Below are 288,358 nucleotides of genomic sequence, written 5' to 3' on the forward strand. Positions count from 1 at the left end.
TCCTGCTCTCATTATATCACAATACGTTATTTCTTTGTTATTACTTCATTTCTCTGTTTCTTTAGGAATAAGTGCATTTTTAATTGCTTGCGTCTGAACAGAGCGACATTACAGCTAGCCTGGACCGAAACAGTATTTCATCGTTTTGTGTATACAGCTTCAATGCAGGCCTATGTGTCTCCGTGGTTACAATGTTGGAATACTTTTTGCTACTTGTTGCATTTTTTTTTACTTGTTTGTTTTTTTGTATTGCAACAACAGTAAACATGAAGCTATGTATCTATCTTACTATGGATGTGATATATATGGGGGGCTTCATATCACAAAGTGGGGATTCCACTTTCCTGCTCCGTTCAAGAAAGGGGAATCCTCACGGCCAAACAATTCCGCCTCCGGATGCAACCCAACAGCACTAGACCGACCGCATTGACTATAAAGGGGTGCGCCCACTTTTTGCCCATTTTTTGCCCATTTTCAGCCGCATCTACGTCTGACCCTCCGGCCAGAGATTCCGACTCAGATGTGAAACCTTTTGCACAGTTTCCTCTTTGTTCAAGACCGGTGTGATGCAGAGTGCTAAGGCAGCAGAAATGGAGTTCTAAGTTCTCACTCACAACCTGAAGGTTGTAGGTTCAATCCCCGCTGGTTCAAGTAGCCGGTTCAAGGTTGACTCGGCCTTCCATCCTTCTGTGGTCGGTAAAATGAGAACCCAGCTTGGTGGGGGGGAATAAATAAATGACCTGAAAGCGCTGCGGAATAAGTTGGCGCTATACAAATAAAGAGATGTATGTTACTTAGATGCCTAGGCCTAGTGAAATGTGAATCTGTTAGGCCGGCTTCACATGGGCATTTGCATATGTCTGAGTGGTGCGAATTTGCGAAATGAACTATGCATTTTACTTTTCATTTGCGCACTGCAGACAAATACACCTCCATTTAAATGGCTATTTGGTCTAATTAGTTCCAGATGCGTTCTTTTTGCAGCAGAGCTACACAGTATATCACACATCGCCTTGCGTTTAGCACTTGCATTGGCACACCCCTTAAAGACTCTATAGGGGAACTTTGGTGCATACATGTACACAGCAGTGGAGTATACTGCGTTTTTGATTTTTTGCGAAATGCGCGTGAACACCCGTATGAAGGAGCTCTTATGCATAGAATGCTTCAGAGTTAGAGCTCCTTCAGATGGATGTATTCGCAATTGCACACGCTGCAGCGCAACGCGTCTGCACCGTGAATGAGCTTGATTTGCGCTTGTATCAGCGCATTTCACTGCACTTTCTACTGGGCACGCAGGGCATGTTCACATGGGTGCCGGAAACCCCTTTTACCGACGTGACTTAAATTGGCTGTTTAGCCTAATGAGCTCCAGATGTGTTCTTTTTTTCATGGAATCGCGCAGTATATCGCACATATGCACATTCCCATAGACTTCTATGTCCTAATTTTTTTCCGCACGTGCAAAATGTGCACGCCAAAAAAAGAAAGAAAGTGAGAACAAGCTTATTGAAATCAATGGGTTCTACTCTCTGCGTATTGCGTGCGTTAATACATCAATCTGAAGCAGCCCTTAGACTAGGCGGACACAGACGTATTTTCCGACCGCGGGCTTTCCACGTTATTTCATATACACTACACCGTCCCATTGTAGCCTATGAGGCTATACACAGAGATGCTTTTTCACACGGACTCATGGTCCAGCTGAAATAAACTCATGGCCTATCCCACCGTGTTTTCCCGAGAATAAGACACTGTCTTATATTTATTTTTGCCCCAGAAGAGGCAGAGTGTCTTATTTTTTAAAACACCGTCACCGAGAAGTTCAACTTTTTTTTTTTTTTTTTTACATAGGAACTATAAAATGGTCAATTCAAACCAGCGTCATCAGACCATATTATGGCCAAAATTGGTGCCTTTAATTTGCAACGGCGGGATTAATATACAGTCAATTCTGCGGCTCCTCGGCAATACCCGGCACATAGCGCCACTCCATGCGGGTATTGTTGTGCGTCGCGGGCGTACAATGTAAGATTAATATTGATGCCAGAAATTCGACACTGAGCTGTGCAGATTTACAGAAAATACCAGACTGCAGCCGGTCAAACAGATCCTGCTTCATTGTGGATTATCCAAGATCTCCAGCTGTGCTGAGACATAGAAAACGTCAAAAGACCTTAAGAACCCGCGTTCGACTGGCGCAGTTATCCCAGCAAGGAACAGAGCAATTTAGTGCTTTTACTATCCACTGCAACTCAGGCTGATGGAGTCATTAGATGGATTAGGGCATAATACTGCGGGTTAGTTAAACAATGCCGAAATACATGAAGGTGAAGGAAGAACTCAAGAGTTCATTCACGTCGACTCTCCGTGGAGTTCATGCAGAAAACAGCACAGTAGGGTACCGATGCGGCAAGGTCTGACCATTGATCTCCTCTAGGTTACCTTAGGCTTCATTACTCGGCACTTTGTATGATGCGGCGCACGATTCAAAATAGGCATTTTTGCATTTCAAAAACTCCATTAGTCTCTTGTCGGAGGGCTATGCTCCACATGTCCCCAAAGGCTTGTGGATTTGCATACAGGTTTCTTCATCCTCATCCTTCTATGTCAGAAATGTAGTCACAAACCCCTGGAAGGCTCTACTTAAAAGGGTTGTACTAGTATTTCAAGTCATCCCCTATTTACTGCTGAGACGCCTGCCGATCCCAAGAATAGGGGGTCCCATGTCCCCCGTCGGGGTTACTGCAGTGATCCATCCTTCTCAATGAATGAATCGGTGGTAATGCCGGGACACCGGTGCTCCATTCACTTTCAATAGGACTGCTGGGTATTTCCATCAGCCTCATTGAAATTAATGGAGTGTTGACCTTCATGGGCAGCCAGTGCCCCATTCAAGTGACATCACTGATCTTCAGAATCTCAAAAACATACCCCATGCTGCTTTGTGTATACTGCATTCCAGCTTGAAGTGCCTTGCCAGACCGAGGGTGATGCATATTATTATTGCAAACTTTCGGTTAAAGTTATTATGCAACATTCGAAGTATTACTGCCCCCCCTATGGAGCACAAAGTTTCAGTTCAGCAAAAGTTAATTTTTATTAAAAATGCCGACTCCGCCTCTGTCTGTCACCATCGCATCATACATCACCGCCCTACCATATGTTCACTGACGTGACTAAGCCAACTACAGACTGAGCGACTGCAGACAGATGTTCAGACACAGTTCAGACAGACGTCATACATGAATCAGATGAGACTAAAGGGTCATTTACACTGGCCAATTATTGCACAGCCATCATGCACAGAGTTAGGCATTATCTGATGGTGTTAACAGGATACTTGGGTTTAAGGAGTCAGACATTACATCTGACTGTGTTCAGACAAGATACAAACTGGACTCAGAAATGCAACAAACATAGAGATGGGAAACAAACAGACAGAGATCTGACTAGCATGCATGATGAAATTAAACTGAAGACAGGAGAATAACCGGCCTCCTCTGAGGGGAGGGGCCAGAATAAATTTGCACAGAGCAATAGTAATTGGCTGGCTGGGCTAATACACCACACAGCCAACCAAATCAGCCCAAGCCTGCAGAGAAGTGCTTTTGTTAGCACCAATAAGGCTGCCTGTCCACGGGCATTGCGGTATCCTGCGGTGGAGCTCCGCCACGGGAGCCGCTGCCTGGCAGCAGGAGCCCGCAGATTGATCTCCGCCGTCAGCCTATCTGTCAGATGGGCTGATCGTAGAGAATCTCGGCAAATTGAAGCAAGCTACGATTTCCTTGCCGCTAGTGGAGAATCGCAACATTCTCCGCTCGTGGACAGGGGGAAAGCGCTCTCCATAGCAACGCTATGGAGAGCTTTCACTGTGTTCCCCACGTCCGGATTATCGCCGCGGGGAACGTAATGAAAACCCGCCCGTGGACAGGCAACCTAGGAATGTTTCTCCTCTGCCAGCCAAAGTTTCAGGGGGCAGGGAAAATTATGAACTGCAGAGGCTACAGGCTTGTATTATTACTTTGAGGGACACAGAAGGGCATTATTAACTTGAGGGGGAACACAGGGACGCTGTTACTTTGAGGGACATAGAGGTGCAATATTGCTTTAAGAGGGCACAAAATGGCACTATTACTTTAAGAGGGCATTATTATTCGGAGGGGCCTAGGAAGGCAATATTACTTTAATGGTCAAAGAGTAGCACTATAGTATAGTACCCCAGAGTTGGATTCCCTAAGCACTGCTATTAGTATTGGATGTGAAAGTGTGTATATAATTGTAAATGTGTGTAATTATGTGTATGCAACTTTAAATGGTCAATTAAGTGTTAATTTCTAGTGTTCCTACCACCTAACACTGTATGACCATGCAGAATGCACCCTAACCTTCTCTAGCCCCTTTCAGTCACCCCTAGCTAGCCTGGGATTGGGTAGACAGATTTCTCCTAGCTCAGGATAGGTTGAAGGAGAGTATATATGGTCCCTACACTTATATCCCCCACCACCACCACCTTTTTATCATTACTACTTCTGCTGCTCCTTCTATTGTCTATCTCTTACTGATATCATTACTACTTCTGCTGCTCCTTCTATTGTCTATCTCTTACTGATATAACCTGACTTTACTCTTGTTCCTTGACCAGTCTAGAATTCTTTGACCAGTTTCGAATTTCCTGTCGGCACTCTTGTTCTCCATAGTTGTCTTTTGTTTGCAGGTTGCACTCATCTACTTTATCATTTCTTGTTTTCGTTAGTTATATGTGTGTACTTGTCGAATAACGTGCATTACATGACATTCCGTACCTTCACACAACTCACTTGACCTACAGTAAAGTATTTGACTTGTTGTTGCTACTAAAGATTCAGGTGGACACAAAATGGGGATGGAGGTCCCCAACAACCTTAATTCGATCCTGCAATGTAATTTATTATATTATATCACGGGAAGGAACTGACCTCCATGATGAGTAGTGGAAGAGCTCTACAGCCATATACCTATAATACAAAGAGCAAATAGCAGCCTAGAGCTTTGGCATCCGAGAAACACATAGAATAATAGAAAATAGGAAGAATATGGCTCTAAGAAAGAGGATCGGTGGGACCATGAAAGGCTCAACTCATGGTCATGCAATAGGGGCCCCAGGGCTTCAGGGTAGAGCGGCAAAAACACAGAATAGATCTAGGACAAGGAGACAAATTGAGAAATAAGACGAACTGAATGCAGATGGAGGAAAGGAAGAAAGAAAAGAATTGAAAGGGCGGAGGTTGAAGTTGGCTGTTTGTCTCACCAGATGTGAAGGAACATCAGGCTGGTGGACTAAATGAGTACACAGAAGAAATCAGGAAGCAATCAGACTGGCTTTAAGTGCAGTTAAAAAGTTCATGGTGATTTTCACCCACTATAGTTATTTTGACTGCTAGAAACATGAATTCTATATGTTTGTGAATGTGTTTGGGCACATCTAGATGGAGGTTGTTGAGCGTCTCGGGAAGATTTGTTGAAATTACTTGTGTATTCATGTAGTATATTGTAATATACTATAAAACTAATTATCCTTCTCAACTGTGATCTTGAAAATGTTGGAAATAAGCTACAAAATTAACACAAAAAAAAAGAAGAAAATCAAAACAGCAAAATGTGATATTTCTTAGGAAATAAGAATGGTTTGAGAACAATCTCAAGTAATGACAAAATCATTATGAGCTCTTCAAAGCTTGAAAGGAATGGAAAGATTATCTTAGCAACAGAAATGGCGAGACTCTCTTCAATCCACTTTCATTAGTGACACAAGTGGGTCCGGGACAATATCAGAACATAAAAGCTTCATCTGGAGGAGAAGGAGGCAGTCAATGTAAAGGGGATGAGGAACTGGTTCCATCAATGGCAACAAAGTATAAAACATCCCTCACCAGGAAACCTGGAGATTCTGAGTTACGAGGACACCTTTTTATGTGATTGGTTCTTCAGCTACCTACAGATATTGGATGGGACATTACAAGGCAAAGTACATGGATTTTTGTGGGCTCCACTAATATTTATGGAGGTTGTTAGATCATTCTGGGTTTAATCACTGGAGTAACTATAGGGGATGCAGGGGATGTGGTTGACCTGGCCCAGGAGACTGAGGGGGCCCACAAGGCCTCTCTTCTCCATATAGGGAGCCTAGTACTATAAATAAAGCATTACAGTTGAGGGCCCCCTATTACAATTTTTGCATTGGGGCCCAAGAGCTTCAAGTTACACCTCTGCATTAAAGGGTTAAGAGAAGTTTCTTATGGTCACTTATCTATCCTCGATGCCATCCCAAACAAATATGTGCCCTCCAACTTTATGTATGTAAAAAAGTTAATGAATAGTTGAAAAAGAAGATGATTTGTATTTTGGAATGGCCGAATCAGAGTCTTGAGTTTTTCAACCCTACCGAGATGCTGTGCGATGACCTGATGATGATTGTGTAAACAAGGCATCCCAGAAATATTCTTGAATGGAAATACATTTCCAGGGAGGAATGATCCGAAGTTCCTCAACATTATGCAAATGTTATTTGCAGCTACAGGAAATGTTTGGTGGAGGTGATTGCTGCTAAAGATGGATACATAGGTTATTAAATTCAAGTGTTCACTTACTTTTTCTCTTCACCCTTTAACTGTTTGACCAGTGTTCTCAATAAAAGAGCAAGTAGAGTGTGCTGCTAGTCTAACGCACTACACTGCACTGTGGAAATTAGGTAATCTGAAGACTGCATTGGCTATTTTGGACGGCCAAAAACACAACCCGAAACCGGCAGATCAGAGGAACTTCAGAGAAGAACAACTGCGGGTAATGTACTTCCCACCCCCTACAGAACAGAATTTTATCCCAAAACCAGAGGGTCACTTAAAGAGCTGCAACATGGAATAGCAATCCTAGTGTCTACTCACTTTGCAGAGAACTACAACACAGCCATATTTACTTAAACAATGCTGTATTGCAGTTCCCTTCCTTTTGGAGGAGAGCTAATTTACATATTTTTTTTCCCATGGAGCATTGCCTGAAGAAACTCTCTATGTACCGCTAGAGCTCTTCAATGAGAATGGGTAGCCTCCATAACTGTGTCAAAGGCATCTCATCCAGCCAACCAGTATTCTGCTCTGTACTGATGAGAGGCAAGAAACCAGAAACAGCTGACTATAGATGGGAGTATCTAGTTTGACTAGTATGAGGAGTACCCTTCCTTTTGAAGAAGAGCATAAAAATACTCTCTCATTATCTGCCAACGAATGAATTCTGTATGAGTATAAATCAGGGGGAAAACTATAATGTGTGTAGAGGATGCAGTCGCCCTTGGGATCTGAAGTCTTAGGGGTGCATAAGGTCTCTCATCCCCATATAAGAAGATCTAGTACTATGACTGAAGCATTATAGTTGTGGGGCCCTGTTACAGATTTTGCATTGGGGTCCGGCAGCTTATTAACCCCTTAGTACTAAAGCTTGTTTGCAGCTTATTGACCAACTAATTTTTCAGGATTTGTTCTAGAGCCATGCCTTTTTGATTTTTCTGTCGACATAGCCACATGAGGGCTTCTTTATGCAGGACAAGTTGTGTATTTTAATTGCATCATTTTTTGGTTACCTACAATGTATTGTACAACTTTTATTATTTTTTTTATTAGGAGAATTTGGGGAAAAAAAGAGAGTCCGTCATTTGTTTTTTGGATTTCATTTTTACAGCGCTCCGTATGCAGAATACATAAAGATGTTACAGTACTGGAGGGGGTTCAAAGTAGGGCAACTAAACTGATACATGGAATGAAGGGACTGGAATACCCAGAGAGGCTATCCAAATTGGGATTATTTACCCTGGAAAACAGACGGCTAGGGGCAATCAAATAACTACGTATAAATGCATGAGGGGACAATACAAGGATCACTCCCATGATCTGTTTACACCCAGGACCGCGACGGTAACAAGAGGGCAATCGCTACGTCTAGAAGAAAGCAGGTTTCATCACCAACATAGAAAGGGATTCTTTACTGTAAGAGCAGTTAGACTGTGGAACTCTCTGCCTGAGGACGTGGTGATGGTAAAATCCATAGAGGAGTTTAAAAGATGTCTTTCTGGAGCGGAAGGATATTATAGGTTATAAATCTTAGGTTATTTGTTAATCCGGGTATACAGGCAGGTAGGAACTATTAGGGGTTGATCCAGGGAACAGTCTGATTGCCATTAGGGAGTCGGGAAGGAATTTTCCCCCAAAAGGGCTAATTGGCTTCTGCTCTTGGGATTTTTTGCCTTCCTCTGGATCAACAACACAGGAGGATAAACAGGCTGGACTAGATGGACATTGTCTTCATTCAGCCTTACATACTATGTAACTATGTTATAACATGATAACATTACTCTCTAGGTCAGCACGATTCTGGTGTTACCAAGTCTATACCTTTTTTTTATGTTTTTCTATTTTTGTACACTGAAAACACTTGAAAAATAGCTTTTGTGTCGCTGCATTCCATGGGCCATAACATTTTTATTTTTCCATTGACAAAACTCTGTGGGATGAACTGTAGTCTCCATTTATCCCATTTTTGAGAACATATAACATTTTGATTAGAGATGAGCGAACGTACTCGTCCGAGCTTGATGCTCGGGCGAATATTAGGGTGTTCGGGATGCTCGTTACTCGTGACGAGCACCACGCGATGTTCGGGTTACTTTCACTTTCATCTCTGAGACGTTAGCGCGCTTTTCTGGCCAATTGAAAGACAGGGAAGGCATTACAACTTCCCCCTGTGACGTTCCAGCCCTATACCACCCCCCTGCTGTGAGTGGCTGGCAAGATCAGGTGTCACCCGAGTATAAAAATCGGCCCCTCCCGCGGCTCGCCTCAGATGCGTTGTAAGTTAGCTGAGGGAAAGTGCTATTGTGTTGGAGCTGCTGTAGGGAGAGCGTTAGGAGTTAGTGTAGGCTTCAAGAACCCCAACGGTCCTTCTTAGGGCCACATCTATCCGTGTGCAGTACTGTGGAGGCTGCTGTTAGCAGTGTTGCACTTTTTTTTTTTTTTTTTCAAAATCGGCTGTGCAGAGCATTGCGCCCTGCAGTAATACTACAGGGACAGAAGTGGTGGTTAGGCAGGGAGAGTGTTAGGAGTGAGTGTAGGCTTCAAGAACCCCAACGGTCCTTCTTAGGGCCACATTTAACCGTGTGCAGTACTGTGCAGGCTGCTGTTAGCAGTGTTGCACTTTTTTTTTTTTTTTCAAAATCGGCTGTGCAGAGCATTGCGCCCTGCAGTAATACTACAGGGACAGAATTGTGTAGGCAGGGCCAGAAGACATATATTATTGATTGAATATAGCCAGTGGGCCTTCCCTTTAAAAAAAAAAAGGGAAAAATTCTATTTGGCCTGCCTCTGACAGTCCTCAGCGTTCTGGGTACGTGTGTGGTGGATGGAGAACGTAAAAAAATCATACGCAGCCAGCTAAGTTTAACAGCAGGCTTGCACCAATTTATTTCCTGCCTGGGAAATCACCGCTCTGCTGCAATTAATATAACACTGCAGTTCTGTGACACACAGCAGGGCCACAGAACACATTTGTTATTGATTGAATATAGTCAGTGGGCCTTTCCTTTTAAAAAAAAGGGAAAAATTCTATTTGGCCTGCAGGCTTGTGCCAATTTATTTCCTGGCTGGGAAATCACTGGTAATACAGCATGCTGAGGGGTAGGGGTAGGCCTAGAGGACGTGGACGCGGCCGAGGACGTGTAGGCCCAAGTGAGGGTGTGGGCACAGGCCGAGCTCCTGATCCAGGTGTATCGCAGCCGACTGCTGCGCGATTAGGAGAGAGGCACGTTTCTGGCGTCCCCACATTCATGGCACAATTAATGGGTCCACGCGGGAGACCTTTATTAGAAAATGAGCAGTGTGAGCAGGTCCTTTCGTGGATGGCAGAAAGTGCTTCGAGCAATCTATCATCCACCCACAGTTCGGCGCCGTCCAGTGCTGCAAATCAGAACCCTTTGGCGGCTGCTCCTCCTTCCTCCCAGCCTCCTCACTCCACTACAATGACACATGCTCAGGAGAGGGAAGACTCCCAGGAACTGTTCTCGGGCCCCTGCTCAGATTGGGCAGCAGTGGTTCCTCTCCCACCAGAGGAGTTTATCGTCACTGATGCCCAGCCATTGGAAAGTTCCCGGGGTCCGGGGGATGAGGCTGGGGACTTCCGGCAACTGTCTCAAGACCTTTCAGTGGGTGAGGAGGACGATGACGATGAGACACAGTTGTCTATCAGTGAGGTAGTAGTAAGGGCAGTAAGTCCGAGGGAGGAGCGCACAGAGGATTCGGAGGAAGAGCAGCAGGACGATGAGGTGACTGACCCCACCTGGTGTGCAACGCCTACTCAGGACAGGTCTTCAGAGGGGGAGGCAAGGGCAGCAGCAGGGCAGGTTGCAAGAGGCAGTGCGGTGTCCAGGGGTAGAGGCAGGGCCAGACCGAATAATCCACCAACTGTTTCCCAAAGCGCACCCTTGCGCCATGCCACCCTGCAGAGGCCGAGGTGCTCTAAGGTCTGGCAGTTTTTCACAGAGACGCCTGACGACCGAAGAACAGTGGTGTGCAACCTTTGTCGCGCCAAGATCAGCCGGGGAGCCACCACCAACAGCCTCACCACCACCAGCATGCGCAGACATATGATGGCCAAGCCCCCCACAAGGTGGGACGAAGGCCGTTCACCGCCTCCGGTTTGCACCGCTGCCTCTCCCCCTGTGCCCCAACCTGCCACTGAGATCCAACCCCCCTCTCAGGACACTGGCACTACCGTCTCCTGGCCTGCACCCACACCCTCACCTCCGCTGTCCTCGGCCCCATCCACCAATGTCTCGCACCGCACCGTCCAGCCGTCGCTAGCGCAAGTGTTTGAGCGCAAGCGCAAGTACGGCGCCACGCACCCGCACGCTCAAGCGTTAACCGTCCACATAGCCAAATTTATCAGCCTTGAGATGCTGCCGTATAGGGTTGTGGAAACGGAGTCCTTCAAAAGTATGATGGCGGCGGCGGCCCCGCGCTACTCAGTTCCCAGTCGCCACTACTTTTCCCGATGTGCCATCCCAGCCCTGCATGACCACGTCTCCCGCAACATTGTACGCGCCCTCACCAATGCGGTTAGAGGCAAGGTCCACTTAACAACGGACACGTGGACAAGCACAGGCGGGCAGGGCCACTACATCTCCCTGACGGCACATTGGGTGAATTTAGTGGAGGCTGGGACAGAGTCAGAGCCTGGGACCGCTCACGTCCTACCCACCCCCAGAATTGCGGGCCCCAGCTCGGTGGTGGTATGTTCGGCGGTGTATGCTTCCTCCACTAAAGCACCCTCCTCCTCCTCTTCCTCCTCAACCTCTGTCTCGCAATCAAGATGTGTCAGCAGCAGCAGCAGGACGTCGCCAGCAGTCGGTGTCGCGCGGCGTGGTAGCACAGTGGTGGGCAAGCATCAGCAGGCCGTGCTGAAACTACTCAGCTTAGGAGAGAAGAGGCACACGGCCCACGAACTGCTGCGGGGTCTGACAGAGCAGAACGACTGTTGGCTTGCGCCGCTGAGCCTCCAACCGGGCATGGTCGTGTGTGACAACGGCCGTAACCTGGTGGCGGCTCTGCAGCTCGGCAGCCTCACGCACGTGCCATGCCTGGCCCACGTCTTTAATTTGGTGGTTCAGCGCTTTCTGAAAAGCTACCCACGCTTGTCAGACCTGCTCGGAAAGGTGCGCCGGCTCAGTGCACATTTCCGCAAGTCCCACACGGACGCTGCCACCCTGCGGACACTGCAACATCGGTTTAATCTGCCAGTGCACCGACTGCTGTGCGACGTGCCCACACGGTGGAACTCTACGCTCCACATGTTAGCCAGGCTCTATGAGCAGCGTAGAGCTATAGTGGAATACCAACTCCAACATGGGCGGCGCAGTGGGAGTCAGCCTCCTCAATTATTTTCAGAAGAGTGGGCCTGGTTGGCAGACATCTGCCAGGTCCTTGGAAAGTTTGAGGAGTCTACCCAGGTGGTGAGCGGCGATGCTGCAATCATTAGCGTCACCATTCCTCTGCTATGCCTCTTGAGAAGTTCCCTGCAAAGCATAAAGGCAAATGCTTTGCGCTCGGAAACGGAGGCGGGGGAAGACAGTATGTCGCTGGATAGTCAGAGCACCCTCCTGTCTATATCTCAGCGCGTTGAGGAGGAGGAGGAGGAGCATGAGGAGGATGAGGAGGGGGAAGAGACAGCTTGGCCCACTGCTGACGGTACCCATGCTGCTTGCCTGTCATCCTTTCAGCGTGTATGGCCTGAGGAGGAGGAGGCGGAGGAGGAGGAGGATCCTGAAAGTGATCTTCCTAGTGAAGACAGCCATGTGTTGCGTACAGGTACCCTGGCACACATGGCTGACTTCATGTTAGGATGCCTTTCTCGTGACCCTCGTGTTGCACGCAGTCTGGCCACTACGGATTACTGGGTGTACACACTGCTCGACCCACGGTATAAGGAGAACCTTTCCACTCTCATTCCCGAAGAGGAAAGAGGTTCGAGAGTGTTGCTATACCACAGGACCCTGGCGGACAAGCTGATGGTAAAATTCCCCTCCGACAGCGCTAGTGGCAGAAGGCGCAGTTCCGAGGGCCAGGTAGCAGGGGAGGTGCGGAGATCGAGCAGCATGTTCAGCACAGGCAGTGCAACACTTTTTAAGGCCCTGGACAGCTTTCTGGCTCCCCACCAAGACTGTGTCACCGCTCCCCAGTCAAGGCTGAGTTGGCGGGAGCACTGTAAAAGGATGGTGAGGGAGTACGTAGCCGATCGCACGACCGTCCTCGGTGACGCCTCTGCCCCCTACAACTACTGGGTGTCGAAGCTGGACACGTGGCCTGAACTCGCGCTGTATGCCCTGGAGGTTCTTGCTTGTCCTGCGGCTAGCGTCTTGTCAGAGAGGGTGTTTAGTGCGGCTGGGGGAATCAATACAGATAAGCATACACGCCTGTCAACCGACAGTGCCGACAGGCTTACACTCATCAAGATGAACAAAGCCTGGATTTCCCCAGACTTCTCTTCTCCACCAGCGGACAGCAGCGATACCTAAGCAATACGTAGGCTGCACCCGCGGATGGAAGCATCGTTCTGTATCACCATCCAAAACGGTGACATTTCTGCTTCATCAATCTGTGTATAATATTCCTCCTCCTCCTCCTCCTGCTCCTCCTCCTGAAACCTCGCGTAATCACGCCGAACGGGCAATTTTTCTTTGGGCCACAAGGCTCACTCATATAATTTTTCCAAACAATTTTTATACGTTTCAATGCTCTTACAAGCGATGAAACTTTAACTTGAACCAATTTTTCGTTAAACTGGGCTGCCTCCAGGCCTAGTTACCACTTAAGCCACATTAACCAAAGCGATTAATGGGTTTCACCTGCCATCTTGGTTGGGCATGGCCAATTTTTTCTGAGGTACATTAGTACTGTTGCTACACCAATTTTTTTGGGCCCTCACCTACAGTGTAATCATTGTAATTTCTATGTTCTTCACCTGCACTCATGGTACAGAAAGGTGTGTGGGGTTGGCCTACACTTTAGCTACATAAATGTAACTTGGGCCTTGGCTATACTGCAGCTACTGAAATGGAACTAAGACTGCGCTCCCACTATACTGCTGCTTCGGAATTGTTCCTGGGGCCTGTGTAGGCTGCTACTATTACTTAAATGGAACTTAGACTATGCTCCTCCTATACTGCTGCTTCGGAATTGTTACTGGGGCCTGTCTTGAGTGCTACTATTACTGAAATGGAACGAAGACTGCGCTCCCACTATACTGCTGCTTCGGAATTGTTACTGGGGCCTGTCTTGAGTGCTACTATTACTGAAATGGAACTAAGACTGCGCTCCCCCTATACTGCTGCTAGTGATATGTTAGTCGGGCCTGTCCCTAATACTACCGCTGAAATGTTAATAATTCTGGGCTCTGCCTATACCGCAGCTAATGGTATGTCACTGGGGTGTGGAAACAGAGGCTTCACAAAGACATGATGGCAACGAGGCCATTTCCCACCAACGCTGTTACTGTTAAGGTGCATATAACCACGGACACGTGGAGAGGACACGTAGTGCCTCCAAAACATCCCCCTCCTCCTCCAACAATGAAAACATTCTTGGCAAATACCTTTGCATTGGTCCGTCTGGTGGCAGTCCAAGAATTTCACCTTTAACGACACAACAAGAGAGCACCACCACCAGCCCCCCGCCACGGACCACTTAATCATGGCCACATTCCGAAAACCAACTACATAAAACCGCGCTACTAGGTCTGCAGTCACCACCACATTACCACCAACAAGGTTACTGTTAAGGTACATATTACCAGTCTGACTGGGGCATGCAGTGTGGGCCGAAGCCCACCTGTATTGTATCTGACGTTAGCTCTGCTGAGTAGGGCACTGCAATGGGATATATTTATGTACCACCGGTGGGTTCCAGGGAGCCACCCATGCTGTAGGTGCACACGGAGTTTAACCTACATCTGTACACTGCTAAAGAACCCCAGTCTGACTGGGGCATGCAGTGTGGGCCGAAGCCCACCTGCATTAAGCACGACATTACCTCAGCTGTGTTGGGCAATGCAATGGGATACATTTATGTACCGCCGGTGGCTTCCTGGCACCCACCCATGCTGTAGGTGCACACGGAGTTTAACCTACATCTGTCCACTTCTAAAGAACCCCAGTCTGACTGGGGCATGCAGTGTGGGCCGAAGCCCACCTGCATTAAGCACGACATTACCTCAGCTGTGTTGGGCAATGCAATGGGATATATTTATGTACCGCCGGTGGCTTCCTGGCACCCACCCATGCTGTAGGTGCACACGGAGTTTAACCTACATCTGTCCACTTCTAAAGAACCCCAGTCTGACTGGGGCATGCAGTGTGGGCCGAAGCCCACCTGTATTGTATCTGACGTTAGCTCTGCTGAGTAGGGCACTGCAATGGGATATATTTATGTACCACCGGTGGGTTCCAGGGAGCCACCCATGCTGTAGGTGCACACAGAGTTTAACCTACATCTGTCCACTTCTAAAGAGCCCCAGTCAGACTGGGGCATGCAGTGTGGGCCGAAGCCCACCTGCATTAACCACGACATTACCTCAGCTGTGATGCGCAATGCAATGGGATACATTTATGTACAGCGGGTGGGTTCCAGGGAGCCACCCATGCTGTAGGTGCACACGGAGTTTAACCTACATCTGTCCACTTCTAAAGAGCCCCAGTCAGACTGGGGCATGCAGTGTGGGCCGAAGCCCACCTGCATTAACCACGACATTACCTCAGCTGTGATGCGCAATGCAATGGGATACATTTATGTACAGCGGGTGGGTTCCAGGGAGCCACCCATGCTGTGGGTGCACACGGAATTCCCATTGCGGAGTTGTACCTGCCTGTGACTATTTATAAAAAACCGCGGTCTGACTGGGGCGTGCAGACACCTTGACAGAATGAATAGTGTGTGGCACATAGGTTCCCCATTGCTATGCCCACGTGTGCAGCTCCAGATGGAGGTGGCACAGGATTGGATTTCTCATTGCTTCTGTACAGCATTGTGGACTATCGGCCCGCCCCTTTTATGGGGGGGTCGCTGCCTAGCCATGCCAACCCTCTGCAGTGTGTGCCTGCTTTGCCTCTGGCAGACGCACTTATAAATAGACATGAGGGTGGCGTGGCATGAGGGCAGCTGAAGGCTGGGCAGGGACAGTTTCGTGTGCGCTGTGGACACTGGGTCGTGCGGGGGGGGGGGGGGCAGCATGTTACCCAGGAGAAGTGGCAGCGGAGTGTCATGCAGGCAGTGATTGTGCTTTGTTGGAGGTAGTGTGGTGCTTAGCTAAGGTATGCATTGCTAATGAGGGCTTTTCAGAAGTAAAAATTGTTGGGAGGGGGGGGGCACTCTTGCCGCTATTGTGGCTTAATAGTGGGACCTGTGAACTTGAGATGCAGCCCAACATGTAGCCCCTCGCCTGCCCTATCCGTTGCTGTGTCGTTCCCATCACTTTCTTGAATTGCCCAGATTTTCACACATGAAAACCTTAGCGAGCATCGGCGAAATACAAAAATGCTCCGGTCGCCCATTGACTTCAATGGGGTTCGTTACTCGAAACGAACCCTCGAGCATCGCGATAAATTTGTCCCGAGTAACGAGCACCCGAGCATTTTGGTGCTCGCTCATCTCTAATTATAAAGTAAGGCAGAGACTCATAGAACACCGTAGCTGACAGACTTGGAGGCCATCTTTAAACCTCTGAGTGCTACAGCAACATATCGGTACACTGAGGTCCCACTGCGGGGGTCCCATGGATGATAGAGGGAGCTTGAACCCTCTGTCAGACCTTTACATGCCGCGGTCGATAAGAGGTTTCTCTGGAACAAGTGCAAGGCTGTTATCCAACAGCCGATCATGGGGGACCCGTGCCAAACTTCTGATGCAGTGCCATAAAGGATGCATGCAACAGAGTAAGGCTGCTTAACGCCCGCCGCAAAAACGCATATGGGCGGTTGTTAAGGGGTGTAGAAGTTATGATTGACACACTCAGTCAGTGCTTGTTACCACGGGCAGGTTATTTGGCCATGTAAAACCACCCTAAGCTAATAGGATCCAGCCACAACAGAATTTAGCAAGACAACCCCAATAATAGATCTTATTGTTTAGGGTAATGAATGACGGAACATGTCCAAGGACCTTTTACAAGGACCAATGATTGGACATTGACGTTCTTTGCCCGATCATCAGCTTGCATAAAAGTGGCCGCAAACAGCCCATAAGTGGGAAAATGTTCACTTCTCGGCTGATTGGATCTTTTGTCTCAATTTAGGCAGGACAGTTCTGCTTTGGGACCCTGCGTCCCGCTTTCTGCTGGGACCCGCAGCTCCTCAGCCGGTGATCACTCGGCAGCCCTAAAGAGCTGGATGCACACACTTATGGCAATGTGTGCATTCAGGATCTTTGTCCCCTCCTCCCCTCACTTCTCCTCTTTGGTTCCACAAGAGAGGGGAGGAAGCGCTGCTGTGGTCACACACACTGACGCAGGCAGGAGTGCTGTGAAGACCAGGAAGAGGTAAGTATATGGGTCTTAGGGGAGTGTTAGTACTATGGGGCTTCTGTGGTGGAGTCACTATTACTGCTGGAGCTACTGTGGGGGTCACTATTATTGCTGGCTGGGGGTACTGTGGGGGTCACTATTATTGCTGGGGTTGGTATAGGGTTGCAATAATACTATTGGGGCTACTGTGGGGGTTACTATTATTGCTGGGGCTGGTATAGGTGCGCTAATTCTACTGGAGCTACTGTGGGGATCACTATTATTGCTGGGGATGGTATAGGGGAGCGCTTATACTACTGGGGTACTGTGGGGGTTACTATCACTGCTGGGGCTACTGTGGGGGTTACTATTATTGCTGGGGCTGGTATAGGGGAGCACTAATACTATTGGAGTACTGTGAGGGTCACTATTATTGCTGGGGCTGGTATAGAGGACACTATTACTAGTGAGGCCACTCTGCACGTGGCAGCGTACCTCAAGCTGACTTATGGGATTTTTTCACATGACAGAAATGCTGCGGAAAGTCTGCAGCGGAAATATCTGCAGCAAAGTCCGCATCTACAGAAACAGTCAAAATCTGTACCGTTGGTGCAGAATTCGACTGGAAACCAGCTGTATATATGCAGCGGCGTTCCCTCTCACCTCCTCCATAGGTTTCTTGCTGTCAGCGCTCCCCAGCCTCCATTTCCCTGCAGCCTGGTCAGGGGCGGCACTGCTGGTCAGGTAATGCTGGTCAGGTACAGCGCTGCTGGTCAGGTGAAGCCACTACAAGCCACTGAGAACCACGAGCCGGGGAGCACCGACAGCGGGAAGCCTACAGAGGAGGTGAGGGGAGCGCCGCATAGTATGAAATCAGCTGCGGATACGTACTTTGACAGTTTTTTTGATGCAGAAATGTTGCTAAATTTGCTCCCTGCCTTTTTTTAAACTGCCCTGTCCTTTTTATAACGACGGAGCTAAAATCATACGTTGTAATAAGCCCCGCCCCTGGCCACACCCCTTTGTCTCACTTTGACCCTGGGAAAAATCTGGTCACCTTATTTTATCAGCTCTCTCATCGGCAGCATGCCGTCCTACGAATATTCTGCCAATTTTTCTTTTTGACAGCTTTCATAAGTGTGTAGTACCGGGCTAGTTTTCTGCGGCCCACCATGTAGTAACGACCGTTCCTCCCCATCTGCCAATTTTTCTACCTTTTAATAAGTGCTGATCGACCTACTACGGTACGTAGTTGGTTAGCGATCGATCCTACGGACGGATATTCTGTGTAAAACTACCCTAATGGGTTAACGTTACAGCAAACAAGACGCCACCATATAAATCAAGTCCTGCTTTTGTTTCTCACTAAGAATAGGATGTCAATAAAGCGCACTTAAATACCGTCTTTGTGAAGACCTACAGGAATCCGATAGAGATCAATGAAACATTTAATAGCAACAAGTAAATCATTTCACTTAGCAGACGGTAAAGTCTCCATTTACTAAGACATCTCGTAAAAATATTTTTTTGGGATCGTCAACGGTTAGAAGAGAAAAGTAATTGTATCATGGCTTCTTCTCATATGAGCATGTCATAGATTAAGGTTGTCAAGCCAACAGCGAACAACCAAATTGGGTAAATGAAGTATACCATAGTTACCATGTGAAGTAACTTTGTGCTTGTGAGCTAAAGAATCCTCATGCCGTATGATAATAGATATAAATATTAAATATATAATAACTAAATATATGAATAAATAGCAAGAAAATGTTTGTTTCCTCGGGTGATTCTATTCATGAAGCAGATGCTTGGTATGGAACACAAAGCAAGCCTGCAGTTAGATGACTTCCCCTCCTCCAATTATGTTCTATAGGTTCTTCCACCACCATCATAACCCTCTATGGATTCAATGCTCATACCAATCATATAAAAATAGGAATTATGTAGTTTTTACTTTTAATTCATCGTTAATGGCCAACAGGAAATATAAGTGTTGTTCTCTTCTATGAAGTTCAAAAGTAGTCCTGCACTTTCAGATGACTTTTCACAATAAGCTGCCAGGTGGGTGTCCATGAAGAATAACACTATATCTGGCCATTATATGATTTCTGTACTGCATTTTTTACTCTGCAGACTACATCTCAGTTTTCTCCGGTCATTCTCCCTCCTCTCCGGTCATTCTGTTGACTTCTGTAGGCAGCATGAGTCATCCTTCACTTCATGACTGATTCCTCGGATGACGTCACAGATTGACATTTTCTCGGCAAAGTGTTTTTGCTGTGTGGTTTGCCATTGTCTTCCCCAGTCATCTAAAGGCTCATAGGCCTGGGTGCAGAAGTTTATCTTGGGACTCCCCAACTTCTCTTAACCCCTTAACGCAGAGGCACAACTTGAAGCTCCTTAGCTCCAATGCAAAACCTGTAACAGGGCCCCCAACCATAATGCTTTATTCATAGTACTGGGCTCCCTATATGGAGAAGAGAGGCCTTATGGGCCCCTAAGGATCCTGGGCCCGGGTGTAACCGCATCCCATATAGTTACACCAGTGCTTCAAGGCGTTGTTTTTATTTGGACCTTTGACTTCATGCACCTCTGTATGCATGGCGGCAAGCTCTCTTTGCAGCTCTTGGGCACATGCTCCTCATCTGCTCAGCCAATTTGCGTAAAGACTTTCTTGGAGAAGCCAACAATCTGTCTTTAGCATTTTGCACCATTTCTTGTTCTATTTTCAGCCTGCCTCCACCATGCATGTCGAACAACGTTCCTGTCATTTCTAATTTGTGTACTAATTTCTGAATACATGACTTTGCTGTTGGATTTCTGACTTTAGATGTCTTCATAAATTCAATTTGACAGGACCTAATGGCTCCTGTTCTCCAATAGGTGTGTACGATGTACACATGCTCTTGCACAGTACATAGTGCGACATGGACAGCACAGGCTCCTGTGGACTACACAACTGAAGCAAAACATGTCAGGGAAGCATGGTATGTTGAGCGAGACAGCCACGTTAGCTGCCCAACTTGTTATTCCACCTTCCTTGCCGATGACTACCATCATGTGGACAGCAGCAGTTGGGTCAATGAGTGCTTGGGTCAATGATTAGGGGTTCCTGATTCGCATTGAGTAAGGTGTGTTTTGACCAGATTTCATTCCAATGTGTTCATTACTAGTGATTAGTGAAATAATCAGTTTGTGTTGGGATCTTGCTGATTTCATAAAAAGCATCGTAAATCTGGACGGCCACTTCTAACTCTCATTAAAGTCAATGAAAGTAAAAATCGGTCTCAATATTTTGCCCTCCCGAAGGTCCCCAATACAGCTATAGCCCACCAAATTGCAAGGGGATACAGCCAGACATCTAGGAAACACTGTGCTCATCCCCAAAATCGGTCCAAATAGTGCACAGTGATGTAGGGGCCAATCGTAGTACAGGGGTGTCACTGAAAACAAAAGAAGGCCCACATCGGGGCTCCTAGATAAAAAAAAATTGGAAGGACTATTGCAGGGAGACAACAGGGGTGCTGCTTGTTTTAAAGGTTATGTTATAGATTGTGCAAACAACAAATTCTACTGGTGAACAGAACAGCCAAGCTCGGACCTCCTCCAAGGAACAGCTGTAGAGCTACGGCTGTTTCTTGTGCTTTAGAAAATTTTCATAGTGGGAGAAGGAGGAAATATAGTGGAAGCAGGAGAAGGCAAATAGAAACACAAGAGCTGTAGCACTATACTTCCATATTGACATATTCTTCATTTGTGGGGGGAAGTAGTAGGAGGAAACATAGCAGAAGCAGGAGAAGGAGAGCAGCAGCAGCTCCACCTCCAGCACCACGAGGCCCTTGATCCCCACCCTCAAACAGATCCTCAGAATGATTCATGCTGACTGCTTTGGAGAGTGTAGGAGATTTGGCATGGGGTGAAGTAGAGGAGGGTTACTCATGAGCGACTAGTGTAAATTGACTACTTTGTGCCTGCGATTAAGAGGAAGAGAAGGTGGTGGTACTTTAGACAAGCTGTGTCACTGGATGCATTACATCCAGAACACCCTATGACCTGTTCTGTGTGTTATGGATGTAATGCACAGGCAGAACCACTTCTAAACAATGGCAGCAGGCTGCTGCAGAACGTGGAGCTGCTGCCTCACTGGGAGGTGCTTGAGTTGCCAACTTGGCCTGTCCTCTACCACCTCCAACACCATCACTTCCGACATGTCTTGTACCCCTTGCCTTCTTCATGTTTCTTTTTTATTATCATTATTTTTACTTGGCCCTTTCTTTTTGTTTACTTTCTAGTGTAGTTTATGTAACTTACCAGCTAACTTTGTACTTTGTAGCAGAAAATCACTGCTGGCTGCGTATGGTCTGCAAATTTGTAGGGGCTGGACTGGTGACATTAAACAATGCCTGAGGCCACTGACACGCACTGTGTGTTTTGTTGTTTCTCTGTTTAACAACAAAAATGCTGCCAATCAGGGGTGTACCTAAGGCCTCCTTCCCACGAGCGTGACGGGGTCCGCCGCGTAATATTACGCAGTGAAGCCCGTCACGGCGCCCCCCAGAGCCCCTATACTTACCTGCGGGAGATAGCGTGAAATCGCACCACCGCCGCGTCACCGCCCGTCACCGCCCACCACCGCCGCGTCACCGAGCGTGTCACGTGACGCGGCCGGCCGTGTCACGTGACGCGGCCGGCCGCGTCATTTGGCGTCAGATGACGCGCGGCGGTGGGCGGGAAAGCGTTTTTTCACGCTATCTCCCGCTGGTTACAGCGGGAGATAGCGTGAACGGACAGCTTCCATTGACTGCAATGGAAGCCATCAGTGCGTACAGCCCGTCCTCACCCGCAGAAAATAGAGCATGCTGCGGGTGAGGACGGGAGAAATCGCGGTGCGTAATTCCGCGCTGGAATTACGCATCGTGAGCATTGTGCTATTAGGTTCAATAGAACCTAATAGCTGCGGGCAACGCAGCGGATTTTCGCCGCGAATTACGCGGCGGAAATCCGTTCGTGGGAAGGAGGCCTTAAGGTTTAAGGGCCTAGGTGCAAAAGTTCAGCTCGGGGGTCCCCCTGGGCCTTCATCCCCAGTACTCATACCTAAATTGTGCTGCATACAGCTACGAAGCAAATTTCTACACATGAACCAGCCGCTTGGCATAATCTTTCCAAACGTGACGCATTTCCTGCTCTACATGAAAATTTGTTTGTAGCCCCACAGGCCACTGTGACACACACACCGCTTTTTACCGCTATTAGCATTGCGTCTGCAGCAACCGCACTAACCGCAGTACAGAGCTGTCTGTTCTATTTTTGCAGTTTCATGTTTTTTCATGTTTGTTCAAAAACGCGGCTCGAGATTCTGGTAAAAATGCTACGATTTCAAGCTGCGTTTTCTGAACGCACGTGTAAGAGTGGCCTTAGGGTGGCTCATGTTTTTGTACTTTAGAAGCACAATTAGAAAAACACATAAAAAATCTGCATGCAGTATTTAACCCCTTAGTGACCAGCCCATTGCCTTTTTACGTCCTAGCTTGCTGGGCCTTATTCTCTGAGGACGTAGAAATATGTTTCCTGCAGGGATTAAGGCCCTGCAAGCTGAGGACGTGACAGCTCCATGCTGCCGGCTCCCAGAGGTAGCTGGCAACGTGGAGCTGCCATTCCGGGCTGTGGGTCCTCTCCTCCGGTCACATGATCGCCGGCATTTACGATCATATAAAAGTTAATAAAAAGTTTTAAAAAGTTAAAGATTCAGCTGCCCTGGTGGATCGGATCCATCGGGGCAGCTGAAAGTACTTACCCACCTACTCCGCGATGACCCGTATGACTCGTCATACGTTGGGCGCGCGCACAGAAGCGTGCCTGGCCCGGGAAATTTAAAAAAAATTCTTCTGCTCCCGGCTCCCATGTGAAGCCGAGAGCAGAGGGATGTCACCGGGAGCCGCTGTATGCGGTTCCCGGTCACATGATCGCTGCTATCCAATGGATAACAGCGATCATGTAAAGTAAAAAAAAGTTTTTAAAAAGTTAACAAAAAAGAAAAAAAGTTTAAGTTTCATCTCCCCTCACAGATCATATCCATGAGGGGAGAGGAAATCACGTACCTAAGGCACCGCATTTATCCGTGGACTTCCCCACGGCTTCTGCGCACGCGCCCGTCGCCAAGATGGCGGACGCATGTGCAAAAGGCGCAGATTGCCAGGGTAATTTAAAATCTCCCTGCTCCTGGCTACCAAATGTAGCCGAGAGCCTGGAGATTTCACGGGGCCCGTAAAACGCAGTTCCTGGTCACGTGATCGCCGTTTTCCAATTGAAAACGGCGATCACTTAAAAAGTAAAAGAAGTGAAAATTTCACCTCCAATCACAGATCAGATTTGTGAGGGGAGGTGAAATTACTTACCTAAGGCCTCTGGCGATGTCCCCCGACGGGATCTCTATGCACGGACCTTTCCCCAACTTTGGCGCATGTGCCCATTAACAAAATGACGGACGCAAGCGCAAAAGCTGTTGAGGGCCTGGGAAATTCAAAGTCTCCTTGCTCCTGGCTACTAAATGTAGCCAAGAGCCTGAACAGTGACCGAGGGCCGCAGTGAGAGGTCGCCGGGCACGTGATCGCCGTTATCCAATAGATAATGGCGATTACGTAAAAGTTAAGACACAGTTGAAGTTTGATGCGCCTTTCGTTTTGAGCCCCGTTGTTCATACAGACATAATATTAAGGCCACAATGGGTATGTCTCTGAAAACGGGACAAACGGGGGTATCCATTTTGGGGTGAACGTCTTCATTCTTATGTACGCTATACAAAAAAAAATGTTTTTGAAATGACACAATTGCCAAAAAAATTAAAATGGTAATTTTTTCCATCTGCTTTGCTCAGATTCATTCAAAACTGTGGGGTTAAAATACGCAGTACACCCCTAGATGAATTCGTTAAGGGGTCTAGTTTTCAAAATGGGGTCATTTGTGGGGGTTCTCCATCATTTTGGTGGCTCAAGGGCTCTACAAGTGGGCAATGGGGCCTGAAACGCCTTCAAGCAAAATGTCTGTTCTAAAAGCCACCAGCTGCTCCTTTCGGTTTGGTCCCCGTTGTGAATACAGACATAATTTTAGGGCTACAATGGGTATGTTTCTGAACACAGAATAAACAGGGGGATCCATTTTGTGGTACAAGTCTTCATATATATATGTGCTGTACAAAAAAAAAGCGGGCTTAAAAGTGACATAATTGCCAAAAAAATGAAAATCGTTATTTTTTCCGTCTGCTTTGCTTAGAGTCATTCAAAAACTGTGGGGTATGTTTCTGAACACAGGACAAACGGAGGTATCCATTTTGGGTGCAAATCCTCATTTTCATGTGCATTATAGAAAAAAAATCCCATCTTTTAAATGTCATATTTGCAAAAACATGACATTTTATTTTTTCTCCTCTAAATTGCATTAATTCCTGAAAAAAATCTGTGGGGTAAAAATACTCCTGACCCCCCTCAGTGAATAAATTAAGGGGTGTAGTTTTTAAAATTGGGTCATTTGTGGTGTAGGAAAGGAAAATGTCCCTCAAAATGTTAAAAATCAATGTTAAATTTGCACGTCTCTTAAAAAAAAAAATGAACTTTTTCCAATGTGCGCCCAGAATAAAGTAAACAGTTGGAAATATATATCTTATCAAGAATTTGTACAGTATGTTCGCACATATTTGGGATATCGCAGTTGAAAATGTGTAAAGGTGAAAATTTTTTCACAGCCGGCCAATATACACTGCCCATCTGATGCATTGGTTTACAATGCATCAGTACAGATGGGTGTATTCCCATCTTCCTGCCTGGAATACGTTGGCGGCTTCCATAGACTCCTATGGCAGCCTTTTGTAGCTGCTGGAGAAGGGAGGGAGTTTAGCAGCGTGTCTGCTAAACTCCCACCCCTTTCTCTCCACTCCTTGCCGTCCGTTTGCAATGGGAGGGGGCGGGATGGAGTGAGAGCTAGTTGCTAAGCTCCCGCCCCATCCTGTCCCCTCTCATTGTTCGCAGCCGACAAGGGGCGAAGAAGGAACTGGAGCTTAGCACACTAGCTCCCGCCCCGTCCCGCCCCCTCCCTTTGCCGAGATCCGGTTTAGGGGGCGGAAAAAGGGAGAGGCAGTTTAGCAGAGCTAAACTGTCTCCCCCCGCCTGATGGCAATGCGGGCTCGGTGTATATACGCCCGGGCCGTCTGAATGGGCGCACAAATGGCAGATTTGTGCACCCGTTCACACGATTTTTAGTTGCGCTGTGGCCTATCGTAAAACGCTACACTCGTGTGAATGAGCTGTCAGGTTGCACAAAGTTTGAAAGTTACCTACTAATGGCCCCTCATCTAATACACTTTTCCAGCTAGTCAACCCTCTTGATGTATATATTAGATAACCAATAACGATCTTCTCTATGTTGACTGCTGCAGTCCTTGGGATCTAAGGAAGCCTCTATATTGCTTTGGAGATGTTCTTCACGTAGACATCAGCACCGTATGGAGACCGACACATCAGTTCCATAATGTCACACATATAGTTAATCCATGTGACTTTACAGACCAGCCCGTGCAAGATGTATCCGAGAGGAACCAAGGCTTTTGGTTTTTTAAATCTCGCTCTATGAGGTCTTCAAAGCCTTGACCCTATTCTCTAACCTTCCATCTGGAACGCTCTGTTCTCCCTTCTTTCTAGCGTCTTGTGCGGAGAACCTCGCCGTTGCCCTCAGCCATCAATCGGATTTCAATTGTCAATTTCAAAGTAAAGATTCGAAAGCGAAAGCAAACATCTTACTGCTTGCTGTAGGCGAAACCTCAGCCTTCCCTGCATTAGTTCTTTTATTCATGATGCCCTCTATGTCTCAGCGCTCCTTTGAAGTTCCTCACAGACAAGTCTTGTAAAGAAATTTTTCAAGTTCTACAACTTGGAATAATGAGTAAAACAAATAGTAATTAGAAGAAGAAGGAGAAAGGAAAAGGATGTTAGAAAGATTTGTCCTAGCGCATGTGACACGGTAAGGGGCTTGTCGATATTTACACGGGCGTATCTGCATGTGTAAAATTTACGTGTGCCATACACAGAGAATAGAACCCATTGATTTCAATGGGTTTGTTCCCATTTCCGTATTGTGCATGTGCATTTCGGTCGTGCATAAAAAAAAAAAAAGGAGCATGCTCTATTTTTGCACACATTTGTGCACCAATGATCCCCATAGAAGTCAATGGGGTGGTGCGCAAATGCATGCACTTTATGCAGGAAGATGCTTAAAACGCTATGTAATTCCGCCGCCGAAGCGGTTAGTGGGCTCATGTATATGGGCCAACATCCAACCAATGCCTTGCATTTATTATCTATCATTCACATGCAGTGTGGCTTTAAGACTCCAGGGGGAGCCCAGGGTGGCAGTACCCATGTGGTTCACTGTTGGAAATGCAGGGCAACCTGCCGAATTATCATGGCGCCATTAATAGGTTGCTGATCTGCATGGTGAACTACATATATCAGAATGGTCTGGCACCCTGTATCCACTATGTGTGGGAGTGTACGCCAAGCACCCACCCCCCTCATTATCAGGAGGCAGTGTGAGTGGCTGTCTCATCGGTGTCCTGCACAGGTGTAATTCGCTCCTTCATTTGGTAGTCTGCTGCCTGCATGGTGAGAGGAGGATGCATCTATATGCACGCCTCAGTCAGTAAGTAACGGCCATTTTCTGTGATTGTTATCCATTAATGTGCATGACATGCTTAGAAAACCTACCTATTTGCTGTGCATATATGCACAAAATCAATGTGATTTTGCGCATATTGCGCAAAGACACTGTGCATTCATGCACACAAATATACGCTGGAGCAGGTGTAATATAATATTATAGCAGAATATTTCGGTTGCGCAAACACACGGCGTATTTGCTTATGCCCGTGTGAGCAAGCCCTAATACAGAAACTAATTTGGCGCAGAGTGTTAGGGCAGCAGAACTGCAGTCCTAAGCTCTCGCTCACGACCTAAAGGTTGTGAGTTTAATCCCTGAATGGTTCAGGTAGCCGGCTCAAGGTTGACTCATCCTTCCGAGGTCGGTAAAATGAGTACCCAGCTTGCTGGGGGCAAATAAATTATCTGAAAGCGCTGCGGAATAAGTTGTCGCTATACAAATAATGAGATTTATTGATTTTTACTAAAGATTCTTAGTGATTCTGATGACCAGGATGGCAAAGCTGTAAACACCTAGGATGGCAACCATAGCAGATGCTATAGGTCCATGTAGCCGAGGGGTTGTTGTAGAAGGAGTGTTTTTGACTATATGCCTTTGAATTCATAAGCAGAAACTCAAGAGGTCTTCAACATACACTCATAGCTTGGAAAGGCACCTGTTGCGTCCTCAGGATGTGCAACCTCAATAGCACAAACAAAAGGCACAACTGTGCAAAGGAAACATAAAACTAGGGGGAATGCTCTCCCTATAGTCCCCTAACCCGGGAGGGGTCCCTGCCTACTCGGCAGACCGATCGCTCTGACAAGTGCGAGCCCGCACGTGTGCCTAGGTCACTGACTAGTCCCTATCCGGGAGCCCTAGCACAAAAGAAAGGCGAAAGAAAAAACCCAAAACAGAAAAGCACTTAGCTAGTCTGGAGAGCTTCAGCCAAGCTGTGTTGTTCCATCGCTGTCCAAAGGCAACTGAAGAAATTGACCAGCACAGGAGATAATGCTGGCACTGTTTAAGTAGGAGCTAGGCTACTCAGCACCAGGTGTGACTGACATTACTCCTGCAGCTTCCACACCCCTCAGCTCCCGGAGAAGCAAGGGCACACCCAAAACCTGGTCTGGCCTGCAAGCCAGGTGCAGGCCTCAGAACGGCTGCAAGAGCACCTAGCACAGGCTTGCACTTAACAACACTCCTAAAACATGATGTTATGGACTTACACACTGCACACACCTGTTTGGACCTGCAGAGTAAGAAAACTTTTCCTTATAACACTTGACAATACGGCAATAAAATGTCTCATTAGATTATTTTAGTAGAAATATCATGTAGCGTCATCCATGGTTTATAAGCTCCCTGCAGACAACGACAGGGTAGAGTCCACCATGGAAGGGTGTTGAAGTCTACTCTCAACCTCTGGGGCTCATGAACATCTTCTCTCTTTCCCACAGATTAATTTTCCACATACCTACTGGGATGAATGCAAAGTATAATATTGTTTTGCATTTCCATATGCAGTCCTAAGCTCTCACTCACAACCTGAAGGTTGTGGGTTCAATCCCTGCGCGGTTAAGGTAGCCAGCTCAAGGTTGACTCAGCAGCCTTCCATCCTTCTGAGGTTGGTAAAATGAGTATCCAGCTTGCTGGGGGGTAATAAACAAATTACCTGAAAGCGCTGCAGAATAAGTTGGTGCTATACAAATAACAAGTCCCTTCTCTCTCTCCCCCCCCCCCCCCCCCCAATATCTTGGATATCTTTTGATATTTTGCATGTACTGTATATCTACTTATATCACTTTATGTGGACCCATTTATTCTTGCTGTGGAACCCACCGCGTAAGAAGGGACTAACCTCCACTCACATTGCCAAAGCTAAACTAATGGGGTTCAATGCACAACTTTGCCAAGTGCCATTTATAAGACAGCAGTCTTGTTATGCGGCAGACGGAGTCTTGTAACCATCTCAGGGGCCAAGGACTTGGTGTGACTGCTACCAAGAGTCTAGTCTAAAAAAGTTTGTATTCGCTGCTAATGGAGCTTTAGAACTAAAGGGCAAATAGTGATAGCACCACTCTAACAGAAAAAGGAAAGGAAAGGAGTCTGGAAAAGTGGGGAAGACACATTGAATCCTCAACAGTAGAAGGTGAGAGATATCAGATAATGAGCTACTGTTAGACCAATCTGCTGTGATCTGTTGTTGTACATGGGTTTACAGCAGCACAGATCCACAGATAGGGTTGATTGAATTGCCTGGGTGTGGATTTCTCCAGCCAGGTCTGCTGCTCATATATACCAGCTCCTTTGCTGCTGGTCTTTCCTCTGTTTGTTCAATATGTTCAGTGTGAACAGTGTTATGTTCCTGCATGTCTGTGCATGTGGCCAAAAATGAGGTGTGAGCCAGCACGTTCAGTGCGTGTTTTGATGTGATCAGTGTCATGTTCCTGTGTTTCTGTGCAGGTTTCTGTACGTGTGGTGTGAACTTTGTCTTGCTGTGGATCCTTCATCATCTAGGTCTAGGAAGGTTCCAGTGCGGGGTTGTCCCTGTCGGGACGATCGCCCTGCATGCAGCCAGGTTTCCTAGGGTTAGTTATCTCGTTAGAGTTAGGATCCACAAAATAACGAGAACCCGTGTAGTGGGCTTGTGGGCTTAAGTATCTTGGCCAACATACAAATGAATAACTCGTATATCTATAGGTATTTCATCTGGCTAAGTGTGCAGGTATGCAGGTGAATGTTTTGAGCGCTTGTTAGTCGTTGGTTTATGTATGTCTGCAAGAATGAAGTCGGTTTCACAGTTCTGCCGTTCCATCTAGTTTTGTCTTGGTTCGCCTATCAGCGAGTATGAAATTCCTGGTTGTGGAAGAACTACTGAAGGCTGAGAGGCCATAATACCTCATGATGGTCAGAACCTTCCATGAACTTAAATGCTTCTGATGGTAGGAATAATAGTATGGGCCCAGGTTACGGTTAGTGTAGATCCATTCTATAGGCCCCTCTTCTGCAGCCAAATGAACTGTGTCATTGAGTCATGGACCACACGAGACCGCTAAAGGTTTCCTGTGGTATCTGACACTAAGACGTTAGCAGCAGATCCTTTAGGACCTGTAAGTTTGAGGTGGGGCCCCCATGGATCGGGTTTGTTTTTATAGCGCGTTGAGATTTGAGGAATTTGGAGGTGAAGTCATCATCTTGAACTCAAGCATGTCGTAATCCTCAAACCAGTCCTTCTTCCAACATAACAACTTGAAGAACTGACCGCTCAATTGCACCGTTGTGACCAAATAATCAGTGATATTTGCTAGTGGTTTTAATATTATGGTTCATGTATTATGGCTTCTGCAACTTGTCACATCTTGATATCATGATGGAGATGATTCAATTATGACATAATAACCCATTTAATTCGTTAAGAAAAGATAATTTGCCAATTTTGAGCAGATTAGTCTGTAATTACATAGATTAATATATTCTTCATGAGGCTAAAACACATTTTTTTCATCTTAGTTACGGGAAGAGTAAAACCAGACTTTTTTTTTTTTCAAGCTGTCAATGAATTTCTCAAGCGTGGAGGTATTAGCTGGCACCACAGGAGAGCCCATCTAAGACACCTCCTTATCCTTTCCAAGCAAATGACACCTGAGGGCGCTCTATCATAGTGTAAAACAAGTAAACTGTCCTACCAAACATCATTGGGTACCAGAGTAAGGATCAAAAGTAGTATTTATTTCCATCTGTTAATACTTAGTGGAGCTCCTTTGGCCCTAATGACATTGCGTACTCTCTGTGGCATACGTTCTACTAACATCTGATCCACTTCAGCTGGTATTTCCCTCCATTCATCCTGCAAACATCTGGCAAGGCTATTTTTGGTAGTGTAGTATATGGTGTTGTATTTATACCTGTGTGTTCATGATCATGGTTTTACAATAGTGTCATTCTAACCTACATTCTGTTATAATGTTTTCCAGATATTATGGGACATATTTATTTAGACCAGCGTTTTATACATGGGTATAAGTAAACATTGCACTGAAGTGAACCAAATGTATTAAGAAGGGCATACCTTAAGGCTGGCTTCACACGGCCATAACAGGCTCCGCTGCGAAATTCCGCGGCAGAGCCCGTCACGGTGCCCCCCCCCCAGAGACCCCAATACTTACCTCCAGATCGGGCGTCCTACGTCCCGCAGGACGCTTCGACGCACATGCGCAATAGAGAGCGTGACGTGCCGGACGCATCATATGACACGCCCACGGCGTCACATGATGCACCGGCCGCGTCATATGACGCGGCTGGCGGTAGGCGGGGAAGCGGTTTCACGCTATCTTCCGCTGTGCTACAGCGGAAGATAGCGTGACGGACGGCTTCCATTGACTGCAATGGGAGCCGTCCCCTTGTACACCCGCGGCAAATACAGCATGCCGCGGGTGAGGACGGGTGATTTTATGGTGCGGAATTCCGCAGTGGAGTTCCGCACCGTGAGCACTGAGCTATTAGGTTCAATAGAACCTAATAGCTGTGGGCAACGCAGCGGGTTTCCGCCGCGTATTACGTGGCGGAAATCCGTCTGTGGGAAGGAGCCCTAAGGCCTTATTCACATGAGCATTTTTACACGGCTAATTTAGCCGTGATAAGGAATTACAACCATGTGAAGCATTGGATTCCAATGCATTCATTCGCATGGGCGGTTATTAGCCGCGTAAAAACATCCGGCAAGCGGAAACAGGACAACGGCGGCTAAACACGCCAACAGATGTTTTGATGTGGCTGGAAAGGATAGGTCTTGCCGTATCTTTCGGCCGCGATCAGCTGGCAGTTCCCAAAGCGAGGAGGAGGGAGTTTGGCAGCGGCTAGCGCTACTAAACTTTGTCAGCTTTATGCCAGTGAAGGAATTCTGGGCTGCAGCATGTGTACGCCACACTGGACCATGTGAATGGAGGATAAAACGCGAAATTTAGCTGCGACTTAGTCACAGCTTACTCTCGCCCACGCAGTTTTAGGCCGTGAAGTGGCCGGCTGAGAATCGCAATGCTTGTGTGAATGAGGCCTAACATATTAGTTGCATCACAGTCCGGCCGTGCGCCAGAAGAAGAATCTCTACTAATTACCAGCTGGCATAGATTTCAACTATAATTTACGCCAGCTTTTTGGTGTACATTTTGGTAAATGTGAAATGCTATGACAGCTCCGGCCCCTGTTACTAAGCTCCACCCACATGAAATTAACATAAAATGAGGAGGCTGGCATGAAATGTCAAAAACTCACAATTTTGCAAAAGAAAAAAATTCACATGCACTAAAATTGCTATTTTTTAATGCCAGAACAGATTCCCCTTAAGTGTTTATTAATGTGCAAAATATGCACACGTATATAATGCTACAACAAATGTGTTAGTGTATTTTTAAGCTGCATTGTTTTGTTAAGACGTCACAGTAGTTCTTCTGCAGCGTACTGTAGGGTGACCCCAGGCATATGTTGGGAAGCTGAGAGGGTAAAATGGTTGCTCGTCGCGGCGGCACTTACCATGCTCCCTCCCGGAAGGACGCACGTAGCCTCGGTCAGGGCAGTGCTGGGCCTCCTCCAGAAACCCCTAGGGGAGGGATGCCCACTAAACTTGCGGACAGGGATAGGGGTTGTCACGGGTGATGCCACCGTTCCGATATCCACCGGAATGATCCTCAGCGGTAAAGAAATGAGCCACAGAATTTGTAACGTACCTCAGGTCCCTGGGAACAGTCAGGGCCTGGCAGAACTTTACTTAAAGACCACACTGGGTGAAACGCACAATTTACACAAGTTGGAGGTGCAGGAAACCAAACAGTAGGATAATACCTCCACATGGTGATCCCAGGCATAGGACGGCCATGTAGGAAACAGCAGTACTTGAGTACCTCTACGCATTGATCCCAGACACACGACGGCCGCGTAGGAACAGTAGACTTTAAAGGGGTTGTCTCACGCCGAAACGTTTTTTTTTTTATTCAATAGGCCCCCCGCTCGGCGCGAGACAAACCCAAGGGATGGGTTAAAAAAAAAAAAAAGTTTATTACTTACCCGAATCCCCGCGCTGCGGCGACTTCTTTCTTCCTTTACCAAGATGGCCGCCGGGATCTTCACCCAAGATGCACCGCAGGTCTTCTCCCATGGTGCACCGTGGGCTCTGTGCGGTCCATTGCCGATTCCAGCCTCCTGATTGGCTGGAATCGGCACACGTGACGGGGCGGAGCTACGAGGACCAGCTCTCCGGCACGAGCGGCCCCATTCACCAGGGAGAAGACCGGACTGCGCAAGCGCGTCTAAAAACGCCAGAAGACAGCGAATTTAGACGGATCCATGGCGACGGGGACGCTAGCAACGGAGCAGGTAAGTGAATAACTTCTGTATGGCTCATAATTAATGCACGATGTATATTACAAAGTGCATTAATATGGCCATACAGAAGTGCTGAACCCCACTTAATTTCACGAGACAACCCCTTTAAGTACCTCTACAAGGTGATCACAGACACAGGACTGCAGTGTAGGAACAGCAGTAAGGGAGTACCTCTGCACAGGGACTTTGGCCTTGACTCACCACCAACACGCTCACACTTTCTCTCTTGTGGGGCCTACATGGTCACTGGCACACAGAAGATCAGGAACCGCTCTTCCTTCTCTATTCTTCACCACATGGGAGTTGCAGGTACCCCCATCTGGCTGGCACTCTCAGGAACCCAGAAGAATCGACCAGAGACTCTGAAGAATGGCCCAGACCCCTTTCCCGCTCTCACACACTCCTATTTATATTCTCCCTCATACCACATGATAGCACATAATTGATACATTGCAAGCATCTCCCAGTCTCATGCACCACTTAACTCCTCACTTGCTGCAGCTGTGCAATACACATAACAGAATGACTAGACACTTTTGTACAGCGCACCTACAAAAGACATTACATGAAATTATGAAGGGGGCCAGAAATAGATGTACTGGGCCACTACAGTTCCCCCCTACTTAAAAATAAGCCAACCCCGGCGCCTCCAAAACAGAGTGTAAGATCCGGAGTCAGACTATCTTCAGTGTATTACTCCCATTTCACCTGAGAGGCCACTGCGCAGTCACAGAGAGTGTGCAAGGCGAAACCTATAAATACAACTCCTACCCCTCCTGGTTACCTATGTGTAGGACTAACCCACTCCTGGTGTACTGAGACTATCTGACAGTGTCACTTTTTGAGTCTAGCATGGGTGTATGAAAGCATGTAAGAAATATGACTTGCAAGTACATTTAAAGTTTTCTACTAGGCTGAACAGAATTCAGGATTCACTAGTATAGCTATGGAGCACATACATAACTCTTCTCTCCACAGGAGAAAGGAATGAGGCAAGTGAAATGGCCATCACTTTCTTGACTAAAGAACTGAAAAACACACTGGCTAAAACTGCAAAATAGAGAAGGGTGACTGGCAGGAAAAACAAGAGACGAGTGGAATGACCATCACTCTCCCTGAAAAGTAGTAATCTATGGTACAGACAGTAGCTTATGTCAATACCGCTGCCCGTGACCAAAGAAAAGGTGAAAGGAAGGCCTCGTCTACTGGGACAGACTAGACGGTGGACTAACACTGAGATGCTACATTGGGGAAACATAAAACCTCCAGTCATACACGTAAATCATACCTACCATGCATACAGTTTCATACACACGGTGACATATTTAAATTAGCAGATTGTACTTTAAGGGGAATAAATTACTTCTAAAGCGGAAATAATAAGCGCATTGAAATAACGTTCCCCTGCACATGACATTTGTGCCACATACACCTCCTCCTCCTCTGAAACTGTGGACCAACATGTCAGTGTGGGTGTACTGCCCCAGGAACGATTCTTCAGACAGGCAACAGATGAGAGGCTGTCTTGGGGTTGGCGCCAAGTATAGCTGGTGGGGGTAGTTCTCCCCCCTGCCTTGAGGATAGTCAGGGCACGGTCGCTGTGGCGCCAAAGTCTGGCAGGAAGTTTTTGGCGGGAACAGGAGAGAGAGATGAGAGCGATGGCAATTGGGTGCCATTTTGAGCATTTTTTTCGGGAACAGGTGGTGCGGAAATTTTCAATTTATTGAATTTTTGCACGACTTCGCATATTTTTATTTTCTTTTTGAGTACCTCTGCGGTATCGCAGGTAGACTGGTGCGGCACATAGGATCCTATCCTGTTCATGATGCCGAAAAAGAAGTAGGTCACTGCAGCGTCCCGTAGGGTGACCCCAGACACAGGGGGTCTCTCACTCCTCTTCTTCCCCTCTGCTCTCATAGACTTCAATGAGCAAAATAACTCAACCCTCTATTTCCTGGTTTGCATAGTACAGTCTTCCGTAAACACTTGACAGCATGCAGTGGACAGCAAATTAGGAGGGAGACCCCTAGTGGCCAGCATTTTAGATGAATTTTTCAGCTAAAAAACCCCATAATTTAAGAGCTCCTTCACACGAGTGTATTTGGGCGCTTATTTATACGCGCAGTATGCAGGGAGTATTGATTTCAATGGGTTCCTTCTTATGAGCGTGTTTCTTGCGCACAAATCCTGCACGTGAGTAGAGATAGGACTTGCCCTTTCTGTGTGTATCTACCTCGTTCGCTAAGCAAATACATTGCACTGGAGTGAGCGTATTTGCACATTCGGTCATCTGAATAAGCCTTTCGTCACTGTTTAGTCCAGGGTGACCCTAAAATTGCAGCAACAGATCCAGGATTGCTTACAGCGAATACAAACTGAAGCGTACATGTAAATAGGCCTTGTTTGGCCAAAGTAGATCAGAGACTTCTAGTCTTTGTCCGGGACCTACAGCCATGTCCATCCTGATCGTCATGTTACATAATGGCAGATATATAGTGCAGGCTGATACAGGAGCGAACAATGAGCATACTGGGCTAGAATTCAACATTTTGCAGTAAAATACTGTGTATGTGACCCATTATATCACAAACCCCTTATTCTGCACCTCCTATTATTATCACAGTGGAATTTCATTGCGAAAGTTGTCATTTTGGTGTATCTGTCCCTTTAACTGTCTCCATCTGCTGGTAACTAATAGGCATTGCACATAAAGAAGTACATGAAGATAATAGTCGCACAAAGATCCGATCTACTGTATATATATATATATATATATATATATATATATATATATATATATACTTGTCTATGTAACCTGTGAATGGGATCATTCTGCATTCTGGATACAAGCTCAGGGCGGCAGACACTTGTCCTTCTATTATGTCTGGTAAAAGAGCTGAAAACTAATATGAATGGGCGGCAGAAGGAGGATTGGTACTTCTGTTACTATGTGCTAGTATTAGGAGTCAAAGACAAGGCGGAGGGCAAGCAGATACTTTGGGCATTTTCTTTGTGTGCAGTACTTTTCAAGCTTTTTAAAACTGCAACCTCCAGTCATTTAAGAGTTAATGGGAAAAGTTTTCCTAAACTTACATAATGCGATGCCATAGATGGGCACTGTACAGTTTGGTGACTGAAGGCTTAAGATTTAAAGGGACTCTGTCGTGTCCTGTGAGTCACATGAGTTAATGAGCTCACAGGCGTTGAGGCTGGGGATATCTCTTATACTTACCTTCTTTGCCATTCCCTCTTTTTTTTTGCATGCAGTATTCTGCAGGTCAGCTTTGCGGGTGGAGCATGAGGTAGCGGTGAGGAAGGTACATTTAAAAGAGGAATCCCCAGTCTCAGCACTACATCTCCGATGAGCTCATACCTTAGTTTATGGTGCTTATAGGAAACTAGAGGAAAGCCTGTATATCTGTGTGTGTATGTATGTATGTATATATATAATTTTTAAAAAATATATATATATATATATATATCCATTCAAATTATTCAGTGGAATTAGGAATAATAGATTGAATGCAAAGGTGTCTGCTACAAATAATACTCAAGGCAAACCAATGTGGAGGTCCCTTTGCATGATGCCCCATTGGCCTACTGTTGTAGGCAGTGGTGGAATTTTTTAAACACCTCTGCAGGCTTTTCTTTTATTCTTAGCACGTCTAATTAAAATATTTCCCAGTAAACAACATTCCAGTTAAGTTTATTGTACAGGGTGGGCCACGGAAAATTAGCCCGGCAGCACACTCTTCTGAAAGAGACAAAGATGTATATACATTAGAAGATAGAGTTAATTTAAAGGGTATGGCCTCTCAGGAAAAGCAATGTGAATATGGCCACATTTACGGCATACGGACATCACAGAAGCGTGCCTAATAGAGTTGAGTGAACGAACTCTGGCGAGCTTGATGCTCGTTCGAGTATTAGCGTACTCAATGGTGCTCATTACTCGAACAAGCATCGAATCGTGTTCGACCCCGCCCCAGCTTTTGGCTCCTCCACACTGTGACGTGCCTGTTTTGGCCCCTCCCCGTCGCGACGCAGCGCATGTCATTCGAAAATCTTTGGTCTGGCAGGAAGGAAAGAGAAAGAGAAAACGAACCAAGAAGAAAAAATAAAGCTCGGCACCCGGCGTCCCACATACAAAAATGCTCGAGTCTCCCATTGTAGTCAATGGGGTTTGTTACTCGAGTAGAGCTCTCGAATTTTACGAAAAGCTTGACTCGAATAACGCGGACTCGAGCATTTGGGTGCTCACTCATCTCTAGTGCCTAAGGCCAAGCAGTAGAATTTATTCAGGGGCCAACAGAACAATCACATTCAAATTACACCTATCCGAGGTGTAATTTGAATTACACCTTGGTTCAAAGAGTGTACTGTGCAGTGCACTATTTATGTGTGGGCTAGAGGCCCACCAGAAGATAAACCTGTTCCACTGTTGGCCAGTCCAAGTCTGGAAGGGCAACCTTTATTCCCGAACCACCTACTATTAGCCGGAGTGCTGTGGGATTGGAAAGAGCAGCTCTCACTATGAAGCCTGACCATGTAGTTTCTGGTTAAACATTGACTTTAGTAGGTCCTGTAGACCAGTGTTCCCCAACTCCAGTCCTCAGGGACCCCAACAGGTCATGTTTTCAGGATTTCCTCAGTGTTGCACAGGTGATGTAATTATTGTCAGTGCCTTAGACATTGCCACAGGTGTTCTTACCATAGGATATCCTGAAAACATGACCTGTTGGTGGTCCCTGAGGACTGGAGTTGGGGACCTCTGCTGTAGAATACTGTATTTCCACCCAAAATAACACCCTACTGGCTGTGGGTGGCTTCCCCTTTTAATACCCACATGCCGAAGAAGGGTAAATAAATAGAACAAACTATTCAGTTGTATTGGGCAGCATTTCAATCTGTTCTGTCGGATACCTTCTGATATTTCATACAAGGTTCTGCTGCTTCCATTCTTTGATATGTACAACATAATCAGGAGTCAGTGCAGCGGTAAATGCTTAAACCCCAATACAGTATACTATATATGTATGAAAAAGTTCTTACAACAAAAGCAATGTTGGTGAGTCTCTAATGCCACCTGTCTCTGCACCCACAAGGATTGCCACCCTGTTGTCTGCAGACTGTGAATGGCATGGAAGGATCCTTTCAGTCTGGCCAAATTGTTGGCCCAATCTAAGGAGCGCCAATTGACACGCACGATCAGTACTTGTTTACTTTTCTGTTACATGGACCAAGAATCAACTTATGGGGATGAACAATCACTAGTCTATTGCATGTCCCCATAGGCTATAGATGCCCCTGTTCATGCGGGAAAATGTACAACCAATTAGTAAGCAGTTTCAGGCAGGCTAAAACTGAACAATCAGCCGACAAGCATTGCTCCTTTTACATGGCCCAACTGTTGGGTGAATGAGCGAAACATTCAGGCCAATGGCCTGTGTCCGGTAATGAGACAACCCCCTTAACCCTTTCCAATCCACTGTCTGACGTCTGAAGACATTATGATTTAAGGCAGTACAGCTCAGATGTTGGAAGACATCCGTTGGGGTTCTCTTACTGTATATTCCCAGCCTCTCTGCTGTCGGAGCCTATCCAACGGGTCACCTCATGCAGTACTTGCTTTAGCCAGCATATAGCGCTATTGTATAACAGCAGAAAAAAAGTAAACCCCTAGGAAAACCAGAATTCAAATTGGATTGGAAAGGGTTAATATCAGTGTACTCATGTAGTTCATAATAACAACTTTTTAGTGGAAGTTTTTCAAATTACCTGTATCCATCACCTCAACCTGCTGTGTCCCTGGTCCTCTGTTTAGAATGCTAGTCAGTAATGTGGGTCAGAAACGCTATCTTTTCTCCTTAGGGAAAGCAGTGAGTGAGGAGACTTAAAAGGCCATTCATGCTCCTCTGGGTAATATACAAATAAGGGAAATGGAACAATACCTCCACAGCGCCATCTATTGGAAGACAGCATTCCTTCAAAGCAATGTTAGACTCTTTATACAAGCCTTGTAACAATGGCTAGGAATTGAAAGCCAAGCCAGATTCCATGCACAGACAGCTGTTTCGGGTCAGCAGTTAGTAATGTGACATCCATGATGAAATGATTGAAGCAATCATGGCCTGGCAATGACCACTCGTAGCTCAGTCCTATAGAAGTAATGTTATAGTACCATGCTATTGGCTGCCATTGATGTGATGCCACAGTGTAACTCACATAACTTTCTAGCACCATCACTGGAATGATGTTGGAGACAATCCTTTTTAATAACAGCTATTGTATAATCTGTGAAATTCATGGCAGTAAGTGTTCAGTTTACCTGCAGCACCCCCAAAGGAGAAATTAAGTATTACATAGCGCTCATTCAAATCAATGGGTTATCTGTGTAATACAGGATAGGACAGGTCTTCCAGAGTGAGAAACACTCTTTACAATTACTCTGCACTCTGGCCAAGAGATGAGAACAGAGGACCCCTTCTTTCAACTCAGAATTCCCTGATAAGATACATTAAAACTGGTTTTCTAAGCTGGACAACTGCCTTAAAGGGGTGATCCAGACGTAAAGTATTGATAGCCTGTTCACAAAATAGGCCATCAATAGTAGTTCATTGGGTTTCTGCTGCCAGAGACCCAATGAACTATTTAGCTATTTGCTAAGCCAGTGCACTTGTGTACTGAGCTGATTTCTGCAGGAATCGGACAGCGCCGTTCTCACTTCAGTGGCCCAGCTTGGTATTGTAGATGAAGGTCCCATTGAAATGAACTAAAACTTTGCTTGTAATATTAAGCCTGGCCACTGCAGTGGAAATAGAGCTGTCTGCTTCCCTCAGAAGTCAGCTCAGTGCATGAGCACACCAGCCTGGCAAACAACTGATCAGGTGGTGGACCTTGCCGATTTACTATTAGTGGCCTATCCTATAGATAGGCCATCAATAGCTTATAACTGGACAGTCCCCTTAAGGTTTATTAAACATGAAATCCTCAGCTGATAATATCACACACCAGTATACAGTTGTAACTTGATAGATTTCCAGTTCTGAGTATTTACAGCCGTGGTCTCCAACCTCCTGGATCTACAGCAGTTGGGAAACTACAGTCCTCAACATGCTCTAACAGCCTGAAACTTTCAGGGCTTGCTGGGAATAGTAATGTCATACTAGATGTAGGGTTACAGGTTGGAGACTATTGCAGTCACTGGTGCAACTATAAGGGATGCAGTTGCACCCGACCCCATGAGCCTTAGGGGGGCCATAAGGCCTCTCTTATCCATATAGGGAGCCCAGTACTATGAATAAAGCATTATAGTTGGGGGCCCTCATACAAGTTTTGCATTGGGGCCCAGGAGCTTCAAGTTATGCCTCTGATTGCTGTCAATTCTCAGAACTGGAAACCTATGAGATAAAGTAGTGATTATAGGTTTGGGGATTTTCTAATTTTCCTTTAAGTAATTTCATAACATAGGGGGTCTTTTTTTGAGCATTGTCCAACCATCTATAACATGTAGATCAACGCTCATTGCTGCCATTCACTAGTGACAGATGATCGTTAGTACGGGGACGGACAATCGTTAATCTCATCATACGGCACCGTACTGTCTGCAGTTATGGGAGGCATATTCCCTGTTGACACGGTGAGATGTACCGGTGAGCGAGAATTTCTTTGCCTTCATACAAGGGGTTATCCAAAAGAAAGAGGAATCTTCTTCTGGTAGATAGGGCATTGCTACTACGGGCTTCTGTTGGTAGGTGAACCCTTCTGAGGTGGTGTACCAGCCGACATTGTTGGTGAAGGTTGCGTTCGGCTTCAGTGATTTTTTTTTCAACAAGTTTTCAGTTTGTTGCCTATTTTGTGATGGCCGATTCCTACGGACAACGAGCAGCTGGGAAATCTCATTTCCTTTTCCACTTCTCAAAGCACTCGAAAAATAAGTTCTTCGGAGCGAGATCAGGTGCGGGCAAGTGCGTTGTCACAATGGAAGAACCAGTCACCGGTTTGCCCAGACAGCGCTGAGTGCTAAGCGATTTTTAATGAAAAATGGCATGACCCCCTTCTCATCCTCCGTATTCACCTCATCTCACTCCGTACAGCTTTTTTTTTACGAGAAAAACTGAAAACTTGTTGAAAAAAAAAAATCGCTGGAGCTGAACACAACTTTCCCCAACATTCGTCAGCTGGCATACCGCCTCAGAAGGGTCCCGCGGACATTCACCCAGCAACAGAAGTCTGTACTAGTAACACCCTGCCCACCAGAAGGAGATTCCTGTTTCTTTTGGGTACTTCCTCGTACATGATGCTGATCAGGTGACCAAAAAGTCTTTTCTCATTTGTCGGCTGATCGTGGACACTTTTATACAGGCCGATGATCAGGCGTACAGTATCAATGTTCATTCCCTCTAAAAGGCCTTCAATGCCAAGTTCACCCCTTACCAGCCTGAAAAAAAACTTATTGCGGGAAATAATAGATTGACTCCTTGTGTTGTGCAGTTGACCACAATCTAGACTGTAGTGTCCCTTTAAAGGGGTTGGTCAACTTCTAGCTGTTCTGCTGTAGGAAGCAGACAGTGATCCAGGATGGTACTGCAGGCTGAGTCCTATTGAAGTGGGTGGAACTCAGCCTATAATAACAACCTGGACCACTGTACAACGTATGGAGCTATCTGCTTCCTGTAGCAAAACAGATGGAAGCAGGACAACCCCTTTAAGGGCAACACTGGTCAGCTATTTGGTTCAGCATCACAGCTTTTGGACAGTCATAAAGTCATAATTTTTGACTTGTTTCACTGATTGTTTTACTCCTCCTGTAAACTGATGCATGTTCACCTCATCTATTACTTTCAGGTGTGCTAAACCGAGGTCAGGAACCCCCCCATTATGCCAATATGTAGGGGTCCCGGAGATGACCAACCAGTGCACCATTAGTACTTACTTACCAATCCCTGCTCCTCTACTACTCCTCTTCCATCTTCTACCAGACGGTAACAAGAGGGCATTCTCTATGTTTAGAGGAGCGAAGGTTTCATCACCAACATAGAAGGGTGTTCTTTACTGTAAGAACAGTGAGACTGTGGAACTCTCTGCCTGAGGACGTGGTGATGGAAAAATCCTTAGAGGAGTTAAAGAGGGGACTAAATGCTTTTCTAGAGCGCTAGAATATTACTGGATATAGACATTAAATAACCAGCGGGGTTGTTGATATGGGTCTTGGATTCAGGGATTATTCTGACTGCCATTATAGAGTCGGGAAGGAATTTTTTCCCCAAATGGGCTAATTGGCTTCTGCCTCATTGTTTTTTTTTTTGCCTTCTTCTGGATCAACAAGGGAGGAGGAAACAGGCTAAACTGAATGAACATTGTCTCCCTTCAGCCTAACATACTATATTACTATGACATGGAAAATACATATGAGCAGATATCAGACCAGATAATTGGGGGGGGCTACCTGGACATCAGGTTGTGCACCTCTAGGGTGTGAGGCACCACGGCATCAGGAGAACCTCATGTAACCAGCATCTGATTTTCTATATAATGATTTTGAAATTTGCAATTTAAAAAAAAAAAATAGGATTATTATTTTGCCATTACAAATGCCGTGCATTGCTGATTATTGAAGTACCCAAAGAAGATTGTGATAGTAGGAAGTGCCATCCAAGCAGGCAGCTTCTAGAGCTGAGCTCCGAGTCCCACACTCCTCCTCCCCTTCACATCAGTCTTTGTCAGCTCTCAGCAACACATCCTGCGAACTAGCTCCAACCACACAGAGCACAGGGAGCCAGAGAATGGCAGTGCTGAGGGCTGTTACTTGCATCCACACTAATCATCAAGGCTCTTCCACCTGCAATGTAAAACTTGGAGATAATAGGAGGAACATCTCAGAAGTCTAAGGGGACTTGCATTGCAGTTGACTTCCAAGATTTGCATCTGCCTCTTTACTCCTGTTATTTGTTTGCTGTAGAAAACACACTTTAAAGGATTTTCGGTAAATCTGCTAGGATGGGAGGGGGAAGATGAGCAGAGCAGGCAGCAGACACTTTCTTCTTCATCATCTTAGCAGCATGAGAGGAGGAGCTGGTCCTTTCGGCAAAGTGAGAAAGGTGGAACTGGTTTGAGGTCTAATAAGAACTGCTTGCGATTCCAAGATCACCTCCAGGGAAGCTGGGTGTGAACTGCGTGGGGTCCATCTGAGTTGAGGGAAAGACCAGCTGGATGTGATCTCAGAAGAGTTGCGAGGTGGTGGGTGTGAAGAGAGTAGTTGAGTGATTCCGTTCAATGGGATGTGAGCTCAAGGGAGTTGAGGATAAGAGTTGAGTGTTAATTTTGAGGAACATGTGGAGTTCAGAGGAGTGAAGAAATCTTTTTATGGAGGCTTGTGATGGCAAAGCTTGTAGACAATTGAATAAGAATAGTTGATTCGGGTGGGATTTTTGTGGAGTCATCTAGAAGAACTTCAGTTGGGTGTGATCTTAAAGGAGACCACTGGGTGTGAGCTCTGATCTCAGGAGACTGTGAAGCTTCAGACCAAAGCAGTTTGCCCTCTCTGCCATCCTGGGTGGAGAGGGGTAGGGAGAGATATAGCAGGGCATCACGCTCCTGGGTTTACAAGGATGGTGGTAGGAAATGCCTGGAGACAGGGAGCAGGACATCTGCATGAAGGCACTCTCACTGGTGGCGGACCTGTGCAGTAGTGGGATTGTAGAAAACGAGAACTGCTTGGACTTCATCTACTACCGGATAGACAGAGCCAGACCTCGTCTAAATGACTCAGGTAAACCTCAACTCTGATCTAAGTCAAGAAACCTCAATTGTACCATAAATGTCTTCTGTAATCCAGGTGGAGGCAACTTGAGGCTTTCTGGAAGCTGAGGAACTACAAGTTCCAATATGTTGGGCTTTGGAATTCCACAACTTCTAGAGAGACACAATTGTTTTGCTTCCACTATAAGGGATATTCTCAGATATATACTGTACTGTATGTTTACGAGTCATGCTAAGCAAATGATGCCTCTCCCGATAGTTACAGTAGACCACCCTTAGCTCTTTGTATTTATTGGTTGCATGATGAGGATACATTTTATCTTCTGCCATCTCAAACATCATGTTATGTGCATTAACTAATTGTTTTGTGCTTCGGAGTAATCCATGCATATTTGAAATGAGAAAAAAAAATCCTTTTTGCAAATCTGCTGGACGGAGCCATGTAGGGTATGAATCCAAATTAAGTCAAATTAAGCATAGAAAGTAGAGTATCCACCATAAGGTGAAAACTAATTAAGCAATTTCATCCTCATTGCAATGTAGAGACATGATTGAGCCCACATGTGAATATTTACTACTGTAGGACTATAGGATGTATTGCTGTAAACTATGATATGAAGTACTTGGACAGTTAAGGATGAGCAGCCCACCGGTAATCTTGGCACAGTTGTTCCTGGTTTGATAGCAGATGCTGAAACTTTTTTTTACCACGTGTCAGGGGATCGTCATAGAGGGAAATGTAGAAAATGAACATATTTATAATGCTTGTCCTGTAAAACGAGATGCGAGCACACAAAAACAAAATGTAGCATTGACATATAGTCTAGAAGATCCTTTATTGTGAGACGTTTCGGCCAAAAGTAAGCTGTTCACAGGGTTTCTGGTAGCTGGGAACCCGAGCAATTAGCTGTAATCTGTGGGGGAACTTGGCAGTAGGTGTTCAGTTCCCCTGCAGCGCCACCACAGGGCAAATGGGGCATTACACAGTTCCCGTTGAAATCGATAGGCTGTCAAGAAATACGTGCAAGAAGTACTTTTTGTAGCTCTGCACCCTACCTAATTGATGGAGTTCCCAAATAAGGAATTTCCGTCTATTTACACAGCATGCTGTAATATATTTAGAAGATGTTTTTTTTTTATATACCATACTACCCCTTTAATATACACCATACATTATATACTGCCATGTGACATGTGAGCTGCAATTGAGTCACAACTAATTTTGCTTTTGCCATTATTATCTGTATCCATAGTGAAATGGCCGCGTCATTGTCAATCATATGCATCATGAATATCTATTCATTGTAGCTTTAACGCTGGGACCTCCACTGATCTGGAAAGTAATGGGTACTATTACCCAGTAGGAAGGTGGTCATGGGAGTTATGGACAAGCCTTGAGAGATAATACTTGGAGGTTTCAATATTGCTGCTGATGATGGTGGAAGAGAAAGGGTGGGGGAGGTGTTGGCATGCAAACTAAACTATGAGTGATGATGCGGAATCCGTGACCTCTCCGCAATGTGATTGCGGAATGACCACGGATCGGACCGCTTCCATTGACTTCAACTGAAGCCCTCAGTGTGGAATCCGCACAAAAATGGAGCATGGTGAAGTTTTTTCTCCACTTGCGGAAATCACAATCGGTTTCTGCAAGCGTGCAGGAAGAATCGATTTCCCATAGCATGCTATGGGCACTATTTGCTGTGGATCCATGGTGCGGACACCTACCCCGGATTCCGCAGCAAATATCTGCTCATGGGCAGGAGCCCTTATGTCATATCTAATTGTGTTGTCAAAAAAATACAAAGTTAAACATGAGAGGTTACTTTAGAGCCACTAAGTGGTGGATTATAATATTGGCAGGCTTAGTGCATGAAAGGTGGCCATACACATTGATTTTGGTAGGAGCAGCCAACCAACTAATGTAATGATAGTGTCTTGATTGTGCTCCAGAAAACAGAAAGGAAAGAAGGATCAGGCATGTTGAGTTCCAACATGTCCGATCCTTTGTTCTTGTAAGGGAGGAGCTTCACTCCATTTTGTTGTGGTTTTCAGATACGGTTATTTGTAGCACATCTGTTTGGTTTATTCATTGCTCGTCCCTTTAAGGGTGCAGTGGCAGAGTGAACTGGGGCGTGATCGGGTCTGGGTGGGCAATCCTGGAATGGAAACTGGGAGAAGGTGAGCAGCAAGTAGATGTAGGCTGCCAATTTCAGAAAGAAGCTGACCCTTAAAGGGCCACCAGCAATAATCCGTTAGGGGCAACGTGAGTGACATTGCTTCAGACTTTTTTTGGCTATGAGTCGAACCGATTCCAGTTCGCCACCTTCTACAAACTGTCAAAAGCTAGCCAGCGGAAACGGGCAGTAAACAAGATCTAGTGAGTAAACCCAGAACCCAGGTACATATTGCGGACAGGCTCTTTATTCAATAGAGACACTTTTTTCCTGATTATGGGATGACCAGCATCATACAAACCAGTTACCGGTTTCTTAGAGACATTCTTGAGCCCAACCCAGTAAGCGGTCCGTACACGGCCTATGAGGTATTCTGTATTGAACTGCTCTATTCTGTTATTAGACTAGTTATGAGCAGCAACATGACTCAGAAGCCCACCTTCCAGTATTAAAACCAGAATCTCCGATGTGTCGCCATGCCAGGGGCTCAATTCTTGGCAGAATGTCATTGGCCTAAACCAGACTTTGCCTGGTCTGAACAGGGCTAAGAATGTCTGATGAGCCCGTTGCCCACTTGCATGGATAAAGCCACCATGACACTTATTTCTATCCAGGCCCCTGTACAAACCAAGATTTCAGTTCCCGTGATACTGTCAGCCCATCCTGCATCACCGGACGGACCCCCAGTGGTAGGGGAAGCTACGCAGCACTTAGTGACATTCTCATGAGAGACAAGTTGCCATCAGAGGTGTCAGTCAACAACAATAATTGTTCCGTGTAAAAGGGTCCTTATTCCGCTTTCCCTATTGAGAAGTGAGCCCAGCTTACAGGTGTGTGGGGGGAAGGGTGGGATCGAGCGGGACAGAAGTGAGAAAGAATTCTCGACTTGGAGTTAGCTAAGGTGCATGACTCCTTAAGGCCTAACTCGTCTATTCTTAGTAGTATGAAAATATCTGCATGACAGAGATAAATCGATATAATGGAGCTCGGGGATATACAGTAGTGTTGTCTTTTGACTCCTACAATACATAGAACATCATATGTTACACAGTGGAGGATTATCATTCAGGCCTCTTCCACACAGGTAACAGCAATATCCCCTCGAGAAAATTGCAGCGATATCGCAGTTGTGTTCTGCGCGACTTTTTGATGCTACAGCCATTCAATGCGATGGCTGTAATTGGTTCATTGAGCGCTGCAGTGATTGGCTGAGCCACGGCGCTCGAGAACCAATCAGAGCCAGCGCTTTCTGGAGGCGGGGTTTTTGAAACCCTTGACCAGGAAGCGCTGGCTGAAGACTACAGACAAGTGTGCTGAAGCTTTAGAGGAGATGTGCGGCGGAGCGGAACAGCGCCTGATTGGTAATGTTTGTTGTTTTTTTTTAATGCAGCTAGGGCTTGTTTTAGGGTTCAAACAGAAGGATTTTCTACTGTAAAAGTTGTATCGCAGTGCACAAAAACAGTGTTTTCGTGCAATGAGATGCAACACAAAAGAAGGGTCCATAGGGAAACATGGGCTACAAAACATCACAAATCGCGGCTGTATACAGCATGCCATGATTTTTTTTCTCACAAGCCTACGAAACATCACACATGTGAAGAAACCCATTGGAACGCAGGGGCTTCACATACATGCGATATTGTAGCGCTGTGGCATCGTGAGAAAATTGGGCTATTTTGTTGCCTGTGTGAAAGCGGCCTAATTCACAAATTTCTTAGGGAATTGAATAGCAATGCCATATGGAGTTGAGGAATTGCAGTAACACAGCATTGATGGTAGCTTGTAGTCTTCTGTCGGATTCGTAAGACAGTGGGATATTTAAAGAGTAAGGGTCCTTTTAGACATCACCGCTACCTTGCTCACTCTTGTACAGCCTGTTTAGACAGGCAAATGCATAGTTGGCTCGTCCAAACAAGAAACAATCAGTTTTTAACCCTTTCCAATCCAATTTTGGATTCAGGGTTTCCTAGGGGGCTTTCTCTTTCTGCCATTTTACAATGGCACTATCTGCTGGCTAGAGCAAGTACAGCAGTATGTAGCATGCCGGAGAGGCCCCCAACAACAGAGCGGCCAGTAATATACAGTAAGAATACCCTGCCGGACATCTTACGACATCGCAGCTGTACAGCCTTCAATCAGAATGTTGGAAAGGGTTAACATTCACTGTATAACTGAGACCCCTGCTGATTACTGAAATGATGTGGCTGCAGCACTCACCCAAGTGTTGTGCCCCTTTGTCTGTCTTCATTGCTTTTTGGCTCCATTTGGAAGTTGAAGACGAATGCATAGAGGTCTATAGACATATCTTCAGCTGCTGGGAGGAGCCGACAGGCAGAAAGACAGTCAAAGCAGCACAGCGCTTGGGTGAGCACTGCAGCCCCCTCGTTTAAGTGATCTGCGGGGGTCTCAGCACCCGAACCCCCACTGATCAAAACTTTCGGCATGTCACTCTAATGTGAAAAGTTTGTAAAAAATACAGTTACTCTTTAAGTTTCTCCTTACCCGGCAAAGCCGTCTTTGGATAACCTCTGCTGCACATTATGGAATTGCTATTTAAGTTACTTCTTTACATACCTTCCTTGAAGACATATTTTTTTGCCCCCTTCCCTGTGGGTCCATGGCCCACATTTATGGTCACATTGAAGACTGATACTTGCTGAGTAATTTGACATCTTTAGATGCCCTCAAGCCTTGAACAGCTGTCGAATGAACACTCATTAAATCTGCCTGCACACCGGTGGGTCGGATTCCACATGCGGAACCCCACACCGGCCCTGGCAGTAGTGGTGTCCGCCCGTACCTGCCTTTTTTTTCTACATCTGTGCTGTGGATGGTCTGCATGGCTCGCCATCAAACATGTGCAATACAGATTGTTTTTTAATCTCCTGCTTGTCAATTGCGGAAGGACCGCGGATCGGATGGCTTTCATTAACTTCAATGGCGGCCTAACTGACTGCTGTTTCTTCCAACTCCGACATATAATACATAGGAATACTCGATTCTGCCCAGCGTTCATGTACTTTCAATGGTCAGAGAGGCAGGCTACTGATAGAAATCTCTGGCAGTGGCTTATCTCTAGGTAGAACAAAAAGATCGGGCATGGGAATTCAACATGCCCAATCCTTCTTTCCCTTGATATCATCTGTTGGAGAAGAGTTGGGAGGCCCCCATACATATACGGTACTTGGTCAGTCCCATCAAAGTTCAGATGACTTTTCTCTAATGCGTACAGGAGCCTTTACCTTCTATACCCCTTAGGCTTCATTCACACAAGCATTATTGCGCGGCTAAGTTAGTCACGCAATAAAATCGCACCTACTAGAACCAATGGCTTCCTATGGAATCGTTCAGACTAAGGATTTTTAGTTGTGCAAAAAAATCGTACCTAAAGAAATATCATATAAAAGCGACTGAAGTCAGCGACTGAAATTTCCTGCTGTGGAAAAATATAGGTCTTGCCCTATCTTTGGACCGAAAAACACTGGAGCCTCCATAGACTCCTATGGGAGCTGAAAAAAACTGAGGGAGTTTAGCTGCGGCCAAGGCTGTGAAAAGATGACAGCTGAGTCTATTTAAGTCATTAGGAGGATTTCTGTCAACTGAGGGGATTCTGAACAGCAGTGCATTTTTTCGGCAGTATATCGCACCCAGCCGAGTGAATGGACAAAAAACAGATGATTGCGATTGTATTGCGCGGCTAACTACAGAGCATAATGGACAGGAGCATGCGGTATAACTAACAGCCATGCCTTTGGTCCTTTTTTGCTAAGGAAGGGCCCTTCGTATGGAATAATTATATATACATCACTCATAATGACCTGGTAAACTACTTACACCGGGGGTTGATAGGGAAACTTTTATCAGCTTTGCCTTTTAATAAACCATGCAAGTTCTGGACTCGGCTCTCCCCACATCTGCTGCATCTCAGCATGTGGTAAATGAACATTGAACGGATTAAATCATAGTGATTATTGACCCTCCCGGCTAATCAATCCTAGATATAGACTTCAAGCGTCTTTCAAGACATTAGTAATTGCCTATTCTTCATGTGTGCTGAGGATGCATTCAGTTCACGGATCAATGTTATCAATAGTCTTCTTGTTCACTGCTTGATCTACATTTCGGCAAGAATTGACTGTCCTGGAGCTTAAAACTACTGAATGTGCGTTGGACTAAAAATCCCTACACATTAGATGTATCACTCTCTGGGGTGAATGTCATGGAATGGCTCATTTTAATCGGTAAGTGGAATCGGTCAGTTTAGAAAGAATAAGTATTTAGCCCTGCTAGAGCAGAAATGAAAGAGTTAAAGGGTAATCTGGGACTTTTTAAATTTCTTCTACTGATGACCTGTTAATCATCAATAGATATCGACAGGGACCTGCCGCTGGGATCAGCTGATTCCTGCGGCCGCTGTCACTGCGGTTAGGGCAGAAGTGTCACAGGTAGGGATAGGCGACACAGGAACCAGAGTACAATGCGAACACGAGGCTTACAAAGATATATATATATATAATTTTTTTTCTGAGGACGCACCTCACTTACATAGCTCCAGTATGTTTTGGTACCATAGCTTAGGAGAAGCATCCTCGGACGTTTGTTGGGGGTACAATGATGCACAAAACTGCAGGACTATGTGGATTCTCTGTAGCAGGCTCTCTAGCTGTAGCTTTGTTCTCTCAGCGATTCTCCACAGGAAAGGCTATCAATAGTAGATCAACAGGGTTCACCAATCAGGACCTCCCTTTATAAGCTATTTTCTGTACTGTGCTGTTTTTCTGCAGGAAGCAGGCAGCTCCATTCCAACTGTAGTGGCAAGTCGTGGTATTACAAGCAAAATTCCAAATAAAGTGAATGGCCTGCAATACCAAGCCTGCCCTCTGCAGTGGGATGGAGCTGTGTTCTTCCTTCAGAAATCAACTCAGTGCAATGATAAGGGCCAGGGAAAACACCTGAACATTGGGGGACCCAGCCAGCAGACTCCTGACAATCTACTGTTGTTGGTCTATGCTGAGAATAGACCATCAGACGTTTACAATTGGATAACCCCTTTAAGGCTCTTTATGAGTTTATTGCACTGGTTATTAAATATCTGTATTTTGTATGTAACACTAGATTGTTTGAACCTGTGTTACCCATATTGTGCATTTCTTCATTTTCAATATTCATGGCTGCAGATAGCTTGGACCTGACATTAACTCTTCTACCTGTCCTCCGAATTACAGGAAGGATGGGAAATCCACTTTATCTGTCTTGTATTGGTTAAAAATAATTGTGAAATGCCTGGTTATAGCATGATGAGATGATAGAGGAGATGCCCAGATTGGGGTTTCCCTTGACAAGCCAGATATGAGGGTAATGTCAAGTATGGTTCTCTCCTACATAGACTAGCAGGCATCCAATGAAACCAATTATTGAAAGCCATTCATTTCAGACATGTTATGGTTGCTGGTCATGACCAGCAGCATCCCCTTACTCGTCTTGCCATCATGCAAGGCCAGTAGCATGCCCACCGTGTTATCTGTGGCAGATTCCACATCTCCTGTGGGTTTATTGGTTCCGCTAGGGTGCATGCACCCAATCTGCCTCTTAAAGATCCAGCATGTGCACCCAACTTTCCAGTCCCCAACCAATCCTAATAGGTCTTAAGCTATTTAGGGCTACTCCACCCATAAGCAGGTGCCTGGGCACTTCTTCCCCATACTGCATGAAGGTGCAGGTTTGTTTCTGTCTGATCTATGCCTTAACTACCCAGCTTTCCTCACCTCTCCAATCTTGATCTTGGCTAGTTACTTGACTGCCCTTTCCTTGTCTAATGCCTGCCTGCCCTGAACTTGGCCAGTTCTGTGTTGTAACTTCTATTCGATGACTACGTCCTTGCTTACACCCTTTGGTACCACATTACAAACACCTGACCAATTGCATCAGCTGCATCTTAACTGAGACTACGTCTGGGATAATGGTCTGGGGGTCCCCACAGCGAAGACCAGATCTCAAGTGATGGGGTGAAACGTTGACAACTAGAAAACCCCAGGTGCTGCCCCTTGTGTCTTTCCCCCAAATCAAATCAGTTCTAAAATACAATGGAGCCACATCCACCGGTGTGACCAGAAGGTGCCATGTGATGCTTTATTTCCATTTAGGCATGATTCCTCTAGCATTAGCAGTGACTCCTTGGGGACCAGCTGCAGCTCCTTAAATGATGACCCTTACTCCAGATGAGGGGTATAACATTTCCTACAGCCTTCTAAGGTGCTATGATTACAATCCTATTACTAAAGGAAACATTTCCATTACAAAAACCTCTATAAGGAAATGACTCCATGCATTATTAAAAATGGCTTTGACAGCCATGGTTTAACTTAAAGAGGACCCGTAATCTGTCTTGGCAGGTCTGCTGTCTTAACTACTACACATGCATTCCTCGTGTGCTCTTCTTCTGCCCTCACTCTTTCATGTTTCTATCAGTTCTGGAACATCTCTTCTCAGAACTCTGCACTGTGCTGTCCCTTTGGAATTCCTCCTGCAAATGTATAAATACATTTACAACTGGGTGTTACCATTCTCTTTGTCAAAGGGGTGTGTCCTTGTACAACCTGCAACTGTCCAATCAACGTTGATTGTGTCAACATTTTAAAAGCGCCTCTCCAGCAAAAACACGTTTTCCATGCCTACTCCTTCACCTGATTGCCTGTCACATTCTCAATGTCTTCTCTTTGTATTTCAGCCACTTCCATGCTGTGTAGTTCCTTGTCTGATGCTTATCAGACACCATATTTAGGCCTACTGCACACTGGCAAGTGCGATATCGGGCCATGATTGACAGCCTGATATAGCTCTCACAATCCTTCTGAAAAGCCCTGGATGTGAGGCATTTTCGCAGGGAAACAACCTCGCATCACAGCAGGGCTGAAGAAATCTCCTGCTGTGGCTATCACAGCTGCAGAAGGGGTTTGTGATGTTCTCCCATTGCTCTCAATGGGGCCGGCAGCAGCAGCTCCGGCCCCATTGAAATCAATGGGAGAAGATTGCAATCCTCTGCCACTGCTGACAGCAGTGGCAGGGGATTCCTTCATCCCCGTGGGGAGTCTCCTCATCACTGAACACTGTGACAGCACTGTTGAAATATAAACCCTACCCTGAATATAATCCCTAGCTGCAGAAAAAAAATTAAAATAAATAATATATCACCTTAGAAGTGCTGTCATCTCCGGCGCGTCGTCCTGCAGGTCCCCGGCACTCTTCTTTAGCATCTCTTTTGGTCGGGGATTGAAAAATTCCCTGCTTCCTGAAAGCGCTGGCTCTGATTGGTCACAGTGCTCAGCCAATCAGAGGCAGCGCTTTCAGGAGGCGGAGATCTTTTAATCCCCGGCCAGAAGAGATGCTGAAGAAGAGTGCCAGGGACCTGCAAGAAGACTCGCCGGAGATGACAGCGCTTCTAAGGTGATGTATTATTTTATTTTATTTTCTGCAGCTAGGGATTATTTGGGGGGTAGGCCTTATTCAAGCCAGTGACAGTGTTCAATGATGAGGAGACTCCCCGCGGGGATGAAGGAATCCCCTGCCACATCTGTCACAGCAGTTGCATCGCAAGACCAATCAGGACCTTGGTCACCTGGTTGGACCAAAATGCGTCGGAAGTTTTACTGATATATGGCACGCAATGAATAAAGGCTAAGAACTTTCCTCACAGTCAGCTTCCTGTCTCCTTTGGATTATTCTGTTCATAAATTGCTGCTAAAGACTAGGCGGCCAAGCTGAATACGTGAAGGAGTCTTGCCATCTCTTGAGCCGAGTACTGTAGGGAGTAGGGTGAGGAGTGATATCTCTTCTTTTTACACTGCTTATTTGCAACATTAGTTAAGGCTATACCATTTTTGCCTGCAGGGAGGGGCAGTTTAATTATCATTACCTTCTATGTTCACCTAAATAAGCTACAGCCCATAAGTATATACTGAGGAGGATAAGCTGTGATTTACTCTATTATTACTGTATGACAGGGGCTGTGTGATCATCAGCAGTAATAGGAGTGCCTATGTCTCCCTCTAGGCAGTTTTTGTGGTAGATCCATGTAGCAGCATCCCACAGACCGTGAATCTGAATTGAAAATGAATACATAACCCCAAGTAGATCTGATCTGGTTAAGACTGAAATCACATGACCATCTGAGGAAAAAGAGGGTGGGAGATTCTGATAAAAGGAATAACTAACTCAGCTAAACTAAGTAACATTAGCTCTCTTATATATACTGGGGGAAATAGCTGCATCATGAATGAATATAAAAAATCACCGCAGTGGCCCTTTAACTGTTTTTTCATTTTTTATACTCCTTTTTTTTTGTCCCGAGTTCCAACAGCTGTAACTTTTTATTTTTTCATCAACCTAGCCATATGAGGGCTTGCTTTTTGCATGGAAAATGACATTTTTGTTGATACCATTTAACATAGTATACAGTATAATGTACTGAAAAACTTTTCTAAGTGGCATGCAATAAAAAAAAAATCAACTCTTTTTTTTTTTTGAAGGTGGTAGTTTTTACAGCATTGATGGTGGGGTATACATTTTTTTAAATCACTTTTTATTAAAGTTTTCTTTTTTTTAGTTTTCTTACAGCTTTAACCCCTGCAGGATAAATAATGTAATATTTTAATAGTAAAGACTTCTACAGATGTGATGATACCAATTATGTTAATTTTTTTTATTATTATTTTGGGTTTTTTTATATGAAAAATGGGAGTTATATTTTTTTATATTTTGGGAGTTATATTTTTTTATATATTTTTTTCCAGTGTAATGTTTTATTTTATTAAACTCCTAAAAAAAATTTTTGTTTTACTGCACGTAGGGGAATTGAACTGGTGATCATCTGATCACTTATACAACATATATTGTATGTCTCCAGTTATCCTATTAAGCTGTGTCACAGGCAGGGCTTCATAGGGAAAAATTCATGGTAGCCCTGAGCATCTTCACAAGACTCCATGCTGCTATGATAGCTCACCTGAACTCCACCTTGCGATCTTGTTGTGAGGGACCATGGGGTAGACATATGGGAGCTCCCTCAGAATTGACAGTGGCTTCTAAATAGTCAGTGGCTATGACTAGAGCTAGCTCATGAGTCCGCTCCATACTCACCCTGCAGACCAGTAACGCACATTTATGTCATTAATCCTTAAGGGGTTAAAGGGGTTTTAACAGTACCATAAAAGATTTTCTCACATCTCTATGCCTTCCTGGGATGCAGCTGAACGGCTCCCACGGCCCCTGCCCCAACTTCCAAAATGCACAGCCGGTGGAAGTAAAATGACTGTTGTGGCCAATCAGAGTGTCAATGACCACTGGCACCACACTCACATTCTGGGTGCCAGGGCCATGGGAGCCACTTAGCTGCGTCCCAGGGGGCCAAAGAGAAATGAGTATACTCTACTTTTTTTTATTTAACATCTGGGCCTGCTAGTTTTGTAGTACTGATAAAATACCTTTAGGGACACACCCCTTTGACAAGAAGAAAGATAACACCCTGTTGTCCATACATTTACTGGAGGAGTAACAGAGGAACTGTACAACACAGAATTCTTTTAAAAACTGCTACGTCAGTGTTGTATTATGGAGGATGCAAGTCTTTACAATAACAAATATGTCAGTAAGGGCTCCTTCACGTAGACGTATTTGCGTGCATGTGTCTGCATGCGCAAAATTTGCATGCGCGGTATGCAGTGAATATAATCCATTGATTTCAATGGGTTTGTTCACATCTGTATTTTAGATATGCATTTTCGCACTATCTTTCTGTGTATTTGAACACAAAAGTCCCCATAGAAGTCAATGGGGGATGCGCAAATTTTTTGAAACCCTATTGAAATCATTGGGGAAAAAAGATGGATCCGCTTTTTTCCATTTTATTTCATTTTTCTTCTCCAAAAACCGAACAGAGAGATGGAAAACCCTGAACTCACCTTAATGAAAGCAGTCTAATGTGGACAGACCCTCCTTAAAAGGGTTGTCTATAGTTATAAAAAGGAGTCTGTTGCTGAAACAGTGCCACTCTTCTCCATGTGATGTGTCTGGAATTACAGCTCAACCCCATTCACTTGAATAGCGGCAATACTAGGCATACATTAGTCAATGGACAAGAGTTGGGCAGGGTATCCTCTCTCCTTAAGGAGAGCACCTAGGAGGTGAGTGAGGAGATATATAAGGCCATGCAAGCTCCTCTATGAAATATATGCTAATAAGGAAGATGGAACAATACCTCTGTGGCACCACCTATTGGATGGCAGCATTCCTGCAAATCAATGTCTGACCCTTTATACAGGAACAATAATTGGGAATTGACCAAAAGCCAGAAAACAATACACAGACAGCTGTTTCGGGTTTTCGCCTCTCATCAGTGTGTGTCCTTATTTGCATATATTTCCCAGAGGAGCATGCATGGCATTCTAAGCCTCTTCATTCACCTCCTAGATGTTTCCACACACACCTTCTAGATGTCTCCTTAAGGAGAGATGATACCCCTCCCAACCCTCATCTATAAGCCTCTCACTAGCCAAGCCTGAACTCTACCCCGAAACAGCTGTCTGTGTATATTTTTCTGGCTTTCAGTCAATTCCCAATCATTGTTATAAAGACTTATTTAAAGGGTCTGACATTGATCTGCAGGAATGCTGCCATCCAATAGGTGGCGCTGCAGAGGTATTGTTCCACCTTCCTTATTTGCATCAATGGATAAAAGTGACACTGTATCAGTTTTTGTCCTCCTATGATCTGACTTGCTACAGAATGTTCTATCCCCGTCGTCTTTCTCGAAGGACTCCCAGTACAGAAGGTGTCAAATTCACAAAAAGTTACATCCTCTGAAGTCGGCGCACCCTATCAATCTCCACTTTTTTTTTTTTGACAAATTTCCATCAGATAAGTCTGCTGGATTTACAGGGGTAACATCACAAATGCTTCTAGTCTTTGAGAAGAGCACAGCACCAGACTAGCGTCATATTAATAGGGCAATGAAAAAGATTATTTCGCAATTTCTAGAGAAAACCCAATTCTTCGTGCTGTAAGACTGCAATGTGCAGACAATGTTTAATCAGTTAAGATGTGGAGCTAAAATTGGCAGCAGGAATATGCACCGTGTACATTCTGCAGCTCATTATTAAAAACCTGTCAAGTCAAACATCCTCTTCTCCTTTCACTGTTAATCCTGAACATGATTCTCCATCATTTATCTTCCCCCTGCTGTAAAGTGAATGACATTCTGTACATCCTGAGTATTACAGATAAGAAAACCAAGACTGACAAGCCCTGGGACTGACCCAGTACATCATTACACCGCTGTGTTCCCATTACTGTTTGTATACGTTATGGGCCATATTAGCTGGATGATATTAGTCAGCCTGGAATAGTGCATGAATCACAGGAAAGACTTAAAGGAACTCCTCATACCAAACACATATACCTAGCGCAGGGCAGAGAATGACTTAAAACCCATATCAGCTGGGCTACTACCCTGTTTCCCTGAAAATAAGACATAGCATGATTTTCCAGAATTTTTGAGGATGCAAAATGATTTTTCAGGCTTTTTGAGGATGCTTGAAATATAAGCCCTACTCCAAAATTAAGCCCTGCTAACAGTTAATTAAAAAAAGTCAACTTAAATAGTGTCCAGGCAGCTATACATGTAAAAAAGTTTAACCTTTTTGAACAAAAATTAATATAAGACACTGTCTTATTTTCGGGGAAACACGGTATATTACTAAGTGCAGGTATAGAGGAGGCACTAGAACTACACTACCAATCAAAAGTTTTAGAACACCTCAATCTTTCTAGTTATTTTTTACCTTAAGGGCGCCCACCCACTGGCGATTTTTTTTCCCTGCGAAATTCGCAGCATTTTTTTCCTGCAGGGGTCTATGGGACTTGTAATGTTAAAATCGCGATCGCGCAAAATCGCAATTTACCGCGAAACTTAACATTACAAGTCCCATAGACCCCAGGAGAAAAAAAATGCTGCGAATTTCGCAGGGAAAAAAAACGACAGTGGGTGGGCGCCCTAATACAGTTGAAATCCAGCAATAATGGTTCAAGGGTTCAAAAGTAAGTTAACCCTTTCCAATCCACAGTTTGACGTCTGAAGACATTATGATTTAAGGCTGTACAGCTCCAATGTTGGAAGACGTCCGTCGGGGTTCTCTTACTGTATATTGCCAGCCTCTGATGTCGGAGCCTATCCAATGTGTCACGTCATGCGGTACTGGCTTTAGCCAGCAGATAGCGCCGTTGTATAATGGAAGAAAAAGATTAAACCCCCTAGGAAAACCAGAATACAAATTGGATTGGAAAGGGTTAAAAACATAAAAATATGACATTTTGACTCCATTTAGTTATGGTATCTCCTCTGTGACTGCATTTTTAATAGCGCTCCCGTCTGTGGCTCCATTTAGTTATAGTGCCCCATCTATGGCTCCATTTAACTATAGTGCCCTCTGTGTGGCTGCACTTAGATATAATGCCTCTTCTGTAACTGCACTTTGTTATAGTGCCCCATCTGTGGCTCCACTTAGCTATAGTGCCCTATCCTTGCCTCCATTTAGCTATAGTGCCCCATCTGTGCCTGCATTTAGCTATAGTGCCCTTTCTATGGCTGAACTTAATTATAGTATTCCCTTTGTGGCTGCGCTTAGGTATAATTCTTCCTCTGTGACTGCACTTTGTTATAGTGCTCCTGCCCGTGGCTCCACTTGGCTATAGTGCCCCATCTATGGCTCCATTTAACTATAGTGCCCTCTCTGTGGCTGCACTTAATTATAATATCCCCTCTATGGCTGCACTTACTTATAGTGCCCTCTCTGTGGCTGAACTTTGTTATAGTGCTTCTTCCGTGGTGGCACTTAGTTATAGTACCCTCTCTACACCCCCACTAAGAGTATCTCCTATAAGTCCCACTTATTGTAGTTCCTTTGTGCCCCTACTGTTAGCAGCTACAATAAAACACTGGCATCTTCATGACACACAATAGTAGTGCTGGATGCTGCGCTCCCTGATTCCTTTCCCTCTCCTGCTCTCAAAGTGGAGAACAAGAAGTGGGGGAAGCGGAGCACAATGTCCGTAACTACTAGTGTGGATCATCAAAATACTGATGTTTTATTGCAGCTGCTGGACCACTGGAGTCACTGCAGCAAAGGGGGGGATCAGGACACATTGCATGTGACCTAGGACAGCCCCCCCAAATCCGGGACTGCCCTGCCGAATCTAGGGCAATTGGAAGGGTTGGTAAGATAAGGACTTCTCCTTCCTGCAAAAATCTGCATATAAAACCGCCCATAAAGAGGTACCATAAAGGGACTCACAGTACCCCCATAACAGCTCCAAGCACATGGCTCAGTGGTGTGCATGACGGCTTATAGTAATACCTCTATAACATACAGGTCAGTATTCCCTTCAGGAGGATTACTGCACTGTCTATATTACTGTTATAAAAACAAGCGGCAATAAATGGTCCAAGTGAGGACAAAGATACTGAAGTTCAGCTCCGGATTTATTTCTTTGGGGGTTTTAATCACATATTGAGAAGAATTACAGCTGTTGTAGCATGTCTGCCTTTAATTCAGGTCATGGTTATATTTGGAGAGTCTTAAAGACAAGAGCTGTTAGTGAAGATTACTATAATGATTGGTCTCCAGATGGTGAAGTATAAAGAGTTCTTTATTGACAAGTATTATTATATGCATAGATGTGGTATACAACGAATGGCCACTTTATTAGAGATCCCCATCAAGTAGTATATAGGACCTCCTTCGGCCTTCGGAGCCTCAACAATTCATCATGGTGCAGATTCCACTAGATGTTGAAATGGTTCTGCAGAAATATCGGCCCATGTGGACAGGAAGTTTCTTGTAGTTGTTGCAAATTAAGTGTAGATTCTGACATGTTCTGAACAGTTGACAGGAAGGGGTCACCGATTCATGCTGCTTGTGCCAAATTCTGACCTCCCATCAGCAAGTGTAGTGGCCCAGAGTTAATGGGGTCCCCTCCTGTACTTATGAATGTTTTCTGTAAGTTTCTTGTCAGTGTCTTGCTTGTGGAATGCATCAAGTATATGTGTATTGGATGGTTGCAGGCATGAATGAATTAATGTCTGGGTCGTGTCTGGAAAATGTATCGTTTTGTCTAGTGTGGTAATAAAAGAATGGACATGTGATGTGTGAGTGAGTTGAAGTTCCTGGTCTGGTTGACTGGTCTGAATGTCCTGTTCTGTCCGCCTGTCCGAGGCTGTCGGACTGCTATGGCTTGGGCCAGAGAGAGAAAGACTGTGTAGGAGTCAGTCAGCCTGAGTGAGAGAGCCCGGAGGAGTGGAGCATGGAAGAGTCTGAGAGGTGGTCCGTTGTTCTCACCTAGGCCTAGCCTCAGCCTTCATGTCAAAAAGGAGCAAGTGTACCCAGACTATGAGAAACGCATGGAAACCGCATGAGTCTGAGGAGAGAGAGAGAGAGAGAGAGAGGGAGGAACCGCTGGTAAGTGAGAGAAGTGCGAGTGACCAGCAGGTGAGAGAAGGAGAGCTACCAGGAGAGTTAATGCCTACAGATAACTGGGACTGTAGAGATACAAATACCCCGTGAATCGTCCCTGCACCACTACTGTAAGAACTGTTGGATTATTGTTATTGATACTTGTTAAGTAAACGAGCAGAACGAACGTTCCTGGTTCCTGTTCAGAAAAGTACACTTTGTGCGTGGACTATTTTATTGCCCTGGTATTTACATGGGAGGAGTCCACCACAGAGGACGGAACATTGGCGTCACAAGTGACAGGACTACAAGTAACTCTGTTTACTAATTTGTGATCTCCCCCTCTTGGTAACGAGTTTGGATCCCAAGTTAGCCTCAGGGTGCGTTCACACGAGCGTAGGCGTATTTACGTTCGCACGTGCGCAGCATATAATCGCCGGAAAGAAAGTTTTTTGGCGATCATGACCAGAGCTAGAAAGCGTATTATCGTTTGTTCCTACTTTGCAAACTATATTTTTGGCCATCGAATATGCGTTGGCGCGTATTTCGGTCGCATATGTTCCGTTTTTTTTCGGGTTGCCGTTTTTACGCGCCGTAAAATCGCCCGTGCGAACGAATACATTCGATACCAACGCCTCAGATGGTCACGTATATACGATTGGGCGCAAGAACGCGCCGTTTATGCGCTCGTGTGAACGCACCCTTAGGGCGAGCACCCACTGGCGATTGCGTTTTCCGCGAGAAAAAAACGCAGCGTTTTCGCCGCGTTTCCCGCGATTTTTCCGCGCGTTTTTCGCGGCGTTTTCGCTGCATTTTCGCGGCTTTTCCATTAATTTCTATTGACATTCATGGGTGCATTAGGAGAAAAATAAGGACACATATGCAACTGACAGTTCCTATGTTTAAAACGCAAACGCAACGCAAAAAAAACGCCAGTGGACAGGAACACATGTTATCTCTATGCCTGTGCAGGAAAAACGCAAAACGCAGGTAAAAAAACGCCAGTGGGTGCTCGCCCTCAGGGAGGAGATGGTAGAGCCCTGTGATAAGGCATTTCTCTACCCCACTGTCTCCTCAGCTGAGTGCTTGCTCCTTGGACGCTGGTGCAACAGAAATCTGGATTCATCTGACCAGGTGATAGTTTTCTGCTGCTCAGTGACCCAATTTTTGCACTCTTTTGCCCACTGGAGTTTTGTCTTTTTAGACATCAATGGTGCTGGAACTGGTCGTCTGCTTTTTTAGTTCTTTGCTAAGAAATGAGGAGTTGTGCTTTCAGACATACTAGTAGGAGCACAAGCATTGTATTTGGGACTGTAGTTTACATGACTATGTACCGCCTGTTCATCAGAACGGTACTTGACATCCTCCTCTGACTCCTTACATCAATAAGTTATTTACATCCTCAAGATCCCCTTTCGCTGGTTGTTTTTCCTTGATCACACCATTCTTGGTGTACTTTCCAGTTTACTTACCGTTACTCGAGAAAACTCTACAAGGTTGTCAATGTATGAAGTCCTGGCCCCGGCTAGTCTAGCACCGATGACCAGGCCTCATTGGAAGTCACTCAGATTCTTGTGTTTTCCCATCTAATATGAATTCAAACTGAAACTAATCCACAGAAAACTTGGCACATGATCTTATGCTGCACTCCGGTGTAAGATGTCTAATTTCCATACAGGGAAGCTCCAATCCTACCTATGGCTTTGTGTTTTGTGGATACTATAGAAAATGGATATTTTAATCAAAATTTGTGGGCTACACAAGCAAAAATCTGTTTTTTGTAGGCAGTTAATCATACCTTGCCATCTCAGCGCCTGTCCATTTCTCTCCTGTCCATCCTGTCCTGTGAGTAATATACTAAGTGTCTTGTATATTCGACCTGGGTAGCTAGTACAGAGCTACTGCACAGTCTATCGATCTAAAAAGCCTCAAGAGACAAAGAATGAACCTACTTACAGGAACAGGTTTTCTCCTTCTGTGATATAATTGTCCGATCTTTCATTGAGGTTTTTCTATTTGCTTCATCTAGATCAATAGATATATTTATATAAATATGAGTCAATTGAGTTAACACAAGGATGTTTTCTCCACTATCTTTCATATAGTAGAACTGGAGTTCTCTTCGGAGAATTGAAGTAGCCTGAAGAAAGTCAAGTGAGTGTCTACTGAATAAGACGGTTATTTATACAAATCGCATAAAAATGCAAGGCTCTTAACACATATTTAGATCAAAACATGTGGGCCCATCCGCCACATCCAGGCGAATATTATTGGATGGGTGCCGACCTCTAAAAAACACCTCTTTTTGGTGCAAAGGCCTCCACATGGACTCAAGGAAAGCTGGATACCTGACTATATACTTTCATTAAGCCACCTGGGAGGGATGGGTAAATAGAGAGGCCCAAAAAAAGGTGTTGAAGAACCTTCTGTTTTTATGCGGTTGCCATAAACAACAGTTGAGCAATTTTATTAAGATATTAAGTACGTATGAGTACTGAAGCATGTGTTACTGTTACTGTCATTGGTGCAGCCATGGCTTAGGAGCAGCATCAAATTGAATTTAGTTGTTGGAAGTTTAGACTTGTTTTTTGTATCAAGTTAGTGTCTACTGACGTATATACAGGCAAAGAAAACTGCAAAAAGCAGAATCAAATCGGATCTGTTAAAAATTTAGGCAAATTAGTAACAGGTTGTAGTTACTAAGTGTGATGAATGCACCAACATGGAATCAAAGGGATGGGTTCCTATAGAAGCACTCACATGAGAGAATGTAGTAGCGCAAAACAGCGCGCACCTGACAAAGATAGTACATTGGCTACTTGTGGGGCGCGATGTGCGGAAGTTTCCATTGACTCCCATAGGAGCAGGAGTTAATGGAAGCTCCTGCACTTGGAATAGATTCCCCTTTGCTTACAGCAGGGAATTTAAAAGGTGCTGCCCAGAAGCACACTTTAAATGTCCCACTGTAAACTCCTGTCAGTCCCCGCGGCGATGTGGGGACTCGCTTAGGGTCCTGTTAATCCCCGCAGGACTTACAGGAATTTCCCCATAGCAGGGAGAAAGAGCAGAACAATGGGGGATTCTCCAAGCACAGCTGCTTCAGTGAATGGGCAAATTTCATGTGCACGAAGATCGGGTCTTCTGCACCTGATAAAATTGACCGGTCATGCAATTTCGGGATATACAAGCGGCGCTGTTTTTGCATGCCTATGGGTGTGCAAAAAAACACTCGTCTGACCGAGGCCTTAATGTCATCTGTAGAAAGACTATTAATGTGTCTATTTATTTTTCATCTATCTATCTATCTATCTATCTATCTATCTATCTATCTATGTTATATCTATCTCCTATCTTTCTATCTAATATCTATCTATATCTATCTTCTATCTATCTATCTATCTCCTATCTATCTTTCTCATATCTATCTCATATCTATCTATCTATCTTTCTCATATCTATCTATCTATCTATCTATCTATCTATCTATCTATCTATCTATCTATCTATCTATCTATCTATCTATCTATCTCATATGTATCTATCTATCTATCTCATATCTATCTATCTATCTATCTATCTATCTATCTATCTATCTATCTATCTATCTCATATCTATCTATCTATCTATCTATCTATCTATCTATCTATCTCCTATCGATCTATCTATCTATCTATCTATCTATCTATCTATCTATCTATCTATCTATCTATCTATCTATCTATCTATCTATCTATCTATTTTACCAAAAGTATTTGGACACCTGAACAAGAATTGTGATTGTTTCATGATGTTGGCTTTGTGTCCAGCGGCGTACCCCATATATCCATTAGCGTGCAGTCTTGCCTTGTACGGTGCTGACGCGGTTTCCACTCACCTGTGGATTTTCAGTGTTCTCCTGGATAGTGGAAATCGAACTCTGCGAACAGTTCTTCACCACTGTCATTTGTCCCTTTTGGTTAATGTTTTGGGTTGTCCAGGTCTTGGTTTAGGCATTGTATGTTCTCTCCTCCACCTTGGAATCATGTTACTCACAATTAATTGAGCTTTAGTCACAAACTGCATGTAAACTCTGTAAGCTCCTTGAAATGAGACATGTTAACCGAAACAAAGGAAAACAAACTATGACTGCCACCTCCAAGGGTCTTCATCTTATGTGCATGATTTAGGACATGTGACATGCTAATAAGACACAATCCATTCTACTGATAGGGGGGTCCAATTACTTTTGGTAGGATAGTGAATATAGAAATTCACAGTGGTTGCAGTGATCAGAGCCCCCACCAATTTGGCAATTATGCCATATCCTACATATTAGCCATCAATGTCGGAAATTAGGTTAACCCTTAGAATAGTTTAGAGTATCTTTCAGAGGTTGTCCATTTGCAAATTATTGATGGCTTATCCTTGGGATAGGCCATCACTGTCGCCTAGGATCTCTGATGATTAGCTATACGCTGGGACATTTCACTCATGCACTGAGCTAATTTTTGCAGGAAGCAGGCAGCGCCATCCTCACTGTAAAGGTCAGGCTTGGTATTGTAGGCCAAGTTCTCATTCGCTTCCAATGAGAGCTGTGCCTGTGATATCAAGCTTGGCCACTGCAGTGGGAATGGAGCTGTCTACTTGCTGCAGAAATCCGCTGTGCATGAGTACACTGGCCAAGTAAATTGGTGATCGCCAGGGGTTTCTGCCAAAAAAAAAGGCCAGAAGAGGAGTCTACAGCTCTGAGTGGAGAAGAGTTGATCCACATTGTTGAGGACACAGAAAGACAAGATCACAGAGTACACCTGCAATGACTTGTAAGTGAGGCTGGCCTCAGTAAAACCGTAAGTGTGCACTCCGATAGGGACGGTTGTTAGCAGGCCTGCTATTTAAAGACACTAACATAATGTAAATCTGTGTTCACATCTGGGACATGAAGTGTGTTATTTACAGAGTCATTGGGAACCAACTTTTATGAGAGACTGAATTGGGGTGGTCATCAGCAAAGCAAAATTTGGTGTTATATTCCACCATCTATATTTTCATGAGACTGTCTAGTTAATTATTGATTGCACTTGAAATTGTCCACAAAGTATTACTGGTATAGGGCATAGAGCATAGTCAGTCCAACGTTCTAGCTAGCGGTAGATAGCCCTTAGGAATTCTAAGCCACATGTTCAATTGTTTGACTATCATTATCCTTTTACCTACCGTTATTTCTATGCTCTATAATAAATCTTGGATATTTTGGTTACTCCGTCTGCTGCATCATATCCTGCGCGGCTATTTTACCACCCACGACATAAAAATGACCCGCTCTTACAATATCGGAGTTTCGTCCCCCTTTGGTCCTCTCTAGTTTCATTTCAGTGGTTGTCAGTAGAGCTTTGCATGCAGCATATAAAGCTGCTGAGGCTTTTAGAGCTGCCCTAGTGATGATATCTGAGCATCTGCTGAGATGATGGTGAGAAACGTTGGGGAGATGATGAATGCGGACAGATGGAGAACAATGTTAACAATTGTTTTATCACCTTCTTCTCAGGCTTAAAATAGACTTAATCTGTGAAGAACTGAATTTCATTCTCACCACAATAGGAGCCGGCATGGATGCGGTGCGCACACCCACGTATACAAGACACGTTAAGTAGTCCGCCGCATCATTCATTATATCGATATTTGCAAACTTACAGAACACTGCACTTTTTATTGGGGTATTAATTCAATGTAAAGTAATCAGCATATTCCTGGAGGAGCGATGTATTCTTTTAATTGTATCTGCTCTTATAAGAAAATTATTGACCTGATTATGTTAGGAAATTATCCTGGTGATCGGAGAAGCAAAGGGCTAATCGCCTAATAATGTATACAGCGGTCCGATTGTACATTAGAGGGTAATTAGAGAGGTTGTTACTAGGGATGGTCAGACACCAAGTGTAATATATTGAATATAAGGGGAGGGAGCCAGACCTAAATGGAGACTTTATTTTTATGTTCATAGTTAGAAGGTCTTTTTTATTGCTTGCATTCATCTGTACATGGAGAGACATGTCCAAAATTAGTCCTGAGCATAAAGCCAATTAACATTAGTGATCCTCAATAACGTTTTTGTACATTAGGGGGGACTTGTAATGCATTTTATTGACCTCAGAAGGATGAGTCAACCTTGAGCTGACTCGGGGATTGAACCTGCAACCTTCAGGTTGTGAGTGAGACTGCCTACTGCTGCCTAAACACGCTGTGCCACATAGGAACCTGGCCTTAGTCTCTCCCAAAATGTCCAGAAGTGCTCACTTTAGTTCAAATTGTGCAAAACCCACCCTCTTTTTATGGTCTGGTTCTAAGGACAGTCCCGGGAATATCAGGACTGTTGGTGTTTCCTATAACTTTTTGATCTGTTCACTATGAAATTTGGACTGGTTTTTAGAGACCAAACTTCAGTGCCACTTTACTATATCCTTTACTTATATTTTTACATTTTGATGCTTTGATATAAAACATGACTATAAAAATACAAAAACTTATCACTATTTTGTTATTAAGTTTAAAGGGGGTGCCCGACTTGTAAAAATACTGGACAACCCCTTCTTAAAGTAACAAATACTGATATACTCACCTCTCCCCACTCCTGTTGTGTCCCGTGACAGCGCTTGGTCCCCCGCTCCAGTCTCTGTTTACAATGGCTATCCCACCCGGTTTATGGGACATCGCAAGGGCTGCAGCCAATAATAGAGTTCAGGCAGAGCCGTACCTTGAAGCTCCTGGGCCCCAATGCAAAGCCTGGAATGGGACCCCCAACTATAATGCTTTATTCATAGTACTGAGCCTTATGGGCCTCCTAAGGCTCCTGGGCCCAAGTGCAACTGCATCCCCTGCATCCTCTATAGTTACGCCCCTGAGTTCAGGGATCGATCACTGAGCTCTGTTATTGGTTGCAGCCCCTGTGATGTCCTGTAAACTGGGAGGGTTTGCAGATGTCAACAGACATGGGACACAACAGGATCGGGCAAGGTGAGTATATCAGCATTCGTTATTTTAGTGCATGTAGAATGGATTGTCCAGAGTTCTTACAACTTGGACAACCCCTTTAAGGATAGATTCTCATGGCGTCTTACAGCCTGTCTGCAGTGTCCATCCTGTGTTTCCATCTAAAATGACAAATTCAGATGGCATTCAGATGGAACCATAAGATTGCATTATTAGGGCGAGCACCCACTGGCGTTTTTTTACCTGCGTTTTGCGTTTTGCGTTTTTCCTGCACAGGCATAGAGATAACATGTGTTCCTGTCCACTGGCGTTTTTTTTGCGTTGCGTTTGCGTTTTTAACATAGGAACTGTCAGTTGCATATGTGTCCTTATTTTTCTCCATGGAAATTAATGGAAAAGCCGCGAAAACGCCGCGAAAAACGCCGCGAAAAATCGCGGGAAACGCTGCGTTTTTTTCCCGCGGAAAACGCAAACGCCAGTGGGTGCTCGCCCTTAAGATGAAGACCAAAGCTACAAGCTATGGTCTCTGTTTTAGCAGGCTTCTGTTAGTTTTCAGCATTTTTCGGGCTGACAGAGTAGCGTGAAGCTTTGGTCTTCGTTTTAAGAATGCCAGCCAATGGTTCGGCATTACAGATGAAAGCCATGGATGGACATCATAGACGGTCTGTAGACTGTCTGGCATTAGAGTTTTTCTCTGCCATGTGTCTTGCTGGTTCATCAAAACCTTCCATAAAAGGTACCATGTTAGCCAGTAAAACAAAATGTTTCTCAGTAAGAGAAACAAAATAGATCTGAAGAAACGTAAATGTACCCAATCACATCATGTCTTTGCGCTTTTCTGTTTATACTGTATATTTTTCTTCAGATATATATTTTTTGTACCAGCCTGATGGAAAAGGTCTAAATAGTCTTGAAAGCTTGCTGTAACACCATTTCTTTTTGATAACTATTAAAAGTTATCATATCTACAAGATGATTTTGTTTCTCTTACTGAGAACAACGATCTTCAAGAACTCTTCTGAGAGACAGAGACGGTACAAAAAGAACAAAGTGGAGATGTTTTATGTTTTGAGATGTTGAAATGTTGTAAGAGCATCTACTGTGGTAGACAATCCAACATATTGTAGAGATCTCAAATATGGCTTCTCATTCCAACAGAGGGTCAACATCACATTCAGCTGGGGCCAGGTCATGGATTAGCAGACACATGTTTGAGTTGAGGAGAAAAACTGAAAACTTTCCAAAGTAGACCATCCAAGATCTGCATTTCTTTTGGGCAGAAGACATTGAAGGAACACGGAGCAGTGTTGAACATGAATGTTTTATTAGGTCCGAACCCAAAGCCGATCAGCAGAATGGAGGGTTTTGTTGGGGAAAAAATTGCATCATCAATTTCTGAGTCCATGAAAATGGGAAAAATTAAATTTGCTCTGTATTTGGTTTCAGTAGACGACAAGGCAATATTTTTGTTCGTTTTTCACAAACATTTTCCCATTGTAATCTGAAATAGTTTACTACTAGAGATGAGCGAGCGTACTCGCTTAGGCAAACTACTCAAGCGAGTAGTGCCTTATGTGAGTACCTGCCCGCTCGTCTCTAAAGATTCGGGTGCCGGCGGGGGAGAGAGTGAGAAAGAGATCTCCCCTCCGTTCCTCCCCGCTCTCCCCCGCCGCTCCACGCCCCCCACTGGCACCCGAATCTTTTGAGACAAGTGAGCAGGTACTAGCATAAGGCACTACTCGCTCAAGTAGTTTGCCTTAGCGAGTACGCTCGCTCATCTCTATTTACTACAATTTAATGTTTCACAGACAGAAGGCATAAATGCAGTTAAAGGAGGTCTGTCAGCAGTTTTGACCCCTGAAAACTACTGACAATGCTTTATAGGTCATGAGGAGCACAGTTTAATCATATCTTAGGTGATAGTCATGCAGGTTAATGACCAAAAAAATCCATGCTTTATTCCTACCTGTGCCATAATTGCAAGTGCCCAGGAGGCGGTCTCTTCATGTTTAGTGCCTTGGGCTCTCTGCACTAAACACTCCCCAGCCCAGGGGTGTAACTAAAGGCTCCGGAGCCCTGATGCAAATGGTGAGCTGGGGCCTCCCTCTATCTGTATCTGTACCCGCACCCATAACTAAACCATGCTGCACAGAGGTATAACTTGAAGCTTCTGGGCCCCAATGCAAAACCTGTAACAGGGCCCCCAACTATAATGCTTTATTCATAGTACTGGGCTCCCTATATGGAGAAGAGAGGCCTTATGGGCCCCCTAAGGCTCCTCGGCCCGGGTGCAACCGCATCCCCTGCACCCTCTACAGTTACGCCCCTGCCCCAGCCCCTCCCCTATGCTCTTAGTGACTACTCTAGCAGTCTCCTGATTCGACACCAGAGCAATCAATCAGAATAAAAGGGAGGGTCTGGGGAGCATTTAATGCAGAGAACCCAGGAAACTGAACATGAAGAGACCACCTCCTGGGCACTTGAAATCATGAAGCAGAGGGGAATAAAACTTGGATTTCTCATTCAAGCATTCTGCATGACTATAACCTATAAAGAGCTGTCAAGAGTTTGAGAGGTCAAAACTGCTACCAACTACTTTTGGCACCTATTTTTCAGCCTGTGGCGTCTAAGTATAATACAATATACATAATCACCAATTAAGTATTAAAAGGCAAATAAAGGTTTGTTATGTAAATGAATGCTTTACCCTTGAGTTCAGCAGCTAGCCATCGACACCACTAAATCAACACGCAGCCACGTGGACAGTAATATCATTTCATTCCGGACGACTTAATTAGAAAAAGCATATGATGTTAAAAGGCCAATTCCACTATTAAATAGGAGGTATCTTTTTCTGGGACAAGTCAAAATTGCCCATTACTTATTCTGTCTCCATGAGTGATAGAGGGCTCAGGGAGAGGGCACAGTAATCTGGAGCAACTCGAGTGAGCTAATGACCTGTATAAAGTGGCTATTATCTACTAATTCTACTTCGGTTTCATACAAGTCCACTGCTTCTACATGTATTTAAAAAGTTGAATTATTTAAAGGCATGGCAACTCTTTCTTTTTCCAAGTAAGTGATCTAATGACATTGGACTAGCAGACTCATCCATAATTTCCTTTAAATCTTTAACTCAGCCTCTACTCCCTATAAGTCAAGGTACTCATCATTCTTTTTAGCAAGTTTCTTGAAGGAACTCTACAACTTGCTTGATATAAGAGCTGCAAAGCTTGAAATACATTAGCATCTTATTCATTCTTTCAGTTTTATTGGTTCAGAAACTGTTTTAGAGGTTCTTCATTGACACCTCTGATAATTCAGGGGCAAACTGAGAGTAATCTAAAAAGATTGCGAAGTTTAACTAAACACATTAAGAAAAAGTTCTGTACCACAGTTTACGGCTTTTGCTATGTTAGAATAAGATTACATGTTGCAGCAAGTTATCGTAGTTAACGGGGTTTTCCAGGGAAATACTATTGATGACCTATCCTCGGGATAGATCATCAATAGCTGATCGGCTGGGGTCCGTCACTTGGGATCCCAACCGATCAGCTCAGTGAGCGCATGCTGTCAGCAGTGCAAACACACTGAGGTCGGAGCGGAAGCCTCCACGCCAACCTCCATGTAGTGGCCAGTTCTTGTACCTGCAGGTACTGCTCCCATTGATTTCAATGAGAGCCATGCCAGCAGTTACAAGCGCCGGCCACTACACGGAGGTCGGCGCTGCTTCCGCTCCGAAGAGCCTAGAAGAGCCTAGTGCTGACTGCACCACCACAGTGTTGGGAAAAGCAGCTAGGAAGACATAAAAGGGAGAAATATGGCCCAATAGAGGGACAGTGTGGATGATCCATGTGTGGTACCTAATGGAACTGCAGCTTAGCCTATGAGACAGTTAGGCCTGAGATCCATCTATCTGGGAAGCTGCAGAAGTTGTAGAGTTGACAGTGGGCGTAAGGCCGGAAGGCGTTACGTAGGGCCTGAGCACAAGCTGTGTGGAAAGTCTCCTGGTGTGATGGAACGAGGCTTCAGAGGAGAGCGGTTTGGCTGTTTTGCTAAACAAGGACTATATCAGGGAGCAGAGGGTAGCTGCTTGTTAGTCTGGGGTTAGGAAAGTCTAGCTTCGGAAAAGGGTGGCTTGTTTTGATTTGCAAAGGATGTTATTGAATCTGAATTGACTGAGTGTCTTATTAGCCATGGTGGGTTAGCTCTGGGAGAGTCTGCAAGGGCTGTACTGAGGAACATCAGCCCATAGGGAACCTGTGAGCAGTGCAGAACTCATACCTGGGATAGACTGTAGCTAGATCCTATTGGGGGCTATGAAAATTTATTGTCCAGGGGTCACAAACTATTTGTTGCATTAGAGTTCTGGTGTTGGTAGGGGAATTTAAGGGAGTAGGGCATGAGAAAGAAGAGACTATCTTCTGACCTGCAGTTAGAAGTAGAGTTAGACCTGTGTGAAGTAATACAGTTCTGACTGGGGTTCCTATAGAGCTAGTAGGGACCCACGTTAGTGATTGATATACTCACTAAGTGTTGTATACTGATTGTTTTGTATTCTGCAATGTGAAGCAACAAGGACATATTATATATACTGCAACCATTAAGATTGTGTGCCTCATCTGAGTACTGTTACCATAAAGCCTTGTGTGCCACTGTAGGTGAAGAAAATAAAAGGAAAGTTAAACAGTTTGAATTGAATTGGTCTGTGATTGTCAGGGGAACCACCGAAGAGCCCCTGGTTATAGGCGACTAACTAGACACTAGAGCCATGATACACTTAATTTAGATTAATAAAATGCATTTGAGGAGGATTTAGCCCTTGCATTTCTTTTTTTGAGGTCTTGGCATTAAAGGGAACCGGTCACCTGCCTATAGCACCATAAACTAACTTATGATGCTGTCAGGGCAGGTGACAAGGAGTTGGGGGATGCATGTTTTATACTCGCCAACTTCCTGGATCCCGCGGTACCTGTGGCTGAAATCCACATGCTGGCCAAAAATCTAACTCTTTTCAGAGTCCCGTGTTTGCGCTTTCCTATACATGTCTATAGGAGAGTCTGCACACAGGACTCTGAAAAGAGTTGGCTTTGGTCCGGCGCGCGGACTGCAATGGCAGGCATTGCGGAATACAGGAAGCGAGTGAATATGAAAAATACATCACCGACTCCCTGTCACCTGCTCTAACAGCACCATAAGTTAGTTTATGATGCTTTAAGCAGGTGACAGGTTCCCTTTAAATTGCTGTATTTTTGTTTTATTACTAAAACAGCACCATGTCTGTCCATGAGCTGTGCCTGTTATTGTAACTCAACCGCATTCATTTTAATAGGGCTGAGCTGCAATACCAAAAACGGTCCAGTGACAAGAGTGGTGCTGTTTCTGCAAATAAGGTAGTCCCTCTTGTTTTTAAATCCTCTACAACTCCTTTAAAGAGTACCCTAATTGACTAAGGAACTCTTGGCCTCCTCTAGTCATGGACCCTTGGGTACTGCCCCCAATGCTCCAATAGGCAGTCAATCCTTGAAATAGTTTCTTACCTGCCACAGTGACTTGATGTTAGGTTCCTAACTTTATAATAGGTGCTTGGTTGAAGGATATTCTGGGCCCTGTCATTTCTTTTGTTTTCAGGCCTGCTGCACAACCGATCTTGTTGGAAGGAGATGTAGGTAATTACGCAAGAAATTACTTGGGAGATGATGATGGGTAGAGCTGGTATGAATGTTTGAAGACCCTTTTCAGGCAGTGTTGCTCTATTTCGATGTAGTTATGGATCTCTTTCTTCATAGTATCACCCCAGTTCCAACCTTGTTGGAAGGAGATGGAGGTGATTACGCAAGAATTTACTTGGGAGATGATGATGGGTAGAGTTGGTCTGAACGTTTGAAGACCCTTTTCAGGCAGCGTACCTCTATTTCGATATAGTTATGGATCTCTTTCTTCATAGTATCACCCCAGTTCCAACCTTGTTGGCAGGAGATGGAGGTGATCACGCAATAATTTACTTGGGTGGTGATGACAGGTAGAGTTGGTCTGAACGTTTGAAGACCCTTTTCAGGCAGTGTTGCTCTATTTCGATGTAGTTATGGATCTCTTTCTTCATAGTATCACCCCAGTTCCAACCTTGTTGGAAGGAGATGGAGGTGATTACGCAAGAATTTACTTGGGAGATGATGATGGGTAGAGTTGGTCTGAACGTTTGAAGACCCTTTTCAGGCAGCGTACCTCTATTTCGATATAGTTATGGATCTCTTTCTTCATAGTATCACCCCAGTTCCAACCTTGTTGGCAGGAGATGGAGATGATCACGCAATAATTTACTTGGGTGGTGATGACAGGTAGAGTTGGTCTGAACGTTTGAAGACCCTTTTCAGGCAGTGTTGCTCTATTTCGATGTAGTTATGGATCTTTTTCTTCATAGTATACACCCCGGTTTCAACCTTGATTGAGGTGATTACGCAAGAATTTCCTTGGGTGATGATGATGAGTATGAATGTTTGAAGACCCTTCTCAGGCAGCATAGCTCTATTTCTATATAGTTATGGGTGTCTTTCTTCATAGTATACACCCCGGTTTCAACCTTATTAGTTTTATGAAGCATCATTTCCATTATATGATTAATGGATTTTCAAAAATTTGCTCTTCTAAACAACAAGGCAAATGTGTCAGAATAAAAAGACCAGCCATGGCTGATGTGTTCATTTATTTCAGGCTCACCAGTTCTTGTCCCGCACACACACAGACACATTCACAGTAAGACACGGTGATATGCTCTGACATGCCATCCTAAACACTGACACAAAATGACACGATGATGAAGTTTTTATGACTTCTGTAGCATTAGGGATCACTTGATAGTGAGTGTATAAGGCTTCAGAATCACAGCATGCATAATAACTGTCATAGAAGTTCTCTATCCACCAACAAGAAAAGGCAAGAAAAACCTCCATGTACAGTATATTCCTCACTGTATATTAATTACTAGGGAGACAGGTTAATCCAAGTGTTAAATGTAAGAAAGCACAGTGACCTTCATCACTGCTACTGACTGAAACTTAACTTTTATTCAAATTATTAACATTCATAAGCCCAATAAACAATTCGCACCCAGAAAAAGAAACTGTAACGACAGTGGATGTGGAACCACTGTGTCAACCTACCGGGTAGGTGATGATCCATACCAGCACGGTGGACAGCCGACCCCAACGTGGGAGGTAAGATACCGGATGTACAAACCCCATATGCAGATGGATATTAGGGAAAGTATCTTGCCCTGAGCTGATAACCAGGAGAGGGAAACCCCTGCTTATAAGCGGGGCTGGCATCCCGACAAGGACAACCCCACAGTCTTCTTCTAGGTGCTGATTGAACCTGATGGGACAGAACAACTATAAAACAAACAACAGAATAATACTGGGGTGTACAGGAACAAAGGAGGTACAGGCTGACAAGAATAAACAGAGAAGCAAACTCACAAGGATAACAGACAGCAGAATACACGAACGGAGGACCAGACCCCGAGCAGATAGCAAGGTAACTGCTGGAGCAGCGGCTAAACATGGAGTTATGGACAGGAATCACACAACAACACTACAGTACTGTCTAAAAGGCCCAGGGCAGCTATATAGGGCAGTAATTAGAAAAGGTGCATCAGCTGAGCAGGAAGTCCAGAACCAATTAACCCTAGGAGTGCTTGAAGAGAATAAATCTAAGTTCTGTGAACAGGGAGAGCAGGACGATGCCCGCGCCTGCCCGACACAGAAGCAGAGGATTGTGTCTGAACGGTGCACCTAACAGAAACATACACTATCCTACCAAACATAATTGGACACCCGAGCAAGAATCAAAAGTAGTATTTATTTACATATGTTAACACTTAGTGGGGTTCCTCTGGCCATAATGATATCAGGCACTCTCCATGGTATACTTTCTACTAACATCTGATACACTCCAGCTGGTATTTCCTTCAATTCATCCTGCAAACATTTGTCGAGTTCTTTTAAACAAGATAGACGCTGTTCATATTTCCTGACCCAACATTCCAGTTTGGATTTTCAGTCCAATTGTGGAACATCCATATCCTCAAACCAACGTAAACCAGTGTTGCTGACCATTCCCAGAGTATTACCACTTTGTCAGCAGCACATTATTGTCTAGAATGTCAGGGTACACCTCCGTGCTCATGGTTCTTGTCACTGCAACCAACAGACTAAAACCATGCCATGTCAAACATCCCCAGACCATATTTAACTGTGGGCACAACATACTCAAGTAAAAGGTGTCCCTAGGAGTCCTCCACACCCAGGTACATCGGTCTGATTTGAAGATGCAGTAGCACAATTCGTCACTCCATAGAACGTTCTTCCATTGCTTAACCATCCAATGATGAAGCTCCTTGCACCATTATAGATGCATCTTCTATGAGAGAACTGGCCAATCATTTGCAGGTTAGATGGAGGGAAATACAAGCTAAAGAGTTTCGGAAGTTAGTAGAAAGTTTGCCACAGACAATATCTGATGTCATTAAGGCCAACAAAGCCCCACTAAGTATTACTATATGGAAATAAATATACTTTTGATTCTTGCTCAGGAGTAGGATAATGTAAAACGGTGTGCAAACACTACATTTACTCATATACAGAATGCTATGAAAAGACAGTGTAGCTCGGAGTTGGTGGTATCTCAATCCGTTACTCGCAATTCTGTCAATCTGGGTATTTAAAAATGAATAAATAAATCACATGAAAGTCCAAGATGGAGTTCAGGATTAAGATAAACTCTCCCTTTGTCACCTCCTCAATATTCCTACTTGGAAGTAGAGTGCTTGCTCTGATTATAGCTAAAATATTCTTAATAAATGTGTTTAGCATTAAAAAGGCTGATTGATGCAATTATCGGTCATTTTCTGATGACCTATCCCATTTAGATGAGTGCATTGTCTGTCATACGAAGTACGGATGTGTTACATATAACATTACAAATGTATAATATCATCAGTATTGTATCTGTATTTCCCCAATAGAAAAAAATAATAGTGAATGTAAACACAGAGGCAAATACAGACAAAAGTAGCACATTCTGCGTTTTTACAACACGACGGTAAAAAATACGGCCATGTAAGTGGATACATAGATTTACATTAGCTCATGGACCAAATATGGAGTAAAAATACGCCCGCCTGAAAGCGCCCGTAACTAGAGATGAGCGAGTATACTCGCTAAGGCACATTACTAGAGCGAGCAGTGCCTTAGCCGAGCATCTGCCCACTCGTCTCTAAAGATTCGGGGGGCGGCGGGGGGCAAGGAGTGGCAGGGGAGAGCGGGGAGGAACAGAGGGGAGATCTCTCTCTCCCTCTTCCCCCCCCCCCCCCGGTTACCCCCGCCGCAACTCACCTGTCACCCGCGCCGGCCCCCGAATCTTTAGAGACGAGCCGGGAGATACTCGGCTAAGGCACTACTCACTCGAGTAATGTGCCTTTGTGAGTATACTCGCTCATCTCTACCCGTAACCCATTTAGGATCAGGCACAGTGAATATCCGGCGCCTGGTCCTGGGCTTAAAGCCCAGCTATATGTAAAATTTCGGCGAGGATTAAAGCCTCCTAGCCGTGCAACCAATCAGAAGCAGGATGGGTTGTCAGTTGTTAGTAAGGCAGGAAGGGTTTTTAATTCTTTCCGCCTCCTCCTTTCCCCAGTGCTCAGCGCTCAATGAGCACTGTGTACTAAAAAGTGAAAGTGGAAATGTAACTTTCACTACGGGGGAGGGGGGGATTCGTGACCACTGGGATTCCCTGCTATAGCAGAGCTGCAGGGTCATACTAGACCCTTATCAGCCCTTCCAGGGACTATTATCACTACAGGAGATGTTTTCCCCTGTAACTGGGGCTCCTATGGATGCCCCAGCTACAGTGGGAAAATGCCAAATTACAAAAAAAAATTAATGTCCCCCAGAGGTCTTGTATGACATTACGGGGGGGGGGGGCATAGATAGTAAAAAACATAATTAAATACATGAGTAAAACAAAATGACACAATAAAACAACAATATATACATAAGAAAGAAAATAACCCCAAACCATCGCCGTATGCAGCCTGTAAACCAAAACCACACATATTACATATCAAAACGTCCGAAACAAAATGTGGGACCCGTTCCTGTACTTTATTTTAGCGTAACCATACTAATTTATAAAAATCTTGAAAAAAAACTTTTTTTTTTTAGCTTTTTACCCCAAATAAAACTAAAAAACAGGGGGAAAGAAGTCAGTGAAAACGATATTAAAATGTAGCCCTATATGTCACAGAAAACAAAACGCAGCAAAAATAATTTTGGCAGCGAAAGGAAAAGAAATAGGGCAATAAAACCGGCACATGGGTAAAATCCCTAAAAAGTGTCTGGTCCTTAAGGTACAAAACAGCCTGATCCTTAAGGGGTTAAACATCAAATCGCCCATAAGCCGATCTCTACTTAGCTGTAAACCCGTCTCGCCCGTCTTGCTGTTGCTGGAATTAAACTTTTATTTCACAACTTTTCTATGTCCGCACAGAACTCCCCATCACCTCTAACTTCTCATTGTCGGCATTTCATTACTTATTTGTGTGATGCCATTACCTTGGGCAGAATCAAACCTGATTGTTGTTGTTATGGCAACATTCTGAATAGTCTGTTAATTGAAAGATGTATTTTGTGTCCTATTGTCATATAATTCTGGGCAATGTGCCAGGACAAAGAATCACACATACAGGAATGTCTATGATAATTATCATAGAATTAAGTGGATAAAAGTGAATCTGGTTCATTTAAAACCAGCCCTGCAAAACCATCTGTTCATAAAGGAGGCATAAAAGCAAGGCAGAAAAATGTGGATATAGACATAACAGTCAGGTATAAATGTGTGATCTATACAGAAAGTCATACAAAAACCGATTATAGATAACTACACATTTTCATTGCTCTGCTGTAGAAGAACTATTTGTTATCATCTACTCAAAAGTAAGCTGGAACTTTGGAGGCCTACTGCTTAGGATTCCCGATGCTGCTGTCCGTAGTGCAGTGGCCCGGCTTGGTATTGCAGGCACATCTCCTATTGAATTCAATCAGAGCTGTGCCTGCAGTACCAAATCGGGCCACTGCAATGTTGACAGTGCTGTCTACTGCCAGTGCTGTCCACATTGACAGCAGAATCGGGAATCACAGGGACCCCAAGTGGCGGACTGCCAATAATCATCCTGTGGATAGAAAAATGTCCAAAGTTCTGAACAACCCCTTTAACATTGATGGACACTACTTAGGACAAGGCCTCACTTTTTGATTGGTGAGGTTCAAGAGGAAAAGTAGACATCTTGGCTTATTGTGCACCGAATGGCCATTTTAATACCCTTTTAAGCCTAGTGCCTGGGTAATAAAAATGCTCTTCACCACCATCGTCCTCCTACCCCTTTCCTTCCCTAATTTTTGAGTGGCTAAAAAGATACCAAAAAAGTCATCCTTGCCTAACTCCCTCCATGCAGTCTCCATACAATTCTAAGTCCAGCTGCCACATGCTTATCTAATTATGTGACAGCTGCAGCCAATCAATGGCCTCAATAGCAAAGAGATTGGTAATTGGCTGCAGTGGAAGTGAGCCAACAGTGCAGGAAGCAGAGTGCTGAGGGCGCACAAGAGGTGGGTATATCTTGTTTCATTATTTTCTAAGCTTCACGTCTTGAAAACATGGATACAGTTGATTATGGTTCCACTGCTAGGAGCCCCGCTGTAAATGCACTGTGTAGCCTATAGTTAAAGAGGCTTTGGTGCACAGCACAAAGAATCTCAATTGTCCTTACTTTGCCAACTTTCTACACATATCTTATATAAAAGGCCTACAAGCTTTTTCTTGCACCACACTTTGACCACTTTGCGTGATGTTTGGTGGATGATTTTGGTGGCATTGGATTTGTGACATCCTCACCACCACCGTAAAATCATAACATTTGAGTTTGATGCACTAAGTGACCTGCCAGGTCAAAGTTCCTATGTTAAGTCTACAGCCAACAGCGCCACTAGGGGGGGTCAAGCGTTGATAAGCGCCGTTCATATCAAATTGATATAAAAAATTGTGCTTACCAGCTTGACTGTTGCTGTGTCCCCAAAACGTGGATGACCAAGTCATGGACGGCGAACAGTTCAAGACGAATCCTGGACCCACGGACAAGCCAGTTTCTCCAATAAGTCACACCATACTGAAGTTTAAACTCTGGGATCCATGGATAACGTTTGGATTTACAATCCTTTCTCCAAACATTTTAGTTTCGGGTAGCGAACTTTGAAATCACAGAGGTGAGGGGGAACACAAAAACATATTTCACTGGAAAAGAGCCAAAAATGCAATATCTGATAAGGTGCAGAGCCGGCACGATCACCATAAGACCGGCACAATGGCCGTAGAACCTAACAATATGCAGCAAGCCAGTTCGGGTAGCGAACTTTGGGTCAATCTATTACTTAAAGGGATGGTTGGTATTCCTGGTAATGAACCCTAAACTACTCTAACCACTAATATCTATATTTCTGGTGGTCTAGGCTGGTGAAGGGTTAGCAGCAAGATGTTTAAAGCTCTAGGGTGGCTATGGATTCATATCTAATATTTTTAGTGATCTCGGTGGAGTTAGACGCTAACTCCTAGTATTCCTGGTAGTTAAGGATGTTGGAAAGGATGACCTCTGCATACAGCGATCACATTGCTCGCGGCACTTCAGCTAGAAGTAGACCACAACTGCGATGACGTGAGAAGATCCCATGTTACTAGTATAGAGTGGGGTGGTGTTTGGGGAGGCACGCAGGTCTCCCCAGAAGATCTGGACAGTCCACCATGGACAGTCCAGCACGCCCACTGGACCGATCACTGATAATTTGCATGTGGCGTCGGTATGTTCAGCACAAGATGCCTAACAAAGTAGCTATGTTAATGCCCATTACATCACCGTTTAGGTATAATAGGTGAAACATTAATGGCAGGTTCTCTTTAAATGGGATTTCGGCATATAATCTAAAAAAAGTCACAAGAGCTTTGTGCAGAAAAAGGTATGTGCCGGAATTTGTAACTTTTTTATGCCAGAAAACTTGTGCACGTTCCTTGATAAATTCCCTCTATGGTGGCTATCATTAGACGTCTTTTACAAACCTTTGACTCAAAGCAGTTTGCAATTGCTTGAGTCATTACCCAGCGATGTACAGTATTTGTAGCCAGTGAACCATACAGTCTCCATAGTAAAACAACATCCGCGGCACAGAGGGTGCAGTGAGAGAGGACATGGCCAGATAAAGGTTGTTCCTTCAACATAGCAGAAGTAGATATGACTGTTGTGTTCAATCTGATGCTGATATAACCCAATATACAGACTACAGCAGTGACTACTGATATATTTATCTTTAACCCCTTCCTGCCTCAGCCTTTTTTTTTTAATTTTCTTTTTTTCCCCTCCCCACTTTCAAAAAAAAATCATAATTTTTTTTATTTTTCCGACGACATATAGTGCTGCGCAAACGTTTTAGGCAGGTGTGGAAAAAAATGATGTAAAATAAGAATGTTTTCAAAAATAGAAGGGTTCATTTATTTTGCAAAGTGAATGAACAAAAGAGAAATCTAAGTCACATCAGTATTTGTTGTGATCTCCCTCTACCTTCAAAATAGCATCAGTTCTTCTAGGTACATTTGCACACTGGTTTTGAAGGAACCCAGCAGGGAGGTTGTTCCAAATATTGTGGAGAACTAAGCACAGATCTTCTGTGGATGTCGGCTTGCTCAAATCCTTCTGTCTCTTTATGCAATCCCAGACAGACTCCATGATGTTGAGATCAGGGCTCTGTGAGGCCACATTATCACTTCTAGGACTTCTTGTTCTTCTTTATGCTGAAGATGGTTCTTAGGCTGGATTCAGATGAACGTATATCGGCTGGGTTTTCACGCCCAGCCTATATACGTCATCTCTCTCTGCAGGGGGGGAGCCTGGAAGAGCCAGGAGCAGTGCTCTGAGCTCCCACCCCCTCTCTGCCTCCTCTCCGCTCCTCTGCACTATTTGCAATGGGGAGAGGCGGGATGGGGGCGGAGCTAATTCAAGGAATTTAGCCCCGCCCTGTCCCGCTTCCTTTCATTGCAAATAGTGCAGAGGGGCGGAGAGGAGGCAGAGAGGGGGCGGAGCTCAGTTCCTGCTTTTGGCTCTTCCATCCTCCCCCTCCCTGCAGATGAGGACACCGTATATCGGCTCGGCGTGAAAACCGAGCCGATATACGTTCATCTGAATCCAGTCTTAATGCCATTGGCTGGATGTTTTGGGTTGTTGTCCTGCAGCAGAACAAATTTGGAGCCAATCAGACGCCTCCTATTTTTGAAAAAAATTCTTACTTCGCAGCATTTCTTCTACACCTGCCTAAAATGTTTACACAGTACTGTAGCTACACTTGTTTTTTGCGGAACGGGCTTTATTTTGTAATGGTCTCATTTATCATGCGTATTAGAAAACTATTTAAAATTTACTAAATGGGGCAAAAAGGAAGAAAAAATGCAATTGAGCCATTTTTTTGGGGGGGGGGGGTTGTTTTTACAGAATTCACAATTCAGTAAAAATGACAAGTTATGCTTTGAGTCAAATTTACTGCATATGGTTTTTATTAATGTAGTACTGCTTAAAAAAATTGCCTTTGAAAAAAATGCTTTCCGTTGCCATCTTTTGATCCTCTCACTTATTTTTTTTTTTGTCAAAGCAGATCTGTGAGGGGTTTTTGCAGGGTGACCTACAATTTTTATTGATATGATTTTCAGGTACATACAATTTATCAATGTTTTCTTGTAGGAGAGGTGACCAGAAAAGTGCAATTCTGGCATTGCGGTTTTTTTTTTCTTGATGGCATCCAACTTGCAGCATTAATAATGTGATATATTAATAATTTGGACTTTTGTGGACGCAGCAATAACAATTTTTAACTTTTTTTGAAGTTTTTTTTTTACTTTTAATATATATATTTTTTAAATGATTAAAAATAGAGATGAGCGAGCACGCTTAGATAAGTCAGTTACTCGAGCGAGCATCGCTCTTCTCGAGTAACTGCATTCTTGTCCGAGCAGGCTCGAGGGGACGGTGGGGGTTAGCGGGGGGGGGGGGGGGAGAGAGAGAGATCCCTCTCACTCTCTCCCCCGCTACTCCCCGCTATACCCTGCCGCCCCCTCGAGCCTGCTCGGACAAGATACAGTTACTCGAGAAGAGCGATGCTCACTCGAGTAACCGATTTATCAGAGCGTGCTAGCTCATCTCTAATTAAAAACACTTTTTATCACTTAGGAATCTGAACTGGCGATCGTTTGATTGCTTATACAGTACTAGGCATTCTAGTAAGACCTGCCACATGCACCTCTTAATAGGCATACATTCATGACAGCCCCAGGCTGGCATGGCACCTGCACAGCACTTTGCTATCTTAATCCCTACATCACCTTCAGCTGCTGTAGCAGTTGCTGCAACAGGCCTTTTCACTGCGCTCATTTCTTCCACTTGGTCTCGTTCTCATGGTCTCTTGGGTCCTCTCTAACCCCGCTCATATCTGACCAAATGGGAAGGGAGACTTTATATTCTCTCACAGGGTTTTTCTCTGGGCTACCCAGTCATCTGTGGACATACCCAGGATATCACCCAGGCGCGAACTACTGGCCCTTCTTGTTACTTGGCCTCCCTTTGCTATTGGAGCGGCTAGAGTCGGGCCTGCTGCACACATTGGGCTGTACCTGCTCTGTACTAGGCCCTCTCCATGATGTCTGAGCTTCTCACTGCTCACCATGTTGAATACGCCATGCGCTGCCTAAAATGGCACCAGACTCGTTATGTTATTGGTCCCATCCCCTCTGATGCCACTGAGGCTGTGTCACTAGAGAAGCGCTTCATGAGTGATATTGATGACGCTTCATGGCTTGTGGAGGAGGCGAACTTCTAAACTACCTTGTACTCCTTTCCATCTGCTCCTCTAAGTTCGAGATGGTTGTACTACATGACTGCAGGATCAGACTACAAAGGGTTTGTTTGTAGTCTGTAACCATGGAGACACATAGATTTTCAAGAGAAATACGCAAAACAGTCGATTTTTATTTGTTTTATTCATTTATTTTTTTCTAGATGCACAGCAGCAGCCAAAGATAAATATTAGCATTCACTGGACTATTCTGTATATTGAGTCACCCGAAGCATATAGCATGACATTAAAGGGGTTGTCCGACTTAATGTTTTTATATAGTTTTGGGTCCCCCATGCCCTCACTGGGTCTTCTAGCCTCATGATGACCTGTAAACCTATCATGTGGACTTCTAATGTAGAAGCCCCGCCAGGTTTATGCGTCGTCACTGATGATGTTCCTATCGGGCGTCCAATTAGCAATTGGCTGAGGCGTTTATGTGGGTAAACAAGCATGTGATTGTTGCTGCAGGAGAAAACAGAAGACCGGCGGTCCGGAGCAGCGGGTGTGATTATTTTTATTTTTATATATATAACGCATCCCTCCACTTTCACCCATGCACCCCGGAAAGCCCTCGCTCAGCTTAAATCCTCTGAATGACTTCTAATGCCTACATAGAGGCATCTGTAAGCTTTCGGCAGCATTGGCAGCCGCAAAAATGCCTCCCTGCCCTTTTTTTCCCCTGCTCCTGTTGAAGTCTATGGGACCCACCAGCGTATATTGGCCAAAAGATAGTTCCAAAACTATCTTTTTGCCCACCGTAAATGCGTCGGAGTTAAAGATGAACGAGCACCAAAATGCTCGAGTGCTCGTTACTCGAGTCGAACTTTCAGTGATGCTCGAGAGTTCGTTTCGAGTAACGAACCCCATTGAAGTCAATGGGCGACTCGAGCATTTTTGTATATCGCCAATGCTCGCTAAGGTTTTCATTGGTGAAAATCTGCAAAGCCCAAGAAAGTGCTGGAAACGACACAGAAACGGATAGGGCAGGCGAGGGGCAACATGCTGGGCTGCATTTCAGGTTCCCAGGTCCCACTATTAAGCCACAATAGCGGCAAGAGTGAGAACCCCCCCCCCCCCCCGCACTGTCAGCATGAAGATCGTTCTCCTCTGCCACAGCTGTAACAGCTGTGGCAGAGAAGAACGATGTTAGCCCATGGAATTCAATGGAGCCGGCAATACAGCCGGCTCCATTGAAAGCAATGGGCTGCCGGCGAGCGCGGGATGAATTTTCAGGAAGGGCTTAAAAATATAAGCCCTTACCTGAAAATCATCCAAAAATGTGTAAAAATAAAAAAATATATATACTTAGCCGGTCCCGGCAGACGGAGTTCAGCCGCGGCGGGCGGCAGTTCTCCTGAACTGCTCTGAGTAGTATTCAGCAGTCGGGGATTTAAAATCCCCGCCTGCTGAATGAGCTGCCTCTGATTGGTCACAGCCTGACCAATCAGAGGCAGCTCTCACTCACACCCATTCATGAATTCATGAATTGGTCAGTGAGTACTGCCTCTGATTGGCTCAGCGCAGGGACCAATCAGGGGCAGCTCTCAGCTGTCATTCATGAATTCATGAATGGGTGTGAGTGAGAGCTGCCTCTGATTGGTCAGGCTGTGACCAATCAGAGGCAGCTCATTCAGCAGGCGGGGATTTTAAATCCCAGGCTGCTGAATGCTACTCAGAGCAGTTCAGGAGAACTGCCGCCGGCCGCGGCTGAACTCCGTCTGCCGGGACCGGGTGAGTATATATTTTTTTTTTGTTTTTACACATTTCTGGATGAATTTCAGGGAAGGGTTTATATTTTTAAGCCCTTCCCGAAAATTCATCTCGCGCTCGCCGGCAGCCCATTGCTTTCAATAGAGCCGGCTGTATTGCCGGCTCCATTGAATTCAATGGTCAGTGCTCGTTTAATCGAGACGAGTAGCGCGTGGTGCTCGTCTCGAGTAACGAGCATCTCGAGCACCCTAATACTCGATTGAGCATCAAGCTCGGACGAGTATGCTCGCTCATCTCTATTCGGAGTGTATTTCGGTCGCATATGTTCCATTTTTTGCAGTTCAATGTTTTAACATGCCGTATATTCGTCCATGTGAATGGATACATTGGAAACCAATGGCTCAGATGGTCGTGCATATCGGACGGGTGTAAAACATGTATGCACTCATATGAAACAAGCCTTAGGCTGGCTGCACACGGGTGGGTCGGATTCCGCATGCAGAGTCCTGCAGCAGAATCTGACCCTGTGCCCAGCCGGCATCTGCGCGTACCTGCTTTTCTTCCGTACTGCAGATGCTCCACATGGCGAGCCGTCAGACATGCATGATACATTTTTTTTCGAACCTCTGCAATGTCATTGCAGAATGGCTGCGGGTCAGGCGGCTTCCATTGATTTCAATAGAAGCCGTCCACACAGAATCCGCGCAGAAATAGAACATGCTGCTGTTTTTCCTCCGCCAGCGGAAAATCGCATTTGATTTGCGCTTGTTCAGAGAAAAAAGCGATTTTCAATAGCATGTTTATAGGTACTATTTGCTGCAGAATCAGGAGGCGGATTCCGCAAGGCAAATCTATCCCTGTGCAGGTGGCCTTAGGCTGGGTTCACACAGGGCGGATTTGCCGCGGAAATTCCGTGCGGAATTTCACCGCGGCAAATCCGCATGCGGCCGCTAATCCCAGGATTAGCCAGCCAAGTGGACGAGATTTCTCAGAAATCTCGTCCACACGGTACGGCAAATCTGCTGTGGCTAAGCCGGCAGAAGCCACTTCTGCGGCGCGGATTTGCCGACCGCAGCATGTCTATTTTTTTTCTGCTGTGGCCGCGCTCTCCTCTATGGGAGCGCCGTCCGCAGCGGAAGAGCGAGCGGCCGAGCCGCTTCAAAGCCATCGTGTTGGGTCATTCACTTGTAGATCTTCACATCCATACAAGCTCTATCTCTGCTATTGTATACATACCAATGATCTCAATTTGCGCTGTACTATCACAGGAACGAAATCACTAAATGGGTGTGACTTTAACTAATTTGAATTTAAAACCACGCCCATTCATTTAAGCCACACCCGTCTGGACTATTATTTGGCATTAGTAAATATGCTATTGATGGGTGACAAGTCTGTGATTGATTTAGGAAGCTTTTGTCACGCTTTCTTGCTGTAGGACAAGTAGATGGCTACACTTCCTGTCTGTGAGCTCTATTTGCATTGATTGAAGTCTGCTGTATTTCAGCCTCTATTCATATCTCATAAAGATTTAGAACATGGAGTTCTGCAATGTTCCCTTCTTTAATCTAGTTAAATTATATAATTGCATTAGCCTTTTCTTATCAAATTGGATATAATCTTATCTGCTCGAATATCCTACTCTTCAGAAGTAGTGGAGCCCAACGCAAGACCTTTTCCCATTCTTAAATTGTATTTGTGTGGACACTGGAAGTAAAATCTCCCTCGTCATTGTCTCTCAGGTACAGGCTTTTATCATCCACTCTCACCATTCTTTCCTCTGTACCGGCCTGTAAAAAAATCCATTATAGAACCTGCGCTGCTTAATAAAGGAAAGTCTAGACACTGATGATAACAACATGGCAAGCTTATGATTCCGGCTAAACTCCAGATATGATGGCGTATAATAGGAGAGACGGAGCTAAAGAAAATATTTTCTATCATACACAATGTAATGGCCTTGCTCACCCTTTTGTAGTTGCTCTAGAAAAGTTAGTTGATTTCTTTGTTTTTTTCTGGAAAATTCCATATATAACACTCCATCATGGGCATGCAAAATGCATGGAAAGGGGAGGCAGCGAGAAGCCTGGGACATGAAGTGCTAGAAGAAAACCAAGAAATAGAAGGACTATAAAAATAACAATACATTACAAAACATTACTATTGTTATGGGCAATACCCAACTGAGGGCCATTGCGTTCTCCGTACAAGTCTCTCTCCGACATTGCCTTCTTACCGCCAAGTGGGAATACAATGTACTTCATCAAAAACTCGACTTCCGACTGTTCTGTAAATAAGTTGAAGGGAACAAAACTGATACTTTATGCCTAGTACAGAACCTGGGGGGTGCAGTGTATAACCTGGAACAAGCGGAATAATCACCTGAATTACGTACTTGGTGCTGCTAGGGACTGCTCTGCCTCGACCCTCCTTGTACCTATATATATAGTTCTTACTCCTCGAAGGCATCTGTCAATGGTGGCTTAATGGACCCAGGACATTGTACAGGCATCCAAACTTTGGCCAACAGGTCATCTACCTAGAACTGAGCCCATCCACATGGGTGGCAACAAGCAACAACCCACTCTTTGCATGTTGAAGAACTATAGCTTTTATCGCAGCACAATAGGCGCAGGATCTGGTGTTGGAGTAAGCAAGTGGCTCAGAAGCGGAGGTTTGGTAGTACCTTTATCCACACATTTCTTGAGCTTTATCAATCTAAAAATAAAATAAGTAAATCTTGTTATTTGTATGGCGCCAACTTATTCCGCAGAGCTTTCAGGTAATTTATTTATTACCGCCCACCAAGCTGGGTACTCATTGTACTGACCTCGGAAGGATGGAAGGCTGAGTCAATCTTGAGCCAGCTTCCTGAACCATGCGGGGATTGAACTCGCAACCTTCAGGTCCCGAGCAAGAGCTTAGGGCTGCCTTAGCACTGTGCGTCACATGAGGCTCATTTACAACATAATTGTTACGATCGTGTGGGCAAACTAGCACAGGGCCCACAGGATCGTGACCAAAGGATGCACATGGGTACACACAGGTTTGCAGTTACAAAAGGGGGTGCATTATGTTGTATGCTAGTTATGTTATCCTGCTATGTTAATATGTTCTTTTTATGTTAGTCTGTTGTATGCTCCAGTTTGTCTGATGTCTGTCAGTCCCTGTTTTCCGTCTATCTGATCCACCTGTCCACTGGTCTTTGGACCCTGTTCCGTTGGTGGGCGGACGCCTGATCCGTAATCCTGTCCCCTTTGTCCGCTGGTAGGCGGATTTTAGAGCCCTGTCTGTCTGAGCCACCCATCCATTGGTTGTGGACACCTGATTTCTGTTCCTGTATGTCTACCTGTCTGTTGGTGGGCGGACGCCCGATCTGTATTCTGTCCCCTTGTCTGTTGGTAGGCGGATGTTAGGGCTTTGTTTGGTCTGTTACCCGTCCTGAGTTATGCAGTCTGTATTCCTGTCCCGGTGTCCGTTTTGTGGCGAGTTGCGCCCTGTGGACATAATTTGCTGTAGACCACTGTTGTATTTACCTGTGTTTTTGGCCTTTTGCTGTACGCCCAGTAATAGGCCTGTATGGATAAGTCCTATGGGTTGTTGTGTCAGTAGGAGGGTTGGCATGTTTTCCCCTCTGGTCTAGTGCACTTTTCCTTGCAGGCTACTGTGACTGAGGCCGGGTGTGTAAGGCGCAGTGGGCCTTGTTTTAGGTGTACTATTTCTTACTCTCTCCCATTTTGCCATCTTTGCCTTGGTGTCAGGTCCTTTATAGATAAATCCTGTACACGTGCGCGGTTTGGAGGAATTGTATAATTTTTTTTATGCCTAAAGGGTCCAGAGGCCCCTTATTTAAAGGGGAGGTACTGTTACATTGTGCTGCTGGGACCTGTAGTACTAGGGTTTCTAGCAGCATAGCTCACAGGTGTTGAATGATTGAGCTGGCTGGGTGTGGTGATCTCCTGCTAGCCAATACCCTGGGTCTTTGCTCACATATAAACCCAGCTCCTGTCAGTGTTTGTCTGGTGTTCAGGGTGAGCAGTCATGTTACTTCAGTTTTGTTCTTTCCTGTTGCAGCTTGCTGTGTGATCTATGTTCTGTTCTGTCCTGTTGCAGCTTGCTGTATGATCTGTGCTCTGTTCTGTCTTGTTGCAGCTTGCTGTGTGATCTGTGCCCCGTGCCGCTGGTTTCCTGGTTAGTGTAGGGACTAATGGTATAGCTAGGAGCCATGAAGTGGCCAGCTAGCTTCCATGTTTGGTACAAAATGTCAACTAATACCTGGTATTTATATATAGTTTAACACCTGTTTTTAGTGGTTGCATTGTGGCTGCTGTATGCTGTGTTTTCTGGCTCTGTGTCCTGTTGTTCTGTCCCTGTTATGTGGCATGTTTGTGTGTGGTGTTCTGGTGCGTGGTTCCTAGGAGTAGCTAGGGCCCAGATCCGAAGACCGCTGGGCCGCCCTTTATTGGGGCAATGTCCTTGCTTAGGTAGGGCCATGTCATCCTCCCTGTAGCACAGGGCCAGTTGCCTGAAACCCGTGTGTGTACCCGTGTGCATCATCATCGTGTGGGCCCCGTGCTAGTTTGCCCACACGATCCTAACACCCTAGTACTACAGGTCCCAGCAGCACAATGTAACAATAATCATAGTCAAAAAGCTGAAGATAGAGAGGAATTTCACCTCTCCGCACGACAACGACCAAAGAATACCTGCAACTCAAGAAAAAAATGGCTTCGCCAGAAGAAGATAGAAGTTTTTTCAATGGGATCGTACAGATAACGGGTCACATTGAAGGTGGAAATTAACCTGAAATCAATCATTTTTTAACACGGTTATTTTAACAGGGGTGTGAAGACTTTTTCTATCTAATTCATAAAGACAAAGTAAAACGTTTGATACCTTCCCTTTAAGTTTCATCCAATTTATCTTACAGGAATCTAATTAAGAAAAAAAAGTGAATCTTTATAAATGTCGGCTTTAATATTTTCTTACAAGAGAGCGGCAGCTTATTCTACCACATGCCGGCAACACTGACATATTCCGTCCAGGTAATTGGGGAGAGAATGGATTTGCACATCACAAGTTGCCATGGAAATTTAGCCATGAATCCATCATCCGATGACAATTTCTTGGTCTTGCGCTGCCATTTTGTTGATTCCCAATAAAGACATCCTATCAATGTGGACAAAGCGGGAAAAAATGAGCCGCGTGGAACCTGAAAAATGATTTCTGTTACAACGTGCATTAAAGGGGTTGTCCCGCGCCGAAACAGGTTTTTTTTTTAAATTCAATAGGCCCCCCGTTCGGCGCGAGACAAACCCAATGCATGTGTTAAAAAAAAAAAAACGTTTAGTACTTACCCGAATCCCCGCGCTGCGGCGACTTCTTCCTTACCTTAGTAAGATGGCCGCCGGGATCTTCACCCACGATGCACCGCGGGTCTTCTCCCATGGTGCACCGTGGGCTCTGTGCGGTCCATTGCCTATTCCAGCCTCCTGATTTGCTGGAATCGGCACACGTGACGGGGCGGAGCTACGAGGACTAGCTCTCCAGCACGAGCGGCCCCATTCACCAGGGAGAAGACCGGACTGCGCAAGCGCGTCTAATCGGGCGATTAGACGCTAAAATTAGACGTCACCATGGAGACGAGGACGCCAGCAACGGAGCAGGTAAGTGAATAACTTCTGTATGGCTCATAATTAATGCACGATGTACATTACAAAGTGCATTAATATGGCCATACAGAAGTGTATAACCCCACTTGCTTTCGCGGGACAACCCCTTTAAGAAAAGTGTACTAGAAAATGTCTAGAGGTAATTTACTTCTAAAGTGTAAATACCTTGCAACAACCACAAGCAATCAGAGATGTTCTTATGTGGGCTGCATTAGGCCAATAAACCTTCACTGCCGGTAGATTTATAGGCAATATCACTGACACTTAAACAAGTTGTAGAAGATTAGTGAAACATGGCTGCTTTCTTCCAGTAAGAGCGCCACTCATGTCTGCTGGCTAGATCTAGTACTGCAGCTCAGCCATATTTAAATGCATGAAGATGCATAGTACAATAAAAGACCTAAACTATGGACAACAGTGAATCACATACAGCCCTCTTAATGCACAGGTTATATCTGGGCATTCCATTAAACTATTCATGACTTTGCATGCTCCATATATGTGATATATTGTAGGGTCTATGCAGATAAGGGAGATGGAATGAAACCTCTACAGTGCCACCTATTGGAAGGAAGCATTCCTTCAAGCCAAAGTCAGACTTTTTATACAAGCCTTGTAACAATGACCAGGAATTAAAATCAAAGCCAGACTCCATGCACAGACAGCTGTTTCATGGTGTTTGCACTTCGTCAGTATACAGTAGGAGTCTGGCTTTGCTAGTGAGAGACCTGGGATGGGGGGGTCAGAAACGGTGAGTGAGGAGACTCAAATGGCCATGCATGCGCCTCTGGGTAATATGCAAATAAGGGAGAGGAATCGAAACCTCCATAGTGTCAACCTTCCAATAGGTGGCACTGTGGAGGTTTCATTCCATCTCCCTTATTTGCATATTGTCATAAGAAGCGTGCATGGCCATTTGAGTCTCCTCACTCACCATCTAGGTGCTCTCCCTAAGGAGAAATGATAGCGTTTCTGACTATAGGGTCTATATACAGGGATTATTCTGACTGCCATTTTTTCCCCAACATGGGGTAAATTGGCTTCTCCCTCACAGTTTTTTTTTGCCTTCCTCTGGATCAACAAGGGGGGTGAAAACAGTCTGAATTGGATGGACATTTGTCTTTTTTTCAGCCTTGCCATGATTGGAGCTTCCCGTATGGAAATTAGACTGGCGACCTTTGGCTTGTAGCATAATATCACATGGCAAGTTTTCTGTGGATCAGCTTCATTGTGAATCCACATTAGATGGAGCTGTCTGAGCAACTTCCAATGGGTTCTGGCCATCGGTGCTAGACTAGCCAACCTTTTGGGGTTTTTCTGTGCAACAATGTGGAGAGTATACTGAGAATGACGTGATTGAGTAAAATCATCCAGCGAAAGGGGATCCTGTGGACGGAAACAACTAGTTGCCGGAAAGAGTCAAAGGATGATGAACACTGGTGCTCCAACTAATATGTCCACACTTGTTGTTCCTTAGCACAGTTGGGCTATGACAGCAGATGACCAGTTCCAGCGCCATTATTATTAAACAGAAAGATTCCAGTGGGCAGAAGATGACAAAAATTGGACCACTGAGTAATGGAAAAACATTGCCTGGTCAGATGAATCCAGATTACTGTTGTATCATGCTGATGGGGGGGGGGGGGGAGTCAGAATTTGGTGCAAGCAGCATTAATCAATGAACCCTTCCTCAACAGTGCAGGCTGGTGGACATAGAGTAATGGCGTGGGGAATGGGTCTTCTGATACACGTAGATGGACGCTACAATTAATTTCTATGGTTCTGAAGACCAAAGTCCAACATACTAGAAGATGGGGGTCTCAATTGTGCATGATTATATCTGAGTGGTTAGTAGGATATGTCATGATTAGAGATGAGCGAGCACATTTGGTTAAGGCCGTTACTCGAGCAATCATCGCTCTTCTTGAGCAACTGCATTCTCTTCCGAGCAGGCTCGGGGGGTGGCGGGGGGGGGGGGGAGACAGTAAGACAGATCTCTCTCCTCGCCGCTAGCCCCCGCTCACCCACCCCTTCCCCCTGAGCCTGCTCGGATGAGAATGCAGTTACTCGAGAACAGCGATGATCACTCGAGTAACTGCCTTTACCGAGCGTGCTCGCTCATCTCTAGTCATGATGAATAGGTCCTGTCCCTTATGAGTAGACCCTTATGCACATGGGTGACCTGTGGACATTGGGACTTAGTTGCAATCAGTACTGCTGCCACCCTTTTAGCCACAAGACCACTACTGTAATATTTCGACCCTCTGCAATTCTTTACTAGCATTATGGTCTATGTTTGGCGGACAAATTTGGTAACCTTTCCTATTTTGCCGAACATACACATAGGTCCTACCTATTTATAATTGTGTTATATGCATATTGCAAAGATGGTTTCTGTATAACTAAGGTTTGGAGTTTGTGTACAGAATATCCAATATTACAGGCTCCAGATTGTGCAGAGCCCTAATACAGCACTCATAGACATCTATGGAGCCCCACTGTTTTTCCATATGGCTTGGAGATACAGATATAGCATATGTTATCTCACTTAGCACATTAAATGCACATCGCAGCAAACTCTACATTAACATTTAACAAAGCAAAAGCCATTGAAAAAGTGCAGTTAAAACTTGCTGCAAATGTACATTTACTGCGATAAGTGCCAATAACAATGTTTGCTACATTTGTATATATGGGGTGTCTCAAAAGTGGGGAAACACCCATATGGGATGAAAACAGTTTTAAAGATGGTGATGTAATTTTGCATACAAACTGAAGGGGAAATGAGAGACCTATTAGCCTATGTCACCAACATGACAGCCATTTTGAATGCCGCCATCTTGGATTCAACTCTAATTTTTCCAATGGGAAGGTTGGTGTATGATATATCAAACTGGCAGAGAATTTCACCAGAAAACTAATGATGGGCTTCATTTTATCATAACTTTATTCATTTTCATGTTAGCACAGTTATCTTTCTTTATTACAAGTAATATGAATGATGGCCTTATCTCTAGCAGAACATTGGGATCATTCTTATGTCAGGTAATCAAAACTCACGTGTCATCATTGCAGATTTCAATCAATCAATCAGTCAATGCCACCCAACCAGACCTCCCATTACCCACAGTGCAGTGTCCCAACTACTTTCCAAATTCTGAGAAACAAGGCCTGTCGCTGATAAACTGAAATATGGACATCCAAAAACTGTTACTGATAAGCCAGGCCAGAGCAGAAGTTCATTAGTAAAAGTTTTTGGTTGTTCACATTCAAGTTTATTACAACGGAATTTGGAAAGTAGTTGGGCTACTGCACTGTGGATAAAGGGAGGTCAGGTTGGGTGGTGTTGATTGAAATCTGAGGTGATGACACATGTGCTTCATTCACCTGAAATATGGACGATCTCAACACGTTCTGCTTGAGATAAGGCCATCATTCACATTGCGTTTACTGAAGAAAAGTCACCGTGTTAACATGAGAACAAATAAAGTTATCTTAAAGTGAAGCATACCATTGGTTTTCTGGTAAAATTCTCTGCCAGTTTGTTATATCACACACCTACCTTCCCATTGTAAAAATTAGAGTCGAATCCCAGATGGCGGCATTCAAAATGGCCGTCTTGTTGGCGACATAGCCTAACAGGTTTCACCCTTCTCCTGCTACTTGTATGCATAATTGCTTTACCTTCTGATCAAACTGTTTTCATTCTATATAGGTGTTTTCACACTTTTGAGACACCCTGTATATGGAATACAGTAGAAAAAACTTGTGGCATGTTCCATCAGATAGGGTGATATGGAGGATTTTTTACCCTCTGTAATATAATGAAAAACATAGGCACCATATGCCGGCACACCAAGTGCTTAGAGGTCCATAGCACAGAGCCATAGAGACTCCCTTTGTCAATGTGCAGGATCGGTGCATACAGCTCTGAATTGGGCCTGGCTCACATCACATTCACATCCATCTAAATGGACACTCCCAATTGTGGACATATTTGATTAACCTCATTTCTCCTGCAGTAAAATGGCTGGGCAGATCTGAGATGTAGATATACCATTCATTTAGCTGTAAATGTTTTGCACTGAGCAGGAACTCTAGTGAGATGATTGTGAAGATAGAAACACTCTTTGAAGAAAATGTAATCAATAGAGAACTTCCTGGCCCTGACCACAGAGGAAGATTAAGACTGAGATATGCAGCGGCAACTATGCAAAGAGTTGGCATGAGATCTGTGTAGTGACGAGGAAAATTATAGTCTTAGCCGCCTCTATACTGCACCCAATGTTTTCGGGTTTACTCAGTCCAAGGGTGAGTGGTGCATCTACTTCCATGAGGGGTCATAAATTGATCTTGACGAGACAAAGGAACCCTGTTAAAGACATTATGGCAGGGTGTAACTATAGGGGGTGCAGAGGGTGCAATTGCACCCAAGCCCTGATGACTTAGGGGCTGATAAGGTCTCTCTTCTCAATATGAGAAGACCAGTATAATGAAAGAAGTATTATAGTTAGAGAGCCCTCTTACAGGTTTTGCATCGGGGCTCAACAGTTTCAAGACACACCTCTGCATAAAGTTATCAGTTAAAGCTATAGGGGGATATACTTGTAGGGATCAGATACAAGGCAGAAGATCTCCATGCATAAATCTATCCAATGGGATAAATCTGTTAATGATAACCCGTTCATAACCAAGGTTCATTGCTGCTGCTGTGTCCGATTCACGTTCTACAGTTCTGGTATTCCCACTTTCAAAAAATCCTAACTTTTTTCCAGTAACATAGGTACATTAGAGATTGATTTTTGTAGCACGAGTTGTACATTTCGGTGGTACCATGAAAACAAATGTCTGGTACCGTGTTAGCCAATAGAGTACAATGTGATTGTTCCCAGCAAGAGAAACCAAGTAATCTTGTAGATATGATACCTTTTAATGGCTAACAAAAATACATGATGTTATAATGAGCTTGCGAACCTCTCGGGTTCTTCATCAGGCTAAAATGGAATAGATCTGAAGAGGCATTCATATATATACATATTTATGACATACATACCTATGGCAAGGCACAGACATGGATGTAATTGGTTTGCACTTAAAAGGAATACTGCAACAGAATTTTTTTTTTGACTAGGTACTGACAAGGGAGTGAAAGTTTTATGGTCCCTGAATTACTGTTGGGGGGGTCGTCAGGCCAGGAATGCTGCAAGAGGTACACAAACATTTTTAACTAGACACTGATAAGGGAGTGAAAGTTTATGGGCCCTGAATTACTGTTGGTGGGGTTTTCACCAGGCCAGCAGTCTTATCTGTGCTATAGATGCTTCATACCTCCCATTCACCCATAAATCCTCATGAATAATTTAACCCACTATTCAGTGTCAAAAGTTGTTATAAATTTATATTCCCAAATTCTTCTGTGGCTTTGAGGAACAGGGCAAAAACTGAAAGCGAGGATGAGATCTCATCACCATACAATTAATCAGAGAAAGACAGAATTACCTGTGGCCGAGCATTTCTCTAACCATGGACATGACTTAGAAGATATGAGAGTTTTGATATTGAAGGGTGGTTTCAAGTGTCTGGAAAGAAAAATGTATATAATACAGTCAAACCACTAATGACAGCTTGTCCATCCGTGCGTGAGTTGGTTTGTGAGTGACTTACATGCTCTGCCTCTGATCACATAATGGTGATGTCATCAAAGGTCCTTCATCCCCAGTGAGCGAGTTACATGCTCCGCCCCTGATCACATAACGGTGACATCATAACAAGTTTTGTACGCACATGGCTGCTGTCCGGCTAGGTGTTAATTAGTATTCTGAGGCTGCAGGGGGTTTGTAGCAACTGAGGCTGCAGGAGGTTTGTATTCCACCCGTAATCTGCACCGTCATGTGATAAGGGGCGGACCATGTATTTACCTCACTGGCGATGAAGGACCTTTGATAACGTCACCATCATGTAACCAGATGCGGAGCATGTAAGTCATGTACTCTGGATCAACGTCACCGTCATATGATCAGGGGCAGAGCATGATGGTGACATCATCACAGGTCCTTCATCTCCAGTGCTGTGCTGCTTCTGATCCCTGTTGTATGGGATGAACAATGTATGTGTGACGTGCATGTAGCGCATTGCGCCACCAGAAACACTGGTACTATAATTTCCTTATAATTACTAGTATAAGGCATAAGTGAATAAGCTCCATACAGAAGAAATAACCACAGGTGCATAGTTAACAGGTGACCAAATGCCTCAGACAGGAAAATAACCACTACCCATGTAGAGGCGGGTCTAGAATAAATATACTCCCATTATGGTTGATTGGCCAGCTAAGGGAAACACCTCCTAATTGCCCAATCAGTCCACACCTCAAAGAGATGTTGAAGAAGAAAATAAGGGAACATCAAACACTGAGGAATTTCCAACTAACACCCAAGGCACCTAAGGGTCCTTCTGCAGTGACAAGAAAGAGGCCCTCATCAGTGGCCAGCTCCGAATGGTAGAGGACGTACACCTAAGATACAAGCATGTTTGCTGGGTGACATCACCCTAGATCCACTTCTTGATAGTGTGCCGCAATACCTGGACTCGAATCAGTCCGGGCCAGTGTGCCCATCCACCTATTCCGCAATCTTATGAAATAAAATTGGAATATTATCTTGAATTTGCTAAAAATCTATTAAATCAATTTATTCAATGTATCCCAATGGCAGGCGAATTAGGAACTGGGCGGATTGATTTGCTAATCCCTAGAAGATAACTAACGGTGAATGCCAATTCGTATGAAAATCGTTTTCCCCCTCTTGTTTTTGTCTCAGTGGTTGAGCCGAAGTGTGATCCAGACAAAGTACAATATAGACAGGACATTGTCAGACAGCATCGGTTAAGTACATTCACGTAGTAGAAGATAATGGTTGCTTGAAAGTGCAGCGAATTAACTGTAAGTGAAACATGTTAAGCTGATTCAACAGAGCAGCGATGCGTGTGAAAGAATTCAGGATACATTATTAATTAGATTCGGTGGAGGTTGAATCCCACTTCAGAGACTTCACAGTCTTATTTTTTTCCACTTCAGCTCCACTTAATAATATACAGGGTTTGTTCTACCAAAGATATATTTTTTCACAGCTATTAAATTATATAATGCGCATCCTGCGGATCTCTCCAGGCACCGTTAATAGTCTTTGGCAACTATGACAACACAATGAACTCTTCAGATATTCATTTAACTGTGAAGTCTACGTTGAATGGAGAATGCATCCAATGGTCACTTCTGTATCTGCATTGTGGGCTGATCAGCTGATTGTTACACAGTATTGCAGATTATTGAGTCTTCAGGGGGTTATTGCAGTTTAGTCTTGTCTCTATTTTAATTGGTGGTGAGACTCTGCTCAGAGTTGTGATCTCCACAGATTTGTGAAATAGGGCTAGTAAGATCTCCTGTGCTGGATGGCTAGGAGTGTGGTGGTGTCAGGCAGCTGCTGAAAAGGCCTGATTTTACCATTGCTATGGGTGACCCATCCTCTGTGTATTCCCTTGGTGGAGGTAGAGATGAATCCCTCCTGACCCCATAATGTAAATATACATTATACAGTCATGAAGGCTATCAGCTGTTTTTGACAGCTGGTAGCCACCGGCAACTGCTTCGATAAGAGTTAGCTCTGATTGTGGCAGTTAACTGTTCAGATGCTGTGGTCCAAGCAACAGGAGGGAGGGGAACTCTTCCAGTGTCCCATCAGGGGTTTGGAGGACCTGATGGGTTAGTATGGCAGCACGGAGCCTACTGAAGACTCTCAGGGCTGCCATGCATGGATTCCAATGAAGCCCTGCCCATGGCAGAGCTTCATAGGCAACATTAAAAAAAATACCATGTACTACAAGTGATCAAATGATTGCCAGTTTAAGGCTCCTGTGGGGACTAAATGAAAGTCTAAAAAAAGATTTAATAAAGTTTTTTATTAGTAAAAAAAAAAAAATATTTAAAGTTCAATCCCCTCTTTTCCATTAAAAAATCGAAACAATTAAAAAATCCCACATATTTGATATCATTATGTCTATAAACGTCTGAACCATTAAAATATGACAATGTTTATCCTGCAAGCTGAAAGCCTTAACAAAAATAGAACAGAATGTGAGTATTGCCAGAGTGTTTTTTGTTATCCTGGCTCCCAAAACGTTGGAATAAAAAGTGATCAAAAAGGCATATGTTTTTGTATAATGGTTCTAGTAAAAAGGACAAAAAAATGAGCCCTCACACAGCCCAATCGATGCAAAAATAAAAAAAGGCACAGGCCTCAGAATAGGGTGCGGAATACAATTTTTGTTTTAGAAAATTGTTAACTCTTTGAAAGTACAAAAACATTTTAAAAAACACTATGTAAATTTGCTATCATCGTAATAATACTGACCTATAGAACAAAGTTCATATATCACTTTCACTGCATTGTGAAAGCTGTAAGAACTAACACAGACACACACACAATGGTGAAGTTCATTTCACCCACTGAAATTTTTTTTTGAAGTTTTTATTATTCATTTTTATGGTAACATTTAAAAATACAACATGTTCCATAAAAAACAAGCCATTATATGGCTCTATCAATAGAAAAATTTAAAAAGTTATGGCTTTTGGAAGATGGGGACAAATAAACAAAAAAAATGTGGTCCTGAAGGGGTTAGGGGACAAACATATATAGGAAGAATTCTAGAGCAAAGTTAACCCAGTGTCTTCTAAACATATACTTTATATACTAGTCTTCGGTAGGTCAATGGTATCAGCGTTGATTTTGTAATTTAGCTATGTCTTTTATGCACCATGTGGAAACATTATTCATACAGAATAATGGTCCAGCATTGGGTCCCAGCCACTTTCTTTCATCTCACTAGCACTCAATGTAAGAGCATCTTGGCAGTTATGACATATCCAGGATGTAATGGATATCGTTGACTTATTATCAATACACCAGGATTTCCTAAAAAGTTAGAATAGCACAACATAGCACATGCAACCTAATCAATTTACACATACTTTACTAAGTTGCTCCAGAAAAAAATGATGCACTTATCTGTTTGTTTTATTTACATTGAATTTTCCTTTTCATGCATTTAGAAAGCCTCATATTTGACTTGCAGACTCTCCTACACTCAAGTTACTAGCTTGGCATAAGCAGCACTGATCAGCTGGTTTCTTTCATGAAGGTGCATAAGCTCAACTCCCCCTCCCCACTCCTATTTCAGTATAACTACTATCATTCCATACTACACAGCTATCTCTCCGCCTATCTAATCTTGGTATTTGTAAAACACCAACTTATTCTGCAGCGCTTTCAGGTAATTATTACCCCCCACCAAGCTGGGTTCTCATTTTACCAATCTCAGCTGAGTCAACCTTGAGCCGGCTACCTGACTCAAGCAGGGATCGAACTTGCAACCTTCAGGTCGTAGGCGAGAACTTACACTCTGCGCCACACGAGGCTCATAATCTTCTGAGTATCTGCAGTTCTATTCCCCCTCACTGATGATAAGAGCAGAAAATTCACCAAGAATGAATTAAGGCTCTCTGTAATAGTAGCTTTCTTTGATCTCTGTTCTCCTGATCTCTTCCACCATCCAGCACTGTCATACAGCCTTCTGTAATAGCTCAGTAGAAAGGCAGTGAATGCACAATCACAACATGGCGCAGGCTAGGGGAGGGGCTGCCAGTCTACTCTGACAAATTTGGCTATGATTTCAATACTACAGTCTGCAGTGCTTCGAAAACAAAACAAGCCTAGAAATCAAATAATCAGATATTCTTCTTAAAAACCAATTCTAAAAAGTTTTCATTTCCAAAAACACATTGATTTAAAGGAAAAAAAGAGCACAAAGGTGTACATAGGCTTTAATAGAAATATGTAGGTGGAAAGTCTAACAACAGTGTGAACAGAGCCTATGAGTATGAGGGATGCCTGGCCTCCAAAGTCTGTGGCACCCTAGTGGTAGCATTTACGGGCCAGGCCATAATTTTCTAGTACTCAAACATGTTCACATCACTATGGTGATCCTTTAAGTTAGAATGGCTTCTGGCTACAGTATTTTCAATATACAGGGGTCTTTTAGGGGTCATAGAATGGAAGATATCACCAAGCAGAATGGGCATTTCAATGGTATAACACCTGCCTTACTGACTTGTATGCACTGATTGGCTGTTTATTGTATAATGTGGTAATATATGTCTTGTATTGCTCTTTACCTGCGCCAGAATGGATAATAAGAACTTACATAAGGATGCGGTCTACATAAATGATGCAATGGTAACTAAACGTGAAATGGAAAGTATACATAATGTCAGCAAGGGTTATGAATGGGGTGGTGTTCAGTAGAAGCTAAAAGGGCAAACTTTTATCTTTGCTATAGGCCCTGATACTCTATGTACACTACTAGTTAGCAGTGCTGAGGGGAAAGGCGAATTTTCTTAATTGCCTGAAGATTACACGTTCTCCCTTAAAAAGCTGTCCCAAGATTGATGTCACCTATACACAGAATAGATAATAAATAGAGATGAGCGAGTATACTCGGTAAGGCCCATTACTCAAGCGAGTAGTGCCTTATCCGAGTATCTCCCCGCTCGTCTCTAAAGATTCGGGGGCCGGCGCCGGTGACAGATGAGTTGCGGCGGGAAGTGGGGGGGGGAGAGAGGGAGAGAGAGATCTCCCCTCCGTTCCTTCCCGCTCTCTCCCACCGCTCCCCGCCCCCTGCCACCCCCCGAATCTTTAGAGATGAGCGGGGAGATACTCGCTCGAGTAATGTGCCTTACCGAGTATACTCGCTCATCTCTAATAATAAATATCTAATCATTGAGGGTCCTATGACTATGACTCCCACTGATCACTAGAACAGGGGTCCCAAGCCCCCATTCTTCCTCAATGCATTACCACAGTAAGGAAGAGTTTGAATGAAGCAGCAATCTAGAATATGCACTTCTGCTCCATTCAAAGTCTACGGGACTGACAGAAATAGCTGAGTACAGCACAATGAAGAGGATGGGGTGTTGGGACTCCATTGTAGTGTTTGGTGGGGGGGTGAGGCCTCATTGATCAGACAACTATCACCTAGCCAGTGATAATGTTGAACTTGGGACAATCTCTTTCAATTTTCTCCAATATCCAAGAAGCAAACTGTTCTGGTTAAGTTAATTGACCTCCCATGTGAATGTCAGTAGGAACCTTGGATTGTAAACTTGAGTAGAGCTTACGACCACAAGAAAGAAATAATTTTTTGTGCATTTCTTAGAATTTGCTGGTCCAATTTCAATGAATTATGAGCCAACAACTCAATAAACTTGATTGAGTTGAGAAAATTGGTTGATGCTTTGTTCTAATTTGGTTTCAAAGCATCTGAAGGGTTTGGTTTTCTCTGTTCAAGTCAACAAATGAAATGGAAGTCTATGAGCTGTACACCTATCATAGCTGTGTGTTAAGGTGGTTTAACTGAGTAAAGTAAGTACTGGAGTAGTGATATTAAGTGAAACTCATGTTTGTGAGGGGGTGACAAGATTGTTCCTTACTAGTGGTAAGCAAACCGAAACAATAGAACCCTGTTTCGGGGAGAAATTTGGAAAAAATTAAATTCGGTGAGAACCCAAACCCCAGACAGTTTGATTCGGTTGAACCCACTAAAATGGCTTCTTTTTCCCCTTCCTATTCCTTTTTCCTCTTCCTCCTCTACTTCTATCTATTCCTTTTCCCTCTTCCTCCTCTACTTCTATCTATTCCTTTTCCCTCTTCCATGCTTTCCTATTCTTATTCCTTTTCCTTCATTCTATTCTTTTTGCCACTTCCTATTCTTCATTTCGCTTTTCCTCTTCCTTGTCTTCCTCTTCCTTGTCTTCCTCTTTTTCTTCTTCCTCTCTCTTTTCTTCTTTTCCTTCTTTTTCATTAACTTTGCCTTAAAGCAACTACAAGTTCTTAGATACACTCCTAGTTGACCTCAGAGTGTTACACGGGGGTTTTATAGCTTAGAGACAGTGTTATACACTAGTTGTGGGAGTATTTATAAAGTTCCGGTTCGGTTCAAACTAATTTGGGCCAGAACAAAGTTTTTGCCGAAATTCAGCAAACTGGCCAAACCAAACTTTTGAAGAGTTTGCTCATCACTATTCCTCACCATGTGGTTCAACAAGGGTCATCTAGTTTAATCTTTGAAATTGGAAAACCTTTTAAAAAACACAAGATAATTAAAACATTCCAGCTATTATATAACAGACATAAATGTTTATGGGAAGGCTAAATAGCATTGACTTATCATGTCGTACCTTCTGTTCCTCTTATTTTAGATGTTTCAGTGAGCTTGCTGTCTCTTTTGGTAACAGCCTGTGGGCTTGCCCTCTTTGGTGTATCACTTTTTGTTTCATGGAAGCTCTGCTGGATTCCCTGGCGAGAACGTGGCTTGAAAGGAAGTAAAGAACATGAACATCTGAACTATGCTGACAGCGACACAAATGAGCATGACTACAGCGATAACTATCTGGGGCAGCCCCCTCTATTTCCGGAGTCATCCATGAAGATCAGTCATACGTCCCCCGATATTCCTTTGGAAGCCAAGACTACCAACAAGGAGAACTGTGTTCACAATGTTCGAATGCAACGGCAAATCACAGAACCAACCTCATCAGCTCGGTCAGTGTCCATAACCTTTCTCTTTCAAGCTTTTAGCTGATCAGCTAGATCCATGATCTGTTTTTGTTTTTTTGATTAAATTTAAAGGAATCCTCAGAGCAAAAATTACAAAAATATGACAATGCTGAATTATGATTGTTCATATATATGTATAAAAAATGTTACTGGAGGTTCTTAGAATTGGAAATACGTGAGATAACATATCGCTTATGAGCACAGGAACTCTCCTGGTGTTCCTATCAGTAAATACCCCATACACATAAGAGAAAAGTTTTCCGAACCGGACCATTTTCGTAGGACTTGATGAATAACTTGTAATTAGAGATGAGCGAGTATACTGGCTAAGGCACATTACTCGAGCGAGTAGTGCCTTAGCCGAGTATCTCACCGCTCGTCTCTAAAGATTCGGGGACCGGCGCGGGTGACAGGTGAGTTGTGGCAGGAATCGGGGGGGAGAGAGGGAGAGAGAGATCTCCCCTCCGTTCCTTCCCGCTCTCCCCCGCTGCTCCCCGCCCCCCGAATCTTTAGAGACTAGCGGGGAGATACTCGGCTAAGGCACTACTCGCTCGAGTAATGTGCTTTAGTGAGTATACTCGCTCATCTCTACTTGTAATGTATACAAAAGAAGGGATGACTGTGCAAGGAGAGACAAGACTAAGAACAGAGGTTTTATTGAGGGCAACATGTTTTAGTGACGGATTGATACCTTCGTTGGGCCACATATGGTATGTGAAATAATAAAGGCGTCAATCCAACACGGGAAAGTGTAGCCCTCAATAAAACTTCTGCTCTTAGCCAGGTCTATCCTTGCATCATCTCGTCATCTCTCTTCTCGTCTGCTACCAAGGAGGTCCTCCGACCAGTCTGTACGAAGGAAGGCAGCAGCTTGCCAAGCTCTTCACTGCATTGTGCTGCCGCACGACCACCCCTGGTAGGATTATTCTATTGTTTTACCTACATCTGGTGGAAAATTCTCTACATTCTATTTTGTTTTTATTGCAGTGTTATAAGTGTTGGGATAAAAAATGATGGGTGGAGTATGTTGATTTCAACACCCAATGCTTTTACTCTCAAGGGAGATAAGCCATTGCCAGAGGAGTTTGGCAGTAACTCCCACTTCCCATTGAAAGACATGCACACTCAGATGAGCCTATGGGTGCGGGCTTAGGAGGAATACCACAGCTGTCAGGTCAATTAGCATGTGCCCAACAGCTATTGAATGTATGTGCTCACCTGAATTCCATGAAGACCACAACAGTCTGCTTTGTCTAAGCAATATATTGTTTTTAAGTGTGTAATATATATATATATATATATATATATATATATATATATATATACATACAAACATGCACAGGGGGTTGACAAAAATATGGAAACACCATGCAAAATGCATGAGATTTTAATTATTAGCACTGAGCTGCCCTTTTGACCCCTGCTTGCATTGCCTGAGAGCTTTTCTGCCAAATTTGTGTTTACTTCACCTTTTGCCCTGCTCTGGTTGGTTTTGGGAGCTAGCTGATAACAACAGCTGGGTAGCTCAAACCCCTGACCAATGGAACCTAGTTGCTCGGGCAGATGTTCACCTCTGCCTTGCATCGTCTGTGTCATATTACCTCCATTTAAAGGAGATGTACCGCGCCGAAACGGGTTTTTTTTTTTTTAAACCCCCCCCCCGTTCGGCGCGAGACAACCCCGATGCAGGGGTTAAAAAAACCACCCGCACAGCGCTTACCTGAATCCCGGCGGTCCGGCGTCTTCATACTCACCTTCTGAAGATGGCCGCCGGGATCCTCTGCCTCCGTGGACCGCAGCTCTTCTGTGCGGTCCACTGCCGATTCCAGCCTCCTGATTGGCTGGAATCGGCACGTGACGGGGCGGAGCTACACGGAGCCGCTCTCTGGCACGAGCGGCTCCATAGAAGACTGCTGAAGACCCGGACTGCGCAAGCGCGGCTAATTTGGCCATCGGAGGCCAAAAATTAGTCGGCTCCATGGGAACGAGGACGCCAGCAACGGAGCAGGTAAGTAAAAAACTTTTTATAACTTCTGTATGGCTCATAATTAATGCACAATGTATATTACAAAGTGCATTATTATGGCCATACAGAAGTGTATAGACCCACTTGCTGCCTCGGGACATCTCCTTTAAGCTACATGGGATTATAAATCATTTTTCAATAAGACAGGTAGAGACTTACTTTAAGGCATTTCATACGCTGTTTCCATATTTCTGTCCACCCCTGTGTATGTATATATATATATATATACACACACACACACACACACACACACACACGTAGAGACCGATTTTAAAGCATTTCATATGGTGTTTCCATATTTTTGTCCACCCTTGTATGTGTCCACACACAGGAGTGGACAAAAATATGGAAACACCATACAGAATGCCTTAAAATGATTTCACTTACATGGAGGTAATATGACACAGATGTTGCCGGGCAGAAGTGAACATCTGCCCAAGCAACAAGGTTCCATTGGACAGGGGTTTGAGACACTCAAATATATATGTATATACCGTAAATGTACATATATATGTAGTCTATACGCTTAGGGTCCCACATTACGGCTCCCTAGAACCTCCGATTTGTATGGAGCATTAATCTGTCACTAATAGATTGGCATGCCTCTGATTTCATGTGGAGGTTTTAGTCTGCTGGATTTGTATGGAGCACAACAGTAAGATAAACCATGGCACGCTCCATCAAATGTTCCATTATGGAGATTCTATCCTAGAAGCAAATACTTCTGTAATACAGTGTTAATCATAGACACCATATGGCGGCACACAGAATGCCTACAATTACAGAACACAGAGCTGCAGCAACTCCATGCGCCGCTCTACAGCTGCTTTATGTCTATGGAGCGTCCTATGTCTGAATTACATTAAGATGCATTTACATGGGTGATTTATGGTTGGTAACACGAAGTCAATTAAACCCAGTAATTACATCAGACGTGAACTCTAATAGTGAAAGTCATTTCCTTGCATCTCACTCAAGTGTTGAGTCTAATGGAATATTTCTTCCATCTCACAATTGAAGCCATTGACTATACAGTCAGGGTAAAACCCTTCCAGGCTGGGGGTACCATACTCTTTTTTAATGTATGACTTCCAGGCGTCAATAAGGCTTTCCTCGGCCGTAACATTCCCATTACTGAGGACTGGAGACAGCGAGCATCTGAAATATATGAATAAATTAGCAGATTGGATTGGAATGCAATTAAAAGTCTGTGTATTTCCAAGGCAAATGAGTTCCAAAAAGGCAAAATGACTTTTTCGCTTCTAGAGAATATCACTATTTTACAGTGCCGTATAGGAGGCATCTTCTAGGGGTGCAAAGTGGGTCTACAGCTTCACTGTGGCAGCCAGTAGTAATCTGTGGGCAGCCATATACTGTAGGCTACCAGCTCTGCCATGTGCATGAGGCCTAAAAGAGATTGGCTTCTTTGGCAACCCCTTTCCATAAGGCCGGCTTCACATGGGTGTATTTGCACGCCCAATACGCAGAGAATAGCACCCATTGATTTCAATGGGTTTTTCACATTTCCATAGCTTGCACGCATTTCATGTACTATTATTCTTCATATTTGCAAACCAAAGGTCCCCATAGAAGTCAATGGGGGGGGGGGGGGTGCGGAAATGTGCATGCAATTCGCTAGGAGTTGAGTGACGCACTGAGCAATTTAGTCAGAAAAAGTACACACGTGGAACTAATTAGCCATTTCAATAGGTAAGTTTGATTGCCGCACGTAACTGAACATTCCATGTGGATAGAAAAAGTACTGTAATATATGTCGATATGAGCGCTGAAAGCCTCGTTCAGTGCGCAAGTGTGTTGCACTGAGGCACGCGCAATTGGACTTATGCTTGTGTGAAGCTGGTCTAACACCTATTAAAAATCAACCCTTTCCAATTCCTTGTCTGACGTCTTCCTACATTCTGATTGAAGCTTGTACAGCTCCAATGTCAGAAGCTGTCTGACAAGGTATTCTTACCATCTATTGCCAGCCACTCCCCTGCCGGAGACTCTCAGGCGAACACACACTGGCTTTAGCCAGCAGATGGCACGGTTGTATACCAGCAAAAAGAGAAAGCCTTTTAGGAAACCCTGAATCCAAAATGGGATTGGAAAGCGTTAATCAAGGAGGGTCTCAGGGATGAAGATCAGATTTTTAAAGAGGCTGTACTACAATCAACTTTTTTCAGCTGTCTGCAACAGAAGACTTAAAAGTCTAATCGATGGGGGTCTCACTGCTGAGACCTTCACAGATCCTGAGAACGGAGGTCCTGTGTCTCCTTACTGTAGTCCTCTCAGTGTGGAAGAGATTGAATGGAATAGCAGTCGCTCCTGAGCGGTGCTGCTCCATTCATCTTCAGTGGAATTACTGGAGATAGCCAACCGCTTGTTCTCAGCTATTTCCATCAGTCTCCTTGAAATGAATGGAGTAGCGCCCTATAGTTATAGTTACCAACATTTCAAGCACCAAATTCTGGACATTTAACCCTTTCAAATCCACTGTCTGATGTCTAAAGACATTATGATTTAAGGCTGTACAGCTCCGATGTTGGAAGACGTCCGTTGGGGTTCTCTTACTGTATATTGCCAGCCTCTCTGCTGTTGGAGCCTATGCAATGTGTCCCCTCATGCAGTACTGGCTTTAGCCAGCAGATAGCGCCATTTTAAAACAGCAGAAAAAGAGTAGGCCCCCTAGGAAAACCAGAATACAAATTGGATTGGAAAGGGTTAAACCCAACTTGGCCTGCTGGAGCTAAGAATGGCGGTGCACCTGATCCGGGTCTCTCCAGCACGAATGATAAGCCCTTCATAAGTGATGCATTAGGATATAATTGCCTTATATAAAATCATAGCAAGTTTAGAAATGTGTGAAAGAGCCATTTTCACTAGTGTTATGAGAGGGAACCGCAAAACATCTGACTGGAGCTTGTAAGTGAATTTCAATGAGAGTTTCTGCCACAGGCGACAGATAGCTATAAAATTTGTTGAAGGGATAAACCAAGGAAAATTGCTTTACAGAGAGGGGAAAGGAATCGTTTTAAAGTGTAAGAGGTGTGTGATAAATGGATTAGTTGGGATGAAGCCATTACACAACCTAGTAAAGCTGTCAATTAGCGAACTCGGCTGATTCTGAGGAGCAGACTTACTTCTTAAAAACAGAAGCCTGAGTTGAAACGATCGCCGGTAATTTACATAATTTATAGAGATGTATGAACGCACGATGCATCAATCACACTTGGAAACCTGGAAGTTTAGCGGGGTCTCCTTTGCCCCTACTGATATCGGATGCTCTCCGTGGCAAACTTCCTACTAACATCTGATACAGTTCAGCTGGTATTTCCCTCTATCCATCCTGCAAACATCTGGTGAGTTCTATCAAAAAAGATGCATTGGCCTATCTACAATATTGCAAGGACCGTTGAGCAATGGAAGAACGTTCTATGGACTGATGAATCTCGCTTCTTCATCTTCAGATCAGATGGAGATACCTGGGTGTGGAGGATGCCTGGGGAAGGCCTTTTACCTGTGAGTGTGTGCTAACAATAAAGTACGGAAGAGGTTCCATTAAGGTCCGGGGATGTTTTGCGTGGTATGGTCATGGTCCGTTGGTTGTAGTGACAAGAACAATAAACACGGAGGTGGACCCTGACATTCTAGACAATAATGAGCTGCTGACAATGTGGTAATACTCTGGGAATGGTTGGCCATACTTCCAACAAGACAACGGGCCTTGTTACAAATTCAACACTGTTTTACGTTGGTTTGAGGATGGATGTCCCACGACCTGAACCCTACTGAACAACTTTAGGACGAACTGGAATATATCAAGAAATATGAACCACATCCATCCTCTTTGAGAGAACTCGCCAGATGTTTGCAGGATGAATGGAGGGAAATGCCAGCTAAAGTGTATCAGATGTTTGTAGAACGTATACCACGGAGAGGATCCAATGTCATTAGGGCCAAAGGAGCCCAACTAAGTATTATGTTATGTAAATAAATACTACTTCTGATTCTTGCTTTGGGTCCAATTACAGTTGGTAGGATAGTGTAGAATAAACATTGTAGGTTTGACTGGATACTTTGAGTTTGGTGCTCATCCTACAGCAGCAATATTCAGTTATCAAAAGTTACTTTCTCCAAGAGAATCTCGTCTTTTAAGTGAAAAACGTTTTGTTTTATTCTTCAACTTTTCTGTCTGTCAAGTTTTTCAGTTTAAGTGCAGGTTTATTACAACTTCTATGCTTATTTGCTATAGGGGTTTTGCAATTGCAACTTATGTCCCAAAGACCTATAGGATAAGCCAGAAAAACTGTCACAATAGTGCATCAAAATTAACCTGCTCCCCCAATACCTCCGTTTTTTTCATCCATCTGTAGCTCTTGTGATGCGTGAAACTTTGGTCTCCATCACCAATCCTGAGAACAGGGGTCCCATGTCTCCCTCACTTCCTCACTGTAGGAGGAGCTTGAATGGAATGGTGGCCATACATACATGGTGTCTCTCCATTCATTTTCAAAGGGACTGCTGGAAATAGTCAGGCACTTGTATTTGCCTATCTGGGCAGTCCCATTGAAACTGAATGGAGCTGCTCCATGCACGCTTGGCCCTCACCTCACTCAGGCTCCTCCTCATTGTGAGGGTGCAATAAGGAGGTGAAGGGAACACAGAACCACTGTTCTTAGGATGGGTGGGAGTCTAGGTGGTAAGACTGTCACAGTTCAGATTTTGATCACCTATTCTGTGGATGGGTGATAAAAGTTGACTTTGAAACCCTTTAAAGGAATTTTCTCACCAAGACAATCCTTTCTCTTAAGAGAACCTGGGACTACTGTCTGCAGAAAAATGTAGTATTATGTTCTAGCTATTAAATGAGTGACTGACTGACTGTCTGACTACGTAATACTTGAATGGGCCGGGTCCACCTGAAAGGTAGCCAAACTTACTTGGCTCTGGTCTAGCTCTTAGAGGTCAAAGAGAGCCTGAGACGACCCATTTAAAGGGACCTTCCACCTTCGATACACATTGTCTATTCACACCTATGTACCTCTCTAATACAGATGTGACCAACCTTAGTTTAGCTCTAATTTGGTTAAGACTTCAATTTCTCATGACACCAATTTAAAGGGAACCTGTCACCTGCCTAAAAGGCACCATAAACCAAGTTATGGTGCTGTTAATATTCACTCTCTCCCTGGTTCCCGCCACTGAAGTACGTGTGCCAGATGAAAATATGACTCTTTTCAGAGTCGCATGCGCGTGCTATCCCATAGACTTGTAGCACCCGGCTCCCTGTCACTTGCCTTAACATCACCATAACTTAGTTTATGGTGCTTTAGGCAGTTGACAGGTTTCCTTTAATACAAAATCATGAGATGCTGGCAAAACCCTAGAAAACTGCATTTCACAAAACAACCACAGGTTGGCCACCATAGGCACATATTGGATTGGCATCTTGTGACAAGGTATCTTGATGTTTTGAAAAAAACAGTTATGTTGTGACACATATGGATATATCTGAACATATCCAGCCAAGAGAATAGGTAAGGATGGTCACGTCTGTACCTTGAGTGGATGGAGCTATCTTTACTACAAATCACCTGTAGATCTCAATAGTGACCTCTGATTCTCTGGTAGGCCAATCCAACCCTAGGTCTGAATGGTGAATCACCACCATAATACCCATTGTAGCTCAATTCAAAAATACAAACACCCATTGCAAGTAAGCCGTCATGTGCTAATCATACTGTTAAGATAAACTGGGTTGTAGGTTCCATTAAGGTACACAACAACATTAAGATATTAAGATTAAGATATTAAGATTAAGAGATCCATCAACAGCAACTAGATTTATGTTATAAGGAAGCAAGACGATTTATAGTTTTCCAAATATATACCCTTTAGATGTTGTAACACAGAGAATGACTATTATTCTCTATATGCAATTTTGGGGTCTACTAAATCCAAATTCCCCATTCAGACAGACTATACAGCTACTATGGGAGCCTTAAAGAGAGGGAGCCCAACACTGGTGGATCCCACTCCATTTTCTTCAGAATGCCCAGAATCTCTGCAAGTGTGGCAGGTTTGGTTCTCTGTCATCCACCCCTTTTGGGGCATCAGCCACTGGGGGTTTATGGACTGGGGTCTTACCTCCGGAGTCGGAGTGGGAGCAGAATATCTCTGCTCTATGCAGGCCAAGTTCCGGTGAGCAACTGACAGGCTATTAAAAAACCCTCAGTCCCATCGATTATGCTTGGCCTGGGCCCAGGCGGCAAGAACTGCCCATTGGTTCAACATAGTGCTTAACCAGAAACGTGTTTATCTAACAACACAGAACAGTCTCTGTTATTGAGAACGGCTCATATAGAACAGTATCAAACAGATCGGGACAGTCTTAGTAAGTGAGCAGCTTGAAGAACACAATATAATAGCAGTCTCTGCATCACCAAGCGTCTGGCCTGGCTCTCAGGACTCTTCTTACTTGAGGCCAGTTTCACATGTGCATCAGAAGCTTCGGTTCGAGGCGGATCGGCTCAAAATACTGGAAGAAAAAGAGCTGCATGCAATGCTTTTTCTTCCGTCTTAAAGCCGGGCAGCTGAGCGGAAAGCAGACGGACCCCACTATAGACAATGGGGTCCATCTGGCGCTATTCGGTTCCATCCAGAGATGTAGCCATTCGGCCGGTGGGGATTCACCTTTCCTGCTCCCGGCATGGAGCAGGAAAGCAGAATCCCAAACATAGGTGTCATAGAAGGGGTGTGGAAGGGGCAACAAACACCAGACCCTCCTGTCCTGAGCAATAAAACCTTCAGCATAAAGAAGAGCCCAATCTAGTCATTCCTACGAAGCTTCCACTTTACTATACACTCTATTTCATTAAGACATACATCATGGGAATCAAGATATAAAAATGACTACTCCGACCTTTTGTTTTTTTTATTCACTCCTAAGACTTGCCTCGTAATAACAATAATTTGTCTTATTTTTCTCTTTAGACATAACTCCATCAGAAGACAGCTGAACCTCTCGAATCCTGATTTCAACATCCAGCAATTTCAGAAACAGGAACAACTAACAGGAATTGGTCGTATCAAACCTGAACTGTACAAACAAAGATCCGTGGAGACCGATGATGGTCGGAGAAACAATAGTAAATCTTGTGGGAAACTCAATTTTATCATTAAATATGACTGTGACTTGGAAAAACTTATAGTAAAGATTCATAAGGCAGTTGGCCTGCCAGCGAAGGATTTCTCGGGAACATCAGATCCTTATGTGAAGATCTATTTGCTTCCAGATCGGAAAACAAAACACCAGACTAAAGTCCACCGGAAGACACTAAATCCGGTGTTTGATGAAGTTTTTTTATTTCCTGTCCCTTATAATGAGTTGCCAAGCAGAAAACTTCACTTTTCTGTTTATGATTTTGACCGTTTCTCAAGGCATGACGTCATTGGACAGATCATAGTGGATAATTTTTTAGATTTGGCAGATTTTCCCAGGGAAAGTAACATCTGGAGGGACATCGAACACGTCACCAATGTGAGTAACGGAGTCCTAAAAATGTCCAAGCTGTTTTTGTCATTCACTTTCGTCACCATATCTGTAGTCCGTCTTACTACTTTGTACCTTGGAGATGCAATAACTGGAAGCTTCTGTTTTTGTTTTTTGGTGGTCCCGCAAAAAGTATATTTACGATCCTGTCTGCATGGGCGTAGCTTTCTGTGTTTCTGGGTCAGAAAGCCTCTTCAAAAAATCTCTAGTCCTTTATTTATATGTCCTTTGGCCATTCATATTTCTAAGTGAAAGCTGATGATGTCATGTTTGTTGACCTATGAAGAGGACATACCTTGAAGGAATCTTCTGCTTTTAGGACAAAATTCTGTCCCGGGGGATATGTTACCTGTAGATGATCTTATCAGCAGTCTTTCTGCTTTCTGCCCATTTTGGTGGTTTTTGGGTGGCCAAGATAGCCAATACCATCTTTAGACTTCCTAATCACACATTGGCAGCAGTCATCTTAGTCACCTGAGAACGGCACCTGGAACTGGTGAAACAGAGGGACAGTCGAGATCATTTACAAGTAATACATAACCCCCCACCCTCCGGTCCTGGGACATAATTTTGTCCCTAAATCAGAAAGATGCTATAAGATAGTCATATACATTAAATTGTCCAGGCGAGATCATCCAACCATCTAATGTATTATCTTATAAGGGGGCCTCACAACTCTCCCAGATGTCAGGGAGAAGGATCACAATTAGAGATGAGCGAGCATACTCGGTAGGGCGATATACTCGAGAGAGCATCGCCTTTTACCTGCTGGCTCATCCCTCAAGATTCGGGGGGGTGCAGGGGTGAGCGGGGGGTTGCAGAGGGGATCAAGAGGGAGAGAGAGAGAAAGGGATCTCTCTCACTCTCCTCCCCGCTGCCCCGCGCCGCATGCAACCCCCTCGCCCCCCCCCCCCCCCGAATCTTCAGGGACGAGCCAGCAGGTACTCTAAAAAGGCGATGCTCTCTCGAGTATATCGCCTTACCAAGTATGCTCGCTCATCTCTAATCACAATGTTGGATTTCAAATTGTATGATTCTTTTGTTCTCAGGGGAGATAAGCCACTGCCAGAGGTGTCTGCCAGTGGCTTACTTCCCTCTACCCATTCAAAACACATGGATGCTCGTCCGAACTGAGAGTGAATGTGTGTTGAAGAGATAGTTGTTGGCCGCATGTCTGCTATCTAAAATGTTTAAGCAACTTTAGTCAAAAGCTTCCTGAAGACAGCAGTTATCACAAGATGACAACTGCCTTATGCAAACCGGCAGACCATTTACTTTAATGAGCATCATCCTACATTTGCCCTGTGGCGTCGCTACTGGGAAATTGAACACTTGATGCCAGATTTTTCAGCAGATTGGCCCTAATCACTGGAAATGAGGCATGCATCTGACATATCTAGGCCCATACAGATATATGATCATAGATCTTTGTGTTGCCTTCTGTACCTCCCATCCTCCCTCTGGATCACATTGTTGACTTTTGATGAACACATGGGGGTATAGCATAATCCTTTCCTGGTATAAGGAATATGTTTCCCCATTTGCCACACAATGTGGCCTGTTGATCTGTGGGTCCCATACCACAAGTTAAAAGGGATGACTACTAGGTTGTGGCGGCCAACGCCTATTCCATCCTAATGGTGGCCCTGAATAAGGGTCTCAGCTGGGAGACATATTTTGATCAGCTTATTGTTGGTGAATCCTTCTTGTTCACAGCCGATAACAAAATCAAGAAAAAGTAGAGCCCAAATGATTTACAATATATATCTTCTAGGATATTAAACAAGAAAAAACACCATATATTATACCATATCCATGTAAATGGCAGGCGGTAGCATCAATTGTACTGTTAAAAAAGGCCTACCAACTCTTCCAAGATGCTTGATTTATTAAGTACAGTGCTTGCATTCCGCACAGTTATGTCGGGGCGCCGTTTATATAACTGCATTTTGCCATTGCTCTGTTATTCCTCTTGGAAATGTATGAATAAATTAACAACTCGGTATTACATTCTCCATGTCAATAGGATGTGTCCCTATGTAAACCAAAGGCAGAATATCAGCAGGTCAAAGAATATGGCCCAATGCACAGTGGCGGAATTGTATTGCGGGCGACTGCCTCCGGATTCCGCAGCAAATATTGTCCATACACATGCTATGCAAAAACGCTTTTCCGTGTCCGCGAGTGGAAATCAATACCGATTTTCCGCTTGCAGAGGGAAAATCGCAGCATGTCTTATTGTAACACGATTTCCACGCGGACGGCTTCCATTGAAGTCAATGTAAGCTGTGCGATTCGCTGCCTGTCCACAGCTGTCACTGCGGTTGGGCTGCAGAATCGATGTCAATGCCTCTGAAACGGCACAGCGCCATCTATACTATGCTGTACCCGGCCGGCACATCCGCATTAGAGATGAAGACACTGCGAACAGGTACGCAGGGATCACCATCCAGGCACCGGGTCGGATTCCGCTGTGGGTTCCCGCATGTGGAATCTGACCTGGCTATGTGTATTCGGCCTATAACACGAGTTAAACTTAAAATGAGAGCGTCCCATGCAGTATGGATACAGTAACATTCCACCTTGGCTACTTTTAATCACCTATCCCTATGAGAAGTGATAAGAATCTAATTGGTGGGGATGTCATCACTGAGACCCCCACAGATCCCAAGAGACCACCACAGACCTTCCACATTTTGGGGACATGGCAACAGTCAAACTCGTAAGCACTTGATATGAACGTCGCTTAACAACGCTTGACTCTCCCTAGCCGCGCTGGTGCCTGAAGCACAACAGCGCCGCTAGACTCAACATAGGAACGTTGACCTGGCCTGACGGGTCACTCAATGTATCAAACTCAAATTATATGTTTTTACGGCGGTGGTGAGGATGTCACAAATCTAATGGCACCAAAATCATCCACCAAAGGTCACACAAAGGGGTCAAAGTGTGGTGCAAGAAAAAGCCTGTAGGCCTTTTTATATTAGATTTCAATGGGGCTGACAGAAATGGCGAAGTCATGTCCCACTGAAAAATGATACGGCACCACACATGCTAAACCACTCCTTCATTTAACCCTTTCAAATCCACTGTCTGACGTCTGAAGACATTATGATTTAAGGCTGTACAGCTCCGATGTTGGAAGACGTCTGTCGGGGTTCTCTTACTGTATATTGCCAGCCTCTCTGCTGTCGGAGCCTATCCAATGTGTCACCTCATGCAGTATTGGCCTTAGCCAGCAGATAGCGACATTGTATAATGGCAGAAAAAGAGTAAGCCCCCTAGGAAAACCAGGATACAAATTGGATTGGAAAGGATTAATCTCCTTCTCACTGGAATGAGCATTGTGGGGGTCTCATCGATGCCCCCCCTTCTCTCCTCACTGATCAGTTTTTTATCACCTTTCCTGTGCATAGATGATAAAAGTCAATTTTGTGGAACACTCCTTTAAGTATATCCAGGCTCCTCTCCTATCTAAAGGATAAAATACTCTTTAAATGTTCTGAAAATGGTAATAATCTTATGATGCACGGTATCTTTATATCTATTCGACATAGATGGGAGTTGAACACTTAGACCACTTCATTGATGGGCTTTAAACCGGCACATATGTCTTTTTAAGGCAGTGTCTTCTCAGACTACTGACAGCCAGACTCCTGCTCTAACTGCCAGCCAGGAATGGAGAAACCTCAGAGTCTGGCAGTTTAACCCCTGACATGCAACAACCAATAGCAACTGCAGTATTTAAGCAGATGCCATGGGAACGGGGCACTTTCTGTCACCCATCGGCATCCTGCAATGCGATCACAAGGTAGTATTGGGTTCCCATGGCAGCTAAAAGCCTTACAAAGGCCTCCATGTTTATCATGTGACTCAGTCTATTAAACCCCACCTCCCACAGAGTCTGATAGGCCGATGCCATAGGCTTAGTAAAATGCACTACATGAGTAATGCAGTGTACTATCCTAGCAATTGAACAATCGCATCTTCAAGTTCCCTTGGGGGACTAAAAAATTGTGTCAAAAAAGTTCAATAAATTCTAATTTTAAGGAAAAAAATCCAGTTTAAAAAAATTTTCTTTTTTTGTCCACGATGGATAAAAAACCTAAAAAGTTTTTTTGAAAGCTACACCTAATAGTTATTGCCACGTTCGCAACAACGTAGACAATGAAAATATTTTGATGTTTATAACGCACGGTGAATGTCGTAAAAATAATTTTGCAAAGTTATACCGAAATTGCTACTTTACTTTTGTTTGCGTCCCAAAAAACATAACAATAAGTCATCTAGAAGTCACCCGTACCTCAAAATGGTACCAATAAAAACTATAACTCTTCCTGCAAAAATTAAGCCCTTACATAGGTCCGCTGATGGAAAAATAACATTTTACACGCCTCAGGCCACCTTTTACAAGCGGTGAGAAAATTGCGTGCGATTTGTACGTTGCGAGATGTACAAATCTTGCATAAATATGAATCCTATTCTTTTGAATGGGGTCATACACATGAGCACATTTTTTCCTGCATGGCACCGCGATGTGATACTACCGTGTTTCCCCAAAAATAAGACAGTGTCTTATATTAATTTTTGTTCAAAAAGGTTTAACTTTTTTACATGTATAGCTGCCTGGACACTATGTAAATTGACTTTTTAAATTAACTGTTAGCAGGGCTTAATTTTGGAGTAGGGCTTATATTTCAAGCATCCTCAAAAAGCCTGAAAAATCATTTTGCATTCTCAAAAATTTTGGAAAATCATGCTATGTCTTTTTTTTAGGGTATGTCTTATTTTCAGGGAAACAGGGTATGTGAGAAACAAATCTCAGCATGTTCTATCTAGCTGTGGGATCTCGCATCGTCAGCTGTATTGAAAGCAATGGGAGAACTCCACGACCCTCTACCGTGACCGTGACAGCCGTGGTGGGGATTCCCTTCATCCCTGAAAATGCCTCGCGAACCTGAGGTTTTCACATGGATAGTAAAGGCAATATTGGGTCATCAATTCACAGCCCGATATCGCACTCGCCCGTATGAAGTTAGCCTCAAAATGACCAACCATCATTGGTTCCAAAACAAAACCCAGAATTGTGACTAAAGCCGATACAGTTCCAGTCCGTGGCAGTCTAGGTTTCCCATTCACAACTCCACTGCAAACTAAGGCGACCACGTTGGAGTGTTAAGGTCAGAATATCATACTTCTCTCATTCCAATGATGCGTTCCCTCTCAAAGTCTATTAACTGGGCAAAATGTCTTCAAGTGCTTCGTAGAGGCGTCTAGTGGTCAACGATCTCTCAACAAGAGGTCAACTACACAAAAGTAGCCTCTGAGAGCCTTTATATAGGGCAACATGGGAAGCAGTTTTACAGCCTCTGGTGAAGGGACCCGTAATCAGGCCACAACTGTACTGCATGCCAAGTTATTTTATCAATGAGTGTACAACATTATAAGCAGGGGAGGCAGTGATTATTACCCCTACTGTAGACAGTCTCACACTTAACACCGACTGAAGAGTGTTGGGAGTGTGCAAGGACACAGGAACGGTAAAGCCGAGCTGTCAATTTATTGATGCATTTCAGGATTGGACGGATCCTCTTTAATGTATATTTTTCCTCCCTTCAATCACGTGAGTGGTGCTTAGACCTGGAACATAATCCTAAAATGACATCTGGCTTTTAACTGCCGCTGTATTATGTTAATGCGTGCCTGCACATTATATATGATGTTTATGGTTGGTGCAAAAAGCGTAAAATTTTCCTGCAGCACCACCGCAGGGGAAATTAAGTATTACACCATAGGATGTCTGTGCAGTGCAAGAAATGCTCTGATTAATATATGAGGGTCCTAAAGGGGTCTCTCACCACAGCCAGTATTAACTCAGAATTCCCTAACAGAGTATTGGAAATGAGTTTTCTAAAGTAAAGAAACTGGCAAATCCGCTGGGCATTAGAAAGTATCACTCAGAGATATCAGAATTGATGTAAAAAGGGCGGAGAGCCCCTCAATTGGTTATCTATGCCCTGAAAGAGATAAGGTAATTTGGTGGCAGGAATAACTGTATAGGTGTTGGGAGGAGTTGACAGTCCAAAGTTACGCCACCACTGTGGAAGATGGGCCTAATGAGGAAAGGAGACAAAAATACGGCTGAGCAGTCCAGCCTTCCAGATGAAAACAGACTCACTGGAAGGAGAATTAAATGTCACCTGAAGAGACCTATGTGTGCAAGGCATCCCAGAAATACTGATGAACTAAAACACATTTGCAGGGAAGAATGATCAAAAATTCTTCCTCAACTTTGTGCAACATTGCTGCAAATTTGCAGCTACAGGCAACATTTAGTGGAGGTGATTGGCATTAAATGGGATCTACAGGTTATTAAGTTGAAGGATAAATAGATAGACTGTAACTAATAGAATGATACTATTGTTCCATCAATTATCTTGCCCTTACATAGCACATGAAAGGTGGTTCTTATTGCCAGAGAAAAAAATGGGCATCACCCCAGGATCATACAACGTAGTTGAAATCTCTTGTCTATTGAATGTAATGAAACAAGCAGAGACGCGTTTTAGGGCATAAGTCCATCCTCAGTAATGCTGCAGATTGTATCGCTGTGGCTAAACGGTGCTGCTTAGCTCCACCTCCTTCTCTACTACTACAGGTGCACAGCTCAGCAGCACCATTCAGCCCCAGCATTACTGAGGATGGGACTTATGCTCCGAAACGCGTCTATTGTGGTTTTATATGTAATTCGGGTTTAATTCTCCTCCCTTTGAACCCGTTTCTATCGGGAAGGTTGTACCATGCACCCCCATTTTTGTCTCCTTTACTCAGAGATATCAGTCTTTATTAACCCCTTGGAACCTAACCCGAATGCATCTTTGACTAAAATTCAAGCTATGAGGAATTTAACACTTTCACTGCAGGTCTATACCAAAGATTAGCAGGTGCAATAGCAATTTTAGACATCTTTTGTATATGGGTTTTACTCCTTAGAAGAGGTAAAAAATGGATTTATTGAATATATGATGTGTTAATAGCGACAATCTTCTTTACCGGCTGAGGACGTCTCGGCTTGACACATTAAATACATGCAGTCGTCTGATTGATGTATCTATACATTATTGAGCATGCAGCATTTATTAACAGTATTCTGTGCTAGATTTATGGCCAGCGATAGACATCTCTGTGATTCTAATAGCTTCCAAGATAAATCTGGGTCACTCCACCTCTTGTCGAAAAATCCAGTAAGCTCTTAATAGTGTTTGTGCTATCACAGAAGTGTATACAAATGAAAAGCATGGATGGATTTGCCGGGCCCTGCTTAGCTCGTCTGCCTTTGCTCATCCAGTGATGCTTCGAGTGCTTTCATTTGTAATGGCTGGTGCTAAATCTTATACTGTATTATAATGGTTTAAGCAAGAGGGAGATGATATGTCAAATGTATATGCGGAATGAGAAATGGACAATCTGCTCCAGGAAAATACCAACTAAACATCATAACAGGATGGGATGGATGGATGGAAGGATAGATAGATAGATGGATGGATGGATTGATGGATGAATAGATAGATATGAGATAGATAGATAGATATGAGATAGATAGATAGATAGATAGATAGATAGATAGATAGATAGATATGAGATAGGTAGATAGATAGATAGATAGATAGATAGATAGATAGATAGATAGATAGATAGATAGATAGATATGAGATAGATAGGTAGATAGATGGAAAGATAGATAGGAGATAGATAGGAGATAGATAGATAGATAGATATGAGATAGATAGATAGATAGATATGAGATAGATTGATAGATATGAGATAGATAGATAGATAGATAGATAGATAGATAGATATGAGATAGATAGATATGAGATAGATAGATAGATATGAGATAGATAGATAGATATGAGATAGATAAATAGATAGATATGAGATAGATAGATAGATAGATAGATAGATGATAGATAGATAGATAGATAGATAGATAGATAGATAGATAGATAGATAAATAGATATGAGATAGATTGATATGAGATAGATAGATAGATAGATATGAGATAGATAGATATGAGATAGATAGATAGATATGAGATAGATAGATAGATAGATATGAGATAGATAGATATGAGATAGATAGATAGATAGATAGATAGATATGAGATAGATAGATAGATAGATAGATGATAGATAGATAGATAGATAGATAGATAGATAGATAGATAGATAAATAGATATGAGATAGATTGATATGAGATAGATAGATAGATTGATATGAGATAGATAGATACGGACGGACGGACAGACAGACAGACAGACAGACAGACAGATAGATAGACTAAGAAAGCTTGAAAAAGAAGATTCATGTTTCGTAATATCCAAGTCAGAGTCCCAACCATAACCCTATAGAGATGCTGTGGCAAGCCCTGAATAAAAGTTGGTGCACACAAGGCATCCCAGAAATATTGTTGAACTGAAAAAACATTTGCAGTGCAGAATATTTCAAAATTCCTCCTTGACGGTTTATTCACATGAGCACATCTACGGCCGACTGATATACGCGACCATCTGAGGCATTGGTTTCCAATGCATTCGTTTAGACGGGTGAATATACATCGCGTAAACACGTTGCACTGTTAAAAATAGAACACATGTGACCGAAACACGGCGGAAAAAAGAAGGGAGGGGGAGGCAGCATCTAACGCTGTGAATAGCTTACAGGTGCTTCTATGTAGGCATTTGAAGGCATCCCAAGGATGTATGCTGAGTAAGGGTTTTCTGGGGTGTGATGTATTTATTTGCTTAAAACGTCACTCACGGACATGTGAATAGACGAGAAAACAGTAATTAAGAACGGGAGTTGATTGTGGAAAATCATCCATCGTGCAAATTTACGGCGCGAATAAGAGAACGCAAAAAGGCATACGGTCGTGTAAAAGAGCCCTAATGTTGTGACAACCTTATCTGCGGTTCTAGGTGGAAGAGATTATTACTAAACAGGATCTATAGGTTATTACGTTTAAGGGTTCACTTACTTTTTCTCCTTGCACCGTAGATGTTTCCTCATTACGCTCAATAAGACATGAACGATACAATTGTTTATGTGTTATTAGTTAAGTTAAATTGCATTTCTCAATAATTGTGACCTTCATAACAATCAGGCCACATTTTATTAATAATCAATGCAGAAGGTCTTTTTTTGCAACTCTATATAAGACATAGGCCGCCTGCAGACGGCCGGGTCGGATGCGGCAGCGAGAATTCTCGCCGCGGGACCCGACCCGAGCGCCTGCAGAGCGCAGCGCGTACTCACCCGCGCCCCGCAGCTCCGGATCTTTCATGTGCTGGCCGATGCATGCACAGACCAGAGCCGGCGGCTGGTGAGTGACGTTTCTGTGCGGGGCTCGCCGAGGATTGCGTTTGCTAAAGCAATCCTATGGCAGCTTCCAAGGCCGGAAATTCCGCGGAAGATCCCGCCATGGAATTTCCGCCCGTCTGCCGGCGGCCATAGATAGATGGATAGATTGATAGATAATTCCTAACCTTAATCCTATAGAGTTTATGTGACATGACCTAAAAAGAGCCATGCATGCAAGGCATCCCAGAAATATTAATGAACTGAAATACATTTGCAGAGAAGAATGGTCCAAAATTCCTCCGCAATATTGTACAAATTTGCTTCAAATTTGCAGCTATAGAAAACACTTAGTAGATGAGATTGCTGCTAAATAGGATCTACAGGTTATGAAATTTTACAGATTATGAAATTCCTTTACAGCACATTTGACTTAATAGATGTGTAATGCAAACAGAGGTTTACTGGCAAATTCTATATGCATGATACTAATGGTAGGATACAGATTTAGCAATTGTTAACATGACCGATGCATCATGATAGCTCAACTTACAGTACTGTAGTACATTATAGTTAAAGAAGTATTCTGGGACCAGGGGCGTAACTATAGAGGATGCAGGGGGTGCGGTTGCACCCGGGCCCAGGAGCCTTAGGGGGCCCATAAGGCCTCTCTTCTCCATATAGGGAGCCAAGTACTATGAGTAAAGCATTATAGTTGGGGGCCCTGTTACAAGTTTTGCATCGGGGCCCGGGAGCTTCAAGTTACGCCTCTGTCTGGGGCCATTACTACTGATGATCTATCCTTAGGATGAGTCATCAATAGTTGATTGGTGGGAATCCGCCACTCGGGATCCCTGCTGATTGTCCGGTCTACTATTAGTGTAGCAGGCCAGGCGTCGTCATTAGTAGTCTGGGCAGGAAGTGTAATAGATGGCTTTACTCCAGTTGAAATTAACGACAGTGATGGCCCCTATTACTCTTCCTGCTCCTCACTCACAGCCGGAAGTGTGATACGTGGCATCGTGTCCATTGATTTAAATGGGGGTGAAGCTGTCTATTACTCTTCCAGCCCAGACCATGGATGACGATGTCCAGCACACTGCACTGACAGCGAATCGGACAATCAACTGATCGGCAGGGATCCCTGCCGATCAATGATTTCATGACCTATCCTAAGGAGAGTAAAAGTCACAGAATATCCCTTTAAGTTGTCGTTTAAATGTCAAGTTAACGTTTCCTAGAACTCTACATGCCATAAATGTGTGTATTTGTGTATAGGACAACGTTCAACCTCTGCATTTCTTCATGTTTTCTACGAGGTCAAGTATCGCCCTCCTCCCAACCTCCCATGAATTAGTTCTGCATTGGATGATACATTGGGAATAATAGCTGTATCATAGTATGTAGAGATGAGCGAACGTGCTCGGCCCCGCCCCTTTTTCGCCCGAGTACCGCGATTTTCGAGTACTTCCGTACTCGGGCGAAAAAATTCGGGGGGCGCCGTGGCGGCGCGGGGGGTTGCGGCGGGGAGTGGGGGGGAGAGGGAGAGAGGGCTCCCCCCTGTTCCCCGCTGCTACCCCCCGCACCGCCGCGCCTCTCCCCGCCCCCCGGCGCCCCCCGAATCCTTACGCGCGAGTACAGAAGTACTCGAAAATGGCGGTACTCAGGTGCGTAAGTACTCATTACGAGTACGTTCGCTCATCTCTAATAGTATGTGAATAAGCATTCATGGGCAATAGAGGAGACTGGCTGATTTAATTACCTTTTATTGCATCAGCTCGCTTAATCAATAGGATGTATAAAAATACACTCAGCATATAGTGGATTATGTTCTTATGTTACTGCTAGGATGTAATACTGATGAACCGCTCATCACTCGTACCTCCTCATCTGGCTCTTCTTCATCTTTAGACTATTTTCAGGTAGCTATTAGTCATATAATATCAATCAGATTCCTTTTCTAGTTAATCATATATTTTATGGCGAAAATAGATTACATCACATTTTAGTGAGTTGTGCCAACGTGGCATCGCTGTCCATATGCCCTATTAAGGCATATGGACATCATAGAGCATGGACGGACCCCACAACAGAGAGCTGATCGGTAAGTGCGGCTGATATTTTGGGGGAATAATGGCAGATCCGGTGATGATAAAAAGTAGCTCCTTGGATTTCTCATTCCCTAAGCTTTGAGACCCATTTTATAGTTTATGGGGCTCAAACATGCTGATGGGTTCTCTTTTGGGATATATTTGCACCATTGATGTAGCCTTTGACTCTAGATCAGCGGCTGATTTCAGAAGACTTCGGATGGGAGGGGAGTGTGGTATCTTCCGAAATCAGCTGCAGATATGTAGCTGATTTCAGGTCAAAATCCGCACCAATGTTGATTTTGACTGTTTTTGATGCAGAATTTGCTGCAGAATTTTCCATTCACGAAATTCCACAGCATTTCCCCAACACATAACCATACCCTAAGGGGATTATGCCTAGATACATGACTCCTTCCAGAATATTGGGGTTGAAGAAAACAACTGATTGCTCCAAGTCCCACTTCTAGCATCCCAAGCAATTAGATGATTTTGCCAGGGGTAGCCACAGCCAGCTACTTATACTGGTCATTGCAGGGAAGGGAAATGTAGTACAGTATTAAAAGATGACCGTTCACTACTGAGCAGCTCTTTATAATGGGTCATAAGGAGAGTCCCAAGCACGGTCCACACTCTATAGCATTTATTTGCCCTAAAAGGGCATAAGAAAAGGGGATGCCATCCTGGCGCAATCCCTTTAACATGAGAAATAAAAAGTTTAAAAAGTCAAGTTAAACTTTACGGAAACTTTATTATGTCAAGTTAACATTTGCTATATCTGTAAAGAAATTGTCTCATCAGTGCAAACCCCTACAATATTGCATATGTTCTACTAGTGACCCTCTGTATTAACCCTAGAGGCGAGCTGCAAACAAAGAAACAGCTTTGCCTTGGGGAACCCAGACAGTCCATTCATTACATTAATTTGAATGGCTGGCATGCAGTACTACTGTATATTATCTATACAGGGATATTGTCTGCAGGGAATGTACAGTATAAGGATAGTTGCAGCTCTTATTGAGAACATGTGCATGCTGAGAAAACCACTGGGATCCATTGGTTCAGTGCATCAGTGAGGGTCCAGTGCTTATAACCCAAAAGATGTAACCTTCCGATGGCGTGTCCTACCCCCTCCTTGCATAGGTCGTGACTTGTAACCATTGTCACATCCCCTTGTCCTGTGTAGCAATGCCATACAAGCTGTCATCCTCTCATTGCAACCCATATGTACAGCTGGCCCTCCTCTTAAAGGGCCAGCGCGTGTGCCCAGTTTTCTTGCTTCCAGCCAATCTGGATGGTTCCCAGGTTATTTAAGGCACCTTCCTCCCACTCAAGGTTATTTGAACAGTTGGGTCCATATGGTTCTGCAAAGGTACTTTTGCATTCTGGCTGACTCCTAGTTTAACCTGTGCCTGTTGCACCCAGCTTTCCCATTTTCTCAATTCCTGACCTCAGCTTATACTTGGACCATGTTATACCTATATGTTACCTGCTCGACTAGTCTCATCATTACACAATATCTTCACCTGTCCTGACCTCATCTTTGAATATTGACCCCAACCCTATTTGCTCCTCTGGTACTACACTATGGCTCCCCTGACCTGTTTGTGTTAGCTGCCACACTACCGAAACTACCCTTGGGATTTTGACCTCTAGGTGAAAACCAGGGGACCCCAAGTGCTGCCCTCAGGAGTAGCCCTAAACCCAATTGGTACCAAACTGAAGTCCTTTGTGGTAAGGTAATTATGTGCACATCTATCTGTAGGTTTCTAAAGCCCCAAGTTAGTTTGATGTGATCACTGATGGGTGACCATCTGTCTTCTACTAAATAATACTACAGCACATTTCTTTTGGGAAGTCTATGATGGTTTTCATCACTTCCCATTGGTGGAGAAGGTATACAGAAGAGGTTTTAAACCTTTTTTTTACCTTACAAGCCACTTTCAACTTTTAGTGATGGCCAGAAGCCACAAAAAAATGGAAGAAAGACAGAAAATCCTGTATTTGCACACATTTGCTGATGCCAAATTGGCATGTTTCATGGCTAGGATAGGCTTGAAAAAAACCCTGCTGAGGGTTGAAACGTCACGTCGCTGACGCTGACGCTTGGACCATGGGTCCAATAAAGAATACATTTTTACTATAATCGCTGGACCTGAGTGCTGCCTTTTACACCCATCTTTGCAACTTGACTTTCTGGGATTTGGGATCCAGTCCCTTTAAAGGCGTGCACCATTCCTTTCCTGTTTGGAGTAGAAGCGTGGTGAGTGCTGCTGACCAACACCATTCTTTCCTTCATGGCTAGGATACGTCTGCAATAATGTAAATTGTCAGTGCATGTGATCATATGGGCATCTGTGTATAAGTAGAACATAGGTGAACTAAAGTGGGTGCAGAAGAGTACGACCAACTTAACTAAGGGTGGGTTTTACTTACAAGACCAATTATCAAACCGGGGGGGAAAAAATACAGCTATGGGGTGATCTAATTGCAATTTTGAATATTCACCCTAAGGCCTCGGTCAGACGACCGTTTTTTGCTGCGATTTACGGATCGCATGATGGATGCGCATCCGCAAATCGTGTGACCAGGGTTGACAATTCGCCGAAAAATCTGCAGCTAGCAGCGTTTTTGGCGAAACGGGCCAGACATGAGGAATTGCAGATTGCGCCGATCTGCGATTCTTTGTGTTTTATATATGCGCTCAATGGGGCCGGCGGCAGCAGCGCCGACCCCATTGAGAACATATACTACAAAGATCATTCTCCTCTGCCACAGCTGTAACAGCTGTGGCAGAGAAGAACGATGTTCGCCCATTGAATTCAATGGAGCCGGCAATACAGCCGACTCCATTGAAAGCAATGGGCTGCCGGCGAGCGAGGGATGAATTTTCGGGAAGGGCTTAAAAATATAAGCCCTTCCCTTAAAATCATCCTAAAATGTGTAAAAATTAAAAAAATATATATACTCACCTTGTCCCAGCAGCCGGAGTTCTGCCGCAGCTGGCCGGCAGTTCTCCTGAACTGCTCTGTGTAGTATTCAGCAGCCGGGGATTTAAAATCCCCGCCTGCTGAATGGGCTGCCTCTAATTGGTCACAGCCCTCACCAATCAGAGGCAGCTCTCACCCATTCATGAATTCATGAATGGGTGAGTGAGTGCTGCCTCTGATTGGCTGAGCGCAGGGACCAATCAAGGGCAGCTCTCAGCTGTCATTCAATAGCTGTATTGCCTGCTCCATTAAATTCAATGGGCGAACATCGTTCTTCTCTGCCACAGCTGTTACAGCTGTGGCAGAGGAGAATGATTTCTGTAGTATATGTACTCAATGGGGTCAGCGCTGCTGCCGCCGGCCCCATTGAGCGCATATATAGAACACAAGGAATCGCAGAACGCAGATAGGCGCGATCTGCGATTCCTCGTGTCCTATAATTTATCGGACATCCGCATAAAAAGCGTCCATGTGACCGATCCCATTGTGAAGCAATGGTTCTATATATGCGTAGATCGCATGCGCAAATCGCACGAAAAAACGCCCGTCTGACCGAGGCCTAAGGACGTATTCAGATGACTGTATTTATGCAGGTATTTAGCTGCATAAAAAAAAACAAATCGCCCAAAAAACGTGACCATGTGAAGCATTATATTACAATGTATTCATTCAGATGAACGATTTTCTGACATGCAATAAAACTGCACCAGGAAAAATAGCACATACGTGACCGTTTTTGGTCATTAATTTATACGCCAATAGACCCTGCCCTATTATTTGCCAAAATACGCAGCAAGTTCCAATAGACATCAGCAGTGATTCTTCTATAGCTGCTTGTGAATGGCTAAGCAATCACATGCACAATGAATTGCACGTGACCACCCACCGCTTCTTCCAGGTCCCATATGGTGGGGCTGCAATGCCGGACTGGAAGCACCCAGAATAGGTGAGTATTCAATTTTTATTGATTTTAAGACTTTTTAACATTTTTTAAGTTCTGGAAAACCTCTTTAACTAGAACTCAGAACTTCTATGGTGAGCCAAAGATCACCGGATTACAAGCCACATGTGGCTCCCGAACCGCTGGTTGGAATCTACTGGTGTAGAGGATAAAATTGCCAGATTGAATGAATGTTTGAGCAATTTTCCATAATGCATGGGTTCCAAATTAAAGATATTTTAATCATAAATTTTGGATCACTACTAGAGATGAGCGAACGTACTCGGTAAGGCCGATTTCGCAATCGAGCACCGCGATTTTCAAGTACTTCACTACTCGGGTGAAAAGATTCGGGGGTCGCCGCGGGGCGGGGCGTGGCGTGGTGGAGTGCGGGGTAGCAGCGCGGAACAGGGGGGAGCTCTCTCTCCCCCCCCCCCCCCCACTCCCCTCTGCAACCCCCCGCTCACCCACGGCGCCCCCCGAATTTTTTCACCCGAGTAGTGAAGTACTCGAAAATCGAGGTGCTTGATTGCGAAATCGGCCTTACCGAGTACGTTCGCTCATCTCTAATCACTACATGTGTTAATGAACAAATTTTGAATTTTAGCTTTATTGTACTTCCATCCAGCAAAAGTTCAATTGTACAAAACCGTTTTCTGTCGGGGGAATGTCTTTAGATTAATATTTTCTGTTCACATCACAAGTTCTGTGATCAGTCTATATGGAGTTAGGCGTAAACTTTTTGATAAATCCTTAGGCCCAGAGATTTTGTGCTTATGGCTGTATTTAGGAAGTGGAAGGAAGATAGTCATTGGGAGCAGAGGAGGTTTTTGCCATATTGATGCGTCTGGCTTGTATGAAAGGCTAATACGGGTCTAAGCTCCTACTGTTGGCTGCACTTGCGAACAAATGATCCACATCTCTGAGGTCTTGAGATGCACACTAACTGGAGATGAGCCAGACTTCCCATGGTTCCTGATTGCCTTCATTTTTGCAGCAGACAGAAAAATACATTTTTTTCTACTGTTGTGTTCGCCACAGGGTAAAAACTGTATAAAGAACACTATACCGAGGAGCTTAGAATGATTTGTACATTTTAACTAAAGTATAGCAATTATTTCCTGTCCGTTGTTCACTTTTACACTACACTAGAGGGGTATAGAATATTGTGCGGCAGCAACAGCATCAAGGAATTAAGACACAGAGGTTGTTCTCTAATTATTCTGTCCTTGGAGACATTGGAATCTATATCTTTAGGCTTATTAGCCTAATTCAACCCCTCATGGGCTCCTGTCTACATCTTCAGACACGTCACTCATTGAAATTGCTAACATCAGCATAATAGGCAGGGCTGTTTTAACACCTTGGTGGTCTTGGTGCAAAGTTTTCATGATCACTGTAAGTTGTCTAAAGAAATCTACATACTCAGTTGAAGGTCATAAAGGTACAATATTTTCAGATGTAGTCATTTTGCCATGTTTATTGCCCAGCTACTGCTAAACTTCAGTAGAATTCTGCATTTTAAAGCCATAGAATACTGTGTGTGAATATATTCTAAGATCCACTCATTTATAGAGTTGATATTTTAAAAAGTTAATGGGAAAGCTTTTGTTTCACATCTAACGTTTTCTCAGATTGGAGCAATTAATTCTCCCTTTTCTTCTCCATCTGGCCCCGACCACTATGACTTCTGCCAGCCATGACTCCATAGTACCCTTAAAAACAATAGTGTCAGAGAAGAAGTGCCCCAACTAGTTCCTGTTTATTCTCTACACATTAATAAGGCATCCTTTTATATTGTATGTGGTCATTGTGCCTCTTTTTATACCCCATGCAGCTTTAGTGCCTCGATGCACTATTGGAGAGCATCTTTGCCAAGTAGAAGAAGTTTCCACTTCTGAAGCTGTAGCATGACAAGATTCAGTCAGAAGTGAGTGAGGCCTCCTGAGGCCAGGGGATTCAATGCTTCTGCTCTGCTATATGTAACGTTCAACTTTGAAATTGGTGCTATTGTTAGAAGGCCTGGCACAGATTCACCATTTGGCCTATGGTTAAAGCAATCCTGATAATAGGAAGTAGGCAGGTACTAATACAGATAGGGCTTTCCCTTGAACAGCTTCTTTATCTATGGTCATAGGTACCTAAAACAGTGCCCACTAGAAGTGTAAGTCCTTGAGGTCAGTCCCCAACTGTCAGCAAAGATAAGTTCTTCAACTCAGATGGCCCTCATTCTCCACTGGACGGTCTCTATCGGTCTACAAGCATTGTGGCTTAGGCTTTAGTTACATGTGTGTTTGGGGTTCCATTGGGTTTTCCATCAGGTATTTTTGACAACAGCACCATGTACAACATTATTCTTGGCATCAAATCCTTGGAACCCCCATTGATCAGTAGTAGAAAGGGGTTGCATGCATTATATAAAGCTGCACAGTGCCTTCTACAATAAAGTGCAGGTGAATTGCAACTCATCCCTATACAAGGTGAATTGCTCAGTTTCAATTCCTCAATGGACCAGACTGTGCTGAGGAAATATACCTAAAGGGTCTGCTAATCTTATCTTGGGCAGTATCCCTTGTGTTCCTGCTAGAGGTGATTTGAGCCATTCAGTATGCCTCTGCTTACTCTATAGGGAACACCATGTTAAAGGACTATTCCCATTTGTTACAGTAATGGTATACTGTTAGGATATCATCACTTTATGACTGACCTCTGAAACTCCCACTGATATTAACACTGATTTAGTGTTGTGGTTGCTGCACAGTCTTTCCCTCCACACCAGCACCCAGTCACCTGCTGTGCAAGGGAACCGGGCACTGTGACTGGTCGGACCTCCACTAATCATAAAGCGATGACATATCCTAATGATATTTTATTAGACAGAAACACCCTTTTTAGGGGGTTACAAGTTTTCAAAAGTCTATCTGTAAATACTCAAAATACTTATTCAGAGTGTCTTTGACATTGCTATGCATTGCGAGAGGGTAAGAGAAGCAACAGGGATGACATCTGACATTGCTGAACCTAGAAAACTTTTTTCTCTCATACAACCACTCATAAAGGATATGTACAAACTCCCTTAGTTTGATCCCTGTGAATGAGCAAGCACTGCCTTTCCACTGAGCTATTACAGAGGGCTGTATAACAGTGTTGGGAATGGTGAAGATCAGGAGGAAAAAGACCAGAGAAAGCTACTATTACAGAGGTATGTAATTCACTCTGGGTGAATTTTTCGCTCTTATCAACAGCGAGGAGCAACCACAAGCATCTACTGAGAAAAAGAATGAGATAGCTGTGTAGTATTGAGTGGGTGTGGTTATGCTACACAGCTTCTGAAAGAGGAGAGGAGAGGGGAGGGGGGGCATTCATGAGAGAGAACAGCTGATCAGTGCTAGGTATGCCCATGAGCCAGAAACTTAGAAAGTACAAGACTTTCTAAATGCATAAGAAGGAAAACTCAATGTAAAAAATAGATAAGTGAATAATTTTGTTTTGCAGGGGCTTAGTAAGATATGTGTGTATTGATTTTTCATGCACAGCGGTTTCCATAGCCTTGAAGCTTGGGCAATACAGTTCATTGTCACACATGCTGCAGGTTCTCATAAACATCAAGCTCGCTATGGGACTCAGCATCGTATCAGTTGCTCAAAACTATTTGCAAACTGAAAACGTATGTAGCCTTCCCATCATGCATCACTTACATAAACCCTGGGATTGATAAAGAAAGTCTCCATAAGAAGCAAATCAGCAGCAGCTGATAGAATATATTGTGCTTTTTACGTGGTAACTCATGCGGATAAAGCTTATGAAAAAGTGCAATACTGATGAATTGTTCAGAAGGGCAGATTGAAATTTAACCTCCTGAGATCCCATGAAATAAAAGAACTTATAAATTAAATACATTAATTCAGAAGAGTTCTAACATCATCCACCTAACATAGAAGAAACCATGACCCGAGGCATTAGCAAAGTCTGTCTCACAGCACAGAGCTCTCTACATTTACCCGATGATGGCCATTCAGCTGACTTCCTCTCCGTTTCTCGATCTAATGCTGTGGTTTTTAATGTTATTCTGTATACTTGCAGTGGAGACTTGGGAATTCATTGAGGCTTTTTGAATGTACTGAGCAGGAAATGACCTCTGGGCATTTAGTTCTTTCAAATAAAGGCTTTAAAGTTTTAGTGGTATGAGCTTTTAATCTTGTTTACAGGTGATATTTCTATTCTGTCGGCGCGTCTCAAGTTTCAGAAAACATCACTTTTATCCGATCCTCTTTGGTCTATTCTGTCTGGTTCATAAAAAAGAGACAATGGGGGAGAATTACTCAGCGATAGCTCCAGAATTCTGGCAAAAATGACATCAAAAAGTTGAAGTACATGAGTTCAGTATTGTAGAGTTCGAGCCGCTATCTCATAATTCCCAATTTGCCAATTTACCAACAAGTAACAAAACTAACACCCCCCCCCCCCCCCCCAAAAAAAAAATAAAAATAACAGTAGAATGGTGAATTGGATAATTTGGCCATTTAATTAACAAACTTTGCATAGCAAGTAAAAAATTTCTGTTAATATGGTCCAAAAAACATCTCAAGTACTTACACTACAAATAAAATAATACACCCATTTAAGTGTAAGACAGAAGGAGCCTTGAAGTTACAAAGTTTGGTGTCTTTCTGCTCAACATATTCCATCGGCCTACCACTGGTTCAAGGACACCATGATCAACTGCGGATGGCAAATATAATTTGCACCCACTCCCCTGGATACCACCCAGCAGGTGCCCAATATATGGCAGACCAACCATAAGAATATTAGTGATTGAACTTTTCAAAAGTTCAGTTTTGCCTGTTCACTGAATTTGGGCAAAACGTTGGGTTTGGTCCGAATGAGTTCAAACTGAACCTGAATTTCAGCAATACCCTTAAAACTGGTGTATAACACTGTCTGAGAGCAAGAAAAGTGAGGAGGAGGAGGAGGAGGAATTTTAGTGGAGTAGGCCAAGACAAACCACCCAAGGTTCAGGTTCACACTGAACTGGACTTTTGGCAAAATTCGGTACCGAAACAGGGTTCGACTGTTTTACTTCACTTAAGACTACCCCCCTGTGCAATTCCACCATGAAGTTCTACCAGCTTCAAGGACCCCAATCTGCCACATCTGTGGAACCACTCCAAACCAACACATAACACAACAAAACCTAACTACAACCATCCACTTTATGCTTGAAAAAAGAACGTTTTGTGCAAAGAAGGAAATAGAAATATTAGGGAAAGACAATGGGACTAGAGATGAGCGAGTATACTCGCTAAGGCACATTACTCGAGCGAGTATTGCCTTAGCCGAGTATCTCCCCGCTCGTCTCTAAAGATTTGGGGGCCGGCGCGGGTGACAGGTGAGTTGCGGCGGGGAGCGGCGGGGAGCGGCGGGGAGAGAGGGAGAGAGAGATCTCCCCTCCGTTCCTCCCTGCTCTCTCCAGCCGCTCCCCGCCGGCCCCCAAATCTTTAGAGATGAGCGGGGAGATACTCGGCTAAGGCACTACTCGCTTGAGTAATGTGCCTTAGCGAGTATACTTGCTCATCTCTAAGTGGGACTCATTGTGCTGCCACGCTACACAACTGTGGTGGGACACCCAGAAAGGCACCTTAGTCCCTCTCTAACTCCACTCCCCTTTCAGCAGCATACTATACTTCCTACCAACCCAGTTCATGCTGGTCTTCCCTCACAACTTTTAATCTCTCTGGCAAATTAATGATGTGTTTAGATACTTCGGACAACTTTTTTAATAATTGTAAACTTCTCAAGATAAAAGGGTTTGGCTCAGTAAAGTCATAAAATGTGCCAAGTTTGCTAATGGCATATGCAATTTTTTGGTGCATAATATACTAGTAGAAAGTGCACAAACCACAAGGTGGAGTTAAAAAAAGACAAATTGACCCAACATGTCTCATGATCCAGTTTCACTAATGCCAAATGTATAAGTCTGCATTGTCCATTTTGATAAATGTAAGCATTTGCACCATCTCCTGAAATGATAGATTGTATAACTATATAGATTCATCTCCAATATTTCTTCGAATCTCTGTGTTTATTAAAGGTAAAGGGACTATTTTCTTTCAAGTATGAGTGTTGTCATTTGCCTGAACCTGCTACATGGTTATCATTTGGAATAGAATTTTTTGGAACCAAAGAAAGAAAATTTAGACTGGATGTAGTCATATATCTACAGCTTGGGAATATGGGAAATGATCGACAAACCCTACAGTCAATATTACAGTTTTAAGTTGTCCACATATGGGCCATTACAATTAGAGATGAGCGAGCGTACTCGGTTCAGGTGTTTTTGCACTCGAGCACCGCTTTTTCCGAGTAACTGACTACTCAGACGAAAAGATTCGGGGGGCGCCGTGGTGGAGCGGGGTGTAGCAGTGGGGAACAGGGGGGAGCTCTCTCTCACTCCCCCCCCCCCCACTCCCCTCTGCAACCCCCCGCTCAGCCTCGGCGTCCCCCGAATCTTTTCGTCCGAGTAGTCAGTTACTCAGAAAAAGCGGTGCTCGAGTGCAAAAACAAGAGTACGTTCACTCATCTCTAGTTACAATCTTTCAAGTAGACATTTCGAGCAGATTGAGTTGGTCAGTGCTTGGTTCATAAGAGGATTTTCAAGAATAACTGAAGCCATTTGAACTGTTATGCACATACTGTGGTTGACTGATCTGAGCTCACACATAATGCAATATCTAGGCAGTTTTGGTCCAAACAATAAGGTATCGTTATAGGAGACCACATATTAACGTTAGGGTTTATATGATGCTTCTAAGGGCTTATTCACAGCCGCGTCAGAGGTTCCTTTTGGAACTTCCGTTGCTGATTTCCGCTAAAAAGAGGACAAAACAGCATGCAGCGCTATTTCATCCTGTCCAATTCTGCAAAATACTGGCGAATCGGAAACCAAATGGACCCCATCATAGTCAATGGCGTCCACTCAACACTTTTTGTTTCTGTCATGTGATGGTTCCATTTGGTTGGGAGTTGCTGTTTTCCTGCTCCCACTAGAGCTGATTTGAATGAGCCCTAATGACACAAGAAGGACTTCCATAGTTATTGGCCATAAGAACAGGCCACACATTTGCTATAGGACTCAGTTGTTGAACCTCATATAACCTCCCAAGCAAGGAAATTCATCAAAGGCTTTATCATAACATATGAAGAAAGTAACTATGGAGCACTAACCCCCAGGAAGGGTTGTTCCATATTAATTTCCATATGGGACTGTTTTTCTTTGTATGTCCTTGGTTAGTTTTACTTGGTTCCGTTTGACCTGTGTTTGTTAGGAATCCCCCATCGTCTGGACCGCACATTGGAGAGAATGTAACATTGTCCTTGCAATCAGATATGTGGCATAAAAAAAGTTGTAGATCAAAAACGTCCCATGTGACGGTGCCCTTAAAGTGATTTTCGCATCACAAAAAGTGATCCTTGGACTTCTGCTGTGGATTGGCTCCACATGTACTGCAGGTAGCAGCAGATCTGTATGAGAATTAGCTCCAATGCCATTTGATAGAACTGTAAGAGTAACCTAATAATTGTTTCTACATATAATCCTCCAGGGTTAATATTAACTTCTACACATTATCCTTCATGGTTAATATAGTTTTACTTAAAAACTCATAAAAGTGGTCAAAAGTGGAACAGGCTAGCTAGAACCAGCTTGCAGGGCTATTTATTTCCTCAGCAGAAGACAAAAATTCATGTGGGCATTTTCCGTGGCATATGGAGGATTGCCATTGGATTTGATACAGATTTCTGTATGGAATCTTTGACAAAATTTGTGTCAAATCTGACATGTGAGAACAGATCTTTAGGACTCTTTCATACACACAGGAATATTATGTGTGAATGTGGATTTTGATGCAAAATTGCTGGCAGAATTCAGCCATTTTCAAGTCCGCACCAAAATCCACATTAGATATGCAGTTTTTGGTGCCGATTTTCCACATGATAGAATATTCCGCAGCATCTTGCAGAATATTCCTGTACAGTAAACTCTCAGCTGTGAAAAAGCACTGTATCAGGTCTGTATACGTTTTCAACATCTAGATATAAACTAGGGGTTGCCACCAGTGAAGTTAAAAGTGGGTGTGGTTAGGGGGCGTGACTTATCATAAGATATTCTTACCTCCATTATTCTAGTGGCCCCTCAGTGGCCCCAATAGTAATAATGGTCCCTGTAATAATAGTGACCCCCCTTAGTGGCCCCAAGAATAATAGTGCTCCCCTTAGCAGCCCCTATTAGTAATAGTGCCCCTTTAGTGGTCCCAGTAGAAATAGTGCTCCCCTTAGTTACCCGAGTAGTGACAGTGCCCCTTAAGTGGTCCCAATAATAATAGTGACCCCCCCGTAATTAAGTGTCTCCCTTAACAGCACTAGCATTAATAGTGTCTCCCTTAGTTTTGCCCAGTAGTAATAGTGCCCTCACAGTGCCCCCATCCTTAACCTCCAGCCACGCATCAACTCCACGCCATCAAGTATTTCACTTACCCCATAGTTCCGGTTAGGGCACCACTGCTGTAATTAGACCCTGTGACCTCTGACCTCTCTTCCCGCCACTGGAGGAAGAGGTTCGGGGTCACAGACTTTGATGACAGCAGCAACGGCTAGACCAGAGCTACGGAATAAGTGAAATACTTGATGGCCAGAGGCCCGCAAAAAATATGTACTGGCACTAGCCTTTGGACTTAATTACTGGCTAGGCTGGCAAGTTAGCGGCCTGATGCAACCTTAGCGTAAACATGAATTTTCCTATTCTCTGACATCAAGTTGGGGATTATTACAAAGTTGGCTACTTTTGCCTATAACTGTGAATCCCCTTTAATACTGACCCCATGACTTCCTCCATGATGTCGCACCTTTGATAAGATTACTGCCATCGCTGGGCTCAGCGCTGCTGCATAAATAGGTCACTTATGACCACGTAGGAATATCTATTCATTTTTATGTTTTGATTTCAAGGTCTTGCTGCGCAGCTGGCCGAAGCTTCTTTAAAGAGAAAATGGAAAGTGATTTGGGAATGAGCTGACACCAAGTGAAGTAGAATTTATGGCTACAATATTTGATATTGACAAATCCACCGTAGGGAACCCTGCGGGAGTGTCACATCTGAGCATCACCAACGGCTGTTTCTATGACGACCAAAGGTTAAGCTCTTCCGCATGTCGAGAAAAAATAAAAGATGCCCTGATATAACTTATAAATAGTTCTGTGTGTTCATTACATCAATCAGTAGGCTCTACCAAGAGCAATGCAGCCATTTATAATTCACAAAATGATTAGCGCCATCACAGATTTCATGAAATGGGGAGATGTGGTCATTTCTACTCTGTATTTATTGCGGACGAATCAGTCATCGCGATGACCCGTGGCCACCTGAGCTCTGCTAAATAACACACAAACAGCAACATCAGGCGGTATCTTAGGCGGTTTCATTAATAGGCAATAACTATCTGGCATCCATTAAAATTCCTGGCATCATGGATAGGCAATCTTCAATCCGCTAATACAATGGCTGGCGTTGTGAGGTATCGGTAGTTTTCTAGAACTGGAGAAACGCTATGGAATCAACAACGATATTCCAAAATCATGGCACGTGACTGGGGTATTGGTGACTCACTCCACTAATCATGTGCTAAGACTATAACCTGATAAAGTAAAAGTGACACAAGGGGATTGAATTGGCCACGGGAGCGATTTTATCTTTTAACAAACAGTAACATCATCATCTCAACCCCAGGAGAGCACACAACTGCAACCATAACTCAGACAGGGAGAGGGGTGGATCTTGAACCTCAAAGTCTGGCATCCACCATAACTTCCCACACTTCACCAATTACTTGACCTCCTGCCCTTTTTTACAAAACGGACACCGCAAGGTCATTAGACTATCAATTTGCGGTCCACACATAACCAGACAACAACTTTAACATCATCTGGGAAGTCCAGAACAAAGTCAGATTGTTCCCTCGCTGCACCAGAAAAGGTCCCTAAAACTATCTATTTCAAGAACCTCCTACTGCCATCCTTAATTCATGACATATAACCACTGTTGCAACCCAACCCATCCACTCCATATCTTTTCCAAAAGGATTACAACCTTCTAACCCTTGCCATCTCCAGCTAAAATAGGCCCAAATAGATGTCACATTTGGTGATACTCAAAATGGCTGACTTACACTCAACAGCCAGCCCTTTTATACACCCCAACACCCATACTTCCCCCGGCCCCTCCTACTTTTTTTGCATTATATCTCCACCCTATACCATTTACATTAGCTCTATTCCTGCCCAACTCTATCATGGTTGTTCCCCTTTAGGCCAGCAGCGAAAAGCCTGTCTCCCCTTTCTAAACCCATTCCAACTATGTTTCAACTGGAAATGCCCACAAATAGTCTAGGATATTCCACTTTTAATTAACAAAATTAACAAAAGCCCCACCGTTCTCATGGTTTAGTTCCATATCATTACTCTAAAGAGCAGGTTATCAGCACAGGTTATCAGTATCAGATTTATGGGAGTCCACTGTCCAGGCCCCCAACAGATCTGCGGTCTGAAGTGGCTGCCATACATTTCACTTGAATGGGACTGAGTTGCTCCTGGCCCATGTGACCAATCAACAGGACATCAGAGGCCTGAGAAGAGGCCCTTGCATTCACCCAAGTGCTGTGGCCTCTTTGATCAGCTGATCGGTAGGGGTCCCGAGCAGTGGACACCCACCAATCTGATATTGATGACCAATCCTGACAACTGAAAACCCCTTTAAATATAACTTTTTGGACATTGCAAGGATTCCAAGAAAAGGAGAGCAGAACTTTAATGTTGTCCAGTAAGGTCATTGCTAGTCCCAATATCACGACATCATCTAATCTATCCGCTAGTTCTGAGAACAGACAGGAGCAGTTAGGGTCCATCCACATGTCGAATTTGACACAGATTTCGGTGCAGAATGGAAGTCAAATTACAAATAAATCCAAATACAATTTGTATCCCATGCAAATTAATGGAGTTTTTGCAACCCCATTGTGTGCTACGAAAAATCTCCACATTAATTGTTCGGAGTACCACAAAAAAAAAAAAAAAACAGCGTAGAAATAAGTAGTATGCTATTTATTTCCACAGATTCCACATGAAAAAGCCATAAATTAGCCCTGTTGAATGACAATGGTCCTCATGCACATCCACTGCCCACTTAAAGGGATTTTACAAGAATTCACTATTGATGTCCTATCCTCAGGATAAGTCATCAATAGTTGATTGGTGGTGGTCTGCCACTCTGCGTCCCCACTGATCAGCTGATTCTCTAACCCTTAGTCATTGTAGCCAAGCTGGATGTCGGCATTAGGGTCAGAGTTGGAAGTCTAATATTAGTCTTCACTCCAATTAAAATCAATACAAGCTATACCGTCTATTACGCTTCCAGCTCCTATCCTGAGGTGGATGCCTGGCATGGCTGCAATGACTGGAGGCCAAAGGATCAGAAGATCGGTGGGGATCCTTAGCAGCAGACCCCTGCCAAATCAACTATTGATTACCTATCCTGAAGATAGCCTATCAATAGTAAATGCCCGGAAAACCCTTCAACTGCACATCTATGATAGGAATCCGAGTGCCATACTCAGATTTCTATTAGTGGATCCTCCAGTAATTGTGTCTTGAATTAAATTTGACATGTGTAAACATACAGCAACATACATCAGAAGCACGGCTTGACTCACTTTCCTCATGGGCAAAGATTCAGTTTGGCACCTTCATCACAACCTAAAACTTAATTTCATATGCTTGTAGTCCGAAGAGTAACTTAATGGAGCGTCCCCTTTCCGCAACACCCAATTTCTGGTAAATTGACAGCCCAAGATGTGCCAAATTTATTAAGGGGCGTGCCATTATTAATACATTTGGTGCATTGTAGATCATCAAAGTGTGAAATAAGACTGCTGGATGGAACCCCAATCCTAACAGACTCATGCCGGTGAATTCTTAGGCTTCCAAATGACACGATTAGCTCCCAGGTTGGTCCACAAATTGTTCTTCCTATTGTGAATGTTTTGTAAACCCGTCTCAGCCACTGAAGTGTATCATTATATGTAGACAGTGTCAGCACGACTTGTTGGAGGTACACACTGACCGATTATGCCACTTATTTACCATTGTTACCGTAGCAACTAGCTCAAGGGTTTTTCAACATGAAATTACAGTCAGACTGATAAAATGCATAGTTTTCCGCTTCTTGAAAGGCGTGCTAGGCTTTACAAGGACCAACAGCAGTGGGAGATGAATGTTTCTCTAAGGTGTGGAAAATAGCAATCAGTTGCTGGGTAAATCATCTCTGGTAGATGAGAAATTCACCGTGTTGGCGGGATGATCATTGCCTCAGTACTATATGCAAGAGTGCCTCATCTATGAGACAAGTTGAGCTCTCTGCCTAGAACCTAGAGGGAAGTGATTGACTACAAAGTCACCTCCAAATGGGGTTGTCTTCTCGTAGATACTTGTGGCACATTATTGGGCCAAAGTCACGGCCAACCAGGATCCTTTAGTCTTGGTAGCCCAACGCTGTTCAGAGCAGTGAAATTCGATGGGACAATTTAAAGTAAATAGCAAAAAGGAATTTTAAAATATACCAATTGCCAATATAGAGAACATTTTTGCTTGGTTTGTCACGACTTGGGAAGTTTCTTTAGCACCTGGTAGCTAAAATTATCTGTAGACGTCGTCATTCACACATCCAACTTGAAATTTACTACTTTTGTGCTAATGAATGTATTGAAATGTTCACAGCTGCTTTTAGCACGGTTTTTCTCTTAGTGAGTCCTTAAAAAATGATCTGCCAGTTTCTTATCTTACATTCATTCATCTCTTTGATAACCTTTGATACTTATAAACAACCTCGTGGTCATTTTGCATTCATTATTTCCTTGTCAGTAGTTCAGGGAGCAGAAATAGTCTAATCTTGCAAAAAGTTTGGTTCAGCGTGAACCTAAACTTCGGTTGGTTCGTCTCGGCCTAAACCTACTAAAATTCTTCTTTTTCTTTCTCCTACTTCTTCTTTCTTCTTTGACCTTCCTACATCTTCTTCCCCTTTCTTGTCTTCTTATTCTTTGATCTTCTTTCTTCTTCTTCTTCTTCTACCTTCCTACATCTTCTTCCCCTTTCTTGTCTTCTTCTTCGACCTTCCTACATCTTCTTCCCCTTTCTGGTCTTCTTCTTCTTCTTCTTCGACTTTCCTACATCTTCTTTCCCTGTCCTGTCTTTTTTCTTCTTCTTTGACCTTCCTACATCTTCTTCCTCTTTCTTGTCTTCTTCTTCTTCTTCGACCTTCCAACATCTTCTTCCCCTTTCTTGTCTTCTTCTTCTTTGACCTTCCTACATCTTCTTCCCCTTTCTTGCCTTCTTCTTCAACCTTCCTACATCTTCTTCCCCTTTCTTGTCTTCTTCTTCTTCATCGTCCTTCCTGTATCCTTCCTTCATCCTTCCTTCATCCTTCCTTCATCCTTCCTTCATCTTTTTCTTCCTTACTGTTCTTCTTCCTTCCATCTTCTTTCTTCTACATCCGTCTTGTTCTTACTCTACTTTTCTCTTCGTCCTTCCTACATCTTCTTCACCCTTTCTTGTTTTCCTTCTTCTTTTTCTTTCTTTCTGTTCTACTTCTTTCTTTTTGCCTTATTTCTTCTTCATCCTTCCTTCGTCATCTTCTTCTTCACCCCTCCATCATTTTCTTTTTCCCTCTTGTTCTTCTTTTTCCTTCCATCTTTTTTCTTGTCCTTATTTCTTCTTCGTCCTTCCTACATCTTCTTCCCCTTTCTTGTTTTCCTTCTTCTTTTTCTTTCTTTCTATTCTACTTCTTTCTTCTTCATCCTTCCTTCGTCATCTTCTTCTTCGCCCTCCCTTCATCTTCTTCCCTCTTGTTCTTCTTCTTCCTTCCATCTTCTTTCTTCTTCCTTTTTCTTCGTTATTTGTTCTTTACTAACTTTCTCTTAAAAACAATGAACTTAGATATACTGCTAGGTGACCTAAGAGCATTATACAGGGCTTTTATGGTTCGTATACAGTGTTACACACGAGTTTTAGGGGCATTGGCAATGTTCCCATTCAGTTCGAACTATTTCAGACCTAGCCAACCTTTTCGCACAAATTCGGTGAACCAGCTGAACCAAAATTTGAAAATGTTTTTTTCATCACTGCTTGTAGTGTTTGATCTATCATATTAATACATTTTAGGCTTGTGAATGTTTGTTTCTCTGATCATATGCGTGGAAGACTATGTTGGAGATAAGCTGACTAACGAGGAAATGCCCAATCATCAGCTGATCGAATCTTTTATGTGAGCATAAAAATGCTTGCTCGTTATCTTAGGGAAATGTGGTTCTGACAAATGCAATCTATTGTGCATGGGAACAACACTGATAGTAATGATCACTCATCCCTATTCTACCATTCATCTGCCCATGTAACCATAATTAACGAGCATTGATCTTTGTCGCTCAGTGCTAGTTTACCACAGGCAGATTATGTGCCCTGCGTAAAAATGCATTAACAAATTGCATTTGCATTATGGTGAATGTGAGGAAAATGGATTTTTCAGTTCACATGGATTCTCAAAAACTTATTTTTCACTCAAGTGACTATTCATTGATTGTTGAATGTTGATGCACCGAACATTTGTTTTAAAAAGAATACATCTGTAGAGAAAGATAGTTAAAAGTAGCCTGATTATCTTACCCAAACAAGAAAGTCTTGTGATTACAGCAGCCTCAGCACTGACTCAATCAGGCACTCTCTATGGTGTGTGAGTGCTACAGTTGGGACCACATCAGTATAAAACATGTGACAAGAAGCAATTGTAATTTCAATGGGCATTCCGGACATTTACTATTGATGATCTATCCTCATGATCCACCGCTCAGTATCCCCACCGATCAATTGATCCTCCGGCCCACTGTCAGTACAGCAGGACCGGACCTCCACATCGGTGCTCAGGGCTGCAAGTGTAATATTTTATTTACAGCTGGGACTGCGATGAGGAGCTAGAAGTGTAATAGAAGGCATTGCTTACATTGATTTCAATGGGCGTGAAATCATCTATCACACTTCTGGCCCTGGCCACTGATGTCAATGTTGAACCTGCTGCACTGTCAGCAGGCCGGAGGATCAGCTGATCAGTGGGGATCCTAAGAGATGGAGTCCAGCCGATCAACTATTGTTGACTTATCCTGAGCATACCTAAGCAATAGCAAATACTTAAATTTGCAGGCATGTAGGTAGGGACTGTGACAGGGTTAGGCCAGGGGCGTAACTATAAGGGATGCAGGGGATGCGGTTGCACCCAGGCCCAGGACTCTTAGGGGGCCCATAAGGCCTCTCTTGTCCATGTAGGGAGCCCAGTACTATGAATAAAGCATTATAGTTTGGGGGCCCCGTTACAGGTTTTGCATTGGGGCCCCGAATCCTCAAGTTACGACTCTGGGTATGGTTACAGAAGGAGGGAGGGGGGCCCAGCTGAACATTTGCACCCGGGCCCCTGAGCCTTTAGTTACGCCCCTGGGTTAGGCTCAATGTCCACAGTCTCTCACACAGGAGATCGCAGCCATAGAAGACCATAGGGATGCATTAGCATCCGCAGAGCAATTTAAAGCATGCAGATGTGATTTTTTTTTCCCGACGTGCAAATTGCATGCATGGGAAGAAATCGCAGCATGCTCCATTTTGAGGTAAGAAAAACCTTTTTTCTCCCATGTCCGTGGGCAGGGCTGGATTCCACTGCGGGATCTGGGTCTCCTAAGACCCTGCAGCTTTGCTGTGATCCTGTGATTGCCAGGTTGACTAGTGGAAGTGATACTTCTGCTTTCTCTTCTCACTACAAAACGCTCATTGAGCACTAGATCACCTGCAAAAGACAGGGCAGAAGCAGTTAAAAAATGTTTCTGCCTTCTCCTCTGGGTCCTCGGCTATTAGTTATACATTGCAAAAGCAGGAACTTTAATCCTGCACCATATTTTTACCATCGACCGAGATTAAACCCCAGGACTAATTGCTGTAAATTTACTGCGGTTGGTACTTATCTGGTTAGTGTCATTGACAAACGAGCGTATTTCATTTAAGTATCCGTAATACAGATAGGTATTCTGGCCTGATGCAAACTCTGTGCATGATAGGAATCTATGACTCTCATAGTTCAAGTCAGGATACCCGCAGTCGGACTGGGACTCTCACCCGCAAATGCAGCTGAAAAATGCTTGTCTGTTAATTGCCTAAGAAATTAATCAATAATTGCAGGAGCAGACATTCACTTTAGTGTCTCTACCAGGACTAGTGGAGATCAACGGCTTTGGTGTTAGGTTAAAGCTTAAACTACTCATCATGCATAATAGACACAGTTGAGGTCTTCTACATCGGCACCATACATAGCATGTATGTACAGTATGTGTAATGTGCGGACTATACAGAATGGAAAGTCTTTAAATGGACAGTGCTAGACTGCACAAAGCATTTCCCTTTTGCATATATAGCCATTGCTGATATTTGAAAAGATGATGAAGCCTTTGATCAGAGAAAATGTCTTCCCGGTGAAGAAATAACTGGAAAATATGTTACCTTTGAATGGAACATTATTATACCAGAGCAGGATGCCTAATGGCAGCTCTGAGATTAGAGAGATTCTACCACTTCATAAATTATGCACTAACAAACCTAATTCTGTGGCCATACTTGATTCATCAAACATGCAGAACTTCTGCACATGTTTTTTTCAGTAGCATTGTATCGCAACACAGCAAGGGGATATTTTTAGCAGATAGCGGGACCGCCGAAAAAAGGTTATGTTGCAGAATAATACTCATTGTTATATCAGGGCAAGCCAGTGCATTTCCCTTAAAGGGGTTTTCTGGGCATTAACTATTAATGACGTATCCTCAGGATAGGTCAACAGTAGTTGATTAGTCAGGGTCCACTGCTCAGGTTCAATGATCCGATCCTCCGGACGGCTGTCAGTGCAACTAGGCTAGATGTCTTCATTGATATTGGAGCTGGAAGTGTAATAGAAGGCACCGCTCCCATTAAAATCAATGGGGGCAATGTCTTTCATTACACTTCCGGCTCCTCATTGCAGTCGGAGTTTGAAGTGTAATAGAAGGAATCACTCCTATTAAAAAGAATGGGAGCAATGTCTTCCATTACACTTCAGGCTGCTCATTGCGGTAAGAAGTGGAAGTGTTATAGACGGATTCACTCCGATTGAAATCAATCAGACCAATGTCTTCTATTACACTTCTGGCTCCTCATTGCGGTCGGAGTTGAAAGTGTAATAGAAGGCATTGCTCCCATTAAAATGAATGGGAGCAATGTCTTCCATTACACTTCCGGCTCCTTATTGTGTTCGGAGTTGAAAGCATGGTAGAAGGCATCGTTCCCATTGAAATCAATGGCAGCAGCATCTTCTATAACACTTCTGGCTCCTCATTGCGTTCAGAGTTGGAAGAGTAATAGATGGCATCAATCCTGTTTAAATCAATGGGAGAAATGTTTTCCATTATATGTCCAGCTCCTTATTGCGGTCAGAGGTGGAAGCGTAATAGAAGATATCGATCCCATTGAAATCAATGGGACCAAAGGCTTCTGTCACACTCCAGCTTTGACAGCAGTGCAGACATAGTAACATATTATATTAGGCTGAATGAAGACAATGTCCATCTAGTTCAGCCTCTTTCAACCCCATCCCCCCTTGTTGATCCAGAGGTAGGCAAAAAACCCCAATGAGGCAGAAGCCAATAAGTCCATTCGGGGGAAAATTCCTGCCCAACTGCATAATGGCAGTCAGAATAATCCTTGGATCAACGCTTGACAGTTCCTACCTGACTGTAAGACCCGGATCAACAACCCACTGGTCACCTAATGTCTATATCCTGTAATATCACAGCGCTCTAGAAAGACATCTAGTCCCCTCTTAAATTCCTCTATCGATTTTGCCATTACCACGTCCTCAGGCAGAGAGTTCCACAGTCTCACAGTAAAGAACCCCCTCATGAACCCATGCTGACAAGGGGTTATACTGTTGTTTTCCTTGAGGAATTCTAGGATGGCATCTCTCAGAAACCCCTCAAATATTTTTCCAATTATTGAAGTGAGACTTACTAGACTGTAGTTACCAGGCTCTCTTTTCTTGATAGTGTCCATAAATATAGGAAATAGCGGCCTAGCTATTACGTCACTTAGTTCCCTTAGACCCCTTGTGTGTATTCCATCTGGGTCCGGCGATTTATCGATTTTAATCCCCTTTAACCAGCTCTGCACTTCCTCCTGTGTTAGACATGTAATATTGTGCAAGGGGTTCGTTTTATTCCCCTGCATCTCGTGTGACATTTCTTTTTCGTTCATGAATACACTTGCAAATAAACAATTTAATATATTTGCCTTCCTCCCATCATCTTCTATGATTTCTCCTGCATTATTTATTAAAGGGCCAGTGCCCTCAGTGCAAATCCTTCTTCTGTTTATATAATTGAAGAATAGTTTAGAGTTGTTTTTGCTCTCTTTGGCGATCAGTCTTTCTGCTTCCTCCTTAGGCCTCAGTCACACAGGTGTTTTGACACTCGAATTTTTGAATGCATCAGTTATGCGTTCAAAAATTTGCATGACCAAAGTGGGCTTCACGGCGGAAAAAAAACGCTGCTAGCAGCGTTTATCCACTCGAAAAGAGCGCTATTCCCTGCTGCGGCTGTGACAGCTGCAGCAGGGAATTCTTTGGATGTGAAACCCCGGGATGCGGTCACATCCAGGGGCTTCACCTTTGGTCAATGGGGCTGGCGGCAGCTGCGACAGCCCCATTGACATACAGAGAACATCGCAGAGATTAAGAAATCCTCTGCCACAGCTGTCACAGCTGTGGCAGAGGAGAGCAATGTTCTCCCATTGAATTCAATGGAGCCGGCAATACAGCCAGCTCCGTTGAAAGCAATGGACTGCCGGCAAGCGCTGCAGTGATTTTTGGGGGAAGGGCTTAAAATATAAGCCCTTCCCTGAAAATCAATCCAAAAATGTGTAAAAAAAAATGTATACTCACCTCTCTGCAGCTGTCCGGGCTCAGCTGCGTCCAGCCGGCTCTTCTCCTGCACTGCTCTGAGTAGTATTCAGCTGCCTCTAATTGGCTGTGTTCTTTGACCAATCAGAGGCAGCTCTCAGCTACTAAATGACAGCTGAGAGCTGCCTCTGATTGGTCCCTGCGCTCAGCCAATCAGAGGCAGCACTCACCCATTGAGCGCAGGGGGAAACCCCTGGATGCGATAGCCTTCAGGGGTTTCACATACACAGAACACCGGTTTGCGGCAGAACACAGTTACATGTGTTCTGCGAACCGGAGACCTATAATTTTCGCCGCAGGCGTTTCTCCACATGAAAAATTCACATGTGACCGCTGCTATTGAAAAGCATTGGTTCTATCTAGTGCAAATTTTTGGACATGCGGAAAAACGCCCGTTCAAAATGCCTGTGTGACTGAGCCCTTAGCAATTTTAATCTTTTCTTTACATATTTTGTTTTTTCCCTGTATGATTTTAGCGCTTCTTCGCTGCCTTCTTGTTTTAATACTTTAAATGCTTACTTTTTTTCATTTATTGCCCCCCTTACAGTCTTTTCGAGTCACATTGTTTTCCTTCTACTTGAAGTTCTTTTGTTTTTAAAGGATTTGAACTGCTCACATGAGGTAATCAGGATGTTTTTAAATTTCTCTTATTTCTTGTCTGTTCTGATATTTTTGAGGATGTTGTCCCAATTAATGTTACCGATAGTAGTTCTGAGATGATCAAATTTTGTTTTACTAAAGTTTAGTTTGTTTGTTGCTCCCTGATAAGGTTTCTTTTTGAATGATAGCTGGAAGTTAATTATATTGTGGTCACTGTTCCCCAAGTGCCCCTCAACCTGCACCCCCATTATTCGGTCCGGTTTGTTAGTTAATAATAAGTCCAGAGTGGCCGTCCCTCTAGTTGGCTCCTGCATAATTTGGGAAAGGTAGTTGTCTTTAATTGTTCTCAAGAACTTTTCACCCTTGTCAGGTTTGCAAGTTTCGTTTACCTATTTTATATCCGCATAATTAAAGTCCCTCATAATATTTACTTCTTTGCAGTTTGACACCTCTTCCATCTGCCTTAATAATAAGATTTCAGTTTCTTCTGTTGCTTTTGGTGGCCTATAGAAAACCCCTATCGGTATTTTGTTATTTTTTTTCTCCCTGTATTTCTATCCACAGAGATTTCACGTGTTCATCTCCTGCCCCTATATCCTCCCGTAGCCTCGGTATTACGTAGGATTTAACGTACAAACATCCCCCTCCCCCTTTCTGTTTCCCACGGTCTCTTCTGAAGAGATTGTAACCCTGTAAATTCATCGCCAAATCGCACATATCATCAAGCCATGTTTCCGTTATTCCCACTATATCGTAATTCTCATCAGTCATTCTCGCTTCAAGCTCACCCACTTTACTGATCAGACTTCTTACATTCGTAGCTATACAATTTATATGATTGTTGTTCTTTATATTCATTGTGCTACTAATGGTACTATTGGCTGTTTTGTAAGTTCTAACTGTACTAACCCCACCCCCTGCTTGACCCCCATTCCCATTACTTAGCCCCAAGTCGCTATCTACACTGTCTACCCCACTTTTTCTTTTTTTGCCCTCCCCCTAGTCTCTTGTTTAAGCACTCCTCCAGCCTTCTAGCCATCTTCTTCCCCAGCACAGCTGCATCCTCCCCATTAAGATGCAGCCCGTCCCTACAGTAGAGCCTGTAGCTTACAGTAAAGTCAGCCCAGTTCTCTAGGAACCTGAACCGTTTCTTCCTACACCAACTTTGGAGCCACTTGTTTACCTCCCTAAGATCCTGCTGCCTTCCTAGCGTGGTGCAGGTAGTATTTCAGACAAAACTACCTTGGAGGTCCTTGCCCTAAGCTTGGACCCTAACCCCTGAAATCATTTTTGAGGGCCCTCCATTGACCTCTAACTTGTTCATTGGTGCCAATGGGCACCATGACCACTGCATCCTCACCAGCCCCTCCCAGTAATCTGTGAATCCAATCCGCGATTTGTCGAACTCGAGTGTCAGGAAGACAACACACCGTTCGACTATCCCGGTCTTTATGGCAGATTGCCCTATCTGTCCCCCTCATAATTGAGTCCCCCACTACTAGGATCTGTCTAGCCTGCCCTGTGCTCCCCTTCCCATTCTCACTAGACGTCATTCCCCTGGTGTTCAGAGGGCTGTTGGGCTGCAGTGGTGCTGGCTCTGTAATGGCATCCCCCTCATCTGCCAACTTTGCAAACTTGTTGGGTTATGCCGGTTCAGGACTAGCCTCCCTGATTCTCTTTTCCCCTTTAACCTTTCTAATTGTCACCCAGCTAGCTGCCTGCTCCCCCTGCTCTTCCGTACTACCATCCGCCCCCGCCTCTACCCCAGCGAGTGCCTGCTCAGTGAGCAGCAAACTCTTTTCCATGTTGTCAATGGATCTCAGTGTTGCCAGTTGCTCATTTAGATCCAGGATTCGGGCTTCCAAATTTGCGATGTGCACGCATCTGGCACAACAGTATGCACACTTGATCGGCTGATCAAGGACCGCATACATTGCACAAGTAGTACACTGGATGACATTGTGAGGCATGGAGCTCATCCTAATGGGGATCTACAATTTACTTATGGAAATAGTGAAGATTGACTAGATCACGCTCCACACGCGCCTCAGCCTGTTCGCGGCCGCTCACTCCTTTGTTTTTAACGCTCACACACTTGACTTGCTCTCGTTCAGTCACCTAATTATGCTTCACTTACACCCCACACACAGGCACACACTCACTCTCTTATACCTCCTCACTTAGCCACACACACATAGACACACACACACTTAGACACACAGACACACACAGATATCCAGCTTAGCTGCACTGACAACAAGACAAGGGGTCAGAAGATCGTTGAGGATCCCGAGTGGCAGACTCATGCCAACCAAATACTGATGATCTAACCTGAGGATAGGTCATCAATAGTAAATGGCCAGAAAACCCCTTTAAACAGGATCTGTTTATGGGCAACCACCACTCCATTTATTTGAGGGTATATTGGACCTCCGTTCTTGTGCTCTGCAAATGTTCCATCCATCAGACCTCCAACCGTCAGATACAGATGTAGCAAAGTTTAACTTGATACTTAGCAAGTTAAATAAACTGTGTCATATCATATAACTTTCTCTTTCCCTTTCAATAGCTTTTCAATGGCTTTGTTGCATTAAAATAACTTGTTTCAGCAGGTTCTCAGCGTTGGGGTAAACTTTGCTACATGTGTAGTTATCTCCTACCCAGTGGATAGGGAGTAACTTCATTTTACCATAATATACCTTTAAAGGGCAATTCCCATCTCAAACATGTATGCTATATCTACAGAATATTCTGTAAAGTCTTATAGATGTGTGGGACTTGTATGTACATCTGGACAGAGGTGGCACCCATCCTACATAAATGTATTCCAGAGGTGGCCGGGTTTTACAGACACAGCTGAGCACTCTGTGCTACGCTGTTTCTCTAATTCCCATAGATGTCAATGGAAGTTGAGTAAACAGCCCAGCATGCTATGCTATTTCCATGTCTTACAAGTTAAAGCAACCCTGTAGCTCCTGTGCTATACTGTTTATATAACTTCTCTTCACTTCCATGGAAGTTATGGAAATTGTGTAGCACAGGATGCTCAGCTGTGTCTGTACAACCCAGCCACCTCTTGGATGTTGTAGCTAGTGGGACAAGAGCAGCAGGACAGGCTTAGGGGGTCCACATGGGAATGTCCCTTTAATATATAGGATGACAATACATATGCAGCACAGATCCAAGTGCAGGCAGTGCAAATTGTGACAATATTAGCGCAAAATAGGCAGTTACACAACCCATCAGAGCTTACTGGCCTCGTGTATGCCTCTGCTGTATATTTTTTGATACAAAGTCAAATACAGAACCAATGAGCCATAGTTTTGCAACTAATAACATTTATCACTGGAGAGAGGATAAATGTAAGATCACTTGGGGTCACACCAATGGGGCCACTACTGATCATTAGTTCAGGTGACCCCAGACTCCTGTTCTACTTCAAAGCTCGGAAAGAGTCATATAGAGATGAGGTCAAGCTGATGCTAATACAATTCTGCAGGAGGTACAAAAACAACCAACAAGGAATAGTGCGATATACAGTTATTCTATTTTCTATGCAAGTGCAACTGTTAATAAGATGATCCCTGTGTCCTTCTGCTGAGATCTTTAGTGATCTGTAGAGAACCTGACAGCAAGTGTTCAATTTCCTAACAGCGCCATCACAGGGGAAATTAAGTATTACACAGTTTCAATGGAAGTGACTGAGCTGTCTGTGTAATCCATTAATGTGCCAAGTCATCTAGACCAAAGCTCATTGTAGTCATGGCTGACCTAAGCTACACGCAACCCGTGCGGTCGCATAGGGCACTGGCCACATGCTTGTGAGCTAGACACAAGGTGAATGTAAGCTGTGGGCAATCACCCCCTTAGTTTGCCTGGCCAGATGATCTTCTTCCTCTGTGCGGCAGCGTTTTGTGGAGCTACATCAATTCTGCTCCTGGTTGTGTCTCCTCCCCTCTGAAGTTTTGAGGCACCACTGTCAGCCCATCAGCGCCCTTGCAACACAATTACTTAGTTCTTCTAATGACTTTATGCGCTGAGCTATGTTCTGGTGCTGTATTTATGTACCTAGCTTGGTTTTGGTGCTGTATTTATTTAATGAGCTTGGCTCTGGCAATGTATTTATATATTAAGCTTGGGTCTAGTATTGTATTTAAGTAATGAGTTGACTTCTAGTGCTGTGTTTTTGTAATGAGCTTGGTTCTGGCAATGTATTTATGTAATGAGCTTGGTTCTAGTATTGTATTTATGTAATGAGTTGACTTCTAGTGCTGTATTTATGTTATGAGCTCGGTCCTGGTATTGTATCTATGTACTAAGGTTGATTTGTGCTTAACCGCGTTATGAGCTTTATTCTGGTGGTGTATTTATGTTATTAGCTTGGTTCTTGTACCATATTTAGTCATTGAGTTGTGTGGTGTGGGTATGTTGCTATCCTGCTGCTTTCTGTACAAGCAGAAATCACAAACAGGCAGACTGTTTATATAATATATATCTTTTTCTCTTTGGGGGGCACCAAACCGACACTGTTTATAACTACCCCTGACTAATAGATGAGGCTGCTCAGTAGGACCCCTACTGGGTGTTGCCGAATTATTGATTTTACATAGCTTTGTGTTCCCCTTACTAAAACTACATAAAATACTTATACTCACTGTGGTGCCAGACTCCTGCTTCGGCAGCCTGGTACCACGGTAGGTGATAAGTGACATTCCCTGGCCAGAAGGCCTGATGACATCTCGTAAACCAGTCACATGGGCTTCTAATGTAGAAGTCCTGATTCAGGTTTATGGAACATTACTGTTGATGTTCCTTTACTGTCTCTTATTGACTGCAGCAGTCACGTGGGCAAACAACCCATGTGACCGCTGCAACACTTTCAAATTGAAGACCATAGCAGTGGCGGGGGAACATTGCACAGTGGGAGTTGAGTATTTTGTTGGGATATTTTTTATGTACAAGAGGGCATCCACTACATCTAGAAGAAAGCAGGTTTCATCACCAACACAGAAGGGGGTTCTTTACAGTAAGAGCAGTGAGACTGTGGAACGCTCTGCCTGAGGACATGGTGATGGCAAAATCCATTGAGGAGTTTAAGAGGGGACTAGACATCTTTCTCGAGTGGAAGGATATTACAGGATATAGACATCAGGTGACCAGTGGGTTTGTAGCTCCGGGTCTTACAGTCAGAATGGAACTATCAAAGGTTGATCCAGGGATTATTCTGACTGCCATTATAAAGTCGGGAAGGAATTTTTCCCCAAATGGGCTAATTGGCTTCTGCCTCTTGGGGTTTTTGCCTTGCTCTGGATCAACTATGGGGTTGAAATAGGCTGAACTAGATGGACATTGTCTTCATTCAGCCTAACATACTATGTTACTATGTAATTTGTCCCCCACTGCCACCAATGTGGTTGAAAATGGACTTTCTAAACCAGACAACCCCTTTAAGCTTGTCTCCATCTTCAGATTCGAAACATCTTTTCAGGGTCTTACAATGGTGTGACTAGGGGTCTAGTAGCAAGTAGCCCATATTTATACAGTATTAGCCCACAGTGGACTGAGCTTGCCGTATACCAGGTCTCATTGAATGGTGGTCATGTCATTGGTATATCAGCCAACTTGCTCCTGTTCCTGAAAGTAGCTTTGATTGCAAAGTTTCTATAACAATTCTTGCTGGTAGATGAAGAAGCCCTTGATACTGCAGTGTATTATGCAAAGTGATGGAAAACGGACACCTCCTGTTAAGCCTGGAGTAGAGCGTGTCGCTGATTTATTACAAGGGACAAATGTAATTTGACTGTGTAAAAGGCAGTAAAGTCAGTTAAGGCTGCGCAATGGCCAAGTAAGGACGCGTTCCGTGTGACATGACATGCCGCTGTCCCGTAACTCTCTACAAGTGACAGGAGAGATTTCATCTACTAGCTCTGAGCCCCCAAGTACATGCCTCACTCAGGAGCGACTGTCATTCCCCTGCCAAGAGGTATCTTCATTCGACTTTGCGCAGAAGGGTAATAGTAATGCCGATAATGCGCCATTGGAGTGCAAAGGGCCCATGTACGGTACCTGCAGGGGGCGCCCTCCTGTAATATTTTTGTGCTTTTTATTGTGTATTGGAGGTTTGAAGCATGCTCTATAGATAAGTATATGTAGGTCGACAGTCTGAGCCTCGGAGATAGAATACTTTGTGTCATTCACTCAACTTCATAAGTCATTGTCGGCCCAGTTCTGTTGCGACTAAACCACGGAGTGGGCGCGGCACGTGTTTCAGTTGACCTAAAAACCTACATCAAATCGATGCCATCAAAGACTGGCAAGTATGAATGCAACTAGAGAGGTGAGCTCATTAAGCCCGATGGGCACACGTGTGAGGGGCATGCTGGCAGATGTGCACATGTGGAAATGTTTACCGGCCATCTTAGTTTACTGACGTTAAAAATAAATGTAGCATTTTCCTAATATCGTAAGGGCGGCTTCATACGGGCGTATTTATGTGCATCGTTGCACATGCATAAATTGCGTGCGCAAAACTCAGAGAATAGAACCTTTGAGTTTAATGGCTTCATTAACATTTCCTTTTTTTAGTGCGCGCAATAAAATAGAAGGTGCTTTATCTTTCTGCGCATTTGCGCACAAGGGGCCTCCATAGAAGTCAATGGGGAGTGCTTAACTATGCACGCAATACGCAAACATATGCATGAAATACAGCGCAAAACCACAAAAAAATGGGTAAAAAGTACATTTACAATGCGCCAATACGCACGCAAATCTTCCTAGTTAATAGCAGAAAAACACTGTATTAAAGCGCGTGTAATTGTGCATACGCTCGTGTAAAGCCACCCCTAGGCGGTTGGTTGCAGTATTTACACAGAACTGTTACTTAGGTCGGCTTCATGCGGACGTTATGTGTTTTTGCGCACACGCCTCAGCGCAATGTATTTACGCCATGAACAAGGTTTTTTGCACACATATCAGTTACTGTATTTCTGCACCCACAGGGCATATTCATTTGCATGCAGCGAATGAACGCACCCCGATTCAAATGGCTATTTAGCCTAATGAGTTCCAGCTGTGTTCTGGAACGCATTGGTGCCCACCCCATAGACTTCTACGGGGACCATTGGTTCACAGATGCTCGCAAAGCATGCTGCATTTTTTTTCCGCACACGCAAAAAACGAGGTGAGAACGAATCCATTGAAATCAATGAGACCTATTCTCTGCATATTGCATTTCCAAATTTTGCGCACGCAAATACGCGCATAAAGACTCCAGTGTGAAGAAGACCTTAAGTAGAAGGGCAAAATTGTCAAAAAAAAGTGGGAGCCAATCAAAGTTCGGTGGAAGGTGCACAGGATCAGACTGGCCTTGTGGGCTTTTTGAACTGATGACCTATCCTCTGGATAGGTCATCACTATTGGTTGGACAGGGGCCCCCGTCTATAAGCTGATCATCCCAAAGGATAGCTCATCAGTTCAAAAAGCCTGGAATACCCCTTTAAGGAGTAATTGCTGCTTATGATATGATCAGAAATGAAAGCTGGTGCCCTCTCCGTGGCCCAACAAGGTACTAGAGTGCCCTCTCCGTGACCCCACAAGGTACTAGAGTGCCCTCTCCGTGGCCCAACAAGGTACTAGAGTGCCCTCTCCGTGGCCCAACAAGGTACTAGAGTGCCCTTTCCGTGACCCCACAAGGTACTAGAGTGCCCTCTCCGTGGCCCCACAAGGTACTAGAGTGCCCTCTCCGTGGCCCCACAAGGTACTAGAGTGCCCTCTCTGGGGCCCCATAAGGTACTAGAGTGCCCTCTGGGGCCCCACAAGGTACTAGAGTGCCCTCTCCGTGGCCCCACAGTGTGAGTCAGTGGTGGAACATGGGGCAGGGATAGTCAACTTCAGGCCCCCTGGCAGTCGCATGGTTTGCCTACACTGCACCACACCATTGATTAGGTTTTAGTTCATTCTGAAAGAAATGTAATGTGTATGAAATGGGTATTTTTCAGCAAATTCTGGAGCGCAAACTCGAGGGCTAGAAGCAGGCGGTCAAAAGCAGAATAAAAGCTAGGTATAAAATTAGGACAAGGATGGGTGTCTTTGTCCTAATTTTATACCTAGCTTTTATTCTACTTTTCTATAGATCTACAGTATTAGGACGCGGTCACACGAGCGTAGGCGTATTTACGTTCACACGTGCGCAGCGTATAATCGCCGGAAAGAACGTTTTTCGGCGATCATGACCAGAGCTAGAAAGCGTATTATCGTTTGTTCCTACTTTGCAAACTATCTTTTCGGCCATCGAATATGCGTTGGCGCGTATTTCAGTCGCGTATGTTCCGTCCTTTTTTCGGGTTGCCGTTTTTACGCGCCGTAAAATCGCCCGTGCGAATGAATACATTGGAAACCAACGCCTTAGATGGTCACGTTTATACGATTGGGCGCAAAAACGCGCCGTTTATGCACTCGTGTGAACGCACCCTTATAGTTCAGCTACAGCAACTTGACTTCACTAGGCCAGCAGGTTAGTCAAAGCAGCCTAATGACCTACTGGTAAAGCCACATGGCACACTGCCGGACTATGACCCAACTAACAACAAAAGACTCTTTCACAGGCTACTGAGGATGACAGGAGATCCTGTCGATCTAGATGAATAATAACACTCAGACTTTGACAATTTAGAAGGTAATGTTATCATAGATTAAGAAAATGGAAAAGAACATTACATGCCTGACCCTACAGCCCATAGTACAGAAATTAATTATCCAATCTTAAAGGGAATGCATCATCAAAAATGACCTATTATTTAAATCAAGTCCTTATCTTAGAAAAGAAGTTTGTATCTGTATATATATATATATATATATATATATATATATATATATATATATATATATATCTCAAACTACTAACTAAAACCTGTCCGTCCGTGCGTGAGTGAGTGGGATTGTGAGTGGCTTACATGCTCCACCCCTGATCACATGATATTGACATCATCACAGGTCCTGTGGCCTCAGGGGGTTTGTAGTCCACCTGTAATCTGCACAAGGATGCAGGATCTTACATGACATCACCGTCATGTGATCAGGGGCAGAGCATGTAAGTTATTCACTCAGGATGAGCGTCACCGTCATATGATCAGGGCCAGAGCATGACGGTGACGTCATCACGGGTACTTCATCTCCACTGCTGTGCTGCTGCTGATCCCTGTTGCATGGGATGAACAATGTATGTAGCAGTACTATAATTTCCTAATAATTACTACCATCTTTCCCCAAAAATAAAACACTGTCTTATATTAAATTGTGCCCTAAAAGAGGCACAGTGTCTTATTTTCGGGGGGGGGGGGATTTATACCCACCTGGTCTCCGGCGGCGCTGCAGCAAACTGCAGAGTCTTTCCCGTCTGCCATCTCAGCTTTGCTGGTGATGGGGCTTTGAATACCCCACCTCCAGCAAAGCGAGCGCTGTGATTGGCTAATCGAGCGCCAGCAGCCAATCACAGACGGCGCCCAATGAGCCAATCACAGTCACTCAGTGAATGACATCACTGAGTGACTGTGATTGGCTCATCGAGCAATTTCGTCGCTCGTGTGAAAGCAGCCATATGCAGATTTTATTAGGGCTTGCCTATCAAGTACGCTTTCCATGCGAAAAAGGGAAGTAAGCACCAACCCACCAAATCAATGGGTTCTATTATCTGCGTATTGCGCGCAAATTTTCGCAACATTTTTCTCGCTCACGTGAATGCGCTGTTATAGCTCTGATTTATTCTGCCGACATGTACACTGGGGGAAACGTGCAGCGGATGAAGTGCAATCTCATATACAGGGTCCTGAGAATGTACATGCAGGGGTCTAGGGATGCCTAGTTACAGTCTGAGCGGTCTTGGCGTTGATCTAATGACCTTTCTTCATTATTAATTAACATTTAAGATTCATTACTGTTAATTGAAAGCCGAAATATGAAATCCTAAACCTCCTAAGAGTCTCTGAATGTTCCAGATCCTTTCTACAGATGTTCCATTATCATTATACCCAACGCTCTATTTCTGCCGCACCTATAATTTACCTGATGACAGGTCTGCATAATAACCGTACATGCTAATTATACCCCTCGCCTCCATCTAGAGACCGCCCCTCGGAGCGCCATGAGCTTAATACTTTCCACAATAACATTATTCAGAATACTCTGTGAGCAGCAAATAATATCCGTATGAAGTACATAAAGTAAGGCCGGCTGTACACGACCCCATTTGAATTGCGGAATCCGTGATCGTCACCCGCGCGGACGATCCGAAGTATCCCACACACATTGCAAATATGATTGGATAGCGATTGCGATTTCCATGATTTAAAATCGTGGCATGTTCTATTTTTGAGCGGAATCCGCACAAACGGCTTCCATTGAGGTCAATGGAAGCCGTCCGACGCGCGGTCCATCTGCAATTGACTTCGTGGATAGGTTGTGGGTACCCGCGGCATCGGGTACAAAAACAAATATTTAAAAAAAATCTGTCCTGCCATGACCAACGATGAGCGTCCGCCGTCATACGTAATACAGAAAAGAGAAGGTACGTAGGATCGCCGGCCGGGGTCAGAGATGGATTCTGCTGCAGGCTCCCACGTGCGGAGTCCGGATCGCCGGTGGGCAGCCTAAGCTGTTCACTGCATTTGCCCCGTGTATAAAGGATAGTGAAGACAGAAAGTGGAGCAAATGCCCATACGGTAACATAGTAACATAGTAACATAGTTCGTAAGGCTGAATGAAGACAATGTCCATCTAGTTCAGCCTGCCTATCCTCCTGTGTTGTTGATCCAGAGGAAGGCAAAAAAAAACAAGAGCAGAAGCCAATTAGCCGTTTTGGTAAACCCCTTTGTTTGAAAAATTGGACATGTCGAAGACTCTTGGACTTCACCAATAGGATCCTCTCGCATTGTATCAATGACAGCCTAGAACACATGTATTAAATTCAAGGCCCGGGAGCTGAATGCGACCTGCCACGTCACTTTATGTGGCCTGTGACTCAGAAGGACAGGCTCTCCCCTTTCCCCGGAGGATGCAGTCGGTGCTTGGCAGAGAAGGCAGTACCAGTACAGGGAACAGGTGCTATTGTTTTCTGAGCTCCGCCGCACCTCCACACCGCTCTGTTAAGCAACTCACAGGTGGTGGAACAGCTCTGACCCCCTACCCGGGCACCCTAGAAACCCTCCGAGGTAGGATGTTTGGTGCTAAAAAGGTGGAAGGGGAGAAACAACATCAGGGCTCCTTCATACGGGTGTTTTGTGCAGACAATAGATTTCATTCAGCTGAGAGCTGCGCTGAGCCAATCAGAGGCAGCACTCACTCACCCATTCATGAATTCATGAATGGGTGTGAGTGAGAGCTGCCTCTGATTGGTCAGGCTGTGACCAATCAGAGGCAGCCCATTGGCTTTAGGGCTTGAACAGATTGGCGTGATTTAGTCCTGCAATGCGTCCGTAAAAATCATGGCCACTTAACGACAGGAAACAAAATGGGCTTCTGAGAACGAACCCATTGAAGTTAATGGGCTTTATCCTCTGTGTTTGGCGTGCGCGGATTGTGCACAAAACCGCTGCAAAAATTGTCATGTGATGTGGAACTTAATTCGTCAACATGTCAATTTTATTGCCGTTTCCACTGCAGAATTCACGATAAAAACAGCGTCAAAACCCGCACTAAATTGCACAGGTTTTGAAGCAGACTTTCCGCTGATGATCTAGTAAATTAGTCCCTGAGTGGACCCAGCCTGGGCTCACACGGCCGTCAGCGAAATCCGCTTGTGGAGGACTGCAGAGGATTCCAGCTGTGACCCCGTCCATGACCCTGCATAAGACGGCGTACTCAGGCAATCATGCACAGTCACCTTTTTTTTGTTTACATATCACCGCTATCGCTTAGCGATGACACGGATACCCATAGCCCATACGCAATGTATATCTGCAACCATAGAGAACAATGGGCTCTATGTCGTGGATATCTGGGGTAAAATAGAACATGCTGAGAGTGGATTACGCAATTCCGACACGCTAATGTGAGCAGAACTGTGTAATTCAATGCAATTGATTGAACCACGTATTACCGTGGATCAAACGCTTGCGGAATCCACAATTCAAATCCAGTCCAGTGAGACTAGCCGAGGAGATGGCGGGGTAGATAAGGATTTCTGTCACGGTGGCTCTACCATCTCCTCCCCTGAGGGTAGCTCGGGACCCGTGCACATTACTGCTGGGGGAGGTCGCAGGGAAAGGGTAACTGAAGAGTACCTTAGAATTTCTTGTCACTCGTGACGCAAATGTTCCGTCCTCTGCGGTGAAACTGGTTATAGGAAATAACTTGATCCACACACAGGGATAACTTTCTGGACAAACCGGGAATGGTCGGTAATGTCCATTTACTGGAACTTGATAACAATTCAACAGCAAATTGGCATAGTTACAATAGAAGGAGGTGGTGTGACAGGGAGGATACCCGGGGAAATCCAGACAATCCACAGTCCCAGTTATCTGTGTGATCCCACTCCGGGCGACTTTCTTTCTCTCCCTCTAACTTTCTACTGGTCCACACTTTATGCTTTTTGTGCCTTCAGCCTCCAAGCAACGATCCCTCCTTTCATCGGTACTTAATGGTAGCACCGACACAACCCAGGGAGAATAATCCCAGGCCATGCACTAAGGCCCCCTGTCCATGGCCAAGGCGGAATATCGCTAGCGATATTCCACTGCGGGGAAAGAGGGGGGAGCACTGACAGGTCTCCGAGCTGAGCCTATCTAATAGGTAGGCTCACCGCGGAGAATCGCGGCAATCGCAGCATGCTGCGATTTAAATCGCGCGAGCAGAGAATCGCTGTGGACAGGCAGCCTAAGGAATCATTCAGCCTCCTCCATTCTTCAGGTACACATACACCTTGATGGGTGCCTGTGAGAAGAACCCATAACTACACCTTGCGAACACATATATACCACAAGGTCATATGACATACAACATGATACATTTCTCAGACATAACCCAGACATTAACCCATTCAGTGCTGCAGAGGTGCAATACACATAATCCCAAATGCATGCTACACAAGTCTTTGACAGGACAATACTGCCTATGCTGACAATACCATTGCAGAAGACAAACACATTCAACATGTAATGGAAATGCTGCAAATTTTCTGCAATGTGGCAAAATCCGCAGCATTTTCACAAAAGAGTCTAAATACGCACCATCAGTGTAGTTTCAGGCGATAACGCGCACCCTCTCAACTCCAAAGTCTTTGCAACCCTTGGTGCCTCCTTCATGGGATACCTGGCGGCCCCTAATGAGCGCAGCGCTGCTGGTCAGGTGATGTGGAAGTGGTCAGCGGCGCTGCACTCACTTATGGTCGCGGGATGCTCGCAAGTAAAATCATACGTCGTGAGAAGTACAAAAAATTCTTGATGCATCTCCCTGCGTCATCTACTGCCTATCGGAGGATTTATGTGCTAACAGATTTGTGTTTAGTCCTCAGACACTAAACCTGACACGGATCCCACCAGAACTTGTTAATGCTCGAGAAAAAAAAATCCATACAGATTCCTGGCAGCTGAAAATTAATTATGAACACTATGAAATCCCTGAAGTCTACATCCTGTAACAGTGCAGCTGGATATCGGCATCCAGCATGGAAGAGTGCAGGTAGCGGAATACACTCATTGTGAAGATATACCCCATTAATACTACATTGTATCATTTCTTCATACTGCTCAATGCATCTAAAATCAGAATAAAAAAAGAGGAAAACAATCGAGATTTTATTAAAGAAAGAAAATATATCCTACCGTTTTGTGTGCACAGCTGCTATGCAGATCTATGTGTCTACAAACAAACCTGATGCTACACTTTTTCATCTACTTCCTCTGCTACTAGAAGCCAGATGGAATAAAGATGTGATTGCAGGATCAGACTACACAGAGTAACACCCAGCAGTTGGTAACCGGAAAGATACATAGGGCGGTGTAGGAGCTGTATACACAAAATAGTAGAATATTTTAATGAGGGCTCTTCCAATATCTTTTTATTTTAGATGGATAAGAATACAAAAATTATATAAAAGCATAGAGATAGATAGATAGATAGATAGATAGATAGATATGAGATAGATAGATAGATAGATAGATAGATAGATAGATAGATAGATAGATAGATAGATAGATAGATATGGGATAGATAGATAGATAGATAGATAGATAGATAGATAGATAGATAGATAGATAGATAGATAGATAGATATGAGATAGATAGATAGATAGATAGATAGATAGATAGATAGATAGATAGATAGATAGATAGATAGATGGATAGATAGATATGGGATAGATAGATAGATAGATAGATAGATAGATAGATAGATATGAGAGAGATAGATAGATAGATATGAGATAGATAGATAGATAGATAGATAGATAGATAGATAGATAGATAGATAGATAGATAGATAGATAGATATGAGATGGAGAGATAGATAGATATGAGATGGAGAGATAGATAGATAGATAGATATGAGATAGATAGATAGATAGATAGATAGATAGATAGATAGATAGATAGATAGATAGATAGATAGGAGATAGATAGATATGGGATAGATAGATGGAAAGATAGATAGATATGAGATAGATAGATAGATAGATAGATAGATAGATAGATAGATAGATAGATATGAGATAGATAGATAGATAGATAGATAGATAGATAGATAGATAGAAATGAGATAGATAGATAGATAGATAGATAGAAATGATATAGATAGATAGATAGATAGATAGATAGATAGATAGATAGATATGAGATAGATAGATAGATAGATAGATAGATAGATAGATAGATATGAGATAGATAGATAGATAGATAGATAGATAGATAGATAGATAGATATGAGATAGATAGATATGAGATCGAGAGATAGATAGATATGAGATGGAGAGATAGATAGATAGATAGATAGATAGATAGATAGATAGATAGATAGATAGATATGAGATAGATAGATAGATAGATAGGAGATAGATAGATATGGGATAGATAGATGGAAAGATAGATAGATATGAGAGAGATAGATAGATAGATAGATATGAGATAGATAGGTAGATAGATAGATAGAAATGAGATAGATAGATAGATAGATAGATAGATAGATAGATAGATATGAGATAGATAGATAGATAAATAGATAAAGAGATAGATATCAGATAGAAACATGATACTCCCTCTACAAGCTGGTGGCCGGTACCCTGTCTGTGTACACAGTTCATATGTAGCTAAGGCCAGCCATGATTGTTACGTGCCTGTAATACATGGTATGTAAATGTTTGCAATCGTTTTTTTTATAGCTACAATTCTTGTGCCCCAAAACAAATTAAGCAACTTTGCATATAGTAGCTATTTTCTAATTTTGTGTCTGCAGCCGCTATGCAAATCTATGTGTCTCCATGGTAACGGAATCCAAATAAGGCCTCTGTACTCTGATCCTGCAGCCACACTCTCTCCTATCTGCCCCATACTTCTTACAAACTAACCAAAGCAAGCGACATATGCAAGTACGTTACCAAAGGTGGGCGTATTGTAGTCCTTCAAGTACAAAAGTGAAAGGAGATGGTGTCACAGAAGTATTTGATTGCCCTGCTATTAAAGATCACTTAAGGCTAAATTCACCTCCGCGCTAGGGATTCCATTATGGAAGCCAGAAAATGGAATCCTCTGGATAAACATATCTTTCTTGTAACAGAACCAAACTGTGCCGAATGGACCCTAATTGACTATAATGTTCGGTTCCTGCACCCGTCCAGGATCTTTACAGGCCAAAAAACGTCTGCATGTACAGCAAGCGGGAGTCGGCAGGTGCAGCTCGAGTGGATGCGCTAACGCCGACCTTGTCACAGTGGTTGTTACTCCACCTCAAATGCTGGCCCGTGCAGCAAGTGGGACTGCAATTGGGTTCTAGGTGTGAATGATGTGACGCCAGTGCCTTTTAGTACGTTGTGACAATGAAATAAAGAGACAAGTCCAATAGAGCTTTAGTAAAACCGAAGGCACACAGTTTACTTGTTCTTGTGGACTGAACACAGCTTTCACAGTTGACAGTGTAACAGGTAGCCAAATTCATCAACGACTTCCGAGCAGATGCAATGCCATAACATACATGATTACCTCAGTTCTCCCTTGACAAACAGGGATGCTAACCGGAGTTGAGTGGGTGCTGTAATTGGAGGGTTATTTGTGAAGGAATAGCAGGAGCAGCGCAGGCTCTACTGTGGACAAGCTGACCTCAGACTTTGCAGGGACAAGTTAGACTCACAGTTGTGAATGGTCTGCCCTGACTCTGGTTCCTTCTGGCTGGGATGAAAAACACTCTGCTACTGCTCCAGACTCTGTCGGCTCCTTGGTCTTGGTTCCTGTATCTCTGTAGCCCTGGTTGGCTCCTTTCCTTCTCTGCTCTTCTTCTCACTACCCGCTATTCCCTCTCTCCCCTCTGCCAACTCACTTGCTCTACCCTAGCTGTTCGCGGGCTTCACTCGACTCCTCCCTCGTAGAGATGAGCGAGCATACTCGCTAAGGGCAATTGCTCGATCGAGCATTGCCCTTAGAGAGTACCTGCCCGCTCGGGAGCAAAGATTCGGCTGCCGGCGGTGGGTGGGGAGCAGCTGGGGAGAGCGGGGAGGAACGGAGGGGAGATCTCTCTCTCCCTCCCCCCCCCCCCCCCCCCCCGCTCACTGCCGCAACTCACCTGTCACCTGCGCCGCCACCCGAACCTTTTCTTCCGAGAGGGGAGATACTTGCTAAGGACAATACTCAATCAAACAATTGTCCTTAGCGAGTATGATCGCTCATCTCTACTCCCTCGTCACATGGTCCCCTAAATCCACTCCAAAGGAGGGAATGGCCAATCAGAAAATTAGCTCACGGCAGTCAATCAGATTGGGCGCTGTTGCTTGGTAGATACCCTTTTACCCCCGAAGGGCTCATAGCGAGGTCCCTATTAACTCTTTGCCTACCCTGTAGGACTGTCTGGGTCACTACACATGCACAACTTTTTCAGCTAGCCTTTAATGCCGTATCTGCGCCGGAGGCTCTGAACGGATCCTTCGATGCGGATGTGGATAGAGCTTTAAGATGTTGACTTCCTTCCAAGAGTGAATGTGAGTTTCCAGTTGATTTCCAAAGACCGGCACTTTAAGGAACAATTTCCAGTGTGATTGCCTTAAGTAGATGTTTTTGTGTTTACAGCAAACATTTCTATGTTTTGGTTTGCTTGCAAATCAAGAGACATTTTCCTGGTAATTATGCTCCTCGCGTGCCGTGTGGGGGCTTCACAGACTCGGAACTGAACAAGGATGCAAATTGCCTTTCAATGGGTTGTTTAAATCTAGTGGTTGAAATAGTGCAGACACCGCTAGCTGTGCATCATGGGAATTGTAGTGCAGCAACAGCTGGTGTTCTGCAGGTATTACCGTACCAAGAGGGTAATATGAAGGACTGATGCTGAATTTAAATTAAGCAGATGAAATCCTGAAACTGTATTACCATTTAGGACCGCATTTGCGTGTTTATTTCTGCACGCAAAAGGTGCTCACAATACGCAGATAATAGAATCCATTGATTTCAATGGACTCATTCTGACCATTTTTTTGCGCACGCATTTAGAAAAAAAACGCAGCATGCACTAATTTCTATGCGCACCAAAGGTCCCCATAAAAAAATCTATGGGAGGTGTGCAAATGTGCGCTCAATACTTTTTTCTGGAACATCCAAAATATTATTTCTTACTAATCAGTGTAGCCATCATTCCACCCTAAGGGCGCCCACCCACTGGCGTTTTTTTTCACTGCGATACTCGCAGGTTTTTTTTTTCTGCAGGGGGTCTATGGGACTTGTAATGTAAAAATCGCGATTTACCGCGATATCGCGATTTTGCGCGATCGCAATTTTAGCTTTGCATGTCCCATAGCCCAAAGACCCCTGCAGAAAAAAAAACGCTGCGAATTTCGCAGTAAAAAAACGCTAGTGGGTGGGCACCCTAAGGGCGAAGTCAGACTAGTGTTTTTTTGCACGCACCTATGTGCTCAAAAAAGGCGCATCTGATAGAACAATTGGTTACCTATGAAGTGTTCACATGTCCAGCTTTTACAGGTGCAAAATACTCACACCTGCAAAAGATAGGACATCCGTGCAACAGCAAGGTCCATGCTACATGTAAAATATCCCCGCCGGGAGTCATAAGGGGACTCCCTGCGGGGATGAAGGAATGCCCTGCCACAGCTGTCACAGCTGTGGCAGAGGATCGCGATGTTCTCCCATTGTTTTCAATGGGGCCGGCGCTGCAGCCGCCCCAATGAAAGCAATAGGAAGCAGGCAATCCCCACAGTGATTTTTGGAGAAGGGCTTGAAATATAAGTCCTTCCCTGAAAATCATCTCTAGCTGGTGTAAAAAATATATATACATCACCTTCAGCCACTGTTGAGGCTCCAGCACGTCTTCTGTCTTCCATGCCAGGACTGATCTGAAGCATTTTCTGCTGGCCGGGGATTTAAAAATCCCCGCCTCCAGAAAAAGCTGGTCTGATTGGCTGAGCTAATCACAGGCAGCACTCAGCCATTCATTGAATGACAGCTGGCCGCTGACTGTGATTGGTCACAGTGCTTAGCCAATCAGGGGCAGCGCTCAGCCATTCATTGAATTCAATGTCATGCTTCCGTCACATGCATTTTAACATGCGTAGAGCTATTTTTGTGCACAAAAAATGCTCGTCTGACTGAGCCCTAAAGAGATACATATGAGTAACCTGGTATCTCTCCTAATATCTGCTTTAATAAATACTTTCATTCCCCATAAGATAAAACTTCCAAAGGCATTTTTCTTAGAAGGCCGCATTGTGCCATTTCTCTGTTATTCCTCGTGGAAATGTATGCATAAAGTGAGAACTGGGTGTTAGCATTACCCTTGTTCAAAAGGTGTGTCCTTACACAGCCCTACTGCCATGTAGGATGAAGCTTAAACTGATGGAATGTCGATAGAAGGGGAAACGTGATGGGGAAGGAGATGTGAGGGACACCAAAAAATTACAGAGAAATTAACTTACTAGACAACAAACGTGGGGAAGTGTGGGACTGTTCTTGATCTTATAGTGGCTGGCCCTGCCTATAAAATGGAGCACCCGCCCAGAAAAGGACGACCCCACGACTGGAACCTGGGGGATCTTCCTACACCTCCCTACATGGGGAAGGGGATACACCAGGAAGGACAAAACAGAACCAGCCAATGAGTATTCAAAAATATACACACGATGGACTAAGTACAAGGATAGCTAAAATAGCACTAGGAAAGAGACAAACAGATATAAACTACAGCTCATACTACAAAACATGAGCCCTCACACAGCCAAAAATAAAAAAGTTCTGGGTCTTAGAATATAACAACGGACAGCCATTTTTTTTACGGGCGGATTTCCCACAGAATTTCCACCCGTACATGCCTGTATAGGATTGCATTAAATTACGCAGTCGGCACATGAAAGATGCTCTCTGCAGGCGCTCGGGTCGGGTCCCGCGGCGAGAATTCTCGCAGATCCGACCCGGCCGTCTGCAGGCGGCCTAAAAATAAAAAATCTCTAGTCTTGAAGGGCTTAACCCCTTATTGACGGAGATTTTTTGCTGTTTTCCATTTTCGTTTTTTCCTCCTTCCTTTTAAAAAACTCATAACTCCTTTATTTATCCATCGACGTCGCTGTTTGAGGGCTTGTTTTTTGCGGGACGAGTTGTAGTTTTCAATGGTGCTATTTAAAGTACCATATAATGTACTGAAAAACTTTAAAAAAATTCTAGATGGGGTGAAATGGAAAAAAAAAACACTCCATCATTTTCGTTGCGTCCTGTTTCTACGGCGCACAAACTGCAACAAAAATGACCCAATAACTTTATTCTATGGGTCAGTACGATTAAAACGATACCAAACTTGTATAGGTTTTTCTTTTGCTGTAGTACTTGTGTTTTTTCTTTAAGATATTTAATTTTTTTAAATTACTTTTTGTGTCCATTTTCTGCACACAATAACTTTTTTATTTTTCCGTCGACATAGTTGAGTGAGGGCTCATGTTGTGCGGTACATCCTGTCGTTTCCGTTTGCAAGCAATTAACTTTTTGATCGCTTTTTGTTACATTTTTTCTTGGCGATAGGTGACCAAAAAAGGGAATTTCTGGTGTTCTTTATTTTTGTTTCATACCACATTCTCCGTACGAGTAAAATAATGCATTAATTTGATAGATCGGACTTTTATGGACGCAGCTATACCAAACACGTATTTTTTGTTTAATATTTTGATTTTTTTATTGCAAATATGGCAAAAGGTTTTTGTTTTTTTTTACTTTTAGTACTTTTTTTTTTAATAAGTAGAGGACGACAACAAGCGATGCTCTGATCGCTCCTGCAGTATGATGTAATGCTATAGCATTACGTCACACTGCATTCTGACAGGCAGTCTATCAAGCCACCCCACGGGGATGGCTTGATAGGCAGTCTCCCAAGGCAGCCCTTGGGCCTTTTAGAAGGCCCTCGGCAGCCATGACACCTGCACGGTTCCCCCGATCTCACCGCGCCGGGGGGGGGGGGGGGGGGGGCGTACCGGACCGTTCAGGGGATTTAAATGCCGCTGTCACAATTGACAGCGGCATTTAAAGGGTTAACAGCCCGCGGGTGTCAGCTGTAATAAACAGCTGACGCCCGCACTGTATGGAGGGAGATAGCAGCGCTATCTCCCTCCAGACACGTCCTGCAACGGCAGGACGTAAAACCACTATCGGGCCGTAACTAAGGGGTTAAAGCTATCTTCCGGTTTTGGGCAATGTTGTGTTCCAGAGTCGGAGGAGTAGAGGTTAGAGATGAGCGAGCATACTCGCTAAGGGCAATTACTCGATCGAGCATTGCCCTTAACGAGTACCTGCCCGCTCGGAAGAAAAGATTTGGCTGCCGACGGCGGGCCGGGAGTAGCGGGGGAGAGCAGGGAGGAACGGAGGGGAGATCTCTCTCTCCCTCTCTCCCCTCTGCTCCCCCCTGCTCCCTGCTGCAACTCACCTCTCACCCGCGCCGGCAGCCGAACCTTTTCTTCCGAGCGGGAAGATACTCGCTAAGAACAATGCTCGATCGAGTAATTGTCCTTAGCGAGTATGCTCGCTCATCTCTAGTAGAGGTATATTACCTGCCCTTATTCTTCTACTGCAATCCCTCCAATCTGCCAATTCTACATCGTATTTTCAGCCATCCAAGATAGCCAACGCAATCTTTAGACGACCTAATCCTCACATTACATTCATAGTATTAAACTGCTAATACACTATACCGGCTGTCTGATTGGCCAGAACTGTACACTTCATCAGCACTGGCCAATAAGAGAGCAGTGCACGGTGTGTATTAGTTATAAAATTGCTGCAGTCATTTTGGATGGCCAAAAGCAGACCCTGAAATTGGTGGATCAGAACGGTGGCAAAGAAGAACAACTGCAGGCAATATACCCCCACCACCTCTAGTCCCAGGACAGAATTGTGTCCCGAAACTAGAGTAAAGCTTTAGGAGCATACATTCCCATTGTCAGGTATACAAGGGGGTAACCAAAAGAAACAGAAATTAATTTATTTAAAATAATCTATTTATTTGTACGTCTTGAAACTTCAAAGTTCTCTCCATTTGAAGCAATCCATTAGTCCAAAAGTTTTTTCCACTGCTCAAAGCATTTTTTAAACTTGTCGTTATTGTTGTCTTTTAGTACTTGTGCCGTTTTTTGTTTCACCTCTTTAATATCAGCTGCCCTTATGCGGTTCCAGGAAGCTGCAAGTGTTTCTGCTCTCCCTGTCTGCTTTCATCTAGCACTGAGAGGGTTAACCAGCTCTCTGGCTCTCAGCTCACCTGTGGAGTTAAATAGGCATTACTCCTCTATTTAAGGTGAGCTGTGGCACTTCCTTTGGGCACCTCTGAATTGGTGTATGTTCTTACACTCTGCTTTCTTTGGTCATCTTCTTCTGTCTGAGTTCTGTATGGGCTGTCTCAGTTCTGGCCCTGCTCTCTGAGTTCTGTGTATGCAGTCTGAGTTCTGTCTGTATTCCTGAGGTTGTGTCCGGATTCTGTTTATGCTGTCTGAGCTCTGCATCTGTCTGTACCTTTGTTTTCTGTTAATTTCCATTCCTGTTTATGGTTTGCCATTGCTCTGTCCTGCATCTGTATGCTCCTCTGTCTGCTGCCAGTGTGTGTGTGCTTGCTACCCCATCAGATATACAGATCTGAGGTTATAGCGTAAGGCCGCCCTTATCGGGGCGATCGCCTTGCTTTGTAGGTAGGGGTCTGCCATTCCCACTGCAGCCAATGGTCAGTCTCCCTTTTCCTGGTAACAGTCCCTCTATCCGAGGAGTCAGCTGCCAATCAACCCAGGACTGGTCTAAGCTTGGTTGGTTGGTCCAGTGTATCCACAATCTATTATCCGTAACACCTAGCAGCAGAAGCCTGAAGTAGTAATGCCCCATCCATTAGAAGAAGATTCCTGTTTCTTTTGTGTACCTCCTCGTACCTTGTTTCCCTGAAATAAGCCCTAGCTTCATTACATTAGAAAAAAGAAATACATTATCTAGCAAGCTCAGTCCAGGTCCCTCCTGCTGTTCTCCGGAGTTCCAATACTATTCTTGCAGTCTGCGGCCACCCACAGAAGATCACTTCCTGGTTACAGGATTCATAAATCTCACCTCCAAGGAGCGATGGCTCTGATTGGTTCTCAAGTGCTACTCGGCCAATCAATGTAGCGCTTGATGAACCAATGCGATAGCTGTGATTGGTTCATCAAGCTCTGCATTGATTGGTTCTTTGACTGTCGCTCAGCCAATCACAACCATAACGCTTTGGAAGCAGGATTTAGGAATTGGTCAATCAAAGACGCGGCCCAGCCAATTCATAAATCGTGCCTCCACAACATGATGGCTATGATTGGTTTATCGTACGCTGCATTGATTGACTGAGCAGCGTTCGAAGAACCAATAACAGCCATTGCATTGGTTCATTGAGCACTGCATTGATTGGCTGAGCAGTGCTCAAGAACCAATCAGAGCCATCGCTTCCTGGAGGTTGGATTTATAAATCCCGTCACCAGGAAGTGATCTTCTGTGGGCAGCTGAGGACTGCAAGAAGAGCATTGAAACTCCGGAGAGCAGGACGGACCGAGCCTACTAGGCAAGTATAATAAGACATCCCTCAAAAATAAGATCTAACACCTTCTTTGGGGCAAAATATTTATATAAGACAGGGTCTTATTTTTGGGGAAACACAGTATAACAGAGACATAATACAAGTTAACATCAACGAGTTCAGTTGGAACTATCACAGTCTCAAAATGTAGAGACCGTGACTCTCTGTAGGGTACCTGAACCTCGCACTGCTCAGAAATTTCCATGCTATAGAGCTCCATTGATTTCCGATTTTCCAACTACAACTATGCAGTGATGTAAGCCTTCGCATTACATAACACTTCGAGCGGAGCACCTTCACCTCTGTTACATCGGCGTATTGTTTCTATTACGAGCCGCTACATGTGGCCTTGGATGATGCAACGCTCTTCGCATATTTACTCTTGATTGAGCATTGATCAATCAAACAAAAATCGGATACTTTCGACGATGGAAATTGCGTCTGCTTGCGTGATGCAGGCAATGATTGTGAAAGGATTGCACTTAAGTGGAACACAGGAATACTCAGCTAGAGAAGCATGTCAGATTAATGTACTGGCCGCTCGCCAACTTCCCATTCAGACTATTTAAATTGAAATGAATTCCGTATGAAATGAGGAGGACGAGGAGAGGTGCATTTAGAGGATGATAGTGCGAGCCAATAACGACGTGCGTCATCTCAGCTGTCCTTTTTCTCAAAGGAATGTATTAAAAATCATCAACACAGCCAGGCCGAATACTGAAAAGAGCAGATGTCCCCACTCAGCGGGTCAGCGGGAAAGTCACACAAACAAACACGTTCTTTGAAGTTCTTCAGATGAAACCTTAGATGAGAGTTTTGTTGTTTACCGCTGGGATTTCTGTTAAAAAAGTAGCATATTATTACACAATATTCAAATATTCTCTTCTTATTGCTATTGCGGTTAGATATTGCATGGGGATTTAGAATTGCAAATAGTTTTGCTGCTTGAGCTGTGCGGCTGGTAGAGAAGTAACGTCATTAACCCAACTTCTATACTGGTGCTCATACACTGACATGCCAGAAGTCATAGGATAGCAGTATGCTTGGGAACGTCCACACCTGTATAAGTTGTGAGCTGTTATTTTGTAAGTGAGGTTGAGCCTCGTGTTGTGCAGTGTGTTAAGGCAGCAGAAATGCAGTCCTAAGCTCTCGCTCACCACCTGAAGGCTGCGGGTTCAATCCCTGCACGGTTCAGGCAGCCGGCTCAAGGTTGACTCAGCCTTCTATTCTTCCGAGGTCGGTAAATGAGTATCCAGTTTGGATGGGGGGAATAAAAAAATTACCGGAAAGTGCTGCGGAATAAGTTGGTGCTATACAAGAAGCAAGATTAATTTTATTTGAACACTGGCCAGCATGCTCATGGCAAGACGACATGAACTATCCCAGAGGAATGGGATATTACATTTCCTAAGTTGTGTGGGTATTTAAAATTCCTCGATCTAGAGTATCATGTATATACCAGGAATACGTCATAGAAGGAATCACCATCCAGTGCAGTGGCCGCCTACGGGTGCTTAATAATCGTGACCGGTGGCATCTGGCTAAAATTGTCTGTGTGAACAGACAAGTGACTCTTCATTACATGCACATTCAATGCAGGAGGACCCATATCCCACAGGTAAGTGCAGCGTTCTTTAGCTTCCATTGGATATAGGAACAGAAGATCCTCCAGAGTGCCTCCTTTACTGTTAACACCATGATACCAGACACAGTGCCTCACCTGGGCTCATGAGGTTGCCAAATGGAGCCTAGAGATCTGGAAACATATGGCGTGGTCCCATGAGTCATGATACCAGTTGTTTCGGACTGGTGGTAGGGTTCGTGTGTATGGGACAAAAGTCATTGACCCCAGTTGTCAATATGGCTCTGTTCAGGCTAGTGTCAAGTGTGTTCTCATAGCATGCGTTGGGACTACTGTTCGACCAAAACATGCCACCACCATGTTCATGGTTCTTGCCACTTCAACCAAGTGATAAAGACCCCTGTGTAGGGTCAATACATGGCTCTGTCTATTTTTTAACATGGATTAATTAAAGAAAATTTTACATTAATTGGACTCTTTACCACTTGATGCTGCCTCCCTCGTCTTTTTGGTATATGATATTTAGAACTGTTTGGAGTCAAGTTCCTGTGGTGATTCATCACTCTGTAGAACATTCTTCCATTGCTGAACTGTCCATTGATAATGCTCCATACACCATTATAGACAGGACGATGTGTTGCTCTTCATGATAGACAGCTTGTGTGCATCAGTATAACACGTATATTCAGTAGCGTGTAGTTCCCTTCCCAAACTCTGGCTGACACCTCTAAAAGTCTGCATCTTATGTAGAATGGTTGGGGACACATGACATGCTAGTAAGACACAATCCATCCTACTGATTCCAGTTCTATCTGTTCAGTCGTGTCTGACTCTTAGATACTCTGCAGGCCGGTCTTCTCTATTCTTTACGACTGCTTTCAATTCCCGGATGTCCATTCCCGTGTCCTTCTTGATGGTGTCCAGCCAACGTGTCTTTTGTCTTCCCTGTTTCCTTTTACCTCTGACCATTCCAAGTAGCATCTCTTTTTCCAGCGAATTCACCCTCCTCACGTATCCAAAGCAAGTCGGTCACTGTCTCGCGATCGGGTGTCCAAATACTTTGGTGTACCCCTGTTGTTGTACACTAGAACTCTGGTATTGGAGAAAATCTGATTTGACCAATTTACTCTTGATTTGCGCCATAAAGGACAGATATTAAAAGGGTTATCCGGGGACGTATTTTTTTTTCCGAAGGCTGCTCCCGTTGCTGCACCCAGTCCCCACTTGTCCTCACTTCACCTCCCATTTAAAAGTTACTGTAGCTGCAGTGACAGCTGAGTTTTCATGTTTTGAGTGGTTTTGAGTTATTTTGAGAATGAGCAGATATCAGATGTTAACCATTTTATCATTTCAAATATTTTAATTTTATGGATCAAAAAGTGTTTCCTGCCAGACTGATGAAAATGACTGATATTACACGCGGAACCGTTTACAGAAGATCTTCTGCAATGCACAAAACTTTTCTTCTTTCGCAAATAGGCAAAAAACTTTTACCATTCAGAGCAAAATTGAGTACTTTTGATGAAGCAGGTATCTCAGAAAGCAATGGGAACCCCATTCTGTACTGATGAGGAACACCCATACCCAGAGGCGTAACTTAAAGCTCCCGGGCCCCGATGCAAAACCTGTAACAGGGCCCCCAACTATAATGCTTTATTCATAGTACTGGACTCCCTATATGGAGAAGAGAGGCCTTATGGGCCCCCTAAGGCTCCTGGACTCGGCTGCAACCGCATCCCCTGCACCCTCTATAGTTACACCCCTGCCCATACCGAGACACTACAGATCCAAACCAGGGTCTTTAGCTTGGCTTGTAACCTAAGTCATGTTAGAGGCTCTTCTAGGGGTTGAACGCTGACTAGCACTAGCGAGAATGTTTTTTGGAAGAGAGGTATTTTGCTTTTGCAGAAATTAGTCATAATTTGTCAGCAATATTTGCCCACATTACATGATGATCATGACATTTTAGCAATTCATACAGTCATGTTTTCAACCTTGGGATGAGATGCCCCTGGCTTGTGGTGTGATGTAACATATGACTCCATAAGACAAGTATTTACTGATACCGGCCAACTGAAACATTGTGAATGCCGGAGTAAATGTCATTCTTGCAGTCCTCCAACAGCGGTGAACTTGGAGTATAGAGGGCCGTATAGAAATCATGTTGGCTTTGCACCACCATGTAAGGGTGGTTTCTTATATGCATACGAACCTCCGGTCAGAGGTTCCACCAAAGATCCGGCTTAAAATACCGCATGCAACACTTTTTCTTCCATTTCAAAGCCGGGCAACTGAGCTGAAACCGAATAGACCCCATAATAGTCAATTGGGTCTGTTCAGCGCTGTTCGGCCATGGGGATTCCCCTTTCCTGCTCCCCAAACGGAGCAGGAAAAATGGAACCCCGGGTGCAGTATACCCACACCCCCATTCACTGTATCCTTGAACTGTACACAAATAAATATGCTAGACATGTTCTATTATGTTATATGTTGCCCTACTATGACACTGCATTGTTGAAGTTGACATTACTGCTATCATGTACACTTTATAGGATGTCACTCACATTAAATTTGGGAATACCCTCCTGAAAATGTCACTTTTTTATTTTAGATTTCAAATTTATGTTTTTTTTAACCCTTCAGTGACATATGGGATCTTTGTTTTTCTATAAAACGCAGATCCCCCTGCCAGAAAACAACAAACAGGCATTTATTCACCTCTCCTGGCTCCCCGCTGTGTCCCAGGTCTCTCCTGTGACATAATGTTTAGAGGCTACTCCAGTCTGTTTCCTTAACCCTACAGGCTGCTGCAGCCAATAACAATCAGTTGCCAAACTCTGTCATTGGCTACAAAAGCCAGTGATGCCCCATGAACAGGTGGGACTGTATTCTATAAAGAAGCAATAGGGGTGAGTACTGAGCAGCTGCATGGGACAAAACAGGGAGCTGGGAGAGGTGAGTATATGGCTTTTTGTTGTTTATGGCAGGGGAAGTTTTGTTTTATAGGAAGAAAAAACCCTCGAAAAACTCCTTTAAGGACCAGTAAATAGTTTCCGCTTTTGTTTCAGCGGTCATAATTTGTAAAATATTTTTTTTTCAATGTAGCTATATGAGATCTTGTAGTTTGGGGTGAGTTCTAGTCTTTAAAATAACTTATTCCTTGTTGGTCTCATGGTGGTCTACATGTGTGTGAGTTCCATTGAAGCAACTAACAATGGGTTTATTAGAAGGGTAACAGTGATAGCTTTTGTTGAAAACTATCCTTATGCCGGCTTCACACGAGCTTACACGCAATTGCGTATGCTTTAACGCAGCGTTTTTGCGCTTTAATAATGCTTTTTGGCCGTGTGTTGGTATACATTACCACAATTTTTCCGCCCGCAGGGTATGTTCATTTGCGCATGGGACACAAAGACGCACCGGATGAAACGGATGAAAATGGATGAGTTCCAGATGTGTTCACAGTGTTTCACAAATCTTCATTGTGTCCTATTAGTGATTGACCGCTATCAGTGTATGACTGTACATACAGGAGCAGCTGTCAATCACTGATAGCTCCGCCCACTGGACTCTTCAGCTTAGAATGTGCAGAGATATAAATGAATAAAACACAAGTTCTACTGAATCTTTCCCCATAAAACTATATATCCGTCTGTTTAGCTCTTCCTGCTCTATAACATCATGCCTGCAGTTTGTACAACATGTTCGAGCCAACAGGACTCCATCTAAATGTCCTAAACTTGCCAAGGTAGCTGTTATACATTTGAGAACTGCTCCAAGTTTCACTATGTTACTCCATGGCTACTTGTTACATCTCTGAACACCATTGTGTGGATGTGCAACCTACGGTAGGGTACACCACTGAACATCTGTATAATATGGTAATTCTTTTGTATGACTCCATATGGTGTTCAGTATAGGCGCCATATTACTGATATGAGTCCCATTTTAAGAAAACTCTGTTATTTAGAAAAAACAGGACTAGAGATGAGCGAGTATACTCGCTAAGGCACATTACTCGAGCGAGTAGTGCCTTAGCCGAGTATCTCCCCGCTCGTCTCTAAAGATTTGGGGGCCGGCGCGGGTGACAGGTGAGTTGCGGCGGGGAGCGGGGGAGGAGAGAGGTAGAGAGAGATCTCCCCTCCGTTCCTCCCCGCTCTCCCCCGCCAGCCCCCTTTAGAGACGAGTGGGGAGATACTTGGCTAAGGCACTACTCGCTCGAGAAATGTGCTTTAGCGAGTATACTCGCTCATCTCTAAACAGGACTCATATAATACTCAAACAAGTGTTCCTTATGTATATGTAGGCACAGATCCAATTTTTGAGTCTCTATTGAGTACTTCAGAGAAAAATCTCCATCCATGTGGCACCCAACACTATTCAATCCACAGCTTTTTCATATGGCAGTACATAGGCTGTGTGTTAAAAAACTCCATACAAAAATATGGTTTCTCGAGGAGGTCCAGAAACTTGTGTAGGATAAATGTAGCACCAAGTGGCGCCAACATGAATCTGTAATACACTTGCATGCAAAAGCCCTAGTCATTTGCTTATTGTAAAGCCATGAAATTCTATTTTCTCCCTATGGAGGATATACATAAATGCCCTTCTGTACTTCTTATTAAACATATTTGCAGCTATTTGTAATATTTTCTTCCATGTTCATATTTATTAGCTGCACAGATCCAATTTTAGTCATTCAAGGCTAAGCCTTAAGGCATCACGATGTGGGCATCACCTTGGCAGTACTGGTTGGCTGCATGTTGTATTTCTGAGCACTAATTAATCCAGTTGATGAAACATTTATTTCCTGTGTTTACACCGAGTGGTTCTGAGTAAGGTAAACTTCAATATTTCCAGAGGAAACATTCTGTGGCTAATTAAGAAAAGGATTCATTTGTTTTTGAAGCCCGTGATGAAACTACCCTTCTGGCTTCGCATGGATATGACTATTCAACGTGTTCCATTGAGAACTTTTTGAAGTCATCAGTATTGCTTGTTACTATGGAGAAATTACTAGATTTGTAATGAATCATAATTGTATATATCTGGAACGATAAAACAAGCAGAGACGTGATAACCCCTTCATTCCTCCAAAGTGGGCAAGAAAAAGTTAGTTCCTGTATGAGGCCCTACTATAAATTCAATGCATTCATAGAGGGATCCCCATTGTTAAAGTTAAAAGGCTTGTCTGGGACTTTCGGGATTTTTTTCTATTGATGACCTATCCTCAGTGTAGGTCATAAATTAATGACTGGTAGGGATCTGCCACTCAAGATTTCCGTTGATTCCCGGCACCGCTATCAGTACGGATAGTGCAGGAAGTGGATCATGCTGTCCATATTGCAGCAACCCGGGTTGGTATTAAAGTCACTGCTCCCATTGCTGTCCTTATTGCAGCAGCCCGGTTTGGTACACTAGGCGCAGCTCCCAATAAGTTAAATGAGAACAGTGCCTGTTAGAGATGAGCGAGTATACTCGCTAAAGGCAATTGCTCGAGCGAGCATTGCCCTTAGCGAGAACCTGCCCGCTCAAGACAAAAGGTTTGGGTGCTGGCGCTGGGCAAGGAGCTGCGGGGGAGAGCGGGGCGGAACGGAGGGGAGATCTCTCTCTCCCCCCCCCCCCCCCCCGCTCCCTCCTGCTCGCTCGAGCAATTGCCTTTAGCGAGTATATTCGCTCATCTCTAGTACCTGTAATACCAACCTGGGTCATTGCCTTATGAACAGTGCAGTTTTCTTCCTGCGCTATCAGTGGTGCTGAGAATCAGCTGATCTTCGGGAATCCCAAGCGTTGGATCGATCCTAGATCATCAATAGAAAAAAAATTGCAAAAGTCATAAACAACCCCTTAAGTATACCAGGATAGAACATGGGATATGCATATGGCGCTCATATTGGTGCTCTCAATGGCCGTTCCTACCAGGGATAGAAGTTCTATGGGTCCATCAGCCAAGAAGAGCCAACTCTACTTGAAGTGACTGTATATACAGGGGCAGCAGTCAATCACTGATAGGACTGCCCATTGGACTCTCAGATCAGAATGTGCAGAGATGTAAAGGAATAAAGCACAAGTCATAGGTCCATCAGCCAAGGAAAGCCAACTCCACGTGATGTTTAAAGGATTTTTTTGGGACTAAGATATTGAGGACATATCCTCAAGATATCAGATCAGTGGTTGAATGCCGTATGAGATCTCTACCAATCGGCTGTTTTAAGAAGCCCTGTTGCTCAAGTCTCTTCATACCAGGCACAGCACCATTCATTTCACAGAAGCTTAATCCCATTCACTTGAATAGGAACTGAGATGCACATACGCCACGGGACATCACGGGCCAGAGAAGAGGTCACAGCGCTCACTGTTTTAGTCCCAGATAGCCACTTTAATGATCACTGTGGATGATGGAAAGGAAATGAAAAGGGGACTGTGATAAATTGAACATGGAGCTTAAAAGGGTTGTCCAGAACATTTACTATTGGTGACCTATCACAAAATAGATCATTAATAACTGATCAGCAGGGGTCTGCTGCAAGGGATCCCCACCAATCATCTGATCACTCGACCCACTGTAAGTGCAAACAGTGCTGGAAGCAGATAGCACTGTCCATATTACAGTAGCCCAATTTGGTACCAGAGGCACAGCTCCTATTGAATTCAGTGGGAGTGTGCCTATAGTAACAAACCCGGCTAAACAATGTTGACAACGCTATCTGCTACCACACTGACAGCGGCCCAGCGATCAACTGATTGGTGCCGATCTCCAGCAATGGACCCCTGCCAATCAGCAACTCATGAGCTATCCTGAGGATTGGTCATCAATAGTAAAATTTCTAGATAACCCCTTTAACTTTTGGAGACTAAAATCAAGATGTTCTTGTCCTTACTCATGCTACTTAAGGTGGTCTTGCACTGTACCATGTTGGCCATAATTGGCTCTCTTTGGCTGTCCTCAGAGAACCAATCACGGCTGAGTACACTGCTCATAGAAAGTCTGAGTTTGTACACTGCTATAACACCCCTTTTCCGATAATAGCTGAGTAGAAATGTTCACAAGCAAAGGGCACAACACTCAGCTAAGTGCTTCTGACTCTTTCTTTTAGTGGATAGATAGATAGATAGATAGATAGATAGATAGATAGATAGATAGATAGATAGATAGATAGATATGAGATAGATAGATAGATAGATAGATAGATAGATAGATAGATAGATAGATAGATAGATAGATAGATATGAGATAGATAGATAGATATGAGATAGATAGATAGATAGATAGATAGATAGATAGATAGATAGATAGATATGAAATAGATAGACAGATAGATAGATAGATATGAGATAGATAGATGGATAAATAGATAGATTTGAGATAGATAGATATGAAATAGATAGATAGATAGATAGATAGATAGATAGATAGATAGATAGATAGATAGATAGATAGATAGATAGGAGAGATAGATACATAGATAGATAGATAGATAGATAGATAGATAGATAGATAGATAGATATGAGATAGATAGTAGATATGAGATAGATAGATAGATAGATAGATAGATATGAGATAGATAGTAGATATGAGATAGATAGATAGATATGAGATAGATAGATATGAGATAGATAGATAGATATGAAATAGAGAGATAGATAGATAGATAGATAGATAGATAGATAGATAGATAGATATGAGATAGATAGATAGATAGATAGATAGATAGATATGAGATAGATAGATAGATAGATAGATAGATAGATAGATAGATAGATAGATAGATATGAGATAGATAGATAGATAGATAGATAGATAGATAGATAGATAGATAGATATGAAATAGATAGACAGATAGATAGATAGATATGAGATAGATAGATGGATAAATAGATAGATTTGAGATAGATAGATATGAAATAGATAGATAGATAGATAGATAGATAGATAGATAGATAGATAGATAGGAGAGATAGATACATAGATAGATAGATAGATAGATAGATATGAGATAGATAGTAGATATGAGATAGATAGATAGATAGATAGATAGATAGATAGATATGAGATAGATAGTAGATATGAGATAGATAGATAGATAGATATGAGATAGATAGATATGAGATAGATAGATATGAAATAGAGAGATAGATAGATAGATAGATAGATAGATAGATAGATAGATATGAGATAGATAGATAGATATATAGATATGAAATAGATAGATAGATAGGAGAGATAGATATGAGATAGATACATAGATAGATAGATATGAGATAGATAGTAGATATGAGATAGATAGATAGATAGATAGATAGATAGATAGATAAATATGAAATAGATAGATAGATAGATAGATAGATAGATATGAGATAGATAGATGGATAAATAGATAGATATGAAATATATAGATAGATATGATATAGATAGATAGATGGATAGATAGATAGATAGATAGATAGATAGATAGATATGAGATAGATAGGAGATAGATAGATAGATAGATAGATAGATATGAGATAGATAGGAGATAGATAGATAGATAGATAGATAGATAGATAGATAGATAGGAGATAGATAGATAGATAGATAGATAGATAGATAGATAGATAGATAGATAGATAGATAGATAGATAGGAGAGATAGATATGAGATAGATACAGATAGATAGATATGAGATAGATAGATAGATAGATAGATAGATAGATAGATAGATATGAGATAGAGAGATAGATAGATAGATATGAGGTAGATAGATAGATAGATATGAGATAGATAGATAGATAGATATGATGTAGATAGATAGATAGATATGAGATAGATAGATATGAGATAGATAGATATGAGATAGATAGATAGATAGACAGATATATAGATAGATATGAGATAGATAGATAGATAGATAGATAGATATGAGATAGATAGATAGATAGATAGATAGATAGATAGATAGATATGAGCTAGATAGATAGATATGAGCTAGATAGATATAGATAGATAGATAGATAGATAGATAGATAGATAGATAGATAGATAGATATGAGGTAGATAGATAGGCCGCATATGAGTCTGTGCTTACCTCTATAACACTGTGTTGTTCAGCTCTTGATGTTATGTGCTCACGCTGTATACTTTCATCAACTTATTGATATTCTGTGTAAGACGCGGAATAAAGCAGATAGCATGTACCTGATTTACAATTGATGGCATATTTTGAATACTTTATGATTTCCATGCAGTTTATCGCAGCAGTGGCATGGTTATTAGACTGGACCCCTAGAGGCTGCAAGACAGGTCTGCAGGAAGAGCATCTTTCATGTAAATTCTGCAGTGCATAAACAGAAATATTCATTCTACACTGTCGGGTCATATTGTAATATTGACACAAAAATTACTCATATCCACTTTGAAGCCTGTGAAGTGGAAGTCTCCCGGCAATTTCCATGTGATTATTTTATATTTTTCTGCCGTTAATGTACTGTGCATTTCTGCTTCTAGTCTACAGACTGGTGTTTTATAGTGTACCTGGGTTAGTTTATCTGTAGCTGTTTAATATAATATCTATCTATCTATCTATCTATCTCATATCTATCTTCTATCTATCTATCTATCTATCTCATATCTATCTATCTATCTATCTCATATCTATCTATCTATCTATCTCATATCTATCTATCTATCTATCTATCTCATATCTATCTATCTATCTATCTATCTCATATCTATCTATCTATCTATCTCATATCTATCTATCTATCTATCTATCTCATATCTATCTATCTATCTATCTCATATCTATCTATCTATCTATCGATCTCATATCTATCTCTCTCATATCTATCTATCGATCTCATATCTATCTATCTTCTATCTATCTCATATCTATCTATCTCATATCTAACTGTCTAAGTCATATCTATCTATCTATCTATCTATCTATCTATCTCATAGCTCTCTCTTTCTATTGCATATCTTTCACTATCAATCTATCTAATTTCTTTTTATCTATATCATATCTATATATCTCTATCTATATCATATCTATATATCTCTATCTAGCTCATATCTTTCTATCTATGTCTTGCATATCTTTAGCTGTTTAATCTCATATCTATCTATATCTATCTATTTATTTAACTATCTATCATCTATCTATTTATCTATCATATATCTATATCTAGCTAATCTCTATCTATCTGTTTCTACTGCATATCTGCATCTATCTATCTGTCTCATATCTATCTATGTATTTATCAATCTCTTTCTATTCCATATCTTTCTCTATCTGTCTCTTATCTATCTATCTATCTATATATATCATATCTATATATCTCATATCTGTCTATCTCATATCTATCTATCTCATATCTATCTCATATCTATCTATCTATCTATCTCCTATCTATCTATCTCATATCTATCTATCTATCTATCTATCTATCTATCTATCTATCTATCTATCTATCTCATATCTATCTATCTATCTATCTATCTATCTATCTATCTATCTATCTCCTATCTATCTATCTATCTATCTATCTATCTATCTATCTATCTATCTGTCTGTCTATCTATCTATATATCTCATATCAATCTTTCTCATATCTATATCTATCTATCTATCTATCTATCCCATATCTATCTCATATCTATCTATCTATCTATCTATCTATCTCTGTCTATTTGTTTCATAATTATTTATTCTGTGAATGGATGTCAGGATTTATCCAGTTTTCTTTCTCAAAGCTCAACACATTACATAATAAAACTCATATAAACACTATTTTTTGCTATCCTTGAGTCAAGGCACTATATGAGACATATAGGATGAAAATGTGATTTGGCAAATGGATTTCCATTATTCTTTACAGGAACATTGTAGAATAAAGAGTGAATCATAACAGAAAGATAATTTAACCTTTCACCACATAAATAATGATGTTGAAGAATTGAGCTTCTGATTCTTCTTCTTCTTCAATTTTATCCTTCAATAGAAAACCTTTCGTTTTACCTTGTCCCCCAATTTCTAAGGCGATGACTTCTTCATGTGGAAAAAAAAGGTCTATGTATTGTGTGTAATACTTAAATATTTGATTCTTTGTTTCCTAGGATAATGTTGACCTTGGTGATTTGATGTTCTCTCTCTGCTACCTCCCCACTGCTGGAAGACTTACCATCACTATCATAAAGGCAAGAAATCTGAAGGCTATGGATATTACAGGGGCTTCTGGTGAGTAAACATGGGGAACCGTAGAGATGGTAGTTAGTTGTGGATGGAGATACAAATCAATTGAAGCTTTGCTTCTCCAGATAGCTGATTCTGATTCAATAATTTGGGTGTAATCAAGTCTATATTGTTGCCTGGTCAGAACGCTGAGAAGCAAGTCCACCCTGTTGCCCTCAAATGGTTCCTAATTGGCATCATTTATTGGAGCCCTCGAATGGTTCCCAATCGACATCATATATTGGACAAGACTGCATAATGTATTCTGCTGGAGCTTTTTAATGTGGGTCTCCTCAACAATTATGTGGGTCCAACAAAATGTCATCCATAGTCGTTGACAATCCACTTCACATACATGGAAGCTTTTGTGTAAATGGAGCTCTACTCAAACAGAAGGCCTCGTTGTTGCTGAAATTGAGACCTTATTTTTCCAGTAGCTACCAATCTGCTACCAATGTTATATTCAAATGTTTTGAAGTAAGGGGAAAACGGCGGAGCACCGTCAAGGGGAATCTATGGCAGACAAAGCGGGTGCTCCGGTAGGAGATGTAGTAAAAGCGGTGCAGAACGGGGCTGCCAGCCTAGTCCACTGGTCAACCAAAGGTCATGAATGCACTAAAAAAAGGTCTCAGGCACCGGCATTATCTATTAGCAAGCATCAACTGGAAAAGAGTGGAGCTGAAGGAGTCAATGAAAACAAGCTTTATTTCTAACCAGCAAGTAAAGCATGTTGAGGTTCACAGACCTCTTCATCAGACAACTAGATAGGTATGAGATTATATATTAAATCCTTTTCGTCAATTATGCGAATTCAGTCAAAACCATTGGTGGCCAGTGGCACTGAGTTGGCTGAGTTATCTCTACTGCTCTCAGTCGCCAACTCAGCACTGCTGACCACTAATGGTTTTGACTGCATTTGCATAGCTGGCCACCAAGAATTAACATATAACCCCATAGTCATCCAGCTGTCTGATGAAGAAGTCCACGAACCTTGAAACGCGTTACCTGCTGGATTGAAATAAAGCTTGTTAGTGCCTTAAGGATTAAATGGTTTTCATTGTCCCATTGCAAGAGTCATAACTCGCAGTCCAATTTCAGCTGCTATACCAGGAACAGACACTATATAATGTATGGCGCTGTGCCAGGTATGCACTGAAGCTATCACAGCATTCACCAGCCTTCATTTAGCTGAGAACAGGTCATCAATAGTTAAGTCCAGGCAACCCTTTTAAGATCATACCTTGTTGTTTTGTTCAGGGTGTTCTGTCTAAACCTCACAGCGTGGCTTGACTATTCTGAAGTGACCTGTGCTCTTACAACAGATGGCTAATATGACTCTGACTGCTCCAAAGTTTTAGCGTTTTTCTCAAGACACTTTCAAGTTTTCTGCTACACTTAGCTATTTTTCTGGCCGGTATGATCACAGGTTGATTTTGTGTCTAGTTAACAGCCGGTCTGATGCCAGTTATCAAAAGATGAAGATAGATAGATAGATACTAGATAGATAGATAGATAGATAGATAGATAGATAGATAGATACTAGATAGATAGATAGATAGATAGATAGATAGATAGATAGATAGATAGATAGATAGATAAAGAGAATAGTCTAATTATCTAACAAGAAAGTATTTTGAATAGCTTGAATAGTGGGCGGCGACTAACAGAATGGTATTTAACAAGGAGAAATGCAAAGTCCTACATCTGGGCAAGAAAAATGAAAGAAAGCACATACAGAATGGGAGGAATTGAGCTAAGCAGAAGCACATGTGAAAAAGACTTGGGTATACTAATAGATCATAGACTGAACATGAGTCAACAATGTGATGCAGCAACAGAAAAAGCTAACACAGTTCTGGGATGTATTAAGAGAAGCATAGAGTCTAGATCACGTGAGGTCATTATCCCCCTCTACTCTTCCTTAGTCAGACCTCATCTGGAATACTGTGTCCAGTTCCGAGTACCCCACTTTAAAAAAGACGTAGACAAACTGGAGCAAGTTCACTGAAGAGTTACCAAGATGGTGAGCGGTCTGCAAATCATGTCCTATGAGGAACAGTTAAAGGATCTGGGAATGTTTAGCTTACAAAAAAAAGAAGGCTGAGAGGAGACTTAATAGCAGTCTACAAATATCTGAAGGGCTGTCACAGTGCAGAGGGATCAGCCCTATTCTCATTTGTACAAGGGAAGACTAGAAGCAATGGGATAAAACTGAAAGGGAGGAGACACAAATTAGATATTAGACAGTGAGGGGGATCAATGAGCGGAACAGGTTGCCACAGGAGGTGGTGAGTTCTTCAATGGAAGTGCTCAAACAGAGGCTGGACAGACATCTGTCTGGCATGATTTAGTGATCCTGCATTGAGCAGGGGGTTGGACCCGATGACCCTATGATTACAGCAGTCTCAGCGCTGATTTAAGCAATCACTCTCTGTCATATAGAACATTTGGGGTAAAGACATGCTAAATTCGCTTACTCTGAAGGTCTCCAACTACAAATTTAGCAAAGTAGAACTTGACAACAGGTTAAGAAAAAGCTTTGTGCTGCAATGTATTTGCCCCTTCTATAGCTTTTCAATGGCACGTGTGGCGTGAAGATAACTCATTACAGCAAGTTAAAGGGTTTTTAAGGGCATTCACTATTGATGACCTATCCACAGGATAGGCCATCAGGAGTTGATAAGTGGGAGTCTGCTACTTGGGATTCCCGCCGATCAGCTGATTCTTCAGCCTGTTGACTGTGCAGACGAGCCGGACGTCCACATTGGTGTCAGAGTCGGACATGTAATAGAAGGCAGCACTCCCATTGATTTCAATAGGAGCAAAGCCTACTATTACACTTCTAGCACTGATCCCAGGTTGGTTGCACTGATAACGGGTTGGCGCATCACCTGATCAGCAGGGATCTTGAGGAGCGGACCCCTACCAATCAACTATTGATGACCAACTATCCTGAAAACCCCACTAAGGTAAACTTTTTGCTACATTTGTGCATTGATAGTTTGGTTCACCAAACTGAAGCCAACAACCCTTATAAGGGCTCACACTCACTAGCCATAGCGTTGTTGCGATGTTGCAAGGCTGTGTCTTTTTGTATGAGATTGAAATGCGTTGAGTCTAATGTAGCTGCGCTCATTTGCGACATTTTCACGTCTGCGGGGTTGCGTTTTTTTTCTCACGTGCTATGGTCCTATTTCTTTGCGATGTGCTATTTTCTTCTCGCCCATGTAAGTCAATGGAGTGCTGTAATATCGCATCTCAAAACCCATAATCGTCCCGTATATCGTCCACGTTTTCATTGGTTTCCATTGCATCAGTTCAGATGGGCATATTCCCGATGCGTAAAAATGTCCGCCTGACAAAGATAGCGCATATGGTGCGCATTCCAGTCAGACGTTTTTACGACGGCCAGAAAAGATAGTTCAGGAACTATCTTCGGCTGGAATACAGTGGCCGCTGCCATAGACTCTTATGGGAGCCCATGACAACTACTGGAGAAGGGAGGTGGCAGGGAGTTTAGCAGCATGACTGCTAAACTCCCTCTCCCTTCTCTCCCCCTCTCCGCCCCTTGCCGGCTGTCTGCAATGGGAGAGGTAGTATGCTAAAGTCCCATCGCTCCCCCTTGCCAGCAGCTCCCATAGGCTGGAGCAGAGAGTGTGAGGGACTAGCTCTGCCAAGCTCCCACCCCTTGTTGCAAGTCAGCAAAAGGGCGGAGAGGGGGTGGGAGTTGAGCGAAATTCCCACCCCCTAGCTGACGGTATCCCAGGGCTGCGTCATATATGCGCAGCAGCCTTGGCCATCTGAACGAGCGTTAAAACAGGAGTTGCACTTGGTCACGGCTGCCTCTCGTTCATGCGGTTTTGGTAGCGCTGTGGCCGTGACACAGCTGACCAAAAATCGTAGCCCCCCGTGCGAATGTAGCCTTAATGTAATAATTGATGCCTTTAAATATAATTTGATATAATCCTAATAAAAGATGAAATTGCAGACAGTTCCATATTTTTGTAACAAACTGCATTTAACCCTTTGCAATCCAATTTTGGATTCAGGGTTTCCTAGGGGGCTTTCTCTTTCTGCCATTATACAATGGCGCCATCTGCTGGCTAAAGCCAGTACTGCGGTATGGGACATGCTGGAGAGGCCCCCGCCCAGTAATATACAGTAAGAATACCCTGCCGGACGTCTTTTGACATCGGAGCTGTATAGCCTTCAATCAGAATGTCTTCAGACGTCAGGCAGTGGATTGGAAAGGGTTGAAGTGTCAATTGTGGAAAGAGGGTAAAGCACATGTATAAAGGCAACATACTTCATAGCGGTTACTGTCCTGGCAGCTACTCAATAGGACTAACGGAGCATTTACTTCTCATTCTCACAGATCCCTATGTGAAGGTGTCGTTAATGTGCGATGGGAGGAGGCTGAAGAAGAGGAAAACATCTACCAAGAGGAATACATTAAATCCTGTTTATAATGAAGCCATAGTATTTGATGTCCCGCCAGAAAATATCGATCAGATCAGCCTGTTAATAGCAGTGATGGATTACGACCGGTGAGATATTACAATGAACTCTCCGCTCTTCGTCTAGTCGCCGGCATGTGTTGAGAATTTCTTCACTGTTAGGTCACAATAACCCAGTTGCGCCTTTTATCAGCGTGACATTTTAGGTTTAATATTCTGTAATGAGTCATTCCTTAATATTTCTTTCTAGCGGTCAGAGCGCCGTTTTCTAATTTTCTAAGCTCCTTCCTGTCACTGAAAGCGTCTGATTAATCCTTTTTGGAGCAGAAATTTTTCTTTTTTTTAATTTTCGTTTTTCCTCCCTAAAAGATCCTAACTTTTATTAATTCTTCCATCAATTCAGCCGTATGAGGATTTGGTCTTCGGAGGAGGAGTTGTACTTTTTTAATGCTGCCTAATGTACCATATGGTAGGTTGAAAAAGGTTTAAAAATTTCTAAGTAGGGTAAAAAAGGGGAAAAAGCCATTGCGCCATTTATGGGGTGTTTTGTTACGGTGTACGAGGTGCGGTATAATTACAGTGATACCAAATGTATTTGATTTTTTTTGCTGTAGTGTCTTAGGGCGGATTCAAATGCAATATGCAAAGAATAGGACCCATGGTTTGCAATGGATTCATTCTCTTTTTTTTTTTTTGCGCACACATTTCTCACACGAGTAAAAAAAAATAGGAGCTGCTTTTTTTGTGCGCCAAAAGGGTCCCCATAGAAGTCTATGGGAGATAGATAGATAGATAGATAGATAGGAGATAGATAGATAGATAGATAGATAGATAGATAGATAGATAGATATGAGATAGATAGATAGATAGATAGATATGAGATAGATAGATAGATAGATAGATAGATATGAGATAGATAAATAGATAGATATGAGATAGATAGATAGATATGAGATAGATAGATAGATAGATAGATAGATAGATAGATAGATATGAGATAGATAGATATGAGATAGATAAATAGATAGATATGAGATAGATAGATAGATAGATAGATAGATAGATAGATAGATAGATAGATGGATATATATGAGATAGATAGATAGATATATAGATAGATAGATAGATAGATATGAAATAGATAGATAGATAGATAGATAGATAGATAGATAGATAGATAGATAGATAGATAGACATGAGATAGAGAGATAGATAGATATGAGATAGATAGATAGATAGATATGAGATAGATAGATAGATAGATAGATAGATAGATAGATAGATAGATATGAGATAGATAGATAGATAGAGAGATAGATAGATATGAGATAGATAGATAGAGAGATAGATATGAGATAGATAGATAGATAGATAGATAGATAGATAGATAGATAGATAGATAGATAGATATGAGATAGATGGATAGATAGATATGAGATAGATATGAGATAGATAGATGATAGATAGATATGAGATAGATAGATAGATAGATAGATAGATAGATAGATAGATAGATAGATGATAGATAGATATTAGATAGATAGATAGTAGAGATGAGCGAACACGTTCGGCCCCGCCCCTTTTTCGCCCGAACACCGAACTTTGCGAACACCTCGGTGTTCGGGCGAAAAAGTTCGGGGGCCGCCGTGGCAGCGCGGGGGGGTGCGGCGGGGAGCGGGGGGGAGAGGGAGAGAGAGAGGGCTCCCCCCTGTTCCCCGCTACTGCCGCCCGCGCCGCCGCGCATCTCCCCGCCCCCCGGCGGCACCCGGACACTTACGCGCGAACACTCCAGTGTTCGCTAAAGCCGGTGTCCGGGTGCGGATGTGTCCGTTACGGACACGTTCGCTCATCTCTAATAGATAGATATGAGATAGATAGCTAGCTAGATAGATAGATAAATATGAGATAGATAGATGGATAGAAAGATAGATAGATAGATAAATAGATATGAGATAGATAGATAGATAGATAAATAGATATGAGATAGATAGATAGATATGAGATAGATAGATATGAGATAGATAGATAAATAGATAGATAGGAGATAGATAGATAGATAGATAGATAGATAGATAGATAGATAGATAGATATGAGATAGATAAATAGATAGATAAATAGATAGATAGATAGCTGCACAACTCCGTGAAATATAACAAAAACACATTAGGCTAAATAGCCATTTAAATCAGGGTATGCTCATCTACTGCACATGGGAAAAATACGGTAAAACACATCGATGAAAGTGCAAAAAATCCTCATCCTGTCGCCATCTTTTTCCCATCATATTGTTTTTATTCTATTATCGATGGCGCTATGTGAGGGCTTGTTTTTTGCTAGGTACGTGCATTTTTTTTTCTGGCTTTTTATTACATTTTTTCTTGGAAATGGGGTGGGCAAAAAAATTCAATTCTGTAATTGTATGTTCTATGTATCCATTATGCATAAATGGATAATTTTAATGGATTAGCCTTTTCCAGGATGTAGCAATACCAAATATATTTTTTTTTTACGTGAAACATTTTGTAAGATTTCAATACTTTTTATTTTTTTGTAATATCTACAAAAAGCTTTAGTTACATTTTTTTTAGTTTTTTTTTTTTTTTTTTAATCCCAACAAGGGTCTTGAACTAGCAATCATTTGATAGCTTATACATTATATTCCAATACTTAAATTAGTCTTTCAACATAAACTTATTATACAGTGATAGCTGAGAAGTTAACCCTTTCCAATCCACTGTCTGACCTCTGAAGACATTATGATTAGAGATGAGCGAGCGTACTCGGTTCAGGTGTTTTTGAACTCGAGCACCGCTTTTTCCGAGTAACTCACTACTCGGACGAAAAGATTCGGGGGTCGCCGGGGGTGAGCGGGGGGTTGCAGAGGGGAGTGGGGGGGGGGGAGAGCTCCCCCCTGTTCCCCACTGCTACCCCCGCTCCACCATGCCAACCCCCACCCCCCGGCGCCCCACAAATCTTTTCCTCCGAGTAGTGAGTTACTCGGAAAAAGCGTTGCTCGAGTTCAAAAACACCCGAACCGAGTAGGTTCGCTCATCTCTAATCTCCACTAATTAGCAAATTAGCCTACAGAACAGAGGACAACTTGTGATTCTGGGCATACTCCATTAAGACCAACCATTTTACTGACCCACCCTTAGAATTGCTTCACAACCACTCTGTTGCTCCTGGTTGCTGCTGACCAGGACATGTGTGTGCTGTAGCCAATCAATGGCCACAGCAGTGACCTTCTATAGCCAATGATTGGCTGCAGACATCACATGTCCTGGTCAGCAGCAAACAGGAAGTACAAAGGGATTGTGAAACAATTCTAAGTCTTGGGAACCCCCCTTTAAAAAGGTTTTACAGTATTAGCAAAAAAGTTCTGAGTTTTTTCTTGAAACAATGCCACGGCTGTCTAGTATTGCACCACATTCCCTTCTCTTGAATCAGGGGCGTAACTATAGAGGATGCAGCTGCACCCGGGCCCAGGAGCCTTAGGGGGCCCATAAGGCCTCTCTTCTCCATATAGGGAACCCAGTACTATAAGTAAAGCATTATAGTTGGGGGCCCTGTTATGAATTTTGTATCGGGGCCCTGGAGCTTCAAGTTACGCCTCTGTCTTGAATAGTGATACGCTGGGATATCGAATACAGCCCATGGACAGGAGTGGCGCTATTCCAGTAAACCTTTTTAATATGCTCTGATACCAACATACTTCTTCACATGGTGTCCAATTTTGAACCATCAGAACTGTTTAAATGTCTTATAAATGTGAATTGTTTCAATGTATTTCATACAGAAAAAACATTATTTAACGTTTTCACAGTGTAGGTCACAATGAGGTCATTGGCGTATGTCAAGTAGGCAACGATGCAGAGAGCTTGGGTCGGGAGCATTGGAGTGAAATGCTATCATATCCAAGAAAGCCCATCGCCCACTGGCATCCACTTGTTGAGGTAAGATCAACACCAGCCGGTTAGTATTGTTGTCTGACGCTTTGTGTCCTCATGTAACACTTGTTATATACCTATTATGCGAGTAGAGGAGGTCCTCTGTATGGATTCTACCACAGCTACACTCATAGGCACCACACTTATTCAAAGCGGTGCTTCATCTGGCAGTCTGAAAAAAAGCTAATTGGAAAGAAGTGCGCCAAATTGTAAGAAATTGAGGGCACTTTGGACTGTCCTAACATCAGAAATTGGAGGGGGGGGGGTATTAAGATTGGCATTTCATACACCAGTCTTGGTCCACACTTTGTTGGCGTACGATGTGTCAAATTCTTAAGAAGTGCACATCTCAATAAATTGGAGCACCTCTGGCTGTCCATGTGTACAAATTGAAAATTATACCCACTTTTCTTGCCACTTTCAAAAAGTGTCAGGAGAAGCATAAAAAAATTATAGGTTGCAAATGTACAAATCATGTGCCTTCATTTGCAACTTTTTAACGGCAAAATTAAAGCCCAATTTCAATAATACATCCCCCAAAGCTATGCCTGCTCTGAGCAGGTGTAGATTTGCACCAAAGTCTGCACCATTATCTGACTTTAGTATTAACCCATTCCAATCCACTGTCTGATGTCTTAAGACATTATGATTTAAGGCTGTACAACTCCGACGTTGGAAGACGCCCGTCTGGGTTCTCTCACTCTATATTGCCAGCCTCTCTGCTGTCGGAACCTATCCAACGTGTCACCTCATGTAGTACTGGCTTTAGCCAGCAGATAGCGCAGTTGTATAACGGCAGAAAAAGATTAAGCCCCTAGGAAAACCAAGATAAAAATTGGATTGGAAAGGGTTAATAAATCTGTCTAAACATTTAGGTCACGCCGCTCAAGCCGTGTCCACGTTCTTGACTTTTTGCAAGTGCTGAGCGACAATTGTTGGCAAGTTGTATAGAAAAAAAATGGTTATCATTTCATAGTAACATAGTATGTAAGGCTGTAAAAAGACATATGCTCATCTAGTTCAGCCTATTACCCCCCCCCCCCCCCCAATGTTGATCCAGAGGAAGGCAAAAAAAGCATTGAGAAAGAAGCCAATTATCCTCATTTAAAGGAAAAGAATTCCTTCCTGATTCCAATCTGGCAATCGGACTAATTCCCCAATCACCAACCCTACTGAAGTAATTAGTGACAATATCATAACTTCCACATTATTTTTTCCATATACCGCTCATTTCTCACCAAAATATCATCTAATTAGAAAACAATAGCAGATGTCAGTAGGTTTGCGACATCCTTTTTGATAAAATATCCCTTTAACCAGCAGTTATCAGCTGCCATGATCATGAAGCGGCTTTGACTGTTGGGGGAGCCCAGGGTGTCAATGCCGGTGTGGTGTGCCTTTGGGGTGCAGGGCAGCCCGCTGGTTTCAAATCTGGGGGCATTAATAGGTTGCAATCCTGCATGGTGCACTACATGAAGCATGACATCATTATAGACAACAGCTCCTTGCATTATAATTAGAGATGAGCGAACGTGTTCGCCCGAGCTTGATATTCGTGCGAATATTAGGGTGTTCGTGATGTTCGTTATTCGTAACGAACACCATGCGGTGTTCGGGTTACTTTCACTTCCTTCCCTGAGACGTTAGCGCGCTTTTCTGGCCAATTGAAAGACAGGGAAGGCATTACAACTTCCCCCTGTGACGTTCAAGCCCTATACCACCCCCCTGCAGTGAGTGGCTGGGAAGATCAGGTGTCCGCCGAACATAAAAGTCGGCCCCTCCCGCGGCTCGCCTCAGATGCCGTGTGAGTTAGATGAGGGACAGTGCTGTTTGTACCGGAGCTGCTGTAGGGAAAGAATTGGTAGTTAGTGTAGGCTTCAAGACCCCCAAAGGTCCTTATTAGGGCCACTGATAGCTGTGTGTTGGCTGCTGTTAGCAGTGGCAATTTTTTTTTTCTCAAAATCGCCTCTGCAGAGCGTTGCACCCGGCATTAGGGACAGAAGTGCTGCATAGGCAGGGAGAGTGTTAGGAGTGAGTGTAGCCTTCAAGAACCTCAACAGTCCTTTCTAGGGCCATATTTAACCGTGTGCAGTACTGTGCTGGCTGCTGTTAGCTGTGCTGCATTTTTTTTTACTTCTCAAAATCGCCTCTGCAGAGCATTGCACCCTCCATTGATACTGCAGGGAAAGAATTGTGTAGGCAGGGCCACAACACAGTTATTATTCATTGAATATACGCAGTGCGGCCTTTTTGTGCAAAAAAACTGAAAATAATTCTATTTGTCCTGCCTCTGTCCGTCCTAAGGGCGGTGGACACGTGTCGGCTGCGTGTGCAACCTTTAAAAATCAGACGCACCCAGCTACGGTTTACTGCTGGCTTCGCCATTTGCTTTCCTTAATTGGGAAAAAAAATACCTGCTCTGCCAGAGTTAATAACTCTGCTACCCTCACGTTCTGTGACACATTAGCAGGAAAACAGCACAGTTATTAAACTTAGATTATACATTCACTAGAGGCAGTGGGGCCTTTCGTTTTCAAAAAAGGGAAAAAATTATATTTGGCCTGCAGTCTTGCGCCAATTTATTAGCTGCCTGTGAAATCAAATCACTGATAATACCGCATGCTGAGGGGTAGGGGTAGGCCTAGAGGATGTGGACGCGGCCGAGGACGCGGAGGGCGAAGTCAGGGTGTGGGCACAGGCCGAGCTCCTGATCCAGGTGTGTCGCAGCCGACTGCTGCGCGATTAGGAGAGAGGCACGTTTCTGGCGTCCCCACATTCATCGCACAATTAATGGGTCCACGCGGGAGACGGTTATTAGAAAATGAGCAGTGTGAGCAGGTCCTGTCCTGGATGGCAGAAAGTGCTTCGAGCAACCTATCGTCAACCCGCAGTACTGCGCCGTCCACTGCTGCAAATCCGAATCCTCTGTCTGCTGCTCCTCCTTCCTCCCAGCCTCCTCACTCCACTACAATGACACCTGCTCAGGAGCGGGAACACTCCCAGGAACTGTTCTCGGGCCCCTGCTTAGATTGGGCAGCAGCGGTTCCTCTCCCACCAGAGGAGTTTATCGTCACTGATGCCCAACAATTCGAAAGTTCCCGGGGTCCGGGGGAAGAGGCTGGGGACTTCCGCCAACTGTCTCAACAACTTTCTGTGGGTGAGGAGGACGATGACGATCAGACACAGTTGTCTTGCAGTGAGGTAGTAGTAAGGGCAGTAAGTCCGAGGGAGCAGCGCACAGAGGATTCGGAGGAAGAGCAGCAGGACGATGAGGTGACTGACCCCACCTGGTGTGCAACGCTTACTCAGGAGGACAGGTCTTCAGAGGGGGAGTCAAGGGCATCAGCAGGGCAGGTTGCAAGAGGCAGTGCGGTGGCCAGGGGTAGAGGCAGGGCCAGACCGAATAATCCACCAAGTGTTTCCCAAAGCGCCCCCTCGCGCCATGCCACCCTGCAGAGGCCGAGGAGCTCTAAGGTCTGGCAGTTTTTCACAGAGACGCCTGACGACCGACGAACAGTGGTGTGCAACCTTTGTCGCGCAAAGCTCAGCCGGGGAGCCAACACCAACAGCCTCACCACCACCACCATGCGCAGACATATGATGGCCAAGCACCCCACAAGGTGGAACGAAGGACGTTCAGCGCCTCCGGTTTGCACCCCTGCCTCTCCCCCTGTTCCCCAACCTGCCACTGAGATGCAACCCCCCTCTCAGGACACAGGCACTACCGTCTCCTGGCCTGCACCCACACCCTCACCTCCGCTGTCCTCGGCCCCATCCAGCAGTGTAGTTCAGCGCACCGTCCAGCCGTCGCTTGCGCAACTGTTGGAGCGCAAGCGCAAGTACGCCGCCACGCACCCGCACGCTCAAACGTTAACCGTCCGCATAGCAAAATTCATCAGCCTTGAGATGCTGCCGTATAGGGTTGTGGAAACGGAGTCCTTCAAAAGTATCATGGAGGCGGCGGCCCCGCGCTACTCAGTTCCCAGTCGCCACTACTTTTCCCGATGTGCCGTCCCAGCCCTGCACGACCACGTCTCCCGCAACATTGTACGCGCCCTCACCAACGCGGTTACTGCCACAGTCCACTTAACTACGGACACGTGGACAAGCACAGGCGGGCAGGGCCACTACATCTCCCTGACGGCACATTGGGTGAATTTAGTGGAGGCTGGGACAGAGTCAGAGCCCGGGACCGCTCACGTCCTACCCACCCCCAGAATTGCGGGCCCCAGCTCGGTGGTGGTATCTGCGGAGGTGTATGCTTCCTCCACTAAAGCACCCTCCTCCTCCTCCTCCTCCTCCTCTGTCTCGCAATCAAGATGTGTTAGCAGCAGCATGTCGCCAGCAGTCGGTGTCGCGCGGTGTGGCAGCACAGCGGTGGGCAAGCGTCAGCAGGCCGTGCTGAAACTACTCAGCTTAGGCGATAAGAGGCACACAGCCCACGAACTGCTGCAGGGTCTGACACAGCAGACCGACAGCTGGCTTGCGCCGCTGAGCCTCCAACCGGGCATGGTCGTGTGTGACAACGGCCGTAACCTGGTGGCGGCTCTGCAGCTCGGCAGCCTCACGCACGTGCCATGCCTGGCCCACGTCTTTAATTTGGTGGTTCAGCGCTTTCTGAAAAGCTACCCACGCTTGTCAGACCTGCTCGTAAAGGCGCGCCGGCTCTGCGCACATTTCCGCAAGTCCCACACGGACGCTGCCACCCTGCGCACCCTGCAACATCACTTTAAGCTGCCAGTGCACCGACTGCTGTGCGACGTGCCCACACGGTGGAACTCTACGCTCCACATGTTGGCCAGGCTCTATGAACAGCGTAGAGCTATAGTCGAATACCAACTCCAACATGGGCGGCGCAGTGGGAGTCAGCCTTCTCAATTCCTTTCAGAAGAGTGGGCCTGGTTGGCAGACATCTGCCATGTCCTTGGTAATTTTGAGGAGTCTACCCAGGTGGTGAGCGGCGATGCTACAATCATTAGCGTCACCATTCCTCTGCTATGCATCTTGAGAAATTCTCTGCAAACCATAAAGGCAGCTGCTTTGCGCTCGGAAACAGAGCCGGGGGAAGACAGTATGCCGCTGGATAGTCAGAGCACCCACCTGTCTATTTCTCAGCGCGTACAGGAGGAGGAGGAGGAGCATGAGGAGGAGGGGGAAGAGACAGCTTTGCCCGCTGCTGACGGTACATCGGCTGATTGCCTGTCATCCTTTCAGCGTGTATGGCCTGAGGAGGAGGAGGAGGAGGAGGAGGATCCTGAAAGTGATCTTCCTAGTGAAGACAGCCATGTGTTGCGTACAGGTACCCTGGCACACATGGCTGACTTCATGTTAGGATGCCTTTCTCGTGACCCTCGCGTTGCACGCATTCTGGCCACGACGGATTACTGGGTGTACACACTGCTCGATCCACGGTATAAGGAGAACCTGCCCACTCTGATTCCCGAAGAGGAAAGGGGTTCGAGAGTGTTGCTATACCACAGGACCCTTGCGGACAAGCTGATGGTAAAATTCCCAGCCGACAGCGCTAGTGGCAGAAGGCGCAGTACCGAGGGCAAGGTAGCAGGGGAGGTGCGGAGATCGAGCAGCATGTACATCCCAGGCAGTGCAACAGTCTTTAAGGGCCTGGCCAGCTTTATGGCTCCCCACCAAGACTGTGTCACCGCTCCCCAGTCAAGGCTGAGTCGGCGGGAGCACTGTAAAAGGATGGTGAGGGAGTACGTAGCCGATCGCACGACCATCCTTGGTGACGCCTCTGCCCCCTACAACTACTGGGTGTCGAAGCTGGACACGTGGCCTGAACTAGCGCTGTATGCCCTGGAGGTGCTTGCTTGTCCTGCGGCTAGCGTCTTGTCGGAGAGGGTGTTTAGTGCGGCTGGGGGAATCATCACAGATAAGCGTACCCGCCTGTCAACCGACAGTGCCGACAGGCTAACACTCATCAAGATGAACAAAGGCTGGATTTCCCCAGACTTCTCTTCTCCACCAGCGGACAGCAGCGATACGTAAGCAATACGTATTATGCACCCGCGGATGGAAGCTACGTTCTCTCTCACCATCCAAAACGGGGACATTTCTGCTTCATCAATCTGTGTCTAATATTCCTCCTCCTCCTCCTGCTCCTCCTCCTGAAACCTCACGTAATCACGCTGAACGGGCAATTTTTCTTAGGGCCACAAGGCTCACTCAAATAATTTTTCTGAACAATTTTTATAAGTTTCAATGCGCTTAAAAGCGTTGGAACTTTAACTTGAACCAATTTTTCGTTACACTGGGCTGCCTCCAGGCCTAGTTACCACTTAAGCCACATTAACCAAAGCGATTAATGGGTTTCACCTGCCCTCTTGGCTAGCCATGGCCAATTTTTCTGATGTACATTAGTACTGTTGATACAGCAATTTTTGTGGGCCCTCGCCTACAGTGTAATCAAATTAATTTTTAGCTCACCTGCATTAAGCGCGACATTACTACCTCAGCTGTGTTGGGCAATGCAATGGGATATTTCTATGTACCGCCGGTGGCTTCCTGGCACCCACCCATGCTGTGGGTCCACAGGGAATTATAAATGCATCTGTTTCCACTTATAAAGAAACCCAGTCTGACTGGGGCATGCAGTGTGGGCCGAAACCCACCTGCATTAACCCTTTCCAGTCCACTGTGTGACCTGTGAAGACATTAGGGTTTAAGGCTGTACAGCTCCGTTGTTGGTAGACGTCCGTCGGGGTTCTCTTACTGTATATTGCCAGCCTCTCTGCTGTCGGAGCCTATCCTACGTGTCAGCTCATGCAGTACTGGCTTTAGCCAGCATATAGCGCCGTTGTATAACGGCAGAAAAAGAGTAAGCCCCCTAGGAAAACCATATACAAATTGGATTGGAAAGGGTTAAGCACGACATTACTACCTCAGCTGTGTTGGGCAATGCAATGGGATATTTCTGTGTACCTCCGGTGGGTTCCAGGGAGCCACCCATGCTGTAGGTGCACACGGAGTTTTTACTACATCTGTACACTTATAAAGAACCCCAGTCAGACTGGGGCATGCAGTGTGGGCCGAAGCCCACCTGCATTAAGCACGACATTACTACCTCAGCTGTGTTGGGCAATGCAATGGGATATTTCTGTGTACCGCCGGTGGCTTCCTGGCACCCACCCATGCTGTAGGTGCACACGGAGTTTTTACTACATCTGTACACTTATAAAGAACCCCAGTCAGACTGGGGCATGCAGTGTGGGCCGAAGCCCACCTGCATTAAGCATGACATTACTACCTCAGCTGTGTTGGGCAATGCAATGGGAAATTTCTGTGTACCGCCGGTGGGTTCCAGGGAGCCACCCATGCTGTGGGTCGACAGGGACTTCACAATAGGGAGTTGTACCTGCCTGTGTCTATGAATTAAAAAGCCCGGTCTGACTGGGGCATGCAGACACCTTGACAGAATGAATAGTGTGTGGCACATAGGTTCCCCATTGCTATGCCCACGTGTGCAGCTCCTGATGGCGGTGGCACAGGATTCTATTTCTCATTGCTTCTGTACAGCATTGTGGGCTATCGCTCCGCCACTGTTAAAGAGGGTCGCTGCCTAGCCGTGCCAACCTCTGCAGTGTGTGCCTGCGGTCCCTCGTCATGGCAGACGCACTTCTAAATAGACATGAGCGTGGTGTGGCATGAGGGCAGCTGAAGGCTGCCCAGGGACACTTTGGTGTGCGCTGTGGGGGGGAGGGGGGGCGGTTGGGCAGCATGTAACCCAGGAGAAGTGTCAGTGGAGTGTCATGCAGGCAGTGATTGTGCTTTGTTGGAGGTAGTGTGGTGCTTAGCAAAGGTATGCCATTGCTAATGAGGGCTTTTCAGAAGTAAAAGTTGTTGGGAGGGGGGGGGGGGCACTCTTGCCGGTATTGTGGCTTAATAGTGGGACCTGTGAACTTGAGATGCAGCCCAACATGTAGCCCCTCGCCTGCCCTATCCGTTGCTGTGTCGTTCCCATCACTTTCTTGAATTGCCCAGATTTTCACACATGAAAACCTTAGCGAGCATCGGCAAAATACAAAAATGCTCTGGTCGCCCATTGACTTCAATGGGGTTCGTTGTTCGAAACGAACCCTCGAACATCGCGGGAAGTTCGTTCCGAATAACGAACACCCGAACATTTTGGTGTTCGCTCATCTCTAATTATAATCTAAACACCAAAGTAGCAGGAGTGATGGGACATGAGTAGAGATGAGCGAACGTACTCGTTTAGGGCGATTTCACAATCGAGCACCGCTTTTTTCGAGTAACTGACTACTCGAGCGAAAAGATTCGGGGGGCGCCGGGGGTGAGCGGGGGTTGCAGAGGGGAGTGGGGAGGGAGAGAGAGCTCCCCCCTATTCCCCACTGCTCCCCCCCCCCCCCCGCTCCACCACGCCGCCCCACGGCGCCCCCCGAATCTTTTCGCCCGAGTAGTCAGTTACTCAAAAAAAGAGCTGCTCGATTGCGAAATCGCTCTAAACGAGTACGTTCGCTCATCTCTACACATGAGCCCTGAAGAGGCTGCTTGAGGGAATGAGACGAAGGCCTGGCTTAGATATATACATACAAGGTAAAGACAGCAAAACGAGTCTTTGCCCCGGTGAAGGAAGACCTGGGCAAAGACAGCTTTGACTGTAGGACACACTCTGGGATAGTGGGAACTAGAGCAGAAATTCTACCTATATTATAAAGTTCATTATTTTTCAATGTGGACAACTTTCAAGTGGTCTTCTTATTCTCAGTAAACACCTTTAAAAAGGACCTGTCATTGGATAAAGTTATGGCTCTGTTGCAGCAGCCCCCGCGGATGTTATCCCTGTCTTTTTTCCATACTCCCTTTGCTCTGACTAGCTCTTCTTAGGTGCGGCTCCCAATGCTGTCAATGCGTCAAGTGGGTCTTTACCACTCACTGTCAATGGATGACATCGGACTTAATTGACAATCCTATGTCATCTATTGATAGTGAGTGATGGAGACTGTCTACCTGACAAATTGACAGTGCTGGGAGTCAACCTAAGAAGAGCCCATCTGAGTGCAGGAAGGTGAGTATGAAAAAAAAACAGGAATGGCATTAGCAAGGCTGTGGCTGCACAGCTATTCATCCAGACCCACTGAATTTATCCAATGAGAAGTCCTCTTTAGTGCAAAACATGGGTAAGTGGTGGGAATGCTGTGTATGATCCTGATCAAGAAACCAATCATCTTGGTGTCGTCTTCCTGTTATGTGGCATCCCTTGGGTGACAACCACTAATGTAAAGCAGAGTCCCACATTTTTGGGAAATTGCGCTGAAATAGTTAGACAAGATATATGGTAGAATATTGACTTCAAGTTGATTTGACCTTAGAGATAACAAATCCAAGAATGTGTTATTCACATGAGCACAAGCAATATTTGATCCTCCAAGAGGTCTTCTCAAGCGACTATATACAAGTGTTAGGTAATTATAAGTAGTGTTCTCTAGTGCTGAGTGAACCGAAGCAGTTGCTCAAACCAGCCAAAGCAATTTTTTGAAAAGTTTGCTCTTCACTCGTTGTCTTATTAGCCATTCTAATTACATTAGTAAGCTTTAAATGTCCATATAATTGCTAATATATAGAGACTTGAAAATTTGCGTGGATAATGAGACCTCTGTCTATAAATACAGAACGCTTGCACAATTGAATTGCTGAAGAAAGACCTTTAGGAAGTTGAAACGTTGCTTGTGTTTGTTTGAATAGCAGATTTGCATTTTGTGACTTGGATATGGAGTGCTGCAATTTTTTTTTTACTTGTTTAGTCTATAAGGATTCCAAAGAAGCACAATGTTGACTGCTCTGCACCTTTCTACCTACAAACAGTAGGCATGGAACAAAGCTACAGCCGCTAGTGAAAGTACGATATTGGGCAATATAGAAAAATGTAAATAATGAAGAGGCCATAGCACTTGCCCAAGTACCAAGGCGTCTGCAAACAGCAGGCCCCCAAGGATCTAATATTAAAGAGCAGAGATGAGCGAGTACCCAAATGCTCGGGTCCGCGTTATTCGAGTCGAGCTTTTCGCAAAATTCGAGAGCTCTACTCGAGTAACGAACCCCATTGACTACAATAGGACACTCGAGCATTTTTGTATGTGGAACGCAGGGTCCAGAGCTTTTTTTTTCTTGGTTTCTCTCTCTCCCTCCCTCTCTCTCTCTCTCTCTCTCCCTCCCTCTCTCTCTCCCTCCCTCTCTCTCCCTCCCTCTCCCTCCCTCCCCCTCCCTCCCTCCCTCTGCCTTCCTCCCTTCCTCCCTCTCCCTCTCTCTCCCTCCCTCTCCCTCCCTCCTTCTCCCTCCCTCTCCCTCCCTCTCCCCCTCCCTTTCCCTCCCCCTCCCTTTCCCTCTCTCTCTCTCTCTCTCTCCCTTTCCGTATCTCTCTCTCTCCCTCTCTCTCTCTCTCTCTCTCTCTCTCTCTCTCTCCCTTCCCCTTCCCCTCCCTGCCAGACCAAAAACTTTCAAATGGCGTGCGCTGCGTCGTGGCAGGGAGGGGCCAAAACAGGCACGTCACAGCGGGGAGGAGCCAAAAGCTGGGGCGGGGTCGAACGCGATTTGATGCTCGTTCGAGTAACGAGCACCATCGAGTACGTTATTACTCGAATGAGCATCAAGCTCGCCAGAGTATGTTCGCTCAACTCTATTAAAGAGCTATCCTTAGGATAGGTCATCAATTTTTAAAACCAAGATAACCCCTTTAAGTGTGATACATGCGAGTAAATCGTAAAACACCTCCAACGCATTTCAGATTAACATAAATAAAAACAAAATCGAAGGTGTCGGAGCGTGAATCACTTTCACAGCCTCTGAATAGCTCCAGATTTTGTTTATTGAGCAGAACTGATAACAAGATCTGTCTCTGCGCTTTAACATATTCCCATCAGCTATTTTGGTACATCTTTACTTAGCCTTCATTCTCCTGAAAAGTAGACTCCAACTTTTTCCTTTGTGCCAAAGGTGGCCAGACAAGAGTCTAAAGTTGATCAAAATGGACGATTTCACTCAAAACGAAATTTGTAGGTTGACAATGAACCATGAATAAGCATTTTGGCTTAGCGACGACAGACTGGGATCATCTAGAAAGATGGCGTCATGTTTGAAAATGTCATCCAATAGTTGTTAGAAGTACAGTAATTCAATGTATCTGGTGCGGTTGGCCGCTGCATGAACAATCGTCCTGCGAAAGTATGTTCCATAATGAAAGATCGTTTCTTCTTGGCTCAGTGTCACTAAACATGCATGGCCAGTTTGAATGACTGTAGGGACTAAAATGTATAGCATATATCTGCATAATGATCATTGACCATATAATCGATTGTTCAGTAGGTGTTCAACTATCACCCTACTTCTGTTTAATGTCTATGGCCGCCCTAAAGAGCATCTGTCGGAACTTCTGATTCCAATATTGGTCTCAAAGATGAGAGAACAAGGAGTCCAGGAAGCTGTGTTTCATACTCACTGGGTGCCCTATTCCAAAGTTGGTGCGCACCAGCAGTTGATTCTTTCTGCATTCCCACAGCCTATAGTGATGAATGGGAGATGTGCTTAGAAAGCGTTAACCCTTTCCAATCCAATTTGTATCTTGGTTTTCCTAGGGGGCTTACTCTTTTTCTGCCGGTATACAACAGCGCTATATGCTGGCTAAAGCCAGTACTGCATGAGGTGACACATTGGATAGACTCCGACAGCAGAGAGGCTGGCAATATACAGTAAGAGAGCCCCAACGGATATCTTCCAACATCGGAGCTGTACAGCCTTAAATCATAATGTCTTCAGACGTCAGACAGTGGATTGGAAAGGGTTAAAGGGGTTGTCCCGCGGCAGCAAGTGGGTCTATACACTTCTGTATGGCCATATTAATGCACTTTGTAATGTACATTGTGCATTAATTATGAGCCATACAGAAGTTTTAAAAGTTATTCACTTACCTGTTCCGTTGCTGGCGTCCTCGTCTCCATGGTTGCCGTCTAATTTTCGCCGTCTAATGGCCAAATTAGCCGCGCTTGCGCAGTCCGGGTCTTCTGCTGTCTTCAATGGGGCCGCTCGTGCAGAATGCCGGCTCCGTGTAGCTCCGCCCCGTCACGTGCCGATTCCAGCCAATCAGGAGGCTGGAATCGGCAATGGACCGCACAGAAGCCCTGCGGTCCACAGAGAGAGAGGATCCCGGCGGCCATCTTCAGCAGGTGAGTATGAAGACGCCGGACCGCCGGGATTCGGGTAAGTACTACCCGGTTTGTTTTTTTAACCCCTGCATCGGGGGTTGTCTCGCGCCGAACGAGGGTGGGGGGGGGGGGGGTTTAAAAAAAAGAAAAAAAAACGTTTTGGCACGGGACAACCCCTTTAAGCTCCTAGCATGCGCCAACTTCACAGGGACTTGAACGGGAAAAGTGATCAGTATGAAACACAACCCCCTGGACTCCTTGTTCCCTCATCTTTGAGCCTCATAATGCAGTTTATGTGGTTCAGAGGTGATGACAGGTGCCCTTTAAACTTGCAAGAAAATGGATCAGATCAGTTAGTTTTTTAGTGCTAGTTTTCTGGCATACAAAAGTTGCAATTTTGGTATTTGCAATATTTAGCTTGATTGTGATAGCACTAAGTAGACAGTTATCTTATCCCATTAAAATGCTACACTTGTGGCCAAAATATTGGAAATTCTTGGGAAAAAAGTGCATTTTTGATATCTGATGGTTAATCAAAACTCCCAATTCTTTCTTATTAATACAATAAAGTTATATATTGTTGGAAAGATAATTTAATGTAGAATGAAATGCAGCAAACTTTATGAAGGAATGGTTCATAGCAGAACAGCAGTTATAGAAAAGAAAAGTGAAGCACATTGAGAAAAAACTAATACTTCTCAGCATGTTAGTTAATACTTAGTTGATAAACTTTTAGCCTTAAAGGGGTTCTGTCACTAAAAAAGAAAAATGCTCTACTCATCTATTCCTCCCCCATCAGTCTACGTACCAGATCTTCATCTCCCTTATCTTCTTCTGTCTCCTGCAGTCCAGGGGGTCACTTCAGCTCCAGCTGCCTGATTCTGCTCCTTCCTGTGAGGTTACATACATTAGGTTGGCAGTCTGACAATGTAGGTTATGTCACAGCTCACAGGCCAGCAGGAGGACTGCCTATCTTCTTCAGAGATTGCTCATGCGAGCTGTCTCTGAAATAGATTACAATTCCTTCCCAGGCAGTGAAGCTACAGCACAGGGATGTGACCTTCACTGACCCAGCAGGAAGGAGTTTGTGATAAGCAGCCTTCATAACAAGCTGGGCCCAGCCTGCAGTGAGCTGACCTGGGGCACTGGAGAAGCTCAACCAGGAGAAGATGTGATAAGGAGACAGACAGGGAAGGAATAGGTAAGTTTAGATAATTTTTTTTAATGACAAAACCCCTTTAATTACAGCCTTAGGGCGAGCACCCACTGGCGTTTTTTTACCTGCGTTTTGCGTTTTGCGTTTTGCGTTTTTCCTGCACAGGCATAGAGATAACATGTGTTCCTGTCCACTGGCGTTTTTTTTGCGTTGCGTTTGCGTTTTTAACATAGGAGCTGTCAGTTGCATATGTGTCCTTATTTTTCTCCATGGAAATTAATGGAAAAGCCGCGAAAACGCCGCGAAAACGCCGCGAAAAACGGGCGGAAAAACCGCGGGACACTCGGCGAAAACGCTGCGTTTTTTTCCCGCGGAAAACGCAAACGCCAGTGGGTGCTCGCCCTTAGAATGACTTGGAGTGCAAGAGGTTTTTTTAATTCTTCAAGTCTTATAATGGGAAACCAAGACTGTATTCTTGCTTCTATTAATTGCGCTTATTCCTTGGTTGCTTCTGATTAGTCGGCTCCACACATTTTCAATGGGGTTAAGATCAGGGCTATTTCCGGGCTGTTCTAGAAGTTTTATCCTGCATCCACTTTTGCACACAGCAGCAACATGATAAAGGAGCTGAACCCTGCTGAAGTATAGAGGCTTCGTTAGGCTGGAAAATATCACATACAGAAGGCTTCAGTTTGGGCTCAAGTATTTCATTTATGGATTTTCTGACATTTCCAGTCCCATTAATCACAGAAATTCTGCCCTCACTTTTTGCTGTCAGACATACCCCGATCATAACACTAATTGGGTGCTTGGGGGCAGCTAGAAAGCCACCAGGGTGCAAATCTTTTGCAATTCTTCTTTTTATATACTTTACACCATCACTACTGAATAGGGAGATTCTGGCCTCATCACTCCAGATGATTCTATTCCATTGGTCCTCTGTCCAAGTAACATCCGTTTTAGCCCATCTATGTTTGAGCGATACTGGAGCTCAATCTTTATTTGAGTGATTTACATGATTTTATGGAATTCTAGCACTTAGGACCAAATTCTTTCGGTCTCCACCAAATAGTCCTTGCATTCGACTTCATACCACATTGAGACGGTTCATTATATATAGACTCTGATGACTTTCTTCTGTTATCTAGACACAATCTTTTAAAGGACTGGGGTATTTCAGTCCCACCAGACACTTTTTAGGGGATTTTACCCATATAGTGGCCCTATTTTTTTTTCAAAATCAAAAACTTTCTTGCCATAAGCATCAACCAGTAATTGGATCCACTTAAAATATAACTTTTATTGAATTATACAAAGATTGCATATGGATATGAAAGTATTTAAAAGCCCAGTATATGCTGAAGACATATATATATATATATATATATATATATATATATATATATATTATATTGTGGCTTATTACTATCCACATTGTCAATGTTATCCCATATTAAGATAGCTGTGCATGTATTATTCAGCAGGTCAGCACTGGAGAGGATGATCAGATGGTCCAAAAATAATAAAAGTGGCGTGCGTTCTCCATAGAGGCCAATAACAACAAATAAATTCTTCTAGCTGGAGGTGCAGGGAAGCTTGCAGGGCACTGTCTATATGATGTGATCTGATCGTCAGAACCTGACACACCATCCTCCAGCATTTAACATGGAGGGAAACTGCATGACTGTCTAGCTATGTTCTGAGTAATAGCAATGCCCCAAGGGGTTAATAGCATGGGATAACAATGCCTGCAGTCTAATACTGATATTAGAAGATGACACAGAGCGCTTTCAAGAGAAGGAAGAAGCTGTTAAAAACCACTTTTGCCTTCTCCTCCGGGGTTTTGGCTGTCACTGACAGCCGAGTACCCGTTCTACTCCTGTTACATTGCAGGAACAGGAGCCTTAATCCTGCATTGTATTTTTACTATCGGCACAGAGTGTTAAGGCAGCTGAAATGCAATCCTAAGCTTTGCTCATGACCTGAAGGTTGTGGGTACAATCTCTGCATGGTTCAGGTAGCCAGCTCAAGATTGACTCAGCCTTCCATCCTTCTGAGGTCGGTAAAATGAGCACCCAGCTTGCTGGGGAGTAATAAATATATTACCTGAAAGCGCTGCGGAATAAGGCCGGCTGTCCACGGGTATTACAATATACCGTTGCGTACTGCCGCCGTGGGAGAATATTTTGTCACAGCGATTTTCATTATGATAGGTTAATCGCAGAAAAGCGCTGCAAATTGCGGCATGCCATGATTTTTATATGCGAGCGGAAAATCACCACAAAAAAATCACGTAACTGAAGCCAGTGTCACGGCTGAAAAAAAGGGCTCGGTCACATGGGCGTTTTACGCTCAAAAAGAGCGCTGCCTGCTATCCTCTGCCACAGCTGTGGCACAGGAGAACGATGTTCTCCCATTGAATTCAATAGAGCCGTCAATACAGCCTCGGCCTCTTCTGGCCAGGATCATGCCGAACAATGTAGGCGACATGATGATATCATTGTGTCACCTCTGTTGCCGAGAAGGCACCAGGCGGCGTAGCAGAAATTACTCGGCTTCCTACAATGTCGCTGACATAGTCAATTTTATCCTCGTCTTTAAGACGAGAATTCAATTGATTTTAATGAAAGGCAACTGGATTGATCCCCTTGAGTGAGCCTACCAAGTACTGTAGGCTTTGGCACCTGATTTACCCAATGTAGACAGCAGACCAGTTTTTTAGGTTCCTCTAAATTAGCAAGTGGCTGTAGCCCACCCTAAAAATGGGTCCTTGGCACTACCATCATGCCCATATGGTCAAGCCACCCCTGAATGAGCCCAATATGATAATAATAATAATAAACTTTATTTGTATAGCGCCAACATATTCCGCAGCGCTTCCATAGACAGGGGGATACAGAAAGACAAAAATACAAACATTACAGAACCACGGTTACATAGTAATCAATTGATGGAAACAATAGGGGTGCGGGTCCTGCTCCAACGAGCTTACATACTACAAGTAATGGGGTGATACAGAAGGTAAAGGGGCTGGCAGTGTGCACGGTATGGCGAGGTGGAGAGTGAGGGGTGATATACACATACAATGGTCAGACATTTAGCCGTGTGACGGCAGAAACAGTATGACTGCAGGAGCGGTTTATGATGGCTAGCAGGGATTGCAGTCAGTAGGTCAGGGAGCATGTTATCAGGCGGAGTACAGAGGGGTTTGTTTAGGGAATGCGGTATGCCTCCCTGAAGAGGTGCGTTTTTAGAGCACGCCTGAAGTTCTGCGAGGCCTGGATTGCTCGGGTAGCCTTTGGTAGTGCGTTCCAGAGGACCGGTGTTGCTCTGGAGAAGTCTTAGAGGCGGGAATGAGAAGTTCGAATTAAAGGGGTGCTCAGTGTGGTTTCGTTAGCAGAGCGGAGAGCCCGGGCTGGTTGATGGATTGAGATGAGGGAGGCGATATAGGGTGGCGCTGCACTGTGGAGGGCTTTGTGGATAAAGGTGGCGAGTTTAAATTGAATTCTGTATTTAACGGGCAGCCAGTGCAATGACCGGCACAGGGCAGAGGAGTCCGAGTAGCGGCTGGACAGGAAGATGAGCCTGGCTGCCGCATTCAGGATGGATTGGAGAGGGTAGAGTCTGGAGCAGGGGAGGCCGATCAGCAACGAGTTGCAATAATCGAGCCGGGAGTGGATGAGGGCAACAGTAAGCGTGTTTAGCGTGTCCACAGTGAGAAAAGAGCGGATTCTTGCGATGTTCTTGAGGTGCAGCTGATATGTTCGGGCCATAGATTGGATGTAGGGGGTAAAAGAGAGATCAGAATCAAATATGACTCCAAGGCAGCGGGCATGTTGTCTAGGAGTTATGGTGGCACCACACACTGAGATGGAGATGTCAGGATGAGGTCGGTTAGTGGAGGGTGGAAATACCAGCAGGTCAGTTTTAGAAAGGTTTAGTTTTAGGTAGAGAGAGAACATAGTGTTAGAGACAGCGGACAGACAGTTAGTGATGTTTTGGAGTAAAGGTGCAGAGATGTCACGGGAAGAGGTGTATAGCTGGGTGTCATCAGCATACAGGTGGTATTGGAGGCCAAATCTCCTGATGGTTTGTCCAATAGGGGCTGTGTAGATAGAGAAAAGAAGGGGGCCGAGGACAGAGCCCTGGGGGACCCCAACAGCAAGGGGAAGAGGAGGGGAGGTAGAGCCAGCAAAGGAGACACTAAAAGAGCGGTCAGATAGGTAGGAAGAGAACCAGGAGAGGGCAGTATCCTTTAGGCCAATGGAGCGTAGCATACTGAGGAGGAGTTTGTGGTCAACAGTGTCAAATGCTGTGGAGCGGTCGAGGAGGATCAGTAGGGAGTAATCGCCCCTCGATTTGGCTGTCAGTAGGTCATTGGATACCCTTGTAAGAGCAGTTTCTGTCGAGTGTTGAGGTCGAAAGCCAGACTGTAGGGGGTCTAGGAGAGAGTGCTCTGATAGGTAGCTTACAAGGCGGGAGTAAACCAGCCGTTCTAGTAGTTTGGAGATGAAGGGGAGGTTTGAGATGGGTCGGTAGTTGGCAGCATCAGTCGCGTCCAGAGTCGGCTTCTTTAGCAGTGGGGATATGATGGCGTGTTTGAAAGAAGAGGGAAAGATGCCAGAGGTCAGAGAGAGGTTGATATCATTTTCATGGCAGCTCAGACCCAAGTGCAATAATGAAATAGTTGGAATCACCACTCTACACTAAGGCTAAGGGCTTGGTTACACAAGCATTTTTTGGTCTGATCTGCAGACGCGCTTGCGATCTGCAGATCTATAGACCCAATGCATCCCAATGGGAGCAGGCACATGTCCGTTTTTTATGCAGATGTGCGATAAATTATAGGACACAACGATTCGCAGAATGCGCGTATCTGCATTCTGTGAATCGTTGTGTTCTATATATGCGCTCAATGGGGCTGGCGGTAGCAGCGCCGACCCCATTGAGAACATATACTAAAGATCGTTGTCCTCTGCCACAGCTGTAACAGCTGTGGCAGAGGAGAAAATATTCGCCCACTGAATTCAATGGAGCCGGCAATACAGCTGGCTCCATTGAAAGCAATGGGCTGCCGGCAAGTGCTAGATGAATTTTCGGGGAAGGGCTTAAAATATTAGCCCTTCCCTGAAAAAGCATCCTGAAAATGTGTAAAAAAAAAGAAAAAAAGTATATTCACCTTTTTCCTGCAGCCGGAGTTCAGCCGCGTCTGGCCGGCAGTTCTCCTGAACTGCTCTCTGTAGTATTCAGCAGGCGGGGATTTAAAATCCCCGCCTGCTGAATGGGCTGCCTCTGATTGGTCACAGCCCTCACCAATCAGAGGCAGCTCTCACTCACCCATTCATGAATTCATGAATGGGTGAGTGAGTGCTGCCTCTGATTGGCTGAGCACAGGGACCAATTAGAGGCAGCTCTCAGCTATTGAATTAAATCCCCGCCTGCTGAATACTACAGAGAGCAGTTCAGGAGAACTGCCGGCCGGACGCGGCTGAACTCTGGCTGCAGGAAAAAGGTGAGTATACTTTTTAAAAAAATTTTTACACATTTTCAGGATGGTTTTCAGGGAAGGGCTTATATTTTAAGCCCTTCCCCGAAAATTCATCCAGCGCTTGCAGGCAGCCCATTGCATGGAGGATTCTTGAACCACAAATCCACTGTAGATTTCACAGTAAACCCACAGCTAATCCACAGCATGTGGATGAGAATTCTAAAATCTAATTTTTTTCACCCACCCTCATATTTTGCTATTGATTTAACTTCACAAATTTACAGCAATTCCGATACATAAGGACTGACCCTAAAATCTAGATTTCCCTTCTATCATTGGAGCTCTTTTTGTTTTGCTATTCGTTTGTATTTTCGGTGCATACAGCAGTAAACATTTCCAATTTCGTAACCGTATTCAGCTGTGCATTGTTCTATTATTTCCGCATGGACAAGCCCCGAGTGGAGGACTGCGAAAATTAAACTACATAGCCCAAACTTGGTTTACACTGAAAAGTTCAGTGATCATAGCTGAGATTCTAGAAGGAGCTGCACTACTTGTGTAGAAATATCTGTATAAACAAGAAATCTTGCGCTGTCTCGGGAGACCTCACAACTCTTCCAGCAATGAGAACAAGTGGAGGGTGACTGCAAACTGTCACATTGTGTGCTAACTATGACTTACAACTTGCCAATCATGTTACGGTGACTGAACTCAGAAAGTTATTTCAAACTTGTGTTTACAATGAAAATGTATAAATGAGATTACTGGGGGACGTGTATGTCCTGTCTCATCGGAATAGGTCTTTAAAAATGTAATTAGAGATTGTGTAGAATTAGTAAAAATAGTTAACTTTTTTTTTCCAGAATCCATAGCAACATTTACAATTGGCCCACTCTCCAGAAAAAAAATTATAGAGTACTAGTATAAAAAGTACTAGTGCCCTCTATGTGACCACACAAAGTAATAGTGCTTCTCTGTGGCCCAAGAAATTATGCCCTTCTGTTCTCACACAAAGTAATAGTGCCCCCTCTGTGACTTCACAAAGTAATAATGCCCACTCTGTGGCTTCACAAAGTAATAATGCCCACTCTGTGGCTTCACAAAGTAATAGTGCCCCCTCTGTGACTTCACAAAGTAATAATGCCCACTCTGTGGCTTCACAAAGTAATAGTGCCCCCTCTGTGGCTCTGCAAAGTAATAGTGCCCCCTCTGTGGCTTTGCAAAGTAATAGTGGCCCCTCTGTGGCCCCATAAAGTAATAGTGCCCCTTCTGTAGCCCTGCAAAGTAATAGTGGCCTCTCTATGACCCCACAAAGTAATAGTGCCCCCTCTGTGGCCCTATCAAGTAATAGTGCCCCTTCTGTAGCCCTGCAAAGTAATAGTGGCCTCTCTATGGCCCCACAAAGTAATAGTGCCCCTTCTGTAGCCCTGCAAAGTAATAGTGACCTTTCTATGGCCCCACAAAATAATAGTGCCCCCTCTGTGGCCCCACAAAATAATAGTGCCCCCTCTGTGGCCCCACAAAATAATAGTGCCCCCACTGTGGCCCCTCAAAATATATAATGGTCCATCTGTACCCAGGCTCCCCTGCCCTTTCAAACAAACAATTAGCAAAGCATCCAGCAGTCTGAAATCTTCAGTATAAGGGCTCATGTCCACGAACGTGTTTTCACTGCGTATCACGCATGCATTGCACGGGCACGTGGTATGCGGTGAATGGAGTCGATGAAAGTCAATGGATTTTCATTGACCCTTGCACACTGGAGTGTGGACACTGCGTATCAATATGCAAGAGAAATAAATCGCAGCATGCTCTATTTCTATACATTGCGTATGGGCAGAATTTCCTGTGCAGAGCAGGGAATTAAAAAAAAAAAAAAATCACACAGCGCATGTCCGTGTGATTTCGGGCATGCGCAGTGCCATATACAGTCACATGCGGTCTCATGTGTAAAATGCTGCATGAAAATGCCCGATGTTATAAATGCATATTGAACAGTATACAATGGATACATTACATATAATAAATATGAGCAATCTAATGGTAAATAATCAATAATAGAGCAGGACTTCTCTTTTTAAATTTAAACCCCAAGACGTACAGTTACGCCCCCGCTTTAACAACAGATCATATTGGTTACCACTAGAGATGAGCGAGCATACTCACTAAGGCAAATTACTCGAGCGAGTAGTGCCTTAGCCGAGTATCTCCCCGCTCGTCCTTAAGATTCGGGTGCCGGCGGAGGGCGGGGGGAGAGTGGGGAGGAACGAGGGGGAGACCTCTCTCTCCTCCCCCCCCCCACCGCTCCCTCCTGCTCACTCCCTCAACTCACCGCTCACCCGCTCAAGTAATTTGCCTTAGCTAGTACGCTCGCTCATCTCTAGTTACCCCCTTGTACTTTTATCAGTATATATTTACCAGGTCTTAAATGTGCATAAGCACAAAAACACATTTGGTAGTGCGACTTTTTGCGCTGTGTATTTATGTTGTACCTGGCTGGAGGTGAGTCTGTGACCGAAAGCTCCACATAGGTCTAGCTGGGGGTATTCTCTTCCCCTGCCCTACTGGCCTTATAGCATTGGCTCGGTCTGCTACTATTGATGGAATGCCAATGTCTGATATTGCAGCTCATCCCCCAAGTTGGGCTATGTTGCCATATCACACACTGCTATGGAAAGGCATGGCATTGTTCCTGGGGAAAAAAGGAAATATTTGATTCCTGGTAAAGCAGGAATGACTTAAAACAATTATATTAGACCCATTTGGAAAACCACCGAGCTAAAGGCAGTTGAAGCCCCCAGTAAGTAGCTAACATCGTTGGGAGAAACTACAAGCTACGGTATTATGTAATATCACATGGTGCCCACTCTTACTTTCTCTGGTCATCATAACATCTTGTAAACTTCGGCCCATAAAATGTTTGGTCTCAGGCTGGACTTGCCTATAGGAGGATCCCGAAGCAATGCCAATGGGTAGGCCTAACACAACCCAATAAGACACTGGTTCAAAAGTCCACTGTGAAGCCTATAAAAAATAAGGACATTTTACACATGGGGATAAAGTGAAATCAAAATCTCCATTCCTGATACTGTCAAAAAATTAGGTCAAAAGACCTAATAGCTAAAGCGGCCTACACAGTCAACAAGCCCCATAGAGGGACTACACCCAAAGCTGGCAAGGACACATTACTTTTAGATGAATGGATACCTTTTTAACACCGAAACAGTTAATTGTATGAATTTCTCAAAACGATGTGATGGGAAATCACTTGATCCTTTGAGATTACTATTTGGGGTCACAATGCTCCAAGATGACAACTGTCATGCCAACCTTTATTACCTCCAACCTCCATATTAGCAGCTCTGTTGACTTTGGGACAGAGACAGGAAAAAGACTCAACTATGAACCATAACCCCAATTCCTGAGGGAGAGGATGCTCATCGCAAGTCCGATCCTCCTCCAGGGGGCCCATAGCCATGCACTGTATAATCCCATTCCTGCAAGGGCCTACACACTGTAGAGGCAAACCATGCAGCTGCTATGGGGCCCATTGAGAATAGGGGTCCAGCAATCATTGGCCCTACTCTCTGGGTTACTGGAGCCAGTAGACTCACCTCTTGAGATGAACTGAATTGCTCGAAAACAAGGCGGTTGAAAATAGCCTTAAAGATTATGGAAAGGAGAAAAAAAACACCCTTCTGCCCTGGGTGCCAAAATCCAGCACCTTCATGCGTGGCCCATTTTGATATTTGCTATGGGGCCCCCTCTTTTCTATGTACGCCATTGCATGCTTGATATTACATAGCGGCGTACACATGACGGGTTCTCTCCCAGATGATTTATATCATAACCTTCAAAATCTGACAGATGTAAGAGAACAGAATTAGATTAGATTAGATTGAGATCTCCGAATGATGTAGGGCAGAGACTGGCGATACCGTATATAGGCCAATCAGCCGAACAACAAAACAAATGTCTGTAGAGAATGCAAGCAGTCCCAGGTAAATATCAAGCACAATCCCCTGTCCCCAGCATTGTTCTGAGTTATTATCCCTCTATGATATAATCTTATTGACGGCTGCTTTACCGTCTTGGGAAAAGGAATGGCCTTTCCTGGCCGGACTGACAGGCACCATAAATGCAATTTAAATGCCGGTTGTTGGAAATAACTTCCATCATGAATTTAACTGGGTCAGATGTGAAGCATGGCCATTTTAATAAATGTCATAGACCCTGGGCCCAGCACATCAGTAGAACAATTATTACAATCACTAGGACATGGGGACCTATTACTACTTATAGCTATGGGACTACTACAGTCATCAGTGTACATGTGTTCCCAGATTTAATTACGAAAACCCCATAACAACACCATAATAATTAATAAGTCCTGATGATGTTCCTCATGTAGCCTGAAAAGATTATATACAGCTCCTTTCCACCTCGATGTCGGCTCATCTATCAACTGCATTATACGTCTGCCATGAAGCCATGTTTTGCATGCGTCTTCTTTCATGGAAGGGCAAAAGTAATTGGACACCTGAATAAGAATCAAGAGTAGTATTTATTTCCATATGTTAATACTTAGTGGGACTCCTTTGGCTTTAGTGACATTGGATACTCTCCGTGGCATACTTTCTACTAACATCTGATACACTTCGTCCCAAAGATGCTCAGTAGGGTTCAGGTCGGGACTCTGTGCAGCCGGTCCAATCATGGAACATCCATATCCTCAAACCAACGTAAAGCAGTGTTGGATGTGTGATGAGGCGCGTTGTGTTGTTGGAAGTATGGCCGACCATTCCCAGAGTATTACCACATTGTCAGCAGCACATTATTGTCTAGGATGTCAGGGTCACCTCAGTGTTCATGGTTCTTGCCACTACAACCAACAGACCGAGACCATGCCACGTAACACATCCCCAGACCATAACGGCACCTCTGTCGTACTTAACTCATGGCACAACACACTCAGGCAAAAGGTGTTCCCCAGGATCCTCCACACCCAGGTACATCCATGTGATATAAAGATGGAGTAGCATGATTCGTCACTCTATAGAACGTGCTTCCATCACTTAAAAAATAGACTCCCTGAAGCTTGATCAAACTGGCAACTAATTGGGCAAAGTAGGTAGATCATGTCATACACATGTAGTTTCAGCCAATCACGACCAAGATTTTCCAACCTGGCTGATCACATTTCTAACAGGCTTCATTGGCCTTTGCACTCGATCATTCATATTAATTTCTCAAATGATGATTGGACAAAATGGCCAATATTGAATTTTATCTCATGTGTATGGGCGCCTTAAATGTTTGAAGGATTTACAATAATTTGTGATTTGAACTTCCTAAACTGTAGACATGACCAGGGCTAGATTATAAGGAGGTCACATACCCTGGGCCTCAACCACTTTGGGGATTATCGATCACCCAGTTGCTAATAGAACTTACTAAAAACTACTGACACGGTACATGATGAACCAAAGACCGATGACTAATCTTTAGAGATGAGCGAGTATACTCGCTAAGGCACATTACTCGAGCGAGTAGTGTCTTAGCTGAGTATCTCCCCGCTCGTCTCTAAAGATTCGGGGGCCGGCGTGGGTGACAGGTGAGTTGCGGCGGGGAACGGGGGGGGGGGGGGGGAGAGGGAGAGAGAGATCTTCTCCCCTCCATTCCTCCCCACTCTCCCCCACCGCTCCCCGCCGCCCCCGAATCTCACGGAGACAAGTGGGGAGATACTCGGCTAAGGCACTACTCGCTCGAGTAATGCGCCTTGGCGAGTATACTCGCTCATCTCTACTGATCTTCTTTAAATGACCCTTCCCAAGACAATGTGTAACGTTATAGGTGTATGATGAAGATATGCTCATGTCGGGCAGAACCTGTTGATATTTTTCTTGCCTTTGCTGAAGAAACAATATTAATCTATATTTTTTATTACCTAGTGGTCTGCTCAAAATGCAGCAACCGGCAATGGATCATGCAATTCTCTGAAGGGTCCACCATCTCCGTGAATACAGTCGAATAACCATGCAAAGGTCAAACTTGTAAGACGGAATATTAAAGAGCGCTGGCTACCTGCTTCCTCTAAAGCCAGAAGGAAGAGTTTGGACACTAGAAGATTTAATAGGGGACATATATGACATCTGGCACCAGGAAAAATTTGCTAGAAGTTGCTGTAACCCATGCCAACCATACAGATCATAGCAGTCAACTGTAGAAACCATAACAGAGCCATGATTTTTGCATCTTTTCTGGGGCGCAGGTTTTCATAAATGTTCCTGAGTGTGCGTTACTTGTTATTTTGTTCTTTTCGTTCCTACCCATTTCTTTCCTTTCCACTTATTGATGACATCACTAGATCTGGAATGTTTTTCAATGGCATGCTGCTTAGGTTCACCTACATAACCTGCTCACATCATATCATTTATGGCCCGTGTTGGATTTCTAATAACATCGGTTCATCCACAGGTATCATTATTCTTTCCGGTTTCCTAATTCCGTACGTTCTATTCAGTATTATCATTGTTTTCATAATAGTAAAATTCGGCGCCCCCCCCCCCCCCTCCTTTGACTGATGTTTTTGTAGTGTCAGAGAAGGTTATGTACTAACAGGGATGTGGACATGCACAGTGTCGTAGGAACCTTCAAAGATGACTTCCAACCAGTTTTTTTTTCTTACCGAGATGTTGGCATTTAATCGTGATGGCCATTGTAGAAGAAGTTACAAAGAAAGTGCATCCACTTGCAGTAGTGTCTAAGCAACAGGGCTCCCAAAAAGGTGCATGGGGCCTCTATGGTACCTTCTTATGCCTCCGATTTGTTTTTGGACAACTCGGCAGAAAAAGGATTGTAGCATGTAGCATATAGAGATAAAAGGAAGTATGGCTTCTAGTGGAAAAATATCTCCATACATAGAGCGTCTGTATGGCAGCATATATGGGCTCCATGGCTCTGTACTAGGGAGCCCTACTGCCTCAGTGCTCTGCTTTACAGGCTGCATTCCCACATTAAATGTGATGACAAATATGTTGGCAGAACCAGTTTTCCAAATATACAGTGGAAAAGAAAAATGCCAATATGTAGAAAAATTATTACCAATGGATGGGGCTATTGCTCTACTGTCAATGATATTGGTAAATAGCCATTATCAGGTTTTGGGTGGAAACCTTTTTGACTAATACTCACATTACTGTGAATCACGCTCAACGTTAACATTATTCTGTAAGGAAGAAAGCTGCCGACAATGTGGCCTTTTTAACCATAGAGGAACATTCAGGGCGCGCACGAGTTGTGCTAAATGAACAATTTTCTACAACTCGCGGGCCATGAAATGTCATAGTGCAACCCTAATCTAAATCAAGGAGATTCTTCACAGTTTTAATAAATGAATATTAGATGTAAAGAAACAATGCCACTCCTTTACTTGAGCAGAGGGTCAAGGAAAAATAGGAGTGGCCTATCTAAAAGGGCGGGGCTACATATATTCAGATCTCACCCCATTTAATATAAAACCCCAAGTCGGTCTCTTAAATTCATTTCAGACTCCCTAAATGTAGTCAGACCTCTTAAATGATCAAACTCCCTAAATATAGCCAGATACTTTATATTATCAGACCCCAGACCGAACACCCTAAATATAATCAGATGCCAGACCCCCTAAATATAGTCAGATCATCTATATTATATTCAGACACCAGACTTTGACCCCTAACTTTATTCAGACCCCAGATGAGACAAGGAAATTATATTAAGTCCCCAGACCAAACGATATACTTGCCCTCTTTGGTCCCAACTCCAGCTTAGCGGTGGGCATGCTGCAATGGTTTTTGATGGCATCATTTATCAGTATGTCGTGCGCACATCCAGAGGCATAACTAGGGCCTCTGCCTACAATGTGCATTTATAATACTTGTGTCTGCTTATATGACAGAGGGGCCCCCTAAGGCTCCAGGGCCAGGTAACGGCTTCTACCTCTGCAACCCCTATAGCAATTCCCCTGCACATACCCGATCCTGATGGTGGATGGCATCAGAACCCAGTGGAGCAGTGCCCAGAGCTAAGCAGAAGCCGGGAGTGAAAAGAGGAAGTATGTAGGCCACTATTTATTGCATTATTCCAATAGATAATGGTTGCTCTTTTTTCTGCTTCTTGCGCCATGTTTTTACCTTTCCTCCCCGGTAACATAATGAAAGTTATAAAGACCAGCATTTCAAAAGCCGGTCTTAATATTTCCACCGGCCCATCTTGGCACAAACTCAGAAAAGTATGCCAGATCCAATCTGGCTTTTATTTCTGGTATAATTTATGGCCACACCCCTTCCTGACTAGCCACGCCCCCATGTAAAAAAAAATGTGCAGCCGTTGGCTCAGGCAGCAAAAAAAAAAATTAAAATTTTTGCACAAATTTGTACAGAAAGTGGCATTAAATCTTTTATAAATGTCCCTTTATATATTGCTGGGTGATTAAGTGAAGGAGGGTGAAAATAGGGTTACTCCCAGTAGTTTTAAATGAGGCGCACAGAGAATTACATTGAATGAGCGTTACTTAGAAATACACAAAAAAATCTATTTAAATGAAAACTATTGTAGGCTGAAATGCTGGGCCTGCTGGGAGACGTCAGGGTTATCATAGGGCGCTGAGCCCCAGCCAAATAATCATAGGTTTTCTATCTTTTTCTTACTTGGGCTAAAAAAAATCTGTAGGCAGATTTTGATTGGTTGCTGTAAGTCCTAGTGCCCATATGATAACAGTGGGCATACTGTACGTTCAGGAGGTGTTGTCATGGGGGCACAGTGGTTCTTCTCACAGGAGGTCCGTGAATATCTGACTCTCAGTATGGTAATAAGATATTAAGGCTGAATCCACATGAGCATATTTGCGCACATAATACGTGGAAAATAAAAGCTATTGATTTCAATGGGCTCGGTCACATGCGTGTATTTCACGTGTGCATTTCGGTCACGTAAAAATATGTGTTCCATTTTGCTGCACATTTGCGCAAGGAAAGAAAGCATTTTGAAGTCTTGAAACTGGCCGTTTCAATGGCTCAGAGCATCGTTGTGCATTTTTTTCGCACGTGCAAAAAGCAGAGTTGCATAGGAAATATGCAACGCCCATTCCGCAAAAATGCTACGCAAATATGCATACGCTCGTGTGAATCTGGCCTAAAGGCTTTCACATCAAAGACGTGCTGTCACTTTCCTGTCATGTCCGTTTTAGTAAATACTTGTATTCTCCATTAAGTATACATTTTGAAACTTTAAAACGCTGGATTGTGTCGTCCCTCTGTTATTCCTACTGGAAATGTTTAAATAAGTGGATAGCTTGGTTTTACCAATCCCCTTGTCAAAGAGGTGAGGCCCTATATAGTCAGCCATGATTGGACAGTGTTATACTGTACAGGGACACTTCCAACTCTTAGTTGTGAATTTATTCATACATTTCCAGGAGGAATAACAGAGGAACAAGATTCGTAAAAAAAGTCAACATTTTTATTTCATGAAGAATACAAGTATTTACTAAAACAGCCATGTCAGGAGAGCCGACATATCCTGACAGTGGCACCCCTTTAAAGGGAACCCATCATTAAGTATTTACAACGCAATCCATGATAAACCTTTAAACGTGCCGCTAATGAGATTTCCTTATCGCTATTTGGTTCTGTAATCCGCGCCCCAATACCTTTACAATCTCCCATTCTGTAGTCTAATGAGCTGAAAAGAGTCAGATATTTCCTTCTGTGCCGCCCGGCGCGCCCCGCTCTTCCTTGGCATGCATAGTGACTTCCCTTCTTCGCTGTAATCCCGCGCAGGCGCTGCCCGCACGGCGCAGCTCGCCTTTACTAGCTGTAACTCCAGCAGCTTACTGCGCATGCACCATGAGGATTGTTACACTGTGTCCGAGGTCAGGTGACTATGGGGGTAACGATCCTCAGGCGCATGCGCAGTACGCTGCTGGAGTAACAGCGAGTAAGGACGCAGCCCTTTTTTTTTTTTCTCATTTTCGTTTTTTCTTCCCCACTTTCAAATAATCCTAACTCTTTTATTCATCCATCGGCGTCGCCGTATGAGGGCTTGTTTTTTGCAGGACGAGTTGTATTTTTTAGTGGCACTGTTTAATGTACCGTATATTGTAGTGAAAACTTTTTAAAAATTCCAAATGGAGTGAAATGGAAAAAAAAGTCGCAATTCTGCCATTTCTATGGTGTCTTGTTTTTACGAAGTACACACTGCAGCAAAGATGACATTATAACTTTATTTTGGGGGTAAATACGATTTTTATGATACCAAATTTATATTGTTTTTTTTTTTCTGTACCACTTTTAAAATATAAAAAATCTTTGGAAAAAACTTTTTTTATTTTTCCGTTGACACAGTCGTGTGAGGGCTCATTTTTTGCGAGACGTCCTGTACTTTCTATTGGTATCATTTTTGAGTACCTATGACTTTTATGATCGCTTTATATTACTTTCTTTCTTAGAAATGAGTGACCTATTCTGAGATTGCGTATTTTGTTTCTGACGACCATTACCGTGCATGGTCGAGTAAATAATGCGTTTGTTTGATAGATCAGACTTTTATGGATACCAAATACGTTTTTGGGGGGATGGGGGGTTAATTTAGAATTTTTAAATATGAATATGGGGAAACATTTTTTTTTTACTTTTAATACCTTTTATTTTTGGAAATAATACAACTTTTTTAAACTGATTGTTAATTTTTTTTTAGTCTTCATAGAGGACAAGAACTTGCGATGGTTTGATCGCTCCTGCAGTATGATGTAATGCCATAGTATTACATTATATCACGATCTGAGAGACTATAAGCATGGCTTGATAGGCAATCTGCAATGGCAGCCCTGGCCGTTTTCAGAAGGCCCACAGCTGCCAAGACAACCTGCAATCTCATAATAGGGGCCATTCATGACCCCCAAACTTCCATGTGGGCATTTAAATGCCACCTTCAGAATTGATAGTGGCATTTAAAAGGTTAACAGCAGCAATCATCATGAGTGCTGATCACAGCTGTTGTGAGCGGGCGTCAACTGTAAGAAACAGCCGGCACTCGCATTATATGGAGCGGGATCGACCCCTCACCCCCACCTCCCCCCATACAAACCTCCATTACGTAACTGTCCAGATTATAAAGGAACCAGGCCTGCATTGCACAACCAATTAGCAACAAGGAAATCTCATTAGCAGCACGCTTAAAGGTTTATCACAGATTGCAATTAGAGATGAGCGAGTATACTCGCTAAGGCAAACTACTCGAGCGAGTAGTGCCTTATTCGAGTACCTGCCCGCTCGTTCCTAAAGGTTCGGCTGCCGGCGCGGGGAAGCGGTGAGTTGCGGGAGTGAGCAGGGAGAAGCAGGGGGGGGGGGGAGAGAGTGAGAGAGAGAGAGATCTCCCCTCCGTTCCTCCCTGCTCTCCCCCGCCACTCCTCGCCCCCTGCTGGCACCCGAATAGGGCTGGTACTCAAATAAGGCAAACTACTAAGTAGTTTGACTTGGCGAGTACGCTCGCTCATCTCTAATTGCAATGTAAAAACTTGATGACAGGTTCCCCTTAAAGCCAGCATCTGATTGGTTCCCCCCACTATGCACATCCACTCCCTTGTTATTCTTGAGGAACGTCTCAAGAATCTCTTGGCATTGAAAGCTTGTCCTGATATGCTGTGTTGTAAATGGTGCATGTTTCATCCTCATATGAGATATGAAAGAAAATATACTGTACCGTCAAGAATTTTCCTAAATTTTATATAAAGTGTAAATCTTATAAACACGAGTTCCATGTCTGGTGTGTTCTTTATAGAGACCTAGTATGTACAAATAATATTGTTCTTAATAAAACAATGTATTGTAAGCTACAGCGCAGAGTTATTTTGTGAACCCATCCCAAAGAGCAGGATAACATCCTGGAACCCCGCAGTCTATAGTATTTCTAATAGTATATTGCAGGATGGAAGCTGCTCTTCTCCAGTCATCGAGGTTCTACCATACTTACGGAAATGGACCATATCTTATAATACACACAGTAGCTGCTGCAGAACATGAAACGAGAAAGTTGATCGTCATTACGATTGCTTCCAGCATCTGCTGATTGAACATGAGGTATGTTGTACTGCACAGTAGATGAGGTCTGCAATTAGGGTTGTCACCCAGCTGATAAACAACCAGCTCCGCCGGTAATTAAGTTCCAAGATGAGTAGTGGTATTTATTTTTTAATGGCTGGTAAAAATAATTTCTGCTTATCAGCAACTTCAGCAGGGCAGCAACCATGGCAGCAAGCCACTGACTGCTTCCTTCACCTGCATCAGCGCTGTGTACTGTATGTGTAGGAATGTAGACATCAGGGGAGGAAGCAGGGTCTTTATATAGTAGTCATGGCGGATGGAGCGGACCTGCTCCAGCGGGCAAATTACTTGCTGCCGTGGTTCTTGCTCAGGGTTACACGATTACTATTGGGAGCAATATTACTACTAGGGCCACTAATGGAGGCACTATTACTATTGGGGCCACTAACAGCGCACTATTAATATTGGGGCCACTAATTGGGGCAGAATTACTATTTGCAGTCACTAATGGGAGCGCTATTACTATTGGGGCCACTAACAGGGCCATACTATAACCATTGGGAGTCACCAATGAGGGTGCGCTATTACTATTGGAGCCATTAATGGGGGCACAATATTACCACTGGAGCTAATAATGGGGGTGCACTATTACCATTGAGGCCACTAAGGGGCCTACTATTACCATTGAGGCTACTGAGAGTGAGCGCTATTACTATAGAGGCCAATGACAGGGGATCCAATTATTACAGGGGCTACTGAAAGGGGGCCCTATTTCTATAGGAGCCACTGGAATAACAGAGATAAAATCATATGTTGTGATAAGCCATACCCCTAGTCACAGCCCTTAGCCATGCTCCCTTTTACATTGGCTGGTATTTTTGGTGACAAAGGTGGCAACCCTATGTGTATTACAAGATACAGTATGGTACATTAGGTCATTGCAGTCATTGACCAGAGATGGGATGTCAACCTTTGCAAAAGTTCCCAACAGGTCAGGCTGTCAGCTACACAGTCTGCCATACCATATCATTGTTGGTCCGTGAGTTTCTATCCTCTACCAGATCTTGCCATAGCTATAGGATACATGCAGAGGCGCACCAGTCACTTTGATGGGAAAACAATGTGTCTCCACGGGTCCCTGTGGCCGTTATGCCAATATTCTTTGCAAACCACAACCTTCCAAATTGGCCAACCTGCTCATGATCTCTGAGCTGCAACCATGAGGACATTCCATTCCCAATGACAGTCAAAGGGTCAAGTCCACACAGCGGAGGGTACTGTCTTTCCAACTCTTCTACACAACTTGGTTCTGAAGATTCAGAAGACGGATAAATATTTTGGGGGATTGTCTCAGTATCCCACTAGCTCAATTAACCTGTCAGTCTCCAAAGGAGGCGACCCTACAGTCAGTCTCCTAGACAGATGTCCTTTCCATCCAATTACTCAAAGGGGTATTCACAGAATAATGTTTTATCACTTATCCATAGGAGAGTGATAAAACTGTGATAGAGAGCGTCTTACGGCTGCAGAATGCGGGACTTTTATCCTCCTATCTTCTTCACTGCATCCCTCATGGACATATGGAGCTTGTATGGAGCGGTTGCCACTATATTCATTCCAATGGGGCTGATGGAAATAACCAATTACAAGCACTCAGCTATTTCCATCAGTCCCATTGAAGATGAATGGTTTGGCACTATGCATCACGGCACTAACCACAGGTCCCTTTGTCTGCACACTCAGTCTGAGCCACGATCTCCAAAATTACCTCCTAAGATACCATCTGTGAAAGTAGTGTTGTGTGTGTAATATTTGTGCGGTGTGCATGGCAAGGAGTACATGTGCAAAAGATTCGCATTGTAGTGAAATTTTACTAACTGGGTCTGCAGCTTTTTCATAACTAATCTTTGTAATGTTTTACTAAGAGAGAAGTTTTACACAAGCTGTAGACTTTGAATTGTTTACTTTGTGGGGTTGCCACACTATATAACCTCTTGCATTGGAACAATAAAACAGAAAAGCTTGGAAACATCGCTTAAGTGTTTCTCATTGTTTTCTTCTCCAATCCATAGTGTATATATAATTAGGCATACCTGATTGATAGGCTACGATATCCCTTAAGTATGCCCCAAACTAAGTGATTACTCTAATAGCACCCCCCATATCATTGCAGTGCTTATCAATGCCTCAGTTCTCCCCCAGGATCAGCTTCAGGCTGTGACTGGATCCACACTATTGCTGGGTTTCTCCTTCTTAGGGCTCCTTCACACGGGCGTATGTTTCGGCAGTATTTTGTGAGCCAAAACCAGGAGTGGGGCCAAAATATGGAAGAAATGCAAATATTTCCATTATACTTACTCTCTGTACGTTCCACTCCTGGTTTTGGCTCACAAAACACTAACAAAAAATACACTTCTGTGAAGGAGCCCTTAACCCCTTAATGACGCGGCCCTTTTTCTTTTTCCATTTTCGTTTTTTCCTCCCCCCTTTAAAAAAAAATCGTAACTCCTTTATTTATCCATCGACGTCGCTGTATGAAGGCTTGTTTTTTGCGGGACGAGTTGTATTTTTCAATGACGCTATTTAATGTGCCATATTATGTACTGAAAAACTTTTAAAAATTGTAAGTGGAGTAAAATTAAAAAAAAATGACATTTCGCCATCTTTTAGTGCGTCTTGTTTCTACGGCGTACAAACGGCAACAAAAACGACACGATAACTTTATTCTATGGGTCGGTACGATTACTACGATACCAAACTTGTATAGGATTTTTTTTTACTACACTACTCTTTTTTTTTTTTTTAAAGACATTTCATTTTTTTCAATTATTTTCTGCGGTCATTTTTGCGCGCAATAACTTTTTTATTTTTCCGTCGACGTAGTTTAGCTAGGGCTCATTTTTTGCGGGATGTTCCGTAGTTTCTGAAAGTACCAATTTTGAATACATACAACTTTTTGATCGCTTTTTATTGCGTTTTTTCTGGGAGACAGGGTAACTAAAAAAGTGCATTTCTGGCGTTCTTTTTTTTTTCAGACGACGTTCTCCGTGCGGGAAAAATAATGCACTACTTTGATCATTCGGACTTTTACAGACACGGCGATATCAAATACATATTTTTTATTTATTATTTAGATTTTTTAATAATAAATATGGCAAAAGGGGGGTGATTTAAACTTTTACAACTTTTTTTTTTTCAATTAAAAAAAACTTTATTGATTTTTTTTTTCATATTACTTTGCAGTCCCCCTGGGGGACTTTAACATGTGATGCTTTGATCGCTCCTAGAGTATGACATAATGCTATAGCATTACGTCATACTGCTTTTTGACTGGCAGTCTATCAAGCCACCTAATGGGGATGGCTTGATAGGTAGTCTGCTATGGCAGCCCTGGGGCCTTTCATTAGGCCCCCGGCTGCCATGACACCTGCACGGCTCCCCTGATCTCCCTGATCTCACCGCGGGGGAGGGGGCGTGCGGGACCCCCGAACATCGTTCAGGGGATTTAAATGCCGCTGTCAGAATTGACAGTGGCATTTAAATGGTTAATAGCCGCGATTGACCGCACGGCCACTCGCGGCTATTGCCCGCGGGTGTCAGCTGCTATAAACAGCTGACGCCCGCACTGTATGAAGAGAGGTTGCCACGCAACCTCTCTTCATACATACCCCAACGCTCCATGACGTACTCGTACGTCATTGGTCGTGAAGGGGTTAATGTCGGCCAAGAACAAAGCAGGAATGCGTTGTGTGAAGCCGACCTTGGAGCGGATTCAGACGGGTGTGGTTTTCCCCCCTTACACTGCTGTGATAATCACAACCGTATAACAGGACAGAATGAAACCGCTAAACTCTATGGCATTTCAGGGATTTCATTTTCACCACCTCTTTTTTCGGCTGTGATTTGTGCGGCCGGGAAAAGACAGGACCTGCTCTATCCTCCCTGCTGGAGAGATCCAAGAACTCAGACGAGAAAAGAGCCCAATCATTTAAATGTGTAAATTCACATGAACGATTTTTCTCTCGGATTGATAGTCTGAGTTGGCAAAACTTCAGCATCTCCTATTTTTGTGCGATTCTTCTTCAGAATCAACCATTATTTTTTATGGGAGTATTAAAAAACACATCGCAAACCATGCGATTTGCATGCAATTTTTACACGATTGTGGTGCGTTTTGTAACGAGGGACCACATAAAATAAGAACCAAAAAGCGCAGAGTAGAAAAAACGTGATAAAAGCATACGTTTTTAACAAGCCTCAAAAACGCACATGAAAACCATATAGAAAACGGTCATTTTGCATGTGTGAATAAAAGAATTGGGAATTCTATGTCAATCAACAGACCCGTATATACTCGAGTATAAGCCGACCCGAATATAAGCCAAGGCACCTAATTTTACCACAAAAAAACTGGGAAAACTTATTGACTCGAGTATAAGCCTAGGGTGAGAAATGCAGCAGCTATTGGTACTGTATACGCGGAAATATTCCCCACGGGGAGTCTCCTTGTCACTAAACACTGTGACTGCCTGCTGAAAGGGCTGCATCTAATTGGCTGAGCACTCAGCCAATCACAGGCAGCGCTCAGCAATTCATTGAATGACAGCTGAGTAGAGATGAGTGAGCGTACTCGCTAAGGCAGGGGAGAGCGGTGAGTTGCGGGAGTGAGAGCGGGGGGGGGGGGATAGAGTGAGAGATCTCCCCCCCCCCCCCGTTCCTCCCCACTCTCCCCCGCCGCTCCCCGCCGGCCCCTGAATCTTTTGAGACGAGCGGGCAGGTACTCGCATAAGGCCCTACTCGCTCGAGTAATTTGCCTTAGCGAGTACGCTCGCTCCTCTCTACAGCTGAGCGCTGCCTGTGATCGGTCACAGCACTCAGACAATCCCAGGCAGCGCTCAGCCATTCAATGAATTCAATCAGATGCAGCCCTTCCAGCAGCCAGGGATTTTAAAAAAAACTGCTGAAAAAACTAAATTATAGTTACAGGACCCAAGCGGCTAGACGCGTCTGAACCCAGGCAGCGGCGGAGAGGTAAGTATAGATTTTTATTTTTTTTTAACTACAACTAGGGATGATTTTTCAGGGAAGGGCTTATATTTAAAGCCCTTCCTCGAAAAGCACTGCAGGACTTGCCAACAGCCCATTGCTTTGGTGCACAAGACCCTCACTTAAGTATAAGCCAAGGGGGGCTTTTTCAGCATAAAAAATGTGCTGAAAAAGTCGGCCTATTCTCGAGTATATACGGTAGATGATACGAGAAGATCCAGGGTGAAAAGGTGAGAACAAGAAGTCCTCCCATTCTATCTGTGAGCGGTACTGTATAATCAGTGTGTAGTGAAATCCCATATAAGTATCTATCATAGACGCAGACCATGTGTCTGTAATTTGGGAGGTTAATCTTGACTTCATATGAAAAAAAACCTCCGTAAGTGAGGCCTGCAGAGATACAGTACAGCCCATAGCAGTCAAGGGACACTGCATTACCAATCTTAACACCACCAATATGGAATTCGACAAGTATGCAAAAACATAGCGGAAGCCATATTACTCTTCTTCATCTTCTTCTACATTTAATTATCACTTGATTTCTTTTTCCATCAATGACAAATGTAATAACTTAAAAAAAAAAAAAAGAGAGATCTCTGCCTCAATGTATTCAGACTGTCCTGGCAAAGAACCCAAATATAGAACGTGAGCGTACAGTATATTCCACATTCTATCTATGTGTCAGCGAGAATGTGACACATTGCAACAACCGTGAAATAGTATCCGATGAGTGGAGAGTAAGGAGAAGTATTCTGACAGCATGGAAACCTGTAAATGAATTGTAAGCCGGAGCGCAGACTCTTCATTATGTCATTCATGAGGAGCTAATTATGGTTGGGGATCTTTCATGCTACTGTATATCCATTGTACACAATGTTAATTGGGAGCCACATGCATGTGTTAGATCGTGTCAGCAAATTCTAATGCTACATTTAGTGACTTCAAAGGAATCTGTCATCAAAACAAATCACTCTGAACTAGGGCAATTTCATCTTCTATAGAGCCACTAGAATGAAGTTTGCACCATAGGCTAATGAGTAGATGAGTAGCTGGGGTGGGGGGGGGGGGGGGGGGGTAAATGATTTTAGAAGAGTGGATGAGAAGACACAACGGTCCATGATGAAGGACACTTAGATCTGTGTCACACAAACGTATCTGTGCACTCAAAATTTGTGATTTCAATGGGTTCATTGCAGATAAGGAAGCTGGAACAATACCTCTGCAGCGCCACCTATCGGATAGCAGTGGTCCTGCAAATCAATGATTGACTCTTTATACAGGTCTTGTGTGCCTGCATGTATCTGCAAGCATGCTCCCATTCATTGAAATGGGCAAATAAGTTAATTAGTTCAATATGTGCTATTTTCGAAAAGAAATGCGCATGCGAAGTACACGCATGTGAGCAGACCCATTGAAACCAATGGGTTCTATTTAGAGATGAGCGAGTATACTCGGTAAAGGCAATTGCTCGAGCGAGCATTGCCTTTATCGAGTATACTCGCTCATCTCTAGTTCTATTCGTATTGCGTGCACAAATTTAAACATGTGACAAAGGCCTAAGGGCTCCCACCCACTGGCGTTTTTTTTCTCCACTGCGATGCGATTCTAAAGTTAAAGTCTCGCATCGCAGTGCGAGAAAAACGCAGGCGGATATCCCAAAATCGCTGGGATATCGCTGCGACATCGCCAGTCTTTTTAATGGGGCCAGCGGCAGCAGCGCTAGCCCCATTGAGAAGATATGGAGAATGCCGCATACTTCTGCCACAGCTGTCACAGCTGTCACATCTGTGGCAGGAGTTTCCTTCATCCCCGCGGGGACCGCGGGGATGAAGGAATCCTCTGTCACAGCTGTGGCAGAAGTCAGCGGCATGCTATCCCATTGCTTTCAATGGGATCGGCACTGCTGCCGATCCCATTGAAAGCAGTGGTTTCTGACAAGCCCTGCAGAATGATTATCGGAGAAGGGCTTGAAATATAAGCCCTTCCCCGATAATCATAAAAAAGTGGTTAAAAAAAATAATAAAAAAGTTACTCACCTCTCCTGCTGTCAGCCGCGTCCTCCGGCTGGCTCCCCGGCACTGCTACTGAGCTCTTTCAGTGCAGATTGGCTGAGGGCTCAGCCAATAGCAGCTACTGCTTAGCTATTGGCTGAGCGCTCAGCCAATGACAGATAGCTCTTAGCTATTCATTCATGAATAGCTAAAATATTGCTATTCATGAATGAATAGCTAAGAGCTATCTGCCATTGGCTGAACGCTCAGCCAATAGCTAAGCACTGGCTGCTATTGGCTGAGCCCTCAGCCAATCCGCACAGCCCTTTCAGGAGGCGGGGATTTTTAAATCCCTGTCTGCTGAAAGAGCTCAGTAGCAGTGCCGGGGAGCCAGCCGGAGGACGCGGCTGACAGCAGGAGAGGTGAGTAACTTTTTTATTATTTTTTAAACCACTTTTTTTATGATTATCGGGGAAGGGCTTATATTTCAAGCCCTTCTCTGATAATCATTCTGCAGGGCTTGTCAGAAACCACTGCTTTCAATGGGATCGGCAGCAGTGCCGATCCCATTGAAAGGAATGGGATAGCATGCCGCTGACTTCTGCCACAGCTGTGACAGCTGTGGCAGAAGTCAGCGGCATTCTCCATATCTTTTCAATGGGGCTAGCACTGCTGCCGCTGGCCCCATTGAAAAGACTGTCGCAGCGATATCGCAGCGATTTTCTCGCACTGCTCCGCGATAGTTTTCACTTACTCTCGCAGCGCAGTGGAGAAAAAAACGCTAGTGGGTGGGAGCCCTAAGGCCTCCTTTATATGACCATATTCATTTTTATGTTCGCTCGTATGCGCTGTTTTATCACATGAAGGAATAATTGCCGCGATCGAGTCCTGAACTTTAGCCGCATGTTTTCGGCCATTCACACAGGCTGCTGCTGCGTATCGGCAAAAAAATACGCAGAAGCGTTGAAAACCATTGATCGCTGAAAAATGTTAAAAATGACTACTAATGCTTAAATCGGGCCAGCTGTGTTCTTTTCCCAGCGCTGTACGCCATGTTATTCCATCCCTTTTTTTTCCCACTTCCATAGAAGTCTATGGGAGCATCCTGTGTATCTTGGCAAAAGATAGGGTAAGACCGCCGAACGACGGCGTTGGAAATACAAACAAAACTATATATATATATATATATATATACTACGCATGACCGCCTGCGAGCCACTGCAGTATTCACAGTACAGTGGAAAAAGGTATCCAAAGTCACTGGTCGGGCTCACACCCGGTATCCGGAAAAGGTCTCTCAACTGGCTCGTGTGAGCCCGGCCTTACACTCTTAGATCACCTAGGACTGCATCTAAGTACTTTTGAGCTGGTTGTCAGGCAAAGTTAATGAAGAAGAAAAAATGTTTTCCTCGTGTTCCCATGAATTTCCTCTGGTGTTTTATTCTGCAGGACCGGAACGTCATGATTAGAGATGAGCGAGTATACCTGCTTACTCAAGCGAGTAGTGCCTTAGCTGAGTATCTCCCCGCTCGTCTCTAAAGATTCAGGGACCGGTGGGGGAGAGCGGGGAGCGGGGGGGGAGAGAGGGAGAGAGAGATCTCCCCTCCGTTCCTCCCCGCTCTCCCTCGCCGCTCCCCGCCGCCCCGCCAGCCCCCTCACTCGAGTAATGTGCCTTAGCGAGTATACTCGCTCATCTCTAGTCATGATGCCTCGCGGCTCAATGCTGGAAAATTCCACATTTTTCTCTGCCGTGCTTCTTTTTGTGATATGAAAAAATAGAAAAATTTGTGCTATTATCCTGAATACCGGCAGTTAAGCCTATAAAAGAATACACTTTATAGCAACAATGACAAAAGTTTGCATACATTTCAGGAAGGGGGTCGGGCTGAGAACTTTTCAGCCCCACCCCCCACCCCCCTTCCATCTGACTCATAATTTTAAAGAGGCCATATCAGATTAGGTTGAAAAAAGGTTGATCTTCTTCAAAAACAGTGCCACCCTTGCTCATGGTTGATTAGTGGCACTGCAGCATTGCCTCCTTTTTCTGGTTACTGCACAGAGATTGTGCTTGGGTATTTTATGCGATTTTGTTTGTTTCTTTCCAAAGCTAACTAGGTATTCAGATATTGTGGTCCACCCCCACATCGCAGGGTCGGTCCCACCACAGCAGGTGAGTCTGTTCCTACTTGTTCCCAATTTTACTAGTCTTTCGGGCGCTGTTCCAATTTTTGGTCCGTTTCACCGAATAAGTAGACAAGCCAAGTCTGACTTTAGTTTTTAAGATCCGTCCTGCTCCACCATCAACTCTCTCCAGTTCTTACATGGTCTTCCTTTTAATGTCCTTAGTAGCTGTGTCTTGTAATCAGTCAGCTCATACTTGTAGGTTTAGTGGTCATTGGGTGTGACAAGACTGCTATTAGAGCAGAACGTACATTACAGCCGTGTGAAGTGGGAAATCAGGAATGGCGAAAGATAGAAGTAAATTGTCATGTTAATGTGAATAATGGATGAGAATCTGCACTTAGCAAACATGTGCATTGATGTGAAGCTTCCATTGCCTTGCCAGAATATCCATCATTGTCACAGCCCGGCTCTATACACAATATTCACACATATACTTGAACTACTGGCATAGAACAATGAGTAATGTGTTACTTAAAGACATGGGAGAGGTCAGCAACCATCCATTCCTCCAGTATCCCATACAGGTAAAATTCTCAACTGTCTTTTCCAGTATTGGACTGGAATGCTGAGGGCCCACCCTCCCCACCCACCCTTAAAATTCATTATAGGGGCCAGCTACATGCAAATATTTCCCGATCCCTGTTCACAAATATCTTGCCTCTACAATCTCTATACATTTCGGTGTTTGTATGAGGCTCGGTCTCCACTCAAGCATATAGAGAATGCAGTAGGCAGGAATTGGTGGACTCTCATTTACCCAATATGTAAAAATCCTGTGTGGGGGTGGTGGACTGGGGGTCCACCTTGATTCAAGGCCTACCCTGGTTCAAGGCCCACTGGGGGATTCACCTGCTGCTCTTTGGGCCAGTCCAAGCCTGGCCTTTTCCATCGACTAGGTGGTATCTGTATAAGGCCATTAAAGGGTATTTCTCACTAACTACATTTAGCACTTATCCACAAGATATGATTGCTGAGGGTCCAACTGCTGGGACCCTCAGTGATTATGAGAACAGCATTCTCCAATTTCCATAAGTGAATAGAGCAGTACAGGATTAGGTCAGAGTCCTGACTTTAGGGTCCTTTTACATGAGATGATGGTCTGTCACTTAAGCGCCCGACAGCCGTCACTCCGTTCACATGGGAGTGATGATCACTCAGTGAATGGAGGCAGAGCAGATCGGAAATTGATGAACGACTGCCTGTTTACAGGCCTATGGGACTGCCGCTCCACTCAATCTCCTTCTTTTCACTACTGGATGCAGTGAACCCACAGTGAGGAGGAGAGGGTCACGCCGATCAGACTTTTATCATCTATCCAACCCTTTTAACCTTATTGAGATGCTGTAAGATGACCTGCAGTGTGCTGTGCACCAGGGGCGTAACTATAGGGGATGCGATTGCTCTTAGGCCCAGGACCCTTAAGGGGCCCACAAGGCCCAGCTTCTCCATATAGTAAGCCTAGTAGTATGAATAAAGCATTATAGTTTGGGGCCTTGTTACAGATTTTGCATTGGGGCCCAAAAGCTTCAACTTACACCTCTGCTGTGCACACAAGGCATCCCAGAAATATTGATGAATTGAAACACATTTCCAGAATGAAATGGTCCAAAATTCCTCTCCAATGTTGTGCAAATCTTACTCATGGCAACAGGCAACATTACGTGGAGGTGAATGCTGCGGAATCTACACGTCATTAAATTCAAGGGTTCACTAACTTTTTCTCCCTGCACTATGGATGAACTTGCACACAATAAAAAACATGAATGGTACAACTCTTTGTGTGTTGTTAGTTAGATTGGGTTGGTCTATAAATGGGATTTATATAGCAATCAGACTATATTTTATTAGTAACCAATGCAGAAATCCAGGTCATTCCGAAGGGTTCACTTTGGAACCCCTTCTGGTGCCTGGAATAGACTTTGTGTAGAGAATGAAGCTTCTTGAAGACATTTTACCAGATTAACGAGTAGATTGTGTTATGCAGACTATATAAGCGAGAAGAAACAGATGCATAATCCACATCACTTATGATTACAGCTACTTTATAATTTAAGCTTCAAACTGTAATTATAACAGGCTGGAGTCCGCCGGAATATATAATTAGTGGAAACTGTTCATGTGTAAATGCTACCTACAGACAGAGCTGGCAATTAAATCATTACCGTCCTATCACAGCCAGGCAGAATGGATCTTTTCCATGCACAATATTCTCAGAGAAAAGTGCCAAAGCGTAGATTTCTCTGTATAACACAGTCTTAGTAGTGCCAATAGTTAGTTTGGCCAATCACATGTAACTTTCTCATAATGGAGATCAGAGTCTTCTCCAGAAGGGAAAGATAACCATATACAAATAGACTGTTGCAGGGTTTTTGCCCCTCATCAATGTACAGTAGGTTGCTGGCTTGGTTGGGTGGGAGGCCTATGATGTAGGTCAGGAAGCAGATACTGTACCCTTTTTGACCTACTGCACAGGCATTCACTGGCATACATCACCCATAGGCTGCTTTGTTAAAATAAAACATTTGTGCCATCTGCATAGCTAGAAGTACAAGTATAAAAGACACATAGTTTTCCCAACAGGGTCCCAGACACTGAACATGCAGTTTTATCCTAATTAACCTTTGTAATGTTTTACTAAGAGAGAAGTATCACACATGCTGTAGACATTGAATTATTTACTGTAGTGTAGTGATCCAGAGGGTCCTACAGGGCAGTTATAAGGTTAATAAGTCCTAGGCACCTCACTATGAGCCCTTATTGGGACATGGGAGGCACTCTTTAGCGGGAAAACACTATTCTCCAAGGCAAAAGGTTTAAATTAAATCTGCCTAGCAATAGCATCCCTGGTGATTGGCTGCCTCTAGCTAATTTTTGGGTTAGTCAGCCTCTCCTTATTGTAGAATTTATGTGACTGCGGGAATCTGCCCATGTGACTCAGAGGGAAAACCATAAGAGCTCCTGTGATTGAAAGAGAGGAGGAGTAGGAGGAGGGAGCCAAGCACATGCAGTATGCAGAGGAAGGGAAGGGAGGAGTTGGTGGAGAGCAGTGATCAGAGAAGGAAGTACCACGGAGAGGAGTGGAAGCTAAGGCCTGGCTGAGGAAAGAGCCCAGAGTTGGAGAGGCATCTATTTCAACACTGCCAGGAGACACTTGAGCCGGGGAAGATACCAGACATCGCAACTGTGAGTTTAAGCACTGAAGTTCTTGCAAAGTCAGGAGTTAGTTACCACTCAAGAGAGCTTGCACCATACTTCACATCTTGCAAGGGAGTTCAGCACCCAAATTTAACCCATTCCTAAAAGTGCTAGTTTCATCTGGGACATTAACACCAGAGTCCAGCAAGTGTCCCACTCAGTCTTTCAACATAAACTTGCTATACAGTGATTGCTGAGAAGTTAATTGTCATCTTCTATTGTCATGTGTGAATACATTATGGATTTTACTGGTTGCTTTACCAAGCATTGTGTGAATCTTATCTTGGAAATCTAAGTAAACTGTGTGCCTTCAGGTTTACTTTACCACCATCTGACTTGCCTCCTTATAGCATTAAGGTAGTACATTACTTTAAGACACTGGCATCACAACAAACCAACACTAATTCATTTAGCCAGAAACCCCTTTACGATCCCCCCCTGCAGCTCAAGCTATCTTTGTAGGCCAAGTAACCAACACTGTGACTAGGCGAGAGTTGCCGCCACCCAATTAAGCTACTCCCCGTTAACTCCTGTTCACTGCAGTAGGTGTTGCCACAATATATAACCTCTTGCATTGGAACAATAAAAAAAAAAGAGCTTGGAAACATCACTTGAGTGTTTCTCATTGTACTTTTCTCTGATGCATCGTCTATATATAATTAGGCATACCTAGTTGATAAGGCTACAAAACTCCTTGAGTATCACCTAAATTAAATGATTACTTTACCAATCTCAATATTTGGTCACACCCCTGGTATATTTTTTTTTATTGATGTTGCCATGGTACCAAGACCATTGCGTCTCTTGGGGACAAAACCAGGACCCTCCGGGTAGATGTTCAGATCAGAGAGGGGTGAAATGCTATTTGATGATACTGTAATTTCGAAGCTTTCCTGGCTTACGGTCTACTCTAATTGGACATCACCACAACACCAGGTGGGTATCTATCCACCTTTTTTGCACCCAATGTCTATCAGACCTGGAGTACTGTATGTTTTCTATTAGTATTTGCCTTTATATTCTCTTTACCTTTTAACCCACTTCTGTCTTTGGCTTAAAAACTGCATGAAAAACTGTGACAAAAGTTGCAGTTGTGTGAAAGCACCACTAAGAGTTGCTTTTGGCAGGAGATCCCATCAATCATGTACAGCCCCATACATATTCTTCTCTTATAGCTGGAAGGCTTTGGGAGTCATTAGCACATAACATTTTAAAGCAGTTCTTCTTCAAGGTTTTAGTGTTCCTTTAATTACAAGCTGGCAAGAAAACAACATAATAATGATGTAAATTGGTGACCGAGCAGTTTTTAGTTTTTTTTCTGGAAATCATTTCAATTCCCCCAAGACACATTCTACTCTGTTCTTCAGGACTTTTACATTTGCTATCTTCCTCAAAATGAGTTTAATAGAGGTGTTTTATTCAATCGATACAAATAGGTGAAGGAGAAAAGAAGCCGAGCTATAGAACAAAAGGTAACAATGCCACAAAGTAACAAAGCTGAGCACCATTGTCAATGTCTTATCCATCCCCAGCCTGTCTCTTCTGATTCCCAGAATGCAGTTCTCTATCAAAGCAGACAATAGAGCTAGGCTGGATATTAGCCGTCTTATTTCTTATGTGTTTTTTTATACTGGATTCTTCTTCTAAAGAGAACATTTTTGTAGCTTCGGCTTTACCAAAGCTATAAACCAAGGCTACCTGTACTGTCAAAGAAATCTAGATCTTACACTCCATTCACATCTGCATCGCGATCCTTCACATGATGGATGCCAACAGCGCCTGACGGCCCCATTGACTTGTGGTGTTGTCTATCATCTTGACGTTAAGAAAAGTGATACATGCTGCGCTATTCTTCCTGTCAGAAATAACAGAGCCTCTGACATAGATGGGAACATAGATATAAAGGGGTTATCACACTAAAGCTATTTCACAGAATAGGGAATAAATGTCTGATTTTGGGACCCCTGGAAATCCAGAGATCGATACACCCAAATTTCCCTTGTGAATAGAAAAAGTGGTGCACATGCTCAACCACCACACCATCCACTTCTATGGGAAAGACAGCCATTTATGTGCTCGGCAATCCCCCTCCACCCTATGAAAGTGAATGGAGCATTCTGCTATGCCAGTTGCAGGATTGCTGGATGTCCTAGCATTTTTACCCTCACCCCCATCAGTCAGTCATCTGTCCTCTATCCTGTGGATAAGAGCTAAAGGTCTTTATTAAAAAAAAAGTTGTCTGAGATGTCTGAGCAGCATATATACAGTAACTAGGAGATGTGGTCATAGTGGTCTGCACAGGATAGAGGAGAAAAGCAAAGAGAATGTTTAGTGATGGGGCACGTTCTATTGGGTTAGAAAAACCTGTACAGTACTTCATTTCCCAAAGGATCTGCAATGTTAGCAAATAGTACCATTGAAAATGAGGGGGAAGAAAAAACGAAAATGGAAAAAAGCAAAAAAGCTTGGTCACTAAGGAGTTAAACAAAGAAAGACAGAATTACCTGTGACTGAGCATTTTTCTAGTCAGGGACAGAACATATGAAAATTACTATACTAAAAGGCAATTTCAAATCTCAATGTCACAGAAGAATTCGGAAGTACACATCTATAACCACCTTTGACACTGTCAATAATGGACTGAACCTAGGAGGGGGCTGTTTACATAAATAGAGAATATGAGAAATCTGGAGCAGAGATAACACGCTGGCCAGGTGACCCCCTAACTCTAATTTAGAGACCATAAAACTTTCATATCCCTTATCAGTGGACTACTTAGGTATTTACTCCTCTGCTCATCCTATTCTGGTATTTTTTTAAGTGCAAATTAATCAAACCATATCTGTGCTTTTTTTAAACGTATGTGCGTATATATGCACACCTCTTCGGATCTATTTCATTATGCCTGAGGAAGAATCCTAAGTAGGTTCAAAAGCTCGCTACAACATAATGTATTTTTGTTAGTCATTAAAAGGTATCATATCTACAAGATAACTTGGTTTCTCTTACTGATATCTCATCTTGCTCTACTGGCTAAGTCGCGATCACGCAAAATTTCGCAGTGAAAAAAAACCTGTAGTGGGTAGTCACCCTAACACGGTAGCAAACCTTTTTCGTTTATAGAATGGAATAGTGTGGGGTTTAGAGATGAGCGAGCACCAAAATGCTCGGGTGCTCGTTACTCGAGACGAACCTTTCGCGATGCTCGAGGGTTCGTTTCGAGTAACGAACCCCATTGAAGTCAATGGGCGACCCGAGCATTTTTGTATATCGCCGATGCTCGCTAAGGTTTTCATTTGTGAAAATCTGGGCAATTCAAGAAAGTGATGGGAACGACACAGCAACGGATAGGGCAGGCGAGGGGCTACATGTTGGGCTGCATCTCAAGTTCACAGGTCCCACTATTAAGCCACAATAGCGGCAAGAGTGGGCCCCCCCCCCAACAACTTTTACTTCTGAGAAGCCCTCATTAGCAATGGATACCTTAGCTAAGCACCACACTAGCTACAACAAAGCACAATCACTGCCTGCATGACACTCCGCTGCCACTTCTCCTGGGTTACATGCTGACCAACCCCCCTCCCCCCCCACGACCCAGTGTCCACAGCGCACACCAAACTGTCCCTGCCCAGCCTTCAGCTGCCCTCATGCCACGCCACCCTCATGTCTATTTATAAGTGCGTCTGCCATGAGGAGGAACCGCAGGCGCACACTGCAGAGGGTTGGCACGGCTAGGCAGCGACCCTCTTTAAAAGGGGTGGGGCGATAGCCCACAATGCTGTACAGAAGCAATGAGAAATCCAATCCTGTGCCACCTCCATCTGGAGCTGCACACGTGGGCATAGCAATGGGGAACCTATGTGCCACACACTATTCATTCTGTCAAGGTGTCTGCATGCCCCAGTCAGACCGCGGTTTTTTATAAATAGTCACAGGCAGGTACAACTGGGAATCCCCAACTCCGCAATGGGAATTCCGTGTGCACCCACAGCATGGGTGGCTCCCTGGAACCCACCGGCGGTAGATAAATATATCCCATTGCATTGCCCATCACAGCTGAGGTAATAAATTCATGTTTAATGCAGGTGGGCTTCGGCCCACACTGCATGCCCCAGTCAGACTGGGGTTCTTTAGAAGTGGACACAGATGCATTTACAACTCCCTGTGGACCCACAGCATGGGTGGGTGCCAGAAAGCCACCGGCAGTACATAAATATATCCCATTGCATTGCCCATCACAGCTGATGTTACGTCAGCTGTAATGCAGGTGGGCAAAAAATTAATTGGTTTACACTGTAAGCGAGGGCCCCCAAAAATTGGTGTACCAACAGTACTAATGTACCAGAGAAAAATTGCCAATGCCCAACCAAGAGGGCAGGTGAAACCCATTAATCGCTTTGGTTAATGTGGCTTAAGTGGTAACTAGGCCTGGAGGCAGCCCAGTTAAAATAAAAATTGGTTGAGGTGAAAGTTTCAACGCTTTAATGAGCATTGAAACGTATAAAAATTGTTTAGAAAAATTATATGACTGAGCCTTGTGGGCCTAAGAAAAACTGCACGTTCGGCGTGATTACGTCAGGTTTCAGGAGGAGGAGCAGGAGGAGGAGGATGAATATTATACACAGATTGATGAAGCAAAAAGGTCCCCGTTTTGGATGGTGATAGAGAACGATGCTTCCATCCGCGGGTGCAGCCTACGTATTGCTTAGGTATCGCTGCTGTCCGCTGGTGGAGAACAGAAGTCTGGGGAAATCCAGGCTTTGTTCATCTTGATGAGTGTAAGCCTGTCGGCACTGTCGGTTGACAGGTGGGTACGCTTATCTGTGATGATTCCCCCAGCCGCACTAAACACTCTCTCTGACAAGACGCTAGCCGCAGGACAAGCAAGCACCTCCAGGGCATACAGCGCGAGTTCAGGCCACGTGTCCAGCTTCAACACCCAGTAGTTGTAGGGGGCAGAGGCGTCACCGAGGAGGGTCGTGCGATCGGCTACGTACTCCCTCACCATCCTTTTACAGTGCTCCCGCCAACTCAGCCTTGACTGGGGAGCGGTGAAACAGTCTTGCTGGGGAGCCATAAAGCTGTCAAAGGCCTTAGAGAGTGTTCCCCTGCCTGCGCTGTACATGCTGCCTGATCTCTGCGCCTCCCCTGCTACCTGGGCCGCGAAAATGCGCCTTCAGCCACTAGCGCTGTCGGATGGGAAGTTTACCGTCAGTTTGTCCGCCAGGGTCCTGTGGTATAGCATCATTCTCGAACCCCTTTCCTCTTCGGGAATGAGAGTGGAAAGGCTCTCCTTATACCGTGGGTCGAGCAGTGTGTACACCCAGTAATCCATAGTGGCCAGAATGCGTGTAATGCGAGGGTCACGAGAAAGGCATCCTAACATGAAGTCAGCCATGTGTGCCGGGGTAACTGTACGCAACACATGGCTGTCCTCACTAGGAAGATCACTTTCAGGATCCTCCTCCTCCTCCTCCTCAGGCCATACACGCTGAAAGGATGACAGGCAAGCTGCATCTGTACCCTCAGCAGTGGGCCAAGCTGTCTCTTCCCCCTCCTCCTCCTCCTCCTCTGGCCATACACGCTGAAAGGATGACAGGCAAGCAGCATCTGTCCCCTCAGCAACGGGCCAAGCTGTCTCTTCCCCCTCCTCCTCATGCTCCTCCCCCTCCTCCTCAACGCGCTGAGATATACACATGAGGTTGCTCTGACTATCCAGCGACATACTGTCTTCCCCGCCTCCGTTTCTGATTCCAAAGCGTCTGCCTTTATGCTTTGCAGGGAACTTCTCAAGAGGCATAGCAGAGGAATGGTGACGCTAATGATTGCAGCATTCCCGCTCAGCATCTGGGTAGACTCCTCAAAGTTTCCAAGGACCTGGCAGATGGCTGCCAAACAGGCCCACTCTTCTGTAAATAATTGAGGAGGCTGACTCCCACTGCGCCGCCCATGTTGGAGTTGGTATTCCACTATAGCTCTACGCTGCTCATAGAGTCTGGCCAACATGTGGAGCGTAGAGTTCCACTGTGTGGGCACGTCGCACAGCAGTCGGTGCACTGGCAGATTAAACCGATGTTGCAGTGTCCGCAGGGTGGCAGCGTGCGTGTGGGATTTGCGGAAATGTGCGCAGAGCTGGCGCACCTTTCCGAGCAGGTATGACAAGTGGGGGTAGCTTTTCAGAAAGCGCTGAACCACCAAATTAAAGACATGGGCCAGGCATGGCACGTGCGTGAGGCTGCCGAGCTGCAGAGCCGTCACCAGGTTACGGCCGTTGTCACACACGGCCATGCCCGGTTGGAGGTTCAGCGGCGCAAGCCAGCGGTCGGTCTGCTCTGTCAGACCCTGCAGCAGTTCGTGGGCCGTGTGGCTCTTCTCTCCTAAGCTGAGTAGTTTCAGCATGGCCTGCTGACGCTTGCCCACCGCTGTGCTGCCACGCCGCCTGACACCGACTGCTGGCGACGTGCTTCTGCTGCTGACACATCTTGATTGCGAGACAGAGGTTGCGTAGGAGGAGGAGGAGTGTGGTTTAGTGGAGGAAGCATACACCCCCGCAGATACCACCACCGAGCTGGGGCACGCAATTCGGGGGGTGGGTAGGACGTGAGCGGTCCCAGGCTCTGACTCTGTCCCAGCCTCCACTAAATTCACCCAATGTGCCGTCAGGGAGATATAGTGGCCCTGCCCGCCTGTGCTTGTCCACGTGTCTGTTGTTAAGTGGACCTTGGCAGTAACCGCGTTGGTGAGGGCGCGTACAATGTTGCGGGAGACGTGGTCGTGCAGGCCTGGGAAAAGTAGTGGCGACTGGGAACCGAGTAGCGCGGGGCCGCCGCCGCCATCATGCTTTTGAAAGCCTCCGTTTCTGCAAGCCTATACGGCAGCATCTCTAGGCTGATCAATTTTGCAATGTGCACGTTTAATGCTTCAGCGTGCGGGTGCGTGGCGTCGTACTTGCGCTTGCGCTCAAACAGTGGCGCTAGCGACGTCTGGACGCTACGCTGAGAGACATTGCTGGATGGGGCCGAGGACAGCGGAGGTGAGGGTGTGGGTGCAGGCCAGGAGACGGTACTGCCTGTGTCCTCAGAGGGGGGTTGGATCTCAGTGGCAGGTTGGGGCACAGGGGGAGAGGCAGTGGTGCAAACCGGAGGCGGTGAACGGGCATCGTCCCACCTTGTGGGGTGCTTGGCCATCATATGCCTGCGCATGCTGGTGGTGGTGCCTCCCCAGCTGATCTTGGCGCGACAAAGGTTGCACACCACTGTTCGTCGGTCGTCAGGCGTCTCTGTGAAAAACTGCCACACCGTAGAGCACCTTGACCTCTGCAGGGTGGCATGGCACGAGGGGGCGCTTTTGGAAACAGTTGGTGGATTATTCGGTCTGGCCCTGCCTCTACCCCTCGCCACCGCACTGGCTCGGCCTGTGCCCACACCCTGACTTGGGCCTCCGCGTCCTCGCCCGCGTCCACGTCCTATAGGCCTACCCCTACCCCTCAGCATGGTGTATTACCAGTAGTGCAGAAACAGAACGCTGCAATTAAATGTGCCGCTTATTGGCCTGTGGTTGGAGGCTGACTTCGTTTACGGAACGCCAGGAAATAATTTGGCGCAAACCTGCTGTAACACTTAGCTGGCTGCGTATGATTTTGTAGAACTACTACACCCAGCACACACAGACCCAGAACACTGAGCACAGTGACAGGCAGGCCAAATAAATTTTTTTCCAATATTTTTTAGAAAAGGACCACTGCGTATATTCAGTCAATAATATATGTCTTCTGGCCCTGCCTCCACACTTCTGTCCCTGGAGTATTACTGCAGGGCGCAATGCTCTGCACGGCCGATATACAAAAAAAAAAAAAAATGTGCAACACTGCAAAAAGCAGCCTCCACACTACTGCACACGGTTAGATGTGGCCCTAAGAAGGACCGTTGGGGTTCTTGAAGCCTACAATAACTCCTAACGCTCTCCCTGCCTCCACACTTCTGTCCCTGGAGTATTACTGCAGGGCGCAATGCTCTGCACGGCCGATATACCAAAAAAAAAAAAATGTGCAACACTGCAAAAAGCAGCCTCCACACTACTGCACACGGTTAGATGTGGCCCTAAGAAGGACCGTTGGGGTTCTTGAAGCCTACACTAACTCCTAACACTCTCCCTACAGCAGCTCCAACACGATACCACTGTCCCTCAGCTATGTCACAACGCATCTGTGGCGAGCCGCGGGAGGGGCCGATTTATATACTCGGGTGACACCTGATCTCGCCAGCCACTCACTGCAGGGGGGTGGTATAGGGCTTGAACGTCGCAGGGGGGAGTTGTAATGCCTTCCCTGTCTTTCAATTGGCCAGAAAAGCGCGCTAACGTCTCAGAGATGAAAGTGAAAGTAACCCGAACATCACGTGGTGCTCGTTACGAGTAACGAGCATCTCGAACACCCTAATATTCGCACGAATATCAAGCTCGGACGAGTACGTTCGCTCATCTCTAGTGGTGTTTAACATGCACACTACTGCTCCATTCACATGGGTCATTGGGTGTGCCAGTCTTGGGATGGCTGGGGATATATTAGTATGAAGGTAGTTTCACACGGAGCATTTTTGGAAAACTGCTGCATTTTTCATTTTGTCGAATCAAAAGGAAAGAAAAATATATAATAAGAAGGACTTCTACATATCCTTCCTGCTGGATCCACTTCTGGCTTTGGCTCAAAAAAACCACATCAAAAACTGCAGTGCCATTTCTCCAAAAAAATGCTGTGTGTGAAAACACCCTAAATAGCAGCTCAGTTTACATGGCTGGAACCTATAGGCGTAAAATCTCTTAAACCCCAAAACTGGAGTTTCATTTAGTAGGTATAATATAATGCTAAATCCAGCCTTAGGGCGCCTACCCACTTGCGTTGCCAATTTTCGTGCGTGAAAAATGCGGCGTTTTCGTGCGGTTTTCGCTGCGTTTTTTGCAGCCCTCCATTGATAATCATGGGTGCATTAAGAGAAAAATAAGGAGACATATGCAACTGACAGTTCCTATGTGAAAAAACCCCACGAAACGGAAAAAAAACCCCAGATGGACAAGAACACATTCTATACTAATTGCTCTTGAGAAAAAACGCAAAACATCACAGGAAAAAAAATCGCAAGTGGGTAGGCACCCTAACAAAGGACTTATTGAATCAGTGATCCAGTTTATTTTGAGCATAATCTTCCTTTCTGCTTAAATCATACTTTTAAGCATCCAACAACTGTTTCCTTGCATCGGAAAGCTGTCTAAGTGGATCAAGGTGGGTTTGGGCCGTTGAAAGAATTGGTGAAGTCCCCATCTTTGAAAATTATGCAGCTGCTGTAAGGCCCATGAAAATGGAGTTCTGGCTTGGTTGGTGCCATCCTTCTTATTGTAAAGTGACAAGAATCTGTACAGCACCCCCAAAAGGCGGGTGCAAAGTTGGTCCAAGATTCATGAAAAAAGCATGGTGGTAGGGAACAAACACCACTTCCTTCTTTCATGGTTACAAAAACTTGGCACCACAATGAGGACCAAAGTTGACCTCATTTATGAAACCCTTTCTTGTTCACCACTATCAAAGTGCAGCATCCCAGGAGCGGGCCCACAGCCGAGGAGATGGTGGGGTAGATAAAGACTTTGTCACGGGTGGCTCTACCATCTCCTCCCGTGAGGGTAGCTCGGGACCCGACCAGGTTACTGCTGGGAGAGGTCACAGGGAAAGGAAACCAGAGCTTACCTGTAATCTTCTTGTCACGGGTGACGCCACTGTTCCATCCTCTGTGGGGAATCTTGATGACGAAATAACTTAGTCACACACAGGGAAACTTTCTGGACAAACCAGGAATGGTCCGTTTATTGAAGCTTTAGTAAAGTCCACTTTACAACAATGGTTTGGCACAGTTACACTCGACTCTCTCCATGTGTTTTATGACTCAACGAAGGAATTGAACCCTCGGCCCGATATAGGATCAAGTATAACTCTCCTAGTAAGGATGTGAAATATACCCCCTTGCATATGGAATCGTTTCTGAGTAAATTCACAGGTCCCCTTTAAGGTCCATTTTCCCCTGATGCCTTTTTGTCTTTGCCCCTTTTGCATAGTGCAATATGTTTTTGACCCTATGATAAATGATATATGATATACAACATAAAAGATACCCCTGAATAAATTGAAGCATATAATGAAAACAGCATTGAGAATTTTTTTCTGCATGATGAGAACAAAAGGGTTAAATTCAAATAAGTGTGTTTTACTATGGGGTAAGTTTGATATTCCTACATAACTGAGACATGTTAAATTCACAATCTGTGTCATGGGAGGGACATTCCTGGGAGTGTGAGATGTACTCCATAAAGTTTAGATAACTATGACCCAAAGACCTGGAGCAGAGATCCTTAGCTCCGCCCATTTGCACGGGACTGCCCTGTAACTAGAGGCTTAGGAGTGCAGAGCCCCGTGAGTCTATTGAACCCTCGGCCCGATATAGGACCAAGTATAACTCTCCTAGTGAGGATGTGAAATATACCCCCTTGCATATGGAATCATTTCTGAGTAAATTCACAGGTCCCCTTTAAGGTCCATTTTCCCCTGATGCCTTTTTGTCTTTGCCCCTTTTGCATAGTGCAATATGTTTTTGACCCTATGATATATGATATACAACATAAAAGATATCCTTGAATAGATTGAAGCATATAATGAAAACAGCATTGAGAATTTTTTCCTGCATGATGAGAACAAAAGGGTTAAATTCAAATAAGTGTGTTTTACTATGGGGTAAGTTTGATATTCCTACATAACTGAGACTTGTTAAATTCACAATCTGTGTCATGGGAGGGACATTCCTGGGAGTGTGAGATGTACTCCATTAAGTTTAGATAACTATGACCCAAAGACCTGGAGCAGAGATCCTTAGCTCCGCCCATTTGCACGGGACTGCCCTGTAACTAGAGGCTTAGGAGTGCAGAGCCCCGGGAGTCTATTTGTCTGACACAGGGAGCTCTCGCGATATCTTAAGGTAAAGAATCGCGCAGAAGAGCTACACTGGATGAATCCCGTCGCTTAGAGGGCATAAAGAGCGCTTGCGGGAACGGATATTTCCCGCACATGCGCAGTAGGTCGATACAAACGCCGGTCATTAGTGGTAGATACTGCACATGGAGACAGCCGTGGAGACCATGCCCCATGCTATTGGTAATGGAAAACTACTGGACCGGGAGGTTGAGCCTGAAGGTAATGATTATTGCACACACATGGGAATCTGTAAGGGTGATTGGTGGTGGTATATGGATTGTTTTGTTATATAGTGCTGTTTTGTGAATGATATCCCTATGCTTGAGAAAGACCCCATGAGGGTCGAAACGTAGCATGTTCTTGGAGGAATAAATTATTTATTTTTGCATTACGCCCTGGATGCTGCCACGAACTTTTTTGTGAGATACTGTGATATACTTTGGGGGGTCTTCTGAGGCTCTGACCCCCACATTGCTGGCGTGCACCCGTTGGACTTATTAGTCCCCTTTTCGGTTTGGTTTGAAGAACCCTGAGGTGTGCTGCGAGTTAAACCAGTGTGGATTGGCACAGTTACAACCAGAGAAGGCGGTGCGACAGGAAAGATTCTTGGGGTATTCCAGACAATCCACAGTCCCTGTTATCTGTGTGATCCCGTTCTCAGCAACTCTCTCTCTCCAACTCTCTACCAGTCAACACTCACGCTTCTGGTGCCTTTCTCTCTCCAAGCAGCAGTCCTTCTCTCTCACAATTAGTGCTTAGTAGTACCACTGGCATATCCTAGGTAAACTGGTCCCAAGGCAAGCAGAAGGGAATTGCTCAGCTTCCTCCATTCTGTCCACACACAGACCAATTTGTGTCTATGGGGTTCACTCGCTTGCAGACTTGTCAGAAACACTCCTTGCACTCACTTAGACTGGCATGTACTGCTATCTTGCAAGACTCCCTAGCATAGCATCCTTGCAAACACATATATAAGACATGGTTACATGACACACAACATGATACAGTCTCCAGACATAACCAAGACATTAACTCATTCAGTGCTGCAGAGGTGCAATACACATAACAAGACAATGGCACAAGATAGACATACAACATTATGGAGGGGCCCCACTAACTCAGGGCCCCTACCAAAGCACGATCCTGCATTCAGCACAGGGACTATATGGACTGATTACGTGTATGTTTACTAATGACTAAATATGAATACATTTAATTTATATCATGAGCTCCAACATTCCTATAAAGCCAATCACAGCCGGCCGCATATTCAACCGTGACCTCTTTACAAAAGTTTAATTTCAGCTACCAAAACGCTGTCAGACATGTGCAAGCGGTACAGAAGTGATAAGCGGCGGGTACAAATACTCGGTTGAAAAAAGTTATTTGCTTGTTGGTTTTTTTAATGTTTTTTTTTTTTTTTTTCAAGTTTGAGCTTTCAACTGAGGTTCAAAACGGCTGAACTAAATTGAGAGTTGTGTGTCAGGGATCGAAAGCAACACATTAAGTAAAAACATGATCTAAAAATTCTATTTGAAGTTAGCAGCAATTAAAATGTCCTTTTTTCAGCAGAAATGATCACCGCAGAATGTAACGGCCTAAAAACTATGTATTTCATAAAATGGTGTTGAAATGAACGTCTTTGATATGAAAATGACTAGTGTGCAACGATAAATGGAAATGACTGGCAGGCTACAATTGGATACTAATTGGATACAAGGCAATTTAGCATGGCATGAAATTGAATTTGAAACAATGGAAATATGTGTTATATTTTAGCAAGATCCGAACTCGCAATCTTCATATATAAATAATTCAAATGAGTTTTCGAGATCTCATATCTACATGCATGATTATATAGAGACTGTGGTCTACATTAGACATAGAGAAATGGTGTACATAGGGGTTCACATAACAAGTATCAAAATGAACCCCATTATGGTGTCAGGAAAAAAAGGGTCTGCTGTTTGTTTCTTCATCCACACACAATACCATGACCCTTATGCCGGTTATCCCTTCATTGGCTTGCTAACAATGCAGTTCCTCTGGGGAGTGGTCTACTGTCAGGTTTCCGATACCCAATAGGAAAAACTAGTGCTGCTTATAACATTGGCTACCACTATGGAACATGCATGGCACAGATGTAGTGACCCAGAGGGTCCTACAGGGTAGTCTATAGAGTTAACAAGTCCTGGGATCCTCACTATGAGCTCTTAGGGGGACATAGGAGGCATCATGCTGGAGGAAGACACTGTTTTTTCCTGAGTATTGAGCTAAAGCTAGTCCGCCCGGCAACAGCCTTCTCCTGGTTGGCTGCTTGCTGCTAATTTTCTGATTGGTGAAGTGGGAGGAGACGAGGCGAGCCTGAGAAAGTGTGCTAGGTGGAGTAGGAAGTGAGTCAGCAGAGGGGGATAATAGTGTGGGAAACCAACAGGAAGTGAAGGAGTGAGTCATCAGAGAGGTTGGAGAGTGGAAGCAGAGTGTGGAGCTGCCAAAGAACCCAAAATCGGGAGTCAGAAAGAAGCGTCAGGAACAAGGAAAAGGCGAGGAGTAGAGAGCCGACACCTTCCGGAGTGGGAGCGTAATCTTTTTTCACCCTGCGGGAAGAAGACAGAGTCAGGGCAGACCCCGTGGAAGCTGGATGGAGAGTAATCTTCTCAATCCTGAGTGTAACTTGTCTTTGCGTAGCTAGCAATCAATCAGTGGGAGCATCGCCAGCCCTGCACTAGCCTCTATCTATACCTTCCATAAATAACCCCGGATGCAACAAGCTTTTGCTGCAGTCTGTTAACAGTACCCCACAGAGAGTTGAGGAGTCAAAGTTTGTTATGCTTGTTACCAGAAAGTCTGCTGGAGTGATCGTTGCTTAAAAATCCGTAAAGTGTGTACTGACAGTTCACCCTGCGAACACCGAGTAAACTGTGTGCCCTCGGTTTACTATAATCTATGTGGACTGGTCCTGTTATTTCACCACTGCAAGCATGTGTCCACCTTCAAAGGCACTGGCGTCACATTCAGACATCGCACGAACTACTCAGAGAGCCATTGCAATCCTTTGTCGCCATTTTAGTCAGAGTAGCCATCACCATGACCACGAAAACGTTAGAGCACCTGCTCAGACTGCCTCTGCCCCTTCTGCTCGTTGCACAGCAACCTACAGTACAATTGATAACACATCCCTATAACTTTAAGTAACACATGATACACTGATTTAAAGGGAATGACACTCAAAGCAAAGTCAAATGCACATTAAGGAGTTTGGACCCTGGCGCTGCATGACCATTCTATGTGCCAGAGTGAAGAACTCTGCTAATTATGAGTGAATTACACTTGAGCAGACCCACCTCATCCAGGGCTGGCCTTCGGTATGTGCGACCTGGGCGCTGGCGGCCAGGTGCTGGTGTGGGGCGACTTAACTCTCCTCCCTGTCCCTCATAGATGCCGGTTCTTACTTTTCCACCAGCTATATATATTAGGGGGAGAAATCTATACAGGGCAGTGTGGAGATGAAGTACTGGGGGGTAGAGAAAATTATAGTAGAAAGGATATATGATTTGATAGGGGAGATATTTAGTAACTGGATTTATATACATTTGGGGGGTTGAGACATAGACCGGTTGTTATATAACTCGGGGGGGGGGGGGGAGAGAGGAAGTAGGGATTTACTTACTGTGAAATGAGAAATATATTCTGGGCAAAAAAAAGTAATAAAAATTATTCAATTCATTTTATGTATCTCAGAATCCGCTTAAAATAATATGAGGCATCCTTCAGGAAATGGTACATTAGATAGTGTCATTAACCCTTTCCTGACATGCACCGTACATATACAGTGCATGCCAGGTGCCAGTGTATGGAGCAGGCTCAGGAGCTAAGCCGGCTCCATTCGCAGCAGGTGTCGGCCATCTGTGACAGCTGACACCTGCTGTTAATTGCTCCGATTGGAGATGGCAAATACGTTAACTACCTAAATGTCTTGATCGGCTTTCAGGGGGTCCCAAATGCGCCCCCTGATGAGATTGTGGGGTGCTGTCTGGGTAAGATGCCAATCAGGGGCCTTCTGAAAGCTCCCATGGCTGCTATGTATTTCTGTATATTAAGATATGTCTGTGCCATGTCTCAGTGGATTGCCTGAAATTCACTGAAGTATTGCAGTATAATGAATAAGCAATCAAACAATCGCAAGTTCAAATCCCCTTATGGCACTAAAAATAAGTGAAAATAAAAGGGTTTTTTAATATTGTAAAAAATAAAGGATATTAAAAGTAAAAAAAAAATTTTCCTGTATGTAAAACAGGAAAAAAAAGCCTATTTTGATTTGCCACATCCATAAAAGTTTGATCAATGCAAATAATGCATTTTTATCCCGCATGGTGTACATCGTCTGAAAAAAAATATGCAACGCCAGAATTGCACTTTTTTTTGTCATCCAATCTCCCAGAAAAAAAAATGTATAAATAAAAAGCAATCAAAAAGATGTATATACTAGAGATGAGCGAACACCAAAATGTTCGGGTGTTCGTTATTCGGAACGAACTTCCCGCGATGCTCGAGGGTTCGTTTCGAACAACGAACCCCATTGAAGTCAATGGGCGACCAGAACATTTTTGTATTTTGCCGATGCTCGCTAAGGTTTTCATGTGTGAAAATCTGGGCAATTCAAGAAAGTGATGGGAATGACACAGAAACGGATAGGGCAGGCGAGGGGCTACATGTTGGGCTGCATCTCAAGTTCACAGGTCCCACTATTAAGCCACAATACCGGCAAGAGTGGGCCCCCCCCCTCCCAACAACTTTTACTTCTGAAAAGCCCTCATTAGCATGGCATACCTTTGCTAAGCACCACACTACCTACAACAAAGCACAATCACTGCCTGCATGACACTCCGCTGCCATTTCTCCTGGGTTACATGCTGACCAACCGCCCCCCCCCCCTCCCCCCCACAGCGCACACCAAAGTGTCCCTGCGCAGCCTTCAGCTGCCCTCATGCCACACCACCCTCGTGTCTATTTAGAAGTGCGTCTGCCATGAGGAGGAACCGCAGGCACACACTGCAGAGGTTGGCATGGCTAGGCAGCGACCCTCTTTAAAAGTGGCGGAGCGATAGCCCACAATGCTGTACAGAAGCAATGAGAAATAGAATCCTGTGCCACCGCCATCAGGAGCTGCACACGTAGGCATAGCAATGGGGAACCTATGTGCCACACACTATTCATTCTGTCAAGGTGTCTGCATGCCCCAGTCAGACCGGGCTTTTTAATTCATAGACACAGGCAGGTACAACTCCCTATTGTGAAGTCCCTGTGCACCGACAGCATGGGTGGGTGCCAGGAAGCCACCGGCGGTACATAGAAATATCCCATTGCATTGCCCAACACAGCTGAGGTAGTAATGTCGTGCGTAATACAGGTGGGCTTCGGCCCACACTGCATGCCCCAGTCAGACTGGGGTTCTTTACAAGTGTACAGATGTGTTAAAAACTCCGTGTGCACCTACAGCATGGGTGGCTCCCTGGAACCCACCGGCGGTACACAAAAATATCCCATTGCATTGCCCAACACAGCTGAGGTAGTAATGTCGTGCATAATGCAGGTGGGCATCAGCCCACACTGCATGCCCCAGTCAGACTGGGGTTCTTTAGAAGTGGACACATGTAGGTTAAACTCCCTGTGGACCCACTGCCTGGGTGGGTGCCAGGAAGCCACCGGCGGTACATAGAAATATCCCATTGCATTGCCCAACACAGCTGAGGTAGTAATGTCGTGCGTAATACAGGTGGGCTTCGGCCCACACTGCATGCCCAAGTCAGACTGGGGTTCTTTAGAAGTGTACAGATGTATTAAAAACTCCGTGTGCACCTACAGCATGGGTGGCTCCCTGGAACCCACCGGCGGTACATAAAAATATCCCATTGCATTGCCCAACACAGCTGAGGTAGTAATGTTGTGCTTAACCCTTTCCAATCCAATTTGTATATGGTTTTCCTAGGGGGCTTACTCTTTTTCTGCCGTTATACAACGGCGCTATATGCTGGCTAAAGCCAGTACTGCATGAGCTGACACGTAGGATAGGCTCCGACAGCAGAGAGGCTGGCAATATACAGTAAGAGAACCCCGACGGACGTCTACCAACAACGGAGCTGTACAGCCTTAAACCCTAATGTCTTCACAGGTCACACAGTGGACTGGAAAGGGTTAATGCAGGTGGGTTTCGGCCCACACTGCATGCCCCAGTCAGACTGGGTTTCTTTATAAGTGGAAACAGATGCATTTATAATTCCCTGTGGACCCACAGCATGGGTGGGTGCCAGGAAGCCACCGGCGGTACATAGAAATATCCCATTGCATTGCCCAACACAGCTGAGGTAGTAATGTCGTGCTTAATGCAGGTGGGCTTCGGCCCACACTGCATGCCCCAGTCAGACTGGGGTTCTTTAGAAGTGGACACATGTAGGTTAAACTCCCTGTGGACCCACTGCCTGGGTGGGTGCCAGGAAGCCACCGGCGGTACATAGAAATATCCCATTGCATTGCCCAACACAGCTGAGGTAGTAATGTCGTGCGTAATACAGGTGGGCTTCGGCCCACACTGCATGCCCCAGTCAGACTGGGGTTCTTTAGAAGTGTACAGATGTATTAAAAACTCCGTGTGCACCTACAGCATGGGTGGCTCCCTGGAACCCATCGGCGGTACATAAAAATATCCCATTGCATTGCCCAACACAGCTGAGGTAACGTCAGCTGTAATGCAGGTGGGCTAAAAATTAATTTGATTACACTGTAGGCGAGGGCCCACAAAAATTGCTGTATCAACAGTACTAATGTACATCCCAAAAATTGGCCATGGCCAGCCAAGAGGGCAGGTGAAACCCATTAATCGCTTTGGTTAATGTGGCTTAAGTGGTAACTAGGCCTGGAGGCAGCCCAGTGTAACGAAAAATTGGTTCAAGTTAAAGTTCCAACGCTTTTAAGCGCATTGAAACTTATAAAAATTGTTCAGAAAAATTATTTGAGTGAGCCTTGTGGCCCTAAGAAAAATTGGCCGTTCAGCGTGATTACGTGAGGTTTCAGGAGGAGGAGCAGGAGGAGGAGGAGGAATATTAGACACAGATTGATGAAGCAGAAATGTCCCCGTTTTGGATGGTGAGAGAGAACGTAGCTTCCATCCGCGGGTGCAGCCTACGTATTGCTTACGTATCGCTGCTGTCCGCTGGTGGAGAACAGAAGTCTGGGGAAATCCAGGCTTTGTTCATCTTGATGAGTGTTAGCCTGTCGGCACTGTCGGTTGACAAGCGGCTACGCTTATCTGTGATGATTCCCCCAGCCGCACTAAACACCCTCTCCGACAAGACGCTAGCCGCAGGACAAGCAAGCACCTCCAGGGCATACAGCGCGAGTTCAGGCCACGTGTCCAGCTTCGACACCCAGTAGTTGTAGGGGGCAGAGGCGTCACCAAGGATGGTCGTGCGATCCGCTACGTACTCCCTCACCATCCTTTTACAGTGCTCCCGCCGACTCAGCCGTGACTGGGGAGCGGTGACACAGTCTTGGTGGGGAGCCATAAAGCTGGCCAGGCCCTTAAAGACTGTTGCACTGTCTGGGATGTACATGCTGCTCGATCTACGCACATCCCCTGCTACCTTGCCCTCGGTACTGCGCCTTCTGCCACTAGCGCTGTCGGCTGGGAATTTTACCATCAGCTTGTCCGCAAGGGTCCTGTGGTATAGCAACACTCTCGAACCCCTTTCCTCTTCGGGAATCAGAGTGGGCAGGTTCTCCTTATACCGTGGATTGAGCAGTGTGTACACCCAGTAATCCGTCGTGGCCAGAATGCGTGCAACGCGAGGGTCACGAGAAAGGCATCCTAACATGAAGTCAGCCATGTGTGCCAGGGTACCTGTACGCAACACATGGCTGTCTTCACTAGGAAGATCACTTTCAGGATCCTCCTCCTCCTCCTCCTCCTCCTCAGGCCATACACGCTGAAAGGATGACAGGCAATCAGCCGGTGTACCGTCAGCAGCGGCCCAAGCTGTCTCTTCCCCCTCCTCCTCCTCCTCCTCCTGTACGCGCTGAGAAATAGACAGGAGGGTGCCCTGACTATCCAGCGGCATACTGTCTTCCCCCGCCCCCGTTTCCGAGCGCAAAGCAGCTGTCTTTATGGTTTGCAGGGAATTTCTCAAGATGCATAGCAGAGGAATGGTGACGCTAATGATTGTAGCATCGCCGCTCACCACCTGGGTAGACTCCTCAAAATTACCAAGGACATGGCAGATGTCTGCCAACCAGGCCCACTCTTCTGAAAGGAATTGAGGAGGCTGACTCCCACTGCGCCGCCCATGTTGGAGTTGGTATTCGACTATAGCTCTACGTTGTTCATAGAGCCTGGCCAACATGTGGAGCGTAGAGTTCCACCGTGTGTGCACGTCGCACAGCAGTCGGTGCACTGGCAGCTTAAAGTGATGTTGCAGGGTGCGCAGGGTGGCAGCGTCCGTGTGGGACTTGCGAAAATGTGCGCAGAGCCGGCGCGCCTTTACGAGCAGGTCTGACAAGCGTGGGTAGCTTTTCAGAAACCGCTGAACCACCAAATTAAAGACGTGGGCCAGGCATGGCACATGCGTGAGGCTGCCGAGCTGCAGAGCCGCCACCAGGTTACGGCCGTTGTCACACACGACCATGCCCGGTTGGAGGCTCAGCGGCGCAAGCCAGCGGTCGGTCTGCTGTGTCAGACCCTGCAGCAGTTCGTGGGCCGTGTGCCTCTTATCGCCTAAGCTGAGTAGTTTCAGCACGGCCTGCTGACGCTTGCCCACCGCTGTGCTGCCACACCGCGCGACACCGACTGCTGGCGACATGCTGCTGCTAACACATCTTGATTGCGAGACAGAGGAGGAGGAGGAGGAGGAGGAGGGTGCTTTAGTGGAGGAAGCATACACCTCCGCAGATACCACCACCGAGCTGGGGCCCGCAATTCTGGGGGTGGGTAGGACATGAGCGGTCCCAGGCTCTGACTCTGTCCCAGCCTCCACTAAATTCACCCAATGTGCCGTCAGGGAGATGTAGTGGCCCTGCCCGCCTGTGCTTGTCCACGTGTCCGTAGTTAAGTGGACCGTGGCAGTAACCGCGTTGGTGAGGGCGCGTACAATGTTGCGGGAGACGTGGTTGTGCAGGGCTGGGACGGCACATCGGGAAAAGTAGTGGCGACTGGGAGCTGAGTAGCGCGGGGCCGCCGCCTCCATGATACTTTTGAAGGACTCCGTTTCCACAACCCTATACGGCAGCATCTCAAGGCTGATGAATTTTGCTATGCGGACGGTTAACGTTTGAGCGTGCGGGTGCGTGGCGGCGTACTTGCGCTTGCGCTCTAACACTTGCGCTAGCGACGGCTGGACGGTGCGCTGAACTACACTGCTGGATGGGGCCGAGGACAGCGGAGATGAGGGTGTGGGTGCAGGCCATGAGGCGGTAGTGCCTGTGTCCTGAGAGGGGGGTTGCATCTCAGTGGCAGGTTGGGGCACAGGGGGAGAGGCAGGGGTGCAAACCGGAGGCGCTGAACGGCCTTCGTCCCACCTTGCGGGGTGCTTGGCCATCATATGTCTGCGCATGGTGGTGGTGGTGAGGCTGTTGGTGTTGGCTCCCCGGCTGAGCTTTGCGCGACAAAGGTTGCACACCACTGTTCGTCGGTCGTCAGGCGTCTCTGTGAAAAACTGCCAGACCTTAGAGCACCTCGGCCTCTGCAGGGTGGCATGGCGCGAGGGGGCGCTTTGGGAAACACTTGGTGGATTATTCGGTCTGGCCCTGCCTCTACCCCTGGCCACCGCACTGCCTCTTGCAACCTGCCCTGCTGATGCCCTTGACTCCCCCTCTGAAGACCTGTCCTCCTGAGTAAGCGTTGCACACCAGGTGGGGTCAGTCACCTCATCGTCCTGCTGCTCTTCCTCCGAATCCTCTGTGCGCTGCTCCCTCGGACTTACTGCCCTTACTACTACCTCACTGCAAGACAACTGTGTCTGATCGTCATCGTCCTCCTCACCCACAGAAAGTTGTTGAGACAGTTGGCGGAAGTCCCCAGCCTCTTCCCCCGGACCCCGGGAACTTTCCAATGGTTGGGCATCAGTGACGATAAACTCCTCTGGTGGGAGAGGAACCGCTGCTGCCCAATCTAAGCAGGGGCCCGAGAACAGTTCCTGGGAGTGTTCCCGCTCCTGAGCAGGTGTTATTGTAGTGGAGTGAGGAGGCTGGGAGGAAGGAGGAGCAGCAGACAGAGGATTCGGATTGGCAGCAGTGGACGGCGCAGAACTGCGGGTAGACGATAGGTTGCTCGAAGCACTTTCTGCCATCCAGGACAGGACCTGCTCACACTGCTCATTTTCTAATAACCGTCTCCCGCGTGGACCCATTAATTGGGCGATGAATGTGGGGACACCAGAAACGTGCCTCTCTCCTAATCGCGCAGCAGTCGGCTGCGACACACCTGGATCAGGAGCTTAGCCTGTGCGCACACCCTGACTTGGCCCTCCGCGTCCTCGGCCGCGTCCATGTCCTCTTGGCCTACCCCTACCCCTCAGCATGCTGTATTACCAGTGATTTGATTTCACAGGCAGCTAATAAATTGGCGCAAGACTGCAGGCCAAATATAATTTTTTCCCTTTTTTGAAAACGAAAGGCCCCACTGCCTCTAGTGAATGAATAATCTAAGTTTAATAACTGTGCTGTTTTCCTGCTAATGTGTCACAGAACGTGAGGGTAGCAGAGTTATTAACTGTGGCAGAGCAGGTATTTTTTTCCCAATTAAGGAAAGCAAATGGCGAAGCCAGGAGTAAAACGTAGCTGGGTGCGTATGATTTTTACAGGTTGCACACGCAGCCGACACGTGTCCACCGGCGTTAGTACGGACAGAGGCAGGACAAATAGAATTATTTTCCGGTTTTTTGCACCAAAAGGCAGCACTGCGTATATTCTATGAACATGAGAAGTTTAATAACTGTGCTGTTTTCCTGCTAATGTGTCACAGAACGTGAGGGTAGCAGAGTTATTAACTGTGGCAGAGCAGGTATTTTTTTTCCCAATTAAGGAAAGCAAATGGCGAAGCCAGGAGTAAAACGTAGCTGGGTGCGTATGATTTTTACAGGTTGCACACGCAGCCGACACGTGTCCACCGCCCTTAGGACGGACAGAGGCAAGTCAAATAGAATTATTTTCACTTGTTTTACAAGCAAAAGGCAGCACTGCGTATATTCAATGAATAATAACTGTGTTGTGGCCCTGCCTACACAATTCTTTCCCTGCAGTATCAATGGAGGGTGCAATGCTCTGCAGAGGCGATTTTGAGAAGCAAAAAAAAATGCAGCACAGCTAACAGCAGCCTGGACAGTACTGCACACGGTTAAATATGGCCCTAGAAAGGACCGTTGAGGTTCTTGAAGGCTACACTCACTCCTAACACTCTCCCTGCCTATGCAGCACTTCTGTCCCTAATGCCGGGTGCAACGCTCTGCAGAGCCGATTTTGAGAAAAAAAAAATGGCACTGCTAACAGCAGCCAACACACAGCTATCAGTGGCCCTAATAAGGACCTTTGGGGGTCTTGAAGCCTACACTATCTACCAATTCTTTCCCTACAGCAGCTCCGGTACAAACAGCACTGTCCCTCATCTAACTCACACGGCATCTGAGCCGAACCGCGGGAGGGGCCGACTTTTATGTTCGGGTGACACCTGATCTTCCCAGCCACTCACAGCAGGGGGGTGGTATAGGGCTTGAACGTCACAGGGGGAAGTTGTAATGCCTTCCCTGTCTTTCAATTGGCCAAAAAAAGCGTGCTAACGTCTCAGGGAAGGAAGTGAAAGTAACCAGAACACCGCATGGTGTTCGTTAGGAATAATGAACATCCCGAACACCCTAATATTCGCACGAATATCAAGCTCGGAAGAACACGTTTGCTCATCTCTAGTATATACCCCAAAAGTTCATCAATCGAAACTACAGTCATCCTGCAAAAGATGAGCCATCACACAACCCTATTGATGGAAAAATGAAACAAAGGGTTTATGAGGATCAACAGATTTTTTTATTTTTTTAAAGAGTACTGCAGAAAAAAAACTGTATAAATTTGGTATCACCATAATTGTATTAACCCAGAGAACAAAGATGTCATTTTTGCTGCACCATGAACGCTGTAAAAGCAAACCGTCCAAAATGGTGCAATTGCGTTTTTTTCATTTTTCTCCCCACTTTTAAATTTCTAAACGTTTTTCGATGTATTCTACAGTTTTATAAATGGTACCAGTGAAAAATACAAGTTATGATAAGTGAGGGAGGGAGGAAAAAATGGAAAAAGTTGAAAAAGGGCTGCAGTGGGAAGGGGTTAATAACAATAACTCATCCCACAAAAAAAACAAGCCCTCATATGACTAAAAAATTTAAAGTTCTATTTCTTAGGTGGCGTGAATGAATAAACTGGCTCTGACATCAAGCAGTCAAAATGGAGGTAAACTCTATATGGTCATGAGTGTACAGCTACTTGCTTGTGCCCGTAATACGCGGTTGGGAAATTGGCCTAAAGCACATTAAATAACCCATATTCTTTCAACTACCCTGTTTCCCTGAAAATAAGACATACCCTGAAAATAAGACATAGCATGATTTTCCAGAATTTTTGAAGATGCAAAATGATTTTTCAGGCTTTTTGAGGATGCTTGAAATATAAGCCCTACTCCAAAATTAAGCCCTGCTAACAGTTAATTAAAAAAGTCAATTTAAATAATGTCCAGGCAGCTATACATGTAAAAAAGTTAAACCTTTTTGAACAAAAATTAATATAAGACACTGTCTTATTTTCAGGGAAACACGGTAGCTAGTTTTGTACAGGGAGTGATAGTTATTCACTTGTTCAATTTTGCAGTGGCTGAAATGCACTCCTTCCTTTCATAGTTATTAGCTAATCATATAAGACAAGCAATTGCCTATTTAAACCAGCCGGTAACTAATCAACTAAGGACTATTTTTAGGTGAGGTGAAGCGATGCGACTATAGTCTGTCTCATAAAAAGTATGCAGCCGATAGCGGTGGTGTTACGATCCTGTGGGAAAACTAAGCACGGGGCCCACATGATCGTGACCAAAGAGGAATACACACGAGTTTAGACAACTGGCTCTGTGCTACAGGGAGGATGACATGGCCCTACCTGAGTGGGGACATCGCCCTGATAAAGCGCAGCCCAGCGTACTTCGGATCTGGGCCCTAGCTGCTCCTAGGAACCACGCCACCAGGACAGGACACATAAACATGCCACATGATAGGGACAGAACAACAGGACAAACAGAGCCAGAAAACAGCATGCAGCAGCCAAAATGCAACCACTACACTGTTTCCCTGAAAATAAGACATACCCTGAAAATAAGACATAGCATGATTTTCCAGAATTTTTGAGGATGCTAAATTATTTTTCAGGCTTTTTGAGGATGCTTGAACTATAAGCCCTACTCAAAAAATTAAGCCCTACTAAGAGTTAATTAAAAAATGCAATTTAAATAGTGTCCAGGCAGCTATACATGTAAAAAAGTTAAACCTTTTTGAACAAAAATTAATATAAGTCACTGTCTTATTTTTGGGGAAACACGGTAGTAACAGATAGTAAACTGAATATAAATACCAGGTATTAGTTGACATTTTGATCAAAACGTGGAAGCTAGCAGGCCACTTCACGGCTCCTGGCTATACCGCTAGTCCCTACACTAACCAGGAGTCCAGCAGCACCGGACACAGGTCACACAGCAAGCTGCAACAGGACAGGAACAGAACACAGGTCACATAGCAAGCTGCAACAGGACAGGAACAGAAGTCAGGTCGCATAGCAAGCTGCAACGGCATGGACTCTACTGGCACGGACTCACAACAGACTACAACATATAGTGCAAAGCACACGGACTCCACCCAGAGATCACATGCACATAGATGAAACTCACAGCAAGTCTAAGTGTCCTCATACCAGGGGGGATAGAAAATCAGGCACCCAGCTGACATAGGGAACTGTGTCAGGGATCCACCAACTGACACACAGAGCAAGACATAAGACGTTTGGAGGCCGCGCCTGTGAGGAGAAGGGAAAAGGGAAGCTGCATGTGCTGCAGACTAGGACTACAGGGGTCCAAACCATCTTTAGGGAAGCAGAGAGACACAACAGACCTACTTGCAAACACAGATCTGAGTGGGAACAAATCAGATACATCCAAACAGTAGAAAACCAGCTTCAGACTGACAGGAGCTGGGTTTATATGTGCTGCAGACTACAGGGGATTGGCTGCTGGGGAATACCACACCCAGCCAGCTCAATTAATCCTTAACTGAGGAGCTGTGCTGCTAAGAACCTTAGTACTACAGATCCCAGCAGCACACGTAACAGGTGGCATTGAGTGCATCACTCCACTGTTTGTGGTTGAGGATTGTCCCTTCCGGTCAACAGAGATGGTCATGTGATCAACACCAGTAAAGTTTGACCAATCCACAACCACAAACAGCGATGTGATAAACTCAATGCCGCCACTATCGGTTGCATTCTCTTTGTAAGAGAGACTATAGTGAGTGAATTCTTGCTTGTCACCAGGTTGGTGGCCATATTTTCATGGAACAACTGTTGCTTAGATTCATTCTATCAAGAGATGATGGTTGTGCCACTCTAACACAGCCATTCATTCACTTGCCCACCATGTAAAGCTACATTCCAAAATCTACTTACAGGACACATGGCTAAGCCTACAATAGAGGGAATACCTATTGGATTTCAGGGTACAACTGAATAAATTCCAGGCTCCGTTGCCCACTTGTAGAGCCATTAAGCGGTCCGTGGATAAAGATCCCATCTGGGGACAAGTCCGGGGACCTTGGGTATGTAATTTCATCTCCCCTCACAGATACGATCCATAAGGGAAGATGAAACTTTAACTTTTTAAACTTTTTTTTTTACACTTTTTAACTTTCCATGATCACCGTTATCCGATGGATAACAGTGATCATGTGACCGGGAACCGCATACAGCAGTCCCGAGTGACATCTCCCTACACTCAACTATCTTTGACAGCCAGGTGCAGGGGAATTTTAAATTTTCCGGGGTCTCCAGCCTTCTGCGCATGCGCGTCACATTCCCCGGCGTGGCAGGTCCTAATCGCCGGGGAACATCATGGAGGACCGGGGTGAGTATTTTAACCTCCCCTAATGGATCCGATCCATGAGAGGAGCTGAAACTTTAACTTTTTTGAACTTTTTATTCACTTTTCCGTGATCGCCATTATCCAATAGATAATGGCAATCACTGGCCCGGGGACCGCTTGCCGTGGTCTCCGGTGACATCTTCTGCCTCGCAGCTACCTTCAGGAGCCGGGTGCAAGGAGATTTCAAATTTGCCGGAGCTCCCGACCTCCTGCGCATGCAGCTGATGTATTGATGCCTGGGGTGCATGTGCAGAACACCGGCGTCATGTCCTGGACGACCAGATCACTGCAGGACAGCACAGAGGACCAGTGTGAGGATCCGATCCATCATGGCAGAATCTTTAACTTTTTAAAAACTTTTTGGGTCTTTAATGCAATCGGCACTATCCACTGGATAGCGCCGATCACATTGCCGGGGAAGACTCCCCATGGCCCGGGATGACAGCTCCATGCTGTTGGGTACCTCCAGGCACCAACAGCATGGAGCGGTCACGTCTATAGCCCACGTGGCTTTAATCCCCGCAGGAAGCACGTTTTTACGTCCTAGTCCTTGGCTAGGGCATAACACCACTATGGGCTGGTCACTAAGAGGTTATTGAAGCTCTTCAAGTTATTGTAAGTTCTTTTTTTTATATTTCTAGCATTATTTGAGTATTAAGAATGCTAACCATTTATGTAAATCCAGATGAATTTAGCCATTCGCAGTCTGTGATCCCAGACAATAAAAATATTCTTGAAGTTACCTTGAATAAATATTGTTAAGTAATGAATGATATGTTAATGAATGAAATGTGGAGAACTTTCTTTGTTCTGGCTTTATATAAGCTGAGAAATCTATTTCAATGATCTTACTAACTAACTGTACAAAGGAACAACTTGAAACAACACTTTTGCAAAGCTAAGTGTGAAAGACGGTTCTAATTGTAAAAGCTGCAAGAACTTCATAAGTATGAAGGTAAGAAGACAAATAAAAAACAATTATACATATGTACATCACAAGGGCTGAAGCACACAAATGCATTACAGCTACACACAACCTACAAGCTGCATGCAGAAGTTGATTGAGAGGAGGGTGGGTGATGAGTGCATTTTTTATTGGCCATTATCAATTGGCTTCATCCAATAGATAATGGCCAATGATGCTTAACCTTCAAGCTCCTTCAATTCATGAATTGGTGAGTGAGAGCTGCCTCTGATTGCTGAGGGCTGTGACCAATCAGAGGCAGCCCATTCAGCAGGCAGGGATTTTAAATCCCCGCCTGCTGAATACTACACAGAGCAGTTCAGGAGAACTGCCGGCCGGACGTGGCTGAACTCCGGCAGCCTGGAAAAGGTGAGTATACTTTTTTTTTTATTTTTACACATTTTAGGATGGTTTTCAGGGAAGGGCTTATATTTTAAAGCCGCTCCTGAAAATTCATCCAACGCTCGCCGGCAGTCCATTGCTTTCAATGGAGCCGGCTGTATTACCGGCTCCATTGAATTCAATGGGTGAACATCGTTCTTCTCTGCCACAGCTGTTACAGCTGTGGCAGAGGAGAACGATCTTTAAGTATATGTTCTCAAAGGGGTCGACGCTGCTGCAGCCGGCCCCATTGAGGGCGTATATAGAACACAGCGATGCGCAGAACGCAGATAGGCGCATTCTGCGCATCGCTGTGTCCTATAATTGATCGCACATCCGCATAAAAAGCGGATATGTGACTGATCCCATTGGGATGCATTTGTTCTATAGATCTGCAGATCACAAGCGCGTCTGCTGATCGGACCAAAAAACGGTCGTGTGACCGAGGCCTAAGGCTCATATCACATATATCGTAATCTGACTTATGCTGAGAAAATCCAAACTACAGCTGCTTGCCGTGATTAGCGTACCACTAGAGGCCCCTCATAACTGCAAGCGATTGTCCAAAATCATCTACCCCTTTTTTTAAATAAATTCTTTATTTAAAGAAGGAAATGACTTGGGCGTCCATGAGCCTGTCAACGGTTTACCAGTTGTCCTTTCTTAGACCACTTTTATTAGGTACTAACCGCTGACCCAACCCACCCATTTAGAGATGTTCTGACCCAATCATCTAGCCATCACAATTTGGCCCATTTTTCCCACTTCCAGCTGATTGATTTTAAGAACTGACTGTTTATTTGCTGCCTAATTTCAGACACCCTTAAAGTGACCTTCCAGTTTTGGGACAAAATTCTTTCCCAAGACCAGAGAAAAAGGGGGTATATTGACTGCATTTGTTCTTCCCTGCCATCTCCCTAATTCATCAGTTCCAGGTCATGTTTTTGGCCATCCAGACTCAATCTTGACACAATCTTCAGACTACCTAATCCCCACAGTGCTATGGTAGTGTCAGACTATCAATGCACTATACTTGCTCTCTGTTTATCCCAAACTGTTCATGTGATCAGCACTGGCCAATAAGAAAGTAGTAGTTAGAAAATTGCTACAGCCTTCTTGGATGGCCAAAAATGGAGCCCAGATCTGGCAGATCGGAAGGGTGGTGGAGAAGTACAACTACAGGTAGTTTACCCCTTCCTGTCGTGGAACATAATTATTTCCTAAAACCAGTCGCTTTAACATTATGGCTGATCAGTATATATTGTAATGTGTTAGTGGGTTCCACTGAATAACAAATCAGCTGTGATATGACAACAAACTCGTCAGCGCATCTGTATAACGAGCATGAGCCTCCGTGCAATCAGCGTGCATTAATGCCATTCACATGCAGAGAAGCACCTGGATTTTAGTTGGTAAGAGGCAGATGAGCATCTAATATATAAAATGATGCTAATTCTAATTATTGGATGATACAGGTACCTGGAGTATATCACAATTCACAAAGAATGTTTACTGTCATTTCCGAATTGCTGTGATTAGGCATTTCACGGCGACGCTCAGTCGGGAGTTCCTATTGAGTTCAATAAATCCAACTAATTGCCATGAAGTTGATCTGCACTAATTACAGACAATTCAATATTTAATAAATGGCGGCAAAAGTGATTCAATGGCTGACAAAGTTACAGAAATGGGAGATCATAAACAAGCAGGTGCCTTGTACAATTAAGATTAGGCAACAGGTAATAAAGTGAAGAATTAACCCCGCATGTTCTAGACCTCCTTTCATATCTGTATTGTATTTGATGCAAAGAAAAAAACATTTGCCTTAGGTCTTTTTCACATGGGCGATCTGTTTCTACACTGCGGCCAAAAATTACATGAACGAGAAAATGGTCGCGGCTAAAATTCACGTTTTCTCGTCCATTCACGCGACCGGCTGCAGCCTATTCCCGAAAAAATACAAAGCAGCCCCTAAACCCCTTGATCGGCAGAAATCCTCCCAAACACTTTAAAGGCCTCAATAGAGGCACCTGGGTTTTTTTCGCAGTGCTAGACGTTGCTAAACTCCCTTCTTTTTCTGACAGCTCCCATAGGAGTCTATGGGAGCTGTCAGCATATATCAGTCGAAAACAACAAGACCTATCTTTTCGGGCTGCATATACAATGGTCCGCGTATGTCCTATTTTTGCCAGCTCGATGATTCTACGTGGCTAAACATCAGCCACCTGAACTAATGCATTGGAAACTAATGCTACTGATAGTCGTGGTTTTCAGCTTAATTGCGGCTTAATAGTATTTGTGTGTGTATACACATTGAATAGAGCCCATTGATGTCAATGGGTTTATTCACATGTATTTTATGTGCGCATTTCAGCCGTGTAAAAAAAAGATAGAACATGCTCTATATTTCTGCATAATTGCACACCAAAGTTCCCCTATATAAGTTAATAGGGGGTGCTTCTTCTCAAAACAGCACCAAGCCAGTCACATGTAAGGATGCCAGTGCATGCAAAAAAGTGCGCACTAGTGAACTCCAAAAGCCTCATGTACCTAAAACATAACTTTTATTGATGCATTAAAGGGCCACTCCAGTAAAAAAAAATAACTTTTTCATCCCTGCCCTACCCCTCACCGGATCGTCTGTCACAAGACTCTTATGTAATTCACACTCACTTCCATGCAGTATAAGTCTGATGTTTATCAGGCACCATCTTCATGTTGAGATTTCTCCTTTTTCTCTGTGTCACTATTCTGTGCTACTAAACTCATGATGCATCAGCACAATATCACATAAGCAAATAGAGTCTGTACCATCTCAGTCTGCAGGGAAGACACTGCCATTACCTTCTGTATTCATCTAAATAAACTAAAGACCATAATTATACAGTCAGGAGGATGAGCTGTGATTTCCTTCATTATAACTGTATGACAGGGGCCTCTAATCATCACCAGCAGTTGTGAGTGTCTGTGTCCATCACACAGGAATTATGCTGACTGAGAAATTGACTAATTTGAGAATACGTAAAACCAAGTAAATGTTAGGTGGTCAAAATGAGATCACATGACCCATCTGAGGAAAAGGTCTCCACGAAGTTTTGGATACAACAGAATAACTAACCAAAGTAATACTAGCTGACTTATATATACTGGCCAATGTTAAAAATACATTGCGGGATTAAAGCTGAGTGCCCCATGCCATGGCACAGCTGCAAGGTCCTAGCAGACGCAGATCTGCCCTGTCACTACAAGGGGATGTTTTCCACTGTAACTGGGGCATATGGATGGATGCTGCTCATATGGATGCCCCAGCTACAGTGGAAAAGTGTGAAATTCAAAAAAAAAATGTGAATGACCCCCTGAGGTCATGGGAGTCAATGATGTTAAAAAAAATGAAAAAAAAAAAAAACCCCTGTGAAAAAAAAATATAAAAACAGCCCTAGATGTCATGGTGGGGAAAAAACACAGCAAAAAAAGTTTGGTAGCTGAAGAAAATAAAATAGCGCCATAAACTTACCACATGGGTAAAATCCCTAAAAAGTATCTGGCCCTTTTGGAAGAAAACGCCTTGGTCCATAAGGGGTTAAAGGTAAGTGATGTCAGTGCAGGGTGGACAATTGCTATACAGAATATACAGTATATTCTTCCCTCCCCATTTCGTTCCACGGTTCAATTACTGTTAACAGTACAGTAGCTGGCGGTCTTTTTTCTATACAGATCAGTTTTACACTCTTTTTCGACAATTTGATTGGCACAGAACAATAAAAGATTCATGACAGCTCATCTGAAGAACCTGATATCACCTGCATCATTGGGCGCTAATATCACGGAAAAATATGTCCTGTACATGGTTTTTTTTTCTTTTGTGTTCACAACAAAACTGCGATTATTTATGTCTGGTAATTCGCTCTTAAACGAGCGCAGTACGCTTGGCCTTCTTTCTGTCAGCCAGCCAGACACCTAGAACTGACAAGCCTTATAACTCCTTTTACACTGGAACGGCTCATGAATTATTAACATGACCCAGAAAACATTAGAATCAAATGCTAAAAAAAAAGGCGCTTGAGAGTATTTGTGCATATTTCATCCGTCCTCTTCCTCCAGATATTGTACATATCTAGAAAACTCCATAAATAGACGTGTCAGGAGAATTCGGCAGTGGACGGAAACTTTGGGGTAGACTTATTAATACTGTCAAAAATAAAGACAAGAGGAACCTAGAAGAAACGGGGTGACGATGCGCCAAATTAATCACAGGGCGCACGCTGCGTAATAGATTGGTGCATCTTGTTTGACGTGTCAGTCACTTTTTTCTTCTTTACACCACTTCTTCGCTTACAGTCCTTACAGAATTTTGACCCAAAATTGTGGTACACAACAATAATAGATTTGGCACATGTTAGTACTCCGCCTAGACCTCGCACTGCAGTCCGAATCTTTAAATGGATAGATAGATAGATAGATAGATAGATAGATAGATAGATAGATAGATAGATAGATAGATAGATAGATAGAGCATAGAGTCATAGAATGGTAGAGTTGGAAGGGACCTCCAGGGTCCGACCCCCAGCTCAGTGCAGGATTCACTAAATCATCCTATACAGATAATTGTCCAGCCTTTGTTTGAAGACTTCCATTGAAGGAGAACTCACCACCTCCTGAGACAACTGTCGCGGCTTGTCTTTCGCTACAGTGTCGTGGCATGGTGGCCTCGACACAGGCCAAGATCTGTCACTGCGTTATGCAGGACAAGGGTTAATGCACCATGTGCAGAGACTGCTGGTGCTGTCTGTCTTTGCTGCATGCTTGATTAGTCATGCCTGGGAGAGGGTTGGAGGTGTGCTTCCCTAATTGCTGTGCTAGTCTTCAGGTTTGGAGTGGCTTTATATTCTCACCCCTCCCTTGGCTCAATGCTGAATAATAAATAGTAGTTAGTCCCACACAAATATTGGGGTAACTTAAAAACATACAGTAGGGCCTGCGCTACACCACACCTAGATGCTGGATGCCAAATGGAAGAGAAAAGAATATTGCTTACTTGAGGAGGGACCCCCTTCCTGGAGATCCCTCATACAGAGAAAATCACTCTATAGGCCATTCACATATATGAGGGATCTCTAAAAAGGGGGGTCCCTCCTCAAGTAAGCAATATTCTTTTCTCTTTCATTTGGCATCCAGCATCTACCGTGTTTCCCCTGAAAATAAGACACCCCCTGAAAATGAGACACCCCCTGAAATTTGCAGAAGTCCCAAATATAAGGCACCCCCCGATAGTAAGGCATAGTAAAGTGTGCAGGCAAGTCAAGAGGCCTGTCCCCTGCTGCCATCCCCGTTGTCTCCTACCTCCAGATGTATAGGTAGATCTGCAGACAGTCTCCTGTTATCCTGTCCCTGCTGTGCTGTAAGAGTGTGCTGTTGTGAGCTCCCCTTGCTGGCTGGAAAAGTCCATACTGTACGTTCTGTTCCTGCTGTACATATCTGCAGTGATGAGCTCCCCCTGGTGGCCGGAAGCTGCAATACCATCCCTGCTTACAAGTGGTACAGGAACTTCTGTCTGCAGACAGGTACGTTACTTTACAGCCCTTATATTTTTATGGTTCTGTGTGTGAGTCAGGCAACCTATGTGTGATTCTTAAGGCTGGGTTCTCACAGAGCGTATTTCCAGTGGAAATCTCGCAGTTTGGCCACAGCGATAAACAGCGAGATTTCCGCCGGGAAAGCACTGCTTCAAAACCCACGGCACTCAGCCGCTTGTTTTGAAGCGACCTGGCTGCACGCTTTTCCGTTTCTGTGGCCGGTGAATCCGCACCACAACACCGGCTTCTCCCAGCTTTGCCGTGACAGATTTGCTGTCCCATGTGGACGAGATTTCTGAGAAATTCCGTCCACAAAGCTGGCCAATTGAGGGATTAGCGGCCACAGACGGATTTGCCGTGGCGAAATAAGACACCCCCTGAAAATAAGACATAGCGCATATTTGGGAGCAAAAATTAATATAAGACGCGTCTTATTTTCGGGGAAACAGGGTAGGTGTGGTATAACGCAGGCCCTACTGTATTTTTTTAAGTTACCCCAATATTTGTGTGGGACTAACTACTATTTATTGTTCATACCCTGGGCACCGCACAGTGCCTGGTGTTTTTCTGTTTGGGCTCATCAGCTCTCCATTTTTAGTGGATAACACCAATGGTGCAATATTTAATATATATATATTATAAACATTTTAAGCTCGGACCGCTTCAGCCTGAGCGCTCTCCTATCAATTTTGTTTTGTTTGGCTCAATGCTGCTTATTCAGTTCCCTAGAGGAAAGGCTGGAGTCTGGTGTTCCTCTAGGCTGGGTGAATTTCTGCTGTTGCTTACTATCAGTTGTATTTTGGTTTCCATTACTATTGTTACTTTGTGGTGTCAGTTTATCTCTCCAGGGGTTCCTATAGGGACAAACCGGGCCCAGAAAGAAGACCATGGGGCAGCCTTTTATCGAGGCGATGATTTGCTTTAGGCCTCCTTCCCACGAACGGATTTCCGCCGCGTAATTCGCGGCGAAAATCCGCTGCGTTGCCCGCAGCTATTAGGTTCTATTGAACCTAATAGCACAATGCTCACGATGCGTAATTCCACCGCGGAATTACGCACCGCGATTTCTCCCGTCCTCACCCGCAGCATGCTCTATTTTCTGCGGGTGAGGACGGGCTGTACGCACTGACGGCTTCCATTGCAGTCAATGGAAGCCGTCCGTTCACGCTATCTCCCGCTGTAACCAGCGGGAGATAGCGTGAAAAAACGCTTTCCCGCCCACCGCCGCGCGTCATATGACGCCATATGACGCGGCCGGCCGCGTCACGTGACACGGCCGGCCGTGCACGTGACACGGCTGGTGACGGGGCGGCGGTGGGCGGTGACGGGCGGTGACGCGGCGGCGGTGGGCGGGGAAGCGATTTCACGCTATCTCCCGCAGGTAAGTATAGGGGCTCTGGGGGGCGCCGTGACGGGCTTCACTGCGTAATATTACGCGGCGGACCCCGTCACGCTCGTGGGAAGGAGGCCTTAGGCAGGAACCCATCACCTCCCTGCTAGGTTAGGACCAGGCTTTCTTTCCCCTGGAGTGGTGCTACTGATCTGCATAGTGTTGCCCTGCGCCCTGCTTTTGTGCCACACAGGCTTTACACACTGGCTTTCAGATTTCTGGTGTGGCGTGCACTGTTCTACAGTGCAGAGTGTTACAACTACTGTAGTGTGAACATCACCCTGCGACCGTGCGGAGCGTGGTGCTCAGTTGCTGCACAGACGTGACAGTAACCTGTTCCACTCATTCATCACCCTCAATGTCTAATATCTAATCTGTGTCTCCTCCCTTTCAGTTTCATCCCATTGCTTCTAGTCGTTCCTTGTGCAAATGAGAATAGGGCTGATCCCTCTGCAGTGTAACAACCCTTCAGATATTTGTAGGCCGCTATTAAGTCTCCTCTCAGACTTCTTTTTGCAAGCTAAACATTGGTAACTAGATAGATAGATATTCGATAGATAGATATGCGATAGATAGATATGCGATAGATAGATATGCGATAGATAGATATGCGATAGATAGATATGCGATAGATAGATATGCGATAGATAGATATGCGATAGATAGATATGCGATAGATAGATATGAGATAGATAGATATGATAGAGATAGATATGATAGAGATAGATATGATAGAGATAGATATGATAGAGATAGATATGAGATAGATATGAGATAGATAGATATGAGATAGATAGATGAGATAGACAGATATGAGATAGATAGATATGAGATAGATAGATATGAGATAGATAGATATGTGATAGATAGATATGTGATAGATAGATATGTGATAGATAGATATGTGATAGATAGATATGAGATAGATAGATATGAGATAGATAGATAGATATGAGATAGATAGATATGATAGAGATAGATATGATAGATAGATAGATAGATAGATAGATAGATAGATATGAGATAGATAGATATGAGATAGATAGATATGTGATAGATAGATATGAGATAGATAGATATGTGATAGATAGATATAAGATAGATAGATAGATATGAGATAGATAGATATGAGATAGATAGATATGATAGAGATAGATATGAGATAGATAGATAGATATGAGATAGATAGATATGTGATAGATAGATATGAGATAGATAGATATGAGATAGATAGATATAAGATAGATAGATAGATATGAGATAGATAGATATGAGATAGATAGATATGATAGAGATAGATATGAGATAGATAGATAGATAGATAGATAGATATGCGATAGATAGATATGCGATAGATAGATATGTGATAGATAGATATGTGATAGATAGATATGTGATAGATAGATATGTGATAGATAGATATGAGATAGATAGATAGATAGATAGATATGAGATAGATAGATAGATAGATATGAGATAGATAGATATGAGATAGATAGATATGAGATAGATAGATATGATAGAGATAGATATGATAGATAGATAGATAGATAGATAGATAGATAGATAGATAGATAGATATGAGATAGATAGATATGTGATAGATAGATATGTGATAGATAGATATGTGATAGATAGATATGTGATAGATAGATATGAGATAGATAGATTTGATAGACATAGATAGATAGATAGATAGATATGAGATAGATAGATATGAGATAGATAGATATGTGATAGATAGATATGTGATAGATAGATATGAGATAGATAGATATGAGATAGATAGATATGATAGAGATAGATAGATAGATATGAGATAGATAGATATGAGATAGATAGATATGTGATAGATAGATATGAGATAGATAGATATGATAGAGATAGATAGATAGATATGAGATAGATAGATATGAGATAGATAGATATGAGATAGATAGATATGAGATAGATAGATATGATAGAGATAGATAGATAGATATGTGATAGATAGATATGTGATAGATAGATATGAGATAGATAGATATGAGATAGATAGATATGAGATAGATAGATATGATAGAGATAGATATGAGATAGATAGATAGATAGATATGCGATAGATAGATATGAGATAGATAGATATGAGATAGATAGATAGATAGATATGATAGAGATAGATATGGGATAGATAGATAGATTTTATAAGGATGTTTGCTCTTATATAATAGTAAGAAACACTAGGGTGACTTTAGGGCCCTCCAAATATAGTCTTCCCTTTTTTGCCTATATTGAATAAAGGTTACATTTTGAGGTATCAGATGACAAGTGTTCTCCATCTCGGTTTTGTACTCTTATATAAGAAGTCAGATTTCAAAAGGAAATATCCTTCTCCTTTAAGTATTGGATTTTCTTCACACTGATATTTCTAGGCTCACACCTGGCAACACATTATTACCATCAGGAGGAAGACAAGGGAATCCATTCACATGAATAACAACGTGTCTGATGTAGTTCCAAATAGCTACCCAGTGTTACAAGATTACAAGTGACAGGAACTATGAATTTCTATCCAATCGGGTCTGAATTCTCGCTTTTAAATTCGAAGCTAAATTATGAATGGTCATATTTTATTAATCAGCCTTTCTGAAAACTCCCTCCATTAAAATGGCAAATAATCTCCTTGGAGATTGAATATTTAAGCCATGAAAGCTTCTATCTGTATATGCGCTCCATAAGAAGTGAGCGGCCTTGAAGATTCACAAAGCGTGTTTTACATAAAAACTTTTCAATGTGTTTGGTGCCCTAGAGGAAAAGCAACATTGATGCGCAAAGTAGAGTCTAACCAATCCCAAAGGTCATATGAGGATTAAGAAGAGCATGCTGGGTGAAGAATAGAAGACCTCAAAGTAGCAACCATGTTGATGCTACCATTCTTCTAGTGTCCACCAGTGTTGTTGGTTGACCAATCTACTGGGCATCTACAGTACATTAAAAAAGTTGTCGCACAAAGCCATTCATCTAATTACCGTGGGGTGGGCTTCTCTAACCCTCCGTCATGAGCTATAATTGATGGATGGAGTAGAAAATGAATGGCCATGCATGTAATTCCTGAAAGGAATTGTGCGACCAGACTGGAATGTGCACATACAAAGTAAGGGCCCTTTTACATTCAATGATTCTAGTTCAGATTCTCACTTGATTCTGGGAATCTGAATGATAATCGTTCATTCTTACATCATTGGTCTCGTTGTTCACTTGTCTCACTCCCACCCACTTTCAGCTGGACTTGTCCAATGGGTTTCCATTTTTCTGAGGCATTCTAGATCCACCAGACATCTAAATTACTGAATCACAAAGCATGTTATTTTACTATAGATTATACCATGGTCCCACCCCCTGGAATTTTAAGTTGGACCATAAAAAGTATGTGTACGAAATTTGGTTGGGATCCATCAAGGCACGCAGAAGCCTATGAAGAATATGCAAACAAATGTTCACTTTTATATATATAGATAGAATATATTAGTACAGCATATTTTCTATTATACTTACCATCTAAAGTGTACCTGCCTCCGTACTTGGGTCCTTAATCTATATAAGGAAGACACACTACATGATAAAACCCTATTGATGTCTGCAGTTGGCACCTGATAATGGACCTGGACCCCTAGAGCTCACCTCTATTGTGGTCTTCACCATCTTTTAACTGTGCCACTAGGGTCATCAATAAGTGTTATGTTCATTAGGCTAATGACTTCTGTCTAATCTTATTGTTCTTAGATGTAACTGTTGAGACTACTCACCTACAAAAGATTTTTCATTTTTACTTATTAATAACCAATTAAATTAACTTTTTAACTAGGTCACCTCAGGAAGACGCATAGGAACGATAATGAATGTGTTACTTACAGTGAACTCGATAAATATAGCACTGGTTTTAAATGGGGACTTGCTTGTTCTATTTAAAAGAGTGAAAGAAGTCAATTAACACGAAATATACAGCACACAGTCAAGTACTGCATATAGGAGAGGCATTTACAGGGGGGATAGATATGTAATGGGGCAGGAAGTCCCACGGATAGAATCGATGGTCAACATATCATGCCCAAGGAGGTTGTAACCTCTTCAGCCATCACTGGTCTGGGGGTCTACCGAGACTGGGAGAAGGAGTCGCCACAGAGTTTTCCCACTCTTCTTCCCTATTGCCTTGGATTGAATGGAGGCCACTAGAGATGAGCGAGTATACTCGCTAAGGCACATTACTCGAGCGAGTTGTGCCTTAGCCGAGTATCTCCATGCTCGTCTCTAAAGATTCGAAGGCCGGCGTCATTGAGAGGTGAGTTGCGGCGGGGAGCAGGGGGGAGCGGGAGCGAGAGAGGGAGAGAGAAAGATCTCTCCTCTGTTCCTCCCTGCTCTCCCCTGCAGCTACCCGCCCCCCACGGCCCCCGAATCTTTAGAGACGAGCCATTACTAAGCCTTAGGGGGGCAAAAGAGTGTAAAAATGGTATCCCTGGGTAGTGGAAAAACATCGCCTATCAGATGAATGCAGGTTGCTGTTGCACCATGCTGATGGGAGGTCAGATTTTGGTGAAAGCAGCATGAATCGATGACCCCTTGCTTTTAAACTGTCAGATCATCTCAGTACATACCTCCATCTAATTTAAAGCAACTACAAAAAGCTGTCCGCAGGGGCCGATATTCCTGCAGGAAAATTTCCACAGTTAGTGGAATCTATGCCACAATGAATTGCTGCAGTTCGTATAGCCAAAAGAGGTCCAAGGCGCTACTAGATGAGGGTCTCTAATAAAGTGTCCATTCCATGTACTATACAAATATGGTAGACATTTACTATGGAGTCCTAGGATTTCTGTGTAGCCCTTGCCAACCGGTAGCCCTGCTGTAAAATGGTAATTCATGAACACTGCATAATATTTTTGTAATATAAGAAAGAAATGATTTCACACTTCATTTATGCTAGAAAAGGTCAATGGCATCTCCTCTGCCGGCATGGAGAGTATTCTTAAAATGTAATTTTATGTGTCTATTCCAACTGGAATATACAGTTAATCTCCCTGTTCTGTATCTTTCTGGCAGACACACTGAAATAGGTCTTGCAGGCAAATATAACGAGTTCCACTGAGCTTGATGAGAGAGGACGATAAAGAAATACGGGAGGCGGTAACCTGTGGCTCCCAGTTGGTCGTAGGACTTTGCATCCTAATATGAAATTCTGAGATCTGCAGCTTCTGTGACATTTTTATAGCATTTCACAGTTTAAATCCATAAAAAGGTTACGTAACTTTGTAAATACATTGCTTTACTCATTTTAGACTGATTGTGATTTATTTCATGTTTTCTTCTCCAGCCACCTCCAAAGTAAAAGCTACAATTTTGCTAGCAGCTGTTTGGAATATGACTGGTGGCCTTGAATACAGATGTGCTAAGAACAGAAATTATCCCCTTTCTACAGTATAGGGAATAACTATCTGATCAATGGACGTCTGACCCCTACTCAAAGGTCTAGAGTAGAGCTGAGCGAGTATACTCGGTAAGGCACATTACTCGAGTGAGTAGTGCCTTAGCCGAGTATCTCCCCGCTCGTCTCTAAAGATTCGGGGACCGGCGTGGGTGACAGGTGAGTTGCGGTGGGGAGAGAGAGGGAGAGAGAGATCTCCCCTCCGTTCATCCCTGCTCTCCCCCGCTGCTCCCCGCCCCCCGCCGGCCCCCGAATCTTTAGAGACGAGCGGGGAGATAATCGGCTAAGGCACTACTCGCTCGAGTAATGTGCCTTAGCGAGTATACTCGCTCATCTCTAGTCTAGAGACATGCACACAGCTGTTCCATTTATTTTGGCAGTACTACTGCAGATAGCCGAGTTCAAGTGCTTGTGTCAGGACTCGAACCCAGGAGCTCCTGCACATTGGGTAGCAGCTCTACCTACTGAACCTAGCCTTGTTTCCAGCTCCTGCTTCTCCAGTTCTTTTTTTGGCTCCGCCTTGACTGCTGAATAGAGACACTACATAAACCTTTCTCTGTCTCTCCTTCAGTGCATGGTTATCACTCCCAGCCTGTAACCTAGCTCCCCAACTTCCTGCTTCTCCATTTAATGACAGACACTACTTGTATATGGAGCTTGGCGTTCCCCAACTCCTCTACTTGCCTGCTCCTCCTGAACTGCAACAGATACTACTTGTGCACCGACCTTGGCTTTCCACGACCCCGCTACTGATCCACAATGGATACAACCTAGTGACTCCAACCTAGAACCGGACTGTTACAAAATAACCACGCCCAAACTGGAGTCTGTTGTGGCCACCCTGAGGAAACAAGTTACAGAGCTCCAAGAGTTTGTGCCTCCTACCAGGAAAGGGTTGTTGGAATGCAAAGAGAGATAGATGTGTTACAAAGGCAACTCCTGGAGGTGCACAATTCGGTTTCTGATGTCCGCATTCCACTGAAAACAAAATTTGGTGGAGATCTTCGCCAATACCGAGCATCCCTGAATCAGTGCTGAATCTACTTTCAGGTGCAACCCACTTTGTTTACCAGTGACAGGAAGTAGGTATTCTTTATTATCAACCTCCTCACTGATGAGGCGCTTGCATGGAACTCACAAAGCTGACATTCCGGGTCCAGAGTCAGAGGCCATCCCATCACTCACTCAAGAAAAAAAATAAGATACATCCCCCATCTTTTCACTTTGGCATTCCGATACAGGAGGATGGTCAACAGCAATTCAATGGCATCTGCAGTAAGAAATAACCCGATCAACTACCCCCTCATCGGCCATATGATTGTCCCATAGAAATGCTCCCTGGAACAACCATTCCTTTTGGGCGTATTTACAATCTTTCTGAACCAGAATTAAAGGTACACAGAGAATACCTGTATGAAAATCTAAAGAAAGGTTTATTTTGACCTTCTTCGTCCCCAGCAGGGGAACCCTTGTTTTTTTTACAGAAAAGACTCAACCTTGTGGCCATGCATTGATTATAGGGAACTAAATAAAGTTACTGTTAAGAATCGCTACCCTCTCCTCTTAATTCCGGAATTGCTGAAGAAACTCCGTTCTGCCAAGATCTTACCAAATTCGATCTGAGAAGGGCCTATAACCTCATAAGGATCTGCCCAGGGGATGAGTGGAAGACCACTTTTAGGACGAGATATGGACATTTTGAATACCTGGCTATGTCTTTTGGCTTTTGCAATGCTCCCGCCACCTTTCAGCATTTTATTACTGATGTGTTTTGAGATTTTTTGGATCAATTTTTGGTTGCTTACCTCGATGACATTCTTATATTTTCTGACAGCTTGGAGGAACATGTCCGGCATGTCCAAGACTAGTATGTCTTCCAAGACTAGCAAAATTAAAGCCGTGGCCCACTCCAAGAAACCTAAAAGACGTGCAACCCTTTATAGGATTTTAAATTTCTACCAGAGATTCATTGAAGACTTCTCAAAAATCATCTTACCCATCACTTCACTCGCAAAGAAATTCAAAATGTATTCATGGTCTCCAGAAGCACAGGGCGCCTTCAAGAAACTAAAAGGTCCATTCACTTCTGCACCAGTACTGCTTTATCCAAATCCAAAATTACCCTTTGATGTGGAAGAGGACACCTCAGATTCTGCTGTGGGAACTGTCCTGTCTCAATGAGTCAGAGACAAGATGCAACTGTACCCATTGGTGTTTTTGTCCCATATAATGTCACCAGTTGAAAGAAACTATGACATTGGGAATAAAGAACTGTTAGCCAAGAAAGTTGCCCTCTCTGAATGGAGACATCTTTTGGAAGGTGCCAATCACCCTGTAATTGTCCCTACTGACGACAAAAATCTAGAATTTATTCATGCAGCTAAGAGACTGTCAGCAAGACTAGCACATTGGGCATTATTCTTCTCCAGATTTAATTTTACCATCTCTTATAAGTCTGGTTCAAGAAATGGCAAGGCTGATGCCTTATCCAGGATCCTGGCTGAGCTAGAGGAAGGGTCTAATACAGACTGTACCATCTTGTCTCCCTCCCCCCCCCCCCCAAAAAAAAAAAAAAATTGGGGATACTTGACTCAAGAGAATGTTTTTCAAGATTCAAAGATAGATATTGAGATGACACTTTTCTCAATCATCCTTCCAAGGATGTGGATCTTTCTTTTAAGGAGGGGTTTTATGCGCAGGGAACCAGACTGTATGTCCCTAATTCTAGTCGATTTAAAGTACTTAAACTGGTCCATGACTTTAAACTTGCAGGCCATCTTGGAGTCGCAAAGACTCAGGAACTATTGCTTCATTCATTCTGGTGGCCTAATTGTAAGAACAATGTGAAAAAACATATTGCCTCCTATGTAACGTGTGCACGAAACGGACAACACGATCTCCTCCATTGGGACTTCTTCAACCTCTTCCAGTCCTATTTAGGCCTGGGGAATCAATATCAATTGATTTTATTGTGGGTCCCCCCCCCCTTCGAAAGAATTGACTACCATCCTTGTTGTGGTGGACTGACTCACAAAAATGGCCCATTTTATTCCCATCAAGGAGATTCCCACTGCTGAACAAACTGCGGAATTAATGATTAAAGAGATATTTAGACTACATTGCATTCCTGATAATGTGGTTTCTGATAGAGGGGTGTCGTTCACCTCAAGGTTTTGGAAAAGTTTCAGTACTGCCCTAAGGATTACTATCAACTTGTCTTCCATCCCAAGTCCAAGAGTCAGACCGAAAGGACCAACCAGACTCTTGAGAAATACCTCTGCTCTTTCATTTTCTACCTCCAGAATGATTGGATGGACTACTTACCTACAGCAGAATTCGCCTATAACAACTCCAGATTCCACATTACAAAGTCGTTTTTTTGCCAACTCTGGTCTACATCTGGTGTTCATTCCGGATCTTCCAGTGAATACTACCATTCCCACGGTTGCTCACAGGCTAACTACGTTACAGGAAACTCTGAGAAAACTGAGGGAAATGCTACAAAAAGGTGGTGGATAGTCACCGCAAAGCTTCTTCTACCTTCCAGGTGGGTGATAAGATTTGGCTGTTGACTAAAAACATAAAAATGCATTTCCCGCATATATAAGTTTTATCAGGCCTTTGCAGATTTCTGCCAAGTTGCCTTCCGTCTAAAACTCCCTGGCAGGCCTCGAATCCATGTGTCACCGTTCGAGGAAAACGCATTCCCAGAAAGAAGTGAAGGTCCATGGTGAGGAGTTTGATGAACCAAATAGAGGGAGGCTGCAGTACCTAGTGCACCTGGTATGGCCCAGTGGAGAACTCGTGGGAACCAGCCCACAATATCCATGCTCCCAGGCTCACGGATGAGTTTCACCCATAGGTACGCAGGAAAGCCGGCTCTCTGTGTTGTGGATTAGGTCCATGGTACGCAAACGGGTGGGAGTATAGTAGATTTTATGAAGGAACTTGACTTGGATTAACCTGTCCCTTGCACTGATCAAGGGCGGTCCTGAGCTGGCCAAAAGGCCATCTCGGTCGTCTGAGTCTAGGTCTGGTATGTCCAAGCCCCACTTTTCAAGAGCCCTGTCCTTCAGCGAGGCAAGACCCCTTGTCAGTTGTCTATAAAAACAGGAGAGCGGCTTCAGAGTGTTGGCCATCTGTGCCAACTCTTCTAGTCGGGCGAGTGTGAGGGGTATGTTCAGGCCTCCAAACTGGGCTCCGAGTGCATGACGGAGTTGGAAATATCTAAAAAGGAAGTTATTAGGAAGGCCCAGTCGCATCTGTAGTTGTGAGAAGGTACTAAGAGCACCATTCTCAACCACATCCGAGAGGGTAGTTATCACATGACGTCTCCAGAAGATAATGTCTGGCATTTCTTGCAAGTGCGGGAGGTTAGGATTTCTCCACAAGGGAGTATGAGGGGACCATTTTGCCGCCTCGTCCTGTATCCAAATTTTAAGAGTCACCCACATAGGTGTAGGCAGGGTAGTTATGTGTTAAGTAGGGCCCCTAGCAATAATCCTCTTAAACTTTGTTCAGGACTTACTATTCTACACTCAAGCCCCACCACTGGGTTATAATCAGTAGAAGACAGCCACCACCCCGCACATACCAGCAGACTAGCCTGGTAGTAGTAGTGAAAGTGGAGGAGGGCCAGTCCCCCTCCCTCCACAGCCAGACAGAGAGTTTCTAGTTTAATAGCTGTCATTGTCCCTCGTACCACTAATAGGGGTGACCGACTGTCATATGCGATGTCCCCCAGACCATCATACCAGCAGGGGGCAGTGTGCCGCTCCACAGCAAAGGCTAGATTGAGGCGCTCCAGACACGAACACGGCCGTCGTCAGCGCCCAAACTAAACCTGGATTCATCACTGTAGACAATCCGGTTCCACTCTGTAGCGTCCAGTTTATTTATTCACTACACCCCTGCATACAGAGGCGATGGTGCGTGTCAAAAGCAGTACATATAATGGGCGCCATTGGATCAAATGTCCTTTCAACCAAAAATGGTTCTGACAGGCACAGGAGCCCGCATAGATGGCGCCACCTGTCTCTCAATGGTGGATAACAAAACACTAGGAGCTGCTGGTGCTTGCAAGACGATCCTATCCACTAGTGGAGAGCCCGATCGCCTTGTTGTATGCCCTCATACATCCACTGATCCCAATACCTCCAAACAGTCTGGTCAGAGTGGCCCAGATGGCAATTCATCACTACTACCATCCAGCTTCTCCCATCCCAATAATGTGCCCCTCTCAGACTCTGGTAAGAGGGTGAAATCTCTTCTCTGCATCCTAGAGGCGTCTAGTGGTCAACAAGCTCTAGACAAGTGGAAGAAGAGGTCACTACACACAAGGAGCCTCCGAGAGCCTCTTATAGGCCAAGAGGGGAACCACGTTTAGGCCCTCAGATGGCAAGACCGTTCATCCAATCACCACAACTCTCATCATTTACAGATCTGCCTGAGATGGAACTGCATGCAGAGTTTTGCAGCAAAACGACAACTTCTTCTTCGGGCTTAGGGTTTTTTTGGATAAAAAGTGTATCTGCCTGCTGTTTCTCTTTAAAGGCCATTTTATAACCATTTAGTCGGATTTCAAAATATATCCCATTAGAATTGGTGGTAATCATAGTAGAGGGACATAGTTATAGAATGTTATTTTATCAAACTCACCTACATTTACCCCAGTCTACTTGTTATGTTTGGGTTGGAGATTGCGCTGGTTTAATATAGAGTTAGTAAGACCTATCTTCTGCTGACATCATCATTAACCAGGATGATAAAAGTCCTCCAGAAATGACAGCAGCCTTGTTATCCTTTCATCTGCTTCATATCACTGTCGACGATTTGTCATTCTTAAGGCTGTCCTGTGGCGAGCTCGGCAGATAGGTCTCATATATTTCTCTTTACCTTAGTAGGGTATAAAATACTAGCAGCTTATTACAGCTTCCCACTCCTGCAATGACGGGCGAACTTCATTAATTTTTTTTTTTTTTTTTCGCTCAATGCATAAAATAATATGACACCGGCTAGTCGTCATTTATTTCCTGCTTTTCACAATCGCCATCTGTTCTAATACTTCTTCTGTCATGAGTATCATTACATCTGCTTAAGAGCCTCAGACTGATATTCCTGACTAAGCCATGGACACGGGATAAAATATGGTGTTGTCTTTCCTGCATAATTCCACACTATATTACAGAGATTCTCATAGCTGCTCTTAAAGGGGATGTCCACTTTGAGGGTTCTACAAACATAAACTAATGACAATGTAACTCGCTGTAACTGACAATGCAATTTTCAAATACACTTAACCCTTTGCAATCCACTGTCTGACGTCTTCCTACATTCTGATTAAAGCTTGTACAGCTTCAAAGTCAGAAGACATTCGACAGGGTATTCTTACCGTCTATTGCTAGGCACTTCCCTGTCAAAGCCTCTCTGGCGCATACACTGACTTTAGCCAGCAGATGGCACCGTTGTATAACAGCAAAAAGAGGAAGCCTTTTAGGAAACCCTGAATCCAAAATTGGATTGTAAAGAGTTAAAGGGCCACTCTGGTGATTTGTTTTCATTCATTACCTAACTATCCCCCCGTTATATATTGTTTTGTTATTCCTTTCTATCGGTCACATCACTGCCAGCACACCTTTACTACTATGGGTTCTATCCTGACTAGCTAGGATTAATATCTTCTCTCCTGACTAGTTTAGATTAATTAGTCCTAAAGCTGTTAGCTGAGGTGGTGGCTGGTGATTGATAGCTTTGTCAGCCAATCAGTTTCTTCCCACTCCCTATATAACCTAGATCATCCTGGATGAGAGTGCCGGTTATAATGTAACGTTAGTCCTGGACTGCTAACAAAACCTTGAGATGACTTGGTACTGGAGCAGTCAAGACTAATGTGTTAGCTTGCTACACAGGTGGCTAGATGCAGGAGACAGAAATGAAAGGTAGCGATCAGAGCGGGGCACTCTGAACCCCTCCGACAAAACCCACCTTGCAGCGGAGCACCCATCCCGAAAGGGACAACCCCACTACTTCCACGAGGACAGGTCCAAGGTAAGGGGAATTAGAGTATAGTAAACCAGGGACAAACAGAAACTGACAATAAATAAAAGACGAGAACACAAAATGCCAGACAAACAGAAACACAGGGGATAAACCAGAACACAGGAGCCAGACGACAGCCACGAGCACTGAGCAAGCTTACTTGATCAGGAACACTGAAATATAACAGGTGCTCTAAACCAGGAAGAGCAGGGTTATATAGAGAGTGGGGAGAAACTGATTGGCTGACAAAGCTGTCAATCACCAGCCACCACCTCAGCTAACAGCTGCAGGACTAATTAACCCTAACTAATCAGGAGAGAAGCTATAAACCCTAGCTAGTCAGTATAGAACCCACAGTAGTAAAGGTGTCCTGGCAGTGACATGACAGCCTCCTTCTCCTCAGGTGGTCATGTGATCTCTGTTCTAACCAGCTCAGATTTACTTGGATTTATGTGCTCTCAAATTAGTCAGTTTCTCAGTCAGCATAATTCCTGTGTGATGATATTATATGGACCTTACCACAGGAGAGCTCACAAATGTACACATACATAGCTGGCGGTGCATATTGACCAACAACATTGAAGCGCAGTCCTTCACCCCTATCTTCACATTTCCTGAACATGACATCATATCATCTCAAGTGCTAATGCCGCCAACACCAGTCCAGCCTTCATTTAATTGTAAACCGTTGTCCAGTTTTTAAACAAGCAGTCACTGTCGTGCAAACATGTCACCACGGAGGGTTCAACGCCGCCGTGAAGCTAATGCAGCTTACATAATACAGCAACAAGCCACGATGTCACTTCAGCGAGCAGCTGAAGTTTATAAATCTCGTGCAGCTGATATGCAAAAGCAACAAGCCAACATGTCTCGTCAGCAAGCAGCTGAAGTTCGTAAATCACGTGCAGCTCATATGCGAAAGCAACAAGTGAACATGTCTCCTCAGCGAGCTGCTGAAGTTCATGAATCACATGGTCAGCAAAATTGCAAATAATAGCAATAGCTTACTATTTGCACGGAAATATTTTGACTAACTTCAATCTCTTTTACTATATTATATTAGTAAGTGGTACATTGTGCCACCAGAAACACTAGTACTAGTCAAAATACTAAAGACCACCTGTTCATGAGTGAGTGTGAGTTACGTGCGATGATGTCGCACCCTGTTCACATGACAGTGACATCATCACAGATCCCAAACCAGCAGCCATGTGCTTACTCCAATCCCTTTCAACATATTATATTAGTAAGTAGCGCATTGCGCCACCAGAAACACTGGTACTAGTATGTGAATACAGAAGATAGTGACACTGTTTTTCTTGCAGAAGAGATGATACAGGGAAAATAGGGAGTCAAATTGAAAGAAGCAGTACAGAAAAGAAGCGCATTGAGAGGGCTGATCCATAGAGTGTCCGAGAATTGGCCTTGACTAAACAGACAATGATAGATAGTAGGCTATGTGGTGCTGATGGGACTGATAATACAGAATAGTGAAATTGAAAGCAGGGACATATTTCTGCATAAATATGGTGCCTGATAAGCATCAAACAGGAGGCTGTAGTGCATGGAAATGACTGCAACTTACATAGGGGACCCCCAGAGTCTAACAGGCAATCAGGTGAGGGGTACAGAGATGGAAAAATATTTTTGCACAATGGCCCTTTAAAGGGGTGTTCCAAGATTTTACTATTGATGACCTATCCTTAGGAGAAGTCATCAATAGTTTATCAGCGGGGAACCACTGCTCTGCATTCTGATCCTCTGACCTGCTGTCAGGTTTGTCCCTGTTGGACGTTTTCCCTAAAGATTAGCCCATCACAGGGTGTCTCGCTGCGGGGCCCCTCTGCTATCAGCTATAATCTGCAGGGGAAATTGATTCCAGCATTCTATTCCTAAACAGCACCTCCAGAGGGAAAATGAAGCATTACATGATGCATATTGAAATCAGTGGCCTGTCCGTGTAATGGCACAGTCATGATGGGTCCTCCAGAGAGGAGGCCACTCTTTGTAGGTGCTCTCCGATCCAAGCAATTGATGGCGGCCTCTGATGGGGGACTCTATCTCTGTTAAATCAGAAAAGCCCTAATAGGGTATTTGAAATGGAGTTTCCTAATTCAGACAACCCCTTTAATGTTCTGTAAACCTAATACAAATCATTACACCTATTGTTGCCGGAGATGTTTTAAGCCATCACATTAAATTAATTTAACTTTCACTCGCTAATTATGGAAGTTAATTAGCATGGGATTAATTTTAAAAAAAAATGATTCTTTCGTTCAGTATTCATAACCGGCTATTGCAATGCTAATTTAATTCTCCAGAGGAACGCAGCTAAACAGAGGTGGAATTAAAACATAATTTTTTTGCGGTAAATCTGGGTCACTACAAAAGGATTTTAGCCAGAATGTTTACAGACTATTGATAACAATCCTTCCATTTTGGTCTATAACTAAGGACTTATTTACACAATCAAAAAAAACCCGCATGAGTCCTGCGAAAGGTTTGTGCCAGGATGGCAACCCATGGAGGCATATGAATGAAGGGTCCCTGCTCAGGACCTACTTATATGACCAAGAACAGAAAGTCCCTCTGTAAGAGCGATTCCCAATCTGGTGGACTTTGAGTTGTTCTTGTATTACAGGGCAGCCACTGATCTAAATGACTGTTATGTAATACCACATTTCCCCTTTAGTGGCCACTGCAGGTAAAACATCTGACTGGCTGTGGTTTACCCTGGCAAAATCAGCTAATTTCCGGGGGGTGAAGCCGGACCTGGAGCAATTGGTTGTTTGCTCAAGGTGCCGCCTTCTGAAAGGGGTTGTCTCTAATGACACAACCCTTTTTAGGGTGTAGTGAATGCACTCTTGGATCACATTCGTCAATCATGTTAAGTTAAAGCAATAGCCAAACTCTGGTAATTACGTTACACAGAGCATCAGATTTACAGATTAGCATTGGCATATGTGGTAGGTAGAGTCAGTAACTTGGTGGTTAAGGCGCAGATAGACTTGATTCAAGTCTCTCTCCTATAGTGGGGTCGTCTGTTTTGGGGTGGGTGCACTGCTTGAGGGATCCATCCCATTTGAGTGGTTCTGGTATAGTTGTTAATATACCTCATAGTTCCTAGCTGAGTTTAGTTAATACTCTTTCATAGCCTGAATAGACCCAGTGCACCTGTTACCAGTTTGACTTGGTAACTGGTTGTGATGGTTGGCTTTCCTTCACCTATCAAGCTTCCATTAATCAGCTAGATCTCTTTAAAGTGCGGTACTGTACCTCTGAGATTTGCACTAAAGACATGCAGATACTCTTCTGTACTGATGAGGGGCAGGAACACCACAACAGCTGTCTGCAGATACTTTTGTAGGAGTTTTTGGTTTGGCAAAAAAGAAGCTGATTTGCATACTTTTTCGATTTGAGCCTTGCCTGTAAGTCTCTATATACCATCTGAGTCTCTTGAATGAGAACCAGTACCCCCCATATTCCCCAAGAGCTTCCCTTTGGCAAAATGTCCTCTACCTGCTTTAGCCTTACATCTAAATGCCCTGGTAATTCAGGGTTGCACACAGCATCTCTGGCGCATGGCCTTCCAGCCTTCCACCAGCTATGCCCTTCAGTGGGTCATTATTAAAGATGAGCGAACACCAAAATGTTCGGGTTCGCGTTATTCGAAACGAACTTCCCGCGATGTTCGGGTGTTCGTTTCGAATAACGAACCCCATTGAAGTCAATGGGCGACCGGAACATTTTTGTATTTCGCCGATGCTCGCTAAGGTTTTCATGTGTGAAAATCTTGGCAATTCAAGAAAATGATGAGAACGACACAGCAAGTTCTCCTCTGCCACAGCTGTAACAGCTGTGCCAGAGAAGAACGATGTTAGCCCATTGAATTCAATGGAGCCGTCAATACAGCCGACTCCACTGAATGCAATGGGCTGCCGGCGATCGCGGGATGAATTGTCGGAAAGGGGTTAAATATATAAGCCCTTTCCTGCAATTCATCCAGAAATGTGTAAAAATAAAAAATATATATATACTCACCTGGTGCGGGCAGATGGAGTTCAGCGCGGCAGGCTGCAGTTCTCCTGAACTGCTCTGAACAGCTGTGAGTAATATTCAGCAGCCGGGGATTTAAAATCCCCGCCTGCTGAATAAGATGCCTCTGAATGGTCACAGCCTGACCAATCAGAGGCCAGCCCTCACTCACACCCATTCATGAATTCATGAATGGGTGAGTGAGGGCTGCCTCTGATTGGCTCAGGGGCAGGAGAGCTGCCCCTGAGCCAATCAGAGGCAGCCCTCACTCACCCATTCATGAATTCATGAATGGGTGTGAGTGAGGGCTGGCCTCTGATTGGTCAGGCTGTGACCATTCAGAGGCATCTTATTCAGCAGGCGGGGATTTTAAATCCCCGGCTGCTGAATACTACTCACAGCTGTTCAGAGCAGTTCAGGAGAACTGCAGCCTGCCGCGCTGAACTCCATCTGCCGGCACCAGGTGAGTATATATATATTTTTTATTTTTACACATTTCTGGATGAATTGCAGGAAAGGGCTTATATATTTAACCCCTTTCCGACAATTCATCCCGCGATCGCCGGCAGCCCATTGCATTCAGTGGAGTCGGCTGTATTGCCGGTTCCATTGAATTCAATGGGCAAACATCGTTCTTCTCTGTCACAGCTGTTACAGCTGTGGCAGAGAAGAAGGATTTGTCTTCTATATGTTCTCAATGGGGTTGGCGCTGCTGCCGCCGGCCCCATTGAGCGCATATAGACGAACATCCGAACATCGTGTGGTGTTCGTTACGAATAACGAACATCCCGAACACCCTAATATTCGCCCGAGCATCAAGCTCGGACGAGTACGTTCGTTCATCTCTAGTCATTATATTTCAGGAGCTATAGGTTTTATTCTGCAGGTATAGTATTTTTCAGTTTTGGCAGATGGATGGATATGAACCTACCTTGCCATGCCAATTTGGCATGGAGGCATACAGGTTCTGTATGGAATCCTGTGGCATATCGCTCCACATCTGCTGTAACCGAGCCTCTAGATCATGCAAACTCGTAGGCTGTGGAAGTTGGCATCCCAGACGGTCCCTTACATGTTCTGTTGGCGATAAATTTGGCGACCGGGCAGCCATGGAAGTGTGACAATGTTGTGGGGGCTTCCTGTGACCCCCTTGTGTGTGCAGCCGAGCATTATCCTGCTGGAAGCCGCCATGAGAAGAACACATGTGGCTGCATGATGTCCTGAACATATCACTAAGCTGTCATTGTCCCTCATACCACTAGGGGTGATCAACTGTCGTATTCAA

General features: G+C 44.3%; 1 protein-coding gene across 1 annotated transcript; it reads left to right on the top strand.

Annotated features, from left to right (window-relative positions):
* Positions 1-43,758: 43,758 nt before the first annotated feature.
* SYT9 (synaptotagmin 9) lies at positions 43,759-217,811 on the top strand. The gene is made up of 7 exons (XM_066582262.1): positions 43,759-43,906; positions 103,217-103,559; positions 112,597-113,143; positions 184,183-184,303; positions 188,673-188,844; positions 192,579-192,708; positions 217,471-217,811. Exons 1-7 carry the CDS (start codon positions 43,759-43,761, stop codon positions 217,537-217,539), a joined length of 1,530 nt encoding a protein of 509 aa, XP_066438359.1. The 3' UTR covers positions 217,540-217,811.
* Positions 217,812-288,358: the final 70,547 nt, after the last annotated feature.

Source organism: Eleutherodactylus coqui, chromosome 11 (genome assembly GCF_035609145.1).
Source record: "Eleutherodactylus coqui strain aEleCoq1 chromosome 11, aEleCoq1.hap1, whole genome shotgun sequence".
NCBI classification, from domain to species: Eukaryota; Metazoa; Chordata; class Amphibia; order Anura; family Eleutherodactylidae; genus Eleutherodactylus; species Eleutherodactylus coqui.

Bases quoted from the DNA above. Each gene is read 5' to 3' on its own strand.
- SYT9 (XM_066582262.1), top strand. From the start codon at position 43,759: ATGCCTGGAGACAGGGAGCAGGACATCTGCATGAAGGCACTCTCACTG. The intron at 103,560-112,596 runs GTCAGTGTCCAT...TTTTCTCTTTAG, and splicing joins GAACCAACCTCATCAGCTCG to ACATAACTCCATCAGAAGAC. The intron at 184,304-188,672 runs GTGAGTAAACAT...TCATTCTCACAG, and splicing joins GGATATTACAGGGGCTTCTG to ATCCCTATGTGAAGGTGTCG.